Source organism: Mya arenaria, chromosome 1 (assembly GCF_026914265.1).
Source record: "Mya arenaria isolate MELC-2E11 chromosome 1, ASM2691426v1".
NCBI lineage: Eukaryota > Metazoa > Mollusca > Bivalvia > Myida > Myidae > Mya > Mya arenaria.
The window spans coordinates 14,592,221-14,835,836 of record NC_069122.1 but is presented as its reverse complement, the minus strand read 5'-3'; the positions used below and the strand labels follow the sequence as shown (position 1 = coordinate 14,835,836).

The window sequence follows — 243,616 nt, the reverse complement described above, 5'->3', positions numbered from 1 at the left end:
ATCGGACTCTGCCTTAATTGTTCCATCAATAAGAGTTGGAATTGGTGAAGATGTTTGTTTTTGAGTTAGTTGTTTAGCTAGTTTGAACCATACTTTAGTTGTTATGTTATCAGAGTTAATTTTGTTTATTATTTTATGTCCGTATTCCTTTTTAATTTTCCGAATTATATTTGTTGTTTCGTTGCGATAGTTTCTGAATTGTTCCCAAGCCAGTGCATTATTTGAAAGTTTAGCTTTTCGGTGTAATTTGTTACGTTTTCTGATTCGTTGTTTTACCTCTTTGTTTATCCAAGGAACGTCGCCTGGACGAATAGTTACGTTTTTATTTGGAATACTCTCAGAGGCTGATTTTAAGATTGAGCTAGCGATTGTGTCTGCCGTAGCATCTAGATTTTGATTGTTTTCGATGAACGACCAGTCGGTGGATCTGAGTTTATCGTTATATTTTACATAATCGCCTTTGTCATATAACCATATTTGGCGCTGAAAGTAAGTCTGCTTAGGTTTTTTGAATTTTAAGACAGCAACAGTCGGACAGTGAAACCGGACAAGATTTGGAACAAAAGGATCTGCGACGAAACTTGAAATAACTTGATTAGTGTGTTTAATGAACATTAGGTCAATAAGTGAACTAGAGTGCTCGGTGAAGTGAGTTGGTGAGTTAATGAGCTGTTCATAATTTAGGGAGTCTATCAATCTACACATTTTATTTGACGAATTCAAGCTGATGTTGATGTTAAAATCACCTGCTACAAGTATGTTGTCAACATGCTGGTTGAATGCTTGGTCGAGTGAATGTTCCATGTTAAGCCACTGTGTGTTGTTTGAGTTAGGCGGTCGATATATTCCGCCCACAAGTAATTTGCGCTGGCATACATGTATTTCAACCCAAACCGCTTCGACACCATTAACATCAAAATCATTTCGTTGAATTGCATGCAGAGTATCTCGGACATATATTGCGACACCCCCACCAAGACGATCGTTTCTGTCATGACGAAATGGTTTTTTAAAGTTTGGGAGTTCGACATCTTCGTCTGAAATTTTATTTGACAGCCATGTTTCAGTAAGGACAAGAATATCGTGCGGTTGTGCTTCTACTGTTAGAATGTCAAGTTTTGGTTTCAGACTTTGTATGTTCAGATTCATGATGCTCAGACCACTATTGGTTAGTGCTGCATATGAATTTAATGAGGAGTTCAAGCTATCAGAGTTTGTCGAAGGACCAGGGTTAAGCTCAATATCGCCCGATCTGCTGATGAGCAGTGTGGCGATGTACAAGAAAACAAGAACAAAGTACATTAATGAAGCCAGGGATGCTACAAGTTGGCGAGTTAAATAAGAAAAACTATTTGAGATTAGCATCTAGAAAGTTGGTCGTTAAATCATAATCTGTCGCCAGCTGAAATTGAAGGGGCGTCCGATTACCCAACAATATCGCACCAACAGTGAATCGATGATCGATGACAGTGTGTGTGTGTGACAAAACAAAATATGAAGAAAAGGAAGATAATTGAAAAAATACATTGCCATAGCAAAACTGTTGATATATGTGGAGGGGACATTTATAAATACATAATACATTTTAAGTTGCCAGTATGTTAAAGATGGTAAACTCCATGGAGTTGAAAAGTATAAGTTAAGATTGAAATATGTGATATAGTAAGTATACGAGAAATACGAGAGGTGCATTGTTGTCATTATCTGTTGATTAAACACTAAAAAATCAAGACTGGGTTTTAACAAGTATCAATAAAATTTAAACAACAAAGAAAAAATAAGAAAACAAAAACAAATACAGATTTTGAGCAATGTGTTTGAACGTGTACCTTTACAACGGTTTTATTATTATATATTAAAAAACAAACAAACAAAAAACAAAAAAACCTTTGTCTAGAAAGAAAACAAGTATCAAAATACTTACAAATCGACGTACAAGAGAAATAAAAAGTAATGAACATCATAAGTGTACCTTTAGCTAAATAAACAAACAAACAAATAATCAATAAAGTAGAAATAATAATAATAATAATTAAGGCTACACTTTTATCTATGTACCAATTATGAGACTGAACAAATAAATACAGCAGCGACTCACAGCAACATCAAGCTTAAGTAACAATTACAGGATATAGTCAGATAAAAAAGATCAGGCACACAGACACACACGCACACGCATGCACGCACGCACCCACGCGCGCGCGCACGCACGCACGCACGCACACACACACACACACACACACACGAGATTATCTGTTTACAAAGTCATGTGCATTAGATTACTTCTTAAATAATGTTGCAAAGTAATATTTCATTTATTGTAGTAATTTTTAAGGATCGTTTGTTTGTTTTAAGTCGCTGTATAATGTTCGATTATACAATAAAGACACATTGTCGGTATTGCTTACATCCTTATAAATGTTCAATAATGCTTATATCGCTATAAACAAACATAACAGCATCAAACTAGTAATATGTTAATTGTTCGATTAGAGTATTTCAACTTTATTTAATACAACGTTGCTTATATCGTTAAACAGTGGGTAAATTATTTAGTCAATATAAACACAAGTATCCTATCGACGCTGGTGTGAATAGTCTATCCGTATAAACACTTGGGAATCGAAGCGTTACAATTTTGTGTAAACTGCGGAGCAGAAAGTTACGTCCACTAATTAAATTTGGCTAATTCGCCCATCGACTGCACTTTGTCGGAGTTGTCCTTAATCAGAATAACGCCATTGGATGTCCAGGCAGACTGGACCCGTTTGTTCTTCACAAGACGTCTTGCATGGTAATAGACTTCACCACGTGTTTTGGTAAGTTCCTCGTTAATGAACACACGCTCAAGGATCTTCGAGTGTTTCAGTTGAGAACGATGAGTGAAGACAACTTGCCTAGCTCGGTACGATGTGAACTTAATGATAATGTCTCTTGGACGTGAGTTAAGCTGCTTGTTGGAACTAGTCGACTGGCCAGGGGAGGACTTCTCAGAGGAAGATTTTGGTTTGCCAAGACGGTGCTTGTTGTCAATGTCGTGAATATTAATGTCAACTTTGATCTCGGTTGACAGACACTTGAATATTGCATACATAGACTCGCCTTGCTTCTCCTTGATGCCAGAGACCCGTAAACAATTCCGTCTACTGTACTGATTGTTGGTATCGTCCTGTTTTTCTAGGATGTCAATCCGACGCTCAAGTTGCGCGATTCTATCATTAAGTGAAGCATTATCGTGCTGAAGCGCCGATATCTTACTGTCGACATCTCCAAGCACTTTAGATACGACGGCAGTCACCATGTCGGTTAACTTCGACTCAAATGTGGATTGCAAAACTTCTGCTATTTTCAGAATCTTGATGTCGTTTAAAGTAATTTCAACATTTTCAGCCATAATTGAGGAGGTAGAGTCAGAAGACAATACTCGTGACTTTTTAATATCAACTAAATCTAGTGGTGATGAAGCTTCACGTTTTTTGTCACAATTGCTTGGGGTGTGGCTCATGATAGGAACGCTACTTTTGTCGCGCAGTGTAGATACAGACACATGAAGCGTGGCAGGTATGAGTTCTCGTGCTTTGACCGAAATACCAGGTGCAAAACAGAATGTTTACAAACCCGTGAAGCGTGACACAGGTAGATATTAAATAAACGCTGTATCTAAGTCAAAAAGCAAAAAGGAAGTCACCTCTTAGCACAATTTAGTCCATGATACATTCACGCACACTCGTATAAGCTCTGAATAGTCCCGTAACTAAGTTTCACTGAATAATTTGCAAAAATGTCCCTCGAACAAAGGTGTGACTAAACCATTACACTGACCGCAAACGGAAGAGTTTAACATACAATATAAACACATTATATAGTAAAATTCCACCATACTAATTAATAACAATTATTTACAATATTCGGACATACGTTCTAGACTAGTAGTAATTGAGCCAGTGAAACATTATATTTTGAGGAAATATTTTGTAGGTTTCCATAAGTATACTTATCATCAAAGAATGAGTAACGAAGATCTTATTTTAAAACATTTATAAGTACAATGTATATATCTCGTAGTGATCGTTCCTATTTCATACATGGAACTATAATATAACTATATACTGTAATTTCATAGATGAAACTATAATATAACTATATACTGTAATTTCATAGATGAAACTATAATATAACTATATACTGTAATTTCATAGATGGAACTATAATATAACTATATACTGTAATTTCATACATGGAACTATAATATAACTATATACTGTAATTTCATAGATGAAACTATAATATAACTATATACTGTAATTTCATAGATGAAACTATAATATAACTATATACTGTAATTTCATAGATGAAACTATAATATAACTATATACTGTAATTTCATAGATGAAACTATAATATAACTATATACTGTAATTTCATAGATGAAACTATAATATAACTATATACTGTAATTTCATAGATGAAACTATAATATAACTATATACTGTAATTTCATAGATGAAACTATAATATAACTATATACTGTAATTTCATAGATGAAACTTTAATATAACTATATACTGTAATTTCATAGATGGAACTAAAATATAACTATATACTGTAATTTCATAGATGGAACTATAATATAACTATATACTGTAATTTCATAGATGGAACTATAATATAACTATATACTGTAATTTCATAGATGAAACTATAATATAACTATATACTGTAATTTCATAGATGAAACTATAATATAACTATATACTGTAATTTCATAGATGGAACTAAAATATAACTATATACTGTAATTTCATAGATGGAACTAAAATATAACTATATACTGTAATTTCATAGATGGAACTATAATATAACTATATACTGTAATTTCATAGATGGAACTATAATATAACTATATACTGTAATTTCATAGATGGAACTATAATATAACTATATACTGTAATTTCATAGATGGAACTATAATATAACTATATACTGTAATTTCATAGATGAAACTATAATATAACTATACACTGTAATTTCATAGATGAAACTATAATATAACTATATACTGTAATTTCATAGATGAAACTATAATATAACTATATACTGTAATTTCATAGATGAAACTATAATATAACTATACACTGTAATTTCATAGATGAAACTATAATATAACTATACACTGTAATTTCATAGATGAAACTATAATATAACTATACACTGTAATTTCATAGATGAAACTATAATATAACTAGAACCATAATTTCATTCCAAATCCTTGGCCAATATAGGAATGACCTTGCGCGAAAATGAAAAAAAAAACAAGGCAGAAAGATTGCGAATTACAAGGCATTTCCACTGTGTAATAATATATTAATTAAAATTCAAGTAGAACCATTGTTGAATTTAAAATAATTTACCACTGGCAAGTTCATAATTCACTAAATTAAATGTACAAGTACCAAAGAAAAAAATGTAACTTGACAACTTAGAAATATGCATTTCACGATACGACCCTCAGATTTCTTAAACCAAATCACGAAATTCATCAAACAATATTTGCAGAATGTACATGTACTATGTTTCGTAACTGCAACTACATAACAGGCAAACTGAAATAGTTAATACAAATGACTATTACTAGCGCGCCAATGACCTTCATCCGGGCCCTCCCCGAGTTATCACAAAACCAGAGAACATGATTTGCTAAGCTGTTCGTATACTGTTCGCACTTGCTACATTTACTGACAAACTGCCTTGATATAGTCGATTTGAACAGACTCAAAACCTTATCGGCAATGATACGGGCAAGGTTATGGCGATCTTCCATATAGGACACGGTTTGTCAGACATAACTATTGGCGGTAATGGTACGCTCACTTGCTCCTGCACCAGGACAGAACGAGTCTGTTAAGTTGCTTAACATATTTATCCAAGACTGTTTTCCGGGAAATCAACCACTGCCCCGCTTCTCTTCCAATACATATCTGCACAGTTATAGGTTAGCGTTTTTATATTTGAATAGAAAATTTAAGAATTACTAATTTCAACGAGATTATGGCAATAACTTTAGAGGCAAATGTTGGTGAAATACCTGGAAATATGATGACGTTCAAACGTTTACATTATTGATTTATTCGGGATTGTTGGGATAAGAGTGAGATTGTGCACACAAACTGGTTAAAATCCCCAGTAAATTTACATTTTACTGAAAGTTCCAAGGCGGTACCTAACTATTCTTGATAAACATACCTATTTTTAGCTCGACTATTCGAAGAATAAGGAGAGCTATACTACTCACCCAAGCGTCGGCGTTGGCGTCACCCCTTGGTTAAGGTTTTGCGTGCAAGCACACATAGGTAAATATCTCAGCAACTATTTGAGATATTGCATTGGGACTTTATACAATGGTACTCAACCATCCAACCTACTTAATTAACCAAGTTAGATAACTCTAGTTTGCATTTAATGCACAAAATAGGCCTTTATTATTATCCCCCGCCTATGAAATAGGGAGGGGGGTATTGAAGTGGCGTTGTCCGTCCGTCCTTCCGTCCGTCCGTCCGTCACCGTTTTCTCAGTAACTAGCCGGTATAATTTCATGAAACTTAAAATAAATATGAACCACTATACTGGAATGATGCCCGTCCAAAAAAAAATTGATTGGTCAATTGTACTTGGAGTTATTGCCCTTGATTTTTTGAAAAACTCTCATTTACAGCCATTTCTCAGTAACTAGTTGGTAGAAATTCTTGAAACTTGAAATAAATATGAACCAACATACTGCGATGATGCCTGTTTATTTATATTTTGGATTGTGTAATTTCTATATGAGTTATTTGCACTTGATTTATTAAAAGATCCATGTTTGCAGCCTTTTCTATGCGACTAGCTGGTAGAATTTCATGACAATTGGAATAAATAAGAACCAACATACTGTGATGATGCCTGTCTATTTTTCTTTTAGATTGGTCAATTTTCCTTAGAGTTATTGCCCTTGATTTATTAAAAAATCATTGTTTGCAGCCGTTTCTCAGTAAAACCAATGTGCTTATCTTATTCTTTCTGAGATTTTTTTTAACCTTCAAGCAGAAACAAGCCATCAAGCACAAACAAGCCATCGTTGGCGGGGGATATCTTTTCACTGAAAATGCTTGTTTGACTTAGAAATTCTGGTTAAGGTTTTGCGTGCAATCACACATAGGTTAATATCTCAGCAACTACTTGAGGTATTGCATTGAGACTTCATACAATATTACTCAACCATCCAACCTACCTTATTAACCAAGTTAGATAACTCTAGTTTGCATTTAATGCAAATAATAGGCCTTTATTATTTGACTTAGAAATTCTGGTTAAGGTTTTGTGTGCAAGCACACATAGGTTAATATCTCAGCAACTGCTTGAGGTATTGCATTGAGACTGATACAATGGTACTCAACCATCCAACCTACTTAATTAACCTAGTTAGATAACTCTAGTTTGCATTTAATGCAAATAATTGTCCTTTATTATTCAACTTAGAAATTCTGGTTAAGGTTTTGCATGTAACCACTTTTAAGTCAATACCTCAGCGAATACATGTTTTGCATTGAAACTTTACACACAGGCTCCCAACCATTTAACCTTCTTATTTAATCAAGTAAGATAACTCTATCTTTCATATTATATAATTTTTGCCCCTCTATTATGCGACTTAGAAATTCTGGTTAAGGTCTTGCATGTTAGCACACAAGGATAATATCTCAGCAACTACTTGATGTATTGCATTGAGACTTTATACAATGGTATTCAACCACCCAACCTAATTGAATAACCAAGCTAGATAATTGTATTTTGCAAATAATTTAAAATTTGCATGTTACCAAATTTATGTTAATATCTCAGCACATCATGTATTGCATTGAAATCTAATCTAACAGTGATCTATGCATGTTTCGCCAAAACTTTTCAATCCTTACACTGAAAAGCGGCAGAATAGTCGAGCGCGCTGTCTCTGTGACAGCTCTTGTTTATATATATATATATATTATGTATGCACTGTTCTGTTTGTGGAGCTTTGTGCTGTTCTTCTATGTTTCTTGTCTGTGATTTTGTGTTCTATGTCTTTGGCGTTTGCCCAGTGCCACTAAACCGGATTTATGTTTAAACTTTTTGCTACTGAGCTTGTTTCTGTAGCCTTTTGCATAACTATTTATAGTAGTCTAAATATATACGGTACAAAGCCAACCAGTTGCGTGTTTTCACCGAAGCTTATATTGAACAAATATTTTCTTGGAAAGGAACTTATCTGGTAGCCTGTATGATTTACCAAAGAACTGGAAATTATCTTAGTCCACAATGTCTTTCTCAGATTCAATATTCAAGTAGGCTAAAGCAAAGCCAGTGTTGGTGGGTGCTCTCAACTGTTGAATTTGTTTAACACATTTTCTGTATGCAATATCCAAAAAGCATGTCCGATCCGAAGCGGAGAACCATAAAATGCCTTTGACATAACATTTTCATAAATTGTCCCTAGAGTTAGAGGATTTAGTTTAAATGTGTCAAAACCACTGTGAAGAATTTAACTTAATGTTCCCTTCAACTTAAGCGACCTCCTCCGTGATGAGCGATCCAGATGACATGTTGTTACCGTACACTAGCCCGAGATGTGTTTGTCTCAACCTCATCTAAGTTCTGGTCCTAGCGTCCATAATCACCGCACATTTTTATAAATATTGTTGTTATCAAAATGCTACTTACGAGAATACTCGTTGCATAGTTGTATTCTCATCCATCAGAGGTTTGACGTATGAAATCATCGCTCTGGTGTTTGAGAATGCATATTTGCAACATTGTCTGCAACGCATTTCTTGACAAACCAATAAGGACTACAACATCATCTACAGTCGGACTACTGAGGCTCAATCCATGCATGATTAAACCAAGCCGTGATGTTCAAGATTTCATATGAGCCCGATTATGCATACAAGATATCATTGCGGGGAATATTTGCCACACTGGCGAGTTCCCTGTCGTACCGGGAACCAATCGATGTCATACCACGATTTTTCACACAACTTGTCATGTTTGAGTAAAGTTTCATGAACGCATCAGCGACGAGCTGTCAATTTTGGAGCATAGTTTGTAGAAGTGCGACACTTGATCAAACGCCTGCTTTCCATCCAAAGAACAAACAAATAGTTTCAACCCATTCCATGTTCACGAGCAAATGAAAAGGTTTTCCCTAACTACATGTACATGTATTATAAGAGAAGTCATCATACAGCCTGAATTGTCTTGGAACCCACCTTGCTGTGCATTCAAGTCTGACAAAATATCTCTTTTACAACGTTCTACCAGCACTATTTTAAATATTTTCAAGATTACAGACGTTAAGATGATGGCCCTATGACCATTTGGATTTTTTTTTTGCGTTTAGATCCATCTTAACACAATTATATTGACACCACATGTAAGTATTTTCGGTATAAAAAGCCTGAGTAGCACTAACGTTTTAAGTGCAGACATAACCAGTGATATGATAAAAAACAGTCAATTGGTTGCATTTGGTTGTTACTTTATTTGTTGTTAGTATTGACACCCGAGTTTTCTTCAAGTTTGAAGCCCTTCTTAAAGCCAGTATTGTTTCTGCGACAGGGTGCTATGGCCCCTTTGACACCAAACGGATGGTCTAAAGCGACACCTTAATCCATCGTCGAAACGATTTCAGTCCAACATGGCTCACCTGAGAACAAGGTGGTCAAAGTAAAACAATAGGATCGGTCTCGTCCGACGTACGTCCGTCTATCCGTCCGGCGTCCAGCAATTGCCTGAAAGACATCTTCTCTGAAACCATTAGTAAACTATTAGTATTAGGCCAAATTCAATAAAACTTCTTTTACTAAAATATAACAAAACGTCTCGATTGGCTACAACAACAACACCATTAAAATGGCTGACTTCCTGTTTTGATTTAAAGAAATACCCATCTTCTCTAAACTACTGAGACTTCGCAGGAAGCTTCCTAGGGCTATATAAGAATACAGCAAGGCGTCTCCATTGACCTACAACCAGGCGCGAAGCTGCCTATACGCGAGTACGCGGCTAAATCCACATGATTCATGTCTAATTAACATCCAACTCAAAATCAGCCAAAGTTGCAGTATGCGTAGTTGACTACATAATCCTAAGTCTGTCCATTTTCCAGGACTAAATTAAGCAGGACACACACAATGCACTAGATTGCACCATAGTTTCCAAATTTTCTGAGGAGGCTAGGGCTATATAAGAATACAGCAAGGCGTCTCCATTGACCTACAACCAGGCGCGAAGCTGCCTATACGCGAGTACGCGGCTGAATCCACATGATTCATGTCTAATTAACATCCAACTCAAAATCAGCCAAAGTTGCAGTATGCGTAGTTGACTACATAATCCTAAGTCTGTCCATTTTCCAGCAGGACACACACAATGCACTAGATTTCACCATGGTTTCCAAATTTTCCGAGGAGGCATGGCCCGAACCCCTCTAGCACATTTATGAATCCACATGCATAGAGTGCTAGCTACGAAGCTACGGTTTTTTCATAATATGTATTCATATCAAACAAACATGAGGGTGGGGTGAAGAGCGCCCCACCAAACATGCATCAAAGACACATTAACATAACTAACTGAAAACATACATATATACAGGTACATAATATGTTTTAGAAAAGTTGAAAGTCACGTATTAAAGCTGATGTCACGATATGTCACTGGAAAAGTTTACAATGAGTCACCTTTGTGTTTTTTAAGTCATTCAAAAATGTTCATATTTTTAACTAACAATCGAACACAGTATTATGAAGGAGTACAACAGAGCTCTACGAAATGGCCGACTTACTATTTTACGTTTAAAAACCTTGGTCCTTGGTGCCTTTCCGGGACACCTAGGCCATTTTCCATCGAAAACAACCTCGGATGAATGCCGGCACATCAGAAGGAGTAGTTTGTAAACTTTTAAATAAAAGTATGAAATAATTGTACGGTTTTAATGTGTATTTTGTATTACTTAGTTAAAATTGAGTGTCAGTGAAGTATATTATTGCATACATAATTAAGATTTCCAAGAGTAAAGTCATTTAGTTTATCTGCTAAATTCATATACTACGCGATCTTTTTTTACTACGCGATCTGCTTGCTGCGAAGTCTAATGTAAAAAAAATCGGACATATCTGAATATCAAATCGATTTAGATTTTAAATTATCTTTATTTTATTTTTTATAAAAACCGTCCAAAACAGAGAAGAAAACAACAACATTTTTTATGTAACTGAAATCCAGCTATACTCGCTCATGGTGGCAGAGATCTATTCTGCTTGTCAGGAGAGATAACTGCGTAGGAGAAATATCCAACTTAATACATCATAAAGAAATCACAGCAGAAGCTTGTGTGTTTCAGCGATAACTTGGTACATATTATAATTATAGCTGTGATTTCTAGAAATTAAAGAACACTAGGGGAGATTGTTTTTCGCACAATAATCTCCGCTTAAATTAAACAGTGTGTGTATACCACGTGATAAATTACGTCATATATGCTATGTCGGAAGGCAGCATTTAGCTTAAAATGAACACTTAAATCAAAGATAACTTTTCTTTTACACCACCATTTTAAATGAAACAAATGGCAGTCTTTGCCGCTTAAAGAGCCGCGCATTTGTTTTATTACCGAAGTTTGATAAAGTCATTAGTTTCATCAAACACTTCGACAAAACTGTTTCCCAGACCGTATTATGAAAAGGTTTGTCGAAGTGTTTAAAAAAATTAAACTCGCTATTAAAGTCTGGTTAAAGGGCTCCGTAAGCGGCGTAGACTGCGCTTTGTTTCATTTAAAATGATGAAGAAATAGTGAAGTTATCTTTGTTTGAAGTCTTTTTTCAAATCAAAATATTGCCTTCCGACGTAGCATATATGACGTAATTTATCACGTGGTATACACACACTGATAAATGTCAAACTAGAGTTTCAAAAGAAATACATGTACATATATATGGAGTTACACAAATAGCATCAAATTAATTTAATCCATTCTTCATAAAAAAAAAAAAAATGCTGTTAGGTTATTTGAGTGTATCAATGTCTGCCCGCACCTAATACCCGTGTAACGTGCGAGCAAATGAAGCACCAACAGATCGCTTCCGGGAAAAGCATGCTCTATCCTGGAGGCGTCCACTGGTCTTTATATCCACTTCTCTATTCTCACATAGCCCGGGATTTGCTAATTTGCATATTACCAACCAAGTTTACATCCGGTATGAACGTACTTCCGTTTTATACGGAATATTATTATGAACGCACCTTCGGCCGCTTACAGCGGACCGTTACATTACCTTTCACTCCGAGAAGACTTGTTCCGAGTCTTGGTCTGGGACTCTTAAGGGTAAGGCAACTCCGTTCCATGAATTATCTATCGTATCTTTCAACAACAACCCGGTCCACTCGTCAGCTATTTATAACTATACAATACGTCAATGCTGAGCTTTTCGGTAATTATAGTTAATATTTTAGATAAGCAACTACAAAAGTTCAAGTTGATTCCAATTATTTCTTTGATGTAAGCCGGCAGTTGTCTATCCCACCGCTGCCACCATTTGTAACGTACGAATCAAAGAAACCCCTACAGATCCCTTCGTGGAAAAGCATGCTCGATCCTGAAGGTGTCCACTGGTCTTTTTATACACTAACTTCTCTATTCTCACATAGCCCGGGATTTGCTAATTTTCATATTACCAACCAAGTTTACATCCGGTATGAACGTACTTCCGTTTTATACGAAATATTATTATGAACGTACATTCGGCCGCTTACAGCGGACCGTTACACCCGCATTATAGTTTGATCCCGCCGTGAGTGACGTCATCACAATTGAACTTGCGTTTTTGTAAACGCCATAAGTGTCATTTTTTAATTCAAAAAACGCTACCGGTGAAGTTTCATTTTAAAGTTACAAAATGTTACGTTTGAATATGTTTTAAGTTTTCGCAGAGAGCTTCGTTTACATAGACATATGTTATTTTATAAACAGATTAATAAAATTGCTATATAATCAAAGAAATTTATTATATTACCTCCCTTTAATACATCATCATTATAGAAGCGTCTTTAATACTTTTATGGTGTTATTCAAAATTTGAAAATAATCCATACGTTAATGGTTAATCATTATAAATTTAACACAGTAATAATCTAGATGTTAAATATCTCACATACACTAACACATATTTAGTTTAATTAAATTAATTTAACAGATTTCAATCAAACTTCGCAGGAAAAGAAAGAAAAAAAATCGCAGATTTATAGAGCATCATGGAAAAATGTGATGTGCATAAAAGTAGTGTGAAATTGAACGTTTCAAAGTCGTTCTAGTAGGTATTATTTTACATAATGATTACTATTTAATTTCTCGCTAAGAAACCCAATGTTTATTATTTGCGCATTTATAACGACATAATGCTTAAGTATATAAAAATCGGAACAGGCATTAACGAAATCTGATAAATTCATAGATGTCATACAGGTAATAATGATACGGCTAATATTGTCTGACAGGACTTGCGCAAGTTGTTAAAGAAAAAAATCAAAAAAATAAAAATAAAATTGATATCAAGCTGTTGTTGTTATAAAACACGCAAACCAAATGCCTATATTACTGAAAAGCAATAAATTATCTCCTAGCTTTATTTACCCAAAGTTAGAAAATCAAAACGGTCTGTTACCATAGCAAACAAAACTGCTGAATAGAGGCGACCCTAGACCACGTTCATGGGATGCGCAAATGCGTCCGAATGATAGGGTTTCAAAATCAATACGGTTATCAAAGACAAAAAAGCGACAGATGTATTACATTGAACCTAAACTGGACGGATTGGGAATAAAGGAAGGAACTGATATATGAAACCATATCAAATATAGTAAGAGCATTTAGTAATAGTAAGGGTGCAAACAAGGTGCATTTTGGTGAATATCCCATCAACCGGTCAAAACTCCCCCCTCTCCCTTCGGATTTAAAAGTTTGTTTAAGTCACACTTGGGGATGTGAAGGGGTCAAGCCATAATTCAGCCACAAAAGGGGCGCGGGCAGCCCTTTATAAACTCAACAATAACAAGATCTCAGTTGAATTAACCGTTAGCTGAGTCCTCTTTACCGGGAGTTCTCACAAATCTATTTTGAAGAGGTTGTTTATGAAACTCCGAGGAAAACAATAGTTTGCAAGCTTCCATCATTTATTTCATAACGTAATTTTGAACGTTTCAAAAACATCAAAGGATTAATTCATTTTCCCCTTTCAAATGAATTTCTAAAGGCCTAAAATTTAAACTTATGTGATAATTCAAAAAAATGTTTCAGACACATTTGAATCGGTTTTCAAAGTAATTTTGGCATTTTTTAAATTGTTGAAAACACAATATGTCATGTAATATCACTGTGATTATTTCTATAACTTGGGGGTTAATCCTTTTTTTATCCCATATTTTAAGGGTTTACAAAGCAAGTCTAGTTTGTCTTATTTTCCTGAAAGGCGCACACTATAGGTTGATGGATTTTATGTTTTATTTTAATGCATTATCATGTTTTACTCATTTGACTGTAATGATAAAAACACAAAAAAGCAATTTAGTTAGGTACAATTAAAAAATATTTGCCTTTACAAATGTTACTCTTTAATAAATAGCTAAGTGGCAATACATTTCCCTATTAAAAAGGCACCAAAACATCGCTTATATTTGTAATACTTGTATCGAAAGCATATGTTATTTTTGTCTTTAGTTTTAACATTAAAGTCAAATAATTTAAGTAGGATTATGCATTAAAATTAAAATAAATAAAATTGATTCATCCGTTATTAAGTGCCTTTAAAGCACCGTTAGTTTGTTTAAGTTACATGTGCAATTTTTGCTTCAAAAATCTTAATTAAAAGGCAGTTAACTCTAGTACCTTTAATTCCTTTTCGGTAATTCTACGCTAGATTTTTTTATTTGGCGCTCATATTCAATGTTAGAATTTAAGTCGCGGGAACTGTCGTCTAATATTTTATTATATTATATCATATATTATTTAGATTAACATCAGTCTGTGCAATCATTTTTTGTTTTAATATAAATACCATGATGTACGGCTTCGGTCAATATTTTAATTCGGTCTACCCAAGATTTGCTAGATAACCGTAAGACAAAACTTCACCAAACTGTTTGGACTGCGTTCTTAGAATTAAAAACAAAGACTATAAAACAAACAAAACATTAAACGATGTTGACATAAATGCAAAGAGCGACAGCAGGTATAGATTATCCATCAGAAAACACGATATCCTTTAATCTAGACTGTTTTTCGTGAAATATGAGATTAAACAAAGTAATGGAGTATTTTTCTATTTGTTTCCGTGGGCGAAACAATTCGCACCTTTATCCAATCAAAATTCGACAACATGCCGTATTTCTATGGAAACAAGAGATTCTATTTGTGCCAAAAGAAGTATAAAAGAGTACTCAGGACGCTAGTTATTCAGTGGACATCGGTAGTGGAGAGTAAACGCGCGTCCATTTCCAAATTTTGAGTTTTATTACTTTGCTCAGAACAATAGCTGCCTTTCGAGATAGTGACTTACGGCAGCAAAAGTTTTGAGAGGACTTCCTATTCCCTTTTGGGACCATGGTAGGACCGTTAATATGGGCGCTCATGATACTTCCGTTGACGACTTTTGGAAATGTCCAAGGCGAAAGGTAGTATTAGATTTATTATACTTTAAGGTTCTAAGTAATATGGAGTCTCTTATAATTTAAGCTTACTTAGATAACTTAGTCATGTACTTAATGTGTTAAAGCTGCACTCCCATGGATTTACTGTTTTTACAACTTTTTATATTGTTTGTCTTCGAATGAGCAATTTTTTTCGTAAATATCTGCAAACCTGTGATATATGACTGCTGACAAAAGATCAGATCGCAGATTTTCATATTTCAGTTCGAAAACTAATGTTTTAAGGCTTAAAGCGTTACTAACGGTTTAAGAAAAATGCAATAAACATCATTTTTTGAACTTAATAAAAAATATGGGACTATTTATTGTCAGCAGTCTTATATGAATGGTTTACAAGCATTTTCGAATAAGTTGGCTCGTTCCAAGACAAAAAATAAAAACGTTCAATCTGGAAGAGTGCAGCTTTTCAAAGCCTGCTCGAAAGATGTGTTCTGATACTTTTCAATGAATAATAATGCTTGTATGAATATTTTTATCATTAGCATTATGAAACCACGTAATATGCTTGTTTGTTTCATTTAACACTCTTTGTTAGAGATGTGTAAAGATACATCGAATATAAAACCAACCCCAAACTGATATTTCATGCGTCGGATTTACTGCATGTATTCAGATATTGCATGTTTAAAGTTTAATTCTTTAAGCGACCATGAGTATTTTCACCGAAAATCGCAAAGATGTCAATAAGGCATCTTTGCGAAATCTAATAACGTTTAAACAATGCAAAACATGTTTATTATAATTTATTATGTCTTTGACACATTCCGGAAAACGGGAGCTATTATAGACAATGGATACTTCGTGGGGAATTTTCTTTCGCTGACACATTGAATGGAGAATACAGTTATCAGTGTTCATTATTTCTCAATCTAAATATTAGTGACATGGGGGAACATTGTTTCGCATACTTTAAAATCAAAATGTACATGTTGTATCCTATTTTTCATTTCGCCCGTTCGCTCAAATTTATCTCAGTCAAAAGCCGTCTCATTTATATGGCCTCAAAGGTTTAATTTCAAATTGAACAGAGAGAAAAAAGTAAATTGCGTATAATTTTTTTAAAAACACATCAACTTCCTCAACAGCAAGCCGGACCTGCAGTCAATTGTTCAAAACTGGTTTTATATTTGCGCATTCTCGCGGTCCGAATATCAAAAAAAAAACATCAAAAATACCTAAGTCAAATCTCAATCATAGACTTAGCTCATTTTACCACATAATATGAAACGTTATTACAAATCGTGTAAGCTTCAACACCCAATAAAAGCGCATTATCTCATAGAATATGTTGATAAAAATCTTTGGTCTAGATTCCAAAGAAAATAATTCTAAAGCATAAAATGTAATTGAGTACCATTAATTGCCCTAGAATAAATTGTCTTCGAAATATTAACACATGGTTTCTATCAACATAGTCTATGAGAACATGTTCTTAAAATAATAAAAACACACAATATTTTGAATCATACTATGCTTTCATATGATAAAATAAGATGAGACTGAACTTGAGATTTTACAAAAAAGTATTTTCGTGATATTGGGGCCTGTCATCTATACTCAGCGCCAGATAACTTTTAACAAGGAAACATGTCATATGGAACTATTTGGCCATTTTTAATGGAAACAACATCGGATGTATTTGGACAGTTTAAATACTCAAAAAGCGGTATGTTTAAGTCCGTCGCAAGTAGATCGCGTAGTAATTTAATTTAGTAGTTAAACTTTATGACTTAATTCTTGGTAATCTTAATTATGTTTGCAATAATACACTTCACTGGCAATCAATTTAAACTTGAATCCATAAATACAACTCTAAAACGCTACATTTGATTAATGATCTAATTAAAAAAATTACGAACTTCTTCTACTGATGTACCGGCATATATCAGAGGTTGTTTTCGATAAAAACGGCCGAGGAGTTCCGAATGGTATAACTTAATTGTATCTTCAGCCGCGTGTGCAAAGTCAATAAGACAAAGCTAGTCGACGAAGCGGACACGTTTGGTATCTTAAACTAATCCTTACAGAATTATCGTTCATGTTTGAAAGAAGTTAGTAGATGAATGTATAAGCTTATTGTTTCTTCAGCCACAAATGCAAGGTGAAACAGACAGAGCTCATCTATACCACTGACAAGTGCGGTAACATGCTGACGAAGAGCATCAGTGGTTGGACTTTGAACCAGACTATGTCCAGTATTAACGACGTATCCCACGAACGTCTTATGGAACTCATCATATCCTGGAGCAGTCATCCGAATGAAAGTCCTGAATGCGTCTTTCAAAAGTAAGTGATATATTTATTTATAGTTTATTATAGTCTCATCAATAAAACACTTTATACATTTCATGATAACATAACAATAAAAAGTATTGCCATTCAAAGTAAGAGTTATAATATACTATAGTTACAACATAATAATAATAATAATAATAATAATAATAATAATAATAATAATAATAATAATAATAATAATACAACGAACGGATGTTGTATGTATATTGTGCTAACAACATATATATTTACACAATAAGAGACTGCTTATCTTAGTATAAAAAAAATATTAAAGAGGGAAATTAGAATACTGAAAATTATCGCGCACTATCATGAATAAAAAAGAAATGGAGGCAAAAAAAATCTATTATCACCGCGGTCAGACCGGAGATGAGCTGATTGGCATTCATTGGTAGCTTTACATATAATAATAATAGACTTAAAACTAAAACGCATTGCTTACATAAATAAAACATCATATTATTAAGAATAGTGTTGCAGGTTTTGGCACTAATTCTTGACAATATATTAGTTGATAATACGAAAGACAGCTTATCCACTTCAAACATGTTTAGAAATAATGGACTGAGGATATGTTTTAGGTTTCACGACCCTCTTAGTAACTCTGATTGATAATTTTTTACTAATTTGAAATACGCAGACTTAAGAGTCAAATATATAAAAAGATATTACTACACGTGGCCAACAAAGCAAAAGTTTACTAATTTATTATCTAAAAATTCAAATAAATCTCTAATTAATTTATCAAAATGTATATTCTATGCAAGCATCTTAAGAAACTAGTAAATATTTCGTTGTTTGTATCCCAAAAAAATGTTCTGCTCTTCTGTTCAAACAATTGGTGTCTAAATCCATGCCTTGCACATGTATTAGTATTGTGTATTTGCTAAAAACATGTTTACTATGTCTAATGCAATAAAATATTGAATTGAATTGAAATGCGGAATAATTTACCATTTTCAAATTGTATTAAATAGTATATGATACATATTTGTATTCGATATCAACAATGAAAGAAGGTGTCTAAAAGAAATGATGATGAAAATAAATAAAAAATTTATAAAAATATTTTTAATGCAATCTTTGACCAACCATTCAACGTTGCATCGTTCTACAAATTCCGTAAAATTGAAATTTTGGCCAAATATTGCATCATTAAAATACAAGCATATCAAAAATATTTTACACATGTAGAAGCAGAAAATAGCAAAGTCTTTTATAGGTTCAAACTATTTTCATATATTGTTTGTCCAAAAAAAAGTATTTAGAAATTAATTTCACTTATTTGTTTGTTTACATCGGTTGTGACCCGTATATGAGAACCCCTTTAAGTCACGTGATTCCTCACTAAATTGTATCGAATTTCAGGATGGTTGAGAATGAAGTTGACAGTTGTTGCGCGGGATATAACGGGACGGATTGTGCCCAAGGTAAACTGTTCAAACCTTCTACGAAATACAAAATTAGTAACTTTTTTACTTTCTATTTACTAATGCTTAAACATTGTTAGTATGTACTTTGATACTAATGGCACAGTCACATAACCATTAAGTTTGTGTACATACTATATATCACTACTTAAAGGCCTAGTTTAATCCTTCTTTAAGTGATCCCCCCCCCCCCAAAAAAAAACCCAACAAAAAACAACAACATACAAAAAAAAACGTGTATAGTAAACAACTTCTGTGTATTGATTGCCGAATTGTCTTATCAGACCTCCGATCTGAGTATCCTGCTGTGCAGCTTTCGAGATTTTATAATGGAAATGGACCCTAAATGGCCCTGAGCCAATAAACAAATACATAGGAAATTGGCCCCTACTGTGACATCAGTGCAATTTGCAGGAGATGCAAAGCAGGGGTTTGTCATGCCAAACATTCCTTAAACTAGGCCTTTAAATGAATAGTTTGATCACGATCGTCTCAGTGATTTAGTACAAACGACGATGATCAATCGATAACTGCGTAATTGCTGAAAGTGTGATTCTAAGACTATGTAGTAAATAAATTATTAATGATCAAGAATGGGCGGAGTTAGCGTAGCGACGAGCCCTTCTTAATCATAAGGATTTTACATCAGGTCATGTAAGTGACTACAAATACAACCACATTTGCTGAAACGTTGTCAATGCAAAATCTGACACAGCGAGTGTGTATCGGCTGAATGGCAGTAAGCGGACATCTAAACACCCACGAAAGTTGAAATTCTTAACGATTAAGTCTAGTACGTTACTGCAATTTCATTTGCTAAAAGTGTTCTATTCTAAAAATACGGTTAAATATGGTTAAATATGGTTAAAACTAACTTGTTGACGATATTCAATCTTTCCAGCAATCTGTGACCCGCCATGCCATAACGGCCAATGTATGAGTCCTAGCCTGTGCGAATGTCACACCGGTTTTGGAGGTTACACCTGCGACGAGAGTAAACAAGGTAAATATATCCTGATAAAGAAAAGACAGTCTTTTTTATCTTATTTTTTTATTTATATCAAGTGTATGTACAGTCGTCGGACACCCTCGATACACTATTACGCTATGCTTTGTTGTGGTCCATTGGCGATATGGCTAAGGAAATCTCGTCATTATGAATAATTAATGAGGCAGTTTCATTAATGATTCCGCAAGGTACCAAATGGTTTCCTGTTGGAAAATATTCAGGTGAAAGCCGGAATTGAATCGGGTCCGCCTTTTGATCCAATATTTCTTTTCGGTAGACAAGATCACTCGGCGATAGAGGCTAATGACTATACTGGGTTATTGAAGAATATATGATTGTTACAAGCAAAATTATCGCAAGAAAATTTGTCTCCCCTGCCTCATGTATATTCACTAAAATGAGATTTGGTCAGTCAATTGTCCAACGGTAAATAACAAATAAGAAGGAATTAAGTATCGTAGTTGCCGACGATGGTTTATGTACATGGTGAATGTTTATTTCGTGTCACATCAACAAGGTTTAAAATATAGCAGTGTTGTATAAGGTATAAATCTATACAAAATATATTACAAGGAACGGGGTAAGTAGGTGACCCGATATGAGATGTACGGGGAAAAGGAAACCATATCGGGATATCGGGTGAGAGTAATCCTGACCCAATACGAAAAAAAACAACATTGGGTCAGCGCGTGACCAGTCCTGGACCAATGGGGTTCCGTAATTTATGTTGGAGGCGTGATATAATACAATAATGTTGCAGTATTAAAGTAAAGTTATTAAAGTAACATTAAGTAAAAGTATGGTAACGACTATGAACATAATTAAATTGAAATATGAGGAATAACATAACGAATACATGTACCCCCCAAAAAGTATTTAAAAACAAACGCATGTGCACTGGCTAATATAAAGGCATTCACGCGGCATTTTGCACTGAACACTTAAAAAGTTAGCATTACCTTTTGGTCTGATAACGATACAATTGGCAGGCCCGGCACTGTTAAAACATCAACTTTAACTTAAAGATGATTTATCTTATTAAATGAATATTTTAAGTCGTTTATTTTTTTATTATTATTTAATGCCTATCAAAGAGGTTTTCTACAAACAAGATTTGAATATCCATGTACAAAAAAATGCCACTTACTCGATATTCATTCCATTTATACTAGCGTTATGGAAATCTAAAGCTGATTTTTGGTGTTCAAGTTCTTTTTTGAAACGCATTGATCTCTTTAAACGCATACAAAACTCTACCTGTCATTTAAACTGATTTATAAGACTAGGAATTGCTTCAACACTTTGACGCACTATTCCTAAAACCTTGTGCCTGTATACATCTAGTTTGAACACACATACACAATTATTGTTTTTTTTTTGCACCATCTATGACAATAAATTTTATTTTCATAAATGAATATATAAACAAAATTGGCAATAGCGGACAGCTTTGTCTTAATCCAACGTTCGTTTTAAATTAACATTTAATATTCGCAAAAATGTGGCTTTCGTTTATCGTGTTATTTTCATTTATTTCCAAAAATTCCATAGAAATGGACTGATTAGCATCAAATTATTAAAAATGGCAAAGTCAAACGTTTAGTCTATTCTACCAAACGCCTTTTTAGCATTTACACATAAAAAATCCCTCTTTTGTACTTTTAAGAAAACGCAAATGGTGATCAGTACTGTTTCAACTACAAGTCCTGTGCTGGGGAGAAACTTCCAGGATATGAAGGAGCGGAGACGGCATTTGGCACGTGTTGCTTAGCAGGGGGCGGATCTTGGGGTCGTACGGGGCAATCGTGCACAACTTGTCCGGCAGAAAGTTTGTATTTAATAACTATTTTTGAAATTTACAAGTGCGTCTATAATATGAAGTTTTATATTTAGCTGCTTCAAGCGTGTTTGAAATTAGTATTTCGATTTTTTTACACGGAGTCCTTACGTTAACATACAATTTAATCAAGTAAATTTTACACTTATATATCAAAAGGTCATACATGACTGCCTGCTTTGACCTGATCGAAAACTCTATTCTTTTTATCTTTATTTAAAATACGTCTTTTTAACAGGCACACTCATCATTTGGAACGTCCCGTTTCATTAAAGGATTTTTAATGTAATACAAACAATCTTTAACTTGTTCAAACGCCACTGCAACATAGCAGTTCTACACTTTCTTTTGATATGCTTATTGAAATGGAGTGGCATCTCGAAACGGGCTCAAATATCTGATATAATTCTGCAGTTAGACGTTGATTCTGTTTTATTTCTCCATTTATGTGTTCATTATTTTATACTAGCTCATGTTCAGTTCACTTAAATATGTAACATTACAAAAGAAATTTGACACTAGTAAGTGTAGAAAAAATCACCTAATCATTAAAATCTACTGAGATATTTATTGAAGGGGAGCCCCACCACTATCATTTTCAGATCAAGAGAAACCTGCACATCTCACATGTGTAAACTTTGGAAAGAACCTGTACATCACCTTCGACGGCCATAGCTACAATTTTGACGGGTCTTGCACCTACACTATGGCAGAAGAAGTCAATATGTGGTCAGTTCAGCTGAACGTGGTCAACTGTGGTATTGACCAGTCATTCTTGGAGTGTAGAAAGGTTGGTTCTCTTAAGATATTGACGGAGTTTGTCCAGTGTTCTAATTTTTATATTGCCCTTAAAATGTTATTTTTGTAAGATAATGACGGAGTTTGTCCACTGTTCTAATTTATATATTGCCCTTAAAATGTTATTTTTGTAAGATATTGACGGAGTTTGTCCACTGTTCTAATTTATATATTGCCCTTAAAATGTTATTTTTGTAAGATATTGACGGAGTTTGTCCACTGTTCTAATTTATATATTGCCCTTAAAATGTTATTTTTGTAAGATAATGACGGAGTTTGTCCACTGTTCTAATTTATATATTGCCCTTAAAATGTTATTTTTTGTAAGATAATGACGGAGTTTGTCCACTGTTCTAATTTATATATTGCCCTTAAAATGTTATTTTTGTAAGATAATGACGGAGTTTGTCCACTGTTCTAATATATGTATTGCCCTTAAAATGTTATTTTTGTAAGATATTGACGGAGTTTGTCCACTGTTCTAATTTATATATTGCCCTTAAAATGTTATTTTTTGTAAGATAATGACGGAGTTTGTCCACTGTTCTAATTTATATATTGCCCTTAAAATGTTATTTTTGTAAGATATTGACGGAGTTTGTCCAGTGTTCTAATTCATATATTGCCCTTAAAATGTTATTTTTGTAAGATAATGACGGAGTTTGTCTAGTGTTCTAATTTATATATTGCCCTTAAAATGTTATTTTTGTAAGATATTGACGGAGTTTGTCCAGTGTTCTAATCTATATATTGCCCTTAAAATGTTATTTTTGTAAGATAATGACGGAGTTTGTCCAGCGTTCTAATCTATATATTGCCCTTAAAATGTTATTTTTGTAAGATATTGACAGAATTTGTCCAGCGTTCTAATCTATATATTGCCCTTAAAATGTTATTTTTGTAAGATAATGACGGAGTTTGTCCAGTGTTCTAATTTATATATTGCCCTTAAAATGTTATTTTTTGTAAGATATTGACGGAGTTTGTCCAGTGTTCTAATTTATATATTGCCCTTAAAATGTTATTATCGACATAGTTCCTGTAGTTTTCATTGTATTAATGAAATATGATTAATTTTAAGTTTGAAGGTGAAGGAGAACAAACACGTTTATCTTTTTCCTTTAAAGCTGCACTCTCACAGATTTATCTTTTGTCTAATGTTTTTTTTATATTTTTTTTTGTCTTGGAATTAGAAAAAAAATGCGTAAATATCTGCTATCCAGTGATGAAAGACTGCTGACAAAAGATCAGATCGCAGATCTTCATATTTCCATTCCAAATTTCATGTTTTATGGTACTAACGGTTTAAGAAAAATGCATAAAACATCATTTTTGGGACGGAAATATGTAAAGCTGCGATCTGATTTTTTATCAGCAGTTTTTTATCACTGGTTAACAGATTTTTACGCAGAAATTTGCTGGTTCCAAGACAAAAATTAAAAAGTTGTCAAAACGTTCAATCTGTGAGAGTGCAGCTTTAAAGTATCCTTAATACATGAATTTTGAAAGATATATCATAACCATGATTTTTTTAAAAGGTGAATAATTCCGGAATTTTATCATTCACAACTGTCAAAACTCGCTATGTCGATGTTGGTACTCTTGAACAACTTCGAGATAACGAACATTTGATATAACCTAAATGAGAGCTAGTGTATAACTAAACCGAAAATAATCGAAAAAAAGAACATCAGGTTAACAGAGTTCGAAATAGCTAATTTCGACTGTATTGTTTTTACTTTTTGCCCTTGCTTTATTCCATTTAAACCTAACTTGCTTCATCACTACATTACTAAATAAATCTCCACGGCTTTATCAGGACATAATCATCGAGTCAAACAGCCAGAAAGTGAGGATCGAGGGAGGTAAACTTTATGTTGGAGACGATGAGATTACCTTCAACAAGACGAATTCCCTCCAAATCACGCCAGGTATTCCTTTATCATAATGGTCAAGCCCCAATTTCTCGAAACTGCTTAAGTCCCTTATAACAGGATTAAGCTAATCTCACTATTTTTGTTGTTCCATAAAATGTGTTACATTTACTTCTTCAAGAAATTTTAGACATTATGTAATAATTAATCTGTATGATTATTAGAATAAGCCATTTTTCGGTTATCAAAAACCATTTTCGGTATGTATTTTGGCTAAATGAAATAAGCGACTTAAGCCTGTTAAGCTTAAGAAGTTTCGAGGAATCGGGGCCAGGTCGATAGATATACACAAACACTCTTTTAAAATTTGCCGATTGTTTAACTACTGTTTGCAAATAAAAATTGCGTAACATGCATGTCAGTCAATCAAACAAAGCATTATCAGTGTGTGTGTAAATTGCGTCATAAATGCTACGAGCGGAAGGCACTATTTTGCGCTTCGAATGAAGACTTTAAACGAAGATAACTTTCCTATTTCTTCACCATTTTAAATAAAACATAGCGCAGTCTACGTTAAATAATTCTACCCCAGCGTTTATATTTCCAGCAATCTCCGCTAGCACTGAAGGCGATTTCCTGTTCGTTGTGATCCAGGGAGGCGACGTTTACATCAAAACGGATCTCAAAACGTCCGTCTACGTTCATATGCAGCGTGGGCGAGCTCGTAAAATGACCGGGCTGTGCGGGAACGCCAATGAAGATCCCTCGGGTAATTTAAATACACTATGTGAAGCATACATCTAAAACCGACCGCAAATGAAGATCCCTCGGATAATTTAAAAACACTATGTGAAGCATACATCTAAAACCGACTGCAAATGAAGATCCCTCGGATAATTTAATTACACTATGTGAAGCATACATCTAAAACCGACTGCAAATAAAGATCCATCGGGTAATTTCAATACACTATGTGAAGCATACATCTAAAACCGACTGCAAATGAAGATCCCTCGGGTAATTTAAATACACTATAAGAAGCATACATCTAAAACCGACTACAAATGAAGATCCCTCGGGTAATTTAAATACACTATGTAAAACACACATCTTAAACCGACTGCAAATAAATATCTCTCGAGTAATTTAAATACACTATGTAAAGCATACATCTTAAACCGACTGCAAATAAAGATCCCTCGAGTAATTTAAATACACTATGTGAAGCATACATCTTAAACCGACTGCAAATAAAGATCCCTCGGGTGATTTAAATACACTATGTAAAGCATACATCTTAAACCAACTGCTAATGAAGTCTCTCAGATTATTTAAATTTATTTTGTGAAAGATACATGTCAAACCGACTGCAAAACAATATCCCTCGGGTAATTTAAATACATTTTTTGCAGCATGCATTTCAAACCGTCTGCCAATTAAGATCCCTGGGGTAAATTAAATACATTTTGTGAAGCATGCATTTCAAACTGTCTGCCAATCAAGATCCCTCGGGTAATTTAAATACATTTTGTGAAGCATGCATTTCAAACCGTTTGCCAATCAAGATCCCTCGGGTAGTTTAAATACATTATGTGAATCATTAATGTCAAACCGATTGCCAAACAAGATTATGTGGAGCCTATGTCTTAAACCTTCTGCAATCAAAATCCCTCGAGTAATTTAAATTTAATGTGATGCATACATGTTAAATCAATGAAGATCCCTCGGATATATCAAATACATGAAGTTAAATATACATGTCAAACCGCCTCTTAGTATAAAAAAACATATTCTTGGTTATTTTCAAAGCTGGAATAACAGATAGTTAACATCGATTTTTTAGCATTCGTGGAAAATTACTTTCTAATATAAAATATGTTTTAGCTCACCTTAGCCGTAGGCTGAGGGTGAGCTATCTAGTGGTCAAATGTTTGCCTCAATTGTCACGAAACTTGGTCAGGATGTTTGTCCCAGTAATTACTAGGAGGAGTTCGAATATGGGTTATCTGGGATGAAAAACTAAGTCACATGACCCAAAAATCTTGTAAACACTTTAGAGGCTACTTTTTCAGTCCAAATATCCTGGAAATTTTTCAGAATGGTTGTTTCGATGATTTCTAGCTTAAGTTCGAATACGGGTCATCTGGGGTCAAAAACTAGGTCACAGAGCCCAAATATGGAAAAAACATTGATAACACTCTAGAGGTAACATTTTCAGCCCAAATATCCTGAAAATTTGTCAGAAAGGTTGTTTCGGTGATTTCTAGCTCGAGTTCGAATATGGGTCATCTGGGGCAAAAAACTAAGTCACAGAGCCCAAATATGGAAAAACCTTGTTAACACTCTAGATGAAACATTTCAGCGCAAATATTCTGGAAATTTGTCAGAAAGGTTGTTTAGATCATTTTAAAGTAAAGTTTGAATATGGGTCATCTGGGTTTTTATTGTTATTTTATTGTTTTAAAATCATTGAAGATACCAACTTCAAACTTCATGAACGTATTCACAGTCAATTGTGATTTTTGTGACGAGTTGTATAAATCAAACCTAAATATTTTAAGATTTATTGCCCTTTGTATCTTTTTAAACAAATACTTAGTTATCATGCTTTTACACGCGTGTTTAAAAAAAACTTGACATGTAATAGTTTCACCTATGGTGTATGGAAGGGCGGACAGGCACCATGCAGTATGTAGTTCGATCAGTTATTTTGAACTCTTTGTCCAATCATGACCAAATTTGGTCAGAATGTGTATGAACGTGTTTGATAATTAGCAAAATTTCTGTAGTTACCCGAGAGTTATTGCGCTTTAATTATTGAAATTACCTTAAATTGATCTTGTCCTATAAATAACTCTTTAAGCATTTGTCCAATCATCACAAAATTTGGTGAGAATGTGAATGGGCATAATACATCAGAGAAGCCAAATCCCTGTTTTAGCCTTTTAATTATCAACAAGTCTATAGCACAAAGTTCTACTCAGGTGAGCGATATAGAGCCATCTTGACCCTCTTGTTTTTTAAAATAACGGTTTAGACCATGGCTAAATTTGAAGGTTTCATTGTCATCTCTTGCTCGAACACCGTGCAATATAGCCTAATTTATTATGTTTACCTGCTTTATGTACGTGAACATTAACAGATGAATTACATATTTACGTCTTTCATTTATAAAGTGACTTCGTGACTGTTACACAATGTACACGTCTATATTTTATACAAGTACGTGCATATTTCCAGATGATGATTTCGGATCTGGGTCGATGGGCGCAAATGAAATGAAAATCACAGTTCCCGGACAGTCGGTATGTAAAGAAATGTCTATACTACGCCTATACTTCTTGTTTCTGCATTTTACATAACGCATTTTCGGTAAATCAAAACTATTGTATTAATTGTGGTACATCTTATTTGGGAGTAAGAGTGCACATTTAACACACTATTTCTATTAATTTTAGTGCCCCGATGCAGGCCATCCCGTGGACACATGTACAACTGAACAAAAGATAATAGACTCCCAGTCAGCTTGTAGCTACGTCCACACCATCTACAGTGGCAACAAAGCCGTATGGACATTTTATATTTATTTCTTCTTCTTTTTAAAAAATAAATAAATTGATGGAATAAAGGGTCTCGCGCATGTTTTGTACCATTTATTTTTCTCGGTTATGCATCTGAAAACACTTATAGTATACTTATTTTACTCTTTGATACCTAAATTAAAGAAAAAATATACAATTTAAGACTAAAAACATGGTTTTAGTTGTGAGAGAACAAACGCCGATACAGTAAAAAAAAAAAAGGAATATTGCCAACAAAACCGCTCGCCCACGAGGTCTCTTGTATCAGCTGAGTGATAGTCTAACCGTTAAGCTTTTTACTGAAAATCGCGGACTTCAAAGACAGTATTAGTATCTTAGTTTTAACACTTCTTATGATATGCCACACTTCATTTCATCATAAAAAGTGCATTTTACAAAACATGAGTGAGACGCTTTAAAGCGAAGAAGTTATTACTATTTTTTTATTCATTTATTAATTTTCTTTTTACTTTTGGTCCTTGAGATTTATTTTGTTTGAATATACTGGTTTCTTTATTTATGAATGCTTTTTTAGTTATCACGGGTAACTCACACCGAACGTTATAGAGTGTGTGTATACCACGTGATAAATTGTGTCATAAATGCTACGTCGGAAGGCAATATTTTAATTTAAAAAATACTTTAAACAAAGATAAGTTACCTACTTCTTCACCATTTTAAATGAAACTTAGCGCAGTCTACGCCGCTTACGGAGCCCCGCCTTCGGTCTTTTACCGGAGTTTGATTGTGAGTTTAGTTTTTATTAAAACACTTCGATAAACCTTTTCATAAACGGCCGTCTGACGGAGCACTGTCAAAACATTATGTTGGAAACAGGTTTGTCGAAATGTTTGATGAAACTAATGGCTTTATCAAATTTCGGTAGTAAAACAAATGCGGGGCTCTTTAAGCGGCATAGACTGCCCTTTCTTTTATTTAAAACGGTGTTGTTAAAGAAAAGTTATCTTTGATTTAAGTCTTCATTTTAAGCAAAATGTTGCCTTCTGGCGTAGAATATATGACGTAATTTATCACGTGGTATACACACACTGTTATATAATACCAAATATATCCTGTTACTCTATGAATTAAAATTCGACAAAGGATTTTGAGGTGGCCGAGCCTACTTAAGAAAGACCGAAGAATATCGCAAATACCCTTACAAATATATATGTTTTTAAACAATAAGGATTAGAAGTAAACAAAGTTATACAATATACTAATGTTTGTTTTTAAACAAGAACGATTTGCAGTAAACAGAGTAATTCTCCACCAAACCGACCTATATCAGTATATATCACTATTGTAGAAAAATATATAAAATGGTCGAATTTCAACATGTTCACTCCAAGGCACAATTTTTAGGAAATGACTTAAAATAATCCTCTCTACGGCAACATAAATGAAGGGTCGGTCGGAACAAAAAAGGGTCGGTCGGGTAATTGAAAACAAAAGATTTGCGTCTTAATTTAAACTTATTTACTTAACAACGATTGTGAAACAAGTTATTACAACGTTATATAAATCACTCTCGTTGGCCCGATGTTATGCTTGATAATGGTTTTGCGTCTTATTATATCATCACGTGGTTTTATAATACTTTAATACTGTGGTCATAGATCCGAAAGTGATAGGAATTATGACTAAATTAAAAAAAAAAATCCCGCCTTTTTTATTAAGAACAGGAACAAAAACTATACTACTCTTTTTTTCTCGACAATAGGTTCATCCAAAGATCTGGTACGAAACGTGTGCTAGTGCCTTCTGTCAGGCGAAAACCTTTGAGGAGGAAGAGGAAGTGAAATGTTCAACAATGGAAGGATATGCCAGACAACTGGCTTCATATGGTAGCCCAGTTGAGTGGAGAAATGCCTTCACCTGTCGTAAGTGTATAACGTAACCAGATAACAGTTTTAAGCCTTTCGGAACTCCTCGGCAATTTTTATCGAAAACAACCTCGTATGTATATGGACGGTTTACAATGTCAGAAATCGGTTAACTTTTACTACGTTGTCAGTAGATCGCGTAATAATTTCAATTTAGCATTTAAAAGCCTAGTTTAAGCCTTCTATAAGTGACCCCCCCCCCCCCGCCCCAAATCGGTGTTTAGTACACAACCTCTGTTAATTGATCTTAATCTAATTGCCTGGTGCCGTCCTATCAGATCTCCGATCTGAGTATCCGGCTGTGCTTTTTAGAGGGTTAATTATGGAAATGGACCCTAAATTGCCCTGAGCCAATAAACAAAAACACAGGAAATTGCCCCCTACTGTGACACCAGTGCAGTTAGCAGGAGATGCACAGCAGGGGATTGTCATGCCAAACATTCCTTAAACTAGGCCTTTAAACTTAATGACTTAATTCTTGGGAATCTTAAATATGTTTGCAATAATACACTTCACTGACAATCGATTTAAACTTAGATCAACAAATACAAGCTAAACCACTACTTATAATTGATAATATAATTCAAAACTTTACGAACTACTTCTACGAACTACTTCTACTGATGCTACCGGTATACATCTGAGGTTGTTTTCGATATATAAAATAGCCGAGGAGCTTCGAATGAGTTTTGAGCTTGTCTGTCTGTCGAGGAGAAAAGTCTGGGTATGTTCAGGGTGAGGAGTCACGTGACTTCAACGGGGTTCTCAAACGGGTCACCACGGGTCTAGACTTTCTTCTGTTTTAACGAGGCAATCCTTGGCCATAATTTCAATTTGACGGAATTTTGTAAAACGATACAACGCGGTGTACACCGTGAAATTTGGTCAAGGATTGCATTGTCCAAATACATCAAAACTAAAGTATTTCACAGTGTAGAGGTAAAACATAGCATAGTCTTTTATATGCTTAGACTTTTTATAGCGTTTCTGTCAAAAAGTTATTTAGAAATTAGCGTCACTTACTTGTTTGTTAACATCGGTTTTTGACCCGTGGTGAACAATATGAGAACCCCGTTAGATCACGTGATTCCTCATCCTATGTTGATAGCCTTGGTTTTTGAATTTTCTAATAATGGGCTTATCCCTGTAGTTTTCATTGTAAAATTTGCAATCAGAACAGAACAAAACAGAACAGAACATACATTTTATTCAGACTTGTACAATGTACATCGTCTACATATACATACATTTATTCATATTTATTATACAATATGTTATGGTAAATGGTAAATATACATTTATGCTGGTTGACAGAATTATAGCACAACATAATATTTGTAACAAACATTGGAGGCTGAACTAAACATTAATCTTTCAACATTTAATATATTATTTCTAATAACAAATGCTTCTTTAAAATACAATGCTAGTTCAATTAATTAATTCCTTGCATTATATTTCAATTATTGTAGACTCTGTAAACATTTTGGTGCATGTAGTGACAACGTTTTACATATTTCTTTTTTACATCGAAATAACATTGACATATACAATTGAAATTCATCTTTAATATCGTTATAGTATTGTAGGTTAAAGCTGCACTGAACCTTTTTTTATTTTTGTCTTGGAAAGAGCAAATTTTTGCGTAAATATCTGCACACTAATGATAAAAGATTATCAAAGATTATCAACAAAAAATCAGATTTACATATTTCAGTTCGAAAATTAATATTTTATGGCTTAAGAAAAATGCATAAAACATCATTTTTTGAATATATATATAAAAATCTGCAATCTTATTTTTTTGTCATTGGTTTTATATAACTGGTTTCCATGCATGTTCACAAAAATTGGCTCGTCCAAGGCAAAAAAAAAAGTTGTCAAAACGTTCAATCTGTGAGAGTGCACCTTAAACAAGATGGTTCCTCTCTGGAACACCTTGGCCAGTTCCATCAAAAACAACCCCAGATGTATGCCGGTGCAAAAGTGTTTTACTTAACTATGACAAAACGAATAGTTTTGAATTATTATTTCAGCAAAGGAATGCCCAGAGGGGCGGCGCTACAGCCAAGGAATGTCACGTTGTCCTCGCACCTGCGAAACCATGTACCAGCCCATGTCCCAAGACTGCTATGACGACCCGATTTCGGGGTGTGAATGTATTACTGGGACGGTGCTATATGATGGCAAGTGTATCCGCCCGAGCGAGTGTCCCTGCCTACACTATGGGACCCGTTACAGTAGCGGGGAAACATTCGCCGTTGACTGCAATCACTGGTAACGTTTGATATAGCTAATCGGACTTTCAGATAAACATGATAACTCATTTACTCATATTGGATAATATACAGTGAAATAACATTAATGTTTGAAATTAAAAAATGAATTAAAAAAAATCTGATAAATGTAAAAAAATAATAAAAAAAGTCATCCCTCTAAAGTTGTCAAAATGGTATCACTAAACATTTCAGGACAGTAGGAGAGTGAATATTAAATAGTCAATGTTAGTCTCTATCATCCAATTAGGAGTCTTACGCTTATTTTATCAGGTCTAGAATTGTTTATTCTTTGAAATGGAGTAAATTAATTAATAAGTGGCTTATCCAATGCACAGTAACTTGGTATTTGGACAGCATTTTTGGCCAGTCGAGCTTCAAGTAACCTGATTCGAGCGATTGGCGCCTAGGGTGATCTCTTGGACTGAGAATCATAAAAATTGTGTTTTAGTACTCTATGATACACATAATAAACAAATGATCCAGTTTTATTCATATATTTTACATATTAAATACCATACAATCTTTATAATTCATAAAGATTGTATGAAATTTTAAAATCTTTAATATGTAAATATAAACGACCCAAAGTGGATTATTTGTTTATCATGTGTATTATAGAGTATCTAAACACATTTTTTATGATTCCCAGTCCAAGAAATCACCCTAGTGACCAAATCGCTCGAATCAGGTAGCTCGACTGTCTAAAAATGCTGTCCAAATACCAAGTTACTGTGATCCAATGAGCTTTGCATCGATCATTTATTTACACTTTGCAGATTTGAATTACCTCGATCATTTTATTACACTTAACACAGTTCAGTTATGTCGATTCTTATATTACACAGCAAATTTTGATTATCTCGATCCATAAATTACACTTAGCAAATCAATCCTTATATTACACTTAACAGATATTAATCATGTCGATCCATAAATTACACTCATGATATTTTAATTACCTCGATCCTTATATTACACTCAGCATATTTTAATTACCTCGATCCTTATATTATACTTATCAAATATTAGTTAACTCGATCCTTATAGTATACTTAACAAATATTAATCATGTCAATCTTTATATTACACATAACAATTATTGATCATGTCAATCCTTATATTACACTTAACAAGTATTAATCATGTAAATCCTTATATTACACTTAACACAGTTTGATCATGTCGATCTTTATATTACACTCAGCATATTTTAATGAACTCGATCCTTATATTACACTCAGCATATTTTAATGAACTCGATCCTTATATTACACTCAGCATATTTTAATGAACTCGATCCTTATATTACACTCAGCATATTTTAATGAACTCGATCCTTATATTACACTCAGCATATTTTAATGAACTCGATCCTTATATAACACTCAGCATATTTTAATGAACTCGATCCTTATATTACACTCAGCATATTTTAATGAACTCGATCCTTATATTACACTCAGCATATTTTAATTACCTCGATCCTTATATTACACTAGCATATTTTAATGACCTCGATCCTTATATTACACTCAGCATATTTTAATTACCTCGATCCTTATATTACACTCAGCATATTTTAATGAACTCGATCCTTATATTACACTCAGCATATTTTAATGAACTCGATCCTTATATTACACTCAGCATATTTTAATTACCTCGATCCTTATATTATACTGAACAAATTTTAATTACCTCGATACTTATATTACACTCAGCATATTTTAATGACCTCGATCCTTATATTACACTAGCATATTTTAATGACCTCGATTCTTATATTACACTAGCATATTTTAATGAACTCGATCCTTATATTACACTCAGCATATTTTAATGAACTCGATCCTTATATTACACTCAGCATATTTTAATGACCTCGATCCTTATATTACACTAGCATATTTTAATGACCTCGATCCTTATATTACACTCAGCATATTTTAATGACCTCGATCCTTATATTACACTCAGCATATTTTAATTACCTCGATCCTTATATTACACTCAGCATATTTTAATTACCTCGATCCTTATATTACACTCAGCATATTTTAATTACCTCGATCCTTATATTACACTCAGCATATTTTAATGACCTTGATCCTTATATTATACTGAACAAATATTAATTACCTCGATTCTCATAACAGTAAGTGAAGTAAAATTGTCTCATTAGTGCTAAACAATTACCGAAGTCCATATTTTAGTAAGTGAATTTTACTTGCCGTATTACAGTACATGTACGATGGGTCGGCTTGAATGCACGGAGTTAGAGTGTTCCTCCACGTGCACACTAACAGGATACAACCACGTGACCACGTTTGACGGCCAGACTTATGACTTCGACGTCGGAGATCAGGAATGTGTATACTCGCTCGTTACGGTAAGAATTCGCGGAATATTCAATGTAAATGAGTGCGAATACTCACTCGTTATGTTAAGAACTCGCGGAATATTCAGTGTAAATGAGCGCGAATACTCACTCGTTATGGTAAGAACTCGCGGAATATTCAATGTAAATGAGTGCGAATACTCACCCGTTATGGTAAGAACTCGTGGAATACAATGAAAATGAGTGCGAATACTCACTCGTTATGGTAAAAACTCGCAAAATATTCAGTGTAAATGAGTGCGAATACTCACTCACTCGTTATGGTAAGAACTCGTGGAATATTCAATGTAAATGAGTGCGAATACTCACTCGTTATGATAAGAACTCGTGGAATACAATGTGAATGAGCGCGAATACTCACTCGTTATGGTAAGAACTCGCGGAATAATCAGTGTAAATGAGCGCGAATACTCACTCGTTATGGTAAGAACTCGCGGAATATTCAATGTAAATGAGTGTGAACACTCGCTCGTTATGGTAAGAATTCGTGGAATACAATGAAAATGAGCGCGAATACTAACTCGTAATAGTAAGAACTCGCGGAATATTAAATGTAAATGAGTGCGAATACTCGCTCGTTACGGTAAGAACCCGCGGAATATTAAATGTAAATGAGTGCGAATACTCGCTCATTACGGTAAGAACCCGCGGAATATACAATGTAAATGAGTGCGAATACTCGCTCGTTACGGTAAGAACTCGCGGAATCTTCAATGTAAATGAGTGCGAACACTCGCTCGTTATGGTAAGAACTCGCGGAATATTCAATGTAAATGAGTGTGAACACTCGCTCGTTATGGTAAGATCTCGCGGAATATTCAATTTAAATGAGTGCGAATACTCGCTCGTTATGGTAAGAACTCGCGGAATTTTAAATTTTCAATCGACTTGATTCGATATATTCGCAACAAATTCATTATGTTTTGTTAATGTTTGATCAATAGTTTTCATATCTTATTGTTCAAACGTGAGTTTACATTTTTTCGGTGCGAACGTCATAAACAATCGGATAGGATATTTCTCCCACCTCAGATAAGTAGATCCCAACATTTGACCACTCTAGAAATTCTTACTTTGCCCACGGGCAAAGATCAAACAAGTACCCGTATGGAACTCTCTTTTTTGTCGTCACACAAATACCTCCATTGTTGAAAACCGTCGTGGCAATATTTAGAATCGTAATTAATTATTTCCCGCTTCAAATGGCACCATAAAATAGTTTTCACGCTCCATTCAAAAAATAATGCTGCACTCAGGACAATTTTAAGAACGATTTGACTATTAACATAATCTAATTCACTGCGCGCCTATCCATGACAACCATGAAATATCACATATCTATACGCATTTATTTTCACTACGCACAAAAGAGTTCCAACGAAAAAATACAATTCTACTTTATTTTGTTTCACTTAGGTGGGAGAAAAAGCATCTACCATTGCCGCTCGTGTAAGATAGGTTCATCCCAACCCTCGCGAATGGTGTTCTGCGGAACCTATCTTACACTCTCGGCCATGGATGATACTTATATTATTCAAACAAATTATGCATCTACATTTTCAAAATGTTAGGACTGAACTGTATCAAAGTTAACCGATTTATCTTGAGTGATTCGACTTAAGACATAAATGGCATTGGAGATATTCAGCTAAAAACTAACCAGCAAAAATGTATTATTTATTTTTAGAATTAACCTTCATTTGCAGCCAATTGAATTACAGATAGGCATTCATTAAGTACTAGGCTTAGTCATTAGGAATTTCAACTTTCGTGGGTGTTTAAAGGTCCGTCTTCTGTCATCAGAAACACAATCCCTGCTTAAGATTTAGCGTTGACAATATGTCAGCCAATGAGGTTGCATTCTTAGTCAGTAAGATGACATAAATTAAAATCTTAATGATTCAGATTGGCTTGTTCGCTACGCTCACTCCGCCCATTATTAATCATTATTATTTTAATTCATGTTATCTTACTATTATATAATTTTCAGCCAACGGAAGAATCTCTGGTTGAAGACGAACACAACAACATTTATATCTCCATAACAACGCGGGTCTGCGACGAAATCCCCAACGCTCGATGTATTGCTGGCATTATCGTCAGAATCCGAGACACCCAAGTGATCGTGGAAAAACACCAAGTCTACTTAAATGACGTATCAGTCCAGATTCCGTACTCCGATGACGTCATGTACATTAAACAGGCTACGTCACAGTTCCTGGTTATTCGAGGATTTAATTGTACAGTGATGTATGACGGGAACCAACGGCTCTACATCAATTTGGGACCATATTATGAAAATAAGGTATACTATACCTAATAAAATATCAAACATTTACATCGCCTCTATATAGCGAGTGTGTATACCACGTGATAAATTACGTCACATATGTTACGTCGGAAGGCTACATTTTGCTTTGATTGATAAAGATGACCATTTTAAATGAAACAAAGGGCTGTCTATAAATAGTTAAGTTATCTTTGTTTATAGTCTTCATTCGAAGCAAAATATTGCCTTTTGACGTAGCATTTATGTAGCATTTATGACGTAACTTATCACGTGGTGTACACAGGGGTTTCTCTCGAAAAAAAATATTCTTATATATATTATATAGACAAGGGGTTGAACTCAAATTTTGCAATCCTCCAAAAAATGAAGTAAACAATGTATTACAGTTAAATTAATGTTTTTGTTATAAATAAAGTGACTTATGTCAATATACAAATGACTTTTAAAAGACCGAAATCAACAGAGTATTAAATTATCCATAAAAATCCATATATCATCGCATTTGGACACACGTTCGCAAAAATCCAATATATGAAATTACCTCAGTAAATATCACGATGCGTGTAATGTTGTACGATTACATGTATCCAGTTCGATGAAGTATCATAAATTTGAACACCAACCACTTTGTTCGTTGTAATTGAATGATTTACACCACTATAATTGGCGAAAAACAAACATCGAGTTTATTTTTGTCTTTCCTCGGCCATTTTGATTTCCAACACTCCAGTTGCATCCAGCGATTTCATTGGCTGATGACTGGCTCCGTCACGGCGGTGGTTTTTACAATAGCCAATTAATATAAATTAGAAATTAATTCGTAACAAAGTTTAACGCACGCGCAGAAAATGGCGAGTTTGACAGATTAACTATGCTGAGGGAATTTTCGGTGTTTTGTGCTCTTCTTCGGAATGCATCGGTAAAAATTGCGCATTTAATATGATTATTTTTTGTTATTTTAATGAATTATAGCGTTTAATATTCGTCATTTTGTAGAAAAGGTACATTTACCTACGTTGTTTCCGTTTGCGAACCTGTGTCAGGATTGCAAAATTTGAGTTCAACCCCTTGTCTATATACTATATACAAGATTTTTTTTTTCGAGAGAAACCCCTGTGGTGGTGTACACACACTGATATAGTTGTTCTTAATATAATTTTGGCATATTTTTAGTCATAATCGGGCGAAACAGGGGCTAGTTTCAGAAAAGGTCTTTGAATATTATCCGAAACTTACGTAAGTGTCTTGGTATGATATTTTGTTATTTACCTACATATTTGTGTACACTTGAGCCAGTATTAAAATGAACACAAAGTTGAAGAAATGAAATGAATCAATTTGAATATTGTCAGTTGTGACTTTTAAGCACACATCAGATCATTGAAGTTACGACAAGGTCGTTTAAAGGCGCACAATAACGGCTGATTCTATTTTTTTTTGAGTTAAATGCATTATCATGTATAACTCACTTGACTTGACTTAAAAATTATTAGCCATTTTTCGGCGCTTTTATAACTGGGGATTTTGTGGCTACGTAGCTATTATTTATAAAAAAAACATTTATAAAGGTGAAATATTATCATCGATATCTAAATCATACACAATAAAAACTCTGTTATCTCGATGTTCTGGTTATAACCCTTTTTGAACATGTGGGGTTTAGTAAGACATGTGCTGAATTTCCGTTTTACCTCTTTTTCGTTATCTCGAAGTATTTTCGACATAGCGAGTTTCGACTGTACATTTTTTTTTATTAAATTATTAACATTTTTGATTTCCTCTTTTAGGTTCTAGGTATGTGTGGCAAGTACAACAAGATTACCGGCGACGACATGGAGGCAGAGGGCATCGTACAGCCCCAGCCCCAGGACTTTACGTACTTCTATGGTGAAAACCAATGCCGAGAACGGACAAACTTGACAAAGCCCTGCGATGCCCAACCGCAACTGGTATGTCTTTAGTTTAAACTTTATTTATTGTTCAACGATTGTAATTAAAGAAAGTGATATCAAATTATTCTTCGTCACTCTCGTTGGCACGATGTTGCCGGAGTAAACCCAATTGTCCGGCTTGATGACCATTAACCTAAATACACATAAGCTCAGGCCAGGAATCGAACCCTAAATGTTGAGTCTTTTTTGACACAGGCATTAAGGCATTTAAGACACAAATTAATGAAATTTCTATACATGTTTGTATAATTATAGTAAACTTTTTATTACCTCCCCTTTGTATCATAATCTTAATAGATACCTCATCATGGTGTTATTTTAAAATGTAATCCATGCAATGATAATATAATGGTCAATCAATATAAATTTAATATAGAAATAAACTCGGATGTTAATGTTTAAAATTTACTAACTCGTGTCATATTCTTATGACGGATGGCATATCTTAAGCAGTAGTATCAATCAGTGTCCATTAATTAAACCAAAGTTTCACTTCTCTAATCATATTTATGATATTTAGACAGAGTATTGACAAAGACTTATTTTAAAAAATGAATTTTCGGAGAGTATGGTTCAAAGTTGATAGATTAATATGAAATTCAGATTTGTAGAATTTAGGTTTCACTGATGCATGGCAAACTTGGTCGTTCTGTTGTTGTTGTTTTTTATCTTGGGCATATTCGATACCTAGCCAAAAAGTCCCGAACGTCCAATATGTGTACACTATTGCTGTACCATAGTCGTCAGCGACCACGGTTCTTAACTCCGTTTTGCTTAATAAATAACTTTAATAAAATACCGTTGAACAATTCACTGACAAAATCTTGAATGAATGTATGAGGCAGGGGAGACAACTCTTCTTCTAATGAATTTGCAAGTTACAATTAAATATTCTTCAATACCTCTCTAGTGTTAGTGACCTCCATGTCGAGTGGTCTTGACTGCTGTCTAAAATTATTAGACTTAAGTAAGACCCGATTCAATTCAAGCTTTCACCAGGATATTGTTTTGCGGGAAAGGTACCCTCCGCAACCAATGAAACTGCCTCATTAATTATTCATGATTACAAGATTTTCGATGCCAAATCGAACACGGTACACAACGAAACAACTGACGATTATGTACTGATTTATATATGTCTTGTTTAGAAATACCAAGCCGAGGAAAAATGCGCTCACTTGAAGAACCCTGATTTCTTAGGAGGATGCCGAGCTTATCTTCTGGATTTGGTAAGTATAAATCCACTTCATTTTTAAAGCTGCACTCTCACAGATGGACAGTTTGGACATTTTTTGTTTGTTTTAAAATTAGCTGAGTTTGGCATAAATGCCTTGAATTAAAGTGATACTCTTATTCAAAATCAATACATACACATGTATAACAAACATCAATTTTGATTAAAAAACCTTTAACTACTTACTAAATAATGCATTTGTGTAAACTATTATTTACTGATAACAAAATTGTAACCGCGTATTTAATAGCAGAAAGCGCAAAAATATTAAATGATTGGTGAATGCTAAAAGATTTACTGTGGTCTATAGTTTTATAAGGTTAAATACCGTGTTTTATGCTCATTCCTTTCAAATTCAACTCGGTAGCCTTCATAAGAACCATTGTGTTCGACATTTATTCCTCCTTTTTCGAATAATTAAATAATATTATAAATTGTGGTAAATCTTATTTGGGAGTAAGAGTGCATCTTTAAGGTTTTTTTTATGATTACTCACAATAGAACAGATCTCAAATATTTGAAAAACTGCGGAATATTCATTTTTCTTAAAGCGTTATTAACGTTTTTAGCCATAACCATCTACTTTCGAACTTAAATATTAAAAAAACTGCGATCTGATCTTTGATTTCTGATCAGCAGTCTTATATCACCGGTTTTTAGACATTTACGCATTAGTTGGCGCATTTCAAGACAAAAAAGAAAAGAAAACTTGCCTTAACGGTCAAACTGTGAGACTGTAGCTTTAATGTTTTACAAGAACCAATATTGTATATAACTGGGTAGTTTACAAAAAGAGTATCTTTTGGATAGTTTGCACATAAAAGAAATTTGATTGGTCAATAGCATGTATATATGATAACTATTGACAAATTATTATATATTAAATCAAACCAACGGCTTAGCCAGTTTTATACTGTTGGCTGCTTATTCGATATACAATGAACTATATAAAATGAACATGAGAATTATTATAAATACTCATTTAGAAAACAAACTAATCATGTTTTTGATAAAACTTATTACAAATATTCGTTTTTGTATACATAAAATTTTGTACAAAACTGTAAATTTCTTCTTTGCCTTGTACATTCGGGCTTTTATTTCACGAACAAGAGCCTCACTTTATTATATTTTTTCCGCTGGTTTTTATAGAATTATATTATAAGTGAAATAATGATGATATTTGATTTTTGTGCAATTAGTGAAATATAACATAAGCGATCATTTCACTCGATGAATACGATAACGATCTTACACTAAAACAGACAAACAGTTATCAATTTAATGAAAAACCAATACCAGTATTTGACAATTCTTTATATCTGACCTTATCAGACATACCACTATGACCGCTGTGTGTCTGACATGTGCCGACAAGGCGTGGCCTCCGAATTTACACCTATGTGTACGTGGACCGGGGCTATCACGAGGATATGCGCCTCCAAAAGGTTCATTCTAGACTGGAAATTCAACAACGAAACAATCCACTGCAGTAAGTGTTTAATGATGTATATACGAGCACGTGTTTTACAATCCGCTGCAGTAAGTGTTTAATGATGTATATAGGAGCACGTATTTTACAATCCACTGCAGTAAGTGTTTAATGATGTATATACGAGCACGTATTCTACAATCCGCTGCAGTAAGTTTTAATGATGTATATACGAGCACGTATTTTACAATCCGCTACAGTAAGTGTTTAATGATGTATATACGAGCAAGTATTTTACAATCCGCTGCAGTAAGTGTTTAATGATGTATATACGAGCACGTATTTTACAATCCGCTACAGTAAGTGTTTAATGATGTATATACAAGCACGTATTTTACAATCCACTGCAGTAAGTGTTTAATGATGTATGTACGAGCACGTATTTTACAATTCACTGCAGTAAGTGTTTAATGATGTATGTACGAGCACGTATTTTACAATTCACTGCAGTAAGTGTTTAATGATGTATGTACGAGCACGTATTTTACAATCCGCTGCAGTAAGTTTTTAATGATGCAAACACGTATTTTACAATCCACTGCAGTAAATCTACGAGCATATTTTTACAAATCACTGCATTAGGTAATAATAATGAATCTAAGAACTATTATTTTACAACCCACTGCAGAAAGTTTGCTACGCTCACTTCGCCCATTCTTAATCTATAATATTTTACTTCATGTCATCTGACTATTACATAAAAATATGAAATATACTGTAAAAGCTCTCATATTTTTTAACAGTCGCAGCTACCGGAAAATTGCAATAAATATATATCATGTTTTCAGTTGACACACTGATGAGTTGCAACAACGCCGGCAGAGGGACCCGGTACAAGGAGTGTGCCTCCACGTGTCATGGTCACTGTCGGGATTTACAGGTAATTATGACCTGGGGTGGTTGTTGTTGACTTATTAATGGTTTGCCCGAGCCGTTTAGTGGCTGCATTATGGCCTGACCCCTTCACATCCCCAAGTGTGACTGAAACATTTTTTGAGGCCAAAGGGGGAGTTTCATTCCCACCGTTGTGTGGGATATTCGCCAAACGAGTAATTTTGAACCCAAAATACCACGGGCCCTACGATGAATGACATCTTGCTCTGACTATTAGGTATGAGACCTGGGGTGTTATATACTATTTAACTTAAATCTTATGGTCATACTTCATTTACGTCATTCACTCTATTGGTCAGTTATTAATAATATGCAATCCGATTAGCTACATCGTTCATAGATCCAATTAAGACGTATATTGAATAGAAGCCCAGGTTTAAAATATCACATCGTCTACAATGTAGTATACTATTTTATGGTCATTTTCGACTATCGTTGAACTTATATATATTTCGGTCAAACATTGTTCAGTCTTTGAACAAAATGTCGATATGTCGCCCTGCACAAAGTCTACAATAATGTGCTTTATTTTATGTTCATCGTATATAATTGATCTTATATATATATTTCGTTCCAGTATTGAAGTCTTTGGCCAAAATGTCGATATTTTGCCTCGTACATTGTCTACAAATAAAATAATTCATTGCATTGTCCCGTATTTTGCTTACTGAAAAAAAATAATCCGTCATCTTCATAAAACTTTGTTTCAGGGTATGATTCGTTAAACCGAATTATTCATTATTTCTGGTGAGGTTTATATTGTCATGTTCCATTTTTTGGCTGACTTCTTTTTTTGCACTCATTCATTGGTAGCCTGTGTATGTATGTATGTACAGTCAAACCCTTTAGCTCGAACTCGCTTGGCTCGAATTCCTCGTTAACTCGAACTGGATTAACGGAACGATTTTTTCTACTGAATGGAAGCTTTCCCGCTTGGCTCGAATTTTCCGTACCTCGAAGTAATGTCGCTGGTCTCTGTGAGTTTGAGCTAACGGGGTTCGACTGTAGTTTTTCTAAAAAATAAAACTTTCAATGTTTTCTTTCGTTGGTTTCCGTAGTTGTGCTTCATTCACCTTTTCCTTTCATTCATCGTTTCCTTTTATTCATCGTCGTTTCCTTTTATTCATCGTCGTTTCCTTTTATTCATCGTTTCCTTTTATTCATCGTCGTTTCCTTTTATTCATCGTTTCCTTTTATTCATCGATTCCTTTCATTCATCGTTTCCTTTTATTCATCGTCGTTTCCTTTTATTCATCGTTTCCTTTTATTCATCGTCGTTTCCTTTTATTCATCGTTTCCTTTTATTCATCGTCGTTTCCTTTTATTCATCGTTTCCTTTTATTCATCGTTTCCTTTTATTCATCGTCGTTTCCTTTTATTCATCGATTCCTTTCATTCATCGTTTCCTTTCATTCATCGTTTTGTTGGTTTTCAGCTTCTCTCTTTATAATGTCGCATTCGGAGCACTTCGGCCATTTTCCATCGACAACTAACTAGATTGTATATAGACGGTTTACAATGTCAGAATTCTTTACATCTAACTGCACTACAACAAGATCGCGTAGTAATTTCATTTTAGCAGTTAAACCCGAGGACTTTACTGTTCGGAATATGAATTATTTATGCAAAAATGCGCTTCACTCGGAACCAATTTGAACTTAGTAATGGAAATAACGAGTTAAAACGCTACAAATGATTAATAATGTTAGTAAAAAATTACGAACTATTTCTACACATATACCGGCATACATTCGAGGTTGATCACGATGGAAAATGTCCGAGGCGTCCCGAATGCTCTTTGATGCCGGTGGAAAATCGAAAAAAATAGCTTTCTTTTGTATCGTCGTCCAGCTAAAGTTGCTACAATACCCGCACGTCTGCAGCAATATTTTAAACTTTTAAAATTTGAACTTAGTAATAGAGATTACGAGTTAAAACGCTACAAATGATTAATAATGTTAGTAAAAAATAAAGACTATTTCTACACATATACCGGCATACATTCGAGGTTGCTCACGATGGAAAATGTCCGAGGAGTCCCGAATGCTCTTTGATGCCGATGGAAAATCGCAAAGATAGCTTTCTTTTGTATCGTCGTCCAGCTAAAGTTGCTACAATACCAGCACGTCTGCAGCAATATTTTAAATTTAAAAACTAGCAGGATATTATGACCATTTGATAAGGGTTTTTCCCTTTTCATCCATATATGTAGTTTCTAACGAGCTACATATTCTATTAATAAAGTTAACGACGTTTGGAACACCTCGCTTTTTTCCCCAATGAAAACAAGCTCGGATGCAGGTACTTAAGGACAAGTAGTTCGTAAAATTAAAGAAACAATTTATTCTAGTGTTTTAACGTGTATTTTGTATGACTAAGTTTAAATTGATTGCAAGTAAAGTGTATTATTGCATTAATAATTAAGTTTCTCAAGAGCAAAGTCCCTTTAACTGTTCTATTGAAATTACTACAAGATCTACTTGCAGCGTAGTTAAACTGTAAAGATTTCTGACTCTGTTTACCGTCCAAATACATCCGAGGTTGTTTTCGATGGAAAACGACCGAGGTGTTCCGAATGAATTCATCTAGGGAACTATTTTTACAGCATATTAGACTTATCGGTCAGTGACAATCGGTCAAAAACTGAACCGGCTTTAAAGAAAATAGCAACACCGATTGCCACAAATGTAAATCTTGCACCTTCACCGTTAAAAAAATGCGACAATAACAACCGCATATATTTACACAACACAGGTACTCGTATAACCACCTACTTTTTTCCATCGTAGGTGGGAGACCCAAACTGTGAGGAAAGTTGCCTTCCCGGTTGCCAGTGCCCGTTCAACCAGTTTCTGGACGACGAAAAAACATGCGTGCCAATCCATGAGTGTACCTGTTACAATGACGATAAACCAAAAACGGTTTACAGAAGTGGCGATGAGATTGTAAAAGACTGCAAACAATGGTACGTATGTTGCTAGTTTAAAGCTGCACGCTCATAGATTTTTGGTTTTGACAACTTTTTTAGTTTTTTTTTCTTGGAATGTACCAATTTCTGCGAAAATATCTGCAAACCCGTGATTTAAGATCGCATATGTTCATATTTCTGTTCGAAAATCAAAGTTTTAAGGCTAAACGCGTTACTAACGGTTTAAGAATTTCAAAAATGTATTAATCATCAACTTATGAACTTAAATATGAAACTATGCGATCTGATTTTTTGTCAGCAGTCTTATATCACTGGTTTCCATGCATTCTTGCATAAATTGGCTCGTTCCAAGACAAAAAATAAAAAAAAGTTGTCAAAACGTTTAATCTGTGACATTGTAGCTTTAAAGCAGATATGTAAATGTTTTGAAACGTGGTTAGTAAACACTGTTTACTCACATATGAAATTCAAGTTTGCTGTTGCTTTGATACACGTGTATAAGATACGTAACAATACGGCATAATGGTAGTCATGCACTAACAAAATGTTGCAGCGATGTTTGTACGTATTAAGAATACTTTGCAGTACATTGTAGCGGTGTTAGCGCGCTTCATTCGGAACTCTTCGGCAATTTTCCTTCGAAAATAACCTTCGTGTAATATTCCGGTACATTGTAAAATTAATAGCAATATTATTAATTAATTAAACGTGGAATGTGTATTACATAGTCCATTTTGATTGCAAATGAAGTGTAATATTGCATACATAATTAAGATTCCTAAGAGTTAAGTCCTTAGGCTTAATTTCTAAATTGAAATTACTACGCGATTTACTCGTAGTGTAGTTAAATGTAAAGAAATTTGACTATGTAAATCGTCCATATTCATCTGAGGTTATTTTCGAAGGAAAATGGCCGAGGTGTTCCGAATATTTGATAACAAGCTGTTGTTTTTGTCCGCTCGATATCGTAACTGCCTCAACAACACCTTTTTTCCTGACGATGACACATTCATGCTGTAACGTAGTGAACCAACTCGATCATTTTAAATTGCATGAAAACGAGTACATATTTTGGACTTATTTAACTATAGTCGAACCCAGTTGGCTCGAACTCTCAGGAACCGGAAAAATACCTCGAGCCTCGTAAAGTTCGAGCCAAGCGGGAATGCTTACCTTAAGTATAAAGAAATCGATCCTTTGCATCAAGCTCGAGCAAAAAAGGAATCGAAGCAAGCGAGTTCGAGCCAAAGGAATCGATCCTTTACATTAAGCTCGAGCCTAAAAGGAATCGAAACAAGAGCGTTCGAGCCAAAGGAATCGGTCTTTTACATCAAGCTCGAACCAGCGAGGGAATCGAGCCAAGCGAGTTCGAGCCAAAAGGGTTCGACTTTTCTGAAACGAACGATAACATGTATGTTTTTTTTTCAGTACTTGTTCAAACGGAACTTGGAGTTGCGTTAAAATGAATGACTGCGTTGGTCCCAAAGTCACGTGTCCGAACAACATGCACTACTACGAGCACTCGTCGTGTGACCAGGGCCTCTCGTGTGATACGTTTACGGCGAACAAACAGTGCCAAGGAACATATTCAGGATGTGGTTGTGAATCCGGGCTTGTCATCGCTGGAAATGTAAGATTTTTTTCCGGGTGCATTTTTAAAATGATTTTTTTTTTCAATTCGTTTGGGTTGCTGATTTTAAGGATAAATGTATTATTATCGCGTCATTTATAAGATGAGGAATTGTATATTTGAGCTGTCTTGTGTTTTTTATGTTTTTTTTTTTAATGTTTTTTTTACTATGCCTTAACCATGTAAAACCGATCATGTCATGTAAATAATCAATGCAATAGTTAGAACATGTACAATTTTGCATAAATATCTGCAAACCAGTGATAAAAGACTGCTAACAAAAGATCAGATCGCAGATTTTTATATTTCTGTTCGAAAATTAATGTTTTATGGCTAAAAGCTTTACTAACGGTTTAAGAAAAATGCGTAAAACATCATTTTTGTACTTAAATATAAAAATCTGCGATCTAATTTTTGTCAGCAGTCTTAAATGACTGGTGTACATGCATTGTCGCAAAAATTGGCTCGTTCCAAGACAAAATATAAAAAGTTGTCAAGATGTTCAATCTGTGAGAGTTCAGCTTTAACTTTTAAACTTTTACCCAATATGTTCTAAATGACTTAGATTAGAACGTGTGTTCAGCAGGCGGGGGACAAATTTGTGACGTCTGTCAAACTACAATTCTTAACAATAAAGCATGGTACTTATGCGAAGCCGCTGGACCATCTCATTGGCTGTATGCGTACGTTTTAGGTATAATCTAGTTATGTTTGGTATCGTTCTGTTTTTACAGGGAACCGTGTGCCTTCCGTTCAGCGAATGTCCGTGTGTCTACGCGGGTCAGCACTATCCTTACGGTTACAGACTGATGGCTGGGTGTAAGCGCATGTAAGTTGCAGTTCTACTTAATACGATTTCATTAAAAGTCTCCGAAGATGTTTCTTACCTTGGAAAAGATACAAGATACAAAATACAATAATCTTTATTTAAATTCGGGTATATGTAAACAAAAAACATAAGCTCAATGTCTTATTTTCCGACATGGGACCGAGGTTTGAAACAGAATTACTTGGCCGGTACTTATAAAAACATCTTTAAGCTGCACTTTCACAGATTGAACGTTTTGACAACTTTTTTTTATTTTTTTTGTTTTGGAACGAGGCAACTTTTGTGAAAATGCATGGAAACCAGTTATTTACGACTGCTGACGAAAAATTAGATCGCCGATTTTTATATTTAAGTTCAAAAAAGATGTTTTTATGCATTTTTCGTAAACCGTTAGTAATGGTTTTAGCCGTAAAACATTAATTTTCGAACGAAAATATGAAAATCTACAATCTGATTTTTTGTCAGCAATCTTTATCATTGGCTTGCAGATATTTACGCAACAATCTGCTCTTTCCAAGTCAAAAACTAAAAAAAGTTGTAAAAATGGTATATCTGTGAAACTGCAGCTTTAACGGAAGCCCAGTATGCTTGCCACAAAGGTCGATATATATTATATCAAATATTCCAGAGAATGTATGAATACAACATGGGTGACGGTAGAAGAACTCGATTGCGCTGGTAAGTTTTTCATTCTTTATTAAAATTTCGCAACATATTTACATTCGCGCTTGATTTTCTGAACGATAAAATGGTCATGATTGAAGTGGTCCAACTTTTGTGACCTATTTAGGCGAAGAGTTGTCTTTTATATGTGCATTACACACACTTACATTTGCAATGATTACCATAAAATCAAGCAATACACCCTGTACGTAGTTTTAATAAACACCAACCTTTGATTAAAATAAAACAAACTTTTGAGTTTTTAAAGTAGTCGAGTAGATACTATATAAATATTGAATGGCTTCCAGTGTGACAGTACATATTGTCAACATGAGGGAAATACTGTTACCCGAGGCGAAGCCGAGGGTAACAGTATTTACCCGAATGTTGACAATAGTTTTTATTGCATCTTTGGGTTATTTAAATTTTGTCATTTTTCCAAAAAAGGTATAGGCCCAGGCCTATATGTAACTACGCCACTAATAAATATAAAAAATAAAGACCAACTTCTACTTCCACACAGAGTAATGACTTTATTCAGACTTAATCAAGTGAAAGCGAGTAAAATGTTAACAACGTCATGACCTATTATGACGTCATGACGTATCGCAAGAGGTTTGTATAGGTGATATATGTACATTTACTGACACGGTGATAACAGAATAAATGGCAAATAGGTAACATACTAATAATTAAATTATTGTCACATGCCCTAGATATATATTTATAATATATGTGGTGACGTCATTTATGATATAATTTCAGCTATGTGTTGGGTGTGGCGACGTCATTTATGATATAATTTCAGCTATGTGTTGAGTGTGGTGACGTCATTTATGATATAATTTCAGCTATGTGTTGGGCCTCCGGCGATCCCCATTACAACACCTTTGATGGATCCTCGTTTTCGTTCATGGGCACCTGCTCCTACACCCTCGCGAAAGACGTGGACGGAATTTTTGAAATTACCGGTAACTGACATTTTTATTTGACAATCACGTACTTTTTTCAATAAAGACTACTAGTATATTGAGTTCTTGCCTGGTATTTAATATTTGTCTTATTTAAATCTAAGAATTGTGTAGCTCATCGGATTTCGTGTTATAAGTTACTGACCTATAGTGTGAATGAAGTCAATGATGCATGACCACAAGATATTGACTTAGGTTGCATATAAGTCCATGTGCACTCTTATTGTGGCGGATCCGTGGTCTAGTGGTAACACACTTGACTATCAATCCAGGGGTCGCCTGATCGATTCCCCGTCGCATCACTAAAACTTACTAAACGTCTTCCGGGAGGGACGTTAAATGGGGGTCCCGTGTGTCAGTGCTATACACTGGTGTACGTTAAAGAACCAGGGTAGCTCTAACCAGGGCTGCATTCTGTCTATGCACCATGCTCCAAAAACCTAAAATGACTAACAATCTAATAACGGAGCACTCGCCGAATGGGCAAGGCCCGAGTGCGATTATAAATCAGCGTACACACCACGACTATTTGGCCTAACGGTAAACTAATATGTATATCGGGGTAGATCACTATCACAATATTTGATTAACTAGTTAGACTATGCCAGATTAACGTAATATAATAAACGACTTACACACTGCCCATTACGTTATACAACAGACAGTTTAGTAAAAACATTTTAAATGAGATAAAATCAAATTAAATGAAACATTCAGATATTGAACTATTAACATCATAATTTATTTCCGTATTCTAAGGGCTAATTTAAAGATATAAGAGTTTACTAGTGAAATATAATCGGGATTAAATACGAAATGCATGTACAAGCGTCTCCTGGGAAGCGCCCCTCCCCCACCAAAAATAAATACAAAAAAATAAAAATAAAATAAAATTATAAAATAAAATTCAAAATAAAGAAAGTGCCCGAATGAACATTTTGTGTCAATATGGTAAAGAAATTAGGCACGAATTACACCAAATCACATTGTTTTAGATTACAATTAGCCTAACCAACATAAGGGGGGACCGCGAATCCCCTAGCTATATTCAGTACCTTCTTGTTGGTGGGGGCTCTGGGGGAAAAGGGTGCACACCTCAAGTCGTGGGTCCACCCCTAATAATAATGTAGCTTTTTCATGAATGAACTGAGCAATTTCCTCTGGCGTTATTCAGCTGCCAACGTGCCGTGTGGATCTACCGGTGTCACGTGCACCAAATCCGTCAAGATTTCGATTAACAACCAGACGCTACAGCTAGTGAGGGGACGGGACATGGAGATAGGGGCCACCAGCATATCCTCCAACCAGTACTATACCAAAGGCTTGGTCGTAGAAACAATAGGAAACGAATTCATCACGGTTATCGCACCTGATTTGGGCATCACTGTTAAATACGATCAAGGTATGGCACATTCGAAGACATACATTTTGCTTTCAAACATTTTAAACAAGATTTGTTAAGAATTTTTATAGTATGACGTTATTTTTATATCTGCCAAGATATAAGGTGGATTTTAATAAGTTAGGACTGACCAATAAATTTCTCCTATTGATAAACTTATTTTTTCATAATATTTCATATGAATTTTAAAGCTGCACTCTCACAGTTTGACCATTTTGATAAACTTTTTTTTCTATTTTTGTCGTGGAATTAGCCAATTTTTGCGTGTTTGTCTGGAAACCAATGATCATCTTAAGTTAAAATTTTATGACCACAGGAACACGAGTGTACATTTACCTGTCCGAGCGCTGGAAGGGTCGTGTCAAGGGTCTGTGCGGCAACTACGACGGCAGCAGTAAGAACGACTACGAGAGCAGTATGGGTGGTGTCTCCCTCATGTCCGAGTTTGTGAACAGTTGGCGAAAACAGAGCAGCTGTCCTGAGATTCCCCACGATGCTGTCTTACCGGAGCCGTGTGCTGTAAGTTCAATTCAATTCAGTTCAATTCAGTTTAATTTAATTCAATTCAATTCATCATATTTTATTTTAATCCATTATATGCGTTAGTTATTCCAAAATGTGATAATAAGGGATATTCAACTTAGGCATTGGTATACAAAGGATTGGTAGTATAAGTCCTTTTCTATGATGTATTCATTACAGCGCATATATTTAATTGTCCAATTGAAATTATGACATTAGAAAATTTCTTAGTAATTATTGATTTTTAAGGAACAAGTCTGAGCGGGTTCAATCATTTACTAATCAAACAATGGGTAACGATAAAATGAATTTTAGTTTAAAAGAAATATATGAGTGTAAGTGTTAGATTACTTAAATGAAACGTTAACTTTTTTTAATTGTTGTTTATTGTTTACTACACAAGTGCATCTTTAATTCCATGTTTGGTGTTTGGAGTCAGTGTTATTTTACTATATGATTTTCATAAGTGCTGATCTGGACTGGTCTTCAATATTGGTGTTAATTGGATCTAAGCACGATGTAGCTAATCGGATTTCTTGTTATCAATAACTGACCAATAGACTGAATAAAGTCAATGATGAATGACCATATAGATTAAATTAAATTAACTATTAAATACCACCCCAGATTACTGTAACCATAAAGTGGCATTGTAATCATTTATTGTTTCCATAGAAACTGAACGTTTCGCCTCGTTTTTATTACAGGGAGGTCTAGCAATAAGGAAGTATTGGGCACAGGAGAAATGCGAGTTGATCCGAAATCCACAAGGAGAATTTGCTAGTTGTATTGCTCAATCGATGCCATCCACAATCGAATCGTACTACAAAGAATGCTTATTTGACGCTTGCGGGTGAGATATATTTCTTCATAAATGTAGTGATCAGTTGTCTATTGGTATAGGTGTCCGCCTCTCCCCCATAAGGTTGTGAGTTCGATCCCAACCAGGACTACATTCCAAGGGGCGTCTCAAAAAAGACACAGTACTGGTTTCTGCCCAGGAAACGGATTCGAGAGTGATTCTATAAGCCCAGCTTTCGTCAGAATCGGACTGAAATAAACTAGTAGTGTTCAGTTTGTGAAGCACCTTCTGCTATACCCCACAAGCAATCGGAGCACCTCGGCCAATTTCGATCGAAAACAACCTCGGATGAATATGAATGGTTTACAATGTCAGAAATCTTTACATTTTCCAACGCTTCTTGTAGATGGCGTGGTAATTTCAATGTTTTTGGACCAAAAATGAGTTTTACCGGTAATGCATTCGAATGCATTTGAACATCTTTTTTATAATTATTTTACTCGCTGAGTACTTTGCTATACAAAATGCAGTAAAAGTAAAAAAAAAATCTGGTAGAAGTGGGCAAACCCACGGCGACTCCGTCAAGAGAAAAAGGAAACTGGCGTCTTAACCACTCCGCCATTATGACTATTTCAATAGCTGACGAATATTTTAACCTTTATCGAATATATTGGAAACATCACGTGATAATAACTTTCACCAATCAATAACGCTACAACCGTTAACTGAATGACATTACTAACGTTTTTCATGATTGTGGCATTCAAAGACAATTTTTGAGCAAATATCAACATTTGATAAAGGGTTTTAGCTGAAAGTGTCTTACTTTTAACACCCCGAATGATATGCCACACTTTAATTCCTCCTTTCCGTCCTTGTAAAAACTACAGTTTACAAACCACGAAAATAAAGGACTTCTCCTTAAGGACTCTTAATTATTTATGCAATAATAAAGTTGACTGGGAATAAATTTGAACGTATTAATACAAATGACACGTTAGAACATAACGTTTATAATTAATATTAATATTAAATATGCGAATTACTAATGCAACAGCGTACATTCGAAGTTGTTTTCGATGGAAAATGGCCGAGGTGTCCCGATTGACCACACAAGAGTTCGCTGTACGACGGCGTTGTTTTTTTCTCTATGATTACAATAGCTCGAGTGCATTACACATTCTGATTCAAATATTTTAGAAGCTAAAATTCCCGCAGTATTTATCTATGATTAGTTTACAACATATCGAGGGATGGAAGCGAAAAGGTTCTATCTTCTTCCTTATTTAATGTCACTTAGTCCCTTTCCGCATTCACCCCTCGATATAACTAAAGGCTTAGGCAGTAATTAAAAAATATAGTTTTAACTTTCGTGAAAGGACTTCCTTGTCCTCAATTATATGATATTCTTACTTTTCTAGATTGCTATAAATCATATTGATTGGTTTTATTATTACTGTCAAATGTTGATGAACATACAGATGCATTTAAAACAACTATACCTACAACATGTTTTAGCATTAACCTATGTTGTGTCCCATTTATCTTTATTGTTCCCCTTTAACCTATATTATGCCCCTTAAAAGTGACCCTTTAACCTACTAGAGTGTGCCCATTTAAACTATATGGTACCCCTTTAACCTTTATAATGGTCCTTTAACCTATACGGTGCCCCTTTAACCTTTATAATGGTCCTTTAACCTATATGGTGCCCCTTTAACCTTAATAAAGACCATTTAACCTAGCTTGTGCCTCTTTAACCTTATAATGGTCCTTTAAGCTATACGGTGCCCCTTTAACCTTTATAATGGCCCTTTAACCTATACGGTGCCCCTTTAACCTTTATAATGGCCATTTAACCTTTATGGTGCCCCTTTAACCTAAATAAAGACCATTTAATCTATCTTGTGCCCCTTTAACCTTTATAATGTCCATTTAACCTATCTTGTGCCCCTTTAACCTTATAATGGCCATTTAACCTTTATGGTGCCCCTTTAACCTTAATAAAGACCATTTAATCTATATTGTGCCCCTTTAACCTTTTAATGGTCATTTTACCTATTCGATGCCCCTTTAACCTTGATAATGGTCATTTAATCTATGTTGTGCCCCTTTAACCTTTATAATGGCCATTTAACCTATACGGTGCCCCTTTAACATTTATAATGCCCATTTAACCTACACGGTGCCCTTTTAACCTTATAATGCCCATTTAACCTATACGGTGCCCCTTTAACCTTAATAAAGACAATTTAACCTATATTGTGTCCCTTTAACCTTATAATGGCCATTTAACCTATCGTGTGCCCCTTTAACCTTATAATGGCCATTTAACATATCCTGTGCCCCTTTAACCTTATAATGGCCATTTAACATATCCTGTGCCCCTTTAACCTTTATAATGGCCATTTAACCTATACGGTGCCCCTTTAACCTTTATAATGACCATTTAACCTATAAGGTGCCCCTTAAACCTTTATAATGGCCATTTAGCCTATAAGGTGCCCCTTTAACCTTTATAATGGCCATTTAACCTATAAGGTGCCCCTTTAACCTTTATAATGGCCATTTAACCTATACGGTGCTCCTTAAACCTTTATAATGGTCATTTAACCTATACGGTGCCCCTTTAACCTTATAATGGCCATTTAACTATCCTGTGCCCCTTTAACATTCATTATAGCGCTGTAACCTTTAGTGTGTCCTATAACTTATATGGTGCCCCTTAAACTTATGGTGTGCCCCTTTAATCTATACTGTGCCCCTTTAACGTTTTAACTGCTTGCAATTGACTTTGTGTGTGTTTACAGTTGTGACCAAGGGGGCGACTGCGAATGTTTGTGCACGGCTATATCCAACTTCGCGGATTATTGTAACGGACTCGGTGTCTACATCAAATGGCGGACAAAGTGGCTTTGCCGTATGTAGTTTGTATACAATTTATGCATTTTTCTTAAAGTGTAAGTAACCTTAGGTAACCTTCTACAAAAATACAACAAGGGGTCACGATTGATCGACAACAACCACAATCTGTCCAACTTCCTGTTTTGCTATAAAACACATCTCCTCTGAACCTACCAGGCCAAATTTACTGAAACTTTACAGGAAGCTTGCTTGAGTGACCCTCTACAAAAATACAACAAGGCATTGAGATTGATCAACAACAACAAAATGGCCGACTTACTGTTTTGCTTTAAAAAATCTCTGAAACTACCAGGCCAAATTCAATGAAACTTTACAGGTAGCTTCATTACATGACCCTTTACAAATATAAAACAAGGCATCGTCATCAGTAAATATATGTTTTAATTGCAACATTTATAGTAATGCTTTATCACAGAGTTATGGCCCTTTGCTTAAGTGAGCGTTTTAAGGCCACCACGGCCCTCTTGTTAAGTAACGCTTTAGCCATAAATAATAAATTTTCGAACGGAAAATTGAAAAACTGCGATCTGATCTTTTGTCAGCTGGTTTTCAGATCTTTATGCATAAATGGGTCATTCCAAGACAAAACATAAACAGTTCTCCAAACGGTGAATCTGTGAGAGTGTAGCTTTAACATATACATTTTTGTAAGTTAGAGCTATGCTGGAAATTAAAGAGCTTACAAGATTATATGAAGCATGGAAAATGAATTTCAGTGAAATTAAGTATGGTTTTTAAAAGTATTGTTAAGCGCAAAGCTATTTTTTTTTAAAAACCCATCTTACTTGACAACAAAACAAAAAGTTGAAGAAGAAATAACTGAACTTGACATATCAAATGCTTTTCTGCAATTAACGTAATTTCGTCCAATGCTATATATGCATTATTGTCTTACAAAGGCAGTATATCTTACATTACTTTATTTGGTGGTTAGTGGTTGATTTAAATGGTGTATATTACAGCCATGCAGTGCGACAACCATCTTGTGTACGAGGCCTGTGGGGATCCATGTCCGCAAACGTGTAAAAACATCGACCAAGACAAGCCAGAATATTGCAACCAGATCAAATGTAACGAAGGGTGCTTCTGTCCACCAGGAACTGTCCGAGACAGTAAGTACAGGGCGAAGAGGGTGGGGGTACAGTGGCCATTTCTAATAATCAACTTGAACTTAAACTTAAATTTATAATTATAATCTAAGTGTTTTGATTGGCCTGTATATTTAGCTGACCAAAAGGCTGAATGGAATCACTGATGCATATCTAAGGATAACGATAAGATCAATGTTGAATGCTGGCCCAGCTGTCATTTTTAAGTATTCAAACTCGTCATAAATTTCATAAATACAGGCAGATATTAAATGTATAAGCATACAGATATACTTTATGGATGTAAATTTGTCATAAAATTCATTAATAAAAGCTGAAATTAAATATATGATCGTACAGCAATACTTTTGTCATTTTTAAGAATGCAAAATCGTCATAAATTTAATTTAAAAAACAACAACAGAAATTTAATTTCTGATCGTACGTCTATATTTCTGTATTTTTAAGGATACAAAATCGTTATAAATCTCAATAATAAAGTCAGATATTAAATGCCAGAGCGTACTTCTATACTTGTGATATTTTTAAGGATTTAAATTCGTCATAAATTTCATTCATATTCTCAATTTCAATTTCAACTCATTTTACCACATAAAAGCATAGTATGGTTCAAAATCTTGCTTGTTTAATACTTTTCAAAAACTTTTCTTTTCTCATGTGTTGATTTTGTCAATATTCCAAAGCAAAACAAAAATCAAGAGCCAAAAATATATACATGAAGAATTGTTGAAAAACAATGAATTATACTCGAGTACATTTTTGGCTGTAAAACATTTTTTCCTTGGAATCTAGAGCAAAGGTTTTATTTTTCAGGAGACAAGTGTGTCCCAGTATCCACTTGTCCATGTTACGACACAGATGGCAAGATGTACCCGCCAGACACTGTAATTGAAAAAGACTGTCAGAAATGGTAATGCTTAAACATATCAATTCCTTTTACATACACAGTCGAAACTCACATTGTCGTCATTCGGAACTCCTCGGCCATTTTTATTGAAAACAACCTCGGATGTATGCCGGTACATTAGTTGAAGTAGTTCGTAATTTTTTGAATTATATCATTTATTAAATGTAGTGTTTAAACTTGTATTTATTGATCTAAGTATAAATCGATTTCCAGTGAAGTGTATTATTGCAAACATAATTAAGATTCCCAAGAGTTAAGTAATTAAGTTTAACTGCTAAATTAAATTAGATTGATAGATAGATAATTCTTTATTTCCTCCTTTGAAGAAAAGATTGAACATGACATTACATAATACATATACATAGACATATTTATAAGTGTGATCGAGTATGTACATATATACATGGAGCATAGCTGAATGGCTTAATTACATGTGATTTATAAGACAATGATAATATAATTCCAATGTCTATAAGTAAATATATATACATGTATGTACAAGTACTTATGATTTAACAATACAATATAGATTAAAGGGAAATAATTGCGATAGTTAATTTGTGTTGCCATTATTACTACATATGGAATAACTCAAGTGCAAATTATGATTTTATAAAATTAGGATTGTTTTTAATGCCGATAGCCTAATGCCTAATTCAGCCAAAAGCGAAAATGATTAGACAGTGATATGGAAATAATAATATGATCTGTGATAAAAAATTATTATTATTTTTTATTTTTTTTCTCAAAGAAAATGTGCCAATTTCATGTTGTCTAATTGAGACGAAAGCGAAAGAAATTAGACAAATGTTTGACTCACACATATATTATAATAATTAATGATAAATTGTGTTGATGAGTAATACGCGATCTACTTGCAGCGGTCTTAAACATACCGATTTCTGAGTATGTTAACTGTCCATTAACATCCGAGGTTGTTTTCGATAATAATGGCCGAGGAGCTCCGAATGGCTTTGTCGTATTCTGTTATCCCGTAATTTTGGTTATGTCGAACCTTTCTTCAAACACGCTGGTTTTAGTAAGACATTATTTTATATTTCGGTTATATCGAATTTTCGTTATCTCGAATAATTTCGCGAGGTCCCAACTTATTCCACATAGCGAGTTTTCACTGTACTGCATATAATAATGTACTTTAAACATATTGTACATAAGTATTCTTTCAATATTTTTCATAATATTGTTTTTACGTTAGACATCTTACGTAGGTAGATTTAGTTGAGAAAATATATATAAGTACACTTTATATTTATTGTACATATTGGGTACTTTTTACACATCGTACATATAAAGTACTTTTACATATCGTACATATAAAGTACTTTTACATATCGTACATATAAAGTACTTTTACATATCGTACATATAAAGTACTTTTACATATCGTACATATAAAGTACTTTTACATATCGTACATATAAAGTACTTTGACATATCGTACATACTAAGTACATTTACATATCGTACATATAAAGTACTTTTACATATCGTACATATAAAGTACTTTTACATATCGTACATATAAAGTACTTTTACATATCGTACATACTAAGTACTTTTTACATATGTTACATTTGACGTACTTTTTTTTACACATTTTTCATTTAAATTACTTTAACATATCGTACATATTAAGAACTTTTTAAATATCGTACATTTGACGAACATTTTACATATCGTTTATAAACAGTTATTTCTATATATCGTACATATTGAGTACTTTTTATATATCGTACGTTTTAAGTTCTTTGAACATATCGTACATATTAAGTAGTTTTTATATATCGTACATATTAAGAACTTTTTGAATATAGTTCATATAAAGTACTCTTTACATACTGTACATATTAAGTACTTTTTACATATGCTTCATTTTGCGTACTTTTTACATATCGTTCGTATTAAGTACTTTTTTTACATATCGTACATATTTATTACTTTATTACATATCGTCCATATTAAGTAATCACTACATACCGTTCGAAAGCTCGAATTGAATTCGGTCCGTCAAATTTCAAAACAGCAACTTTGACCACTCGCCTGTGGAGACAAGATTATTCAATAGTAACATGTGAATTCATGGGCAGGAGAGTTGTCTCCCCTGCTTCATGCATGTTTGAAACATTGGAATATCTTTTTTATGTAGCGCTGACGATGAACAACACTTTAACATTGCGACGAATGTTTTTTTGTTTGTTTCAAAATATAAAATTATCATATAAAACTCTCTTTCTCTGTCAAGTGTGTGTACAAACGGTTCATTAATCTGCGAGGGAGCAACGTGTTTCTGCAACGACAACGAGTACCAATGCAAAGATGGCCAATGTGTGAACGGGACTAAAAAATGTAACGGCGTCGTGGACTGTTTGGACGCAAGCGATGAAGAAAATTGCGGTATTCTAAAAAATTACTGCATTCATATTATCATTAATTCAGTTCGATCGAATGTACTGCATTCATTTCCTCATTAATTCAGTTCGATCGAATGTATTGCATTCATTTCCTCATTCATTCAGTTCAATCGAATGTATTGCATTCATTTCCTCATTGATTCAGTTCAATCGAATGTATTGCATTCATTTCCTCATTGATTCAGTTCAATCAAATGTATTGCATTCATATTATCATTAATTCAGTTCGACCGAATGTATTGCATTCATTTCCTTATCCATTCAGTTCAATAGAATGTATTACATTTCTTCCTATATTCGACCCTTTAAATAGAATGGGCGTTATTTATCGTTATACCCAACAGCTATCAATTACTTCCAGTGACCACGTGTAACCCAAATGATTTTAAATGCAACGACGGCACGTGTATTTCCAAGGTATATGTGTGTGACGAGGATTATGACTGTAAGGACGGAAGTGACGAAAAAAATTGCAGTAAGTGTTTTTTTTTATATCTATTTTTTTTTAACCCCCACATTAACAGAAATAATTAGTGCATACAAAATTACGTATTCGTTAAGTGTTTTTAATATCGCGAAGTTTTTTTGCGATTTTGGGTACTTTTGAGGTAATATTTCCTCTATGTAATACATTTACTGTTTTGCTCAAAACTCTTCTCTAAGACTAACCTGCGGGTCGCGGTTCATTTATATAATTTCATTATATACCCATCATAAATCCACACGCAATACACTCCACCTTGCTGACGTCACATGTTGAATAAATCATTGCGCGATGTTATTATGACGTCATAAAAATAGTGCGTCAATAAAATTACACGTATTATGCAAACATTTAAGTGATTTAACCAGTTATGTATATAATTAAAGGTTTATAAGTACGGTGTTTTGATCCGGAATGTCGCATTCGACCCTCGTGGAATTTTGCTGATAACAGAATCTGCAAACATCCTCTCGAGTCGCATTCGGAGCTCCTCGGTCATTTTTATCGAAAACAACCTCAAACGTTTAAGTCCGCTGCAAGTAGATCGCGTAGTCATTTTATTTAGCAGTTAAACTTTATAACTTAACTCTTGGGAATCTTTATTATGTTTGCAGTACTACACTTAACTGGCAATCAATTTAAACTTAGATCAATAAATACAACTCTAAAACACTACATTTAATTAATGATAGATTAAAAAAAATACGAACTACTTCAACTGATGTACCGGCATACATCCGAGGTTGTTTTCGATAGAAATGGCCGACGAGTTCCAAATGCTTGAGTCGAGTACATCCATTCTCATTTATCAGAGGTTTGATAATGATAAATCTGTGTTACGCATAGCATTATCACTCTAGTGAACGAGAATGAACACAACCTCCCAGATCAAAACGGAGAGCCCTATAATACTCTTCTACCTGTATGATAAACACTTTATTGATAAACTGTGTCTGTGTTGTCATTTGGACTGTTTTTGTTATGAGGCGCTAGACATGACTATAAAATTATGTAACAGCTAGATGACATGAAGTAAATCTTAATGATAAGGAATGTGTGGACTGAGCGTAGCGAGCGAGCCTTTCTTAATCATAAAGATTTTAATTCAGGTCATTTAACTGACTTGCAATACAACCTTGTCGACTGACACATTAGCTACGCAAAATCTAACACAGGGAGTTATCAGATGAGTGAAAGTAGGCGGACTTTTGAAAACCCGCGCAACTTGAAACTTGATGTACTTTATGACTGCCTATCTGCAATTTCTTTGACTGAAACTGTAGGTTGTAATATGTATTTTTTTTTCTACACCAATGTGAAGAAACGATCTAAATTCTTGGTTTCGAACCATGTTCATTAACGTCCTTGGCCAGTATTCAATTTTCCTCTTAACCTTATCCGAAGACATGCCTCAGTGATTTCATTTGGCCTATTGGTCAGCTAAATATACAAAGCACTTAGTTTCTAAACTTAAACTGAATACGGCCGCAGGGCTCGTATTTAATATGTAACTTAATCGGATCAAAGATCGATGTAGCTAATTGGATTACTTGTAATGTTCAACTGACCAATAGAGTAAATGATGTCAATGATTTATGAATCTAAGATTATTTATGAATCTAAGATTAACTTAAGTTCCATATTGCATACGGTCTCAGAAGCAAAGTCTAGAATTTCTAAACGTTAAAAATAAAAAAAATAATCTGTTATAAAAGTAAAACCAGCTTATTTTGAACGTGTTTAGTAAATCAAAAACTCGCTGCTCTTGTACCAGCATTTGAAATATAAAAAATGGTCTTCATTCTGAATTTCACATTTTTGGGCCATGATTACGAACAGTCTAAAGTCCGAAGAGACTCAAGTCCGAAGAGACTCAAGTCCGAAGAGTCTTAAGTCCGAAGAGTCTGAAGTCCGAATAGTCTGAAGTCCGATCAGTTTTAGGTACGAACAGTCTCAAGTCCGAATAGTCTGAAGTCCGAGTCTTGACGTCACTCTTTTCCCATAATTCTCTAATTGGTGACGCTATTTTAGCGCTACTTTTTTCATTCTCTATAGTTTAAATTTCAAATCAAAATTTAGAATAATAGGCCGCTTGTGGCTAGGGATGTGGTCTATTTACCCCTTTTTTTACTGATTACAGCAAACTGTACAGAGCAAGAATTCCAGTGCAAGAATAAAAAGTGTATCTCGAAAGAACATGTTTGCGATGACGACCACGACTGTGGTATATACGACCACTCAGATGAGGAAAATTGTACCACCACTACTACATCTTCTACAACAACGTATCAAACTACAACTTCTAGCCCGACCACAACGCTCAGTCCGACAACAACATCAAGCCCGACGTCAACGTCCAGCCCAACAACAACGTCGAGTCCGACTACCACGTCCAGCCCGACTACCACGTCCAGCCCGACTACAACGTCCAGCCCAACTACAACGTCCAGCCCGACTACAACGTCCAGCCCGACTACAACGTCCAGCCCGACTACAACGTCTAGCCCGACAACAATGTCCAGCCCATCAACAACGTCCAGCCCGACTACAACGTCCAGCCCGACAACCACGTCCAGCCCGACTACAACGTCCAGCCCGACTACCACGTCCAGCCCGACAACCACGTCCAGCCCGACTACAACGTCCAGCCCGACTACCACGTCAAGCCCGACAACCACGTCCAGTCCGACTACAACGTCCAGCCCGACTACAACGTCCAGCCCGACAACAACATCCAGCCCGACTACAACGTCCAGCCCGACTACAACGTCCAGCCCGACTACAACGTCCAGCCCGACAACCACGTCCAGCCCAACTTCAACGTCCAGCCCAACAACAACGTCATATCCGACAACAACATCGAGCTCGACTTCAACTCCTAGTTCTACTTCAACTTCTACTCCAACCACAACGACTAGTACAGTTGCGCCATGCGTCGATATAGATGGAATGGGCAATCCATCGTTGATACCGACTAACAATATTGTCGTGCAGGGAAGTCCCGATGAATCGCCGGCGACAAAAGATAAGCTTCGGTAACGTTTAAAGTATCACACTTATTTAAAATCAATACATACACATGTATAACAAATATACATTTTGAGTGATGAATCTTGAACAACATACTAAATAATGCATTTATGGAAAATATCAATTACTGATAACAAGATAGTGACTGTATAATTAATAGCTAAAAACGCATTTAAAAAAAATGATTGGTGAATGTTAAAAGGTTTACTTTGATCTTCTATCGTTTCATAAGATAGAAATACTGTGTTTTCTGCACATTTCTTTCAAATTAAACTTGGTATCCTTCATAAGAATCTTTGTATACGATATTTATTCATCTTTTTGGTATATTAAAACAATTATATTGTGGTAAAGTTAATTGGGAGAAAGAGTGCATCTTTAAGGGTTTTATCAGAAGCAAATATTTACTACCGTCTTGTGTCTTAGCTTTAGAGTCAGACTTAATAAATTAATTTAACTATAATCATTATGTTCTTAAAGACTTAACAATTAACCAGCCAATGTTTGCACTCATACTCAGATGATGACATCAATCATGCAGTTCAATATCAATGCATTTTATTAACACCAATAGTTCATTATTTCTTGCCAGTAACATAAACAGTCACTAAATTCAAATGCGATCATTTATGAGGTTATTTAGAAGCTCATGCACGCAAACTGACTAGTATAGAGGCATTTGATAGCAAATTCGCGCTGAACACTGAGAAAATTAGCAATTATTGTTGGTCTTTTTAACAATAAGTTTTCACTGGACTGCAACTGGCCTGCCGACTTAATTGTAAAGTGGTCATTTAATAAACACTAACTATAACATCCTCAACATTCAGTGTCCACATGTTAAACGAGTTTGACAATGTCAGTTTTTAGGAACATATTATTATACTAGAATTTCACAGTCTTCAATATTGGCCCATGTTACACGAACAATGTTGACTCCTGCATATGCTGGATGTAATGGTTTAAAACAATTTAGACGACAGACCGGTTGCTGCCCAGCGCCAACTTATTGTTAAAAAGACCAACAATAAATGCTTACATTCTTAGTGTTCAGCGCGAAATGCCTATCCACTGCCTATATACTAGTCAGTTTGCATGCATGAGCTTTTAAATAACTTCATTAATGATTGAATTAAAATAAGCCGGTTGTTTTCGTCACTGGAAAGAAATCATGAACTATTTGTGTCTTTATCGGGGGTATGAACGCAGTTGGGCTGGTTAAATTGTTAAGTTGAGTTTTTGCAGCTGTCGTCTGCTTAAGGGATTTTCGATGATTTTTTGAGTGATATTGAAATTTCGCGGAGTAATCTCAAACTAGAGCATTCACAGTCTACATGTTCAACAGGTTTGACATCGGTTTTAAAATCACCATGTCGCTTTGATGCTTCCTTGAACTTTTAAAAACAGAGTGTCAGTGCAGATTTTGCAAATTGTTTTGTGAAAGTATACAGGTGCGAATCTACGAATTGACGATAGAGGGGGCATAACTTAGGGGCACAACCTTTTGACACGCGCCCCTCCCTCAGAACCGAAACTTACCTCGTTTATAATGTTGGCAAGGGGTTTCTTAACAATTCAAGTCCGAAAAGGAACACATTGAGCGTAATTAATTACTTTTTTTCCGAAATCGACATAGAAGGTATACTTGATCGTTTTCTTCCTGAACACACTACACTGCCACCATTCAAATCCTTAAAACGCTAGTGATTTTTTCGTTGGCAGTAGTTTAAGACCTACGTAATGGTTTTTGTGTATTTGAAAATATCTTTCACATTTTAGACCAACTTCGGAGGAGCCGTATGGATTTAGCGCACCGAGTAGAACCTTCAAGATAAGATTCGACACTCCCAAGCGCGTTGGAAGTATTAGCCTCGGATACTATTCACATATTACTGGATACAATGTGGAGTTCGTTCAAGACGGTGTTACATTATTCGAACAGGTAATATTGTATTACCTATCGGAACACTTCGGCAATCTCCGTCACACGACGAGCCGCGGATTTGTGCTGGTGCATTAGTAAAAGTAGTTCGAAAAATTAATAATTATAATATTTTGTTTATAGTGTTTTAACGTGTATTTGTTGTACGCAGTTCAAATTGATTTACAGTAACGCAATTTAGTGAACGAGTAATTATGTATTAAGGCTTAATTACTAAATTTAAATTAATACACGATCTACTTGCAGCTTAATTACACATAAAGAATTCTGATATTTTAAAGCGTCCACATACATCCGAGGTTGATTTTACAGTCGAAACTCGATATGTCGAACCCTGTTAGTTCGATGTTCTGGTTATGTCGATTTTTTTTTGGTTTAGTAATTCACTTATGTATTTCGGTTATACCAATGTTCGTTATGTCGAAGTATTTCCCGAAGTCCCCACGAAATCGACACAGTGAGTTTCAACTGTACATGCACTTTTAACACGATCCGTGAATGAGTAAGGCAATTTTTATAAGCAATTTTCACGGATTGAATATTTGTTATGATGCCAAAACCTTATAACTTAACGGTACCTGTGTGTGTATACCACGTGGTAAATTGCGTCGTAAATGTCGGAAGGCAATATTTTGCTTCAAATGAAGACTTTAAACAAAAATAACTTCACTTTTTTTCAACATTTTAAATTAAACATAGCGCAGTCTACGCCGCTTACAGAGCCCTGCCTTCGGTCTTTCAACAGAGGTTGATTGAGAGTTTAGTTTTTTTAAACACTTCGACAAACCTTTTCAAAATAGTGACGTCTGACGGAGCACTGTCAAAACATTATTTTGGAAACAGGTTTGACGAAGTCCCTTTATGAAACTTCTTTAATAAGACGAAGACAGGGCTCTTTAAGCAGCATAGACTGCCCTTTTGTTTTTAAATGTTGTATTATAAGAAAAGTTATCTTTGATTTAAGTCTCCATTTTAAGCAAAATGTTGCCTTCCGACGTAGCATATATTACGTAATTTATCACGTGGTATACACACACTGGATACTAGTACGCCAATGTCTGCTCGACGTTGTTCGTTTAATTGTGCAAATAACGTGGTTTTGGGGAAGACAATTGATATGCCGCTTCCACTAATGAGTCTAAATATAGTTTGCTTATTTTATTTACTTTTCACAAATCCACTCACAATGTTAATCGCAAAATCGGTATTCCGTATTTTTCTCCATGGGTAGTATTCAAAATTCAACTTAAGTTAATCTTATGGTCAAACATCATTGACTTCATACACTCTAAAGATCAGAATTTATTAGCACATAATCCGATTAGCTACATCGTTCTTAGATCCAATTAAGACCAATATTGAATAAATTATCGACTTAAAAGTATGATGATACAATGTTAAAATTAGTGCATCATAAAATATCATTTATTATGAAAAAAATGGGTCTTGAAAGTAAGTATAAAATTAAATTGTCATTAGTGTTGCATTTTGATCCGGAATGACTTATTCGACTTATGTGGATTTTTGCTGAATTTAACGTCGAATCTGGAAGTTACATCGAGCCTTTAACAAATCGAGCCAAGCGAGAATAATGACATTCAGTATAAAGAAATCGCTACCTTACATTCAGTTCGAGCCAACGAGAAAATCGAGCCAAGCGAGTTCGAGCCAACGGGGTTCGACTGTATTATTTTATTGCCGTCTCCCAAGAGTCGCTTTCAGCAATAATATGACATGTTCTCGTATACTCTTTTCAGAGGTACACCGAGGATGAGACCGCTTATTCTGCGAACGCAACTTCCGTTACAGAGATTATAATCACAGTGGATGCTAGTTCTGTGGGTCAGATGGTTGGAGCCGAAGTGGAATTGGACATCCGTTTATGTGAAGGTAATTATGTACACATCATTTTGGGTAGTATTCTTAAAGCATCTTTGTACAAATATGTTTAACTTATTTACAATTTTCTAATCTTTGACTGTGCGGGTGGAATTCATAAAGGTTTTATTAAGTTAAAGCTGCACTCTCACAGATTTACCGTTTTTACAACTTTTTTATTTTTTGTCTTGTAATGATCATTTTTTTGCGTAAATATATGCAAACCAGTGAGAAAAGATTGCAGACAAAAGATCAGATCGCAGATTTTCATATTTCCGTTCGAAAATTAATGTTTTATGGCTAAAAGCGTTACTAACGGTTTAAGAAAAATGCATAAAACATCAATTTTTGAACTTGAAAATTTGGGATCTATTTTTTTTTGTCAGCAGTCATATATGACTGGTTTCCATGCATTTTCGCATAATTTGGCTCGTCCCAAGACAAAAAAAGTTGTCAAAACGTCCAATCTTTGAGAGTGCAGCCTTAAAATGTTTAACAATTTATTTTATGTTATGTTTTACAACGATTAAATTAAATACCTTTTTATCATATTGATACATATTAAACATATATTATTTCAAACAATTTCTTGATTAAATGGTGGTCCCATGTGACAGTGCTATGCACTGGTGCACGTTAAAGAAATAGGGTAGCTCTAACCAGGGTTACATTCTGTCTGTGCACTATGCTCCAAAAAACCTAAAATGACTAACAATCTTAACGGAGCACTCGCCGAATGGGCAAGGCCCGAGTGCAAGTATATATAAGCTTACACACCACCAATATACTGAACCACGGCAGTAAGGCATGTATTTACCATTTTTGAACTACTGATAGTTGTGTTATGTTTTTTTTCTTGAAGAGTTATAATTATATTTGTCTAATGTTTGGTACAGTCGAAACCCGTTATGTCGAAGTCGTCCGGACCTCGGTTAACACTTCTAGATTGCATTAAAGATCTTCGTCGATTTTCGGAACTCCTCGGCCATTTTTTTTATCGTAAACAACCTCGGATGTATACCGGTACATCAGTAGAAGTAGTTCGTAAATTGGTGAATTATATCATTAATTAAATTTAGTCTTTTAGCTTGTATTTATTGATCTAAGGTTAATTTTATTTTCCAGTGAAGTGTTTTATTGCAAACATAATTAAGATTCCCAAGAGTTTTAAGTCATTAAGTTTAACTGCTAAATTAAATTACTACGCGATATATTTGTAGCGGACTTAAACATACCAATTTCTGAGTATGTAAACCGTCCATATACATCCGAGGAGTTTCGAATTACTAGTAATCGATTTTAGTCATAAATTGAAATTATCTTTGTGTCATAATTTCAATTTTGCAGCACACTTAAGTGAATTAAATGTTAGCCAATATGAAAAATACCAACACAAATTTGAGGAAATTTAAAAACAAATCAATGTGACGTCATATGTGAGGTATAAATGGATTTAAGATTGAAGAAACAACTAATATCCTTTTTTTTGAAACGGCTCCAGATTGTGAAATATGCCATACAAAGTGTGTGTTTACGACGTGATAAATTGCGTCATAAATGCTACGTCGGAGGGCAAAATTCTGCTTCGAATGAAAAATAACTGTACTATTTTTTTCACGATTTTAAATGAACAAGCGCAGTCTACGCCGCTTACGGAGCCCCGCCTCCGGTCATTTACCAGGGTTTGATTCAACAACTATTCGACAAATCTTTTCCCAAAACGGCTGTCAGACGAAGCTGTCAAAACATTATTTTTGAAACAGATTTATCGTTAAGTGTTGATGAAACTAATAACCTTATCAAACTCCGGTTATAGATTGAAGTCGGGGCTCTTTGAGCGACATAGACTGCCCTTTGTTTCATATAAAATTGTGTAGTAAAAAAAGTTATCTTTGTAATAAGTCTTTATTTTAAGCAAAATGTTGCCTTCTGACGTAGCATATATGACGTAGTTTATCACGTGATATCCACACACCAATACATGCATTAGAAGAACCGTGCAAGACATGCGGTAATAACTATTTCAAAGAAATAACACCTTAAGAAAGTGTTTTGTGTGACTTGATCATACACAGTAGCAAAGACATGACATACTGAGTTATTTTCTATCTCGTTAAACCGACCGACGTATCTTGAAAAAAAACGTTTACTAACACGATACATCTACTTACATATCTCATTAAAACTACTTACGTTTCTCGTCAAAACATCTTAAGCATCTCGCTTAAACGACAAACGTTTCTCGTCAAAACGACGTGCAAAAGCTAAACGACTTTATACGTGAACTGCAAAATTTACTTGTACGGGGGTCAGCACGTTTTCTTGTACAGGTGTCATCGTGTTTTCTTTTACGGGTATCAACGGGTTTTCTTGTACGGGTGTTATTACGTTTTTTGTACGGGGGTCATCACGTTTTCATGCACGGGGGTCATCGTGTTTTCGAGTACGGGAGTCATCACGTTTAATTGTACGGCAGTCAGGCATGACGTACACATTGAAAAGTGCTCTCAAATTGTTCTATTATAGAGGCAACAACTACATCATCCACCACCACCTCCTCCACCACCACACCAACTGTGACAACAACGTCCAGCCCGACTACAACGTCCAGCCCGACTACAACGTCCAGCCCGACTACAACGTCCAGCCCGACTACAACGTCCAGCCCGACTACAACGTCCAGTCCGACAACCACGTCCAGCCCAACTTCAACGTCCAGCCCAACAACAACGTCATATCCGACAACAACATCGAGCTCGACTTCAACTCCTAGTTCTACTTCAACTTCTACTCCAACCACAACGACTAGTACAGTTACGCCATGCGTCGATATAGATGGAATGGGCAATCCATCGTTGATACCGACTAACAATATTGTCGTGCAGGGAAGTCCCGATGAATCGCCGGCGACAAAAGATAAGCTTCGGTAACGTTTAAAGTATCACACTTATTTAAAATCAATACATACACATGTATAACAAATATACATTTTGAGTGATGAATCTTGAACAACATACTAAATAATGCATTTATGGAAAATATCAATTACTGATAACAAGATAGTGACTGTATAATTAATAGCTAAAAACGCATTTAAAAAAAAAAGATTGGTGTATGTTAAAAGGTTTACTTTGATTTTCTATCGTTTCATAAGATAGAAATACTGTGTTTTCTGCACATTTCTTTCAAATTAAACTTGGTATCCTTCATAAGAATCTTTGTATACGATATTTATTCATCTTTTTGGTATATTAAAACATTTATATTGTGGTAAATCTTAATTGGGAGAAAGAGTGCATCTTTAAGGGTTTTATCAGAAGCAAATATTTACTACCGTCTTGTGTCTTAGCTTTAGAGTCAGACTTAATAATTTAATTTAACTATAATCATTATGTTCTTAAAGACTTAACAATTAACCAGCCAATGTTTGCACTCATACTCCGATGATGACATCAATCATGCAGTTCAATATCAATGCATTTTATTAACACCAATAGTTCATTATTTCTTGCCAGTAACATAAACAGTCACCAAATTCAAATGCGATCATTTATGAGGTTATTTAGAAGCTCATGCACGCAAACTGACTAGTATAGAGGCATTTGATAGCAAATTCGCGCTGAACACTGAGAAAATTAGCAATTATTGTTGGTCTTTTTAACAATAAGTTTTCACTGGACTGCAACTGGCCTGCCGACTTAATTGTAAAGTGGTCATTTAATAAACACTAACTATAACATCCTCAACATTCAGTGTCCACATGTTAAACGAGTTTGACAATGTCAGTTTTTAGGAACATATTATTATACTAGAATTTCACAGTCTTCAATATTGGCCCATGTTACACGAACAATGTTGACTCCTGCATATGCTGGATGTAATGGTTTAAAACAATTTAGACGACAGACCGGTTGCTGCCCAGCGCCAACTTATTGTTAAAAAGACCAACAATAAATGCTTACATTCTTAGTGTTCAGCGCGAAATGCCTATCCACTGCCTATATACTAGTCAGTTTGCATGCATGAGCTTTTAAATAACTTCATTAATGATTGAATTAAAATAAGCCGGTTGTTTTCGTCACTGGAAAGAAATCATGAACTATTTGTGTCTTTACCGGGGGTATGAACGCAGTTGGGCTGGTTAAATTGTTAAGTTGAGTTTTTGCAGCTATCGTCTGCTTAAGGGATTTTCGATGATTTTTTGAGTGATATTGAAATTTCGCGGCGTCATCTCAAACTAGAACATTCACAGTCTACATGTTCAACAGGTTTGACATCGGTTTTAAAATCACCATGTCGCTTTGATGCTTCCTTGAACTTTTAAAAACAGAGTGTCAGTGCAGATTTTGCAAATTGTTTTGTGAAAGTATACAGGTGCGAATCTACGAATTGACGATAGAGGGGGTATAACTTAGGGGCGCAACCTTTTGACACGCGCCCCTCCCTCAGAACTGAAACTTACCTCGTTTATAATGTTGGGGTTTCTTAACAATTCAAGTCCGAAAAGGAACACATTGAGCGTAATTAATTACTTTTTTTCCGAAATCGACATACAAGGTATACTTGATCGATTTTAGGTGGGGCGCGTGCCGGGTGCGCCCCCCCCCCTCTTCCTGAACACACTACACTGCCACCATTCAAATCCTTAAAACGCTAGTGATTTTTTCGTTGGCAGTAGTTTAAGACCTACGTAATGGTTTTTGTGTATTTGAAAATATCTTTCACATTTTAGACCAACTTCGGAGGAGCCGTATGGATTTAGCGCACCGAGTAGAACCTTCAAGATAATATTCGACACTCCCAAGCGCGTTGGAAGTATTAGCCTCGGATACTATTCACATATTACTGGATACAATGTCGAGTTCGTTCAAGACGGTGTTACATTATTCGAACAGGTAATATTGTATTACCTATCGGAACACTTCGGCAATCTCCGTCACACGACGAGCCGCGGATGTGTGCTGGTGCATTAGTAAAAGTAGTTCGAAAAATTAATAATTATAATATTTTGTTTATAGTGTTTTAACGTGTATTTGTTGTACGCAGTTCAAATTGATTTACAGTAACGCAATTCAGTGAACGAGTAATTATGTATTAACGCTTAATTACTAAATTTAAATTAATACACGATCTACTTGCAGCTTAATTACACATAAAGAATTCTGATATTTTAAAGCGTCCACATACATCCGAGGTTGATTTTACAGTCGAAACTCGATATGTCGAACCCTGTTATTTCGATGTTCTGGTTATGTCGATTTTTTTTTTTGGTTTAGTAATTCACTTATGTTTTTCGGTTATACCAATGTTCGTTATGTCGAAGTATTTCCCGAAGTCCCCACGAAATCGACACAGTGAGTTTCAACTGTACATGCACTTTTAACACGATCCGTGAATGAGTAAGGCAATTTTTATAAGCAATTTTCACGGATTGAATATTTGTTATGATGCCAAAACCTTATAACTTAACGGTACCTGTGTGTGTATAGCACGTGGTAAATTGCGTCGTAAATGTCGGAAGGCAATATTTTGCTTCAAATGAAGACTTTAAACAAAAATAACTTCACTTTTTTTCAACATTTTAAATTAAACATAGCGCAGTCTACGCCGCTTACAGAGCCCTGCCTTCGGTCTTTCAACAGAGGTTGATTGAGAGTTTAGTTTCTTTAAACACTTCGACAAACCTTTTCAAAATACGGACGTCTGACGGAGCACTGTCAAAACATTATTTTGGAAACAGGTTTGACGAAGTCCCTTTATGAAACTTCTTTAATAAGACGAAGACAGGGCTCTTTAAGCAGCATAGACTGCCCTTTTGTTTTTAAATGTTGTATTATAAGAAAAGATATCTTTGATTTAAGTCTCCATTTTAAGCAAAATGTTGCCTTCCGACGTAGCATATATTACGTAATTTATCACGTGGTATACACACACTGGATACTAGTACACCAATGTCTGCTCGACGTTGTTCGTTTAATTGTGCAAATAACGTGGTTTTGGGGAAGACAATTGATATGCCGCTTCCACTAATGAGTTTAAATATAGTTTGCTTATTTTATTTACTTTTCACAAATCCACTCACAATGTTAATCGCAAAATCGGTATTCCGTATTTTTCTCCATGGGTAGTATTCAAAATTCAACTTAAGTTAATCTTATGGTCAAACATCATTGACTTCATTCACTCTAAAGATCAGAATTTATTAGCACATAATCCGATTAGCTACATCGTTCTTAGATCCAATTAAGACCAATATTGAATAAATTATCGACTTAAAAGTATGCTGATACAATGTTAAAATTAGTGCATCATAAAATATCATTTATTATGAAAAAAATGGGTCTTGAAAGTAAGTATAAAATTAAATTGTCATTAGTGTTGCATTTTGATCCGGAATGACTTATTCGACTTATGTGGATTTTTGCTGAATTTAACGTCGAATCTGGAAGTTACATCGAGCCTTTAACAAATCGAGCCAAGCGAGAATAATGACATTCAGAAAATGACAAAGAAATCGCTATCTTACATTCAGTTTGAGCCAACGAGAAAATCGAGCTAAGCGAGTTCGAGCCAACGGGGTTCGACTGTATTATTTTATTGCCGTCTCCCAAGAGTCGCTTTCAGCAATAATATGACATGTTCTCGTATACTCTTTTCAGAGGTACACCGAGGATGAGACCGCTTATTCTGCGAACGCAACTTCCGTTACAGAGATTATAATCACAGTGGATGCTAGTTCTGTGGGTCAGATGGTTGGAGCCGAAGTGGAATTGGACATCCGTTTATGTGAAGGTAATTATGTACACATCATTTTGGGTAGTATTCTTAAAGCATCTTTGTACAAATATGTTTAACTTATTTACAATTTTCTAATCTTTGACTGTGCGGGTGGAATTCATAAAGGTTATATTAAGTTAAAGCTGCACTCTCACAGATTTACCGTTTTTACAACTTTTTTTATTTTTTGTCTTGTAATGATCATTTTTTTGCGTAAATATATGCAAACCAGTGAGAAAAGATTGCAGACAAAAGATCAGATCGCAGATTTTCATATTTCCGTTCGAAAATTAATGTTTTATGGCTAAAAGCGTTACTAACGGTTTAAGAAAAATGCATAAAACATCAATTTTTGAACTTGAAAATTTGGGATCTATTTTTTTTTGTCAGCATTCATATATGACTGGTTTCCATGCATTTTCGCATAAATTGGCTCGTCCCAAGACAAAAAAAGTTGTCAAAACGTCCAATCTTTGAGAGTGCAGCCTTAAAATGTTTAACAATTTATTTTATGTTATGTTTTACAACGATTAAATTAAATACCTTTTTATCATATTGATACATATTAAACATATATTATTTCAAACAATTTCTTGATTAAATGGTGGTCCCATGTGACAGTGCTATGCACTGGTGCACGTTAAAGAAATAGGGTAGCTCTAACCAGGGTTACATTCTGTCTGTGCACTATGCTCCAAAAAACCTAAAATGACTAACAATCTTAACGGAGCACTCGCCGAATGGGCAAGGCCCGAGTGCAAGTATATATAAGCTTACACACCACCAATATACTGAACCACGGCAGTAAGGCATGTATTTACCATTTTTGAACTACTGATAGTTGTGTTATGTTTTTTTTCTTGAAGAGTTATAATTATATTTGTCTAATGTTTGGTACAGTCGAAACCCGTTATGTCGAAGTCGTCCGGACCTCGGTTAACACTTCTAGATTGCATTAAAGATCTTCGTCGATTTTCGGAACTCCTCGGCCATTTTTTTTATCGTAAACAACCTCGGATGTATACCGGTACATCAGTAGAAGTAGTTCGTAAATTGGTGAATTATATCATTAATTAAATTTAGTCTTTTAGCTTGTATTTATTGATCTAAGGTTAATTTTATTTTCCAGTGAAGTGTTTTATTGCAAACATAATTAAGATTCCCAAGAGTTTTAAGTCATTAAGTTTAACTGCTAAATTAAATTACTACGCGATATATTTGTAGCGGACTTAAACATACCAATTTCTGAGTATGTAAACCGTCCATATACATCCGAGGAGTTTCGAATTACTAGTAGTCGATTTTAGTCATAAATTGAAATTATCTTTGTGTCATAATTTCAATTTTGCAGCACACTTAAGTGAATTAAATGTTAGCCAATATGAAAAATACCAACACAAATTTGAGGAAATTTAAAAACAAATCAATGTGACGTCATATGTGAGGTATAAATGGATTTAAGATTGAAGAAACAACTAATATCCTTTTTTTTGAAACGGCTCCAGATTGTGAAATATGCCATACAAAGTGTGTGTTTACGACGTGATAAATTGCGTCATAAATGCTACGTCGGAGGGCAAAATTCTGCTTCGAATGAAAGATAACTGTACTATTTTTTTCACGATTTTAAATGAACAAGCGCAGTCTACGCCGCTTACGGAGCCCCGCCTCCGGTCATTTACCAGGGTTTGATTCAACAACTATTCGACAAATCTTTTCCCAAAACGGCTGTCAGACGAAGCTGTCAAAACATTATTTTTGAAACAGATTTATCGTTAAGTGTTGATGAAACTAATAACCTTATCAAACTCCGGTTATAGATTGAAGTCGGGGCTCTTTGAGCGACATAGACTGCCCTTTGTTTCATATAAAATTGTGTAGTAAAAAAAGTTATCTTTGTAATAAGTCTTTATTTTAAGCAAAATGTTGCCTTCTGACGTAGCATATATGACGTAGTTTATCACGTGATATCCACACACCAATACATGCATTAGAAGAACCGTGCAAGACATGCGGTAATAACTATTTCAAAGAAATAACACCTTAAGAAAGTGTTTTGTGTGACTTGATCATACACAGTAGCAATGACATACTGAGTTATTTTCTATCTCGTTAAACCGACCTACATATCTTGAAAAAAACGTTTACTAACACGATACATCTACTTACATATCTCATTAAAACTACTTACGTTTCTCGTCAAAACATCTTAAGCATCTCGCTTAAACGACAAACGTTTCTCGTCAAAGCGACGTGCAAAAGCTAAACGACTTTAAACGTGAACTGCAAAATTTACTTGTACGGGGGTCAGCACGTTTTCTTGTATGGTTGTCATAGTGTTTTCCTGCACGGTTATTATCACATTTTCTTGTACGGGTGTCATCACGTGGTCTTGTACAGGTGTCATTGTGTTTTCTTTTACGGGTATCAACGGGTTTTCTTGTACGGGTGTTATTACGTTTTTTTGTACGGGGGTCATCACGTTTTCATGCACGGGGGTCATCGTGTTTTCGAGTACGGGAGTCATCACGTTTAATTGTACGGCAGTCAGGCATCACGTACACATTGACTTATAAAAAGTGCTCTCAAATTGTTCTATTATAGAGGCAACAACAACATCATCCACCACCACCTCCTCCACCACCACACCAACTGTGACAACAACGACGTACCCTTGTCAGGACCTTAATGGGATGGACGAGCCGTACATTATTCCAACGAATGGTTTAGGTATCATTGGACAAGGAACAACTACAGATGACGTTGAAAAACTAAGGTTTGTTATCTGTGATATAAGAACGGCAAGTTCCAATGTATCTCTATGCAGCGTTTACGTAAGCGTTACGTGTGTATGTCTTCATGGTATTCGACTGACAGTCATGTGAATGTGAAAAGCCTAGTAATGCCATAAAAGGTTTATTAGCCCCATACCGGTTTCACCGGAGGGGACTTAAGGTTTACCCTCCGTCCGTCTGTCTATTCGTCCGTCCGTCCTTCCGTCCGTCCGTCCACAAAATTCTCTGTCCTGCGATAACTAAAAAATATCAAAGCTAGGTTAATGAAACTAAGTATGTGGAACGAGGGCAATATGGAGATTGTGCACGTTAGTTTTTTTGTCAGACAAAATTATGCAGAGTTATGGGCCTTGACTTATTAAAAACATAGCCAATTTAATCCTGTGATAACTCAAAAGGTATCAACGCTAGCTTCATGCAACTCAGTATGTGGATGAAGAGTTAAATGGAGATAATGCACATTAGTTTATTTTTTTCGTCGGTCAAAGTTATGCAAAGTTATGGCCCTTCTTGACGAAGAAAAATATTGGTCCTGGAATAACTTAAAAAGTATATGAAACTTAGTATGTGGAAAGAGGGCAATATGGAGATTATGCACGTTAGTTTATTTTTTTCGTCAGATAAAGTTATGCGGAGTTATGGCCCTTGGCATTAAAAATATAGCCAATTTGGTCCTGTGATAACTCAAAAAGTATCAAAACTAGTTTAATGAAACTTAATTTGTGGAAAGAGGGCTATAAGTCAAAAGAAGACATAGGTGATCTGTTAGGTTTCACGGCTAAAACTGTTGCATTTTGATGGATAAAATTTACTTTAAATTCCATTAGTTCACTATCAAATGGGCTGGGGTAACTTAAACAACTTTGATTTATTGGTAGGTTTTGTTGTTTCATGGTGATTCTCTTGAGACACGCCCACCCTTTTCACAAGGCTTTAAACCGGAAGTGGACACTTGGCGCCCATTGCGTGGCGCTCTTGTTTAAGATTTGCTGCGAAAATTGTAAAAAATACTAGTTCAATCTCAGATTCAAGTACATTGAAATTGTGGATATCGATTAACACATACATGTTTTTGTTGTGATTCAGGACATCATCTCCAGGATCGTTTGTGATTGAAAATGACCGAGTAATTGTGGCCATAACATTCCGTGATACTGTACAGTTAGGGAGGGTGGATCTAGTAGGCGACGAAAATATTAAAGAGTTCTCCGTCTTGTACGAAACATCCAGTGGTAAAGAATTCACTTCTCAAGTAAGTACGCAAAATGTTGGCACAAACACCATTTAAAGCTGCACTCTCACAGATTGACAGTTTTTTTTAAAGATTTTGTCTCAGAATGAGCTGCGTTTTTTTGGTATCAATGCCTTCCAATTCAGTCATATAAGATAACTCACAATATAACATATCTGAATTGACTGAAAAACTGCCCCAAATTTTATTTTCCTTAAAGCCTTAGTAACCTTCTTAGCTGTAAAGTTTCGAACATAAATATGAAGAAATGCGGTCTGAACTTTTGTCAGCAGTCTTGCATCAATGTTTTCGATATGCTTACGCAAAAAGTACTCCTAGCAAGACAAAACAATGTGAAAACGGTCAATCTATAAAAGTGCGGCTTTAAAGGGGCTGTACTCGGTAGTCTCTTAAATTTGTTAAAACCTTCTTGTTAGCAGGATTCGAATGCAAAATATATCTAAGAGCTCTATACCAACCGGGGTGGTTGGGGGGGGGGGGGCGGGGCGGAGCGGGGTATTACACCCTCCTTATAAAGTGTTAACAATGGTAAAAGGCTATTTGTTTTTCAAGGAGGGTAGTGGTGATCTGTGGGTTGACTAGTGTTAAGATATTCACCTCTCACACAAATACACTGTACATTGATTCGGGAGCGAGACAAATCGGCCCCTTTCCAAATCGGCCCCTAAGGCGTTTCGGCCTTGCAATTTCGTCCCCTTAATTAAATTGACTCGAGACATTTTGGCCCCTTAACTAGTGACCGATTTGGTAAGGGGCCGATTTGTCTGGTAGCCATTGATTCGACCTCCACACGGTAAAAGTTCGATGAAAATAACGAAAAGCATAACTAAGCTATAACAATTCAAATAAACTTCATTTAATTTTAATTTTCTGTAAATTATAATCAGGGCACCTTGGCCACTTTTTTTAATAATCAACCTTGGATGTTTATGGAGGGTTTACAATGTCAAAATTCTTTACAATTAACTATGCTACAATTAGGTCTCGTAGCAATTTCAATTTAATATCTAAGCCAAAGGACTTTATTTATAGGAATTTAATTGATTAACATAATGCTACACTTAACTTGGAATCAAATAAGTAATAAATTAATGCGTTAAAAAACTACAATTGACCATAACTATTATTGAATCTACGAACTACTTTTACTAATGCACCGCTCGTCGTTTAGCGAAAATGGCCGAGGTGTTCCGATTGCGTATATATAAAAGACTAATTGTTATTTTTCTTGAATCAATTTGCAGAACTTTACCAGCAGCGAAGTTGCAAGATTCTCTGACGCTGTAAACGTGGCGAAGCTCTACATCGTCGTGACAAGAAATCCCGAATCTGTTGGACAAGCCGTTTTTAAATTAGACGTCCGGATTTGCTACAGTAAGTTTTCAGCATATTTCAGTAACAGCCTTGGACCCGTTTCTATCAGAGAGTTCCTATGGTAAACCTTACCCTGCTTAAGAGTGTCCATGGTCACCCGTTATGTTATGGGCATAATATATACGATAAATGTTTTAGGCAATATAATTATTGAAACACAAAAGCGGTATTTACGCCCTTTAGACTTAGGAAACGGGGCACTGGGTGCTTTGATACATGCAACACATTAATCTGGGCCCATAGCTTTCACTGACGTCTTTAGACAGTACTATACAACTAGGAGGGCTATTAAAAATATAGTATAATTATAACATTTTTACGTCATAGGTTATTCTTGTTAAGTTCAAAAGCGATATTTCACTTTGATCTTCTACCTGTAGGCTTGTCGATTCTTTCTTCACGTACACGTGAAAGTTGAAGTTAAGTTTAATGGGACTAGACACCAGACGATACCATTGAAATAGAATTGTCAAAAACGTACCTATAATTGATATCGTTGTGAACGACGCATTTGATCGCACTTACTGATGTAACACATCGCTTACGACACATGTATCGTTTGCAGTTTTTTTGCGGTTTTCTTCCAATTCAAAACATACTTGGTTGGCATACCACGTTAATCTCAGTAAATTTATAAATGTCGTCGGCATATATATATGTATATCTGTACTAATCACGTAAGTTTCACTTGCTAAATATACACACTACAAACTGGGAAACCATTCTGCGCTATTTTTAAACGGGTAAACTCAGCTGAGACAGCGACGAAATACTCTTTTAATCATGTAAAATGATGTACTATCGGCTTCATACTAGTTCGTATTGATAATTCTAGGCTTGTTTTTAGGAAATATTGTATTTGCCGATTTTTGGACCATATGGTGTCTAGTCCCATTAAAAGAAGTTAATATATATTTCATTTTATCTTATACTTGTAGGCTGACAGATTCTTTCATTTAACACTTGTGCAATATCATTGCAATCATCTGCAGTTTACGAATACCAGGGGCCTTATTCGTATTTTTTTTTTGCTGAAATGTTGAACCTATTTAGATCTTTTCTTGCTTTTTTTCATATCTTTGCTGTGAAAACATAGATTTCTTTAAATTCAACTTTAAAAAAAGCATTTCTTCACTGAGTTGAAAACTTCCACTAAACGGCCACTGGAAGACGTAGTGTAAAAACAGTAGCCCACACGTAAACGGACTTCGGAACCTCTCTTATAACAAAGCCGGTACATGTATATTTCAGCTCCGTCAACTACAACGACCACTTCCACTACGACAGTCACCACTTCACCTACAATAACAACAACACCACATACTTGGCCATGTCAAGAAACAAACGGGATGGATTCGAAATATGAAATCACGCCGACAGAGAACATCACTATTATTGGTCAATCTTCGACCGAATCCGAAATCGAAAAACTCCGGTTAGAGAACATTTTTTGTAACGTTGTTTAAGATAGCACAGCCGTAATGAAAACCTCCACTTAAAACTCTTCGATTTTAATGCTTTTGCCTATATTGTTAAGCACAGGACTACAAATATTTTGAGGGTTTCAAGGTAAAGGTTCAAATCCATCCTGAAGCACACATATTTTTCTTTTCTTCTTTGTTTTCATTAGCTTACATTTTTACAGAAGTTTATATTTTTTATTATTAAAAAGTAATTAAATACATCTCTACACATACAAATTAGCTTTTTTTTTTTAAAGATTTCATTAATTTCAGGGGATAACGAAATATCGATATAACGTAATGCAAAACCTGTCTTTTTTAACTCAACACGTTCGAAAGGAGTTCGACATAACTAGAACAGCGAGATAACAGAGTTCGACATAACCAGAACATCGAGATAACAGAGTTCGACAATACCAGAACATCGAGATAGCAGAGTTGGATATAACCAGAACATCGAGATAACAAAGTTCGACATAACCAGAACATCAAGAAAACAATGTTTCTCTGTATACAAAAGATTATAGCGTTTTATGTTGTTTGTTTTTTGTAGGAGTACATCCACCGCGGGACCATTTGTTATTGTGGAACAAACAGTTGAGATCAAAATTCGTTTCTCCTCTGACATCCAACTCGGACTTGTCGACCTCACAGATGAGACGAATATCCAAAGCTTTACTGTAGTTTACGTGGACAAATATGGTGTAAATTCGACAGAAACGGTAAAATCATTTAAAACTTTACATGTTTTGTGGAATCAAAATTGACAATCGGAGTCATTCGGAACTACTTGGCCATTTAACATCGAAAAGAACCTCGGATTTATGCCGGTTCAGCAGTAAAAGTAGTTCGTACAATTTTAAACACAATTTTCTAATTAATTGTATTTTTACGTGTTTTTGTATAGCCAAGTATAAATTGTTTGCCAGTGAAGTTTTAAATTGCATAAATAATTAAGATTCCCAAAAGTAAAGTCGTTAAGTTAAAGTGCTAAATTGAAATTACTACGCGATCTACTTACAGTGTAGTTAAATGTAAAGATTTCTTGCATTGTTAACAGACCATAAACATCCGAGGTTGTTTTCGATGAAAAATGGCCGAGGAGTTTCGAATGAAATGGCGTATGGTATCTTTATATATATATATATATATATATATATATATATATATGTATATATTTATATATGATCGCAATAAATTATGTAACGTAACAATATTTTAAAGCAATTATTACAATTTAATTTGCACTCTCACAGATTTAACGTTTTTAAAACCCTTTTTTTGTCTTGGAACGAGCCATTTTATGCAAAAATGCATGTAAACCAGTCATATAAGACTGCTGACAAAGTAATCAGATCGAAGATTTTCATACATGAATTCCAAAATTATTGTTTTATGTATTTTTCTTGAACCGTTAGAAACGCTGTTAGCCATACAACATTAATTTTCGAACGGAAATATGTAGATCTGCGGTCTGGTCTTTTGTCAGCAGTCTTTTATCACTGGTTTGCAGATATTAACGCAAAATAGGCTCATTCAAAGACAAAAAAAAAATAAAACAGTTATAAAAACGGCAAATCTGTGAGAATGCAGCTTTAGAGCAATTATTACAATTAACGCATTGAATTATTTTTAGACATACGGAAGTACAGACATGGCGAAATACAAAGATGCAACCAATGTTCAGTATCTGATATTGAAAATCTCAAAGGCCAATCCAGCCGAAGAAGCGTCATTTAAGTTGGATCTGCGCGTTTGCTACGGTAAAATGCTTTAATGACATCACAATTATATCGTGGAGTGAATGCGAAAAGGTTCTTAGTGACATTAAATAAAGACTATAGAACCTTTTCGCGTTCACCCCTCGATATTAAAGTGACACTCTTATTTAAAATCAATAAAAACACATGTATACAATCAGTTTTGACTGATAGACATAACTACTCAGAAAATAATGCATTTATCGAGATTATTAATTACTGATAACAAGATTGTAACCGTGCATTTTAATAGCAGAAAGCGCAAACATGTTAAATGGTTGGTGAGTGCTAAAAGATTTATTGTGATCTACTTTAGTCTCATAAGGTAAAAATACCATGTTTTATGCTCATTTCTTTCAAATTAAACTCGGTAACCTTCATAAGAACCATTGTTTTCGACATTTATTCATCGTTTTTGGAATATTAAAACAATATTATTAATTGTGGCAAATCTTATCTGGGAGTAAGAGTGCATCTTTAAAACGCTATTTTATAAACATTAACAATCAATATTGTATTTATCAATCATGTTGCTAACTAGCTGCATTCATGTATATTTCTTTCTTGCAGAATGCGTTGACAAAATGTTAACATCTATGACTGGTACCTTATTCTCCGTTTCAACCGGAATGCCGAGGAACTTACCAACCTCTGATTTATTTTCGGAAACATCGACCGGATTAAAGATTTTTCCACCTGCCGATGATTACCTTCTGATTTCAATCAGTCCACCAGAACAAGTGACATATTTTTCTATGCATGTATCTACAAACGTCAACTTAGTGACTGTCACATTATTTTTGGAGAACGTGGAGCAGGTCAGTTTGTCAATTAATAGATGTGTTTTAATGTTCACATGTCGTTATCTTTTGAAAAGAAATGTATGTGCAGAAAAAGTAAAAAAATGGCAGACAAAAATAAAAAGTGTTTTTTGGCTTTGAAAACTTAAAAAATACAGTAAAAACTCGCTGTGTCGAACTCTGATTTCTCGATTGTTTACTTGTGTCGAGCTTGCAAAATTCAGTAAAAACTCGCTGTGTCGAACTCTGATGTCTCGATTGTTTGCTTGTGTCGAGCTTGCAAAATACAGTAAGAACTCGCTGTGTCGAACTCTGATGTCTCGATTGTTTGCTAGTGTCGAGCTTGCAGAATACAGTAAAAACTCGCTGTATCGAAATCTGATTTCTCGATCTTTTGATTGTGTCGAGTTTTTATTTTGCAAAATACAGTAAAAACTTGCTGTGTCGAACTCTGATATCTCGATTGTTTGCTAGTGTCGAGCATTTTTCAAAATACAGTAAAAACTCGCAGTGTCGAACTCCGATATCTCGATGTTTTGGTTAAGTCGAGCTTCTTTCCTCGTCCCGAGTTCTATCTTTCCCTTTTCTGTATAAAACAATGCTGTTAGTATCGATTTTTTGTCTCGATGAAATATCCAAAGTTTCGACGACTTCGACATAACGGGTTTCAACTGTTTAGGTCGTTTCTCATCCGATTCCATTTGAAATTAAGAACAAAACGTCAAACTATACTCGTATTAAGTGTATATTAACGTTTGGTATGTACGCTTAGATATTATGCACAAGTCAATTGTAAACCAGGGATAGCCGATAGTTTTTACCTTCCAATGCGGTGGTTTTGTAATCGTACCAAAAATAGCGGGGAATGGGCGTTACCTAGGGTCCCTGGGGTGTGGTGGGATTTGGCGGGGATTTGACCAGCAGTTCGTCTCCGCAGGACGGGGATTTTACCCAGGTTTTGCTCAACCGAAAGTCAAAGTCCCGCTATTTCCCGGACCTGGGGTTGGGGGCGTGGTTACAATTGACTGGTGCATTGTTTATAAGCAAGTAATACTCTTTCAACTGATACTTAAATTGAATAGGGTCACTTTCATTATATAAATATCATTTGGCGGCATTGACACTATCAATGTCACACATGCTGCTATATGATATTTATTTTATTATACCGAACAAAATTAAGTACATAAACAAGTTTTAAAATGTGTTTTAATTCATTTAATTAAACAAATTTAACAAGGTAAACAAAATATAACATGATAAAATGTATGCTTACTTGCTGACAGTTCTTGTCGTCTGATGTTTTTGTGAAACATTGAATAGTGACGTCACTGCTGTATGTGTATAAGGCAGGCAATCACGCCATGATTTAGCTAAAATATTGAAGCAGTTATTTGCCCTTATATACATTCAAAATATAAACGGCGGTCACAAGACCTGACAGTGAATTTTCGCTTGGTCACGGGCCAAAAAGGTTGAACATGTTTCTGATAGTCAAAATATCTCCTTTTCGGGTTATGGGGTTGTAGAAAAAAGTGAAGTATTATAATATAGCCAAATAAGCTAACAGAGAATTAACTTATATATGGGCGAGATTCCCTTAAATAGCAGCATGAAGTTTGTTCGGCCCAAAAGGTTTTTACTTACCCACTATTTACAATTTTCCTGACGACTATGCAATAAATACACAGGTTCAATGGTTTCTCATGCATTGGTAACATTTTGAGAAGGACAGGTATAAGTGTAATGTTAGTTTTATCGGTTGCTAACTGATTATTTTTATGCGATTTGTAGGAGACGAAATATGCCGTTGTTAAAAGTGGAATTCTTGAAGTTTCCATGCCATTTGGTGTTAATCTAGATCAACTCAAACTGAAATTCGATGTTTCTGAAGAAATAACAATCGCAAATATAAAGATCCGTGCATGTACTGTGCCCGCCGGAAACGGAACCACTCCTCCAACTGTGATACCAACTATACCTACTCATACTACACCAACGACTACAACATACTCAACGTTCTCAGAAACGACGTCGACAACAACAACGTCACCGACCACAACGTCGCCACCGACCACAACATCGTCGCCGACAACAACGTCGTCACCGACCACAACATCTTCACCGACAACAACGTCGTCACCGACCACAACATCATCACCGACAACAACATCGTCACCGACAACAACGTCGTCACCGACCACAACATCGTCACCGACCACAACATCGTCACCGACAACAACAACGTCGCCAACTGTGACAACGCCCGCGTATCCGTGTCAGGACCTTAATGGGATGGACGAGCCGTACATTATTCCAACGAATGGTTTAGGTATCATTGGACAAGGAACAACTACAGATGACGTTGAAAAACTAAGGTTTGTTATCTGTGATATAAGAACGACAATTTCTAATGTATATCTATGCAGCGTTTATGTTAGCGTTACATGTGTATGTCTTTATGGTATTCGACTGACAGTCATGTGAATTTGAAAAGCCTTGTAATGCCATATTTAAGGAATGAATTGCGGGGTTGATGTCATTATCGGGGTATGAACGCAATTGGACTGGTCAAAGTGTGTGGAGTACGAAGAACTCCATGCGTACTTTGACCAGCCCAATTGCGTTCATATCCCCGATAATGACATCAACCCCACAATTCATTACTTATATTTACACCAATAGTTCTTTATTTCATTTAAGACTTGTTAAAAAAATATTTCATTTCAGTTAAGAAAATCTTTCAGTAATCCTTTCTTACCCATTCTGTAAATAGAACGACCCGACTGTAACCGGAAACATTTTTTCAAATGACGTCACAATAACGCGGGAAAAAATCAACCACTTGAAATGACTTTTAAACGTAAAATTGAAACCCTTATGGCAACAATACATTTAAAATATAATACATTAACACTTTCTAAAATGTTGATTTATATTTTACGAGACCTGCTGACACAATACAAATAATAACAAGATCAATAGTTTTCATGTATATTGTTATGCGATGAATTGCGATCCGAACATATCCGAAGATGTTGCGTTCATCGACTGATGAACGCAATTGCCGAAAGGCAGTTCATTTAAGGAATGGGAGTTGAGGTGTAAATATTATTTTGTATCAATTTGAATGGATTTTTTGTGCAGAAAAAGGAAACGTGATCAGAGTAGAAAACTATTATGTGTGTGGCGTAAGCCTTACTTTATAAATGCTGAGATAAAATGACGTGCTCCAAATTTTACGCTTCGGTTTGAAGTTGTTCAACATATTATTATATATGTCTTACGTTCAGTCTGTGCGCATTTCCATCTTGATAAAAAATACTTGAAGCTTTCATGCTTTATTGACGATTCCAATAAAGCTATTTTGATTCAACATCGGCCTGTTTGTAGTTTTTGCACTTTGCACGTGTTTATGTGGTGTCTGTACGCATTTTTCTGCCACTATTACATTTGCTGCGAATAGTGTTTCTCAAAGCAAAATTGTGAATTTTTCATTACAGAATTTTACTTTAGATTTGCTGTTAAAATTGTTAAAGAAATAAATTTTCAAGTTAAGTTTCAAATACATTAATATTATGGTTATCGATTAACACTTTGTGGGAATGGACACCGGATATAGCTAAAAAATGATCAATCGATAAGCGTTTGATTTTGACACATGGTCAGTTTTCTATCATTTTTTGTATTAAATGTTGATATATTTAACAAAATCGAAGAGTTTTGAATTACTTGATACTGTGCAATATACGACTATGATGTAAATATGTCTCCTCTTTTGTATAATAGCCCAATTCACTCCGAAAGTTGCATGATCGCTCACAAATGTTAATTTATGTGGTCCGATTTCAAACATAAATCAATAAATTGAAAATAAGAATAAAAACTGAATCGAGCGATTTCATTGTAATTCTATAATCTAGTAATGTGTATAATATCAATATGATGTATCTTGTTGTTACGGAGATATTCACACATTTTGATGGCCTGGCAGTGTACTGGAGATAGATGAAGCAAATAAATAACTGCACAGGGGATAGCTATTAAGTGGACTGAGGATAGTAACGATGTATTTAGAATAACGAGACTGTGATAATGATTACGGCTATTTATCTATACGCGAGCTCGAGGGAAATTGTTCAATGTTGTTTTTTGTATCTGTATGCACTTAAAACTGTTTCATTCATACATATTAGTTAACCATGATGTGTTTTTCACAAGCATCAATATCTAAATATTTGAAATACGCCGGTAATCTGATTTATTGAGTAACACAAAACATATGGCCGTAGAATTTTTGTGATGTTTGCTATTCATATATATAGTATTGCTTTGTAAATAAAGTAGGTACGTTTTTGCACACAGAAAGTCACCAGTAGGGAATGAGATAGTGGGATCAAATTTGTAACACGTAAAGCTTTTTTCTTAGCTTGGTTCGATTTTTTTATTACTTAGAACAGAATAATGGTCTCTGTTCGTTCATTTCAGTGAGAAAGAATGTATTGTGAGCAGCCCTGATATTTACGCATCGTGCATATACGTTCATTTAGGAGAGCATGGATCAAACTCATTGTTAACTAAAGTTTGCTTAATAATTTCTTATCAAATTGTAATCTCACTTTTTGCAGATTATTTGAAAGTTCGAAATAGACATATACATGTATACTGTATATTAACAATGTTACTATCCATTTTGTCCCATTTTATATGTTATCACCAAGACACAAATTTCTCAACTTTGAAACTATCCCCAGTACATAATACGGCTATCCCCAGTACAGTACTGTGAACATTTCTAAGGGCATATCTTTAGCAGTTTAAAAGTTACATTGCCATATCTCACAATAAAAATAGTTGAGCTTATGCTAGTGAAATCCTTCGATTCAGATTTTTTATTTATTCGATATATTTCCTAAAAATAACAATACTTGTCGAAATTCTGAAAGTTTTGGGGTGATCAGCTCAGGTTTGAAGAAACATTTTACGAAGTCTGCTAAATCTTAAGCACTTTAAAGTATACCATAGGCCAAATTTAGCATTCAGCTATTAATTCAAACACTTGCTTTATTTGTGGATACGGTAGATATGCGTTTACACAGCAAGATCTTACCTCTGGTTAAGAAAAACAACTGCATAATTGTCTGTTTACTTATCACTTTTTTAGCTATATCCGGTGTCAGTTCCCACACAGTGATTAAGCCTTAATGCTTTTTGTTGTCATTCAGGACATCATCTCCAGGATCGTTTGTGATTAAAAATGACCGAGTAATTGTGGTTATAACATTCCGTGATGCTGTACAGTTGGGGAGAGTGGATCTAGTAGGCGACGAAAATATTGAAAAATACTCCGTCGTGTACGAAACATCCAGTGGTGAAGAATCCGCTGATCAAGTAAGTACGCAAGATGATAGCACAAACAACCTTTAAAGCTGCACTCTCACAGTTTCTTAGTTTTTGTTTCAGAATCAGCATTTTGTTTTGAATCAATGCCTTCCAATTCAGTGATATAAGATAACTCACAATAGAACATATCTCAATTGATTGAAAAACTGCCGTAAAATTTCATTTTCCTTAAAGCTTTAGTAACCTTCTTAGCCGTCACTTTTCGAACATAAATATGAAAAAATACGGACAGATCTTTTATCAGCAGTCTTGTTTCACTGGTTTGTAGAAATTTACGCCAAAAATAGCTCAATCTTAGACAATTTTATTCATCGAAACGGTCAATCTGTGAGAGCGCAGCTTTAAAGAGTCTGTACTCGGTACACAGACTCTGAAATTTGTTAAAACATATTTGTAATCAGGATCTCAAAGATCTTTACCCTCGTGTAAGTGTGTGTGTGTGTGGGGGGGGGGGGGCAGGATTACACCCTCCTGAAAGTGTTAACAGTGGTAAAAGGCTACTTGTATTTTCAAGGCTGGTAGTGGTGATATGAGAGTGGACTAGTGGTAAGATATCCACCTCTCACACAAAAAACATTGGTTCGATAACCACACGGTTAAAATCCGATGAAAATAACGAAAAACAACCAATTACTCAAAGGCATTTTAATGATTCATACAATGCTGCATTTAGCTTGGAATCAATTTCGACTTGTTAATTAAAATAAATCGTTAAAGCACTACAATTGACCATAATTATTATTGAATCTACGAACTACTTTTACTAATGCACCGCTCGTCGTTTAGCGAAAATGGCCGAGGTGTTCCGACTGCGTATATATAAAAGACTAATTGTTATTTTTCTTGAATGAATTTGCAGAACTTTACCAGCAGCGAAGTTGCAAAATTCTCTAAAGCTGTAAACGTGACGAAGCTCTACATCGTCGTGACAAGAAATCCCGAATCTGTTGGACAAGCCGTTTTTAAATTAGACGTCCGGATTTGCTACAGTAAGTTTTCAGGATATTTCAGTAACAGCCTTGGACCCGTTTCAATCAGAGAGTTCCTATGGTAAACACTACCCTGCTTAAGAGTGTCCATGGTCACCCGTTATGTTATGGGCATAATATATACGATAAATGTTTTAGGCAATATAATTATTGAAACACAAAAGCGGGATTTACGCCCTTTAGACTTAGGAAACGGGGCACTGGGTGCTTTGATACTTGCAACAAATTAATCTGGGCCCATAGCTTTCACTGACGTCTTTAGACAGTACTATAAAACTAGGAAGGCTATTAAAAATATAGTATGAAAATAGCATTTTTACGTCATAGGTTATTCTTGTTAAGTTTAAAAGTAGTTTGCGATATTTCACTTTGATCTTCTACCTGTAGGCTTGCAGATTCTTTTTTCACGTACACGTGAAAGTTGAAGTTAAGTTTAATGGGACTAGACACCAGACGATACCATTGAAATAGAATTGTCAAAAACGTACCTATAATTGATATCGTTGTGAACGACGCATTTGATCGCACTTACTGATGACACACATCGCTTACGACACATGTATCGTTTGCAGTTTTTTGCGGTTTTCTTCCAATTCAAAATATACTTGGTTGGCATACCACGTTAATCTCAGTAAATTTATAAATGTCGTCGGCATATATATATGTATATCTGTACTAATCACGTAAGTTTCACTTGCTAAATATACACACTATAAACTGGGAAACCATTCTGCGCTATTTTTAAACGGGTAAACTCAGCTGAGACAGCGACGAAATACTCTTTTAATCATGTAAAATGATGTACTATCGGCTTCGTACTAGTTCGTATTGATAATTCTAGGCTTGTTTTTAGGAAATATTGTATTTGCCGATTTTTGGACCATATGGTTTCTAGTCCCTTTAAAAGAAGTTAATATATATTTCATTTTTATCTTATACTTGTAGGCTGACCGATTCTTTAATAAAACACTTTTCCAAATGCTATATCATTGCAAACATGTACAGTTTACGCATACCAGGAGCCTTATTCGTAAAAAATCTTGCTGAAAAGTTCGACTTATTTGGATCTTTTCTTCCTTATTTTCATATCTTTGCTGTGAAAACATAGATTTCTTAAAATTCAACTTTAAAAAACCCATTTCTTCACCGAGTTGAGAACTTCCACTAAACGGCCACTGGAAGACGTAGTGTAAAAACAGAAGCCCACACGTAAACGGACTTCGGAACCTCTCTCATAACAAAGCCGGTACATGTATATTTCAGCTCCGTCAACTACAACGACCACTTCCACTACGACAGTCACCACTTCACCTACAATAACAACAACACCACATACTTGGCCGTGTCAAGAAACAAACGGGATGGATTCAAAATATGAAATCACGCCGACAGAGAACATCACTGTTATTGGTCAATCTTCGACCGAATCCGAAATCGAAAAACTCCGGTAAGATTAAAAAAATATTTTAACGTTGTTTAAGGTAGCACACCCGTAATGAAAACCTCCACTTTAAAATCTTTCATTTTGATGCTTTAACCTATGTTGTTAAGCACAGGACAACACATTTTTTGAGGGTTTCAAGGTAGAGGTTTAGTTGTTTTTTATTAAAAAATAATTAAACACACTTCTACACATATATTTTTCTTTTAGATTTTATTAATTTCAGGGGTTAACGAAATATTGTTATAACCGTAATGCAATACATGTCTTTCTTAACCCAACACGTGCGAAAGGAGTTCGACATAACCAGAACACCGAGAAAACATAGTTCGACACAACCAGAACATCGAGATAACATAGTTCGACATAACCAGTACATCGAGATAACAGAGTTCGACCTAGCGAGTTTTCTCTGCATACAAACTATTATAGCGTTTTATGTTGTTGTTTTTTTGTAGGAGTACAAACATCGCGGGACCATTTGTTATTGTGGGACAAACAGTTGAGATCAAAATTCGATTTTCCTCTTACATCCAACTCGGACGGGTGGACCTCACAGATGAGACGAATATTCAAAGCTTTACCGTAGTTTACGTGGACAAATATGGTGCAAATTCGACAGAAACGGTAAAAATCATTTAACATTGCACATGTTTTGTGGAATCAAAATTGACAATCGGAGTCATTCGGAACTTCTTGGCCATTTACCATCGAAAACAACCTCGGATTTAGGCCGGTTAAGCAGTAAAAGTAGTTCGTACAATTTTAAACACATTTTTTTAAATTGTATTTTTACGTGTTTTTTATGTATATCTAAGTATAAATTGTTCGCCAGTGAAGTTTTAAATTGCATAAATTATTAAGAATTTCAAAAGTAAAGTCATTAAGTTAAAGTGCTAAATTTAAATTACTACGCGATCTACTTACAGTGTAGTTAAAATGTAAAGATTTCTTGCATTGTTAACAGACCGTATTTCGATGGTAAATGGCCGAGGAGTTCCGAATGAAATGGCGTATGATATCTTCATACATATAAATAAATATATATCGCAATAAATTATGTAACGTAACAATATTTTAAAGCAATTATTACAATTAAAGCTGCACTCTCACAGATTGAACGTTTTTTTGTCTTGGAACGAGCCATTTTATGCAAAAATGCATGTAAACCAGTCATATAAGACTGTTGACAAAGAAATCAGATCGCAGATTTTAATACACGTGTTCCAACATTATCGTTTTATGCATTTTTTCTTGAACCGTTAGTAACGCTTTTAGCCATAAAACATTAATTTTCGAACGGAAATATGTAGATCTGCGGTCTGGTCTTTTGTCAGCAGTCTTTTATCACTGGTTTGCAGATATTAACGCAAAAAAGGTTAATTCAAAGACAAAACATCAATAAAAAAGTTGTCAAAACGGTAAATCTGTGAGAGTGCCGCTTTAAAGCAATTACTACAATTAACGCATTGAATTATTTTTAGACATACGGAAGTACAGACATGGCGAAATACAAAGATGCAACCAATGTTCAGTATCTGATATTGAAAATCTCAAAGGCCAATCCAACCGAAGAAGCGTCATTTAAGTTGGATCTGCGCGTTTGCTACGGTAAAAATGCTTTAATGACATCACAATTATATCGTGGAGTGAATGCGAAAAGGTTCTTAGTGACATTAAATAAAGAATATAGAACCTTTTCGCGTTCACCCCTCGATATTAAAGTGACACTCTTATTTAAAATCAATACAAACACATGTATACAATCAGTTTTGACTGATAGACCTAACTACTCAGAAAATAATGCATTTTTCGAAAATATTAATTACTGAATACAATATTGTAACCGTGCATTTTAATAGCAGAAAGCGCAAACATGTTAAATGATTGGTGAGTGCTAAATGATTTATTGTGATCTACTCTCATAAGGTAGAAATACCGTGTTTAATGCTCATTTCTTTCAAACTAAACTCGGTCACCTTCATAAGAACCATTGTTTGCGAAATTTATGCATCCTTTTTGGAATATCAAAATATTATTATTAATTGTGGCAAATCTTATCTTGGAGTAAGAGTGCAACTTTAAAACGCTATTTTATAATCATTTACTATCAATATTGTATTTATCAATCATGTTGCTAACTAGCTGCATTCATGTATATTTTTTTTCTTGCAGAAACGACGTCGACAACAACAACAACAACAACAACAACAACAACGTCACCGACCACAACAACATCGTCACCGACAACAACATCGTCACCGACAACAACATCGTCACCGACAACAACGTCGTCACCGACCACAACGTCGTCACCGACAACAACATCGTCACCTACCACAACATCGTCACCGACCACAACATCGTCACCGACAACAACGTCGTCACCGACAACAACGACGTCATCGACATCAATATCGTCACCGACCACAACGTCGTCACCGACAACAACATCGTCACCGACAACAACGTCGTCACCGACAACAACGTCGTCACCGACCACAACGTCGTCACCGACCACAACGTCGTCACCGACAACAACGTCGTCATCGTCCACAACATCGTCACCGACCACAACATCGTCACCGTCCACAACATCGTCATCGTCCACAACATCGTCACCGTCCACAACATCGTCACCGACAACAACATCGTCACCGACAACAACGTCGTCACCGACCACAACATCGTCACCGACCACAACATCGTCACCGACAACAACGTCGTCACCGACCACAACGTCGTCACCGACCACAACATCGTCACCGACAACAACGTCGTCACCGACAACAACGACGTCATCGACATCAACATCGTCACCGACCACAACGTCGTCACCCACAACAACATCGTCACCGACAACCACATCGTCACCGACAACAACGTCGTCACCGACCACAACGTCGTCACCGACCACAACATCGTCACCGACAACAACGTCGTCACCGACCACAACATCGTCACCGACAACAACGACGTCATCGACATCAACATCGTCACCGACAACAACGTCGTCACCGACCACAACATCTTCACCGACAACAACATCTTCACCGACCACAACGTCGTCACTTACAACAACTTCACCGACAACCTCAACGTCACCGACCACAACGTCGCCGACACCAAGTACTTCAACGGCAGTTTATCCTTGTCAAGAAGTGGACGCAATGAAGGATTCCTTTATTATTCCAACTTCGAGCATAAAAGTATATGTGCCCACTGAAAACTCGACGTTAGAGAAAAGATTATCAACAGATAACAGAACCACGCTCATTGATAGCATAAGGTTAGTTAGATAAACTACTAATAATTAATATGAGTGTGATTCATTTTACAGAACTTTCGCTTTCAAAATTATGGATCTGCATATCAAGAATATTATGGGTTTTTTTTAACGTTTAGATGAGTTCAAAATAACTAAATGAAAAAAGCAAGAGCTATGAATAAAACATACAAGGACTTCAATATTGCGGACTTGTCTGTGAACATTTCAAGAACAATTTTTTAAAAAAGAGATTGTTTTTATATTACTCGGATAATTATGAATTTATTTCATATCAATAATGCCCGAAAATCGATATTTTCCGATAGTTCATGAAATTTACTAAAAAGCAGAAAGGATATCGATTGAATAGTTCAAATGTATTGTTAAAAATAAAGCATTGTATATATTTAAAAAATTATGACTAGTTTGTATAAAACTCGATTTGTAATAAAAATTCCCTATTTTTTCTCAATGTTTAAATTGTTTTTTTCTAAGACCGAATATAATTGCAAACGTAACGATCTATTGGACCTGTATACAATTTCAATCCCATACATTATTACTACTCCATGTTTGAATATATAAATTACTTAGTATTTTTTACGCTTTTCAAAATTTTAATTGTATTGAGAAAAATAATCACATGGGCCTTCATAATTATACTGGGCTTGACAATGCAACATTGTGGTTATCCATCCGTCATTAATATAAAAAATTGCTAAAGTTATAATTGAATGTTACAACATAATAAGTTTGTATTGTTTCTAATTTTCCACGAACTCCTGTATTATATAGACATTATGTTATTGAAAAAAAGAATCAACAAAATTACTACATACTCGTAGTATTATGTTTTTACTTCCCTTTTATATATTATGTTAGAATAGTTGCGTCATTACGGTGTCATCCAAAAATGTAATCCGGACTCGACACACTTTAACCTGCCCAACTGCGTTCATACCCCGATAATGACATCAATCACGCAATTCATTCCTGAAACCTGAACTCACACAGATTGACAGTTTTGACCACTTTAGTTTTTGTCTTAGAATCAGCTAATTTTGGTTTTAATGTTTTCAATGCAGTCATATAAGATAACTCACAACATAACCGATCTCAATCATTTGAAAAAAAAAAAACATTCATTTTCATTTTTAAAGCGTTAGTAACGCGTTTATCAAAAAAAATATTTTCGAACGTAAATATTAAAAACTGCGATCTTATCTTTTGTCAGCAGTCTTGTATCACTGGTTTCAAGACATGTACGCAAAAATTGGCTCACTCGAAGACAAAAAATAAAATAAATAAATTGTCGACTGTCAACGTTTTTACTGACCACAACGGTCAATCTGTGAGAGTGCAGCTTTTAATGAATTCTAATGACTCACCTTCAACTTAATTCCACTCTGAATGCCTTCAGGTCATCATCTGCGAATGGATTTAACATGGAAGATGCGTCGGTCATAGTTATTAACATAACACTGGCAGGCTCCACCACCGTTGGAAGGGTGGATTTAATCGACGATGAGAATATTGCATATTACACCGTGGAAATGTACACAACGAGTGGCGTTATCTCCGAACAGGCAAGAATTGTTGATGCGTTAAACATGTTTTTCTCAACTATTAAGGGGCGGTTTTCATAAAGCATCTTGAGTCAATTCCTAACTTAAAGGCCTAGTTTAAGCCTTCTATAAGTGACCCCCACTTAAAGGCCTAGTTTAAGCCTTCTATAAGTGACCCCCACTTAAAGGCCTAGTTTAAGCCTTCTATAAGTGACCCCCACTTAAAGGCCTAGTTTAAGCCTTCTATAAGTGACCCCCACTTAAAGGCCTAGTTTATGCCTTCTATAAGTGACCCACACTTAAAGGCCTTGTTTAAGCCTTCTATAAGTGACCCCCACTTAAAGGCCTTGTTTAAGCCTTCTTTAAGTGACCCCCACTTAAAGGCCTTGTTTAAGCCTTCTATAAGTGACACCCACTTAAAGGCCTTGTTTAAGCCTTCTATAAGTGACTCCCCCCAAAATCGGGGTAGAGTACACAACCTCTGTGTATTAATCTTAATCTACTTGCCTGGATCCCCCTTATCAGACCTCCAGTCTGAGTACCCTGCTGGGCAGTTTCGGAGGTTTCATTATAATATTGGACCCTAAATGGCCCTAAGCCAATAAACCAATATACAGGAAATTGGCCCCTACTGTGACACCAGTGCAATAGACTATTAGCAGAAGAAGCACAACAGGGGATTATCATGCCAAACATTCCTTAAACTAGGCCTTTAAGGTGGTACGACCCTAATGGGCATCATTTCAAACTATTATCAGCTTGATACTTTCTTAATGTGTATCATTTCCTGGATTCAAAAACAAAATTTTAAATAATTTTACCGTCAAATAACAATTTTATCTAAACTTAAGTTACTCTAACCCCATTTCGGATTTTTTATAAAAAACAACATCACCCGAGAGTCAAGAAAAATCCTTGATTTCATTTTCTGTTCAAATTTTGGTAATAATTTGGTATCAGAGTAACAAGAAATATATTTGCTTTCAGCAATACTACATTATTAATCACATCATCAACAAATATAATACTGTACTGAAATAGCCATATGGTATTTCAATTTTAACATACTGTTCTGACCGCGTAAAAACTGGAACATGAATGTTTTTAAGCAAAATCAACAACTTCTAGAAACATTCATGACCTGTTCTTTATTAGTAATTAACGTTTACCTTTAGGGAACAGTTTTCCAAAAAATCTAAATGTTTTACCGTCTCATTTAAAAAATAAAGAGTTTGAAATTCCGAAACACCTATTTCAGCCAGGCCTGCAAGTAATGAAATCTTCAAAAAAGCTTATATTTATGTGTAGAAATGTAAGAAAGATTAAAAATTGAAGAGATTAAAGTGGAGGTTTTCATTACGGTGTGCAGCCTTAAGTCTATTTCTGAAAATTTTCCCAGTCAAAGTCAAATTAAAAGAAATATATGATAAGTGTTTATCAATAAAGTATGTTTTATCAATAAGGTCAATGAAAATAATATATTTTGGTTTTTCTTAAGTTTTTTTTATTTCATATGTTTTAAGAGATACTTAATTTAGGAAAGTGACTTTAGTTAGGGAAGTGACTTAAGTTAGGAAAGTGACTTAAGTTAGGAAAGCGACTTAAGTTAGGAAAGTGACTTAAGTTAGGAAATGACTGAAGTTAGGAAAGTGACTTAAGTTAGGAAATGACTTAAGTTAGGAAATGACTGAAGTTAGGAAAGTGACTTAAGTTAGGAAATGACTTAAGTTAGGAAAGCGACTTAAGTTAGGAAATGACTGAAGTTAGGAAAGTGACTTAAGTTAGGAAATGACTTAAGTTAGGAAATGACTGAAGTTAGGAAAGCGACTTAAGTTAGGAAATGACTTAAGTTAGGAAAGCGACTTAAGTTAGGAAAGCGACTTAAGTTAGGAAAGTGACTTAAGTTAGGAAATGACTTAAGTTAGGAAATGACTTAAGTTGATTTCAGGGATACTCTTAGTGAGAGTGCAGTTTTAAAACTTTATTTTTAACTTGTTAAAATATTTACATGTAGTTCAAAGAGGTTTCACTATGATGATAGAGATTTTATATAAAATGTTGTCTTTTGATAGATAAAAGCAACCCTAATCATCCATCTTTTTATCTTGAAAATCAGGTTTTCCTACCTCTTTATAGGACATATCTGGAATTCAGTTGACGTTTTAGGCATGGCATTTTATAGATATGATATTTCCTTTTATGTACGAAGGAAAAAACACATAAAATATAACAATATCCGTTTTGATCAAGTATTATATCTTCTCTCAAGATATAACTTTGTCTGCTTCTTTAGTTTTATTCCAAATGTATAATCCATTGTTCGTCATTTTTCAACCCTCGATGTTTAAAGTAACCATATTTTCATTACCCTTTTTTAGGTGTTTAATGCGTCGGAAATAGCGAAGTATCGCGAAGCATATGATGTAATAGGGATAGCCATTACCGTCTTCAAAGGTGCATCTCCAACGCCGGGTGTATTCCAGCTGGACATAAGAATATGTTACGGTATGTTTGTTTGGTCATTACCACATTTTAGCCTAAAATGTTATAATTATGGGAACTACTTTTATGCGCAGTCACCCATAGTCGCTTATGTGTTAATCCGATCTGGTCATTGTTCAGTTTAATTTCGTCCCGTCCAGACGTCCAGTATTTGACTTAAAAAACCCGCTTAATTCGCGGTTTAATATACAATGTGTGTTTACCACGTGATTAATTACGTCATAAATGCTAAGTCGGAAGGCAGTATTTTGCTTCGAATGAAGACTTTTAACAAAAATAACTTAACTATTTATTCATCATATTTAACGAAACATGGCGCAGTCGCCGCTTATATACATGTAGCCCGGCCTTCAGTCGTTTACCAGAGTTTGATTGAGAGTTTAGTTGCTAAAACACTTCGACAAACCTGGTCACCAAACCACCATCTGATGGAGCACTGTCAAAACATTATTTTGGAAACCGGTTTGTCGAAGTGTTTGAGGAAACTAATCACCTTTTAAAACTCCGGTAATAAAACGAAGGTGGGGCTCTTTAAGCGGACTAGACTGTTCTTTGTTTGATTTAAAATAGTGAAGAAAAAGAAAAGTTCTTTTTGTTTTAAGTCATCATTGTTTTATGGCAATATGTGGCCTTCTGATGTAGTAATTGTGACGTAATTCATCACGTGGTATACATACACTGTAATATAGAGAATCATATACGAATTGTCATTTACTACGCAATTTATTAAACGAATTCAAACGAGTGTTATAGACTTTGCATTATTAATACCATAAATACTAAACTGATTATTTAATTCGCCAAATACATGAAACGTGGATATAAACCGCACATATTTTCAAAACTGTTCATTAATAAAGCCCTTTAAAAACATAACACTAACGTCAGTTTTATATCAAATACATATTGTGACGTCATTTCCTTCTGGCGACGTCGTTTATGACATAAATATGATATATTGAGAAAATAAGATGTTTCCATGCCTAAATTGAAGTATCTCTCCTTCCAGAATGTGTTTCGGAGATGCTAGATGGCCAAGGAGAAGTTTTGTTGTACTCCGAGAGCCAACTTTCGCCAAAGAGCAATACCGGTTTTTATGTACTGAACGCGGATGAGGCCTATGTCACGATGCTTTTTGATGACGTCCAACGTGTAACACTCGTGTCTTTTACAGTCTCGAGCAACGTATTTGCTGTAAATGTCGATTACCTGGATTCGCACAGTTCCGTCGACCCTGTGGTAAGAAATAATTCAATGATATTATTTTGTTTCACCTCCATTATAAATACCATTAAACTTTGACCTTTATAAAAGGGGATTCACGCAAATGTGATACCTGTTCGGACAGTCAAAACTCGCTCTGTCGAATTCGTTGGGTATCCGGGAAATACTTCGAGATAACGAATATTCGATATAACCGAAATACAAAACATGTGTAACTTAACCCAAAATATTCGAAAAAAATCGACGTAACCGGATTTTGAGTTAAAAGAGTTCGACATAGCGAGTTTAAACTGTAACAATTTTTACATACAGGCTTCATAGTACTCACGGTACCAAGTATTTTTCGGAACACTCTCGAAATACTTCATATTGTATTTCCTTTGCTCATTATACGGTAACGTCTTCAGTACACGGAGGTCGCCGGTGTGAGTGGGAACAACGAAGTCTCTGTTGACACCCAACATGGCATACCTGCTCGGGCGGTGAAATTGACCTTCAGTAAAACTGACTCCAACAAAGTCATCATAAATAATTTAGCTATCTCAGCTTGTCTGGTAGAAGGTATGTACACTTAAAGACCTTATAAACATATGTAAATGTAGCAATCGGAACACTTCGGCCATTTTCCATAGACAACCATCTCGGATGTATAAGGACGGCTTACAATGTCAGAATTCTTTACATTTAACTAAGCTGCAAGTAGAATGCGTAGTTATTTCACTTTTCACAGCATTTAATCCTAAGGACTTCACTCTTAGGAATCTAAGACGCTATTTATGCAATAATGCACTTCACTGATAATCGATTTGAACTTGGTTAAAAGAATTAAAACGAACAAATATTATTATTAACAAGTTTACTAATTACTTGTACTAATTCCCTCGCATTCATCCGAAGTTGTTTTGGATGGGAAATGGCCAGTGTTCCGATTGGTAAAGCCAGTACAGTTATCACTGATACCTGCTATGTAAAAACACCCAGTGTCAACTGTGAATTTACAAATTCAACGGGGTTACGTATTAAATAGCACATGGCAAGGAAAAGTAGTCATTTTTAATTTTAAACTCCGGGCCCCGATTCAATTAGATCTCTAAATCGCTAATTTTACACTACTTAAGAGTGCTCGGGTACACCCGTAGAGTTACGGAAAGAATATATACGGAATATGTCCATGTTCGGCAGTAACATTGAAACGCAATCCACGCCAAAAAACGAGGCTACGGAAATTAACGATCCTAAGCCTACATTCGGAACTCCTCGACAATTTTCTATCAAAAATAACTGTGGATGTATGTCGGTACATAAGTAGAAGTAGTTCGTAAATTTTTGAATTATATTATTTATTAAATGATGTGTTTTAGCTTGTATTTGAATATCTTCGTTTAAATTGATTGCCAGTGGTGTGTATTATTGCACGCATAATTAAGATTTCCAAGAGTTAAGTCATTAAGTTTAACTGCTAAATTAGAATTACTACGCGATCTACTTGCAGCGTAGTTAAAGTGTACAGATTTTTGACATTGCAAACCGTCCATATTCATCCTATGTTGTTTTCGACAGAAAATGATCGAGGAGTTCCGAATGCCAAAGCCTAATGATCTTTATCGAAATGCGGCCCCTGCAAACACTTTTAGGCAGATTTAATTTGTGACTTCAGGCTTTTCATGGTGGTTAAATTGTTTTGTTGTCTAAGAGTGATCTCGGTAAAAAACAAATCAAACAAGAATTGATTAAATTGATTAAGATGATACTCCAATAAAAACTTAACTTATTTTATGACACTAGTAAAAGTTTATCATATATCAAGTGACTTTTAATGATAAAGGGACGTAATACCAAATCTGACTTTATATATTTTGTTTCTTGACACAGTTATTACTACAACAACACCGTACTCTACAGCCACGACGACAACACCGTACACCCCAACAACAACACCAAGCACAACAACACCAGAAGGTATTGGCTAGGGGTGATATTCAATATTCAACTTAAGTTAATCTTATGGTCATACATCATTGGCTGCATTCACTATATTGGTTGGCTATTAATAACAATTAATCCGATTAGCTACATCGTTTTTAGCTACAATTAAGACCAATATTGAATACCAGCCTAGAGCAGCTTAATGCAATACGTAATATATATAATGTACCATATAAAGAACATTTTCCGTGCAATTTTATATAAAACCTGGTTTTGTTAGCCTCTGGAATGTGTGTAAACAAACATGAATTTTTATTCAAAACTTGTTTATTTTTATTTATTGAGAGTATTTGCTGCCTTCTTCAATTTCATTGGCTGTAGGACACTATATCGTATTGTCAAGAAGTCCACTGAAAATCTAATTGGAAAAGTTAAAAGTTTTGCATTTCAAATTAAACGCACAGTTGTTACAAAAATGTACACTCCTGCTCCGCTTCCATGAATGCCAACTCTTCGTAATACCTCTTATCATGAAAAATCGATTGGAAACAGTTTGTTGTTTAAATGATTCAGTGCGCGCTTTTCCACTGATTCTGAATAATCGATTGTAATCGGTTTGTTGCATATTTATTTCAGTGTGCGCTTTTCCACTGATTCTGAATAATCGATTGTAATCGGTTTGTTGCATATTTATTTCAGTATGCGCTTATCCACTGATTCTGAATAATCGATTGTAATTGGTTTGTTGCATATTTATTTCAGTGTGCGCTTTTCCACTGATTCTGAATAATCGATTGTAATCGGTTTGTTGCATAGTTATTTCAGTATGCGCTTTTCCACTGATTCTGAATAATCGATTGTAATCGGTTTGTTGCATATTTATTTCAGTGTGCGCTTATCCACTGATTCTGAATAATGACACAATGTCCACCCTTGGATTTGAGGTGGATGGCGTTGACGCAAGTGTTTTAAACGCAATAAGTACCGGTGCAGGAACAGTATATTACCTTCGATCAACGGAACGAAAAGACTTTGTCACATTTAAACTGGCATATGAAGTGGGACTTTCAAAGGTTGAATTTGAGTCGCAGTTTGTGGAGACGTATACTTTAGAATTAAAGGAATTTGAAACAACCGAACCAGAAGTGATTGTAAGTCCATTTGATAACTGCACGTTTGTATTTTAGAGGGACTCGTTTACTTTTATAATGTCTGACATAGAAAAACATATTTTTGTTGGTAATTTCAACAAAATGCTTGTAACTGTAGCAAAATATCATCAATGTTCAATTAAGAACTATTTTTTATATATTGAAAAAAAAATGACATAAAAAATTTCCTTTTTGCCAAAAAACGTTTGTAACAATACAGTAAAACCCCGTTGGCTCGAACTCCCGGGTACTGGCGAAAATACCTCGAGCCTCGGAAGATTCGAGCCAAGCATTAATGCTTACCTTATGTATAAAGTAATCGGTCCTTTATCTCAAGTTCAAGTCAACGAGGAAAACAAGCCAAGCGTGTTCGAGCCAAACGGGTTCGACTGTATTGAATATTGAATTTGTTAAGGCTAACAAATTAAATGTTCTGTTTGAATCAGTGTCCGAAACAACGATAATTGAAAAAATGTGGCCCAAAATAATATGTTTGTGTGTTCCTTTGAGAACAAACGGGATTTTGTCAGACCACTGACTTGAGAAATCGATTATTAATCAAGATTCATATACAGTCGAATCTCGTTTGCTCGAACTCCCAGGGACCGACGAAAATACTTCGAAAAATTCGAGCCAGGCGGGAATGCTAACATACTGTTAAGAAATTGGTATTTTACATCTAGTTCGAGCCATCGAGGAATTCGAGCCAAACGAATTCGAGCCAACGGGGTTCGACTGTAGATATAAAACTGAACAAACCTTTGTCAAGCTTAAGAAATTATTTGTTGTTTTATTTTATGAAGATGAACATTTATGCGTTGTTACTTGTTATACATGTATTATAAAATGAACTTAATGGACCCGCATTCTGTTATATTAGAATTTGAATGATTTGAAATTCAGTAAAACTTTTAAAATCACTAGTACATGTACATGTACATTCCGGATTCATTCATGCACATTTTCTCTGCAAACGAAAATTGATTTTATGCAGGTGGAAGTTGCCAGATTCCCAGAGGAGGTTTCAAAGCAAGGACGAACATTTGCTATGGGTCTATTTAATGTCTCAGAAGTCACTATAAGAATAACCAAGAAAGATTCTTCGTCAGATAGAAAACCGTTTATTAAAAACCTGGCTCTGTACGTCTGTCCTGAGGAGGGTATGTATGAAGAAAAAATATTGTTGTTTTACAAAGTTTATTACGTATTACAGCGATGACGTTAACAACTTTGTTTCCTTTGACAAAGTCTGAACCATTGACAAATTGTCATTGTAACACTGGTAGAATATTAAAAATATTAGGCTGTACAAACGTATTACTCGAAACATCGGTTCCCTCGAGGTTTTGTCTCCGTCCCTGGCGACCTCGAGCGATTGCAGTTTTACTGTAATTAAGTTGTTTCACTTTAATTATTTTCAAATAACAGGCATACTTTCTACTATTCAGAAATCCAAAGTACGACAACAACCACAACAACAACGTCCTCAACATCAGAGACCACTCCAAGCACATTTTCATCGACGTCACCACCACCAACTACCACACCGGTAATGCTGATGAATTATCATTCAAGTAAAATAATTGTGTCTTTGGTTTTTGGTTTGCTTGGCCCTGATTCATTCTCCTTTGGTTTGAATATGGTATTGGTAAAATATGAGTCTTGATTTATCCTACTTTTAAGGTACTAGACATGAGATGGTCTCAAAATCGTCAAAACATGACTAGATTTGCCAATACGATCTAGAATTGACCGAAAATAATCATTTTACATGATTTAAAGTATAAACGTAGCATTCATGTCGCTGTTCCAACTACGTTTTCCCGTTTAAAAATAGCGCGGAATAGTTCCCCCTTTTAAATATAGCGCGGGTTAGGTCCCCCGTTTAAAAATAGCGCGGGGTAGTTCTCCCGTTTAAAAAAGCGTGGGATAGTTCCCCCGTTTAAACAAGCGTGGGATAGTTCCCCCGTTTAAAAATAGCGCGGGATGGTTCCCCCGTTTAAATATAGCGCGGGTTTTATGCATGTTTTTTCCGAACATCTTGCAATTCGCGTGATTGTTTCACACACTTATCTGTCAAAAAACGTTTTAGCAAATTCACTGTCCTATTCAGCAGCGTTATTCTATTTCAAAGTGTCAATCGATCAATATCATTACCGATGGTAATCGATCGGGCTGTGTATCTACGTTGTTTCGCAGCTGTTTTCCTCTTCCTTGCAATGTCCGTCCTTTTAAGAAGCCATGAAGTGTGTTTATCAAGTATTTGAAAATCGTGATTAGTGTCGATAAATATACCGACGCTATTTTTAAACTTACTGTGACTTACTGGGTAGACAAATAAAAAAATTATTTCGGAATTAATGTGTTATAAGGGAAGTAATTTATCAGTAAGTTAGATTTAACACGTTGTACACAACAATATCAATTTATGTAAGTTATTGTGACTGTTTCTTATTTTCTTACAATGTATCATATGTTTGTCATTCCCTTTAATAAATACGGCATTGCCAAACACATTGCTAGAAACAAACCGGTTGTGTACATGTTAGTACGCAAGCAAGCCCTTGAAAATAAAATACTGATAAAACTCCAACGAAAAATAGTCTGAAATAAAAAAAAAACACCGGCGTTCTCCAACCGGAAGGAACATTTAAGGTTACATTTAACCAATACTTTTTAGGATTAATTTTGAAAACTTAACCAATTTCAGTATTTTTTTGTTGATACTAATACTACCATGGTGTTTAAATTTCCAGTATGTGTGTGATTCGCCTTACCTTAAGTGTCCAGATGAAGACAGATGCTATAAACCATGTGACAATATACCGGAATGTCGTTTTGGCTGGGATGAAATGGACTGCATAAGTATGTTTTATTTCTATCGAAGTATACCTTCCTTTGTTTAAAATAACAAACAAATTTAAAAGTTCTCAATAAAATCGAGACTGCTGTTATTGAACAGTCTCAGTATAACCAATATTTACATGAAAAACTTCAGAAATAAACCCAGTTGTCGAACTTTTTAACATAAACCCCGTTTAATGGCACATGGTCAACGCCAAAGACATAGAACACAAAAACAAACAATCACACAAAAAATGAAACAACAACATAAAAACTCTCTAAACAACACAGAACATATATATTGTATAAAAATAGGGGTGTTTATCAAGGATTGTTATGTGCCGCCTTGGAACGGTCAGTAAAATATAAAATTACTGACCGCTATTATTAAACCGATACTGCAGTTATTGAACAGTCTCAGTACAACCGAGACAGTTGTTATTGAACCGATACTGCAGTTATTGAACAGTCTCAGTACAACCGAGACAGTTGTTATTGAACCGATACTGCAGTTATTGAACAGTCTCAATACAACCGAGACAGTTGTTATTGAACCGATACTGCAGTTATTTAACAGTCTCAGTACAAGCGAGACTGTTGTCATTGAACCGATACTGCAGTTATTGAACAGTCTCAATACAACCGAGCCTGTTGTTATTGAACCGATACTGCAGTTATTGAACAGTCTCAATACAACCGAGACAGTTGTTATTGAACAGAGACAGCAGTTATTTAACAGTCTCAATCAAACCGAGATTGCTCTTTTACATGGGACGACAGCAGCTACTTTTTTATTCATTGATTTGATTAAAACTATATATATCTTTTACTGATTGGTCAATATTTATCAAATAATTACAATAGACCAATTTCATTGCTTTAAGATAAAAAGTAGCCAAACGCTAACATATGCATAACTTAAAAAGTTTCATACAATTGGCTGAAAATCTCGTTAACAAAATATATTAACTCTAGCCATGATATTAAGTAAACATATTTAATGATTCGGTTAAAGTGACACTCTTATTTAAAATAAATACATACACATTGTATAAAAACATAACTTTGAGTGATACTTACTAAATAATGTATTTATGGAAAATATTAATTACTGATAACAAGATTGTAACCGTGTATTTAATGGCTGAAAATGCAAACATATTAAATGATTGGTTAATGCTAAAAGATTTACTGTGATCTACTATGGTCTCATAAGTTAGAAATACCGTGTTTTCTGCACCTTTCTTTCAAATTAAACACTGTGTCCTTCATAACAACCAATTTTTGACATTTATTCATCCTTTTTGGTAAATTAAAGCAAACTGTTTTAATTTTGGTAAATATTATTTGGGAGTAAGAGTGCATCTTTAAGCATTGAAAATGCCCCTAGGCGTTCTCATTCCTCGTATATCTAATGGTATGCGATAATTAATTACTTGTCTTATTTCAGCAACAGTAGAAACAACAACAACAACTACGTCAACTACAACGTGTAAGTAAAAACTAAATCCGAGAAACAAGATCTAATAGAGAAACAACATTCGGAACTCCTCGGCCATTTTTATCGAAAACAACCTCGGATGTATGCCGGTACATCAGTAGAAGTAGTTCGTAAAAAAAAGTAATAATTAATTGAGTGTAATAGCGCGTATTTTTTATTATTTAGTTTAAATTGATTGCCAGTAAAGAGTTTTATTGCATAAATAAAAAAAGGTAAATTCATTAAGATTGCCTGCGATATTGAATTTACTACGCGATCAGCGTAGTTAAACTGTAAAGATTTCTGACATTGTAAACTGTCCATATACTTCCGAGGATGTTTTCGAGATAAAATGGCCGATAATAAACAACACTGGCAATAATTTAAACTTAGATCTACACATACAAGCTAATGCACCAGTCAATTGTAACCACGACCCCCCAGGTCTGGGGGTATACCGGGGATAGCCGGGGAAAAGGGCCGTGTTTTTACTTTCCAGGTGGCCCCGCAGAGCCGGGTAACCGCGATGGTTTTGTCATAGGGCCAAATTATGCCAAGATTGGGCCTTATATAGAGTCGCTGGGGTTCGGGGGCATTTGGCAGGGGTTAAACCATCAGTTCGTCTCCGCGGGGCGGGAATTTTACCCGGGGTTGGCTGGACCGAAAGTCAAAGTCCCGACTAGTCCCCGGACCTGGTGACTGGTGCATAACTAATAATATAATTCAATTTTTACGCATAACTTCTTCTGATGTACCGGCATACATCCGGAGTTGTTTTCGATAATAATGTCCGAGTAACTCCGAATGAACTGGTAGGTGAGATTGTAACATGATTTACAGGATTAAAAGGACTGTGTTAGAACATTGTTATATACATCAAATATTATTTTTCATATGAAAACTAATTGTTTTGATATTTTTTGATATAGAAAAAAGGAAATGGGGCGAAAAAAATAATGATGAAAAGGCCTATAATACAGATTTTTTGAGAGAAAAAATAAATGTATTGTATATCTATATAGAAAAGCCCATTTGATTCATTTTAGCTATTTCACGTTCAATATTGATTCTGATATATATATATATCTAGGTATTTTTCAAAGTTAACGAAGCTAGAAACTATCTCTCTGTATTTTGAACAGAAAATGTAGTATTCTAGAAGTACTATCATAAAGTTTATGCAACTATAATTTCTTTCAACGTTTATTCCTAATAAGATATAGTTTTTAATTTAGTTCAATTCTAATACTTTCGCGAATGGAGAAAGCGCTTCAAGTTATTCCATAGGCCGTATATGCTAACATGTAGTTTCTTGTTTCAACAAAACTGGAACACAAGTTGCATAAACTAAAATTGGATAATTTGCATGATTTTATAGTTGCATAATTTAAATGATAATATCTGTATATAAATCAAACTACAACCAGAATATTAACAAGTTCGTCTGTGTTAAAATGCTTTCAAGTGATGCTACGTTTACACTATGTTCCCGGTGGCCACGGCAGCCCCGTTTGCCCGAAACGTATTGCGCCGTGGGCTTTTGGCCATTTTTGTCTCCATAAACAAGTTTTGTTAGGTTGTGCTAAGTTTCCTCACGTTTTATCAAGGTAACCGTGACAAGCCGTAGGGGCTTTGACTGGAATTAACTGATATAACGTTTTAATACACATGCACCAGTCAATTGTAACCACGGCATCCCCAGGTCCGGGGGGTTTACCGTGGATAGCCGGGGAAATGGGCCGTGTTTTTACCTCCCAGGTGGCCCCGCAGTGTCGGGTGAATGCGGTGGTTTTGTCCTCGCGCCAAATATAACGGGAAATGGGCCTTACCTAACATGAACGTTCGAGATATCCGATGATTCGACTTACCCAATTTATTTTTTATTTTTATTATTATTTTTTTTTTGGATGAATTGCACAAAAGCCATCATTACATAGGTCACTGTACCATCGTATTTAATTTTATACAGCCATACCAACAACTACAGTGCCGTGTGACGAAAGTTATGAATACGTCTGTGAGACTGGTCAATGTATTGAGAAGACTGAAGTTTGTGATGGTAAATGTGACTGTTTCCAAACGTGCGATGATGAATACCCTTGTAGTAAGTATCAACTAGAATTATATAAAGGATATTACATTACAGTCGAAACTCGCTATGTCGAAGTCATTAGACCGTTGAGAAATACTTCGAGATAACAGAAAATCGATAAATGCAAAATATGTCTTACAAAACCAAACGCATTCGCAAAAAATAGTTCGACATAACCACAACATCGTGATAACAGAGTTCGATATAATGAGTTTTGACTGTATATTTACATATCTACTTCCATATCTTAAATGAGCTGCTTTTCGGCAATTGCGAATATATTCCGATGAACGCAACAACTTTGGATATGTTCGGATCGCGAATCATCTCATATTAATATACATGAAAATTAAAACTTGTTTATCTTGTTATTGTTTGTATTGTGTCAGCAGGCCACGAACAACTTTGATGTTTTAATTTATAATGTGTTAAAGCTGCACTCTCACAGATTGAACGTTTTGACAACTATTTTATTTTTTGTCTTGGAACTAGCCATTTTTTGCGAAAATCCATCGAAACCAATCATAAAAGACTGCTGACAAAAAATTAAATCGCAGATTTTTTTATTTAAGTTCAAAATTGATGTTTTATTCATTTTTCTTAAACCGTTAGTAACGGTTTAAGCCATAAAACATTAATTTTCGAACGGAAATATGAAAATCTACGGTTTGATTTTTTGTCAGCAATCTTATATCATTGGTTTGCAGATATTTACGAAAAAATTGGTTTATTTCAAGACAAAAAATAAATAAGATGTAAAAACGGTATATCTGTGAGAGTGCAGCTTTAAATGTATTGTTGTCATAAGCGTTTCAATTATACGTTTTAAAGTGATTTGAAGTGAACTTATACCGCGTTGTTATGACGTAATATGATAAACTGTTTTCGGTGACAGTCGGATCGGTGTATTTACAGAATGGGTGAGAAAGTATTACTGTTTTAAGGTTTTTCTTAAATGATAGGAAGTATGTTTAAAAAGTGTTTGGGTATAAATAATGAACTATTGGTGTAAATATGTTATGAAGTAAAAAAGTAATGAATTGTGGTTCAACGCGGTTTACCGAGTTTTCACAAAACACCCTGCGCGAGGGTCGGGATGAGCCTATCTTACACGAACGGCTATGGTAGATGCTTTTTCTCCCACCTCAGTTGAACAAAATTAAGTAAAAATGTATTTTTTTGCTGGAACTCTTTTGTGCTTAGTGAAAATAATTGCGTATGGATATACTATAATTCGTCGTTGTCATGGATATGCGCACAGTGATTCATATTATGTTTATAGTCAAATCGGTCTTTAAAAAGGAGAGTAAAGCATTATTTCTTGAAAGGTGCGTGAAAACTGTTTTATTTTGACATTTGGAAGCGAGAAAAAAATAATTAGCGTTCTAAATATTGCCACAAGACAAACAAGGTTTTCATGATGCTTCAGACAACAGTCTTCAACAAGGGAGGTAATAACAATTTGGCGACCATTAAAAAGGATTTCCATACGGGCATTTTATCTTCGCCCATGGGCAAGATAAGAATTTCTAGCATGATTTAATTATTGGATCTACATATATGAGGTGGGAAAAAACTATATCTTCACCATTTTAAATGAGACATAGGGGGCGAATCCAGGATTCAACGTTAGAGGGGGCGTAACTTACGGGCGTACCCTTGTTACTTGCGCCCCTCCCTCAGAAACGAAATTTGTTTTGATTCAATTGTTGGCAGGGGAGTTGGGGTCCTAGTCCGAAATGGTGCATTTTGGCGTATTTTATTACTTTCATTCTCCTTTATTGAAAAGTAAACTTGGATATTTTTTGTGGGGGTGGGGAGGGGGCGCCAGGTGCGCCTCCCCACCCATGAATCTGCTATTGAACATGAACGCTTACAGAGCCCCGTTTATCTCTTTAGCAAAGAAAAACTATTTTGCTAAATTGTGAAGAATGTGTTTTTGAGTTGCAATATAAAAGGTATTCGATATTATTCAATGTTAACTTACGGCAGAGATACGGCTTTACGAGCATACATCTTAGTCCCCTATATTTTGTGTATACGAGGAGAAAGTGTGTAAGTATAAAATGCGTAAAATATATTCCATTTGCAGCTTTACGTTAATTATTATTCGTCATATTTTTAGCAACAACACCAACATTTTCTACACCAACACTGTCAACCACGACAACAACATCGACAACTACTACAACGTCGTCACCGACCACAACATCTACACCGACAACAACGTCGTCACCGACAACAACATCGTCATCGACCACAACCTCGTCACCGACAACAACGTCTTCAACGACCACAACGTCATCACCGACAACAACTTCGTCAACGACCACAACATCGTCAACGACGACAACTTCGTCACCGACCACAACATCGTCACAGACAACAACGTCGTCACCGACAACAACGTCTTCTCCGACTACAACGTCGTCACCTACCACAACGTCTTCACCGACAACAACGTCTTCACCGTCCACAACGTCTTCATCGACAACAACGTCTTCATCGACCACAACATCGTCACCTACAACAACGTCGTCACCGACAACAACATCGTCACCGACCACAACCTCGTCACCGACAACAACGTCTTCACCGACCACAACGTCTTCACCGACAACAACATCGTCACCGACCACAACCTCGTCACCGACAACAACGTCTTCACCGACTACAACGTCTTCACCGACTACAACGTCGTCACCGACTACAACATCCTCACCAACCACAACGTCTTCACCGACAACAACGTCGTCACCGACCACAACACCGACCACAGCCTCGTCACCAACAACAACGTCGTCACCGACCACAACATCGTCAACGACCACAACGTCGTCACCGACCACAACATCGTCACCGACCACAACGTCGTCACCGACAACAACGTCGTCACCGACAACAACGTCTTCACCGACATCAACGTCTTCTCCGACCACAACGTCTTCATCGACAACAACGTCTTCACCGACCACAACATCGTCACCTACAACAACGTCGTCACCGACAACAACATCGTCACCGACCACAACATCGTCACCGACAACAACGTCTTCACCGACCACAACGTCTTCACCGACTACAACGTCTTCACCGACAACAACTTCGTCAACGGCCACAACATCGTCAACGACGACAACTTCGTCACCGACCACAACATCGTCACCGACAACAACGTCGTCACCGACAACAACATCGTCACCAACAACAACGTCGTCAACGACCACAACATCGTCACCGACAACAACGTCTTCACCGTCCACAACGTCTTCATTGACAACAACGTCTTCACCGACCACAACATCGTCACCTACAACAACATCGTCACCGACAACAACATCGTCACCGACCACAACCTCGTCACCGACAACAACGTCTTCACCGACCACAACGTCTTCACCGACAACAACATCGTCACCGACCACAACCTCGTCACCGACAACAACGTCTTCACCGACTACAACGTCTTCACCGACTACAACATCGTCACCGACTACAACATCCTCACCAACCACAACGTCTTCACCGACAACAACGTCGTCACCGACCACAACACCGACCACAGCCTCATCACCAACAACAACGTCGTCACCGACCACAACATCGTCAACGACCACAACGTCGTCACCGACCACAACATCATCACCGACCACAACGTCGTCACCGACAACAACGTCGTCACCGACAACAACGTCTTCACCGACATCAACGTCTTCTCCGACCACAACGTCTTCATCGACAACAACGTCTTCACCGACCACAACATCGTCACCTACAACAACGTCGTCACCGACAACAACATCGTCACCGACCACAACATCGTCACCGACAACAACGTCTTCACCGACCACAACGTCTTCACCGACTACAACGTCTTCACCGACTACAACGTCGTCACCGACCACAACATCATCACCGACCACAACATCGTCACCGACAACAACATCGTCACCGACAACAACGTCTTCACCGACTACAACGTCATATAATTGGCCGTGTCAAGAGACTAAAGGGATGGATGATGAAGATATAACACCTTCGGAGAACATTACAGTTGAGGGTCAGGTCGCAAGTCCATCAGCCATTGAAAACCTTCGGTATGTATTTGAAGTACTGTGTTCGTTCAACTAAAAGTAGATGTATTTCTTTTTGTAAGAGTGGTAATTGCTGTGAGAAGAATTTATCTTTACATGATTAAAAGCAACTAGCGCTTTTGATTTGTACCGTAAAAATGTGTTTGCTTTCTTTCTTTAAGGGGAAATTCAACCACCGGACCATTTGTTGTTACGGCAAATACGGTTACAATAACCATTGTGCTTATTCCCGCCATGCAAGTGGGTCGAGCTGACCTGATAGGCGATCAGAATATTAGTACCTTTAGCGTGAAGTTTATATCCAATGGGACAACTTCTGAAGAAACAGTAAGACCATTATTAATCATAATTATTTTGTTCGTAAATGTTTTATATTCCTATTGTTGAGAGTGCAGTTGTTCTCTAGGTAAAATAGGGTTATTATGTTAGTGGGTTGATCTGTTAGGTTGTATCACTTCGAGTTGCTTGCAAAATGGTCGTATCGCGGGAGACCGAAGGATGAACGCGATGTTTTTTTACGCAAGCAACAAAATATGATACAATTCCACATATAAATTGACTAGCGTAGTCATTCTTAATGTTATATCGTAAAGTGTTTTCTAAAACGAAAAAATAAATAAAGTTTTCTTTACAATAGAGTTAAAATCGACGACAAAACGTCCTATTTCGTTGAAGTATAATTACGAAATAGAATTTGCGCAAGCGCACTAGGCTACTGTGTAATACGGATCAGAAAACACAGTGTTTAATACATTTTAATGCTTGTTTCTATTTTATGCTTAAATAATGCAACATCTAGACGTAAGTTTAACAGGTATGAATTAAAATATGAGATTCAATTGACATATCTTTTGACACATATTCTGATGGAAATTCGGAAATTAATTAATGGTTGTTGTAATTGTAAATGCGATTTTTTATTAACAGACGTACGATAGTTCGGACATGGCAAAGTTCAAAGATGCCGTGAATGTTGAAGCCGTAATATTGACAATAACGTTGGGAACGCAGTCCAATGTAGGGTCCTTCAAATTGGATCTACGTGTTTGCAATGGTAAATATTCAATTTAATGACCTTTAACTTGATACTAATGCTAATGTAACAGCGAATTAAAACAATTAAATATTTCACAAATACTTAGCCAAAGTAAACCTTAGTTTAATGTTGCCGTCATACTTACATTCAAACCATTATTGATAATCGGCCCTGAGGGGTAACTTAGATTTAAGCCGTTATTGATTATCGGCCCTGGGGGTAACTTAGATTCAAGCCGTTATTGATTATCGGCCCTGGGATAACTTAGATTCAAGCGGTTATTGATTATCGGCCCTGGGGGTAACTTAGATTCAAACGGTTATTGATTATCGGCCCTGGGGGTAACTTAGATTCAAGCCTTTATTGATTATCGGCCCTGGGGGTAACTTAGATTCAAGCCTTTATTGATTATCGGCCCTGGGGGTAACTTAGATTCAAGCCTTTAATGATTATCGGCCCTGGGGGAACGTCTTTCGACATTCTTTGATTTTCTCTTCTCTCCTTCACAAACTTCAAATTTCCCTCCAAAAAAGGAATATACCACAAAAAAGCCACACATTTATTGCACTTAAACATTCTTTATGATGTGAATTTGATAAAGAAGACATTACGAGATTCGTGTAAGCTATAAGCAATATCTTTAGAAATATTTTAAGCTTAACCGCAAGTGTATAGTCACATATTTGATGTTTACAGTAACGGACTGCTTTTCCTAGCTTTAAATTGTAAATTCAAATGTTTCAGAGAGGTTGAGTTATAATTAAGTCCAACACCGTGATTCACACAATCCTAATTAATGAACTTTTCGTATATTAAAACAAAAGAAACGAATACAAAGTTGTATTTTGCTTCATTAAATAAGATAAATAATTACTTTTCAGAAAGCTTTGATTGAAAAAATAAAAAAGTTAAGGATATTTTATTAATATCAGGATCCGATAAACTATATGTCAACAATACAATCGATGGATATCGAAATATTAAAAATCACATATCTCTAAAACTGTTGATATTTAAAACTCCTTTGGCGAAAGTGTTCGAACATCCTGATCGATCATGGCACATGCAGGTTTTTGCCCATCAATTTTGCTGTTTACGTTGCAAATTAAGACTTACTGGTTAAAGAGTGAGCAAAGCATTTGAGGCTTTCCTAATTTGTATATCAATACAATCAAATGTTGTTTTTTTCTTTAGTACCGTCCGGCAATGGAACAACTTTACCAACAGTGACGCCATATATATCTGAATCTACGTCAACTACCACATCATACACAACCTTCTCAGAAACTACATCGACAACAACAACGTCACCGACAACAACGTCGTCACCAACAACAACGTCGTCACCGACCACAACGTCTTCACCGACAACAACGTCTTCACCGACAACAACGTCTTCACCGACCACAACATCGTCACCGACGACAACTTCTTCACCGACGACAACGTCGTCACCGACTACAACATCGTCACCGACCACAACGTCTTCACCTACTACAACATCGTCACCGTCGACAACGTCATCACCGACGACAACTTCGTCACCGACCACAACATCGTCACCGACAACAACGTCGTCACCGACAACAACATCGTCACCGACGACAACGTCTTCACCGACTACAACATCATCACCGACCACAACATCGTCACCTACTACAACATCGTCACCGTCGACAACGTCACCGACGACAACTTCGTCACCGACGACAACGTCATCACCGACAACAACTTCGTCACCGACCACAACATCGTCACCGACCACAACATCGTCACCGACAACAACGTCGTCACCGACAACAACATCGTCACCGACGACAACGTCTTCACCGACGACAACGTCGTCACCGACTACAACATCGTCACCGACCACAACGTCTTCACCTACTACCACATCGTCACCGTCGACAACGTCATCACCGACCACAACTTCGTCACCGACGACAACGTCATCACCGACAACAACTTCGTCACCGACAACGACGTCATCACCGACCACAACTTCATCACCGACAACAACGTCGTCACCGACAACAACATCGTCACCGACGACAACGTCTTCACCGACGACAACGTCTTCACCGACGACAACGTCGTCACCGACTACAACATCGTCACCGACCACAACGTCTTCACCTACTACAACATCGTCATCGTCGACAACGTCTTCACCGACGACAACTTCGTCAAAGACGACAACGTCATCACCGACATCAACTTCGTCACCGACCACAACATCGTCACCGACAACAACTTCGTCACCGACAACAACATCATCACCGACAACAACGTCGTCACCGACAACAACATCGTCACCGACCACAACGTCTTCCCCGACGACAACGTCGTCACCGACTTCAACATCGTCACCGACCACAACGTCTTCACCGACAACAACGTCGTCACCGACTACAACATCGTCACCGACGACAACGTCGTCACCGACCACAACCTCGTCACCAACAACAACGTCGTCAACGACCACAACATCGTCACCGACGACAACGTCGTCACCGACCACAACCTCGTCACCAACAACAACGTCGTCGACGACCACAACGTCGTCACCGACAACAACGTCGTCACCGACCACAACATCATCACCGACCACAACATCGTCACCGACAACAACGTCGTCACCGACAACAACGTCTTCTCAGACCACAACGTCGTCACCTACAACAACGTCTTCACCGACAACAACGTCTTCGCCGTCCACAACGTCTTTATCGACAACAACGTCTTCACCGACCACAACATCGTCACCTACAACAACGTCGTCATCGACAACAACATCGTCACCGACCACAACCTCGTCACCGACAACAACGTCTTCACCGACCACAACGTCTTCACCGACAACAACATCGTCACCGACCACAACCTCGTCACCGACAACAACGTCTTCACCGACTACAACGTCTTCACCGACTACAACGTCGTCACCGACAACAACATCGTCACCGACCACAACCTCGTCACCGACAACAACGTCTTCACCGACCACAACGTCTTCACCGACAACAACATCGTCACCGACCACAACCTCGTCACCGACAACAACGTCTTCACCGACTACAACGTCTTCACCGACAACAACGTCGTCACCGACTACAACATCGTCACCGACAACAACGTCGTCACCGACAACAACGTCTTCACCGACAACAACGTCTTCTCCGACCACAACATCGTCACCTACCACAACGTCTTCACCGACAACAACGTCTTCACCGTCCACAACGTCTTCATCGACAACAACGTCTTCACCGACCACAACATCGTCACCTACAACAACGTCGTCACCGACAACAACATCGTCACCGACCACAACCTCGTCACCGACAACAACGTCTTCTACGACCACAACGTCTTCACCGACAACAACATCGTCACCGACCACAACATCGTCACCAACAACAACGTCTTCACCGACCACAACATCGTCACCGACTACAACGTCGTCACCGACCACAACATCATCACCGACCACAACATCGTCACCGACAACAACGTCGTCACCGACAACAACGTCGTCACCGACAACAACGTCGTCACCGACTACAACGTCATATAATTGGCCGTGTCAAGAGACTAAAGGGATGGATGATGAAGATATAACACCTTCGGAGAACATTACAGTTGAGGGTCAGGTCGCAAGTCCATCAGACATTGAAAACCTTCGGTATGTATTTGAAGTACTGTTTTCGTTCAACTAAAAGTAGATGTATTTCTTTTTGTAAGAGTGGTAATTGCTGTAAGAAGAATTTATCTTTACATGATTAAAAGCAACTAGCGCTTTTGATTTGTACCGTAAAATGTGTTTGCTTTCTTTCTTTAAGGGGAAATTCAACCACCGGACCATTTGTTGTTACTGCAAATACGGTTACAATAACCATTGTGCTTATTCCCGCCATGCAAGTGGGTCGAGCTGATCTGATAGACGATCAGAATATTGATACCTTTAGCGTGAAGTTTATATCCAATGGGACAACTTCTGAAGAAACAGTAAGACCATTATTAATCATAATTATTTTGTTTGTAAATGTTTTATATTCCTATTGTTGAAAGTGCAGTTGTTTCTCTAGGTAAACTAGGGTTATTATGTTAGTGGGTTGATCTGTTAGGTTGTATCACTTCGAGTTGCTTGCAAAATGTTCGTATCGCGCGAGACCGAAAGTTGAACGCGATGTTGTTTTCTACACAAGCAACGAAATAGGATACAATTCCACATATAAATTGACTACCGCAGTAATTCTTTAATGTCATGTCATATGTGTTTTTTTTTAAACCAAAAAATAAATATAGTTTTCTTTACAATAGAGTTGTAATTCGACGACAAAACGTCCTATTTCGGTCGAGTATGATTACGAAATAGAATTTGCGCATGCGCGCTAGGCTACTGTGTGATACGGATCAGAAAACACAGTGTTTAATACGTTTTAATGCTGGTTTCAATTTTAAGCTTAAATTATGCAATATCTAGACGTAAGTTAAACAGGTATGAACTAAAATATTAAATTCTATTTGACATATCCTCTGACACATACTCTGGTGGAAATTCGGAAATAAATTAATAGTTGTTGTAATTGTAAATGCGAATTTTTATTTACAGACGTACGATAGTTCGGACATGGCAAAGTTCAAAGATGCAGTGAATGTTGACGCCGTAATATTGACAATAACGTTGGTTTCGTCCTCCGATGTAGGGTCCTTCAAATTGGATCTACGTGTTTGCAATGGTAAATAATCAATTTAATGACCTGTTACTGGATTTTAATACTTATATTACAGGTGATTAAAAACAATTAACTATCACAGGATTACTTAGGCAAAGTACACCTATGATAAACGACACCATGGTCGGCATTAACTATCGTCCTTAATCTGAGTTTAAGACTTAGACTCAGAAAACTAATTAGTAAAATGTTTCAAATTATCTTTAATATAGCTTATATTAATATGAAATTGTGCCTGACTGTAATTTGATACTGATACAGCAATTTTTATCATCTATGCACGTATTTTAACATTCGAACAACATTTGTTTTCTTTTCTGAGTCTGAGTCTTAAAGTTAGACTCAATCCGTTTGTGATTATTGACAATAACGTTGGGAACGCAGTCCAATGTATGGTCCTTCAAAATGGATCTTCGTGTGTGCAATGGTAAATAATCAATTTAATGACCTTTAACTGGATACTAATACTAATGTAACAGCGAATTGAAACAATTTAATATTACACGAATACTAAGCCAAAGTAAACCTTAGTTAAACGTTACCGTCATACTTAGATTCAAGTCGTTATTGATTATCGGCCATGGGGTAACTTAGATTCAAGTCGTTATTGATTATCGGCCCTGTAGGTAACTTAGATTCAAGTCGTTATTGATTATCGGCCATGTGGGTAACTTAGATTCAAGTCGTTATTGATTATTGGCCCTGTGGGTAACTTAGATTCAAGTCGTTTTTTGATTATCGGCCATGGGGTTATCTGCCATGGGGTTACTTAGATTCATGCCGTTATTGATTATTGGCTATGGGGTAACTTAGATTCATGCCGTTATTGATAATCGGCCCTGTGGGTACGTGTTTCCACACTCTTTGATTTCCACTTCTCTTCTTCACAAACTTAAACTTTCCCTCCCAAAAGAAATACACCACAAACAATCTACACAATTATTGCACTTAAACATTCTTTATGAGACCGTTAATTTGATGAAGAAGTCTTTATGAGATTCGTGTAAGCTATAAGCAATATCTTTAGAGATATGTAAAGCTTGACCGCAAGTGAATAGTGACATCTCTATTGTTTACAGCAACGGACTGCTTTTCCCAGCTTAAATTGTAAATTCCAATGGTTCAAAGAGGTTGATTTATAAATGAGTCCAACACCGTCATTTACACAGTCCCAATAAAATATACTTTTCGTATATCAAAACAAAGAAACGGACACAAAGCTGTATTTTGATTCATTAAATAAGATGTAAAATTACTTTCAGAAAGCTTTGCTTGAAATTTTTTAAAGGTTAAGGAATGTTCTCATAATATAACGATCCGATAAACTATATGTCAAAATAAAATCGATGGATATCGAAATATTTGACATCATATCTCTAAAACCGTTGATAATTCTTTCGCGAAAGTGTTTGTACTTCCTGATCGATGATGGCCCATGCAGGTAATTGCATTAATTTTGCTGTTTCCGTTGCAAATCTCAGGATTATTGGGGAAAAAGTGAGCAAATTATTTGAGGTTTTCTTATTTTGTATATCAATATAATCAAATTTTTTTTTTTATCTTTAGTAACGTCTGGCAGTGGAACAACTTTACCAACAGTGACGCCATATATATCTGAATCAACGTCAACTACCACATCATACACAACATTCTCAGAGACTACATCGACAACAACAACGTCACCGACAACAACAACAACAGCAACGTCACCGACAACAACGTCATCACCTACCACAACGTCTTCTCCGACCACAACATCTTCACCGACAACAACATCGTCACCGACCACAACATCGTCACCGACCACTACATCATCACCAACAACAACATCCTCACCGACCACAACGTCGTCACCGACAACAACATCGTCACCGACGACAACATCGTCACCGACGACAACATCTTCACCTACAACAACATCTTCACATACCACAACGTCTTCACCAACAACAACGTCGTCACCGACCACAACGTCTATATCGACAACAACGTCTTCACCAACAACAACGTCTTCACCGACGACAACGTCGTCACCGACTACAACGTCGTCACCGACTACAACCTCGTCACCGACCACAACGTCTTCATCTACTACATCATCGTCACCGACCACAACGTCGTCAACAACAACAACGTCGTCACCGACGACAACGTCGTCACCGACCACAACATCATCACCTACAACAACGTCATCACCGACAACATCTTCGTCACCGACCACAACATCTTCACCTACAACAACGTCGTCACCGACCACAACGTCGTCACCGACAACAACGTCATCACCGACAACAACTTCGTCACCGACCACAACATCTTCACCTACAACAACGTCGTCACCGACAACAACATCGTCACCGACCACAACGTCGTTAACAACAACAACATCGTCACCGACAACAACGTCTTCACCGACAACAACGTCGTCAACGACCACAACGTCGTCAACAACAACAACGTCGTCACCGACCACAACGTCGTCACCGACGACAACGTCATCGCCGACAACAACGTCGTCACCGACCACAACATCATCACCTACAACAACGTCGTCACCGACTACAACATCGTCACCGACCACAACGTCGTCACCGACCACAACGTCGTCATCGACCACAACGTCGTCACCGACCACAACGTCTTCACCGACAACAACGACGTCACCGACAACAACGTCTTCACCGACAACAACGTCGTCACCGACCACAACGTCGTCACCGACCACAACGTCACCGACAACAACGTCGTCACCGACAACAACGTCGTCATCGACCAGTACGTCGTCACCGTCAACAACGTCGTCACAGACTACTACGTCGTCACCGACCACAACGTCTTCTCCGACCACAACATCTTCACCGACAACAACATCGTCACCGACCACAACATCGTCACCAACAACTACATCATCACCAACAACAACCTCGTCACCGACCACAACGTCGTCACCGACAACAACATCGTCACCGACCACAACATCGTCACCGACCACTACATCATCACCAACAACAACATCGTCACCGACCACAACGTCGTCACCGACGACAACATCGTCACCGACGACAACATCGTCACCGACGACAACATCTTCACCTACAACAACATCTTCACATACCACAACGTCTTCACCAACAACAACGTCGGCACCGACCACAACGTCTACATCGACAACAACATCGTCACCGACCACTACATCATCACCAACAACAACATCGTCACCGACCACAACGTCGTCACCGACGACAACATCGTCACCGACGACAACATCGTCACCGACGACAACATCTTCACCTACAACAACATCTTCACATACCACAACGTCTTCACCAACAACAACGTCGTCACCGACCACAACGTCTACATCGACAACAACGTCTTCACCAACCACAACGTCTTCACCGACGACAACGTCGTCACCGACTACAACCTCGTCACCGACCACAACGTCTTCATCTACTACAACATCATCACCGACAACAACATCATCACCGACCACAACATCTTCACCTACAACAACCACGTCACCGACAACAACATCGTCACCGACCACAACGTCGTCAACAACAACAACGTCGTCACCGACGACAACCTCGTCACCGACCACAACATCGTCACCGACCACAACGTCTTCACCGACAACAACGTCGTCACCGACCACAACGTCGTCACCGACAACAACGTCATCACCGACAACAACTTCGTCACCGACCACAACATCTTCACCTACAACAACGTCGTCACCGACAACAACATCGTCACCGACCACAACGTCGTTAACAACAACAACATCGTCACCGACAACAACGTCTTCACCGACAACAACGTCGTCAACGACCACAACGTCGTCACCGACAACAACATCGTCACCGACCACAACGTCGTTAACAACAACAACATCGTCACCGACAACAACGTCTTCACCGACAACAACGTCGTCAACGACCACAACGTCGTCACCGACCACAACGTCGTCACCGACCACAACGTCGTCACCGACGACAACGTCGTCACCGACAACAACTTCGTCACCGACCACAACATCATCACCTACAACAACGTCGTCACCGACCACAACATCGTCACCGACCACAACGTCGTCACCGACCACAACGTCGTCACCGACGACAACGTCATCACCGACAACAACGTCATCACCGACGACAACATCATCACCGACCACAACGTCTTCACCGACATCAACGTCGTCACCAACCACAACATCGTCACCGACGACCACGACGTCTTCACCGACAACAACGTTGTCACCGACCACAACATTGTCATCGACGACAACGTCGTCACCGACTACAACGTCGTCACCAACAACAACGTCGTCACCGACCACAACGTCTTCACCAACAACAACGTCGTCACCTACCACAACGTCGTCATCGACCACAACGTCTTCACCAACGACAACGTCATCTCCGACAACAACATCGTCATTGACGACAACGTCTTCACCGACAACAACGTCTTCACCGACGACAACGTCATCACCGACGACAACCTCGTCACAAACGACAACGTCGTCACCAACCACAACATCGTCACCGACGACCACAACGTCTTCACCGACAACAACTTCGTCACCAACCACAACATCGTCACCGACGACAACGTCATCACCGACGACAACTTCGTCACCGACAACAACATCGTCACCGACGACAACATCTTCACCTACAACAACATCTTCACATACCACAACGTCTTCACCGACAACAACGTCGTCACCGACCACAACACTGACCACTACTTCGTCACCTACAACAACAACAACCGAATCAACATCCCCATCCACAACAGGCACGTATACAATTTCTTGTTAATTAAAGTTAATTATATTGTTTTTTCCCTTAATATTAACATTTGCATAGTCCTTTGTATAGGTTAGAGTTTATTAGGAAGTAATATCTTATTCAGTAGGAAATTCCAAAATAAATTCAAACCGACTGAGTGTTAGCCCCTACTAAATTGCAGCAGCTTTAAAATTATGCCATGTGCGTGTCTCAAACTCTTCAAAATAAATAAATAAATAAATAAATAAATAAATAAATAAATAAATAAATAAATAATAAATAAATAAATAAATAAATAAATAAATAAATAAATAAATAAAAATAATAAATAAATAAATAAATAAATAAATAAATAAATAAATAAATAAATAAATAAATAAATAAAATTAATAATAAATAAATAAATAAATAGATAAATAAATAGATAAATAAATGTAAGCAAAAATAATAATTTTATAAGGAAATAAATTCAAGGAAATTTCTCGCGTCCTTTGCTACGTTTAAACAGCATTAAAGTACGAAAATTGCGATCATTACTTAAATAAAACCAGTTGAAGGAATGGAATTCGGCATTGAAAAGCAAATCTTGTAGCAGTAAAATTTTAAAGTCAAAAACCACCTAATAATTTTCCTATTTATTCTATAGTCAAATGACCATTTTGCATGCAAGATCAATCTGAACTAGTGCTTCACGACCCAACACTATATATGGGAAGAATGCTCCACTTGTGTATTAAAAATTTAACAACGTTTGAAAGAAAAAATAAATAAAATATAGTTGAACGTAACCATTGTGTTTTCGGTAAAATTACCATTTCCGGTGTATGAGGGCAAACAACGCGGTGAAAATGTAAACAATATTAAGTATATCAAGAAGATTCAGCATGTTCAGCCTGTTTTGAAAGCAAAAACCATTCAGCTACAAAACGTATAAATGTGGAAGCAAGCAAATGGTCTGTGATGGTAAAAAATGATTTGATTCACTGTCACGTGTTAGTTAAAATGAAAAGGGCATGTAACAATAAGTAGGCACTTCTGAAATGGTGTGGTTAAACATGTAGCAAAATGAGACTTGTTGATATCGTGGAAGCAATCGGAGCACCTCGTGTGTATTAACTACTGACATTGTCAGAAATCTTTACATTTACTACGCTGCAAGTAGATCGTGTAGTTATTCAAATTAAGCAGTTTAACCAAATGATTTTACTCATAAGGATCTTAATGTTTTATGCAAGTATACACTTCAGTGTCAATCAATTTGGACTTTGCAATGATATCATAAATTTTACGAACTACTTACACGTGCACCGGAACACATCCGATGCTCGTTGTAAGGTGGAGATGGCCGAGGTGTTCCTTTTGGAGATGGCCGAGGTGTTTCTTTTGGAGATGGGCGATGTGTTCCTTTTGGAGATGGGCGATGTGTTCCTTTTTGAGATGGGCGATGTGTTCCTTTTGGAGTGTTCCTTTTGGAGATGGGCGAGGTGTTCCTTTCGGAGATGGGCGAGGTGTTTCTTTTGGAGATGGGCGATGTGTTCCTTTTGGAGATGGCCGAGGTGTTCCTTTTGGAGATGGGCAAGGTGTTCCTTTTGGAGATGGGCGAGGTGTTCCTTTTGGAGATGGGCGATGTGTTCCTTTTGGAGATGGGCGATGTGTTCCTTTTGGAGATGGGCGAGGTGTTCCTTTTGGAGATGGGCGATGTGTTCCTTTTGGAGATAGGCGATGTGTTCCTTTTGGAGATGTTCCTTTTGGAGATGGGCGATGTGTTTCTTTTGGAGATAGGCGATGTGTTCCTTTTGGAGATGTTCCTTTTGGAGATGGGTGAGGTGTTCCTTTTGGAGATAGGCGATGTGTTCCTTTTGGAGATGTTCCTTTTGGAGATGGGTGAGGTGTTCCTTTTGGAGATAGGCGATGTGTTCCTTTTGGAGATGTTCCTTTTGGAGATGGGCGATGTGTTCCTTCTGGAGATAGGCGATGTGTTCCTTTTGGAGATGTTCCTTTTGGAGATGGGCGAGGTGTATTAGAATAAGGATAGAAAACAAAATCGTTTGATAACGTGAATGTGTTTGCAATAACTGACCTCGGGGCAGGTTGTCATGGCAATAGTTTAATGGAACTATTGTCTGGAAAGTAATCGATAAAGAAATGTTACAACAAATCAGTTTCGGATAGATTTATTTAGTTTCGTGTAAAATTATACAATGTTCGTTTCGTTGAATTAGAAAACAAGACTCATAGTTTACCATGTAGTTTCTAGGCACAACGCAATTGTTTAAAGGCGGGTTTGTTTTTTCTAGAATGAATATGAATAGAGGTGTACGATCATTAAATTATCACTCTCGTTGGCAATTCGTTACGCGAGAGCGTGGTCTTCCATTGATGAACAAATCAGATAACCAAATATCTGGCTTAATTACAACAAGTCAAACTCACAAACGCTCACCCTGGACGCAAAAAAGAGAAGCGAGCGCGCTCACTTGGACGCATGGTTGATAGTTGAGAAATCGAGTGCGCTTAATTGGACACGTAACTGAGGAGTGAATACGCTGCTAAGTTGGACACATACGCGATGTTGGCAACAAAGTTGGGAAGCGATCGTGATAACTTGAGAATGAGAAACGAGTGCGCTTATTTAGACAAGCAGATGAGGAGCGAGATTTCTTACCTCCGTCGGTATCTGAAATCATGGTGATCCAGCTACTAGGCAGTCTTATGACCTCGCTGTTCTCTCAGATATTGTGTTAACAATTGCTATATCTGTGGAAACTACGAGGTTATCTTACTTGCCTGCATCTTTAAAAACATGGATACAATTTAAAAAAACTAGGAAAAATAATTCACAAGTTTCGCTAAAATATACAAAAGCCACTTCACAAGAAGGAAACCAATGGTTTTGGAAGAAATGTCGTATACGCCCTAATGAATGTCCAATGGGAACGGAAGATATCACGGATGCACTTTATTGAAAGACCAATGGGAACGGCAGATATCACGGATGCATTTTATTGAACGACCAATGAGCACGAAACTAAAATTTAGCGTTAAATGATAAATTTTGAAATCATTTAAAGCCAAAATTGCTCCCTACTTATTCCACCTTTCAAATGAGACTAGGCTTTCGCAATTAGGCCAAAACAATAATTATTCCCCTTACATCTCCATTAACATATAGGATAGTTAGGTAGGCAAACTTTTTTTTTGAGAACCGGTATTCCGTACCAAATCAAATGACCTATATCAGGGTATATCACTACTTCGTTTAATGGCACAGGGTTAACACCAAAGACAAAGGGCACCAAAATATCACAAACAAGAAACATGGAACAAGAGCACAAAACTTGACAAACAAAACAGTGCATATATTCTATATATAACTACCAGGTATGTCTATCAAGAAGTGTTAGGTACCACCTTGGAACGGTCAGTAAAATGTAAAATTACTGGGGGTTTAAACCAGTTTACGTGCACAAACCTCACTCATATCCCAACAATCCTGAATAAAGTAAAAACGTAAACGGTAAGCCTGATCAAAGTCATTCGGAGCTCCTCGGCCATTTTTTCAAAAACAACCTCGGATGTATATGGACGGTTTACGTACTTAAAAAGTGGTACGTTTAAGTCCGCTGCAAATAGATCGCGTAGTAATCTTATTTAGTAGTTAAAATTTATGACTTAACTCTTGGGAATCGTAATTATGTTTGCAATAATACACTTCACTGGCGATCAATTTAAACTGAGAGCAATGAATACAACTCTTAAACACTACATTTAATTAATGCTTTTATTAAAAAAAATACGGACTACTTCAACAGATGTACCGGCATACATCCGAGGTTGTTTTTGAAAAAATGGCCGAGGAGCTCCGAATGGATCAAAGTAACATTATTTCGCATATCACAAACAACAGAAGCGATCAAGTCAAGGCAATACTTTTCTTCTATCAAATACATGTACAACAGACACACATTGAGGTGCATATTAAAGACAATTTAATATAGAGGTTCAAATCAGATATAACATAAATAGGATATTGGTGATAGCGTTTTACCTTTATAATCTTTAACACACATATTTAGTGTTTATACTTATAAATAAGAAGTTAAAGTGCATCTTATTATGTATAATAAATGTCTTAATAATATTTTAAAACAATAGGAGTGTCATCTATATAGTAAAGAACAAAACAAAAAGACACACAAAAACCCAACAACATAGTAGTATATGTGTTGGAGAAAATAAATGCATTTACTTGCAGGTATATCAATACTAGATTTAACTAGAAATATAAACATCAATGATAAAATATATAACATAACATACAGCGCTCACCTATTTTATCTGAGAATAATGTTTGACATTTTGCAGAGATTTAAGAAATCTTTTTTATTAGCATTATTAGTAGCCAATTATATAAAACTTGTTATATCTTAGGACTGGCTATCGGTTTGGTAGCCAGAATGTTTATTAATTGGTTAATATTTATCCAATATAACAAGTAAAAACCAAACCATATGATATATATGTATGTGTGCTAACTGACCAAAAGATTACCGTTCGGCAACTTATCCAACTTATGAAGAAGCGGTTACTGGTCGGCTATAATGTTAAGTCGCTTTTGTATTATCGTATTATATAAATTAGATTTGACCAAAAGATAGCCGTTCGGCAACTTATCCTAATTATATACAATTTGCTACTAGTCGGCTATGTTAAGTCGCCTTTGTATTATCATATTATGTAAATAAGATTTGACCAGAAGATAACCGTTCGGCAACTTATCCTAATTATATACAATTTGCTGGTGGTCGGCTATGTTAAGTCGCCTTTGTATTATCATATTATGTAAATTAGATTATTATAATATTTTCTACCTTCTTTTTAGGTCCCCCATGCTCTAAGGAAGATGGAATGGACAAGCCATATTACATTCCGGCAGAAAACATTCATTTCCCAAATCACGTGACACTCGAAGAAACTAGAGATAACATTAGGGCCACAGAGCAAGGATCTGTTACATTTACTGACACAAGCCTCGTTGTTGAAGTCACTATACAGCCCGAAAACGAACTCGACTATATTACGCTGCCTGGTAGCCAAGGAGTAGAAAAGTTCACCGTGAACTACCTGACAGTAACCGATGAAAACAACTGGGTTCCGCTTGCTGTTAACGGTGTTACGGTATGTTGTTTGTGGAGTGTTGAGCTGTTGTCACATATGCCTGGTTTATGAGTGTTTGTTTTTGTGTTCTATGTTTTTGGCGTTTACCCTATGCATTTAAACGGGGTTGTGTTTTAACACTCGGCTATTGAACTTCTTTTTGTAGTTTTTCTATAAATATGGACATTTACCACTTATCCCCACAATGCATTCATGTACTCACGTTCCTACACTATAAAGAAATAAAACCCATACATTGGGAAGGCAACTTTTCATAGAAACAATATTAATTTGAATTCGAACATTTCAACTAAAAATGTACAGAAAAACAAAGAAACAACGTATGTATATAAAAAAGTGTTGAAACAACACTCAATTCAAGATGTACAAAATTCACAGATTTAACAGTAAAGAATATCTACGATATATTTTAACATTGTACTCAATATACAACTGTTTTCGTATAAACATGTTATAATATCGGGGCTGCATTGTTTATTGATTTTTTTAAGGTTTTGATAGAATTTTAATGAGAACATTCACCCCATTCAAAATAAGCGTGTTTTTATTTGTATCTATATATGCACAATAGGTGTATGCAATCGAGTAGATTTTGTTAATGGCTTTACAATCCTTTCAAAACTATTATTTCATATAAGTGTAAATTCAAAATGTGTTTAATATTTCAATGAATATTTTGAAATTGTAGGAGTTCAAACCAGACAAAAATGCAGTGTTCACGCCATCAAGAAGTGAAATAACAAAACTCCGAATCGAAATATTCAAGGCTGAACAAGAAACGGCCGCTTCTGTAAAGCTGGTTATATTCGGTTGCTTCAACAAACGTAAGTTGTTTTGCTCAGAATTTGCAAGAAGTGTAGTATGTATAATTGTGAGTACTTTAAAGGGACTCTCGAATGATTTGGACAAAAAGATTGTCCTGGTAGTGCATCTGAAACACCTTTGTTATATTTGTTTTACTTTTTTGATGTCGAAACTTCAGAAAAATAAACACCCCAATACAATCAAAGTATTAAAAAGCAATGGCTATAGTGGGGAGCGAACCTACGCCGGTAGTGACAAGAAAACAATAGAAAACTGACACCATACCGTTGTTGAATACATTGGTATCATCACGTGATAATGTCAATGAACCAGTCACGATGCAGTATTTTGTTTAATCGTGTAATAAACGTTTTCAAAATCGTTTCTTCAAAGACGATGTTTGAGCATATGTCGCCATTTGTTTCTAGTCGTTAGTATCTTAGTTTTAACACTCTTAATGATTTCCCACAGTTTATTATGTTATGAACAAAAACTCCGTCAAAAGTGGATTTACCAATCCATGAAATAGTCCCTTTAAATTTTTAGACGATTGCAGGTTAACTATCGTTATTGCTGAGTTATATTGCCTCTAAATTACTTAATTTTCATTTATCAAAAACTATTGCAACGTAAAGCATATAGTCATCTCATATTTAAGAAATATAATACTTTTAATTGAGCATTCACCAAGGTGCTTTTGGTTGTCCGTTTAGCGCAGTGGTTAGCGCACTCGCTTCTCACCAAGGCGACCCGAGCCGGGTTCGATTTCCGGCCAGGGCGCATGTGAGTTTGGTTAGTGGTCACCAAGCCGGACAAGTGGGTTTTCTCTGGGTACTCCGGTTTACCCCATAACACAAGACCACACTCTCGCGCAACATCGTGCCAACGAGAGTAGCTTTCTTCACAATCGTTGTAAAATATATAATGTTTAAACTAAGGTGCTTTAAAATAAAGATTCCCGAACACTGACGTCCATGATTAAACCCCAAATCATCGAGTTCTCTCAAAACTTGTGAATAACTTTGTTAATTATGCGTTATCTGTCAAGTATCATGGCAACTTTGTACGTTACTATTATTTGAAAGAGAAAAGATTATCAGAAAATGAAGCAATAGAATGGAAGTGTCGATAAATGTAAATTGTTTATTTTTATATAATTTCAGTATCAACCACAACTGCGTCTACAACTGCCACCACAACACCCATTTCAGGTAAATTATTCCATTCCAGTTTAGGCTTTGTGATAGTTCGAGTTTAATCAATGGTACATGTTCCGATATTTCGAATTTAATGATGATACCGATAACTCGAATTTAATGATGGTGTCAATCATTTAAGTTGAATTATGGTATAGAAAGTTTGAGTTAAACGGTGATAACGACAGTTCGAGATAAACGAGTGTATCGATAGTTTGAGTTTAACAATGACATCAATAGTACGAGTTAAACGATGGCACCGATAGTTCGAGTTTAACGAGTGTATCGCTAGTTTGAGTTTAACAAGTGTATCGATAGTTTGAGTTTAACAAGTGTATCGATAGTTCGAGTTTAACAAGTGTATCGCTAGTTTGAGTTTAACAAGTGTATCGATAGTTCGAGTTTAACAAGTGTATCGCTAGTTTGAGTTTAACAAGTGTATCGATAGTTCGAGTTTAACAAGTGTATCGCTAGTTTGAGTTTAACAAGTGTATCGATAGTTCGAGTTTAACAAGTGTATCGCTAGTTTGAGTTTAACAAGTGTATCGATAGTTCGAGTTTAACAAGTGTATCGCTAGTTTGAGTTTAACAAGTGTATCGATAGTTCGAGTTTAACAAGTGTATCGCTAGTTTGAGTTTAACAAGTGTATCGATAGTTCGAGTTTAACAAGTGTATCGATAGTTTGAGTTTAACAAGTGTATCGATAGTTTAACAATGGTACCGACAGTTCGAGTATAACGACTGTACCTATAGTTCGAGTATAACGACTGTACCTATAGTTCGAGTATAACGACTGTACCTATAGTTCGAATATAACGACTGTACCTATAGTTCGAATATAACGACTGTACCTATAGTTCGAATATAACGACTGTACCTATAGTTCGAATATAACGACTGTACCGATAGTTCGAATATAACGAGTGTATCGATAGTTTGGGTTTAACAATGGTACCAATAATACGTTATGATGGAAATTTTGAGTTAAACGATGGTACCGACTGTTCGAGTTTAACGATTGTATTAATAGTCTGAGTTTAACGACGGCACCGATATTTCGAAAATAACGATGGTATCGATAAGTCGAGTTTAACAATGATATCAACTGTTCGAGTTTAACGATTGTATTGATAGTCCAAGTTTAACGACGGCACCGATAGTTCCAAATTAACGATGGTATCGATAATTCGAGTTTAACAATAATAACAACTGTTTGAGTTTAACGACTGTATTGATAGTCCGAGTTTAACGACGGCACCGATATTTCGAAATTATCGATGGTACCGATAAGTCGAGTTTAACAGTGATACCGATACAATTATAATTCGTTTCGTCCGATAAAATAAAGCAATATTTGGAAAGTACATTCGGCGGTATGTGTTGGATATCCCTATGTATTCCATGATTATATATTTTACATGTACAATAACTAAGTTGAATAGTGTGCGCAGATTATTCAGTTGTTCACTCTTTCGCAAATATTTCAAATTGAGCTGTTTGTTTATACTTTTCATTTTGCAGTTTGTCCATACCCTCTCCCTCTCAATAATGAAACCATTGACGCATATGAGGCCACAATTGACGGTCCAGAGGGCATTCGAGACATAACGAGCACCAAGTCAAACACTCTTTACAACTTAGTTGGAGGAGATTATGTGACTTTCAAACTACCCAACAAAGTTGCACTATCTAAAGTGCAGTTTGTATCACAGTTTCTAAAGAGCTACCAACTTGAACTCCTGCTGAATGAAGGGGAACTTCCTGAAATTGTGGTAGGTTATGTGATTTATTTTATTATTTGTTTACTTTAAAATTGGGATTGCGTTAAAATCACATGCTTTGTGCATTTACGTATATAGACTCGTTAGATGTTATATAAAGCTTAAAGGCCTAGTTTAAGCCTTCTACAAGCCCCCCTCCAAAAAAAAAAAAACAAAAAAAACTACACCCCCCAAAAAACAACAACAACAAACAAAACAACAAACAAAACAACAACTGTGTATTTGTAGACAACCTCTGTTAATTGATCTTTATCTTATTGCCTAATTTTCTTATCAGATCTCCGATCTGAGTATCCTGCTGTGCAGTTTTGGATGTTTCATTTTAAAAATGGACCCTAAATGGTCCTGAGCCAATAAACGAATACACAGGAAATTGGCCCCTACTGTGACACCAGTGCAATTAGCAGGAGATGCACAGCAGGGGATTATCATTCCAAACAATCCTTAAACTAGACCTTTAAGTGAATATTGATTTCAAAACGGCCAATCTGTGAAAGGGCAGCTTAATGAGCTATTTTGCTTCATTTTTCTTTCTATTCAGTTATCAGTGTATAAGAAGTAATATTTTCTTTTCCCTTATTTAAGGATGTAAATGTTGACTCTCCGGATGAAGTCTCTGTTCAAACAAAGGAGTTTCCAATGTACGAGATGAAAGTGATAGATGTTACAGTGAACTTTAACAACTCATTTGACGTGGCCAAGCGACCATACGTCAAGAACCTTGTTGTTTTTGTTTGCGAGGAAGAAGGTAAAGCTTTCAATATTTCTATTTAGAACCACTCTTACCCCCAAATAAGATTTACCACAATTAATACAATTGTTTAAATTTACCAAAAATGATGAAAAAATGTGAACAACAATGGTTCTAATGAGGGATAGCGATTTCAGTTGAAAGAAAGGTGCAGAAAACACGGTATTCCTACCTTATACACAATGTAGTTTCAATAGTTTATTTGAGTCGCATCAATACACCTTACAACAACATAATAGATATAGCTTTTTAAAAAAAGGAAGTATTGCCACTCATGACATGAGTTATAGGAGACTAAAGCACTAAACATACAATATATATAACACTCAGGATCGATATATGTTCATCACACAATATTGCACATGTACTGGATAAACAAATAAAATAATAAGACTAAATATAAGACGATATATGTTCATCACACAATATTGCACATGTACTGGATAAACAAATAAAATAATAAGACTAAAGAGTTATAAGAAGCCTAGTACGCATCTATATAAAATGAATTTACAGTGCAGGACTCTTTCACCTTCTTTGCTAGGGGCCGAAATAAGGCTACTTTACAATTGGGAAAAATGGCATTTTTTCCCAATTTCCAGATATTTTTTTCACAAATCACAGATATTTTTCCCAAAAAGGAAGATCTTACTTCAAAAATTTATTCTGCTTGAGCAAATTATTCTTTTTTATCTTTTAAGTTGACATAAGAAGAAAGATGTATAATTTGAACGTTATTCAAGGACCAATTACTCCATAGAATAATATTGTTATCAATTTCCCATTTTGAGACGTTAACGCATTTTAATTTCCCTATTTGCAGAATTTCACGCGTTTAAATTTCCCAAAATGAAAAGGCTAGGCCTCTTCACATTTTTTGGTGAAAAAGCCCTGCAGTGACTTAAGAGATGCTAAAGTTAGTAAAAAAATACACACATTATTTAATATCTAAAGCAAGTCATCTATAAAATAGGTTATTTCTAGTTTTTAAAATCATAAAACAGGTGTTGGCACTGACTTTAAGCATATCTTCATTGGACACTACAAATATCAATTTGTTTTGATCGCATAGATTAACATAGTTGTTATCAACTTCACAAGCTTTTGTAAATCAAACTATCTCTTATAGAATGATAAGCATTACAATAAGACAAAATGACCTTATATGGCGATTGTAGATCATAGTAAATTATTTAACACTCACCAATCATTTAATATTTTTGCGCTTTCAGCTTTTAAAAACACAGTTACAATTTTGTTGTTTGTAATAATATTTTATATAAAAACATTATTTATAAAGTAGTTTAAGTTTTACCACTCAATTGCTGTGTTTGTTATACATGTGTATATATTCATTTTGAATACGAGTGTCACTTTAATATTTATATTAATATTCTTTTATCTATTGCCTTTATTTTCGAAATGTTCTTTAAAGCTTCACTTTCACATATTGAACGTTTTGACAACTTTTTTTTATTTTTTGTCTTGGAAAGAGCCAATTTTTGCGAAAATCCATGGAAGGCAGATATATAAGGCTGCTGACAAAAAATTAGAACTCAGATTTTTATATACAAGTTCAAAAATTAATGTGTTATGCCTATTTCTTAAACCGTTAGTAACGGTTTAAGCCATAAAACATTAATTTTCGAACGGAAATATGAAAATCTGCGATTTGATCTTTTGTCAGCAATATTATATCATTGGTTTGCAGATATTTACGCAAAATTAGCTCTTTCCAAGACAAAAAATAAAAAAAAGTTGTAAAAATCTGTGAGAGTGCAGCTTTAAGATGATTTTAGGTCAAACATCCATCTTAAATACAAAATATTACTAATGGTGAGGTTGAAATTCAAAGTTACAAAATTGTTAAGTTTCTCACCGATTTCTTTTGTATAAACATGTATTTTTGAATAACATAAATAAAATTACTATACTGTATAATTACAGTGAAAACTGTTTTATTTCCACCTTAAACGTCTTAATCATAAAAGTCAAAACGTTATTCAAGGATGTAATCCATGCAAAATTCATATAACGGTTTATCAATATAAATCTATCATACAAATTAATTAGATGTTAATAGTTCAAATGCACCAAAACATATTTGCATTATAAAATAGATGGCTTACCTTGTATAGATTTTAGAAGTCACAAGCCTTTGCGCGATAACTTCATTTAGGTAGTAAGGCCCCCCAAAAATAATTGTTTGTTTAGGGTAACCTTCCCAAAATTTCTAGGTAGGGTAGGTAGGGATTTTTTTTTGATTTTTTTTTTCAAAATCTGTCGAAAGTTTAGAGTGTTTTCTTGCACATGACAGTCTCTCCTACATTACTGTCATTGCCCGACTTTGTTTTATCATATAAACAATAATTCTGATTAAAATCTGCATTTATCCGCCCTTCGTAACTCTCTAGTCAGAAACGGAAAAAAAATAATTAGGGTCGGCGCATTTTTATAGGTAGGGTCGGGTTACCCGAAACGGACATATTTTTTTAGAACTAATATATAGATTGACACAATAGATTGGTTTAAGGCCACCCAAAATACTCAAATTTATTCTTCACCAATAAAGCAAAATAGAAAAAAATGTTCAGTTTTCTTCTACTCGCCTTTTCATCACTCTTCTGATCAAAAACCGCAATAAATAAAACAAAAAATAGCGTATTGTTCCTTAACATATTTCAAATGAACAGACGGATTGTTTCTAAAAAAACCCTGATAAAATACTGTTCAAATGTTTCTATTATGTCATTTAATTCAACAGAAACAAGAATTTTTTTTTTCATTATACTAGGCATTTGATTATTGGTGAAACATAATATAAACTTTTACATTTCAAAGAGATAACAACAACAACAACGTCAACGACCACAACAACGTCATCTACCACGACAACGTCACCAACCTCAACGTCGTCATCGACAACAACGTCGTCACCGACCACAACCTCGTCACCGACAACAACGTCTTCAACGACCACAACGTCGTCACCGACAACAACGTCGTCACCGACCACAACATCGTCACCGACAACAACGTCTTCTTCGACCACAACATCATCACCGACCACAACATCATCACCGACAACAACATCATCACCGACAACAACGTCGTCACCGACCACAACGTCGTCACCGACCACAACGTCTTCGCCGACCACAACTTCGTCACCGACAACAACGTCGTCACCGACCACAACGTCGTCACCGACCACAACCTCGTCACCGACAACAACATCGTCACCGACCACAACCTCGTCACCGACCACAACATCATCACCGACCACAACATCGTCACCAACCACAACATCATCACCAACCACAACGTCGTCACCGACCACAACATCATCACCGACCACAACGTCATCACCGACCACAACATCATCACCGACCACAACGTCGTCACCGACCACAACATCATCACCGACCACAACATCATCACCGACCACAACATCGTCACCGACCACAACATCATCACCGACCACAACGTCGTCACCGACCACAACATCATCACCGACCACAACGTCGTCACCGACCACAACATCATCACCGACCACAACATCATCACCGACCACAACCTCGTCACCGACCACAACATCATCACCGACCACAACGTCGTCACCGACCACAACATCATCACCGACCACAACATCATCACCGACAACAACATCATCACCGACCACAACATCTTCACCGACCACAACACTATCCCCGACCACGACACCGTCACATAATTGGACATGTCAGGAGACCAAAGGGATGGATAACAAAGTTATAACGCCTTCAGAGAACATTCAAGTTGTGGGTCAAACCTCAAGTCTGTCAGATATTGAAAACCTTCGGTATGTATTTTATTTACTCTTCTGTAGAATTATCTATTTTAGAATTTAATTGGAAAATGCTGTAAGAAGACTTTATCATTACATAATTAACATATTTAAGCGCTTTTGATTTGCTCTATAGAATGTTTTTGTTTTCTTTCTTTAAGGGAAAATTCAACCACCGGACCATTTGTTGTTACTGCAAAAACAGTTAAAATAACCATTGTGTTTGAGAACTTCACCGAACTTGGTCGAGTTGATCTGATAGATGAGAAGAACATTGAAACCTTTAGCGTTAACTTGATATACATAAATGGGACAACTTCTGGAAAAACAGTAAGACGAATATCAATAATCTGTATTTTATTTATAAATGTTTTTTTTTATATATTCCTTTTGCTAACAGTGCAATTGTTTGTCTAGGTTGAATGTTGTTTTTTAAAACGATTTTTTAGTAAAGGGTTTAAATTCGACGACATATGTCTTTTATCTTTTTCGCGTATAATTACGTAAGAGAATTCGCGCATGTGCACTAGGCTGCTGTGTGACATGGATAAGAAAAACACTTTTAATTTTATGTTTAAATCATGAACTAGTATAATATACCATTTGGCATATCCTGCGACGAATACGGAAATAAAAATCCGGAAATAAAATAATAGTCGTTGTTATTGTAAATGCGAGTTTTTGTTGACAGACTTACAGTGGTTCGGACATGGCGAAGTTTAATGAATCAGTCAAGGTTCAAGCCGTTGAATTGACAATATCGATGGGAACGCTTTCCGGAGAAGGATCCTTCAAATTGGACCTACGTGTTTGTTATGGTAAATAATCGACTTAATGACCTTTAACTGGATAATAATACTTATGTTACAGCTGATTAAAGCAATTAACTATTACAGGAACAATATGCCAAAGTAACCGTATGTTTAATGACACCATGAACCGCATTAATTAAATATACCCAAACTAAGAAAACTGAATTCTACAATGTTTCAAATTATCTTTGATATATCTTATATTAATAAGAAATTGTGTCTGATTGTTGAACAGATTATACCGATACAGCAATTTTAATGATCTTTGTCCGTATTTTAACACTTGAACAGCACTTGTTTTCTTTTCTGAGCCTGAATCTTAAATGAGGTACACGTAGTCTATAAACAATATTTATATATATTTCTATTTGTATACAGTGGAACACGCCCTTATTTCTGTATGCAGTAACGTTGCTGGCGGATTGTTTAATACCAAGAAAAGTTTTTTTTTCAAAATTTAAGATGAATACTTTCTAAAAGTTCAGATTTACTAAAGCCCCAAACCTCACAACCATATGAATAAATTGGGGAAGCAAAAGCATCAAATAACTGTAATGCTACTTTTGGCACATTCTCGTATAGTTTAAGTTTACTTAACAGCGTATCCATTGCTTTCAATCCCTTTCCGTGCAAAGCCTGTATATTCAGTTTAAAATTACCCTTATAATTTAATGTAACTCCAAGATAATTCAAGTTTTTTACAACGTCGACAGTTTCGTTACCATACATCCATGACTCATTTCTTGTTTAAACCACCTCTTTTTCTAAATACTACTATTTTCGTCTAATCAACGTTTATTTCTAACCCCAGTTTGTACAATAGTCAAAAAGTCTATCTAATGAGATTAATCGCTATTGTGGTGACATCCCTTGTATACACATATCCAGTGTGTGTATACCACGTGATAAATTACGTCATATATGCTACGTCGGAAGGCAAAATTTTGCTTAAAATGAAAACTTAAATAAAAGATAACTTTTCATTTGCAACACTATTTTAAATGAAACAAAGTGCATTCTATGCCGCTTAAAGAGCCCCGCATTTGTTTTATTTCCGAAATTTAATGAGGTCATTAGTTCTATCATCACATTCCAAGCCAATTTTCAAAATAATGTTTTGACAGCGCTCCGTCAGACGGCCGTACTGTGAAAAGGTTTGTCGAAGTGTTTGAAGAAACTAAACTCTCAATCAAACTCTGGTGAAAGACCGAAGGCGGGGCTCCGTAAGCGGCGTAGACTGCGCTACGTTTCATTTAAATGGTGAATAAAAACAGCAAAGTTACCTTTAAAGTATTTTTTTCTAATAAAAATTTGCTTTCCGAAGTAGCATTTATGACGCAATTTATCACGTGGTATACACACACTGATATCGTCTGCAAATAATAAAGTAAGTGTACAGCTTTACCTGCAAGTGTATTGTCAAATCTTTGATGTTAAAATAGACGGATTGCTTTTCCTAGCTTAAACTGTAAATTCAAATGTTGAGTTTTAGATAAATAGCTTGTTTGTTTGTGACATATGTATGTTTACATTCCTTAAAGATAGGTTTTAAAAGCATAGGAAAAAATGTTTGGAAATATTTACACTGTATATACCAGAAAAGAATCCAGCCGTATTTTACCGAAACTAATTAAACTTAACTTTTCGAAAAAATAATTAAAACAAAAGAACACAAACCTGCATTTTACTCATAAATAGGATGCGCAATTTTCGGAAAGCTGTGTTTAAAAATATTTATCGGCTTAAAGCTATTTCTCATGATATTAGGATCCAATTGAAATACATGGAATCATATTCATCGAAAACCGTTGATTTTTTTATTTCTATTTTCTTTTCTCTTATTGTGTGTCCTGATCGATCAAGGCTTTTGCGCTATTTGCCGATACATTGTGCTGTTTTCGTGGGCAATTTAAGGCTAACTAAGGAAAGATTGAACAAAGCATTTGAGGCTTTTTTAATTTGTATATCAAATATTCAAATGTTTTTTTTGCCTTTAGTATCGGATCAAAGTGGCACAACGGTCCCAACAGTGACCCCTTATATATCTGAACCTACGTCAACTACGACATCATATACAACCTTCTCAGAAACTACATCGACAACAACGTCGTCACCTACCACAACGACGTCACCAACTACAACGTCGTCACCGACCACAACCTCGTCACCGACAACAACGTCGTCACCGACCACAACGTCGTCACCGACAACAACGTCGTCACCGACAACAACGTCGTCACCGACCACAACGTCGTCACCGTCAACAACGTCGTCACCGACTACTACGTCGTCACCGACCACAACATCTTCACCGACCACAACATCATCACCGACCACAACGTCGTCACCGACCACAACATCATCACCAACCACAACGTCTTCACCGACTACAACGTCTTCGCTGACAACAACGTCTTCACCGACCACAACGTCGTCACCGACCACAACGTCGTCACCGACAACAACGTCATCACCGACAACAACTTCGTCACCGACGACAACGTCGTCACCGACCACTACGTCGTCACCGACAACAACGTCGTCACCGACAACAACGTCGTCACCGACCACAACGTCGTCACCGACAACAACGTCACCGACAACAACGTCGTCACCGACCACAACGTCGTCATCGACCACTACGTCGTCACCGTCAACAACGTCGTCACCGACTACTACGTCGTCATCGACCACAACGTCTTCACCGACCACAACGTCGTCACCGACCACAACATCATCACCGACAACAACGTCGTCACCGACCACAACATCGTCACCGACCACAACGTCTTCATCGACAACAACGACGTCACCGACCACAACGTCGTCACCGACCACAGCATCGTCACCGACCACAACATCATCGCCGACCACAACGTCGTCACCGACCACAACATCATCCCCAACCACAACGTCTTCACCGACTACAACTTCTTCACTGACAACAACGTCTTCACCAACCACAACGTCGTCGCCGACAACAACGTCGTCACCGACCACAACGTCGTCACAGACCACAACTTCGTCACCGACCACAACGTCGTCACCGACCACAACGTCGTCACCAACGACAACATCGTCACCGACAACAACGTCGTCACCGACCACAACGTCGTCACCGACAACAACGTCTTCTCCGACCACAACGTCGTCACCGACCACAACGTCTTCACCGACCACAACGTCGTCACCGACAACAACGTCGTCACCAACGACAACATCGTCACCGACAACAACGTCGTCACCGACCACAACATCGTCACCGACAACAACGTCTTCTCCGACCACAACATCGTCACCGACCACAACATCGTCACCGACAACAACGTCGTCACCGACAACAACGTCGTCATCGACAGCAACGTCGTCACCGACCACAACGTCGTCACCGACAACAACGTCGTCACCAACGACAACATCGTCACCGACAACAACGTCGTCACCGACCACAACATCGTCACCGACAACAACGTCTTCTCCGACCACAACATCATCACCGACCACAACATCGTCACCGACAACAACATCATCACCGACAACAACGTCGTCATCGACCACAACGTCGTCACCGACCACAACGTCTTCGCCGACCACAACGTCTTCACCGACAACAACGTCGTCAACGACCACAACGTCGTCACCGACAACAACATCGTCACCGACCACAACCTCGTCACCGACCACAACATCATCACCGACCACAACATCGTCACCGACCACAACATCATCACCGACCACAACGTCGTCACCGACCACAACATCATCACCGACCACAACGTCGTCACCGACCACAACATCATCACCGACCACAACGTCGTCACCGACCACAACATCATCATCGACCACAACATCATCACAAACCACAACATCATCACCGACCACAACGTCGTCACCGACCACAACATCATCACCGACCACAACGTCGTCACCGACCACAACATCGTCACCGACCACAACGTCGTCACCGACCACAACATCATCACCGACCACAACTTCGTCACCGACCACAACGTCGTCACCAACTACAACGTTGTCACCGACAACAACTTCGTCACCGACCACAACGTCGTCACCGACCACAACTTCGTCACCGACCACAACTTCGTCACCGACAACAACGTCGTCACCGACAACAACGTCGTCACCGACCACATCGTCGTCACCGACCACAACGTCTTCACCGACCACAACCTCGTCACCGACAACAACTTCGTCACCGACAACAACGTCGTCACCGACCACAACGTCGTCACCGACAACAACGTCGTCACCGACCACAACGTCGTCACCGACCACAACGTCTTCACCGACCACAACGTCGTCACCGACCACAACGTCACCGACAACAACGTCTTCACCGACCACAACGTCTTCAACGACAACAACGTCGTCACCGACCACAACGTCTTCGCCGACCACAACATCGTCACCGACCTCAACGTCTTCACCGACCACAACTTCTTCACCTACAACAACGTCGTCAGAGACAACAACATCGTCACCGACAACTACACCAATTCCAAGTAAAGTTTTTTTATTGCCAACTTTTTTTCGAGTTTAAGATGCTACCGATAGTTTGGTGTTGAACGGTTATACTGATAGTTCGAGTTAAACGGTTATATTTGTAGTTCGAGTTAAACAATGATACCCGATAGTTTCTATTTAGTGATGTAGCTGATTTGGCGAGTTCACAATTTTACCGTTAGTGTGCGATAAAGGCTGGTACTGATATTTTGAGCTTTTCGTATGCACTGCTGTTTCAAGTTTAACAATAAAACCAACTGATTGAGATTTTACCATGATAGCTATGTAAGAGTATAACGATGGTACCGAAAGTTCAAGTAATTCGATGGTACCGAAAGTTCAAGTAATTCGATGGTACTGAAAGTTCAAGTTTAACGATGGTACGGAAAGTTCATGTTTAACGATGATACCGAAAGTTCAAGTTTAACGATGGTACGGAAAGTTCATGTTTAACGATAAACGATGGTACGGAAAGTTCATGTTTAACGATGGTGCGGACAGTTCATGTTTAATGATTAACGATGGTACGGACAGTTCATGTTTAACGATTAACGATGGTGCGGACAGTTCATGTTTAACGATGGTACGGAAAGTTCATGTTTAACGATGGTGCGGACAGTTCATGTTTAACGATCAACGATGGTACGGAAAGTTCATGTTTAACGATTGTGCGGACAGTTCATGTTTAACGATGGTGCGGACAGTTCATGTTTAACGATGGTGCGGACAGTTCATGTTTAATGATGGTACGGAAAGTTCATGTTTAACGGTTAACGATGGTACGGAAAGTTCATGTTTAACGATGGTGCGGAAAGTTCATGTTTAACGATGGTGCGGACAGTTCATGTTTAACGATGGTGCGGACAGTTTATGTTTAACGATGGTACGAAAAATTCATGTTTAACGATTAACGATGGTACGGAAATTTCATGTTTAACGATTAACGATGGTAAGGAGAGTTCATGTTTAACGATGATACCGACAGTTCAAGTTTAACGATGGTACGGAAAGTTCATGTTTAACGATTAACGATGGTGCGAACAGTTCATGTTTAACGATTAACGTTGGTACGGAAAGTTCATGTTTAACGACGTAACGGAAAGTTCATGGTTAACGATGGTGCGGACAGTTTATGTTTAACGATGGTGCGGACAGTTCATGTTTAACGATGGTGCGGACAGTTCATGGTTAACGATGGTACGGACAGTTCATGGTTAGCGATGGTGCGGACCGTTCATGTTTAACGATGGTGCGGACAGTTCATGTTTAACGATTAACGATGGTACGGAAAGTTTATGTTTAACGATTAATGATGGTACGGAGAGTTCATGTTTAACGATGAGACCGAAAGTTCAAGTTTAACGGTGGTACGGAAAGTTTAAATTTAACGATGGTACGGAAAGTTCATGTTTAATGATTAACGATTGTGCGGACAGTTCATGTTTAACGATGATGCGGACAGTTCATGTTTAACGATTAACGAGGGTACGGAAAATTCATGTCTAACGATTAATGATGATAAGGAGAGTTCATGTTTAACGATGATACCGAAAGTTCAAATTTAATGATTAACGATTGTGCGGACAGTTCCTGTTTAACGATTGTGCGGACAGTTCATGTTTAACGATGGTGCGGACAGTTCATGTTTAACGATTACTGATGGTAATGAAAGTTCATGTTTAACGATAACGATGATAAGGGAAGTTCATGTTTAACGATGGTACGGAAAGATCATGGTTAACGATGGTACGGAAAGATCATGGTTAACTATTATACGGGAAGTTCATGTTCAACGGTTAACGATGTTAAGGAGAGTTCATGTTTATCGATGGTACGGAAAGATCATGGTTAACTATTATACAGAAAGTTTATGTTCAACGATTAACGATGGTAAGGAGAGTTCATGTTTAGCGACGGTACGGAAAGTTCATGTTAAACGACGGTACGGAAAGTTCATGTTTAACGATTAACGATGGTACGGACAGTTCATGTTTAACGATGGTACGGAAAGTTCATGTTTAACGATGGTGCGGAAAGTTCATGTTTAACGATGGTACGGAAAGTTCATGTTTAACGATGGTACGGAAAGTTCATATTTAATGACGGTACGGAAAGTTCATGTTCAACGTTTAGCGACGGTACGAAAAGTTAATGTTTAACGACGGTACGGGAAGTTCATGTTTAACGATGGTACGGAAAGTTCATGTTTAACGATGGTATGGACAGTTCATGTTTAACGATGGTACCGATAGTTAATGTTTAACAATTATCGCGATTCAATTGCAAAACGTTTTATCTGATAAAATAATGCAATATTTTGAAAGTACCTTCGTCGGATTGGTTTGAATTCTTCTTTTCAAAAATCATATAATTTATTTGAACAGTTAATAAGCGAAATAATGTGTGCAGTGTATTCACTTGTTTATACTTATTTCAAAGTGAACTATTTGTTTAAACACATTTTCACAAGTATTGTTTTGGAATTATTTTCACCGGGTGCCTTGCAAATAGGGAAAAAACGTTAACTTTGGATACAAAATCAGGCCATAATAACGTATATAATGGCAAATATACATGTTTTCACTTTTCATTCAAGAAATTCATTTCGTTTTATTCAAAAAAGTAATTGCATTTAACGAATTGGGATTGTTTTTATTTTTTTGGGGGAAAATGGACATCTTTTCATAAGGGGAAGTTGCCTTTTGAAGGCAGTCAATTGCACAAAAACACTGTTTTCTATCATGTTATTTTTTGGGGGAAATGGATATCTTTTACAAGGGGAAGCTGCCTTTTGCCCGCAGTAAATTGCACAAAAAACACTGTTTTCTATCATGTTATTTGTTGGGGGAAAATGAACATCTTTTCACAAGGGGAAGCTGCCTTTTGCAGGCAGTAAATTGCACTAAAAAAACTGTTTTCTATCATGTTATTTGTTGGGGGAAAATGGACATCTTTTCACAAGGGGAAGCTGCCTTTTGCAGGCAGTAAATTGCACAAAAAAACACTGTTTTCTATCATGTTATTTGTTGGTGGAAAATGGACATCTTTTCACAAGGGGAAGCTGCCTTTTGCAGGCAGTAAATTGCACAAAAAACACTGTTTTCTATCATGTTATTTGTTGGTGGAAAATGGACATCTTTTCACAAGGGGAAGCTGCCTTTTGCAGGCAGTAAATTGCACAAAAAACACTGTTTTCTATCATGTTATTTGTTGGGGGAAAATGGACATCTTTTCATAAGGGGAAGCTGCCTTTTGCAGGCAGTAAATTGCACAAAAAACACTGTTATCTATCATGTTATTTGTTGGGGGAAAATGGACATCTTTTCACAAGGGGAAGCTGCCTTTTGCAGGCAGTAAATTGCACAAAAAACACTGTTTTCTATCATGTTATTTGTTGGGGGAAAATGGACATCTTTTCACAAGGGGAAGCTGCCTTTTGCAGGCAGTAAATTGCACAAAAAACACTGTTTTCTATCATGTTATTTTTCATTTTGCAGTTTGTCCATACCCCTACCCACTCAATAATGAAACCATTGACACATATGAGGCCACGATCGACGGTCCAGAAGGCATTCGAGACATAACGAGCACGGAGTCAAGCACTGTTTACTACCCAGTGGAAGGGGACTATGTGGCTTTCAAACTTCCCTACAAAGTTGCTCTATCTAAAATACAGTTCACATCACAGTATCTTAAGAGCTACCAAATAGTGCTCTTGTTTAACGCTGGGGAACTTCCTGAAATTTTGGTAGGTTTTGTAATTGCTTTTATCATCTGTTTACTTTAAAATTTACATTACTTTAAAGCTGCACTCTCACAGATTGAACGTTTCGACAACTTTTTTTTTATTTTTGTCTTGGATCGAGCCAATTTTTGCGAAAATCCATGGAAACCAGTTATATAAGACTGCTGACAAAAAAATGAGATCATAGATTTTTACATTTAAGTTTAAAAAAAAAGAGATGATTTGTGCATTTTTCTGTAAGTAACTTTTATGCCATAAAACATTAATTTTCGAATGGAAATATGAAAATCTACGATCTGATATTTTGTCAGCAATCTTAAATCCTTGATTTGCAGAAATGTATGCAAACATTTGCTCTTTCCAAGACAAAAATAAAACATGTAAAATTGGTATATATGTGAGAGTGCAGCTTTAAATTCGAGGTTTTCATTATTGAGTAAGGACTTGTAAGATATTTAAGCTGCACTCTGACAGATTTACCGTTTTGACAACTTTTTTTTTCTTGAAATTAAGCAATTTTCGCGTAAATATCTAACATCCTATCTTCGAATAGGCTTATCCGATAATTTCCTCCGCCTTGTGATATAAACTTCCTCCATCCACGGCTTGACCTGGTACTCATAATTTATTTAAATGTATACAACTTTTTCTGGTTCTAGAATTACGTGTTTGCAGTGAATATTTTCACTGTTGTTATTCTTATAGTAAAACTCCATATTTCATCGAAAAGCATGAAAGAAATTGAAATATTCGTGTGTTTTTTCACAGTTTGTTTTATTATACTCTTCTTATCATAAACTGATTTCAAGCAGTTGAAACATTTATTGAGGTATGCAGGCCTAACAATTCACATTTTATGGATAAAACAACGTTGCTGTAATCTTGTTGATTTGGTAACATTGATTAATTCATATTTATTTCATGCTTTTCGATGAGATATGGAGTTTTATCAGTGAAATAACAACGGTGAAAAATTCACTGCAAAATAAGGAGTGAAAATATCAACTTTCAGAACTACTTTTTAAATCCATTGTAGTAACTTCCCCTTGATCAGAATCTATTTATTTTACTTGAAATTCTTTATTATCCTTTCTACAATCAGTTTATCAGGTTTCGACACTAGTTTTAAGTAAAAAAGAAAATTAAATACCCCCCCCCCCCAAAAAAAAAAAAAAAAAAAAAAAAAAAAAAAAAAAAAATAAATAAATAAATAAGTAAATAAATAAAAAAATCTCACTTACCTTCAATCGAACCACGGGCTCTTTCATTCTTTAATTTAGTCACAATAATATAAGTATGTATCATGTGTTTCCGGTACGGATAGAAACATCCGGCCATAGGGCACGTGCGTAAGCCGGTAACGAGGCTTGCCGAGGGTCGGATTTTTCGATCCGGAACGGATAAGCATGATTGATATTTTTTTCTTGCATATCTAAAATTATAAATTTGTGGAAAAATTGACGTAGAAAACGCACTTCTGTAGTTTTCACTAAAAAGCGCTAGCGACGTTTTTTACTGACCTCATAACGCGCAGTAATTTTGAATCACTATTGACGTCAAATAGTTTCTCTAAAAATTGCGTTTGTACGATTAGTTCGTTTCAATTTTTATTAAAAGTCTGGCATACTTATACATTTGATTGCGCTTTATTCAAATGGCATAATATACTCTTCATAAACCATACAATAAGATAAATAAGAAGTGGCGCATTGTTGCGCGTGACTCATCTTACATGAGTGTGTAAGACGGTTTTTTTCCTAGCACTGGTCACATGACCGGAAACATACGTCCGGTATGAAAGAAAGTATTTGACGCCATACTTCATTGCTTACATCATACTTCCGATAACTCTTATTTCTATTTGTTAAAGGTAAATGTCGCTTGCCAATCCATAATTTGGTACCCCTTTCTAATTTGTAAGTTATAAGTGTATTAGAACTCATATTTCCTTATCCAATAAATTTAATTCATCTACTTATTTCAGGAAGTGCCTGTTGACTTCCCGTATGAAGTTTCTGAGCAAAAGAAAGAGTTCCCAATGTACGAGATGAATGTCACAGAAGTAACAGTGAACTTTACAGAATTTGTTGACGTGGCAGAGAAACCGTACGTCCAGAACCTTGCTGTTTATGTTTGCGGCGAAGAAGGTAAAGTTTTAAAATGTTCTTAAAAATGTTTTATCTATTGTATTTATTTTCAAAATGTAATTTAAGTTGACTCTTAAAGATGCACTCTTTGAATGACACACAGATTGAATGTTTTGACAACTTTTTTTTATTTTTTTTGTCTTAGAATGTGCAAATTTTGGCGTAAATATCTGCAGGCCAATGATATAAGATTGCTGACAATAATCAGACCGCAGATTTTCGTATTTCCGTTCAAAAAATAATGTTTTATGGCTTAAACCGTTACTTACGGTTACTTAAACCGTTACTAACGGTTACTTAAACCGTTACTAACGGTTTATGAAAAATGCATAAAATATCAATTTTTGAACCTAATATAATAATCTGCGGTCTGATTTTTGTCAGCAGTCTAATATGACTGGTTTCCATGGATTTACGCCAAAAAATGGCTCGTTCCAAAGAAAAAAAAGTTGTCAAAACGTTCAATCTGTGAGAGTGCGGCTTTAAGTTTTACAATGGATTAAGGAAACACCTCCATCTCTAACACAATTTATTGCTACTGGTTAGGTAAAAGTTCAAAGTAATAAAATGTAAAAGTGAAACACTCACCCATGTATAACACATATACATTTTTGACTGATAACTGCTTACTTAATAATGCATTCATGGAACAGATTAACTACTGATATCAAGGTTGTATTCGTGTATGTCATAACTGAAAACGCAAAAAATGAAATGATTGGTGAATGCTAAAAGCTTGACTGTGATCCACTATCGTGTCATAAGGTAGAAATACCGTGTTTTCTGCGCCGTTCTTTCAAATTAAAATCGGTATCCTTCATAAAAACCATTGTTTTCGACATTTATTTATCCTTTTTGATACATAAAAAACAATTGTTTTAAGTGTAGTAAATCTTATTTGGGAGTAAAAGTATATCTGTCAGTTTGACTATTTTTTAAGTTTTCATCGATTTTTTATTGACTTGTTATTGTAAGATAAAATGTATCATAACGGCGTTATTCAAAAATGTAATCCATGCAATAATTATGTAATTATTAATTAATACAAATGAAACATAGACATAATAATTTCGATGTTTATATTTTGAATGCACTAAAGCATCTTTGCATCCTAAACATAGATGGCTTACCTTAAATGCTTTATAGAAGTCGTTACGCAATGAATTCATTTAGATAGTGATAAAAAGTGTACATAGATCGAAACAATAGCTAAAAACAAACTAAATGATTTACTGAAAATACTGACAGACTACTATTTAAATTTTATATTATGAATTTAACTTCGGTACAACAGATACATCAAAACATATATTACATTATATACGGTATTTGATTATATGTGTTCCATAAAATTACATTTTACGTTTACAGAGGAACAAACAACCACAACGTCGTCACCTACCACAACGTCGTCACCTACCACAACGTCGTCACCGACCACAACGTCGTCACCTACCACAACGTCGTCACCTACAACAACGTCTTCACCGACCACAACGTCTTCACCGAGCACAACGTCGTCACCTACAACAACGTCTTCACCGACCACAACGTCTTCACCAACCACAACGTCGTCACCTACAACAACGTCTTCATCGACCACAACGTCTTCACCGACCACAACGTCGTCACCAACCACAACGTCGTCACCTACAACAACGTCTTCACCGACCACAACGTCTTCACCGACCACAACGTCGTCACCAACAACAACGTCGTCACCGACCACAACATCGTCACCTACAACAACGTCTTCACCGACAACAACATCATCACCGACCACAACGTCGTCACCTACCACAACATCGTCACCTACAACAACGTCTTCACCGACCACAACCTCGTCACCGACCACAACGTCTTCACCGACCACAACGTCGTCACCGACCACAACGTCGTCACCGACAACAACGTCTTCACCTACAACAACGTCGTCACCGACCACAACGTCGTCACCGACCACAACGTCGTCACCTACATCAACGTCTTCACCGACCACAACGTCGTCATCAACAACAACGTCGTCACCGACCACAACATCGTCACCTACAACAACGTCGTCACCGACAACAACATCATCACTGACAACAACGTCGTCACCGACCACAACATCGTCACCTACATCAACGTCTTCACCGACCACCACGTCGTCACCGACAACAACATCGTCACCAACAACAACTTCGTCACCGACCACAACGTCGTCACCGACAACAACGTCATCACCGACCACAACGTCATCACCGACAACAACGTCGTCACCGACCACAACATCGTCACCGACAACAACGTCGTCACCAACAACAACTTCGTCACCGACTACAACGTCGTCACCTACAACTACGTCGTCACCGACCACAACGTCTTCACCGACCACCACGTCGTCACCGACAACAACGTCGTCACCAACAACAACTTCGTCACCGAGCACAACGTCGTCACCGACAACAACGTCATCACCGACCACAACGTCATCACCGACAACAACGTCGTCACCGACCACAACGTCTTCACCGACCACCACGTCGTCACCGACAACAACGTCGTCACCAACAACAACGTCCTCACCGACCACAACGTCGTCACCGACAACAACGTCATCACCGACCACAACGTCCTCACCGACAACAACGTCGTCACCGACAACAACGTCGTCACCGACCACAACGTCGTCACCTACAACAACGTCGTCACCGACCACAACGTCGTCACCAACAACAACGTCGTCACCAACAACAACATCGTCACCTACAACAACGTCGTCACCGACCACAACGTCGTCACCAACAACAACGTCGTCACCGACAACAACATCGTCACCTACAACAACGTCGTCACCGAAAACAACATCATCACCAACAACAACGTCGTCACCTACAACAACGTCGTCACCGACCACAACGTCTTCACCGACCACCACGTCGTCACCGACCACAACGTCGTCACCGACAACAACGTCGTCACCTACAACAACGTCGTCACCGACAACAACATCATCACTGACAACAACGTCGTCACCGACCACAACATCGTCACCTACATCAACGTCGTCACCGACCACAACATCGTCACCGACCACAACGTCGTCACCGACCACAACGTCTTCACCGACCACAACATCTTCACCGACCACAACGTCGTCACCGACCACAACGTCTTCACCGACCAAAACGTCGTCACCGACATCAACGTCGTCACCGACCACAACATCGTCACCGACAACAACGTCGTCACCAACAACAACTTCGTCACCGACCACAACGTCTTCACCGACCACCACGTCGTCACCGACAACAACGTCGTCACCAACAACAACGTCCTCACCGACCACAACGTCGTCACCGACAACAACGTCATCACCGACCACAACGTCCTCACCGACCACAACGTCGTCACCGACAACAACGTCGTCACCGACCACAACGTCGTCACCTACAACAACGTCGTCACCGACCACAACCTCGTCACCAACAACAACGTCGTCACCGACAACAACATCGTCACCTACAACAACGTCGTCACCGACCACAACGTCGTCACCAACAACAACGTCGTCACCGACAACAACATCGTCACCTACAACAACGTCGTCACCGACAACAACATCATCACCGACCACAACGTCGTCACCTACAACAACGTCGTCACCGACCACCACGTCGTCAACGACCACAACGTCGTCACCGACAACAACGTCGTCACCTACAACAACGTCGTCACCGACAACAACATCCTCACTGACAACAACGTCGTCACCGACCACAACATCGTCACCTACATCAACGTCGTCACCGACCACAACATCGTCACCGACCACAACGTCGTCACCGACCACAATGTCGTCACCGACCACAACGTCTTCACCGACCACAACGTCGTCACCGACCACCACTTCGTCACCGACATCAACGTCGTCACCGACCACAACATCGTCACCGACAACAACGTCGTCACCAACAACAACTTCGTCACCGACCACAACGTCGTCACCTACAACAACGTCGTCACCGACCACAACATCTTCACCGACCACCACGTCGTCACCGACAACAACGTCGTCACCAACAACAACGTCGTCACCGACCACAACGTCGTCACCGACAACAACGTCATCACCGACCACAACGTCATCACCGACAACAACGTCGTCACCGACCACAACGTCTTCACCGACCACCACGTCGTCACCGACAACAACGTCGTCACCAACAACAACGTCCTCACCGACCACAACGTCGTCACCGACAACAACGTCATCACCGACCACAACGTCCTCACCGACAACAACGTCGTCACCGACCACAACGTCGTCACCGACAACAACTTCGTCACCGACCACAACATCATCACCGACAACAACGTCGTCACCGACCACAACATCTTCACCGACCACAACATTATCATCGACCACAACGTCGTCACCGACCACAACGTCGTCACCGACAACAACATCGTCACCGACCACAACGTCTTCACCGACCACAACGTCGTCACCGACAACAACGTCGTCACCGACAACAACATCTTCGCCGACCACAACTTCGTCACCGACAACAACGTCGTCACCGACCACAACGTCTTCACCGACAACAACGTCGTCACCGACCACAACATCATCACCGACAACAACGTCGTCACCGACCACAACGTCGTCACCGACCACAACGTCGTCACCGACCACAACGTCATCACCGACAACAACGTCGTCACCGACCACAACTTCTTCACCGACCACAACACCATCCTCGACCACGACACCGTCACAAAATTGGACATGTCAAGTGACCAAAGGGATGGATGACACAGTTATAATACCTTCAGAGAACATTAAAGTTGAGGGTCAATCCTCAAGTCTGTCCGATATTGAAAACCTTCGGTATGTATTTTATTTACTCTTTCCGTACAACTTTAGTAGATGTATCTTTTTTACACGAATGGTAATTGTTGTAAGAAGAATTTATCTTTACATGATTAAAAGTAACTAACGCTTTTGACTTGTACCGTAAAATATGTTTCCTTTCTTTATTTAAGGGAAAATTCAACCACCGGACCATTTGTTGTTACTGCAAATAAGGTTACAATAACCATTGTGTTCAAGAACTTCACCGAGCTGGGTCGTGTTGATCTGGTAGATGAGAAGAACATTGATACATTTAGCGTTAACTTGATATACATAAATGGGACAACTTCTGGAGAAACAGTAAGACCATTATTTATTATCCTTATTTTGATGATATTGTATATTCCTATTATTGAGAGTGCAATTGTTTCTATAGGTTACATAGTGTAATCATGTGGGGGAGTTGTTTTGTTTGTTTTAATCACTTCGCGCCGGACCGAATGTTTAATGCGATGTTTTTTACGCAATAAACGAGAAATAATACAATTCGCATATAAATCGACTAGCGTAGTAATTCTTTAATGTAATACCTGAAAGTGTTTTTTTTTTAAACGAAGACTGAAAAAGTAGTTTCTTTACAACATTGTTTAAATTTAACGACGACGTCCTATTTCTTTCGGGTATATTTACGAAAGAGAATTTGCGCATGCGCACTATGGTGATATATGAAACGTATCAGGAGCCATATTCAATAATCAACTTCGTTCAATCTTTAAGTTAAAGTAGAATCAAAGCTTTTGATTGGGCAGTAAAATAATTTGACCAGTTGACTGAATGGAATAAATGAGGCATGTCTAAAGATAAGGATAAGAACTATTTCGAATACCAAACCAGGGCTGGTAATCAATACTGCTCTTTATTGGATCTAAGAATGATGTAGCTAATCGGATCACTTGTTATTAACAACTGATCAATACAGCGAATGAAGTCATTGATGTATGACTATAAGATTGACTTAAGTTGCTTATTGAATACCAACCCTTGAAAACACTTTTTATACGTTTTTTTATAAATACTGGTTTCAATATTTTATGTTTTAATCATGAAATGTATCTGTCGGAAATTTATTAGTCATGAACAAAAGTATAGTTTACCATTTGACATATCCTTCGACACATACTCCGGTGGAAATTCGGAAATAAAATAGTGGTCGTTGTAATTGTAAATGCGAATTTCTTTTAACAGACTTACAAAGGTTCGGAAATGGCGAAGTTCAAAGATGCAGTGGATGTTGGATCCGTCGTATTGACAATATCGATGGGAACGCTTTCCGGAGAAGGATCCTTCAAATTAGATCTACGTGTTTGTTATGGTAAGTAATCTATTTGATGACATTTTACTGGACACTGATACTTATGGTACAGGCCCCAATTTCTCGAAATTTCTTAAGCTTAACAGGCTTAAGTAGCTAATTTCAATTAGCCAAAATACATACTTAAATTGAATTTGATTAATGAAAAATGGCTCAATGTAATCAACATACAGATAATTCCTATCTAAAGTATAAAAATTCATAAAGAAGTAAATATTAAGCAAGTTATTGAAAAACAAAAATAGTGAGTTTAGCTTAATCCTGTTATAAGAGACTTAAGACGTTTTGAGAAATTTGGGCCAGGTGATTAAAAAAATAACTACACGAATACCATACAAGATACAAGACACAATAATCTTTATTTAAAGTCGGGTATGTTTTCAACAAGAAAATGATCTCAATGAGCTATTTTCCGACATGAAAAACAGACATACATAGCATATCAAATAAAAATAACAATGAGCTTGTGACCTGGATATAAAAGTATATATGTTATGCCGAAGTAACCCCATGTTTGTCAGCACCATGGTCCGCGTTAACTAACGTTTAAGTCTGAGTTTCAGACTTAGACTCAGAAAGCAGAGTTCTTAAATATTTCAAATTATTTTTGATATGGCTTATACTGATAATAAATTGCGCCTTATTGTAGAACATATTATACCGATACAGCAATTTTAATCATCTTTGTCGGTATTTTAAGAATTGAACCGCATTCCTTTTCTTTTCTGAGTCTGAATCTGAGTCTTAAAGTCAGACTCAATTCGTAAGTGATACTGGGCCCTGGAAGGTATGTCTCTCGACACTCTTTCATTTCCCTTTAAGTATTTATACCTTCCCCACCCACTATTGCACTGTGGCCGGCCCTTAAACAGCATTTATCTTGTTAATCTGATGAGGAAGGCCTTATTAGATACGCGTAAGCTATCAACAATATCCTTCGAGAGATGTTTTACCAAAGCAATTAAACCATTAAAAAGGAACTTTTCCAATAATAAAACAAAACAATCATGATCTGTATGTTGCTTCATTCACTAGACTGCATAATTACTATTCAGCAAGCTGTGTTTAAAATATTCAACCGCTTAGGCATTTTTTCTCATAATATTAGAATTCGATGAACTATGGAAATCGAAATTTTTGACGTGTTTGTGCATCCTGACCGATCAAGGAACATGAATTATTCGCCGATTTTGCCATATTCGTTGACGACTTCGGGCTTACTGAAAAAAGAGTAAACAAAGCTTTGGAGGGCTTTTAATTTGTATATGAATATAATTAATTGTTTTTGCCTTTAGAACCGGGTCAAAGTGGCACAACTGTCCCAACAGTGACCCCTATTATATCTGAACCTACGTCAACTACGACATCATATACAACCTTCTCAGAAACTACATCGACAACAACGTCGTCACCGACCACAACGTCGTCACCGACAACAACGTCATCACCGACAACAACGTCGTCACCGACAACAACGTCTTCACCGACCACAACGTCGTCACCGACCACAACGTCTACACCGACAACAACGTCGTCACCGACAACACCGTCATCACCGACAACAACGTCGTCACCGACAACAACGTCTTCACCGACAACAACGTCGTCACCGACCACAACGTCTACACCGACAACACCGTCGTCACCGACAACAACGTCGTCACCGACCACAACGTCGTCACCGACAACAACATCGTCACCGACCACAACGTCTTCACCCACCACAACTTCATCACCGACAACAACATCTTCACCGACCACAACTTCATCACCGACAACAACATCTTCACCGACCACAACTTCATCACCGACCACAACGTCTTCACCGACCACAACGTCGTCACCGACAACAACGTCTTCACCGACCACAACGTCTACACCGACCACAACTTCGTCACCGACCACAACGTCTTCACCGACCACAACGTCGTCACCGACCACAACTTCGTCACCGACAACAACGTCGACATCGACCACAACGTCGTCACCGACAACAACGTCGTCACCGACCACAACATCATCACCGACAACAACATCTTCACCGACCACAACTTCGTCACCGACAACAACAGTGACCACATCGTTTTCATCATCTACGACCGCATCTACAATAACATCTACTTTATCGACAACAGTTACAACACCGTCTGTTTGTTACGTCAATTTTACACATATAGTGGTATCACCAAATGCAAATGTGTTTGGTTACATTGAGAAGGATGGAAAACCGGGATTTACCGACGATAAAGAAGCGGTGTATTCTGGTCATACTATTGAGGCTGGTGTCATCGTTCATGTCCAATGCAAGAATTGGTAAGAACTCCACATATATGTATTGTTTGGTCCAATTTCCATTTGTTTTTAACTGTATAAACAATTTTAAAACGGTATTATGTTCTATTTTAGTGAGTGTTCAGATGATGGTCAATTGACATGTATCGACAATGAGATTTGCGGTAAGAATTGAATAGCATTCAACTATAGCAACTTCTTTTCGTTTTTCATGGTTTGTGTTGTCTTTTATATTTAACTTTGAAACCTCTTTAATATCTCATATCAAAGCTTTTCTAAAATACTGATTATATTGTTCACATCAATATAACTCCATAATATTGTCAACATCCCTATAACTCTGTTATATTGCTTACATATATATTAGCAATATCAGATCGCAGAATTTCATATTTCCGTTCCAAAATTAATGTTTTAAGGCTTAAAGCGTTACTAACGGTTTAAGAAAAATGCATAAAACATCATTTTTTGTACTTAAATGTAAAATCTGCAATCTATTGTTTTGTCAGCAGTCTTATATGACTTGTTTACATGATTTTTCGCATAGATTGGCTCGTTCCCAGACAAAAAATAAATAAGTTGTCAAAACGGTAAATCTGTGAGAGTGAAGCTTTAAATGTCTTACTACTCCCTGAAATATAGACTGCCAGTACGGCCCCTGGAGTGACTGGAGTGGATGTTCCGTCACGTGCGGAGCCGGATGGAGTTCAAGGTCACGGCAGAAGGTTGCGGGCGGCATTTTGTGTAAGGAGGAAGAAGTAGACGAAACAAAAACTCCATGTGAGGATACCACATGCCCAAGTAAGTCTACTGAAATCATCAGTTATTATAATGCTAGTATATATTCAGTTTTCATATACAGCTATTAACACATATCAGTCGACGATTTTGCATTGAGCTACGACAATAAAATTTAATAAAATAGCAATTGCATACAGAACAATAATATAAATTATACTTTACTTATATTACAATTAAAATGGTACCATTCAAAAAACATAGGACTATTAATGCAATCAAATATTCCTTAGTTTGTCACATGACCTTGCATAATATCATGGGCTGGTATTCAATATTGGTCTAAATTGGATCTAAGAACGATGTAGCTAATCGGATTACTTACTATTAATAACTGACCAATAGAGTAAACGAAGTCCGTGATGTATGACCCTAAGATTAACTTGAACGTTGAATATTAAATACTACCCTAGAATTATAAACTGAATAATTATGTCATTTAAACACATCTCTCCCTCTTCTTAACCTTCTCAGCTACAACACCAACGTGTTCACAATGGTCTTCATGGACAGAATGTGACTGCTCGACTAACTCTAAATCAAGATCACGTGTTGGTGATTGTGATAGCTTGTATGAAACCGAAGTGTGCAACGATGGATGCTCCACAACACGTAAGTTTGACTACTTTAGCTTCACAAGTTAATGGTTTTGATTCTTAAATATATTTCATAGGGCCGATAGATCAGAACTTTGTTAACGTTAACAATGTCATTTAGTTAATCGTTGTTAACTTTAAAATATATACTACATTGGAAGTTTAATGAATACACATGTGTTCTGAGGAATTTCTAGCATAATTTAAGACAACTGTTTCAGCTGTACTTTTTTCTTGCAAATATCTGAACATATCATTAGATATTCAAACTTTTATAGTTAATAACGATGCTGTTATCAACGATGTTAATTAAACAACATTCTGAACGGTCGGCCCATTGTATATGTAAATATACTTACGTTAGTTTCTATTTTCAAAGCTGAATTGCCCGTGCACTGACAGATGCAGTATTTACTTTATGTTTTGTCTCAAAATCTCAACAAAAAAAGTAAAGTTATAAATGTTTGTAATATTATTATGATAGTCACATTTGCTTTCATCATGGAACATCTGGCCCCAATTTCTCGAAACTTCTTAAGCTTAACAGGCTTAAGTCGCTTATTTCAATTAGCCTAAATACATACTGAAAATGGATTTTGATAAATGAAAAATGGCTTACTGTCATTATCATATAGAATATTCCTACATAATTTTTAAAAATTCTTTCAGAAGTAAAATATACGCATTTTAAAGAACAACAAAAATAGTCAGATTAGCTTAATCCTGTTATAAGAGATTTAAGAAGTTTCGAGAAATTGGGGCCTTATCTCTCTCTTAAAAATATAGATGCATTCGACATGAATGCAGAAATGTTAACTTCTGCCTTTCGACAGTATTTGATATTGTAATGCCCCACTATTCTGCGTCATAGCTTTCTGCACGGACGGAAGGGAACCTGTCCCGTGTGTATCTGTATGTGACGATTCCTGTCAAGCAATAAGGCTGCCTGACTCCTGCATAGACACAGATGATTGCATACCGGGATGTCAATGTCCACCAGGTAAATGTTTTGAAAATACCCCAAGAGTTTAATCTGTACTTGAACGCGTGATACGGTCAAACAATGATTTTTAATGTTTTGTGAAATGTAAACACAATGTTTGTTACAATGATAGAACGACATTAAAAGCTCATAATAGCTCACGTAACTTTAACAATGTCAGAAAATTTCGAAATGCCTAAACAGAGGATTTTCTGACAGTGTTAAAGTGCAGTAATTCATTGATATTTTATGCTAGATAGTTGGTAGGAGTGACCCCTTTGATGAATCTGAAGATTTTTTTTTATTTTAGGTTAAATGTCACTAAATTTTGTACAGGTCAACTGATACCAAAGCAGGAGTTCATTCCCATCAAATTACTGTGATTATCTCTAGAGTTAGGGTTAGGGTAAGGGTTAATGATATACTATTCAATACAATAATACTATTCAGGAATGCGTTGGGACAATGGACACTGCATCAATGAAACCGACTGTCCCTGCTATGACGAAGATGGTGTCCCTGTGATAACAGGCTTCACCAGGTCACCAAACCCTGCCAATCCTTGTGAAATATGGTAAGCATGTATGTCGTGTGTAAGCTGTGCTATCAAGTAATGTCGAGCCAAAAGATTTCTAAAATTGCATTATTTAAAACTTTTGAATAAGAACGATAAATATTTGTCAAAAATAACAAAATCCATTTTGTTTTGTTTTTTAAATATTTTTTATCAGTAGGATCAATATTTTGATTTCACTGTAAAGGAAGTGTATAAGTACTTAGAAAATTGTTTTCGTCAGGTCGGCAAACAACTATTCGTCTTCGTTTTAAAGTGTTGTGATGTATTTAAAGCTGCACTCTCACAGATATACCGTTTTAAGTAAAATATTGCCTTCTGACGTCCATTATACGACGTAACTCACCACGTGGTTTACACACACTGCATACTATCTAACTGTTATACTTGTTTCAGCACTTGCAATGAATTCAACCAGTTCAGTTGCACCGAGGATCCGTTCTGTAAGTACTTGTGAATTTTTTTAACATCAATGTTAATAATCGTTCCACCTATATTAACTGTTAGAATTATTTATTGTTTGCACTACTTTATGCTCCGATGAAATCGCTGTATTGCGTTTAATTTTGTTTTTCATAAAATGCTCAAGCGGATTGTATGGAAAAAAGAGAGTCAGTTATTATTCGTGTATTTGATCGACATGATCTAGCTCAACTGCGTTTATGACAAAATAGGTCAAAATGTGAATTTGTTAGCGTTCATATTTTGAACTTTAAGGAATTTATCATGCGCTCGCTAGTGAAATATTCCTTAAAAATATAAAATATAAACGAAATCCGATATATTTAACAGGCTGCTCTCCGAGGGAATGGACCGATTGGTCTCAATGTTCAACGACATGCGGGCCTGGCATTATGAGGAGAACGCGGTACAGTAACATTTTAAATGCATGTGATTACTCCGGGGTTCACACACCGGGTTATCAGGGATGTAAAAAATCCGGGTCCCAATTTCTCCAAACTTTTTAAGTCTCTTATAACAGGACTAAGCCCTGCTCACTATTTTTGTTTTTCTATAATATGCGTTATATTTTCTTCTTTAATATTGTTTAGACTTTAAATAGCAATGATTTTTAAGATATTTACAATAAAGCATTGTTGCATTTATTAAAATTAAATTTAAGTATGCAATTTTCTTTATTGGTATAAGCTACTTAAACCTGTAAACCTTAACAAGATTCGAGAAATTGGGGCCTACTACCTGACATGTATTCTATATTTCATTCTACAGTTTTTATTTCATAGTTAAGCTTAATTTCATTGAAAAACAACAAACTCCAGTCGAACCCCGTTGTCTCGAACTCGCTTGACTCGAATTTCTCGTTGACTCGAATTAAAGTAAAGGACAGATTTCTTTAAACTTAAGGTAAACTCGAGGCTCGAGGTATTTTTGAAAGTCCCTGTGAGTTCGAGCCAACGAGATTAGACTAAAACATTGTACAATGTTAAGGTTTTCAGTTTGTATGAAGGCATTGAAACGTTGTGCTAAAATAGTAGCAATTTAGCTATACAGTTCAACCCCGTTGGCTCGAAATCGCATAACTCGATTTCCTCGTTGGCTCGAGCTGAATGTTATGGACCGAATTCTTTCTACTGCATTCCCGCTTGGCTCGAATTTCCCGAGGCTCGACGTTATTTCGCCGGTTCCTGGGAGTTCGAGCCATCGGGGTTCGACTGTAATCAGAAAATATACATTATATTGTAAGATGCTCAATGATTTTAACCAAAATAACGTCAGTATTTATGTAAGTCAATCAGTTACGTCATTGGCGTTCTGCATTCGGAACTCCTCGGCCATGTTTATCGAAAACAACCTCGGATGTATTTGGACGGTTTACATACTCAAAAAGCGGTACGTTTAAGTCCGCTGCAAATAGATCGCGTAGTAATTTTATAAAGCAGTTAAACTTTATGACTTAATCTTGGGAATCTTAATTAGGTTTGCAATAATACACTTTACTGGCAATCAATTTATACTTAGATCAATAAATACAACTCTAAAACTCTACATTTCATTAATGATATAATGCCAAAATACTTCAACTGATGTACCGGCATACTGGGCATACATCCGAGATTGTTTCGATAAAAATGGCCGAGGAGCTCCGAATGTGGCGTTCCGGGGTGTAGTCATCACTTCTGTTAGAGAACTATTTTTGTACATATTGCAGTGTTCTGGACGGACCGGGTTGTGACGAGGAGGAAACCGAACAGACGACGCCTTGCGAGGTCGAAGAATCATGTGGTCCTGATTGTGAACCCGACTACAAAGTTGGTGATGTCATGTCAAACTGCACGTGCGAAATATGGTATACATTTTTCATTTTGTCTTATTTTGATTTTTCATATAAAATTCACATTCAGTCTGATTGACGTGCATAATGGTAAGGTTAAATCATATTTTCGAACGTACCCATGAACCTTATCATTCATGTTGTTGTTTATTTTACTTTAAGTTATTGTGCTGGAGACGGTTCTAAGTCGTGTGTCTCTAAGGAGGACGAGAATGGTACGTTTTTTAAACTTCAAATTATTTATTTTACAATGTTTGAGAAGAAGGATCTATTTACGTATGGTAAGTCACTGAGTTTGATCTTGTTATATGAGGGAATTCGAAGGAACCGGAGGTAACCACCTTGTCCGGCTTGGTAACCCAAACAAACAAACTAACATACGCAGTGTGTGTATACCACGTGATAATTGAAATACTTTGCTTAAAATGAAATCTTAAAAAAAAGATAACTTTTCTTTTTCTACACCATTTTAAATGGAACAAAAGGCAGTCCATGCCGCTTAAAGAGTCCCACCTTTGTCATATTACAGAAGTCTGATAAGGTGATTAGTTTCTTCAAACTTCGACAAACCTGTTTTCAAAATAATGTTTGGATTACTCTAAAAGGACCGAAGGCGGGGCTCTGTAAGCGGCGTAGACTGTGCTATGTTTCATATAAAATGGTGAAGTTTAGAGATATTTCTTTAAAGTCTTTATTCCAAGGAAAATATTGCCTTTAGACGAATCATTTATGACGTAATTTATCACGTGGTATACTCACACTGTCTATATATACCGGAATCTGCCAATTTGATTCATTTTATAAAAAAACGATATCTTTATAGCGTTACACGTGCACACCATATTTGAAACTTTATCTTACTTTTTAAAATACATTGACAATAGTTTCTCAAGTTTAGTGAAGAATCAGACATACCATTATTCATTAAAATGCCGATAACATTTCCTTTCTTAATATAAACTATATAAATACGTTGACGTCTGTAAACATTCACCTACTTTGATCTCCTAGTTGACGGAGGACTCAGCTCATGGTCTGAGTGGAGCGAATGTTCCAAGGTGTGTGACGGCGGCCGACGAACCCGCCATCGGACATGTTCTAACCCGCTGCCGCGGTGTTCCGGGGCCGCCTGCTCAGGTCCTATGATCGAGTCGGAACTCTGCAATACTGAGGTCTCCTGTAAGTATATGCATAGTATATCAATTTCTATTTAGCAATATGAACTATAAAGATATGTCAAATACGAATATGTTTATATGAATTATTATAAACGGACCTGCCTGCTGTTTTATGCTCTTGTATTTCTTGACCAGTCTGCACCCAGCGTGCAAAAGCAAAAGTTGTAAAATAAACCATTTCGGACTTGAAATTGTTAAAATTTTCTTGGGGAGCACCAACGAACTCCACTACCAACAAATTTAACCGCACAAAGCTCGATCCTACGGTAAAGGTGGAAGTTAAAACGTAACGCCCCTAAGTTACGCCCCATCTAACGTTAAATCCTGGATCCAACCTTGACTCTTCTACCACATGTAGGTTGCGATGTCAACGACTGGAGTGCCTGGAGTGACTGCAGCAGCAATTGTGGACCAGGCAACATGACCAGAACCAGAGACCTTGTCAACCCATCAGATGTGTGTGATAAATACCTGGAAGAAACCGTACCGTGTACTGGAGTGGAACCTTGTGACGAAGGTATGCTTACTTACAGTGCCGTAGCTATACTGAGGCACACCGAGGCAGCTGCCTCGGTGTTTTGCGGTACATATAACAATTTATATATCTCTAAAAATAACCATTTTCGACTGACTTCATTTGCCTCAATGTACACAAACCATCGACCAAAGACACTTGAGAATGCAGGAAATCGCTTCATGCAAAAAAATAATCGGGGGGGGGGGGGGCATGCCCCCGGACCCCCATAGACCGTACTGCCTCTATTTTTTTTAAGTCTGGCTACGGCACTCACTTATTTCTAAAATTAGAATACAGCCTCCATTTTAGCCAATGCTGTTGCAGATAGCCAATCATTAAGTTCTTGACCTAATCATTAAGGAGTTTAACTTCCGCGCGTATTGAAAGGTCCGCCTACTGCCACTCATCCGATACACAATCCCTTCTTCAGAGTTTGCGTTGTCAATGTATCAGACACTGAGGTTGTATTCTAAGTCAGTTAGATGACCTCAGTTATTTTTTAATGATTATGAAGTGCTCATTCGTTGCGCTCAGTCAGCCCATTCTTATTCATTAAGAATTTACTTCATGTCATCTAACTTTTACATAAATAATTTGAGTTATGTACTTTACGGACACTTTTACTGTCAAACTATCATCAGTGTATTATTATGCCACGAGTAGACTTACCCATTTTTGAAATATTATTATTAGAGTTCTTTACATAATGGGCTGCATTTAACGTCAAACTATAATATCATAAGTGAAGCTTTATAACAAAAGTAGGCTTAATACTTATTTCTGAAAGTAAATCCTAAGTGTCTTTATGAGCTGCATTTACCATCCAACCATTAGTATTGAAGTATTATAACAAAGGTAAATAGTATCCCTATAATTTTAAGAATGATGATATTTTACGATTTTGCATTATTTCATTGTCTAGAGAATTCATCATTGCGCAGCTTACCATACATATGTCGTTTCTCACAAACCATCCACTTCTTTCAGATTGTAAGGTTAGCGAGTGGACTAACTGGACGCCGTGTAACGTGCTCTGCGGTATCGGAACACAGATACGGGAACGTGTGATCACCGCTGGTGAACCCGGCATCTGTGGTGACCTTGACTTTGTCGAAGAACAGATCTGCTTCAGAAGCGACTGCAGTAAGTCATTAAGCAAATATATGCAGGAATTTTGTAACGTTAACTTTATTGAATAATGTTCAAAAATCAAGCATGCACAATTCACAGTATCAAACTTGATTAACAAATTTAGCAGTCTCCAAAGTAAATCTTTCAGAATCGGAGTTTCTAGTGTTATTTGTTAATTATAATATTTTTTGTATTTATTTTGATATTCGGACAAAATACTTCGCAACGCACGACTTAACACAAACTGAAATGAAACATCTTTATTCTATAATGTCAAATTATGATGTTTCTTTTTCGTTTAATTCAAAGCTAGTGAACCGCCGCGGGCAAAATCTTTCGCATTAAAAAGACTATATACAAACTGAATCGAAACATCTTTATTCTATATTGTCAACATTATAATGTTTCTTTTACGTTTAATTCTAAGGTAGTGATCCGCCGCGGACATAATCTTTCGCAAAAGAAGACTGTACACAAACTGAATCGAATCATCTTTATTCTATATAGTCAATATAATGATGGATATTTTCGTTCAATTCACAGTATTTGAATCGCCGCAGACAAAATATTTCGCAATAAAAAAGACTGTACACAAACTGATAAACCAAACATCTTTATTCGATATGGTCAATATAATGATGCATTTTTGAATTCAAAGCGTGTGAACCTCCACAAGTATGGAAGAACGACTCGCTGTGCCATTCGCAAACATGTGAAGATATGCTGATCGACGCGTCCTGCTCAGACCAGCTGCTGCCTGCCTGCGTGTGCCCCGAGGATATGTACCTGAAAGACGGAGAATGTGTTGTCATAGCGGACTGTTACACGTGTGTGGTGGACGGGGATGTGAAGAAGGTATAAAATCGTTTTTATGGTTGTCATGGTGGGGTTGTAAAGATAATCGCTTTTATGAAGTGAATGGTTGGGTTGTTAAAATGGTTCGAAATCGCTTTTACGGAGGGCATGGTTGAGTTGTTATGATAATCGCTTTTACGGAGGGCATGGTTGGGTTGTTAAGATGGTTTGAAATCGCTTTTACGGAGGGCATGGTTGGGTTGTTAAGATGGTTTGAAATCGCTTTTACGGAGGGCATGGTTGGGTTGTTAAGATGGTTTGAAATCGCTTTTACGGAGGGCATAGTTGGGTTGTTAAGATGGTTTGAAATCGCTTTTACGGAGGGCATGGTTGGGTTGTTAAGATGGTTTGAAATCGCTTTTACGGAGGGCATAGTTGGGTTGTTAAGAACTTATAAATTATTAAAATGATTATCCATTGTTTTTGCATCAACCTATAGTGTTAGCTTTTAAACTTGTACGAAGTACACATACATTATTGACGTAATGCACAAGAAGTACACATACATTAGTGACGTAATGCACAAGAAGTACACATACATTAATGACGTAATGCACAAGAAGTACGTAACCTTATAAGTAGTGTATCGCCGTCTCTTTAGTATTAGTGGTGCCATTTTACTTAGACTTTCTTCATACGTATAATTATATTGAATTTCATTTTCAATATAGAGCGGAGAAATCTGGTCGCCAACCGGAACATGTGACGTCTGCCAGTGTGTAATGGGAGAAGTTCAGTGCGAACGAGTCATGGAGGAACCCGTGTGTGAAGTACGTGATTGACTTTCTTACATTTGCCTTTATTGTAAAAGTTATGAAACCTAAGTGTTGCCAAATTGTTTATATAGCGTTTATTTTTTAAACAGTTTCCAAAATTGCATCTTTTTCAATGTTGATGCCCACAGCAACTAACATGGAGTTGGTAGATGATTAGATTCAATACTGTGCACAGTGCAGTAATATATATCACCCATGTACTCCTTTTCTTTCTCAAATGGCAGTTGTCTTCCTCTATTTCAATTCTGTTTTCCCTGAAAAATATATGACATTGAATTTAGATTTTAATGATAAGAAGCAAATTTAAAATAAAGTCTTCTTCTTTAAATAAGGCAAATTGTAAATTTGTTTAACTCTAGAAGATTATAGAAATTATGCTATTTAAAGTTGTTCACATTTAAGTTATACATTGCAGTTGAAACAACAAATTCACTAGTATTAATTGTAGATACAATGTAAACATCGTGGACAAGCCCAGTAGTCGAAAAACCAAAAATTAACCCTGCAAAGAGGCATTCGCCCTATTTGGCAAAAACGACAATTAAGTAGAGACACAAATACAAACACAACTATTTTTATACTACATATACATCATAATAGCTTTTCAATAATTAAACAATGGGAGTACCATCTCGGAACGGTCAACCAGGCGTTTACTCTTACACGAGTCTACTAGGTGCATGATCATAACCTCCCACATGTCCCAGCATTTATAAATACATGTACTATCACAATTTAATTATACAAGCCTCATTAGAGCCAGCATCAAGACAGATATTGTTATCACTCTCGACTCCGTGTTTTTGACTCTCTTTGTATCTTTGGGTATAGGGCTGTGCAGGGTGTAAGACTAAACCTTGTTAAATTTAACTAAACTTGGCCCAGTGCACTGTTGCATTTTGTATGTGCCAATTCGAATTATGACGAGAATCAATGGACTTTTTGGGGTACTATTATTTTTTATCTTTAACCACGTAATAATTGTACTACTGTTACAGTGGACTCTCGCTATGTCGAAGTCGTTGGAACCTCGGGAGATACTTCGAGATAACGAACATTCGATATAACCGAAATAATGACATGTTTAATTAAACCAAAAATATTTGAAAGAAAAATCGACTAAACCGGAACATCGACATAACAGAGTTCGATATAACGAGTTTCGACTGAATTTACAAAACCTTTCTCCATACGGACTTGCTTCTTTTTTGTACCTCAAGTATGGTCAACTCATATGTTACATATGTTTATAGCAGATTTAAAAAAAAGGTATATATGTCCGGCGCTCAAGGGCTAATGTTACAATGACTTGTCTTTGTGAGGTAGCATATGTTTTTCTATTATCGGTACGTTCTCCCAGCGAATAAATTTGATATACGTTCAGTCGTATGTCCCTAATTGTACACCGTATGGCTACAATGTTTTTTTTATAAAAAAATCATGAACTAGTATAGTGTAACCTTTACTTCAACAGGAAGGAGAGGAGATCACTTATGACGACGGCCCCTGCTGTCCGAGGTGCCAGCCAATTCCTCCCACCTGCCAACTTCGAAACAAAACGGAGACCATTAACTACGAGAACTGCCGCTCCACCTCCGAGCTCACATACAGCTACTGCGCCGGCTCGTGCGGCGAGAGCAAGTCTAAGCCACATCTGACTCTGTCGAACGGGGATCCGCCTTCAACGGTGAGATTTATGTTTTCATATGTAGGAAAAACATGAGCAAGTCAATGGATATAAGGGCAAACACTCTAAGCAGTGTTTGAGAATCGGACCCCATTTGTTATCGATAATCGAATCGATTCGGCCCATTACGTTCATAATATTCTTTGGAAAAACATTCATATACATAACTTAGTATTATCAAAGTGGAATTTTTAATTATGATAATCATCAAATGAAAACTTCGACAAATTTCCAAACAATTGCGATTTTTTCTTTTGTGTATTATCCTTTTCGACTGGTTTGAAAACAATGATGCCAAAAAGCTGATTCTGAGACATTTCTTTTTGAAAAAGTTGTCTAATCGGTCAGTCTGTGAAAATGCAGCTGTAAGCCAAAAGATGCACTCTTACTCAAAAATATGATTTACCACAGTTAATACAATTGTTTTAATGGACCAAACTGATAAATAAATGTCGAAAACAATGGTTCTTATAAAGGATACCGAGTTTAATTTGAAAGAAATGTGCAGAAAACATGGTATTTCTACCTTATGAGACAATAGTAGATCACAGTAAAGCTTTAAGCACTCACCAATCATTTAATCTTTTTGCCCTTTCTGCTATTAAACACACGGTTATCAGTAATTAATATTTTCCATTAATGCATTATTTAGTTAGTAGTTAAAGGTTTATCACTCCAAATTTATGTTTGTTATACGTATTGATTTTGAATAAGAGTGTCATTATTATATCATTTAATCATTGGCACATTGCTTATCTTTCATCAGGACAACGAATGTAGTTGTTGCCAGGGTATTCCCGGAGGAAACCAGGAGGTCGAAATGCGTTGCGAGAACGCCGACGGAACTGTGGAAACCGTGGTCGCCTTCATGCCGACGCTAACAGCATGTCTATGTGACATGTGCGGGTAGAGCTCGTTCTACGTTTCCGGAAGTGACATGAACAGCTCGTAGTGAAAAGAAAATGAACACAAAAGGAACAATATATGTGTTAAACTTTGTTAACTGTTGTTACTTGTGAATGAAGATTACCCTTTCGTTAAGTTTTTGTTTATTAATTCTATGGATAATTATGCACATAAATTTTACGCTCTGATCGTTTCGTTTGTTTAATTTCTCTATGGGTGTTTAACGCACATTACTTTATGAAATGGAAGGTTGCATTCCTCATGTTATATGTTCGTTACACATGATGTGAAACACACACGACAAGAATTGACTAGTAGCGTTGAATTGATAAAACGTATACAGTAAACACTCGTTATATCGAAGTAGATGTGGCCCCGGAAAATACTTCGAGATAACGAACATCCGATATAGCCGAAATACAAAACATGACTATTAAACCTAAATATTCGAGAGAAAAAATCGACATAACCAGAACATCGAGATAACAGGGTTCGACATAACGAGTTTCGACTGATCACCGATTCAGCAATACACAGCAAGTTGTAACCATTGTGTGCAACGCATTGAATCACGCCTCCTGATGTATCACATCGCTAACGACACATGTATCTTTCGCAATATTTGCGTATTTTTCCCATTCGAAAAAAATGGGTCTGTCTTCCACGTAAATCCAAGTAAATTTAAAAAAAATAGCCTCGGTATATTTATCTTTACTAATCACGTGACTTTCACATGCTAAATATACAAACAATAGTTTTGTTAACCTTATGCACAATTTTTAAACGGGTAAACTCTGCTAAGACAAAATACAACTTAATTATTTGAAATGATATATAATCGCCATCATTCTAGCTCATATTGACATTTAAAGGCTTGTTTTGAGAATACTGTATTTGCCGATTTGGGGACCATCTGGTGTCTTGTCCCTTAACTCGGCTAATAGTCAATAAATACTGTTTATGCTGGTAATGTCTGCAAACCCACAAAATTAATATTAAGAAAACATAGCCGATTATTTTAAAAACGTTCAAAAACGTCTCCAACAAAGCACATAAATAAATAAAAAAAAATCAATCAAATGCAATTATACATATTGACACATTACAAACACAAACAAAATATAAAACACAACAATGCGGTACCTACTGATTATATAGGCTTCCTTTATGCAAAAAGAACCAAAATAAATGCTATATTTTTCAGTCAAACGTGAATATAGATTGTTTCAGTGTTGGAAACAGTGACATATCATCATTGATCAATTTCTATACACAATTGGAACGCAAATCAAAATACAATAATGGAAACTACTTTGACAAGCCCAGTAACCCAGTATTTAACCAAGGTCCTACTCAAAGGTTCAAGGGTCAATTGCAAACAAGAAGACAACGGTTTGACCAACATCACAAATCGTTCCAATGCGTTTTCACCAACATCAATGACCGTGCCAAGGCGTTTACACCAACATCACTAACCGTGACAAAGTGTTAACATCAACACCACTAACCGTGCCAAGGCGTTTTCACCAACATCACTAACCGTGTCAAGGCGTTAACACCAACACCACTAACAGTGCCAGGGCGTTTTCATCATTATGTCACGTAATGCTACTGTTGGAAGACTTTAAGCTATTAAACAACAACCGTTCGAATGTTAGTTCTTTATTGTTCCAGTTCTTTCTAAGTATAATAATCCAGTCTAAGTACAGCATGACATTTATGGTAATCCCGCATCCTAACTGCCGTCCATTAAGGACCCAAAATGTTCCAAAGTATCCGGATATCGGATGTCGTACCTTATCCCCTGTAGACGAAAACACCAAACAAAAATTATTAAATGGAACCTGGCTATCGTGTCTTCAGTTTCCATTTCAAACACGGTCAGTCTTTTTCTTTAGTCTTAATAAATTGTATTAATTGTGTGCTTAGTACAATAACTCACAGACCAGTATATTGTTAAAGTGGATTTGTCCTGTCAGTATTATTATTTTTTATCTTTAACCACGTAATAATTGTACTACTGTTACAGTGGACTCTCGCTATGTCGAAGTCGTTGGAACCTCGGGAGATACTTCGAGATAACGAACATTCGATATAACCGAAATAATGACATGTTTAATTAAACCAAAAATATTTGAAAGAAAAATCGACTAAACCGGAACATCGACATAACAGAGTTCGATATAACGAGTTTCTACTGAATTTACAAAACCTTTCTCCATACGGACTTGCTTCTTTTTTGTACCTCAAGTATGGTCAACTCATATGTTACATATGTTTATAGCAGATTTAAAAAAAAGGTATATATGTCCGGCGCTCAAGGGCTAATGTTACAATGACTTGTCTTTGTGAGGTAGCATATGTTTTTCTATTATCGGTACGTTCTCCCAGCGAATAAATTTGATATACGTTCAGTCGTATGTCCCTAATTGTACACCGTATGGCTACAATGTTTTTTTTATAAAAAAATCATGAACTAGTATAGTGTAACCTTTACTTCAACAGGAAGGAGAGGAGATCACTTATGACGACGGCCCCTGCTGTCCGAGGTGCCAGCCAATTCCTCCCACCTGCCAACTTCGAAACAAAACGGAGACCATTAACTACGAGAACTGCCGCTCCACCTCCGAGCTCACATACAGCTACTGCGCCGGCTCGTGCGGCGAGAGCAAGTCTAAGCCACATCTGACTCTGTCGAACGGGGATCCGCCTTCAACGGTGAGATTTATGTTTTCATATGTAGGAAAAACATGAGCAAGTCAATGGATATAAGGGCAAACACTCTAAGCAGTGTTTGAGAATCGGACCCCATTTGTTATCGATAATCGAATCGATTCGGCCCATTACGTTCATAATATTCTTTGGAAAAACATTCATATACATAACTTAGTATTATCAAAGTGGAATTTTTAATTATGATAATCATCAAATGAAAACTTCGACAAATTTCCAAACAATTGCGATTTTTTCTTTTGTGTATTATCCTTTTCGACTGGTTTGAAAACAATGATGCCAAAAAGCTGATTCTGAGACATTTCTTTTTGAAAAAGTTGTCTAATCGGTCAGTCTGTGAAAATGCAGCTGTAAGCCAAAAGATGCACTCTTACTCAAAAATATGATTTACCACAGTTAATACAATTGTTTTAATGGACCAAACTGATAAATAAATGTCGAAAACAATGGTTCTTATAAAGGATACCGAGTTTAATTTGAAAGAAATGTGCAGAAAACATGGTATTTCTACCTTATGAGACAATAGTAGATCACAGTAAAGCTTTAAGCACTCACCAATCATTTAATCTTTTTGCCCTTTCTGCTATTAAACACACGGTTATCAGTAATTAATATTTTCCATTAATGCATTATTTAGTTAGTAGTTAAAGGTTTATCACTCCAAATTTATGTTTGTTATACGTATTGATTTTGAATAAGAGTGTCATTATTATATCATTTAATCATTGGCACATTGCTTATCTTTCATCAGGACAACGAATGTAGTTGTTGCCAGGGTATTCCCGGAGGAAACCAGGAGGTCGAAATGCGTTGCGAGAACGCCGACGGAACTGTGGAAACAGTGGTCGCCTTCATGCCGACGCTAACAGCATGTCTATGTGACATGTGCGGGTAAAGCTCGTTCTACGTTTCCGGAAGTGACATGAACAGCTCGTAGTGAAAAGAAAATGAACGCAAAAGGAACAATATATGTGTTAAACTTTTTAACTGTTGTTACTTGTGAATGAAGATTACCCTTTCGTTAAGTTTTTGTTTATTAATTCTATGGATAGTTATGCACATAAATTTTACGCACTGATCGTTTCGTTTGTTTAATTTCTGTATGGGTGTTTAACGCATTATGAAATGGAAGGTTGCATTCCTCATGCTATATGTCCGTTACACATGATGTGAAACACACACGACAATAATTGACTAGTAGCGTTGAATTGATTAAACGTATACAGTAAACACTCGTTATGTCAAAGTAGATGTGGCCCCGGGAAATACTTCGAGATAACGAACATCCGATATAACCGAAATACAAAACATGACTATCAAACCTAACTATTCGAGAGAAAAAATCGACATAACCAGAACATCGAGATAACAGGGTTCGACATAACGAGTTTCGACTGATCACCGATTCAGCAATACACATATACGATTAGCAAGGACATTACAAAACACCTAAAATAAGTCACCCGCCATAAAAAGAGGCTCTTTAAGGGACCAGACACCAAATGATACCATTGCAAGAAAAAATTAAACTAGTCCAAAACATACATAAAGTTGTAACCATTGTGTGCAACGCATTGAATCACGCCTACTGATGTTTCACATCGCTTACGACACATGTATCTTTCTCAATATTTGCGTATTTTTCCCATTCGAAAAATAATGGGTCTGTCTTCCACGTAAATCCAAGTAAATTTAAAAAAAAAATAGCCTCGGTATATTTATCTTTACTAATCACGTGACTTTCACATGCTTAATATACAAACAATAGTTTTGTTAACCTTATGCACAATTTTTAAACGGGTAAACTCTGCTAAGACAAAATACAACTTAATTATGTGAAATGATATATAATCGCCATCATTCTAGCTCATATTGACATTTAAATGCTTGTTTTGAGAATACTGTATTTGCCGATTTGGGGACCATCTGGTGTCTAGTCTCTTAACTCGGCTAATAGTCAATAAATACTGTTTATGCTGGTAATGTCTGCAAACCCACAAAATCAATATTAAGAAAACATAGCCGGTTATTTTAAAAACGTTCTAAAACGTCTCCAACAAAGCACATACAAAAATATAAATCAATCAAATGCAATTATACATATTGACACATTGCAAACACAAACAGAATATAAAACACAACAATGCGGTACCTACTGATTATATAGGCTTCCTATACGCAAAAAGAACCAAAATAAATGCTATATTTTTCATTCGAACGTGAATATAGATTGTTTCAGTGTTGGAAACAGTGACATATCATCATTGATCAATTTCTATACACAATTGGAACGCAAATCAAAATACAATAATGGAAACTACTTTGACAAGCCCAGTAGCCTACTTTTACACCAACATCACTAACCGTGACAAAGTGTTAACATCAACACCACTAACCGTGCCAAGGCGTTTTCACCAACATCACTAACCGTGTCAAGGCGTTAACACCAACACCACTAACCGTGCCAGGGCGTTTTCATCATTATGTCACGTAATGCTACTGTTGGAAGTCTTTAAGCTATTAAACAACAACCGTTCGAATGTTAGTTCTTTATTGTTCCAGTTCTTTCTAAGTATAATAATCCAGTCTAAGTACAGCATGACATTTATGGTAATCCCGCATCCTAACTGCCGTCCATTAAGGACCCAAAATGTTCCAAAGTATCCGGATATCGGATGTCGTACCTTATCTCATGTAGACGAAAACACCAAACAAAAATTATTAAATGGAACCTGGCTATCGTGTCTTCAGTTTCCATTTCAAACACGGTCAGTCTTTTTCTTTAGTCTTAATAAATTGTATTAATTGTGTGCTTAGTACAATAACTCACAGACCAGTATATTGTTAAAGTGGATTTGTCCTGTCAGTAAGAAACTAAAATGTAAACCAATTAAGATAGATTTACTATGTAAATCAGTTATTTTTGTACACGTATTGTTTCCAAATAGTAGAGTTTAATTGATTGGTTTAAATTATATAATACACTTAAATTTAATGCTGTACTGAGACAAAAGCGCTGGGAATCAGTGCTTGCATCCGAACATATCGGGTTAGATTCCCCGTCCGGCTGATTTTTTTAAAACTTATTCTTTGTCTTGTAACAATTTTAATTTTAAATACAATTATTTATTATTGCAGTTTTCTTTTCCAGGGCATTTGAAACAAGTAGTAAGCTGCGAAAACTCAGCGGAAAATGGTTAATGGAAACACCATGGTTGAGGTACTCCATGACAAAGGATGCTGTCTTTTGTGTGAACTGCTGTTTGTTCGGAGGCATAGACGGATGAGAGAAAGCTTTTACGGCCGTCACATGGGATTGGAAGAATATTTCCATGCTAATTAAACGTCATGCAGTTGAAAAATCCCATCTTGATGCGTCTGTTCGTGGCGAAAGCTATATGCATATCTTGTCCGGAAAATGTGAATCGATAAACAAAACCGTATCAAAATAATCGGTAAACAAAAATCGACATATTGTCCAGAATTATTGAAGTAATTGTGCTTTGTGCAAAAATATACCATTACGCGGACACACCAAAAATAACGGCAATTTCATGGTCAAACTGAGGACCTTTGCACAAAATGATCAAATCCTAGCAAATCATCTAGACAACGCACACTTTAACAGTAAATACACTTCAACAGAAATCCAAAATGAATTAATTGGCATTTGCGCAAGTCAGGTGAAGAAACAACTTTTGGAAGACTGTCGGTCGTGCCCCTATTATGCCATCATGGTTGATAAAGCAACAGACAAATCGACAAAAGAACAATGGTCTTTTTGCGTGCGTTTCGTCGATGGGAGTTGCGTAATCCGAGAAGAATTTCTTGGATTCATCGAGTGTGAATCGATCAAGGGAGTCGCACTTTGCGCAAACATTGTGGAGTTCTTGCAAGAAGCAAATCTCGATCTACTTAAGATACTCAGTGCTATGACGGTGCGTCAAACATGTCTGGGCAATTTCGGGGACTTCAAGCTCTTATCCGTGAACGTTAACCACATGCAAATTACGTGCATTGCAAATCACATTGTTTGAACCTGTTTTTCGCCCATAGTTCAAACATTCCTTGTGTCAGTTAGATGACCTCAGTTATTTTTTAATGATTATGAAGTGCTCATTCGCTGCGCTCAGTCCGCCCATTCTTATTCATTAAGAATTTACTTCATGTCATCTAACTTTTACATAAATAATTTGAGTTATGTACTTTACGGACACTTTTACTGTCAAACTATCATCAGTGTATTATTATGCCACGAGTAGACTTACCCATTTTTGAAATATTATTATTAGAGTTCTTTACATAATGGGCTGCATTTAACGTCAAACTATAATATCATAAATGAAGCTTTATAACAAAAGTAGGCTTAATACTTATTTCTGAAAGTAAATCCTAAGTGTCTTTATGAGCTGCATTTACCATCCAACCATTAGTATTGAAGTACTATAACAAAGGTAAATAGTATCCCTATAATTTTAAGAATGATGATATTTTACGATTTTGCATTATTTCATTGTCTAGAGAATTCATCATTGCGCAGCTTACCATACATATGTCGTTTCTCACAAACCATCCACTTCTTTCAGATTGTAAGGTTAGCGAGTGGACTAACTGGACGCCGTGTAACGTGCTCTGCGGTATCGGAACACAGATACGGGAACGTGTGATCACCGCTGGTGAACCCGGCATCTGTGGTGACCTTGACTTTGTCGAAGAACAGATCTGCTTCAGAAGCGACTGCAGTAAGTAATTAAGCAAATATATGCAGGAATTTAGTAACGTTTATTGAATAATGTTCAAAAATCAAGCATGCACAATTCACTGTATCAAACTTGATTAACAAATTTAGTAGTCTCCAAAGTAAATCTTTCAGAATCGGAGTTTCTAGTGTTATTTGTTAATTATAATATTTTTTGTATTTATTTTGATATTCGGACAAAATACTTCGCAACGCACGACTTAACACAAACTGAATCGAATCATCTTTATTCTATATAGTCAATATAATGATGGATATTTTCGTTCAATTCATAGTATTTGAACCGCCGCGGGCAACATCTTTCGCAATTAAAAGACTGTACATAAACTGAATCGAAACATCTTTATTCTATATTGTCAACATTATAATGTTTTTTTACGTTTAATTCTAAGGTAGTGAACCGCCGCGGACATAATCTTTCGCAAAAGAAGACTGTACACAAACTGAATCGAATCATCTTTATTCTATAAAGTCAATATAATGATGGATATTTTCGTTCAATTCACAGTATTTGAATCGCCGCAGACAAAATCTTTCGCAATAAAAAAGACTGTACACAAACTGATGAACCAAACATCTTTATTCGATATGGTCAATATAATGATGTATTTTTGAATTCAAAGCGTGTGAACCTCCACAAGTATGGAAGAACGACTCGCTGTGCCATTCGCAAACATGTGAAGATATGCTGATCGACGCGTCCTGCTCAGACCAGCTGCTGCCTGCCTGCGTGTGCCCCGAGGATATGTACCTGAAAGACGGAGAATGTGTTGTCATAGCGGACTGTTACACGTGTGTGGTGGACGGGGATGTGAAGAAGGTATAAAATCGTTTTTATGGTTGTCATGGTGGGGTTGTAAAGATAATCGCTTTTATGAAGTGAATGGTTGGGTTGTTAAAATGGTTCGAAATCGCTTTTACGGAGGGCATGGTTGGGTTTTTATGATAATCGCTTTTACGGAGGGCATGGTTGGGTTGTTATGATAATCGCTTTTACGGAGGGCATGGTTTGGTTGTTATGATAATCGCTTTTACGGAGGGCATGGTTGGGTTGTTAAAATGGTTTGAAACCGCTTTTACGGAGGGCATGGTGGGCTGTTAAGAACTTATAAATTATTAAAATAATTATCCATTGTTATTGCATCAACCTATAGTGTTAGCCTTTAAACTTGTACGAAGTACGCATACATTAATGACGTAATGCACAAGAAGTACACATACATTAATGACGTAATGCACAAGAAGTACACATACATTAATGACGCAATGCACAAGAAGTACACATACATTAATGTCGTAATGCACAAGAAGTACACATACATTAATGACGTAATGCACAAGGAGTACACATACATTAGTGACTAATGCACAAGAAGTACACATACATTAATGACGTAATGCACAAGAAGTACGTCACCTTATAAGTAGTGTATCGCCGTCTCTTTAGTATTAGTGGTGCCATTTTACTTAGACTTTCTTCATTCGTATAATTATATTGAATTTCATTTTTAATATAGATCGGAGAAATCTGGTCGCCGACCGGAACATGTGACGTCTGCCAGTGTGTAATGGGAGAAGTTCAGTGCGAACGAGTCATGGAGGAACCCGTGTGTGAAGTACGTGGTTGACGTTCATACATTTGCCTTTATTGTAAAAATTATGAAACCTAAGTTTTGCCAAATTGTTTATATAGCGTTTATTTTTAAACAGTTTCCAAAATTGCATCTTTTTCAATGTTGATGCCCACAGCAACTAACATGGAGTTGGTAGATGATTTGATTCAATTCTGTGCACAGTGCAGTAATATATATCACCCATGTACTCCTTTTATTTCTCAAATGGCAGTTGTCTTCCTCTATTTCAATTCTGTTTTCCCTGAAAAATATATGACATTGAATTTAGATTTTAATGATAAGAAGCAAATCTAAAATAAAGTCTTCTTCTTTAAATAAGGCACATTGTAAATTTGTTTAACTCTAGAAGATTATAGAAATTATGATATTTAAAGTTGTTCACATCGAAGTTATACATTGCAGTTGAAACAACAAATTCACTAGTATTAATTGTAGATACAATGTAAACATCGTGGACAAGCCAGTAGTCGAAAAACCAAAAATTAACCCTGCAAAGAGGCATTCGCCCTATTTGGCAAAAACGACAATTAAGTAGAGACACAAATACAAACACAACTATTTTTATACTACATATACATCATAATAGCTTTTCAATAATTAAACAATGGGAGTACCATCTCGGAACGGTCAACCAGGCGTTTACTCTTACACGAGTCTACTAGGTGCATGATCATAACCTCCCACATGTCCCAGCATTTATAAATACATGTACTATCACAATTTAATTATACAAGCCTCATTAGAGCCAGCATCAAGACAGATATTGTTATCACTCTCGACTCCGTGTTTTTTACTCTCTTTGTATCTTTGGGTATAGGGCTGTGCAGGGTGTAAGAGTAAACCTTGTTAAAATTAACTAAACTTGACCCAGTGCGCTGTTGCATTTTGTATATGCCAGTTCGAATTATGGCGAGAATCAATGGACTCTTTGGGGTACTATTATTTTTATCTTTAACCACGTAATAATTGTACTACTGTTACAGTGAACACTCGCTATGTCGAAGTCGTTGGGACCTCGGGAGATACTTCGAGTTAACGAACATTCGATATAACCGAAATAATGACATGTCTAATTAAACCAAAAATATTTGAAAGAAAAATCGACTAAATTGGAACATCGACATAACAGAGTTCGACATAACGAGTTTCGACTGTATTTACAAAGCCTTTCTCCATACGGACTTGCTCCTTTTTTGTCCCTCAAGTATGGTCAACTCATATGTAACATATGTTTATAGCAGATTTAAAAAAGGTATATAATGTTACAATGACTTGTCTTTGTGAGGTAACATATTTTTTTTATTATCGGTACGTTCTCCCAGCGAATAAATTTGATATACGTTCAGTCGTATGTCCCTAACTGTACACCGTATGGCTACAATTTTTTTATAAAAAAAATCATGAATTAGTATAGTGTAACCTTTACTCCAACAGGAAGGAGAGGAGATCACTTATGACGACGGCCCCTGCTGTCCGAGGTGCCAGCCAATTCCTCCCACCTGCCAGCTTCGAAACAAAACGGAGACCATTAACTACGAGAACTGCCGATCCACCTCCGAGCTCACATACAGCTACTGCGCCGGCTCGTGCGGCGAGAGCAAGTCTAAGCCACACCTGACTCTGTCGAACGGGGATCCGCCTTCAACGGTGAGATTTATGTTTTCATATGTGGGAAAAAAATGAGCAAGTCAATGAATATAAGGGCAAACACTCTAAGCAGTGTTTGAGAATCGGACCCCATTTGTTATCGATAATCGAATCGATTCGGCCCAAGCATTTCGATTTACTATCGGACAAAAATCGAACGTTCATAATATTCTTTGGAAATACATTCATATACATAACTTAGTATTATCAAAGTGGAATTATTAATTATGATAATCATCAAATGAAAACTTCGACAAATTTTCAAACAATTGCGATTTTTTTCTTTTGTGTATTATCCTTTTCGACTGGTTTGAAAACAATGATGCCAAAAAGCTGATTCTGAAAAAGTTGTCTAATCGGTCAGTCTGTGAAAATGCAGCTGTAAGCTAAAAGATGCACTCTTACTCCAAAATATGATTTACCACAGTTAATACAATTGTTTGAATGGACCAAACTGATAAATACATGTCGAAAACAATGGTTCTTATAAAGGATACCGAGTTTAATTTGAAAGAAATGTGCAGAAAACATGGTATTTCTACCTTATGAGACAATAGTAGATCACAGTAAATCTTTAAGCACTCACCAATCATTTAATATTTTTGCCCTTTCTGCTATTAAACACACGGTTATCAGTAATTAATATTTTCCATTAATGCATTATTTAGTTAGTAGTTAAAGGTTTATCACTCAAAATTTATGTTTGTTATACGTACTGATCTTGAATAAGAGTGTCATTATTATATCATTTAATCATTGGCACATTGCTTATCTTTCATCAGGACAACGAATGTAGTTGTTGCCAGGGTATTCCCGGAGGAAACCAGGAGGTCGAAATGCGTTGCGAGAACGCCGACGGAACTGTGGAAACAGTGGTCGCCTTCATGCCGACGCTAACAGCATGTCTATGTGACATGTGCGGGTAAAGCTCGTTCTACGTTTCCGGAAGTGACATGAACAGCTCGTAGTGAAAAGAAAATGAACGCAAAAGGAACAATATATGTGTTAAACTTTGTTAACTGTTGTTACTTGTGAATGAAGATTACCCTTTCGTTAAGTTTTTGTTTATTAATTCTATGGATAGTTATGCACATAAATTTTACGCACTGATCGTTTCGTTTGTTTAATTTCTGTATGGGTGTTTAACGCATTATGAAATGGAAGGTTGCATTCCTCATGTTATATGTCCGTTACACATGATGTGAAACACACACGACAATAATTGACTAGTAGCGTTGAATTGATTAAACGTATACAGTAAACACTCGTTATGTCGAAGTAGATGTGGCCCCGGGAAATACTTCGAGATAACGAACATCCGATATAACCGAAATACAAAACATGACTATCAAACCTTACTATTCGAGAGAAAAAATCGACATAACCAGAACATCGAGATAACAGGGTTCGACATAACGAGTTTCGACTGATCACCGATTCAGCAATACACATATACGATTAGCAAGGACATTACAAAACACCTAAAATAAGTCACCCGCCATAAAAAGAGGCTCTTAAAGGGACCAGACACCAAATGATACCATTGCAAGAAAAAATTAAACTAGTCCAAAACATACATAAAGTTGTAACCATTGTGTGCAACGCATTGAATCACGCCTACTGATGTTTCACATCGCTTACGACACATGTATCTTTCTCAATATTTGCGTATTTTTCCCATTCGAAAAATAATGGGTCTGTCTTCCACGTAAATCCAAGTAAATTTAAAAAAAAAATAGCCTCGGTATATTTATCTTTACTAATCACGTGACTTTCACATGCTTAATATACAAACAATAGTTTTGTTAACCTTAAGCACAATTTTTAAACGGGTAAACTCTGCTAAGACAAAATACAACTTAATTATGTGAAATGATATATAATCGCCATCATTCTAGCTCATATTGACATTTAAATGCTTGTTTTGAGAATACTGTATTTGCCGATTTGGGGACCATCTGGTGTCTAGTCTCTTAACTCGGCTAATAGTCAATAAATACTGTTTATGCTGGTAATGTCTGCAAACCCACAAAATCAATATTAAGAAAACATAGCCGGTTATTTTAAAAACGTTCTAAAACGTCTCCAACAAAGCACATATAAAAATATAAATCAATCAAATGCAATTATACATATTGACACATTCCAAACACAAACAGAATATAAAACACAACAATGCGGTACCTACTGATTATATAGGCTTCCTATACGCAAAAAGAACCAAAATAAATGCTATATTTTTCATTCGAACGTGAATATAGATTGTTTCAGTGTTGGAAACAGTGACATATCATCATTGATCAATTTCTATACACAATTGGAACGCAAATCAAAATACAATAATGGAAACTACTTTGACAAGCCCAGTAGCCTACTTTTACACCAACATCACTAACCGTGACAAAGTGTTAACATCAACACCACTAACCGTGCCAAGGCGTTTTCACCAACATCACTAACCGTGTCAAGGCGTTAACACCAACACCACTAACCGTGCCAGGGCGTTTTCATCATTATGTCACGTAATGCTACTGTTGGAAGTCTTTAAGCTATTAAACAACAACCGTTCGAATGTTAGTTCTTTATTGTTCCAGTTCTTTCTAAGTATAATAATCCAGTCTAAGTACAGCATGACATTTATGGTAATCCCGCATCCTAACTGCCGTCCATTAAGGACCCAAAATGTTCCAAAGTATCCGGATATCGGATGTCGTACCTTATCTCATGTAGACGAAAACACCAAACAAAAATTATTAAATGGAACCTGGCTATCGTGTCTTCAGTTTCCATTTCAAACACGGTCAGTCTTTTTCTTTAGTCTTAATAAATTGTATTAATTGTGTGCTTAGTACAATAACTCACAGACCAGTATATTGTTAAAGTGGATTTGTCCTGTCAGTAAGAAACTAAAATGTAAACCAATTAAGATAGATTTACTATGTAAATCAGTTATTTTTGTACACGTATTGTTTCCAAATAGTAGAGTTTAATTGATTGGTTTAAATTATATAATACACTTAAATTTAATGCTGTACTGAGACAAAAGCGCTGGGAATCAGTGCTTGCATCCGAACATATCGGGTTAGATTCCCCGTCCGGCTGATTTTATTTAAACTTATTCTTTGTCTTGTAACAATTTTAATTTTAAATACAATTATTTATTATTGCAGTTTTCTTTTCCAGGGCATTTGAAACAAGTAGTAAGCTGCGAAAACTCAGCGGAAAATGGTTAATGGAAACACCATGGTTGAGGTACTCCATGACAAAGGATGCTGTCTTTTGTGTGAACTGCTGTTTGTTCGGAGGCATAGACGGATGAGAGAAAGCTTTTACGGCCGTCACATGGGATTGGAAGAATATTTCCATGCTAATTAAACGTCATGCAGTTGAAAAATCCCATCTTGATGCGTCTGTTCGTGGCGAAAGCTATATGCATATCTTGTCCGGAAAATGTGAATCGATAAACAAAACCGTATCAAAATAATCGGTAAACAAAAATCGACATATTGTCCAGAATTATTGAAGTAATTGTGCTTTGTGCAAAAATATACCATTACGCGGACACACCAAAAATAACGGCAATTTCATGGTCAAACTGAGGACCTTTGCACAAAATGATCAAATCCTAGCAAATCATCTAGACAACGCACACTTTAACAGTAAATACACTTCAACAGAAATCCAAAATGAATTAATTGGCATTTGCGCAAGTCAGGTGAAGAAACAACTTTTGGAAGACTGTCGGTCGTGCCCCTATTATGCCATCATGGTTGATAAAGCAACAGACAAATCGACAAAAGAACAATGGTCTTTTTGCGTGCGTTTCGTCGATGGGAGTTGCGTAATCCGAGAAGAATTTCTTGGATTCATCGAGTGTGAATCGATCAAGGGAGTCGCACTTTGCGCAAACATTGTGGAGTTCTTGCAAGAAGCAAATCTCGATCTACTTAAGATACTCAGTGCTATGACGGTGCGTCAAACATGTCTGGGCAATTTCGGGGACTTCAAGCTCTTATCCGTGAACGTTAACCACATGCAAATTACGTGCATTGCAAATCACATTGTTTGAACCTGTTTTTCGCCCATAGTTCAATCATTCCTTGTGTCAGTTAGATGACCTCAGTTATTTTTTAATGATTATGAAGTGCTCATTCGCTGCGCTCAGTCCGCCCATTCTTATTCATTAAGAATTTACTTCATGTCATCTAACTTTTACATAAATAATTTGAGTTATGTACTTTACGGACACTTTTACTGTCAAACTATCATCAGTGTATTATTATGCCACGAGTAGACTTACCCATTTTTGAAATATTATTATTAGAGTTCTTTACATAATGGGCTGCATTTAACGTCAAACTATAATATCATAAATGAAGCTTTATAACAAAAGTAGGCTTAATACTTATTTCTGAAAGTAAATCCTAAGTGTCTTTATGAGCTGCATTTACCATCCAACCATTAGTATTGAAGTACTATAACAAAGGTAAATAGTATCCCTATAATTTTAAGAATGATGATATTTTACGATTTTGCATTATTTCATTGTCTAGAGAATTCATCATTACGCAGCTTACCATACATATGTCGTTTCTCACAAACCATCCACTTCTTTCAGATTGTAAGGTTAGCGAGTGGACTAACTGGACGCCGTGTAACGTGCTCTGCGGTATCGGAACACAGATACGGGAACGTGTGATCACCGCTGGTGAACCCGGCATCTGTGGTGACCTTGACTTTGTCGAAGAACAGATCTGCTTCAGAAGCGACTGCAGTAAGTAATTAAGCAAATATATGCAGGAATTTAGTAACGTTTATTGAATAATGTTCAAAAATCAAGCATGCACAATTCACTGTATCAAACTTGATTAACAAATTTAGCAGTCTCCAAAGTAAATCTTTCAGAATCGGAGTTTCTAGTGTTATTTGTTAATTATAATATTTTTTGTATTTATTTTGATATTCGGACAAAATACTTCGCAACGCACGACTTAACACAAACTGAATCGAATCATCTTTATTCTATATAGTCAATATAATGATGGATATTTTCGTTCAATTCATAGTATTTGAACCGCCGCGGGCAACATCTTTCGCAATTAAAAGACTGTACATAAACTGAATCGAAACATCTTTATTCTATATTGTCAACATTATAATGTTTTTTTTACGTTTAATTCTAAGGTAGTGAACCGCCGCGGACATAATCTTTCGCAAAAGAAGACTGTACACAAACTGAATCTAATCATCTTTATTCTATAAAGTCAATATAATGATGGATATTTTCGTTCAATTCACAGTATTTGAATCGCCGCAGACAAAATCTTTCGCAATAAAAAAGACTGTACACAAACTGATGAACCAAACATCTTTATTCGATATGGTCAATATAATGATGTATTTTTGAATTCAAAGCGTGTGAACCTCCACAAGTATGGAAGAACGACTCGCTGTGCCATTCGCAAACATGTGAAGATATGCTGATCGACGCGTCCTGCTCAGACCAGCTGCTGCCTGCCTGCGTGTGCCCCGAGGATATGTACCTGAAAGACGGAGAATGTGTTGTCATAGCGGACTGTTACACGTGTGTGGTGGACGGGGATGTGAAGAAGGTATAAAATCGTTTTTATGGTTGTCATGGTGGGGTTGTAAAGATAATCGCTTTTATGAAGTGAATGGTTGGGTTGTTAAAATGGTTCGAAATCGCTTTTACGGAGGGCATGGTTGGGTTGTTAAGATAATCGCTTTTACGGAGGGCATTGTTGGGTTGTTATGATAATCGCTTTTACGGAGGGCTGTCATGGTGGGGTTGTAAAGATAATCACTTTTATGAAGTGAATGGTTGGGTTGTTAAAATGGTTTGAAATCGCTTTTACGGAGGGCATGGTGGGCTGTTAAGAACTTATAAATTATTAAAATAATTATCCATTGTTATTGCATCAACCTATAGTGTTAGCCTTTAAACTTGTACGAAGTACGCATACATTAATGACGTAATGCACAAGAAGTACACATACATTAATGACGTAATGCACAAGAAGTACACATACATTAATGACGCAATGCACAAGAAGTACACATACATTAATGTCGTAATGCACAAGAAGTACACATACATTAATGACGTAATGCACAAGGAGTACACATACATTAGTGACTAATGCACAAGAAGTACACATACATTAATGACGTAATGCACAAGAAGTACGTCACCTTATAAGTAGTGTATCGCCGTCTCTTTAGTATTAGTGGTGCCATTTTACTTAGACTTTCTTCATTCGTATAATTATATTGAATTTCATTTTCAATATAGAGCGGAGAAATCTGGTCGCCGACCGGAACATGTGACGTCTGCCAGTGTGTAATGGGAGAAGTTCAGTGCGAACGAGTCATGGAGGAACCCGTGTGTGAAGTACGTGATTGACGTTCATACATTTGCCTTTATTGTAAAAATTATGAAACCTAAGTTTTGCCAAATTGTTTATATAGCGTTTATTTTTAAACAGTTTCCAAAATTGCATCTTTTTCAATGTTGATGCCCACAGCAACTAACATGGAGTTGGTAGATGATTTGATTCAATTCTGTGCACAGTGCAGTAATATATATCACCCATGTACTCCTTTTATTTCTCAAATGGCAGTTGTCTTCCTCTATTTCAATTCTGTTTTCCCTGAAAAATATATGACATTGAATTTAGATTTTAATGATAAGAAGCAAATCTAAAATAAAGTCTTCTTCTTTAAATAAGGCACATTGTAAATTTGTTTAACTCTAGAAGATTATAGAAATTATGATATTTAAAGTTGTTCACATCGAAGTTATACATTGCAGTTGAAACAACAAATTCACTAGTATTAATTGTAGATACAATGTAAACATCGTGGACAAGCCCAGTAGTCAAAAAACCAAAAATTAACCCTGCAAAGAGGCATTCGCCCTATTTGGCAAAAACGACAATTAAGTAGAGACACAAATACAAACACAACTATTTTTATACTACATATACATCATAATAGCTTTTCAATAATTAAACAATGGGAGTACCATCTCGGAACGGTCAACCAGGCGTTTACTCTTACACGAGTCTACTAGGTGCATGATCATAACCTCCCACATGTCCCAGCATTTATAAATACATGTACTATCACAATTTAAATATACAAGCCTCATTAGAGCCAGCATCAAGACAGATATTGTTATCACTCTCGACTCCGTGTTTTTGACTCTCTTTGTATCTTTGGGTATAGGGCTGTGCAGGGTGTAAGACTAAACCTTGTTAAATTTAACTAAACTTGGCCCAGTGCACTGTTGCATTTTGTATGTGCCAATTCGAATTATGACGAGAATCAATGGACTTTTTGGGGTACTATTATTTTTTATCTTTAACCACGTAATAATTGTACTACTGTTACAGTGAACTCTCGCTATGTCGAAGTCGTTGGGACCTCGGGAGATACTTCGAGATAACGAACATTCGATATAACCGAAATAATGACATGTTTAATTAAACCAAAAATATTTGAAAGAAAAATCGACTAAACCGGAACATCGACATAACAGAGTTCGATATAACGAGTTTCGACTGTATTTACAAAACCTTTCTCCATACGGACTTGCTTCTTTTTTGTACCTCAAGTATGGTCAACTCATATGTAACATATGTTTATAGCAGATTTAAAAAAAGGTATATATGTCCGGCGCTCAAGGGCTAATGTTACAATGACTTGTCTTTGTGAGGTAGCATATGTTTTTCTATTATCGGTACGTTCTCCCAGCGAATAAATTTGATATACGTTCAGTCGTATGTCCCTAATTGTACACCGTATGGCTACAATGTTTTTTTTATAAAAAAATCATGAACTAGTATAGTGTAACCTTTACTTCAACAGGAAGGAGAGGAGATCACTTATGACGACGGCCCCTGCTGTCCGAGGTGCCAGCCAATTCCTCCCACCTGCCAACTTCGAAACAAAACGGAGACCATTAACTACGAGAACTGCCGCTCCACCTCCGAGCTCACATACAGCTACTGCGCCGGCTCGTGCGGCGAGAGCAAGTCTAAGCCACATCTGACTCTGTCGAACGGGGATCCGCCTTCAACGGTGAGATTTATGTTTTCATATGTAGGAAAAACATGAGCAAGTCAATGGATATAAGGGCAAACACTCTAAGCAGTGTTTGAGAATCGGACCCCATTTGTTATCGATAATCGAATCGATTCGGCCCATTACGTTCATAATATTCTTTGGAAAAACATTCATATACATAACTTAGTATTATCAAAGTGGAATTTTTAATTATGATAATCATCAAATGAAAACTTCGACAAATTTCCAAACAATTGCGATTTTTTCTTTTGTGTATTATCCTTTTCGACTGGTTTGAAAACAATGATGCCAAAAAGCTGATTCTGAGACATTTCTTTTTGAAAAAGTTGTCTAATCGGTCAGTCTGTGAAAATGCAGCTGTAAGCCAAAAGATGCACTCTTACTCAAAAATATGATTTACCACAGTTAATACAATTGTTTTAATGGACCAAACTGATAAATAAATGTCGAAAACAATGGTTCTTATAAAGGATACCGAGTTTAATTTGAAAGAAATGTGCAGAAAACATGGTATTTCTACCTTATGAGACAATAGTAGATCACAGTAAAGCTTTAAGCACTCACCAATCATTTAATCTTTTTGCCCTTTCTGCTATTAAACACACGGTTATCAGTAATTAATATTTTCCATTAATGCATTATTTAGTTAGTAGTTAAAGGTTTATCACTCCAAATTTATGTTTGTTATACGTATTGATTTTGAATAAGAGTGTCATTATTATATCATTTAATCATTGGCACATTGCTTATCTTTCATCAGGACAACGAATGTAGTTGTTGCCAGGGTATTCCCGGAGGAAACCAGGAGGTCGAAATGCGTTGCGAGAACGCCGACGGAACTGTGGAAACCGTGGTCGCCTTCATGCCGACGCTAACAGCATGTCTATGTGACATGTGCGGGTAGAGCTCGTTCTACGTTTCCGGAAGTGACATGAACAGCTCGTAGTGAAAAGAAAATGAACACAAAAGGAACAATATATGTGTTAAACTGTTAACTGTTGTTACTTGTGAATGAAGATTACCCTTTCGTTAAGTTTTTGTTTATTAATTTTATGGATAGTTATGCACATAAATTTTACGCACTGATCGTTTCGTTTGTTTAATTTCTCTATGGGTGTTTAACGCACATTACTTTATGAAATGGAAGGTTGCATTCCTCATGTTATATGTCCGTTACACATGATGTGAAACACACACGACAAGAATTGACTAGTAGCGTTGAATTGATAAAACGTATACAGTAAACACTCGTTATGTCGAAGTAGATGTGGCCCCGGGAAATACTTCAAGATAACGAACATCCGATATAACCGAAATACAAAACATGACTATTAAACCTAAATATTCGAGAGAAAAAAAATCAACGTAACCAGGACATCGAGATAACAGAGTTCGACATAACGAGTTTCGACTGATCACCGATTCAGCAATACACATATACGATTAGCAAGGACATTACAAAACACCTAAAATAAGTCACCCGCCATGAAAAGAGGCTCTTAAAGGGACCAGACACCAAATGATACCACTGCAAAAAATAAAATAAACTAGTCCAAAACATACATAAAGTTGTAACCATTGTGTGCAACGCATTGAATCACGCCTCCCGATGTATCACATCGCTAACGACACATGTATCTTTCGCAATATTTGCGTTTGTTCCCATTCGAAATATACTGGGTCTGTCTTCCACGTAAATCCAAGTAAATTTAAAAAAAAAATAGCCTCGGTATATTTATCTTTACTAATCACGTGACTTTCACATGCTAAATATACAAACAATAGTTTTGTTAATCTTATGCACAATTATGGGTAAACTCTGCTAAGACAAAATACAACTTGATTATGTGAAATGATATATAATCGCCATCATTCTAGCTCATATTGACATTTAAATGCTTGTTTTGAGAATACTGTATTTGCCGATTTTGGGGACCATCTGGTGTCTAGTCTCTTAACTCGGCTAAAAGTCAATAAATACTGTAAGTTTATGCTAGTAATGTCTGCAAACCCACAAAATCAATATTAAGAAAACATAGCCGATTATTTTAAAAACGTTCTAAAACGTCTCCAACAAAGCACATATAAAAAAATCAGTCTTTTAAATCAACCAAATGCAATAATACATATTGACACATTGCAAACACAAACAAAATATAAAACACAACAATGCGGTACCTACTGATTATATAGGCTTCCTATACGCAAAAAGAACCAAAATAAATGCTATATTTTTCATTCAAACGTGAATATAGATTGTTTCAGTGATGGAAACAGTGACATATCATCATTGATCAATTTATATACACAATTGGAACGCAAATCAAAATACAATAATGGAAACTACTTTGACAAGCCCAGTAGCCTAGTATTTAACCAAGGTCCTACTCAAAGGTTCAAGCGTCAATTGCAAACAAGAAGACAACGGTTTGACCAACATCACAAATCGTTCCAATGCGTTTTCACCAACATCAATGACCGTGCCAAGGCGTTTACACCAACATCACTAACCGTGACAAAGTGTTAACATAACATAACATAACATAAGTTTTATTAGCATTAATGTTGTGGCAACATCATAGCCATACAAAAGATAACGTACAATGAAATACAGTGGTACAAGTACACAAGAACACAAACTTTTACACAGAAGAAGAGTGAACATTTAATTTCCACCTCTATTGCAAAATGAAAAATAAACAAACTTTGATAACTTTAGGAGTAATTTTGGCGATTTAGTTGTCATAAGGTTTTCGAATTTTGTTAATGTTGGCCATCTGCAGTAAAAATTGCTTAAATACTTTTTTCGCAGTTCTCTGTGTTTAGGTCAAACCAGAAGGAAATGGTATTCATCCTCAATAGTTCTCATGTTACAATTATTACATAATCTTTCGTGCCGACGAGTATTAGTATATCTGCCTATTTCTATTTGTAGATCGTGAGATGAAGTTCTTAGTTTGGTTAAAGCAATTCTAAATTTATTGTCAGTGATATCACTAAGGTACGTTTCCTGCTCAAACTCGTGTTTAATTAATGAATATGAGCTAAGTTTAGGTAGGTTGTTTATTTGTCCATACCATGTCTGTTTATAATTGTCGATTATTCTTATCCTTATAGGTATTATATCAATAGATAACGTATCTTGATTAAGCCAAATGTTAGTCATCCCAAGGCGATTCAATAAGATTTGTATATGATAAGCCCAATTATTACCGTTATACGTAGTATCATTGCTAATGTCATCACGTAGCATATTATATACTATTTTGATCAGGCTATTATTCGGGGAGTTAAGAATTTTTATCCAGTATTTGATCATTATAATCGTTCTATTAATTTTCATTGGGACCCTTCCTAATTCACCATACAAACATTCTAAATTTGTTGATCGTTTAACACATAATAATTTTCAGCAAAATTTAGTAGGTATAATTTCAACATCTTTGGCATCGTGAAAACCCCATACTTCTGCCGAATAGTTAAGAACTGGTGTCACTAGACTATCAAATATTTTTTTTTCTTTTATAGGTAGGTGCAGTTGGCTGAATACAATAAACAAATTATGCATAGAATATGAGGCGTGCTGTGCTAATCGCTTTTGTGTTCTGTTCCAGTTATTGTTCTTATATAAATGCGTCCCAAGATATTTAAAGGAAGTAACCATTTCTATATCGGCGTCGTAGAGATAAAATTGGTAGGCTGTGTGACGGCCCTTTTCAAAAATCATAGCTTTCGTTTTTTTAGCATTAATTTTTAACCCCCAGGTGTTACAATAATCTTGGAGATCATTTAACATGCATTGTAGAGAGTTTGGGTTATGTGAAAATAAAGCTGCGTCATCCGCAAACATTAGGAGAAATACCTTTATGTCGTTTATAGTAAATATTCCTTCCTGGTTACTGTTAATATAAGACGTGACGTCATTCACGAAGAATAAAAATAATAAACTTGAACTCGGGCAGCCTTGCTTCAGGCCAGTCCCAGATTCGAACCAGTCTGATCTTGACTGTTTGTATCTAACACAACATTTGACCGCAGAATACATCGCCTTAAGCGAAAGTACTATTTTAGAGCTTACATTTTCTTGTATGAGCTTTGTCCAAAGCTTAATTCTATCGATTTTGTCATATGCCTTTTCATAATCAACAAAAATGCAATACAGTTTTTTACCACCATTAAGGGTTTTAGCAATGATAGAGAATAACACGAATATACAATCAATAGTCGATTTTCCTTTCTGGAAACCAAATTGTGAATCGCTTATTTTTTCATTGTTAATTGCCCATTTAGTCAGCCTATTTAATAATATCTGAGAATACACCTTACTTAATATATTGCTTAACGTAATGCCTCTATATTTTTAGATTCACTAGCGTTACCACCTTTAAATATTGGTGTTATTATACCTTCTCCCCATGATTGCGGGTATTCTGCGCTATTAAACATTCTGTTATACAATTTGAGCAAATATGGGGAAGTAATTTCAAATGAATTCTTAAAAATTTCCGCAATTAACATATCATTGCCGGGACTTTTCCCGCTTTTTTGAGAAAATATAGCATTCTTGAGTTCCGATTCCGAGATAATCCCATCCAGCGATTCATCCGCCAAAAAGGGCACATTAAAATCTTGTTCATTATTTGTAGCACCAAAAAGGTTATTAAAATGATCATACAAATCATCAATAGATAAACCTTCAGAGCTGGGTATATTTTTATTGTACTGGTTTTTGATATTTTTCCAAAACTGTTTTGGTTTTGTTTTTGCCAGCTTAGCAATTCTAACACCCTCATTTTTAAGGAAGAGTTTCTTTTCGTTTAATCCTATTATATGTTTTTTTAACATTAAAGTATTCCTGACGTAACTGGATATTGTGTCTATTTTTTACGAATCTATTTCGAGCCTCCTTAAATGCTTTTCTAGCATTGTAACACTCTGAGTTAAACCATTTCTTTTTGTTTGCTATATTCTTCTTATTATTAGTAGTAGTAGCAGTATTACAATCATTAACCGTATTTCGGTTTTTACCCATAGTGTTTTTTGCACAATTTAGCAGTATTTCAGTAAATGAATTAACTGAGTCATCAATGTTTGTATTGTCGATATTGTCACACAATGAGACTAATCCGTTACTGTGCGACTGTAGTAAATTTATGAATGAATCACGCTTATCGTCCTCCCACGCGATGTGTATACTGGGGATATCCGATAGATCACGTGATTTAGCTTCCGTTTGAAAACAAATACCCTGCAAACATACTTTAATTGCCGAGTGGTCAGAAAATTCTGTAGGGAGGAGTATTTCAAAATCGCTCAAATGAGAGAAATATCGATAATTTATGATAAAATAGTCTACCAAGCTATTTCCGTTAGTATTATGGAAAGTAAAGTCGCCTACTTTACTATCCTTATGTAATCGACCGTTTACTATATGAAGGTTTGATGCCTTACATAAGTCTAGTAACCTTTTGCCGTGATTGTCCAAACATTTATCCTTACTTATTCTGTTTGGAACTTTTGTCAACATTTGTTCAAATTCCTCATTGTCTATGTAATAGTCAAAATTTAAGAAGTCAATTTCATCCGCAGTGCGGCTGTTAAAATCGCCATTTAGTGCAACTATTCCATCAGTGCTATATTTTTCGATTCCCTGTTCAATTAGATCGAAAAAATCTATATCAAATTGTTTTAAAATAATAGAATTACTTGGTGGTAAATATACACTGCATATATATAAATCTTCGTTTCCTGAAAGGATACTTCTACATATCTTAATCCACAGAATACCATTTTTATGCCTTTCAATAATTGAAATCTTATCTCTTAAACTTTCCTTAAAATAAATGGAGATACCCCCACTATAACGACCTTTTCTTGTATTTTTAGACTTAGTACCAAATAAATGCTCATGATAAAAATTTCCTATGTCTAGATTTATAGTGTGCTTTTCTGATAACCATGTCTCTGTTAAAATAACTATATCATATTCACAAATAATGTCCAAAAAGTCAGTATCACCAAGTTTTCTACCAAGTCCAAGTTAACATCAACACCACTAACCGTGCCAAGGCGTTTTCACCAACATCACTAACCGTGTCAAGGCGTTAACACCAACACCACTAACCGTGTCAGGGCGTTTTCATCATTATGTCACGTAATGCTACTGTTGGAAGTCTTTAAGCTATTAAACAACAACCGTTCGAATGTTAGTTCTTTATTGTTCCAGTTCTTTCTAAGTATAATAATCCAGTCTAAGTACAGCATGACATTTATGGTAATCCCGCATCCTAACTGCCGTCCATTAAGGACCCAAAATGTTCCAAAGTATCCGGATATCGGATGTCGTACCTTATCCCCTGTAGACGAAAACACCAAACAAAAATTATTAAATGGAACCTGGCTATCGTGTCTTCAGTTCCCATTTCAAACACGGTCAGTCTTTTTCTTTAGTCTTAATAAATTGTATTAAATTGTGTGCTTAGTACAATAACTCACAGACCAGTATATTGTTAAAGTGGATTTGTCCTGTCAGTAAGAAACTAAAATGTAAACCAATTAAGATAGATTTACTATGTAAATCAGTTATTTTTGTACACGTATTGTTTCCAAATAGTAGAGTTTAATTGATTGGTTTAAATTATATAATACACTTTAATTTAATGCTGTACTGAGACAAAAGCGCTGGGAATCAGTGCTCGCATCCGAACATATCGGGTTAGATTCCCCGTCCGGCTGATTTTTTTTAAACTTATTCTTTGTCTTGTAACAATTTTAATTTTAAATACAATTATTTATTATTGCAGTTTTCTTTTCCAGGGCATTTGAAAAAAGTAGTAAGCTGCGAAAACTCAGCGGAAAATGGTTAATGGAAACACCATGGTTGAGGTACTCCATGACAAAGGATGCTGTCTTTTGTGTGAACTGCTGTTTGTTCGGAGGCATAGACGGATGAGAGAAAGCCTTTACGGCCGTCACATGGGATTGGAAGAATATTTCCATGCTAATTAAACGTCATGCAGTTGAAAAATCCCATCTTGATGCGTCTGTTCGTGGCGAAGGCTATATGCATATCTTGTCCGGAAAATGTGAATCGATAAACAAAACCGTATCAAAATAATCGGTAAACAAAAATCGACATATTGTCCAGAATTATTGAAGTAATTGTGCTTTGTGCAAAAATATACCATTACGCGGACACACCAAAAATAACGGCAATTTCATGGTCATACTGAGGACCTTTGCACAAAATGATCAAATCCTAGCGAATCATCTAGACAACGTACACTTTAACAGTAAATACACTTCAACAGAAATCCAAAATGAATTCATTGGCATTTGCGCAAGTCAGGTGAAGAAACAACTTTTGGAAGACTGTCGGTCGTGCCCCTATTATGCCATCATGGTTGATAAAGCAACAGACAAATCGACAAAAGAACAATGGTCTTTTTGCGTGCGTTTCGTCGATGGGAGTTGCGTAATCCGAGAAGAATTTCTTGGATTCATCGAGTGTGAATCGATCAAGGGAGTCGCACTTTGCGCAAACATTGTGAAGTTCTTGAAATCTCGATCTACTTAAGATACTCAGTGCTATGACGGTGCGTCAAACATGTCTGGGCAATTTCGGGGACTTCAAGCTCTTATCCGTGAACGCTAACCACATGCAAATTACGTGCATTGCAAATCACATTGTTTGAACCTGTTTTTCGCCCATAGTTCAAACATTCCTTGTGTCAGAACCGTCATGTCGACTGTTCAGGACATAAGCTTCCTGTTGGATAATTCTGCTAAACGGTTGTTCGCATTCCAGGACGAGCTGTCACACGATTTTGCTACCGAAGAGGAAATGAGCCAGCGCACTAAGCTCCGTACTCTGTGTGAAACACGTTGGTCCAGTCGGGCAGACGCTCTTGAAACATTCAAGAATGCGTTCCCTGTGGTTGTTCTCGCATTTGAGACAATACAGGCAGATGGCGATGAAAAGGCAGGGCAATATCTGGCCGCCATATTGCGTTTCGAATTTACAATTGCGCTCCTTGTGGTGGAACACACAACGTTCCCCTGACATATCTACAAATGCAGGACAACGACTTGTTGCATGCTGTGAGTGAAACACGCGTAGTTATTAAGCTGTGAAACGATGAAAGGGCTGATCAGTATGTTTGGGATGCGCTATTCGACAACATCGTAGACGTAAGCGCTGATTTTGACATTCAACCATCAATGCCGAGAAGTGCTGGTCGACAGCAGAACAGAACTAACCCTGATGTCCAAACGGTGTCCGATTACTACAGGGTCACTTATGTTTGGGATGCGCTATTCGACAACGTCGTAGACGTAAGCGCTGATTTTGACATTCAACCATCAATGCCGAGAAGTGCTGGTCGACAGCAGAACAGAACTAACCCTGATGTCCAAACGGTGTCCGATTACTACAGGGTCACTTTGTATAATGTATTCCTGCACCATTTAGTTCAGGAAATTGAAACTCGTATTCTGTGTAATGAAGATCGGCACTGTGTGCAACACTTATTGCCTTTCAAACTGGCTGACCTGCGGGATAATATGCCGCCGACAATATATGCCGCCTTTGCCCCCGACCTTCCTCAAACATAGGAGACATTCAAGTCGGAATTGCTAGATGGAGTATGACAGACATTACGGTTCAATACTCCAAGACACCCTTCAGCAGACGTGCAAGGACTTGTATCCGTGGAATTGTACCATCATCGGGGTCCTTTTGACCATGCTAACGACGTCGGTCACATGTGAAAGGTCATTTAGTGGTATGAAACGCATAAAGAACTAATTGCGAACAACAATGACGTCTGACAGGCTGTCGTCGTTAGCCCTGATCCATGTACACAAGAACATGAACATTGATGTTGACCAAGTGATCAACGTGTTTGCCTCAGAGAAATGCAGAAAACTATACTTGTTTTCTAAATTGACGTTGGATCATTGTTACTTTGACATTGACTTGAAACGCATTTAGATGTTGAAAGTTGATATCGCTAGTTTTTCCTCTTGTCTTTTACAATAATTACTAAATATTTTATGAATTTAAAAAAAAAAAACATTTATAAGTTATACAAAATACTCGACGGTTAAAACATATTGTTTAACATAACGGCATAGCATATATTTAAGTCATCAATATAATTATGTGTATGCAGAAAACAAACCTCAAGTGAAAAATAGCCAGCAATTAGTGTATTCATTAACAATATAAAATCAACGTTTAGTTGCTGGCAAATTTATTATAGTCACGAGACTTAAATCTAAGAAATATTTTATGATATATATGGTCTATGAAACATTATTTTTTTGTACCAAATATACGTTAAAATGAACCTCTGACATTCTAGGGTGAAATAAAATCGGGGGGGGGGGGCATGCGTTCAGCCCCCCTCGAATTCGGCCTACACATTGATTCCATCCAAGCTACGCCCCTGTACTAGACCACATCATGTACGCAAGTGAAGGGGTTTCAAGTTCCAAGTTGACACTATACCCATTGTTATGGCGACCTGTCATCTTGAATTCTCATTGTTGTTTAATGACTCAACCAGTTAAAACAGGAAAAAGTATTTGATTGTGTTCGATCATAACAAATGGTTGATATAAAATGTTAAATTGATGAAAATATTTAAAGGCTAAATTTTACTTTTCGACATTTTCTACCGAATTCGTTTCTATAAGCTCTAATTAATGGAAGGATTTGGAATGCGATAAGTATACGGAGATGATTTTTGCAAATGTATGTTATGCATCAGTCAATTGTAACCACGCCCCACCCCCAGCTCCGGAGGTATACCGGGGAATAGCGGGGGGAAATGGGCCCAGCAGTGCCGAGTGAACTCGGTTGTTATTTTCCGCTCCGAAAAAAGCGGGGAATAGGCCTTACCTAGGATGTCCCCGGGGTGCACGGGCATTAGGCGGGGATTTTTTTTTCCAGCAGTTTGTACCCGCTGGGCGTAAATTTAACCTGGGATTGGCTGGACCGTAGGTCAAAGTCTCGCTATTCCCCGGACCTGGGGGAGAGGGTGTAGGGGGCGTGGTAACAATTGACTGGTGCATTATAAATGCTATAAACTTTACGTAATTTGTTATCAGTTTCATACCAAAACACCGAAAATCGCATGACTCACCATAATGGGTAATTGCATTTCCGCCAAAAATATAACTTTTAATCAGATGACAAATTAAAAAATATACTTTTCCTGTTACTCAGCCAAATTTCAACGAAAATAGTACACTAAAAATATTGTATTCCTTACGCCTCGACGCCTTAAGCTTGCTTTTATGAGATGTCACGCTGTGCCTTTAACACACGTGGTAGCGAATAAAGCTGTATTTAAAATCTTCCGGGCAATATACTCGAAACATTTTCTCTTACTTTTATAGAAACGGGATTTATAACAAATGTAACCAAGATACATGACTGATATATACAGTAAAGTTTGAAATATTTATATCTTACGTGATAATATGGTTACTTTTGTATATTGTTTATAGTGATGTTAGATCAAACGTGACCTGAACATATGAAACACATTTATAAAATGGATCTCTTGTATACAATTGTGCTGCTTGGTAAGTTGTTTGCTTATACTTGGCTTAACTTACATGTAGTTATATTTCCATTATTTTATTACAATATCTGTAGTTTGCTATATGATGCGAACGTTGACTGTCGTTTTTTTTCTTTAACATCTGTGTCACCCCGGAGTTTACCTGTATTATGAAACGGTGGTTAAGAATTTGACCTAGATTCGGCTGGTGGGCTGAGCTTATCAGACATGGATGGGTGAATCTATGTGAATATTTGTAAACAGAAACACGTTTCTGAAAAGAAAATACTTTACAAAACAAATATATCCTTTGTGTGAGAATCAGATCCCGGCGATTCCATCTATAAAACCATTAAACGTTTTTGTGTAATACTGAATTGACTGCTATCCCGACTTGAGCACAAATACAGTCTAACCCCGTTGGCTCGATATCGCTTGGCTCGAAACACCCGTTGGCTCGATATCGCAAGGCTCGAAACCCCCGCTGGCTCGAACTGGATACAAAGGACCGATTTTTTTACACTAAGTGTAAGCATTCCCGCTTGGCTCGAAATTACCGAAGCTCGAGGTATTTTCGCCGGTCCCTGGGAGTTCGAGCCAGCGAGGTTCGACTGCACAGTGATTCATAGTATAATGAAAAGATTATAAATTGTGTGATTACGGAAATTATACAATTTGAAAGCAAAATTATAGACCCCATGAAGGCCGATTTTAAACAAAGTTTTACCGATGTCCTTGTTGATTTATGAATTAATTCTATATTCATATTTAGGCAAATATAAATTAATTTCTGGATTTTCATTCATTTTTAATGGGGGCAGGGTTGACTTCCTTTTAGATGTCCGTTTCATCGTTTAAATCTGTTCATGGTCTTTCTTATTGCATAAAGTATCCTTTTCAATTCTGACAATGGCCAATGGGATTTCTAGTTTCTCTTTACAATCCTTACAATGGCCAACCGGATTTCTAGTTTCCCTTTACAGACCTTACAATGGTCACCACGATTTTTAGTTTCACTTAACAATCCTTACAATGGCAATACGATTTCTAGTTTCCCTTTACAATCCTTACAATGGCCAATACGATTTCAAGTTTCCCTTTACACACCTTACATTGGCCAATACGATTTCAAGTTTCCCTTTACAATCCTTACAATGGTCAATGGGATTTCTAGTTTCACTTAACCATCTTACAATGGCCAATACGATTTCAAGTTTCCCTTTACAAACCTTACAATGGCCAATACGATTTCTAGTTTCCCTTTACAATCCTTACAATGGCCAACGGGATTTCTAGTGTCCCTTTACAATCTTTTCAATGGCCAACGGGATTTTTAGTTTCCCTCTAAATCCTTTCAGTGGACAACGGGATTTTCTAGTTTCCCTTTACAATCCTTTCAATGGCCAACGGGATTTCTAGTTTCCCTTTACAATCCTTACAATGGCCAACCGGATTTCTAGTTTCTCTTTACAATCCTTTCAATGGCCAACAGGATGTTTTAGTTTCCCTTTACAATCCTTACAACGGCCAACGGGATATTTAGTTTCCCTTTACAAACCTAAAAACGGCCAAAGGGATTTCTAGTTTCCCTTTACAATCATTACAATGGCCAACGGGATTTCTAGTTTCACTTTACAATCCTTTCAATGGCCAACGGGATTTCTAGTTTCCCTTTACAATCCTTACAATGGCCAACCGGATATCTAGTTTCTCTTTACAATCCTTTCAATGGCCAACGGAATTTTTTAGTTTCCCTTTACAATCCTTACAATGGCCAACGGGATATTTAGTTTCCCTTTACAAACCTTAAAACGGCCAAAGGGATTTCTAGTTTCCCTTTACAATAATTACAATGGCCAACGGGATTTCTAGTTTCACTTTACAATCCTTACAATGGCCAACGGGATTTTTAGTTTCCCGTTACAATCCTTTCAATGGCCAGCGGGATTTCTAGTTTCCCTTTACAATCCTTTCAATGGCCAACGGGATTTCTAGTTTCCCTTTAATTCCTTTCAGTGGCCAACAGGATTTCTAGTTTCCCTTTACAATCCTTTCAATGGCCAACGGGATTTCTAGTTTCCCTTTAATTCCTTTCAGTGGCCAACAGGATTTCTAGTTTCCCTTTACAATCCTTTCAACGGCCAAAGGGATTTCTAGTTTCCCTTTACAATCCTTACAATGGCCAACGGGATTTCTAGTTTCCCTTTACAATACTTACAATGGCCAACGGGATTTCTAGTTTCCCTTTACAATCCTTACAATAGACAATGGGATTTCTAGTTTCACTTTACAATCCTTACAATGGCCAACGAGATTTCTAGTTTCACTTTACCATCTTTAAATGGCCAATGGCATTTCCAGTTTCCCTTTACAATCCTTACAATGGCCAACGGGATTTCTAGTTTCACTTTACAATCCTTACAATGGCCAATGGCATTTCCAGATTCCCTTTAAAATCCTTACAATGGCCAATGGGATTTCAAGTTTCACTTTACACTCCTTACAATAGCAAATAGGATTTACAATCCTTACAATGGCCAAAAGGGATTTACATTATTTCAATGGCCAATACGATGTCTAGTTCCACTTTACAATGACTAATGGTCATTTTGATTATATTCAGTTCATCTATGTTAATCTCACAGGAAGTCAGGGTGAATTCAGTCGGCCTAATGCCGAAAAAGTAAACAGTAGGTCATTATGAATATCAATGTGGAGGCCTACAGCAACATTGTTGGTGTTATCGCGGATCCATTTTGTTTAAACACAAGCACAATTTTAGTTAATACAAGTAGGCTAAATCCTATTGATTTAACTAGCATTGACATAGTTATTTTTTTCAAAATATGAATAAACTAAACAGTGGTTCCTTCAAATATATTTATATGTATTTATTTAATAACAACTACGACCAAAAAACATCGACGAATGACTGCAATCACTATAATCATGTCCTGATATTTATGCCTACAGCAACCTTGATCGTGTCCCAGATCCGCCAGGTTGAAGCGCAAACACAATGTGCAGAACAGAGGTTTTGCAGCGAATGTATTACTGCGCACAACGAGTGCGCATGGTGTAACGATGTGGTACGTATATAGTATTGTTTAATTGACCGTGAATTGCTTTTTAGTTTCTACGAGTTGCCTTTAATTCGATTGTGACGAAATGTTTTTGTTTATAGAATCGCGATTCGAGTCCTAATCCTGGGTCTAATATCATAAAAATACTCAAGTCAAATCTCAATCAAAATCATAGCTCCATTTACCATACAAAGGTATAGTATTGTTCAAAACCTTGCATGTATTAATACTATTTTAAAACGTATTTTCTCATAGGATGAGTTGATTGAATTGTTTGTCAATACGTCAAGGAAAATTAATTTTGGAGCAAAACATACCGGAGTTATTGTTAACAAACAATATTTACATTCACCTAGTCATTTGTATAGAAAAAGCTTGACGTTTACATTGTATAACATGCAAGGAGTTATGACGTCATTGTTTATTTCAATATTGTGCTCCAATTGGATTAGCGAGACGTCATTAAACCAATGATATAAGTCGTTGCAAATATCAGTTATTCTTTTATACAAACGTGTGTTGTCGGTTACATTTCGTTCAGAACAAATTCTAAATTGCAGAAGATACTTTACACATTTTAAATCGTAATGAATACTTATTTAAAATGGATATATTTGCGCTTCATGGAACTTGCTCGCGTGCCCTACTGCGTTCATACAACAACAACGCAAGAAAAAAATACAATAAATCCTTGAATTAATTGTTCCCAAATACATTGTTTGGCTGTAGAATATTTTCCCCTTGGAATCATAATCAAAGGCGTTACTCACTATCTTATATGATATAATGTTTTTTAAAAGGTGTCAAAACATAAATGTTCATTGATAATGTTTGATGATATATGGTCAAATGCATTTGACTTAGGCTGAGATTTGACTTAAGTGTTTTCGTGATATTGTGTCCTGGGGCTGTATTCAATAAGTTACTTAGATTGAACTTAAATTTAAGATTATAAACTAAGTGTTTTGATTGGCCTGTATTATTGGCTGACCAATAGCCTGAATTGAATCACTGAGGCGTGTCTAAGGATAAGGATAAGGTAAATATTGAATTTTGGCCTTAGGTAGGTATTCCATATAAAACTTAAGTTAATCTTATGGTCTTACATCATTGACTCTATTCACTCTATTGGTCAGTTATTAATAAAAAGTAATCCGATTAGCTACATCTTTCTTAGATCCGATTAGGACCAATATTGAATACTGGCCCTGGTGACAGGAACTATTATTGATGTGCGTTTTGATAGTCCATGAGAAAAAATCCTTGGTTGGGATCGAACCAATTACCTCATTGGTGAGAGGCAGACACCTATTTCTCCCACCTCAGATAAGTAGATCCAATAATTTAACCATGCTAGATATGCTTATCTTGCCCACGGGCGAAGATAAAATGCCCGTATTTAACTCCTTTTACCACATTGTAATTACCTCCCTTGTTGAAGACTGTCGTCAGTAGCATCAAGGAAATCTTGTCGTATGGTAATATTTGGAACGCTAATTAATTATTTCTCGCTTCAAATGTCACCATACAACAGTTTTCAGGCGCCATTCAAGAAATAATGCTTCATTCTCCTTAGAACAATTTTAAAAGACCGATTTGACTATTAACATGAACTGGATCACTGCGCGTATATCCATGACAACCACGTGCTATCGCATATCCATACGCAATATTATTTTCACTAAGCAAAAAAGAGTTCCAGCAAAAAATACATTTTTACCTAATTTTGTTTACCTGAAGTGGGAGAAAAGGCATCTACCATAGCCGCTCGTATAAGATAGGTTCATCCCGACCCTCGCGCAGCGTGTTTTCATCTCGGTAAACCTCGTTTCCGCAAATCACCCTACGCTCGGGTCGGAATGAACCTTTCTAACACTCTCGGCCATGGAAGATACTTATAATCACTAGACCATATTAGAGATAAGACTAATATCTTTATTGAAGATAAAAAATGATAATGATCAATGATTTCAACACCGAATGGAAATTGGATTCAAGCAAAGTAGAAGCATACTAGGAAGTTGTAGATTTTGCCACATATATGTAATAACATTTTGACAGTTCATTCGACAAAATATGTTCTGCAGCATTTTTGAAATGTTATCAAAATAACTAGTAGTAATCAAAGCAGGACTTTTAATACCAGGTAGATTAATTATAAGCTTCATGGAGAATAATGATAAAACACTCTAAAATGTATTACAACTTTATAAAATCATACTCAACAGTTCATTATTGTAAAGTTTGCAGAGTTCATGACTCAAAATGAAGTTTTTTCACAAAAGCAGTTTGTTCACATTCCACATAATGAAAAGCTAAGGAAATTTAATTAAAATTAAATATATGTTGCATGTATATATTTTTCTTGTTTATTGAAGTACAATTGTTTAAACAAAAGCTTTGTGTTTTCGTTTATTTATGAGTTGAGTATACATGTTTCCTTTTTTGTGTAGGAGTGCAAGTGGTGTACTTCCGTTTATTTGTGAAAGATAACAAATGATATTTTTTCCTTACAGAGGAAGTTTGTACAATCGATATATTTTCTTGTCTTTGCCTAGCAGTACAAAAAACATGTTTCCGTTATACATACGGTATGATTCTGTACCTTTGTGTCGGTGTATAGATGGTTTGCTTCCGTATTTTTGTGTAGGAGTACTGATGGTATGCTTCCGTATCTTTGTGTAGGAGTACTGATGGTATGCTTCCGTATTTTTGTGTAGGAGTACTGATGGTATGCTTCCGTATCTTTGCGTAGAAATACAGATGGTATGCTTCCGTATCTTTGTGTAGGAGTACTGATGGTATGCTTCCGTATTTTTGTGTCGGTGTATAGATGGTATGCTTCCGTATCTTTGTGTAGGAGTACTGATGGTATGCTTCCGTATCTTTGTGTAGGAGTACAAATGGTATGCTTCCGTATTTTACGTACAAGTAGAGATGCTGTCCTTCCGTATCTTTGCGTAGAAATACAGATGGTATGCTTCCGTATCATTGTGTAGAATCACAATTGGTATGCTTCGTTTTTTCGTGTAAAAGTACAGATGGTATGCTTCCGTATCTTTGTGTAGGAGAACAAAAGGTGTGCTTCCGTGTCTTTGTGTAGGAGTACATATAGAATTCTTCCGTATTGTTGTGTATATGTACAAATGGTATGCTTCCGTATCTTTGTGGATAACTACAGACATAATTCTTTCGTATCTTTGTGTATGAGTACAGATATGGTATGCTTCCATATTTTTGTGTAGGAGAACAGATGGTATGCTTCCGTATTTTTGTGCAGAAGTACAGATGGTATGCCTCCGTTTTTTGTGTAGTAGTACAGATGGTATGCTTCCCTATCTTTGTGCAGGAATACAGATGGTATGCTTCCTTATTTTTGTGTAGGAGTACAGATGGTATGCTTCTGTATTTTGCGTACACGTACAGATGGTATGCTTCCGTATCTTTATGTAGGAGAACAGGTGGTATGCTTCCGTATTTTTGTGAAGGAGTACAAATGGTATGCTTCAGTATCTTTGTGTAGGAGTATAGATGGTATGTTTTCATATCTTTGTGTAGGAGTACATATGGTATGCTTCAGTATATTTGTGTACAAGTATAGATGATATTTTTTCATAACTTTGTGTAGGCGTACAGATGGTATGCTTCCGTATATTTGTGTAGGAGTACATATGGAAAGCTTCCATATATTTTTCTTTAGGCATTAATATGTCTTTTAGTCATAAAGCATCGATTTTCGAAGGTAAATATGAAAAACTGCGACCTGATTCTTTTTCAGCAGTGGTACTGGTTTCCAACCATTTACACATAACTTGGCTCATTTCAAAACTAATAAATAAGTTGTCAAAACGCTCAATATGTGAGAGTGTAGATTTACGTATACATGTTTCCGTTTCATCGAATTTAGATGGTATGCTTGCGTATCTTTGTGCAGGAGTACAAACAATATGTTTCCGTTTTCGTTATTAAAGGGACTAGACACCAAATGATACAATTGTAACAGAAAAAGAGAATCTTACATAAAATTGACATCGTTGTGTACAACGTATTGAATCTTACTTGCTGATGTATCACATCGCTTACAACACATGCATCTTTCTCAATTTTTGCGCATTTTTTCCATTCGTAATTTACTACGATTGTCCACCACGTAAATCTCAGCTATTTTCTGTTAAATTAGCGTCGGTATATTCATCTTTACTCATGATAAGATATGAATTAAACTTTGAAAGCGATATGCGCTATTTCAAACGGGGAAATACAGATGTGACAGCAACATGATTGTTGCGTTGTATTCGTTTAAACATGTAAAGCGACATTTCATTGGCCTCCTTTAAGCTCGCATTGACACTTCAAGGTTTGTTTTGAGGAAAAACTGTTTTTGCTGATTTTTGTACCATCTGGTGTCTAGCTCCTTTAATAAGTACAAATAATATTTCTCCATTTCTTTGTGTAGGAGTTTGCGGATACTCGATGTGCGATGAACACCAGTATACTGACTTCGAAGGGTTGTCAAGAGATAAAGTCACCTACTATCAACGAAACTAAAACGCAGGTAACTTATTTATACAGTCGAAATCCGTTATGTCGAACTCTTTTGTCTCTAACTGAATTCGGAGCCGAAATTTTTGGGTGTAAAAAAAAGCTGTTTTAGGAGCAAAAATGTTAAAACAATAATGTAAGCGTTACAAAAAAATCCGTTCTACTTATTAATCATGCATATAGCTTTTGTAAGTTACATTATAGATATTTTGAAACATTTAAGAATTCCGTTGTCTGACCCCGAGCCCTAAACTCAGACTCAAGACGTTAATGAAAACGGACCTAGGGTGGCATTCAATATGCTATTTTATAAGCATGCATCATTGACTTCATTCACTCTATAGGCCAGTTGTTTATATCAAGTAATCCGATTAGCTACTCCGTTCTTAGATCCAATTAATACCAATATTGAATATTACGCCTAGAATCATGATTAGTTCCAAATACAAAGCCAGGTTGGAATCGAAATACTCGTACAGTGAACACTGTCTATGTCGAACTCTTTTATCTCGATGTTCTTGTTAATTTGAACTTTTTTCGAATATTTTGTGTTTTGTTATACACTGTTCGTATTACGGATATCTCGAATGTCCGTTATCTCGAAGTTTTTTTCATGAGGTCCAACGACTTCGAAAAAGTGAGTTTTGACTGTTTGCATGTTCAAACATTGTATTAACTGTATGGTAATATCTGCGGAATAAAACTTTCAAGGACAAGCCTGTACAGGATGGTGGGGAAAACGTCGAACCGGTGCAACTTCAGCCCCAGAAGGTCAAACTTACACGATTTTAAATGTCCAATGTCCAATGTCGTGCTAGCACGACTTTCACTTTTGAATGTCCAATGTCCAATGTCGTGCCAGCACAACATTCGATTTTGAATGTCCAATGTCCAATGTCGTGCCAGCACAACATTCGATTTTGAATGTCCAATGTCCAATGTCGTGCTAGCACGACTTTCACTTTTGAATGTCCAATGTCCAATGTCGTGCTAGCACGACTTTCACTTTTGAATGTCCAATGTCCAATGTCGTGCCAGCACAACATTCGATTTTGAATGTCCAATGTCCAATGTCGTGCTAGCACGACTTTCACTTTTGAATGTCCAATGTCCAATGTCGTGCCAGCACAACATTCGATTTTGAATGTCCAATGTCCAATGTCGTGCTAGCACGACTTTCACTTTTGAATGTCCAATGTCCAATGTTGTGCCAGCACAACATTCACTTTTGAATGTCCAATGTCCAATGTCGTGCCAGCACAACATTCGATTATGAATGTCCAATGTCCAATGTCGTGCTAGCACGACTTTCACTTTTGAATGTCCAATGTCCAATGTCGTGCCAGCACAACATTCGATTTTGAATGTCCAATGTCCAATGTCGTGCTAGCACAACTTTCACTTTTGAATGTCCAATGTCCAATGTCGTACCAGCACAACATTCGATTTTGAATGTCCAATGTCCAATGTCGTGCTAGCACGACTTTCACTTTTGAATGCCCAATGTCCAATGTCGTGCCAGCACAACATTCACTTTTGAATGTCCAATGTCCAATGTCGTGCCAGCACAACATTCGATTTTGAATGTCCAATGTCCAATGTCGTGCTAGCACGACTTTCACTTTTGAATGTCCAATGTCCAATGTCGTGCCAGCACAACATTCGATTTTGAATGTCCAATGTCCAATGTCGTATGTTTAGCTAACTTCACACAGCTGACTATAAAAGCAAATTAACAAGGAATCCTAAGCATCGGGCTTGTAAGAGGATAGATGGACAATGGGTCTAAATTTCTCGAATGATCTTAAGCCTAGCAGACTTAAGTAGTTTATTTTATTAAGTCAAATTCCTTACTCAATTTTTATTTTGCTAAATAAGAAAAAAATTGACAATCTTATATATAATTTTATGTAAAAGTCTTAAACGGACTAGACACCAGATGATACAATTGCAAGAAAGAAAAAAATGTCAAAATCCTGCTTAAAATTTATATGGTTTTGTACAACGCATTTAATCTTACTTACTGATGTATCACATCGCTTACTACTTTTTAATTCTTCGCCGTTTTGCGCATATTTTTTTCAATTAGAAATTCACTGGATATATCTATCCACTTAGACCTAAAAATAAATATGTCCGTTTCGGGTAATCCGACCGTACCTATAAAAATGCGCCGACCCTAACTATTTTTTTCCGTTTTTGAGCAAAAAAAAATCGTTAGCGAATAGAGAGATACGAAGGGCGGATAAATGCAGATTTTAATCAGAATTATTGTTTATATGATAAAACAAAGTCGGGCAATGACAGTAATGTAGAGTTTTGCCAACATCAGTTACGGCTCTTGAAATGTAGATATATGTAAATGAATACATTCTAAGATACATGGTCTTGAGTCACCAGTTTTGCCATCTAAATGTGTTTAAATGAAAACGGTTTAAGATATAGTTTCTTAAGTCACGAGTTTTGCCATCTAAATGTATGTAAATGAAAACGTTTTAAGATATATTTTCTTAAGTCACGAGTTTTGCCATCTAAATGTATGTAAATGAATACGTTTTAAGATATAGTTTCTTAAGTCACGAGTTTTGCCATTTAAATGTGTGTAAATGAATACGTTTTAAGATATATTTTCTTGAGTCACGAGTTTTGCCATCTAAATATATGTAAATGAAAACGTTTTAAGATATATTTTCTTAAGTCACGAGTTTTGCCATCTAAATATATGTAAATGAAAACGTTTTAAGATATATTTTCTTAAGTCACGAGTTTTGCCATCTAAATGTATGTAAATGAATACGTTTTAAGATATATTTTCTTGAGTCACGAGTTTTGCCATCTAAATATATGTAAATGAAAACGTTTTAAGATATATTTTCTTAAATCACGAGTTTTGCCATCTAAATATATGTAAATGAAAACGTTTTAAGATATATTTTCTTAAGTCACGAGTTTTGCCATTTAAATGTATGTAAATAAAAACGTTTTAAGATATAGTTTCTTAAGTCACGAGTTTTGCCATTTAAATGTATGTAAATAAAAACGTTTTAAGATATATTTTCTTAAGTCACGAGTTTTGCCATTTAAATGTATGTAAATAAAAACGTTTTAAGATATAGTTTCTTAAGTCACGAGTTTTGCCATTTAAATGTATGTAAATGAAAAGGTTTTAAGATATATTTTCTTAAGTCACGAGTTTTGCCATTTAAATGTATGTAAATAAAAACGTTTTAAGATATATTTTCTTAAGTCACGAGTTTTGCCATTTAAATGTATGTAAATAAAAACGTTTTAAGATATATTTTCTTAAGTCACGAGTTTTGCCATTTAAATGTATGTAAATAAAAACGTTTTAAGATATAGTTTCTTAAGTCACGAGTTTTGCCATTTAAATGTATGTAAATGAAAACGTTTTAAGATATATTTTCTTAAGTCACGAGTTTTGCCATTTAAATGTATGTAAATAAAAACGTTTTAAGATATAGTTTCTTAAGTCACGAGTTTTGCCATTTAAATGTATGTAAATAAAAACGTTTTAAGATATATTTTCTTAAGTCACGAGTTTTGCCATTTAAATGTATGTAAATAAAAACGTTTTAAGATATAGTTTCTTAAGTCACGAGTTTTGCCATTTAAATGTATGTAAATGAAAACGTTTTAAGATATATTTTCTTAAGTCACGAGTTTTGCCATTTAAATGTATGTAAATAAAAACGTTTTAAGATATATTTTCTTAAGTCACGAGTTTTGCCATTTAAATGTATGTAAATAAAAACGTTTTAAGATATATTTTCTTAAGTCACGAGTTTTGCCATTTAAATGTATGTAAATAAAAACGTTTTAAGATATATTTTCTTAAGTCACGAGTTTTGCCATTTAAATGTATGTAAATAAAAACGTTTTAAGATATATTTTCTTAAGTCACGAGTTTTGCCATTTAAATGTATGTAAATAAATACGTTTTAAGATATATTTTCTTAAGTCACGAGTTTTGCCATCTAAGTATAAATGAACACATTTTAAGATATATTTTCTTGAGTCATGAGTTTTGCCAACATCAGTTACGGCTCTTGAAATGTAGATATATGTAAATGAATACATTTTAAGATACATGGTCATAAGTCACGAGTTTTGTCATCTAAATGTATATAAATGAATACATTTTAAGATATATTTTCTTGAGTCACGAGTTTTGCCATCTAAATGTGTGTAAATTAATACATTTTAAGATATATTGTATTTTCTTGAATCACAAGTTTTGCCATCTTAATGTATGTAAATGAATATATTTTAAGATAAATGTTCTTGAAATTTAGAAGCTGGACCAAGAAAAATGTTCCCAAGGTAACGGGACCTACGAATGCGGGGTTTGTAAGTGTAGACCGGGACGAAGCGGCGAGTTCTGTCAATGTGATAATAAGGAAGGGGATACTGTGCAGCAAGAGGCGAAATGTAGAAAGTAACTATATTTGTTTTATGCTTTCTGTGGTTGATAGAGATTTATGAGTGAAATAAAAATGATATTTCACTGTTTCAAAATTTGAAATAGCATTTGTATATTTTTCACTGCTTTGAAATTTAAGCCGGCTTTCATTTCCAAATTTAACGTTAGCGTGCATAGAGCTTCGACACAATTTTCAAAATAAAGTTACGTTTGCACACAATTTGGTGCGCTTTTCTGTAAAACTACATTAAACTGTCATTTAAAAATCCTTTTAAGGCATATAATAAAGAGACAAGTTTGTTTGTTTCAGTTTAAGATCGCATTATATTTCATCTGGTGAACACCAAAACTAAATATTCACTCGTGGCTATACCGCTCGTGAAATATGGCTTCCGGTGCTCTTTCGATGAAATATAGTACGATCTTACACTGCACCAAACAATTATCCTGCATTTATATTTACATAACAGAACACAATGTCACACCTGATTTGAAACATAAAATCACATCTACAATTAAATTATGCAATTGTAAGATGACGTGAAGTAAAACCTTTATGATTAAGAATGGGTGATGTGGGCGTAGCGAATGAGCCTATATATTATTTCAGGTCTCTTAATGAATCAAATGTGTATAGATTGGCCATGAACAAGCAGACAAAACATTTATCTTCAGCTCAAATAAGATATGTAAACGCACAGAATCATAGACAGTATTTACTGTTTGTCTTTTTTAAAGCTTCAGTCTCACAGATTGAACGTTTTGATAACTTTTTGATTTTTTGACTTGGAACAAGTCAATGTATGCAAAAAATGCATGAAAACCAGTGATATAAGACTGATGCCAAAAAAAAGTAGATCGCATTTTTGTTTTTTAAGTTCAAAAATTGATGTTTAATGCATTTTTCTTTAACCGTAAGTAACGCTTTTAGCCATAAAACATTATTTTTCGAACGGAAATATGAACATCTGCGATCTAATCTTTTGTCTGCTGCCTTATTTGTTCCCTGGTTTGCAGATATTTACGCAAAAATTTGCTCATTCGAAGACAAAAAATAAAGCTGTAAAAACGGTAAATCTGTGAGAGTGCAGCTTTAAGATAAAAATATGCCATAGAGACAATAAAGCATTATAAACAAAACGCATCAAAACATAAAAAAATCTAAAAAATTAAAATAAATTATGAAAAAAATAGTTATTAGATATTAATATGTTTTCTCTCCATTTTTTCAAGGGACAATGGTACAAAAGTTTGCGAGGACCAAGGTACATGTAAATGTGGCCAGTGTGTGTGCCTGAGGAACTACTTAGGTCCGTATTGTGAATGTAACAACAACATGTGCATCAAGCCAGGAAGCACGGAAAAATGCAGCAGTAAGTGTTAAAGAGGCATTCGTATTTAAAATCAATACATACACATGTAAAACACACATACATTTTGAGTGATAAACCTTTAACTACTTACTAAATATGCATTTATGTAAAATAATTGGTAACACGATTGTAACCGTATATTTATTAGCTGAAAACGCACAAACATTAAATGACTGGTGAGTGCTAAAAGATAAACAGTGATCAACTATCGTGTTTTCTGCATCTTTCTTTCAAAATAAAAACAGCATCTTTCATAAGAAGCATTGCTTCCGATATCTATTCATCCTTTTTGGTAAATTATAACTATTGTATAAATTGTGGTACATCGTGATTAAGCCATTGACTAACGGTTTTTACTACTTTTTTCCGGTCAATACCATCAGCTCTGAAAACTAGATTTGTTTTCCCTAAATGCTCCATTTCTTGGTCTTCAAGCTGAGCTCTCACAGATTGAACATTTGACTTTTTTTGTTTTTGTGCCTTGGAAAGAGCCAAGTTTTGCGAAAAAACATCAAATCCAGTGATATAAGACTGCTGTCAAAAAATCAAGTTTTCATATGTACTTTATAAAAAATCATATTTAATGTATTTTTTCTTAAAGGGCTATTAACGCTTTTAGCCATTAAAACATTAATTTCCGAACGGAAATATGAAACACTGCGATCTAATATTTGTCTGCAGTCCTTTATTACTGGTTTTTAGATATTAACGCAAAAAATGGCTCATTCAAATGATAATCTGTAAGAGTGCAACTTTAAAGTGACCACTTATTGAAAATTAACACATACACATGTATAACAAACATCAATTTTGACTGATTAACCTTTAACTATAGCTACTTACTAAATAATGCATTTATGGAAATATAAATTACTGATAATAAGATTGTAACCGTGTATTTAATAGCAGAAAGCGCAAAAATATTAAATGATTGGTGAATGCTAAAAGATTTACTGTGATCTACTATAGTCTCATAAGGTAGAAACACCATGTTTTATTCTCATTTCTTTCAAACTAAAGTCGGTATCCTTCATAAGAACCATTGTTTCCGACATTTATTCATTCTTTATGAAACATTAAAACAATATTAATAATTGTGGTAAATCTTATCTGGGAGTAAGAGTGCATCATTAAAGGGAGAGTAAGACAACAAGGCTAGAATATGACACTACTTTGTTCAAGTCAATATCAATACATACACGAAACACCAGCATCATTGAGACACCCAGCAACACATAGGGGGATAACCCTATACATAAATTGCAATTTCGACAATAACAATAATTTTTGATTGAATGCCATTTGGACTTTTAAATGCTCCAGCGGACTTTCAGTTAATCAAATCACTATTTTCTGCGAAAATACACTTGCGTAAAACATTCATCGAACTTGACCTTGCACAAGCAATTCGACGTGATAAAACATTAATTAAAACGACGAACATAGTATTTCTTATATACATGATAAGCCACGCCTACTCGACCACGAGTTAGGCTTAAATGTGTAATATCTGCACACGTGTGTAGTATTATGTTATAGGACTTCTACATTCGGTGGTCGATTCCCCTCTCTTCGCAACGCAAACTTAAATATTGAAACATACTCAAATTGTATCTTTGGTGGCTATTTTCATTAATTCGCCTTTTTTGCTGCGAATTGCAAGAATTCATAGATACTCAAATGGGTGAATGTGAAAATCCACCCCGTTTGAAGAGGAAAATATACGCTAATACGAACACACGCAAAATCGAGGGCGACAAAAATAAAATATTTATTGCGGCGCCGCGGTTTTTCGCCCTTTTCGACAATAAAATTCGCAATCAAAATCGCGGATAAGCTTTCTGTCAGATATTTGCATTTTCGCCATTAAAACGCGGACACTTGAAATGGCAGTATTCATCCACCATAAAAACATTTATTTCGTTTTATCGCATCATTACCGATATAATGACTTTGGAATTGTTTTTGGCAGAAAAATGCCCTTTTTGTTAAACTATTTTAGTCAGGGTCCATACTCAATACTATTTATGTCATTATCATTAGACATTCCTCATTAAATCTTTCTCTCAATTGGCCATTTATTTTAACATTCTAATCAAAGGACTTGGAGTTTAACCTTAAAATGAAACACATTTCAGATCATGGGCAATGTAATTGCGGAAGATGTCTATGTAAGGACGATTATGATGGTCAACACTGTGAATGCCCTCCGAAACGCAATTGTAAACATCCGGAAACAGGGGTACGGCTATAATTAGTATTGAATCTCCATCACTTGGTGGTTAAGGGTTGATAGGAATCACTTTGTCCCGTCCGTACGTCCAGCCTCGGACACCAGGACTGGTTGATTTTTTCCCCTTAACTTCAAATGTTTTTGACTTGAAATTGTATACACATATTGACGGTGTAAAGGAGAAATATTTTGCATAATAATTTTATTTTGTGTGTGATATTTTTAGAGTTATTTTTTTCAGATGGCGTGTAATGGCCATGGAACGTGTAAGTGCGGAAAGTGTGAATGCGAACCCGACTATGAGGGACCAACGTGCGGAGAGTGTCCTGTAAGTGACAAAATGCATATGCGCTCAAAAAAAGAAAACGCGGATGTGTTTTCTCCGTTTGTTTGCATTGCTGTTATATTGTTTATGAAGGCCATAAAGTAATTAGGTTTGATTACGCAGCTAAATGAGATACCCTCAATAAATAAAGTCATTTGTCAAACTTTGTACAGTCAAACTTCGTTGGCTCGAACTCGCTTTGCTCGAATTCCTTGTTGGCTCGAACTGTATATAAAAGATCGATTTCTTTAAATTGAAGGCAATCAATAAAGTTATTTGTCAAACTTAGTACAGTCAAATTTCGTTGGCTCGAACTCGCTTTTCTCGATTTCCTCGATGGCTCGAACTGGATAGCGACTCCGCTTGGGTCGAATTTTCCGTGTTTCGATATCCCTGGGAGGTCGAGTCAACGGGGTTCAACTTTATGTCGATAACATTTTTATATTTTCAGTCAGTATATTATTTATTATTATTCTAACTGATGATTGGTCAATTCAGAAATGTGAAAGGTGTAGCAAATGCCGGTACAGAGAATGTGTCAAGTGCATCTTAGAAAATGAAAAGCAGACAGCCATGATCAACGAGACAGCTATTCCGCTCGCGTGTCAGTTAAGCTGCCCGAATCTTCTAGTCACAATGGTCAACAAATTCAATGGTAGGTTATAACATAATGTCATCTGATCATTGTGATTTCATGATTTAGACGATAATAGCGCGTGACTATATAAATTGTGGCAATCATTTGCTGATGCGATATTTTGATCGTCTACGCAAAAAGGTAAGTGTTGTTATTGTTGTTGTTGTTGCTGCTACTGTTGTTTTTTTGCTGCTACTGTTGATTTTGTTGTTGTTGTTGTTGTTATTGTTTTTGTTGTTGTTACTGCTGCTGCTGTTGTTTTTGTTGTTGTTGTTGTTAGTGTTGTTATTTTTGATGGTGTTGTTGCTTTTGTTGTTGCTGCTGTTGTTGTTGTTGTTGTTGTTGTTGCTGCTGCTGCTGCTGCTGTTGTTGTTATTGTTGTGGTTGTCAGATCGCAATAAGTTTCTCCGAGTGACCACCAAAAGCTTTACATGAATTGTTGTTGTTCTCAAATTGAAATTGATAACGATCGTTTGCTTAACAAACATATTTTCCTTTTATCAAATGCTTTGAAATAATATAAAACGACACTTGATAATATGTACCGTTTGTAATAAAGAGCCTCAAATTATATGCAAATCTTACGTCATTTCGGAGCTGACGACGTCCAAATTGTGACACAGCCCTTTACACAGTGACGTTTGATTTGGACGAAAAGTACGAACTAAAATTTCAAAACAAATGTTGAAAGTGAGCCTTGAAATAAACGGTGGTGTTTTTAAGTCCGTTTTTTGATCTAATGCCAACTAGCGCCGGGGAAAATGTTGTTTTTCCCAAGTCCCTAATTAACAGTTTTAAAAGCAAATTGAGCTGACGCATGCGTATCACGCTAAACCCTTATCTCCTTCTGATTTAAGATCCCGATCCCTGTGGCTTCATTGTGTCGAAGAAATGTATAATCAACTACTTAGTGGAGTGTTCAAACGATACTGTCCGGCTCAACATCGCCAACAAGAGAGGTAAGTGACCTTATATTTCTTTGTTTTGCATGTATTAATTAAAGCTCGGTGTCTGTGTGTGCGTGTGTGCTTGCTTGCGAACGTGCGTGCGTGCGTGCGTGCGTGCGTGTGTGTGTATAGTTAGCTTATCTATACTCGCACGAGTGCAGTGCACATTCGGCGAGTGTTCCGATTAGATTATTAGTCAATTTGGAGCAAAGTGCACAAACACAATGTTACCCTGATTAGAGCTACCCAGTGTTTATAGCACTGTCACACGAGACGAGACATATTATGTTTAACTCATTTGATTTTAATTATTAAAACTATAATTTGCCCTTTTAACCTCTTATGCCAATTTAACTTAAAGAGTTCACCTCGTACCTATAGAGTGTCCCTTTAACCTATACTGTGTCCCTTTAACATATAGTGTGCTTTTTAACCTATATTGGCGATTTTTAACGTAAAGTGTGAACTTAAACCTATAGTAATCCCCTTTAACATATAGTGTGCCCTTTTAACATATATTGGGCCTCTTTAACCTAAATTTCGCCTTTTATCCTATATTGGGCCTCTTTAACCTAAAGTTTACCCTTTTAACCTATATGGCCCCTTTTACCTATAGTGTGCCCTTTAACCTATATTGGGCCCCTTTAACCTTGTCTCTAGCCTTTAAGATATAGAATGTCCCTCCAATCTATTGTGTGCCCCTTTAACCTATAACCTATATTGTGGCCTTTAACCTTTAATGTATTTCTTTAAGGAATAGTGTGCCCTTTAAACACCTAAAGCATGCCCCTATGACCTGTATTGTGCTCCATTAACCTAAACTGCATCATTCAACCTTTTGTGTGATCCTTTAACCTAAAATGTGCCCTTTAACCTATAGTGTGCCCCTTTAACCTATAGAGTGCCCCTTTAACCTATAGTGAACTTGAAATGGCAGTATTCATCCACCATAATAAAATTTATTTCGTTTTCCTGCATCAATACCGATATAAGGACTTTGGAATTGTTTTTTGGCAGAAAAATGACCTTTTTGTAAAACTATTTTAGTCAGGGTCCATAATCAATAGTATTTATGTCCTTATCATTAAACATTCCTCATTTAATCATTCACTCAGTTGGTCATTTATTTTAACATTCTAATCAAAGGACTTGGAGTTTAACCTTAAAATGAAACACATTTCAGATCATGGGCAATGTAATTGCGGAAGATGTCTATGTAAGGACGATTACGATGGTCAACACTGTGAATGCCCTCCGAAACGCAATTGTAAACATCCGGAAACAGGGGTACGGCTATAATCAGTATTGAATCTTCATCTTGGTCCGTACGTCCGGCCTCGGACACCAGGACTGGTTTATTTTTCCCCTTAACTTCAAATGTTTTTGACTTGAAATTGTATACACATATTGACGGTGTAAAGGAGAAGTATTTTGCATAATAATTTTATTTTGTGTGCGATATTTTTAGAGTTATTTATTCAGATGGAGTGTAATGGCCATGGAACGTGTAAGTGCGGAAAGTGTGAATGCGAACCCGACTATGAGGGACCAACGTGCGGAGAGTGTCCTGTAAGTGACAAAATGCATTTGTGCTCAAAAAAGAAAACGCGGATGTGTTTTCTCCGTTTGTTTGCATTGCTGTTATATTGTTTATGAAGGCCATAAAGTAATTAAGTTTGATTGCGTAGCTTAATGAGTTACCCTCAATAAATAAAGTCATTTGTCAAACTTTGTACAGTCAAACTTCGTTGGCTCGAACTCGCTTTGCTCGAATTCCTCGTTGGCTCGAACTGTATATAAGAGATCGATTTCTTTAAATTGAAGGCAATCAATAAAGTTATTTGTCAAACTTAGTATATTCAAATTTTGTTGGCTTGAACTCACTTTTCTCGAATTCCTCGATGGCTCGAACTGGATAGCAACTCCGCTTGGGTCGAATTTTCCGTGTTTCGATGTCCCTGGGAGGTCGAGTCAACGGGGTTCAACTTTATGTCGATAACATTTTTATATTTTCAGTCAGTATATTATTTATTATTATTTTAACTGATGATTGGTCAATTCAGAAATGTGAAAGGTGTAGCAAATGCCGGTACAGAGAATGTGTCAAGTGTATCGTAGAAAATGAAAAGCAGACAGCCATGATCAACGAGACAGCTATTCCGTTCGTGTGTCAGTCAAGCTGCCCGAATCTTCTAGTCACAATGGTCAACAAATTCAATGGTAGGTTATAACATTATAACTATCTTCCATGGCCGAGAGTATAAGATAGGTTCATTCCGACCCGAGCGTAGGGTGTTTTGTGGAAACGAGGTTTACCGAGTTTCCGCAAATCACCATGCGCAAGGGTCGGGATGAACCTATCTTACACGAGCGGCTATGGTAGATGCTCTTTCTCCCATCTCAGTTAAACAAAATGAAGTAAAAATGTCTTCTCCCACCTAAGATAAGTAGATCCATTAATTTAACCATGCTAGAAATTCTTATCTTGCCAACTGGCGAAGATAAAATGCCCGTATGGAACTTCTTTTAATGGTCACCACATTGTAATTACCTCCCTTGTTGAAGACTGTCGTCTGTAGCGCATCATGGAAACCTTGTCTGGTGGCAATATTTAGAACGCGAGTTAATTATTTCTCGCTTCAAATGTCACCAGAAAACAGTTTTCACGCAACTTTCAGGAAATAATGCTTCACTCTTCTTAGAACTATTTAAAGACCGATCAGACCATTTACATACTCTGAATCACTGCGCGAATATCCATGACAACCACGAATTATCGCATATCCGTACGCAATTATTTTCACTTAGCACAAAAGAGTTTCGGCAAAGAAATACATTTTTTTTACTTAATTTTGTTTTACTGAGGTGGGAGAAAAGCATCTACCATAGCCGCTCGTGTAAGATAGGTTCATCCCAACCCTCGCGCAGGGTGTTTTGCGGAAACTCGGTAAACCTCGTTTCCGCAAAACCCTACGCTCGGGTCGGAATGAACGTATCTTACACTCGCGGCCATGGAATATACTTATAATCTCATCCTTGTGATTTCATAATTTAGACGATAATAGCGCGTGACTATATAAATTGTGGCAATCATTTGCTGATACTATATTTTGATCGTCTACGCATAAAAGGTAAGTGTTGTTGTTGTTGTTGCTGCAACTGTTGTTTTTGTTGTTGCTGTTGTTGTTGTTATTGTTTTTGTTGTTGTTACTGCTGCTGTTGTTTTGTTGTTGTTTTTAGTGTTGTTATTGTTAATGGTGTTGTTGCTTTTGTTGTTGTTGTTGTTGTTGCTGCTGCTGCTGCTGCTGTTGTTGTTATTGTTTTTGTTGTTGTCAGATCGCAATGAGTTTCTCCGAGTGACCACCAAAAGCTTTACATGAATTGTTGTTGTTCTCAAATTGAAATTTATAACGATCGTTTACTTAACAAACATATTTTCCTTTTATCAAATGCTTTGAAAGAATATAAAACAACACTTGATAATATGTACCGTTTGTAATAAAGAGCCTCAAATTATATGCAAATCTTACGTCATTTCGGAGCTGACGACGTTCAAATAGTGACACAGCCCTTTACACAGTGACGTCTGATTTGGACGAAAAGTACGAACTAAAATTTCAAAACAAATGTTGAAAGTGAGCCTTGAAATAAACGGTGGTGTTTTTAAGTCCGTTCTTTGATCTAATGCCAACTAGCGCCGGGGAAAATGTTGTTTTTCCCAAGTCCCTAATTAACAGTTTTAAAAGCAAATTGAGCTGACGCATGCGTATCACGCTAAACCCTTATCTCCTTCTGATTTAAGATTCCGATCCCTGTGTCTTCATTGAGTCGAAGAAATGTATACGCAACTACTTAGTGGAGTGTTCAAACGATACTGTCCGGCTCAACATCGCCAACCACAGAGGTAAGTGACCTTATATTTCTTTGTTTTGCGTGTATTAATTAATGCTCGGTGTCTGTGTGTGCGTGTGTGCTTGCTTGCGAACGTGCGTGCTGGCGTGCGTGCGTGCGTGCATGTGTGTGTATAGTTAGCTTATCTATACTCGCACGAGTGCAGTGCACATTCGGCGAGTGTTCCGATTAGATTATTAGTCAATTTGGAGCAAAGTGCACAAACAGAATGTTACCCAGATTAGAGCTACCCAGTGTTTATAGCACTGTCACACGAGACGAGACATATTATGTTTAACTCATTTGATTTTAATTATTAAAACTATAATTTGCCCTTTTAACCTCTTATGCCAATTTAACTTAAGAGTTCACCTCGTACCTATAGAGTGTCCCTTTAACCTATACTGCGTCCCTTTAACATATAGTGTGCTTTTTAACCTATATTGGCCATTTTTAACGTAAAGTGTGAACTTAAACCTATAGTAATCCCCCTTAACATATAGTGTGCCCTTTTAACCTATATTGGGCCTCTTTAACCTAAAATTCGCCTTTTATCCTATATTGGGCCTCTTTAACCTAAAGTTTACCCTTTTAACCTATATGGCCCCTTTTACATATAGTGTGCCCTTTAACCTATATTGGGCCCCTTTAACCTTTTCTCTAGCCCTTTAAGATATAGAATGTCCCTCCAATCTGTTGTGTGCCCCTTTAACCTATAACCTATATTGTGGCCTTTAACCTTTAATGTATTTCTTTAAGGAATAGTGTGCCCTTTAAACACCTAAAGCATGCCCCTATGACCTGTATTGTGCTCCATTAACCTAAACTGCATCATTCAACCTTTTGTGTGATCCTTTAACCTAAAATGTGCCCTTTAACCTATAGTGTGCCCCTTTAACCTATAGAGTGCCCCTTTAACCTATAGTGAACTTGAAATGGCAGTATTCATCCACCATAATAAAATTTATTTCGTTTTCCTGCATCATTACCGATATAAGGACTTTGGAATTGTTTTTTGGCAGAAAAATGACCTTTTTGTAAAACTATTTTAGTCAGGGTCCATAATCAATAGTATTTATGTCCTTATCATAAGACATTCCTCATTTAATCATTCACTCAGTTGGTCATTTATTTTAACATTCTAATCAAAGGACTTGGAGTTTAACCTTAAAATGAAACACATTTCAGATCATGGGCAATGTAATTGCGGAAGATGTCTATGTAAGGACGATTATGATGGTCATCACTGTGAATGCCCTCCGAAACGCAATTGTAAACATCCGGAAACAGGGGTACGGCTATGATTAGTATTGAATCTCCATCACTTGGTGGTTAAGGGTTTATAGGAATCACTTTGTCCCGTCTGTACGTCCGGCCCCCGACACCAGGACAGGTTTATTTTTTCCTCTTAACTTCAAATGTTTTTGACTTGAAATTGTATATACATATTGACGGTGTAAAGGAGAAGTATTTTGCATAATAATTTTATTTTGTGTGTGATATTTTTAGAGTTATTTTTTCAGATGGAGTGTAATGGCCATGGAACGTGTAATTGCGGAAAGTGTGAATGCGAACCCGACTATGAAGGACCAACGTGCAGAGAGTGTCCTGTAAGTGACAAAATGCATATGCGCTCAAAAAAGAAAACGCGGATGTGTTTTCTCCGTTTGTTTGCATTGCTGTTATATTGTTTATGAAGGCCATAAAGTAATTAAGTTTGATTACTTAGCTTAAAGAGTTACCCTCAATAAATAAAGTCATTTGTCAAACTTTGTACAGTCAAACTTCGTTTGCTCGAACTCGCTTTGCTCGAATTCCTCGTTGGCTCGAACTGTACATAAATGATCAATTTCTTTAAATTGAAGGCAATCAATAAAGTTATTTGTCAAACTTAGTACAGTCAAATTTCGTTGGCTCGAACTCGCTTTTCTCGAATTCCTCGATGGCTCGAACTGGATAGCAACTCCGCTTGGGTCCAATTTTCCGTGTTTCGTTGTCCCTGGGAGGTCGAGTCAACGGGCTTCAATTTTATGTCGATAATATTTTTATATTTTCAGTCAGTATATTATTTATTATTATTTTAACTGATGATTGGTCAATTCAGAAATGTGAAAGGTGTAGCAAATGCCGGTACAGAAAATGTGTCCAGTGTATCGTAGAAAATGAAAAGCAGATCAACGAGACAGCTATTCCGCTCGCGTGTCAGTCAAGCTGCCCGAATCTTCTTGTCACAATGGTCAACAAATTCAATGGTAGGTTATAACATAATGTCATCTCATCCTTGTGATTTCATGATTTAGACGATAATAGCGCCTGACTATATAAATTGTGGCAATCATTTGCTGATGCGATATTTTGATCGTCTACGCAAAAAGGTAAGTGTTGTTGTTGCTACTGTTGTTTTTGTTGTTATTGTTGTTGTTATTTTTTTGTTGTTGTTACTGCTGCTGCTGTTGTTTTTGTTTTTGTTGTTGTTGTTAGTGTTGTTATTTTTGATGGTGTTGTTGCTTTTGTTATTGCTGCTGCTGCTGCTGCTGCTGTTGTTATTGTTGTTGTTGTCAGATCGCAATAAGTTTCTCCGAGTGAACACCAAAAGCTGTACATTCATTGTTGTTGTTCTCAAATTGAAATTGATAACGATCATTTGCTTAACAAACATATTTTCCTTTTATCAAATGCTTTGAAAGAATATAAAACGACACTTGATAATATGTACCGTTTGTAATAAAGAGCTTCAAATTATATGCAAATCTTACGTCATTTCGGAGCTGACGACGTTCAAATAGTGACACAGCCCTTTACACAGTGACGTTTGATTTGGACGAAAAGTACGAACTAAAATTTCAAAACAAATGTTAAAAGTGAGCCTTGAAATAAACGGTGGTGTTTTTAAGTCCGTTCTTTGATCTAATGCCAACTAGCGCCGGGGAAAATGTTGTTTTTCTCAAGTCCCTAATTAACAGTTTTAAAAGCAAATTTGGGCTGACGCATGCGTATCACGCTTAACCCTTGTCTCCTTCTGATTTAAGATCCCGATCCCTGTGGCTTCATTGAGTCGAAGGAATGTATACGCAACTACTTAGTGGAGTGTTCAAACGATACTGTCTGGCTCAACATCGCCAACCAGAGAGGTAAGTGACCTTATATATCTTTGTTTTGCGTGTATTAGTTAAAGCTCGGTGTCTGTGTGTGCGTGTGTGCTTGCTTGCGAACGTACGTGCTGGCGTGCGTGCGTGCGTGCGTGCGTGTGTATGTGTGTGCAAGCTTATCTATACTCGCACGAGTGCAGTGCACATTCGGCGAGTGTTCCGATTAGATCATTAGTCATTTTAGTTTTTTTGGAGCAAAGTGCACAAACAGAATGTTACCCAGATTAGAGCTACCCAGTTTTTATAGCACTGTCACACGAGACGAGACATATTATGTTTAACTCATTTGATTTTAATTATTAAAACTATAATTTGCCCCTTTAACCTCTTATGCCAATTTAACTTAAAGAGTTCATCTCGTACCTATAGCATGTCCCTTTAACCTATACTGTGTCCCTTTAACATATAGTGTGCTTTTTAACCTATATTGGCCATTTTTAAGTGTGAACTTAAACCTATAGTAATCCCCTTTAACATATAGTGTGCCCTTTTAACCTATATTGGGCCTCTTCAACCTACAATTCGCCTTTTATCCTATATTGGGCCTCTTTAACCTAAAGTTTACCCTTTTAACCTATATGGCCCCTTTTACCTATAGTGTGCCCTTTAACCCATATTGGGCCCCTTTAACCTTTTCTCTAGCCCTTTAAGATATAGAATGTCCCGCCAATCTATAGTGTGCCCCTTTAACCTATAACCTATATTGTGGCCTTTAACCTTTAATGTATTTCTTTAAGGTATAGTGTGCCCTATATGCCCCATATGACCTGTATTGTGCCCCATTAACCTAAACTGCATCATTTAACCTTTTGTGTGATCCTTTAACCTAAAATGTGCCCTTTAACCTATAGTGTGCCCCTTTAACCTATAGAGTGCCCCTTTAACCAATAGTTAACCTATTGTGAACCCCTGTAGATATAGTATGGTTTAAACCTAAATTGTGCTCTTCTAACCTGCAATGTGCAACATTAACCTTTTCTATACCCATTCAACATTTAGTGTACCCCTTTAACCGAACGTGTGCCCTTTAACCTATAGTATGTCCCTTTGACCCATAGGTTGCTCCTTTAACCTAAAGTGTGCCTATTGAACTGAAATTGTGCTACTTGTACCTTAAGTGTGCCGTTTAACCTATATTATGCCGCTCTAACAAATAGTGAGGACTGTTAACCTAAAGTATGCCATTTTAACCTACAGTGTGCTCCTTTAACCTATACTTTGGTCCTTCAACATAAAGTGTGCCCCTTTAACATATAGTGTGCCCCTTTTACCTATAGTGAGCTTTTTTTAACCTGTAGTATACCCCTTTAAACTGTACTTTGTCCCTTAAAAATAAGTTGTGCCCCTTTAACCTAAAGGTTGCCTTTTTAACCTATTCGTACACACTGATGAGTGGTAAACGGGGAATTGGCGGGATAGCACCAACTGATAAGAGGTGAATGGGGCATTGGCGGGATAGCACCCACTGATAAAAGGTAGATGGGGCAGTGGCGGGATAGCACCCACTGATAAAAGGTAGATGGGGCAGTGGCGGGATAGTACCCACTGATAAAGGGTAGATGGGGCAGTGGCGGGATAGTACCCACTGATGAGTGGTAAATGGGGCAGTGGCGGGATAGCACCCACTGATAAAAGGTAGATGGGGCAGTGGCGGGATAGTACCCACTGATGAGTGGTAAATGGGGCAGTGGCGGGATAGTACCCACTGAGGAGTGGTAAATGGGGCAGTGGCGGGATAGCACCCACTGATAAAAGGTAGATGGGGCAGTGGCGGGATAGCACCCACTGATAAAAGGTAGATGGGGCAGTGGCGGGATAGTACCCACTGATAAAGGGTAGATGGGGCAGTGGCGGGATAGTACCCACTGATGAGTGGTAAATGGGGCAGTGGCGGGATAGCACCCACTGATAAAAGGTAGATGGGGCAGTGGCGGGATAGTACCCACTGATGAGTGGTAAATGGGGCAGTGGCGGGATAGTACCCACTGAGGAGTGGTAAATGGGGCAGTGGCGGGATAGCACCCACTGATAAAAGGTAGATGGGGCAGTGGCGAGATAGTACCCACTGATAAAAGGTAGTTAGGGCAGTGGCGGGATAGTACCACTGATTAGAGGTAGACGGGACATTGGCGGATACGTACACACTGATTAGAGTTAATACAGGTTAAAGGGGCACACTATTGGTTCAAGAGGCAATCTATAGGTATCCGATCCACAATTCAGGTTAAAGGGACACACTTTAGGTTAAAATGGTACAATATAAGTTAAAGTGAAGTGGCACAATATAAGTTAAATGGGTGCAATTTACGTTAAAGGGTACACTATAGGTTGAAGGGCATACTTTAGGTTAAAGGGCACACTATAGGTTAAAGGGTAAACTATAGGTTAAAGGGCACACTATAGGTTAAAGCGTACAATACAGGTTAAAGCGTACACAATAGGTTAAAGCGTACACTATAGTTTAAAACGTACAATATAGGTTAAAGGGTATACTATAGGTTAAAGCGTACACTATAGGTTAAAGGGAACAATAGGTTAAAGCGTACACTATAGGTTAAAGGGTACACTATAGGTTAAAGGGTAAACGATAGGTTAAAAGTCACACTATAGGTTAAAGAAGCACACTATAGGTGAAAGGGTACACTATAGGTGATAGGGTAAACTATAGGTTAAAGGGCACACTATAGGTTAAATCGTATACTATAAGTTAAAGGGTACTTTATAGGTTGAAGAGAACACAATAGGTTAAAGGGCACACTATAGGTTAAAGCGTACACTATAGGTTAAAGGGTACACTATAGGTAAAAGGGCACACTATAGGTTAAAGAAGCACACTATAGGTTGAAGAGAACACAATAGGTTAAAGCGTACACTATAGGTTAAAGCGTACACTATAGGTTAAAGGGTACACTAAAGATTAAAGGGCACACTATAGGTTAAAGCGTACACTATAGGTTAAAGGGCACACGTTAGGTTAAAGTGTACACTATAGGATGAAGGGAACACTTTAGGGTAAAGGGCACACTATAGGTTAAAGGGTTCACTATAGGTTGAAGGGAACACTATAGGTTAAAGGAGCACACTATAGGTTGAAGGGAACACTATAGGTTAAAGGGCACGCTATAGGTTAAAGGGTACACTATATGTTGAAGGAAACACTATAGGTTAAAGCGCACTCTATAGGTTGAGGGGAATACTATAGGTTAAAGGGAACTCTATAGGTTGAAGGGTACACTATAGGTTGAAGGAAACACTATAGGTTAAAGCGCACTCTATAGGTTGAGGGGAATACTATAGGTTAAAGGGAACACTATAGGTTGAAGGGTACACTATAGGTTGAATGAAACACTATAGGTTAAAGCGCACTCTATAGGTTGAGGGGAGCACTATAGATTAAAGGGAACTCTATAGGTTAAAGCACACTCTATAGGTTGAGGGGAGCACTATAGGTTAAAGGGAACACTATAGGTTGAAGGGAACACTATAGGTTGAAGGGAACACTATAGGTTAAAGGGCACACTTTATGTTAAAGGGGTACACTAGAGGTTAAATGAGCAAACTTTAGGTTATAGGGGCACACATAAGGTTAAAGGGGCACACTTAAGGTTAAAGGGGCGCACTATAGGTTACCGGGCACACTACAGGTCAAATGAACATGACATAGGTTAAAGGGGCACTATATAGGTTAAATGGGCACTATATAGGTTAAATATGTACACTTAAGGTTATTAAGGCGCACTTTAGGTCAAAGGAGCACACTATTGGTTAAAGGGGGACACTATAGGTCAAAGGAGCACACTATCGGTTAAAGGGCCACGCTATAGGTTAAAGGAGCACACTATAGGTTAAAGGAGCACACTTTAGGTTAAAGGAGCACACAATAGGTTAAAGGAGCACACTTTATGTTAAAGGGGCACTCTATACGTTAGGAAGGGACACTATAGGTTAAAGGAGCTCATTTTATGTTAAAGGGCCACAGTATAGGTTAAAGGGACATACTATAGGTTAAATGGCCACACTATAGGTCAAAGAGGCACACTATAGGTTAAAGGAGCACACTATAGATTAAAGGAGCACGCTATAGGTTAAATGGGCACACTATAGGTCAAAGGAGCACACTTTAGGTTAAAGGGGCACACTATAGGTTAAAGGAGCACACATTTAGGTTATAGGAGCACACATTAGGTTAAATGGGCACACTTTATGTTAAAGGAGCACACTATAGGTTAAAAGAGAACACTATAGGTTAAAGGGTCGCACTATAGGTCAAAGGAACACAATATAGGTTGAAGGAGCACAATGTTCCGTTTTCCTTTTATCAGTGTGTACCTCTCCCGCTAGTGCTCCGTTTACCTTTTTGCAGTGTGCACCTTTCCCGCCAGTGTTCCGTTTACCTCTTATCAGTGTGTACGTATCCCGCATATGCTCCTTTTACCTTTTATCAGTATGTACGTCTCCCGCCAATGCTCTGTTCACCTCTTTTAAGTGTGTACGTCTCCCGCCAATGCCCCGTTCCTCTCTAATCAATGTGTACGTATCCCGCTTATGCTCTGTTTACCTCTTTTCAGTGTGTACGTATCCCTCCGATGCCTTGCTTATCGTCCTCCCAATCCTTGCTTGCATTCTCGGAGTAGGGCTCTTAATGATCATCATTTGGAGGATCTTGACTTCTTCTACGACAAGATCGAATATCCGCGGTTTGAATATGAGACCCAGCACGGCATATTGAACACGGTGAGGTCGATAATAGAATATATTCTCATATTTCTCATTTAGAAATAAAGTAAGATAACATTTTTAAGTCATTATGGTCTGATGCTGGCTTTTTCTTAATTTTGTAATTTTTGACCAATGGTGGGACAGTTGTGGGGTTAAGGTCACACAAACTAGCTTATGCCCCCAGTAGCATCGCATTCAAGGTAATTCGTGTTTTACTGACCGTTCCAATGTGGTAATTTCATCATTTATCCGTACAGTTATTTCGATGCGCGTATGATTAAAGGTCTATGGTGTTTGTATTTGTGTATTTGTGTCTCTATTTCATAGTCCGTAAGGCCCTTTCCAACTGATTCCAAACTGTTTCTATTTTTTTGTTTTGATACAAGATACAAGAATCTTTATTTAAAGTCGTGTATGTGTTAACAAGAAACATTAGCTCAATGAGCTATTTTCCGACATTAATAAAAAACATACATAACATATCAAATAACAATAACAATGAGCTTGTGACCTGAAAATAAAAGTACATATGTTAAAATGAACACATATTGGAGCATGCATACAAATACAAATTTAATAAGAAAATAGGACTAGAGCATCATGAACAGTGATAACACCAACAAGTTTTCCCGGTTGTACGGCCAGTCCACACGCGCACGGTTCCACTAGTTGATATACCACTGTAAAATGGTTAGTTGTTTCAACAGTATAGCTTAAAGGGTAATCATATACATTGAAGTAGCAAAATTGTAAGTAGCAAAATATACAAGGGAATAGCAGCTTTGTACACCGACGAGTAGTTTGTAAAAAAAAAACACAACAAAAACTTATTATTAATCTAGCATGATAGGAAAAATACTTTGCAAGTATTGCTTAGAGAAGGAATGATTTGTATCATGGTATTTTTGTTATACTGTTGGGCTTGTCCCTGAAATTTTCATTTGGCCGATTTTTTCAGAATTTTGTTAAAGCAAACAAAGTTGTTAACGACATCGTTGCCAACTTTCAAACCGTTACTTCTCTGGAAGTTTAATGGGTACCTTTTTGACCCGTTGTATTTATATTTATACTCTGAACAATTATCCTATTGATTTTTTATTGATTTACTCAACACATAAATCAATTAAAACTAAAGATACAAGCTAAGTAGCCTGAAACTTAAATATATCCCTGGGCCCGTAATCAAAACACGTCTTAAGACATTTCCTAACTTGAGTTATGTTTTTTAATTACGCACTCACTTTTACTATTGTATAATAACATATTAATACATGAAATACTTTATTGACATTGATTTGATTGAACATACGTAATGTTAAAAGCACTGGCAACTGATTTTCAAACTCAATCTTTTTTTTTTAAATCAAAAAAATCTTATAATTCCAAACGAAAAATTACAATACCAAAATTGTGAAAAAATATTGTTTTTCTCTGTAGATCGCCATAATTGAACCCCTTACATATATATATATATATATACATAATATAGTTATTAATCTAAGCATAAAAGTATCCGAACAATTTAGTGTTATTATTGTGCGTGTGTTTTTTAATCTTTTAATTTAACTTTTAATACTTTATTCTCGAAATTATAATTTCATTTGCGAAAATAACAAAACACTTAAAATATTTTCAGGAGGACAATCCGATATACGGAACCCCGTTGACAACCAATCAGAATCCAGTATACAACGGCGGCGCAACGGACTAATCGAAATCAATAGACTGTTAGAAAAGGAAACGTATAAATACCCTGGCACCAATTTCGCGTAAAATGCCTCATAATCAAAGTTCAATGAGCCGAATTACTTCCTGAAACTTGATTTAATATATCAAAGGCGACTACAAATTAATTGGAAGATTTTCATCCCTGCCCAGCCCCTTTTTACCCGCCACTCCTTAGATTTTATTGTCTCATATAAAAATGTTGAATTGGGGTCTGTAGAGGTGTATCGGTCCGGTTCTGTCCGGGAACGGCGTTTATTAATAAATATGGTGTAGATGCATAACATTCACGTTTTTAAAAGATCTTTGTAACGATCGTGTTTTGTGTTCGTCTGGAAACACATGTATATGGTCCCCTATGCAGTTATAAAGGATGTATATTCAAAGGTGAAACATTCATTTCAGAAAACTGAAAGAAATAAAATGTCACCCAACGCCCCAATCTAAAAGAAAAAATAATGATGAAAATCTAGCAATTCATTTTTCGTTGGCCTAAACATAGTTTATAAGAGTTATCCTCAAAAAATGAGTGCCTTTAAAAAAAGTCTCAAAACTGTCCAAATAGATGAAATTTAATCCAAAACAAAAAAAGTCTGCTAAGCTTGGTTATTGATAAATAAACGTTGTTTTAAAATAAAGGGAGAAATTAAAATAAAAAAAAAAATAAATATCGGAAAACCAATAAAGCTACACAAACATATCGAAAACCTTTACAAAATGAAATAATCTTACGTTTTAAGGGGACTAGACACCAGATAATGCAATGTCAGGAAAAAAAATGTCAAAAGACTTGCATAAAATTGATATCGTTTTGTACAATGCATTGAATCTTTCTTACTATTGTATTATATCGCTAACGTCATAAAAATGTATATCTTTCGCGATGTATTATCGGCCTCATACTAGCTCATATTGACGATTCTAGACTTGTTTTGAGGACATTTTGCCGATTTGGGGGTCATCTGTGTTTAGTCCCTTTAAACCTTGAGTCTTGTTTTCTGTACATCATAAACAATTTGAAAAACATCATGCGATACTGTGTGAAAAAGAAATCTGTAAATCGGTTCGGTCAAACAAAACCAAACACTTTTGTTATAAATCTTGCATGCATAATTGTATATTACTTTTATTAGCATAAAACTGCTTCATAATTTATTTATATTGTAGCAAAATTATTTGATAGTGAGCTTACTTCTGTAAATACATTTACCTTTATGCAAATGTATATATTTAAGCTATTTCTCTGTTTTATAGTTCTTTGTTTCATAGTAACGTAGCTTTAGTTAATATTTCACTTTTACTTATCTCAATCCATCAATCATTAAGTACATGTATTAGATATGTTGCAATATTTTAGGAATGATCGCATTTTTAGTAATAAAAGCAATGCTATTTTAGTCGGTTGAAATTTGGTATTGTTTCGTGCGTAAAGATACATCGCATTCGAACTTTGGTCTAGTGCGATACGAACATCTCGAAGTGATACAACCGACTAACTTTTCATCATTCGGATGACCTCGGTTATTAACCATCGGAAACAACCTCGGATGTATACCTTTTTATTGATTGCCAATGCAGTGTTATGTTGCATAAATAATTAAGGTTTTTAAGAGTAATGTCAGTAAGTTTAACTGCTGGATTGAAATTACTACGCGATCTATATGCAGCGTAATTAATTTTAAAGATTTCTGATATCGTAAACTGTCCATATACATCCGAGGTTGTTTCGGATGGAAAATAGCCGAGGTGTTCCGCATGAAATAACATTCCCTATATACCACGAAGAAAAGGCGATTTACCTTATTCTATTTCGTTTTTTGTTACAGTGTACTAATTATGTTGAATGTATAGTTTATGATATACATCCGTGGTTGTTCAGGATGGAAAATAGCCGAGGAGTTCCGCATTACATTACATTCCCTATATAACACGAAGAAATGGCGATTTACCTTATTCTTTTTCGTTTTTTTGTTACAGTGTACTAAATATGCTAAATGTGTAGTTTATGAAGTGTGTATACAATTTATTGTAAGTAATCACATACAAAGTATTCTTGGCGAAAGCATGGAAGTTTAATCGTTCGTTATTAAACGAAACAAAAATACAGTTCACATAATTGCAATAAGTTATCTATAATGTCAACGGCACTATGTTTTGTATATTAAATATGCATTGATACACACTTATTGTATTTCTCTTATGTTTATTCTGATTGATATTTTATATTTAGTAAACTAAACTTACATAAATAGTTGTTTGTTTTTATTTAGCTTAAGGTTACATCTTAGATTTGTGCCTATACGCTGTAATATTAACTTCCGAAACCTGCTAGTATTGTCATTCCAATATGTATATAAAATACTCCACCCCACCCCCACGTTTTGCTTCACATTTTAATATTAACGTGTGAAAGCTATATACACTTACGAATGTCCTTCAAAAGGCAAACGTGCACATCCCAATAGATGCATTAAGCTAACAAAACATGCCCCTTGTACACATAAACATTTTGTATTCCTTCATACAGAATAGTCTTCACTTTGTATATATTTGCGGCACTAACACATATATTGTTAAAGGCTATTTCAAGCATTATATATCCTAATCCACAGCACGTTTTTGAGCTTATGGCATAGGAAAGTGAGCCAACAAACTTATTATACTAATCGAAGTTTTAGCATGGTTCCATTTTTTGTCAACACCTTACATTTCCCATTTTACTTTTGTTTTGTTTTTAAGGACTACTTTTGTAAAGTTAATGTTAATTGAACTCATCTATTGAAATTTCATAACTATGGTTACATTAAGTGTTTAATAAAAGAAATTGAAAGTATTACGTCATAGCGCGTGACTCAACTGGCATCATGGGGGAATGCCAGATGGAGTTTTCATGCACGGCTGAATTCACCGGAAATGCATATCCGGTGTGCAGGACATATTGATATTGCAGTTGTTAGAGCGCCATATATGTGTATGCGGCATATTGTTTGGTCAGCTCAAATGGTAGAGCGCCCGATGTTACTGACAATGGTCTTAAAGCTGCACTCTCACAGATGGAACGTTTTGACAACTTTTTCTATTTTTTTGTCTTGGAACTAGCCATTTTTTGCGAATATCCATGGACACCAGTGATATAAGACTGCACACAAAAAAAAAAATGATCGAACATTTTTATATTTAAGTTCAAAAATGATGTTTTATGCATTTTTTTAAAACCGTTAGTAACGGTTTAAGCCATAAAACATTAATTTTCGAACGGAAATATGAAAATCTACGATCTGACTTTTTGTTAGCAATCTAATATCATTCGCTTGCAGATATGTATGCAAAGAATTGCTCTTTTCAAGACAAAAAATAAAAAAAAGTTGTAAAAACGGTATATATGATGAGAGTGCAGCTTAAATGTGTGTAAAGAATTATATAAAAAAATGCTTTTCTACTAAAATTAAGATGCAAAGTTTTCTTCTGTAATCAAATAATCTTCAATGTACATACAAAATGAGAAATAAATGTATGACTTTGAAGAACATTGCCAATTAAGCAAAATTAAGCAGTTATTTTCCCAATTAATTTGTTTTCGGATATCGGAGTGACCAATATAAATGAAGCAATTTTAAATCCCAGATGAGTTATTTAAGAAAAAGTGATGGCTTTATCTAACCGAATACAAGGAAAAGCCTGTGATTAAAAGAGATATAGAGGATAATTGTTTATTTCAGTGTAAGATCGTATTTTATTTCACGAGTGTCATAGAAAAACATATTTTCACGAGTGGCGAAGCCACGAGTGAAAATGTAGTTTTTTATGATCACGAGTGAAATTAAATACGATCTTACACTGAAATAAACAAATTTTCTGTTTCTTTTATGCTTATTTTCGGAGTTTTATTTGTTTTGTTTTTTTTATTTATTTCTGAATTACCCCCTTTTTTGAAAAGGGTGGGCTTTAAGCCGCTACCCGTGGCGCGTCCTCATGCATAATTATAGCTGTCAACTTTTTTACTTTCGGTTTGCTGAGAAATAGTTCTCTGCTATTCATTCTTATAGCTTATTCGCTCGTTTTTTATTGCAAAGCTTTATGAACAGTAAAAATGAGGTATTATTAGTGCACAAATGTTCCAAAAAATAATGAAAACGCTTTTTATTTTAACCAAATTACTACGCCGCTATTTATAGAATGAAAATTTGGAAGGTCAAATGTGTTAGCAAAACAAATGTGGATACTCATTGGATTTTAACCATTCTTCTTAGTTTAAGACTGCATATACGCGTGTTTTTTTGTAAGTTAATATACAGTCATCTTACTGTCAGAGACCAGTCTGTTTCGCTTTAAAATGTTTGTTTTCCAGAAGAGTAAATGCCACGCTAGTTTGTTGACACATTTTGAGATGTGGGTGGGGTAAAAAATATCGGATCTATCTGTAAATTGTTGTGTGAATTCTCCAGGAAGCTCATTTTACGTACTACAACGGTTAACAGTTCAAAATACATTTGATCGATGCTATAAAATTTTATTTATGTTCGAACAGTTGTTTTTGTCTGTAATTTGTTTGGAATGAAAGCAAATGTTCGAACATTCAGCTTCAAAGATCAGTAAAATGTTTGATAAACGGGATAACCGGTAATAAACGGTACGTTGTTAATTTCCAATTATATATTTATTTAAATTTATAAAATATTTATTTTTTTTTAACCTTTTTTGACATAATTTACTGAAGTCCCGTGTTCTGTTTTGACCAAGGCAAGTACATGTTACAACAAAGGAATTTAAAAGTAGTTCTGAAAATTGATATTTTCACTCCTTATTTTGCAGTAAAAATATCAAATTGATATTTTCACTGTTGTTATTTCACTGTTAAAACCCCATATTTCATCGTAAAGCATGAAAGAAAACATTTTATTTTTTATTTCGAAATAATTATTGTATGTGTATCTGTAGTATTTAGTTTGTGTAATTTGACGATGCATATGCTTAAGTCAAAATACATGTTCTATTATGCTCTTTTCTATTTTGATATTAGCATAGCTTATTGTCTACCAGTAGGGCCAATAAGAAACACTCAACAAATGTTTCATATAGTATTTAGCTCGTTAGCTTGTCATACATGCGTATACATTTTGGTGACGCACTACTACGTCTAATGTGGTTTTGCATAGAATAAAAAAAGTGTTTACATTAAATGATTTAATATTGAATGCCATGTATGCTTTTGTATGCTTACATGGATATACGTATCATTGTATTGTTTCACTAAAACACGAGTTGCACCCATTGTTTGAAAACAATATTATATATATAAACATATTACTTAATTTGCTTCTATGAGTGTTCAGTAATAACATGAAACGTGCATATCTATGCCTTAAAGATGCACTCTTACTCCCAAATCAGATTTACCACAATTTATACAATTGTTTAATATACCAAAAAGGATGAATAAATGACGAAAACAATGGTTTTTATGAAGGGTACCGAGTTTAATTTGGAAGAAAGGTGCAAACACATGGTACTACTACCTTATCAGACGATAATAGATCACAGTAAATATTGAGCACTCACCAATCTATTAATATTTTTGCGTTTTTAGCTATTAAATACACGGTTATAACATGGATATCAGTAATTAATAATATTTTCCATAAATGCATTATTTATAAAGTAGTTTAAAGGTTTTGATTTTGAATAAGAGCCTCACTTTAACATTTGAACTTCAATTACGAGTAAAGCAATATAACTCAACATTTCTCAAATGCTCACTGCGCATGTATTGAACTGCTTTATCGCTTCAGCACCAGTATGCATGATATGATAGGAACAGTTATTATCTAGCAGTAGTACAAGGATTGATTGATTTATTTATATAAACATTAATATATATTTGTTTTTTCTTTGGTAAAATCTGAATTAAGTGCACTTTAACTATGTAAAATTTAACATTATGTTATATATTTGCTGCAACTGAACTAAACATTTAATACTTCGATAGATGTTCTTAACGTTTAATAGAATAATGGAATATAATAAAATTTTATAGAAATGCAGAAAGAAGGCCTGGATGTAAATAACAAAGCCTGAACTATGGACATAGAATCCATAAAATAATTTGAAATCACAACCTTGTCGAAAGAACTGTAAAGCTTTTTGTAGAAATAACTAACATAGAGGGTCGACGAGTTGATTTAAACTGGTTCCATGACAGATAAGCTTTGGGAAATGCATATAATGATACTCATAAAGGACATGTACCGTATGCTATAAGACGGTGATTGGGTTTGGAGTCCATACATATATATTAATCCTCCACATTAAGGACAACCACGATATTAGCGCATGTATGAAACTTCGATCAGCACTTCATCCTAATAGCTATTTGGGTTTTTTTATATCTCGGGATAAGATACTTCAGCTCGGGTATTCATTATTATAGCAATCAATCTGAGTAGGTGTAACGTCCCGTTGGCAGTGTTGCACTTACCTATGCTGCCAGTTAACCTTGGCAATAAAACCAGGTATGTTGTTTTCATATTTGATCGTTATGTATTGTACGTATTTCAGAATAGTTTCACATTCGGTACATGTACCGTATGCCAACAGACGGAGATTGGGTGTGAAAACTTCACTGTATATTATTCCTCCCCAGTAGGAATTGGTTTTAAACAAAGACGTTAAGTACAAAACATTTGATCGGTATTGTTGTTTATTTTGTTCTGATCCATCGGAATAAACATTATATTATATTAAACAGCTTGAGCAGGTATATCGTTTCATTGTCAGTGTTGCTAGTCTTATCAACGAACAGCCTCCATCAAACTAAGCGTAATGTAAGTATATTTGATCGCTAGAAGTTAAACTTTTAATTTTAGAAGCGAGCCAAAAAATAGAAACGCAAACATTTACTCGGGAGTTGGTAAAAGATCTTTGCCGGCGTCTGAAAGACGCAACCCATCCGCTTTCAAGTGGGATGTTGTAATTTTAAAGGTTAAACTTTTTGTTAAGTGTCATTGGGTTCTTGGTAGTATTTAGCGATAATCTATTCTTGTTAAGGAAACACTAGTTTAAAGCAGGCAAACATTTTCACAAGCATATTTGAGATGCTAACAATTTTAAACATTCCCGTGCCATTTCCACCATAGTGATTTATAAGTATTGCCGGATCATCTGAAGCTGTTTCTTTCATTAATCGTATCTTGTTTTCTAAATAACTTAAACTCAAGCCCCAAAATCCCTGCCAGCGTACATTCACGTGCCGGCGTAAGTTCAAGTTCATTCCACGGTGTACAGCAAAAGTAAATGCCCCATTAACGATGCATGAGCCACCACCCAAACGTCAGTTGCCATACATAGCTGCTGATGACGCCACGCCAATGCGAAACGAATTGGTACTGAACTTTTTGTAGTTTACCCCTAACATTGCAAAAAATATTTTAAACACAGTTGAAAATCTTGTTAAAAAAGTTGGTTTAATCTTGGTTGCCAAGTTTCGGACATGCCATATATACGTCTCAAGCCATCAAATGTATTAAGACCTACTTGATACGATTGAAATGTATTTGCAAATAGAGATTTATCACTTCACCTTGCAGTTTCACTTCATATATCGTCGAAAGAAAAGCTTCGGGGATCCATTCTGGCTGGTCTTTTGCCTATGGCGCTACTGCTCTGAATCAGCCCCACTGATAGCGAGAAATAGCATCTGCAATACAATTTTCTTTGGAAGAAATGCTTCTTTACTCTATCCTCATGTGATTCATTAAAGTAACAAGAGCTCGTAAGACAGCGTCCATTGTTTTAGAAATGAATGCATTAATGATGTTATATGTATCTGTACAAAACAGTTTGAGGTATTATGTCACTGGAATGAACGGCATCAAGAATTTTGTCAGACAGTGCGTCTGACTATTAGGCTGCATTGTATAATTGTTTGATAGCCCTTAGCATCTGTGTGAAGTATGAAGTTCATTGAATGAATGGTAATGGTGATTTGAGTTAAAACCCAGAGTTTTCCCTAAATTTTAAACCAAATTTTCGAAGTCGATTTATCGCAATAATTTCTATTTATGATAATATGGAGTTATATAACCTAATTGAGTGATGGCCGTAAACTAAAGTGCGAAGTATTAAGTCAACATAATGAAGTGTATGGGAGTTATAAGTGAAAATTCCAAGTTGAACTAAAAAAAGATACGTAATGTCCCCTTGAACTTTAATCTAAGTTACCAAGTAAATCAGGGGTCATACTTTGTATTTTGAATGTTATGGAGTTACTTTACCTAATTGTGTGATGGTCCTAAACAACTTTGTGAAGTATGAAGTGAATTGAATGAAAGATATTTCGTGAAATGCCTACTTTCCCTTCAACGTAAACAAGATGCCGTTGCCGACGCGGACGCCGACGCCGGCGCCAATGCAGACGCCGACGCTGGGGCGAGTAGCATTGCCCTTAGAGCTAAAAAACAGCTTGCACCGATGAAACGTCTCAACATTGATTCATTAACTATCATGTACTAAGCCCGCAAGATATAGCTTTTCATTTTGCTTTAATTTGAAATATATGAAGTTTGTTTTTTAATAAATACAAAATAAAGCATCAATTATAATTGCGTTGCCTGTTCATAACAATTCGGCTTCCTAAAGTTAGTATCTTTATTCTTTGATATACTTCATTGATTCCATTCAGTCTATTGGCCAGTTATTTTTACTGTCCAATCAAAACACTCAGATTCTACTCTAAAATATAAGTTAGATCTAAATTGGTTATTGCGTATGGCCCCAGTACTAGTTTAATACAAGTAAACGTGACTGTGAAGGGGATTGTGTGAACTTGACATGGGCACAAAAGGTTGATGCAAAAAATGCATTTTGATGCTCCCCCCCCCCCCCCCAATTAAAACCCCATATTTTTGCAATAATATGGCGCTTTTTTAACTGGAATCATTTTGGCCACGTAGCTAGTAATAAAAAACGGTAAAGAAAGGCAAATCTATTCTATAATCTGTACACAGATCAAATGCTTTTTTATCATTAATGGCAAATGAGTTAAACATAAAAATGCATTTAAATGTAAAAACATTTTTTAATCAAATTTATTGATCCCCTTCGACACCAACACACACTACTTAATAATAAGAACAAGATAAATACCAAGAAGAATTGGCTCGCTAAATGGATGTGCATGCTTGCCCCATTGGCAATCGCGTTCATGAAGCAAGAACACAACACAAAAAGCAGCCACTCTTAGCAGAAACAGAGGTTTCAATCACGTACTGTTTGACAAATGTCACAGGCACACGTTTTAAGCTTTCCGAGACAAGCGCTTAGTACAGCACTCTCAGCAATTACAAACAACTCATTGTTACACAAACATATATTTTTTAGTAGTTCATTTTAGAACGTGACTGTTTGAAAACAGTTTTTAAGTCACATCGTGGGGTTGAAAGTATAATTTACTTTTTGCAAAAATGTCAAATTTAAACCTTATCCAACGTATAATTATTATTTTCCTTTAACGCATTTCTGCAATAATTTAATTCTTGAAATGCGTTCCTCTAAACAACGCAGACAACACATGTAAGTTCGCGCCCATTGTAGTAGAGGGGACATTCAAGCCCGCTGGAGCAATGTGCCTCTACAAAGTACAACATGTTAACGCCTTTTCTCTCTGAACTTCCCACAACGCTTTCGGGCCTACGGTCGAGGCAAACATACTCGGAGCTGTCGTCGTATTCCGGATATCCCATCACGATGTAGCCACTGTACTCTTTCTTCCATCCTGGATAGCACTCCGTTCTACCGGGAACCATGATAGCCGTCCCTTTATTGACTTTGCAAACGGCACAGTGAGCCTGATGGCCGAACACGTTGTCGCCCAAAAAATCCGCTATATCGGTATGCATGTGAGGCCAGAACTCATATAATCAAGACACGTTGGATGTCCTTTAATTATGGAAACATTGGGCAGCAGATATGTTACTTAATACTTACAATATCCTTATTCATTGGTACAACCTAACTACGAGTTATATCAATATAAGAATAATAATTAATAAACCCGTGTGTAGTTACACATGTGTTTATGAGCAAACAACATCTATACGATGTCGGCGTACGCAGAAGCAACCCGTAATATAACGAAACAAATGTTGACTGGGATACAAAATGGCGGAATAGATACAGGTATTGCCGTCATATTTGTTGCAATGTGCGAGTGACAGTGTGTTTATATCACGTGATAAATTGCGTCATAAATGCTACGTCGGAAGTCAATATTTTGCTTCGAATGAAGACTTTACACAAAGGAAACATAGCGCAGTATACGCCGCTTACGGAGCCTCGCTTTCGGTATTTGATCAGAATTTGATTGAGAGTTTAGTTTCGTAAAACACTTCGACAAACCTTTTCACAATACGGCCGTTTGACGGAGCACTGACAAAACATTATTTTGGAAACATGTTTGTCGAAGTTTTTGATGAAACTAATCACCTTATCAAACTCCGGTAATAAAAAGAAGGCGTTGCTCTTTAAGCGGCTTAGACTGCACTTAGTTTAATTTAATATGGTGTAGTAAAAGAAAAGTTATCCTTGATTTAAGTCTTCATTTTATGCAAAAAGTTGCCTTCTGGCGTAGCATTTATGACGTATTTTTTCACTTGGTATATACACACTGAGTTAGCAGATATCTTCAACCGTGCAAACGGCATGTATTAAGCAACGCCGTGCTATTAAATGGTTCGCAAGCATATGGATTGCATGGCGATGTACGCCTCTGTAGTTAAATGAAGTCCTACAAGTGAGTTAATATACTAAACAAAACCTGTATAAAGCAGATTCGATCCGTTTCCGGGACAGACTCTGCGGCCCCATCTTGTGTACACGGAACCTACGTAGAAATAAAGTTTAAATATGAAGGCCTAGTTTAAGGAATGTTTGGGATGACAATCCCCTGCTGTGCATCTCCTGCTAATTGCACTGATGTCACAGTAGGGGCCAGTTTCTTGTTTATTCGTTTATTGGCTCAGGGCGATTGAGGGTCCATTTCTATAATATAACCTCTAAAACTTCACAGCATGATAATCAGATCGGAGATCTGATAAAACTTTTAGGCAATAAGATTAAGATCAATACACAGAGGTTGTGTACAATACACGTTTTTTGCTTTCTTTTGAGGAGGGGTGGGGACGCATTTTTAGACGGATTAAACTAGGCCTATAAGCACGACGAAAGCCATCTCTCCAACCCAAGATAAGTGGATACAAATTGGCCATGCTGGAAATCCCACGGGAAAGATAAAGAAAGTACCCGCATGGAACTACCTTTTTATTGTCATCACTTCTCACTTCATCATTGTTGAAGACAGTCGTCTGTATTCACATAGAAACTTGTTTTGTGGCAATATTTAAAGCAAAAATTACAATATCTCGCTTCAAACTTCAAAACAAGTTTTCATGCTGCATTCAAGAAAAAATGCTACACACTCCTCAGAACTATTTGATGAACTATTTGACTATAGTCAGCCGCTACTGGTTTAGAACATGTGAAGCGATATTTTTATACAGTAGCTGGCCTATTTAGTATGTAGTTCGTAGTCATTTCAAAGAAGGTATCGAAACAAACGACCACAACACAGAAAAAATGAATGATACCACTCGATTCCTTGGCATCCTGTTTTGCCGACAAATCAGCCATCTGTGCCTTTAATGCCACTTTTTCAGCTGCCAGACCGCTTTCGGTGTGCAACAGCACGCGCTTCTCCTCCTTTCTGCTTGAACATATTCTGGCAAGTAAACAAAGTAAAATTACAAAATTTTTAAACATTGTAATCATCGTTTTGTAAATAAGCGTAGAATCCCACGCCAATTCAAATGTAATATTCTACGTATTCACCCCAAAACCTTATCGGACAACTTTTGCTTAATATAGAAGTAAGGCGAATATAAGTTCAACTTGTTATCATGCGTGCAATTTAAAACTGCACTGTCACGGATTGACTGTTGAGACAACTTCTTTTTGTCTTGAAATGAGCCAATTTTTGAGTAAATGTATGGAAACAAGTGATATAAGACAGCTGACAAAAGACTAGATCGCATTTTGGTATATTAATGTATGAAAAATTGTGTTTTATGGCTATGAGCTTTACTAACGCTTAAAAAATGTATTTTTTTCTGTAGTTTTTCTTACATTTCAGATCAGTTTGATTATCTTATATAACTTAATCGATGCCAAACTCAGCATATTCTGAGACAAAATAAGAAACTCATAACCTAAAGAACACGATAAATGTCTATATAACGTATATGTGCATATAATATGCAATCCATTTCAAGCTATTTAGTGAAGCAAATACGATCTTTAAAAAGTCCTGTTTCATTGCAAATATCACGCAAATCACAATATAATCACGAAACGGCTTATTCTTACCATTGTCTAAAACCATCACGATAGTCTAACGTTTTGAAATGTTTATTGCACTTACACAATTATCTTTATAGGTAATTTCTAGTAATATATGTATACGTGATAAGCAAGTATTTGACTTAGAAAAAGGAAAAGGTATGTACAACCTAATATTTATGACAATGATTAAAGTTTAATTTCATTTCGTTTGTTTTTTATCCTGAAATATAACCATCCCCTTATATTTATAGACTTGGGGATTTTCAGGAATATGCCCTTTTTATGTTCCAATTATTAAAATTATAATTATCTCCTTTCTGAATTGTTCTTACGTCAAAAGCGATCTCTAAAACCATTGATTTCTAATCACTCTCTACCACTCCTTCACAGCAACAACATTCTTGACAGTCAAAGTGGTGTTTGATCTCCATCATGGTGACCATCGTTTTTTTAAATTACCAGTTTTAAATATCGTAATTTGTTTCATCATCATCATCATCATCATCATCATCATCATCATCATCAGCATCATCATCTGTCAAGATACAAGCAATGCTTCATAGACACAATTGTCTATGATTAATGATCTAACTTCGTCAAAAAGTCCAATTCTTATCCAGTGTGTATGAGATAATAATTATTCTTTAAAATTAAATTACCTTATCAGAACTTCATTATTTTTTCGGAATGTTCTTGTTATGCAGGTAAAGGTTTGACCAACATGTTCGAAGAGAGGTTTTAAGTAAAACTGCGAGGTAGAATATGTTGTATCATTTAGACCATAACGTTTTGAATACACTATTATCTTATCCAATATAAGGCAACCGTAAACATTAGGTTAAAGTGAGACTCTTATTTAAAATCAATACATACACATGTATATCAAACATC

The 243,616-nt window shown here is 36.3% G+C and overlaps 4 protein-coding genes and 1 long non-coding RNA gene across 6 annotated transcripts; all 5 read left to right on the top strand.

Moving 5' to 3' along the window:
* Positions 1 to 15,537: 15,537 nt before the first annotated feature.
* LOC128231602 (mucin-16-like) lies at positions 15,538 to 170,005 on the top strand. Of its 2 annotated transcripts, XM_052944633.1 has the most exons (100): positions 15,538 to 15,738; positions 17,863 to 18,060; positions 19,438 to 19,499; positions 20,401 to 20,502; positions 22,175 to 22,336; positions 22,948 to 23,135; positions 24,963 to 25,074; positions 25,625 to 25,786; positions 28,258 to 28,322; positions 28,476 to 28,583; positions 30,322 to 30,481; positions 32,521 to 32,761; positions 35,005 to 35,152; positions 37,152 to 37,466; positions 39,239 to 39,400; positions 40,552 to 40,632; positions 41,973 to 42,129; positions 42,918 to 43,009; positions 45,813 to 45,988; positions 47,381 to 47,582; positions 48,317 to 48,411; positions 49,040 to 49,089; positions 49,926 to 50,045; positions 51,220 to 51,447; positions 51,764 to 51,966; positions 52,677 to 52,822; positions 55,582 to 55,691; positions 56,659 to 56,808; positions 57,619 to 57,715; positions 59,976 to 60,127; positions 60,506 to 60,619; positions 62,769 to 63,663; positions 65,438 to 65,600; positions 67,358 to 67,490; positions 70,005 to 70,404; positions 72,211 to 72,373; positions 74,138 to 74,270; positions 76,860 to 77,031; positions 78,137 to 78,302; positions 79,547 to 79,676; positions 80,928 to 81,111; positions 81,693 to 81,861; positions 82,776 to 82,902; positions 83,470 to 83,717; positions 85,494 to 86,077; positions 88,925 to 89,090; positions 89,962 to 90,091; positions 91,355 to 91,538; positions 91,991 to 92,159; positions 93,017 to 93,143; positions 93,708 to 94,821; positions 96,221 to 96,386; positions 98,744 to 98,870; positions 99,877 to 100,106; positions 100,499 to 100,652; positions 101,964 to 102,050; positions 102,906 to 103,168; positions 104,163 to 104,328; positions 104,617 to 104,717; positions 105,925 to 106,033; positions 107,463 to 107,504; positions 109,462 to 109,596; positions 111,710 to 113,681; positions 113,840 to 114,005; positions 114,606 to 114,732; positions 115,909 to 118,399; positions 118,557 to 118,722; positions 119,330 to 119,456; positions 121,020 to 124,262; positions 129,138 to 129,433; positions 130,122 to 130,257; positions 131,401 to 131,448; positions 132,956 to 133,206; positions 133,801 to 133,963; positions 136,808 to 137,807; positions 137,954 to 138,122; positions 138,484 to 138,610; positions 140,602 to 143,127; positions 146,626 to 146,876; positions 148,858 to 149,020; positions 150,392 to 153,896; positions 154,052 to 154,220; positions 155,106 to 155,232; positions 156,528 to 157,545; positions 157,639 to 157,688; positions 158,167 to 158,325; positions 158,797 to 158,934; positions 159,790 to 159,918; positions 160,351 to 160,474; positions 160,871 to 160,917; positions 161,267 to 161,342; positions 162,645 to 162,782; positions 162,930 to 162,982; positions 163,779 to 163,946; positions 164,304 to 164,462; positions 165,450 to 165,605; positions 166,252 to 166,448; positions 167,120 to 167,218; positions 168,699 to 168,911; positions 169,678 to 170,005. In XM_052944633.1, the coding sequence occupies exons 1-100, from the start codon at positions 15,668 to 15,670 to the stop codon at positions 169,819 to 169,821; spliced, it is 31,857 nt and encodes a 10,618-aa protein (XP_052800593.1). In that variant the 5' UTR covers positions 15,538 to 15,667; the 3' UTR covers positions 169,822 to 170,005. The 2 variants fall into 2 exon arrangements, with proteins under 2 accessions (XP_052800593.1, XP_052800599.1); XM_052944639.1 differs by lacking the exons at positions 15,538 to 15,738; positions 17,863 to 18,060; positions 19,438 to 19,499; ... (8 more) ...; positions 32,521 to 32,761; positions 35,005 to 35,152 and adding an exon at positions 35,846 to 35,852.
* A 2,093-nt stretch (positions 170,006 to 172,098) lies between these two features.
* On the top strand, positions 172,099 to 173,629 carry LOC128231599 (uncharacterized). The gene is made up of 2 exons (XR_008260390.1): positions 172,099 to 172,535; positions 173,302 to 173,629. It is a non-coding gene; the product is annotated as an uncharacterized LOC128231599 (long non-coding RNA).
* Positions 173,630 to 177,102: 3,473 nt separating this feature from the next.
* LOC128224386 (SCO-spondin-like) lies at positions 177,103 to 181,701 on the top strand. Its single transcript, XM_052934246.1, has 5 exons — positions 177,103 to 177,292; positions 177,933 to 178,129; positions 178,827 to 178,925; positions 180,378 to 180,590; positions 181,373 to 181,701. Exons 1-5 carry the CDS (start codon positions 177,103 to 177,105, stop codon positions 181,514 to 181,516), a joined length of 843 nt encoding a protein of 280 aa, XP_052790206.1. The 3' UTR covers positions 181,517 to 181,701.
* Positions 181,702 to 185,174: 3,473 nt separating this feature from the next.
* On the top strand, positions 185,175 to 189,699 carry LOC128224296 (SCO-spondin-like). The gene is made up of 5 exons (XM_052934137.1): positions 185,175 to 185,364; positions 186,006 to 186,202; positions 186,904 to 187,002; positions 188,481 to 188,693; positions 189,460 to 189,699. The coding sequence occupies exons 1-5, from the start codon at positions 185,175 to 185,177 to the stop codon at positions 189,601 to 189,603; spliced, it is 843 nt and encodes a 280-aa protein (XP_052790097.1). The 3' UTR covers positions 189,604 to 189,699.
* A 9,363-nt stretch (positions 189,700 to 199,062) lies between these two features.
* LOC128224215 (integrin beta-like protein 1) lies at positions 199,063 to 230,321 on the top strand. Its single transcript, XM_052934032.1, is given in 16 exon segments — positions 199,063 to 199,292; positions 202,244 to 202,359; positions 206,810 to 206,908; positions 211,209 to 211,351; positions 212,570 to 212,709; positions 214,848 to 214,951; positions 215,184 to 215,270; positions 215,766 to 215,922; positions 216,762 to 216,863; positions 218,035 to 218,138; positions 218,334 to 218,420; positions 218,915 to 219,071; positions 223,772 to 223,873; positions 228,460 to 228,555; positions 228,558 to 228,625; positions 230,247 to 230,321. Coding segments are annotated over 16 exon segments (1,686 nt in total). The 5' UTR covers positions 199,063 to 199,243.
* The last annotated feature ends 13,295 nt before the right edge of the window (positions 230,322 to 243,616 follow it).

Excerpts from the sequence above, each read along its gene's own strand:
- LOC128224386 (XM_052934246.1), top strand. The coding sequence starts at position 177,103 with ATGTCGTTTCTCACAAACCATCCACTTCTTTCAGATTGTAAGGTTAGC. Across the intron at positions 178,926-180,377 it reads TGGAGGAACCCGTGTGTGAA|GAAGGAGAGGAGATCACTTA; the intron begins GTACGTGGTTGA and ends TTACTCCAACAG. Across the intron at positions 180,591-181,372 it reads ACGGGGATCCGCCTTCAACG|GACAACGAATGTAGTTGTTG; the intron begins GTGAGATTTATG and ends ATCTTTCATCAG.
- LOC128231602 (XM_052944633.1), top strand. The coding sequence starts at position 15,668 with ATGGTAGGACCGTTAATATGGGCGCTCATGATACTTCCGTTGACGACT. Across the intron at positions 28,323-28,475 it reads TCACAGTTCCCGGACAGTCG|TGCCCCGATGCAGGCCATCC; the intron begins GTATGTAAAGAA and ends TATTAATTTTAG. Across the intron at positions 143,128-146,625 it reads GACAACTACACCAATTCCAA|TTTGTCCATACCCCTACCCA; the intron begins GTAAAGTTTTTT and ends TTCATTTTGCAG.
- LOC128224296 (XM_052934137.1), top strand. The coding sequence starts at position 185,175 with ATGTCGTTTCTCACAAACCATCCACTTCTTTCAGATTGTAAGGTTAGC. Across the intron at positions 186,203-186,903 it reads TGGACGGGGATGTGAAGAAG|AGCGGAGAAATCTGGTCGCC; the intron begins GTATAAAATCGT and ends TTTTCAATATAG. Across the intron at positions 188,694-189,459 it reads ACGGGGATCCGCCTTCAACG|GACAACGAATGTAGTTGTTG; the intron begins GTGAGATTTATG and ends ATCTTTCATCAG.